Source organism: Thamnophis sirtalis, unplaced genomic scaffold (assembly GCF_051295495.1).
Source record: "Thamnophis sirtalis isolate CommonGarterSnake01/CBP01778 unplaced genomic scaffold, rThaSir2_p1.2 scaffold_5, whole genome shotgun sequence".
Lineage (NCBI taxonomy): Eukaryota > Metazoa > Chordata > Lepidosauria > Squamata > Natricidae > Thamnophis > Thamnophis sirtalis.
Window position 1 is genome coordinate 25,626,020 of NW_028261385.1, and position 288,358 is coordinate 25,914,377.

The window sequence follows — 288,358 nt, forward strand, 5'->3', positions numbered from 1 at the left end:
CATTACTCATCATTCAGAGAGGCATCCAGCATGGCAGTTTTCTTCAAGTGAATAGGACTTAATTGCCCATTCAAGACCAAGCCATCTCAAATTGCTTTGCATTACAATAAGGCTAGCCTTACTGAAATATATATATATATCCTTTTTCCAAAGCTAGAGTGAGGATTTTCACTCTAAGATCAGGAAGTCAGGAAAGCTTTGGTGGAGTGAATGATGACCCAGCCACTGTGGTGATGGAAATAATATCAGTATTTTGTCCCTAGTACCGTTGCAACAATGGTAAGCCAAATTCTGAATGAAATGAGCTTTCTAAAAATTATTTGACTAGCCTTCCAATAATGGGTTAGATCTTAGTTAACAATCAATATTTATTTGCATTTATTTATTTATTTATTTATTTAATTTTTCTTATATGTTTCTGAATCATAAATTTTAAAAATTAAGCTCCAGTCTTAATTAAAAGAATCTTGAACTGAATGGCTATGATGTAGTGGAAGAAATGTCCTTCTGGGTTCAATTCCAAGTGGGGAAAAAGACACTGGAAACATGGAGGTTGCTTGGAAAGATGGTTTAATGGTGGACAGGACCACATGCTTGGAGCTCCTGGGTGAAAAAGACTTCATTGCACCACCCACCAAGTTTCAAACAAACATAGCACATAGGCAACTTACAAAGCTAGCTATGACCAATCAGGATACTCTTCCTGTGCCCCAGGAAGTTCAAAACCCAGAGAGGGCATAAAATCCCGGGACTCTCAGCATCTCTTCCCTTTTCACCCAGGAGCTGCAAGGCATGTGATCCTGTCCACCATTAAACCATCTTTCCAAACAGCGTCCATGTTTCCAGTGTCTTTTTTCCCACTTGGAATTGAGCCCAGATGGACTTTTCTTCCAACATAATCCTGTGATATTGGGTGACTGTGCCCACTCTAAGTACTGCCCTTTAAAAGGTCCATGGAGAAGGTGGAACAGATTCAAAGAAAGACAACTAGGATGAAAATGTGTCAAAAATCAAATCCTATGAAGAATGATGAAAATTGTTGAGCATGTTTAGCTTGCAAAAGGAAAGACTAAGGAGAGATGATGATTGAATTCCATGGATATCTGAAAGGCAATCATGTGCAATCATGCACAATAGAGGGATAGGACTAGTTCACTATCAAAAACAAATCAAAACTGTGCAGCAAAATGACTTTTAAAAGATAAAAGAGGCTACATACTAGGAGGATTTGCCAGACAATAAGAACAATACAAAGATCATGGATCATTCTTCACTGGAAGCTTTCAGAAGGGGACCAGATTTGTTGGTAGAAAATCTGTTGCAAGAAATGTCCTTCTGGGTTCAGTTCCAAGTGGGGAAAAAGACACTGGAAACATGGAGGCTGCTTGGAAAGATGATTTAATGGTGAACAGGATCACATGGCTTGAGGTCCTGAACAGAAAAGGGGGATCACATGCTTCCAGATGTTGGTGAAGAAGAAAAAGAGGCAGAGATGCTGAAAGTTCCTGGTTTTATGCCCTCTCTGGCCTTTGATCTTGATCTTGTATTCTGATTGGTTTTCAGACTCCCATGGGGCCATGCAGGGGCAACTCTATAGGCTGTGAGTCCACGTTTGGTTGAGCATTGTGGAGGTCAGAAACAGGCCCGTTTCCAGACTTCTAGAAACTTCAGTAGGCCCATTCCCCCCCCCCCAAGCCTCCATCTGGGCCCTGCACTTATCTGGCATGATAAACGGGTCACTTGGAGACTCCTGGGAGGGGAGGGCTGGGTGTGGCCAGCCAGGAGTGGCATTTTGGAATTCGCTGAACTGGGCAGAATCCTAGCTAGAGGATCGCCTGAACCCATGCAAACCCCCAGCAGCCCACCCCTGGACTAGATCTAATAAGTAGAATTATAATAAGTCCTCAGATCCTAATTTATTCTTTTTTAAGTAAACATGTTTTTCATGTAAGTTTCATATAAGTTTCCGCTAACTTACTGGAAAGTATTAGGCTTTCAGCAACAATAACGCCATTGCCATTGCATGCATCAACTTTCAGAAATAACAGAGCTGTTCTTTTTCTAGAATTGAAAAGCAGAAGCACAATAGTTGAAAGGAACCATCGAAATTCTATTTGAACTATATAAATACAAATCTTTGTGGGAAAGCATCAACCAATTCACATACAGTTCCACTCTTTGGTATGGACTTCCTTCCTGGCAATAAAAGAAATTGGTTAAAATATAATCCCAAAAGTTAATTTTGAATTTACTGACATACTCCTGTTCATTGACTTTTGTTGGTGAAAAAACAATGTAATTTTTTTAAAAAAACCCACTGATTTAGGATTTACTGAGAATAATTGAGAAAGTTCAATAGAAAATAATTTTCTTCCAGGCTCTTAGATTCTGAAAGATTCTACATATAAACAAAGTTTTAAGTAATAAAGCACAGTTTCTCAAATAATTTTGAGACAACAGTGTGTTTTGTAAAAGGGATAAGATAATAAATCACTTCATCGTCAAGTTATGGAATCCATTATTCATGGAACTTGGGAGTACTATACATGCAAGCTCTCAGGATCCTTCTTTATCCTTTCTAATAATCTGAATTTTTCAGAGCCCCAAATCACTTCATTTGAACTTGCAATCTGCCTAGCAAAACAGAAAGTGAATTCAACAGAACAGTTGAGTTATTACATCAGGTGCCACATAAACGCCATAAATCAAAATAGTAAAAAAAAGATCATAAGCTAAACACAGCACAGAAAGAGGAGTTTAAGTGGGATTAATTATACCAGCCATATCTACTGACTCATTGGTGCAAGCTATACCTTGATAGGATGATAAATTGATCAAAATTAATCTATGTCTGCAGATAAAGATACAGAGAATCGATCACGGTTTCTTTTTAGGGGTAAAATGGAATTATTTAAGCACTTGAAAACATTAATGACATCAGAAAATAATGACTAGAGATCCTGCATAGTTTCTACTCAGCTCTTCCTCCTCCTCCTCCTCCTCCTCCTCCTCCTTCTCCTCATTCTATCCTGTATTGGTGAAAAGTAAATGAATTTTTTTTGTAGAGTTGATTGAATCAGCACATTGCCTTAATATGTTTTTGGCTATTTACAGTACAGTAGCTTCTTTAATTGAGTGACCAAACCAATGTTTTGTGTGAATATTTATACACATGAATTGTTTGTAAAAAAAAAATGCTTTAATTATTTAGTTCTTGTCAGTTTTGGAATCGATTTACGACAGTCTTCCTTTTTTTAAAAAAAAACCTTCCCTCAACCATGCCTTGATGAAAGCTGTAGCAAAATTATTAACTGTCATGTCATAATTGAAAGGGTAAAAAAAAGTTTTAATTTGCATGACCTTTTCTGGATATTATGATAGATCACCAGACTAATGCAAGTAAATTATTCCAGCCCCTGAACTATTTTAGCGTTAACCAACTACTCCTTCATTATGTGACTTGTTGATGGCCAGGAGCTCTACCTTGATGTGTTAATTTTGACATCTTTTGGTCAGTAAAATAACCATAGTAATTTAGAAAAAAACATGGCTTAAAAAAAATAGCTCAGGATAAAGCTATAGCAGGATTAGGCTATTTTTTTTGGTCCCAGACTTATTTCTTTTTTCTTTTTCTCAACTTCTGGGAGTACACAAGTGGTGGGATAAGCCCAATATGCCCGATACGGGTGTACTGGTGCCTGCTGGGAGCACCAGGTACCGTTCCGGTATGGTGTTCCGGAAGGTCCACCCGCCCGCCTGTGCTCCTTACCTGTATTTGAACTGTTTGGGGCTTCCGCGCATGCGCACGGGGCATACGGCCTCTGCACAATGCTCTGCCATTCTGGAGTGTCGCAGAAACATCGTGGAGCATTGCAGGTGGTAATTACCCACGTGTGCACTGCACATATGTGCGCACATGCTGTGCATGTTTTTGTGCTGGATGCCTGGCCCCGTTGCACTATACGGTTGCACTGGGATCCGGAACCCACCACTGGAGTACACTCACAAAATAGCATGGTGGCTATTGACCAGAAAGTGATCTAATCTCCAGGAATGCTCTCTGCCGTATCCTCCTGGTTGGGTTCATAACACCCCCTAAAGCATTTTGATAAATAAGTGACTGTGTTTGTACATCACACTTAATTTGGCTATGTTAATGTTTTACACAACATGCTACCATGCTGCTCACATCCACGCTGCCACCAGCTGCTTTAGTTGAATTTTCAATGTCCTATGCATATATTCATTAGCAGCAACCCAATTGGGATGACTGGAATATGACTCTCTTATGCCAGTGTTTATAGCACTACTGTAATTTATATGATCTTTCTTAATCTGATGAAGTGGGCTGCAGTCCAAGAACTTTGGTAATTATACATTCACTGGAGTCACATAAGACATTTGACACTTTCCCATCCCCCTGTTATATCCAACACACCCTGTGCTTCCTTCCTGCTCCCCTAGATCTCCATAACTTCCTTTCAGCTTCCCTGCTAAATTTTATTATCAGCCATTGGGAGATTCAGAATTAATAACACTTTTACTAAGCCTTCAGCTAGGGTCAAAGAAAACTGGCCTAAAGCCAAGCATAGAACAAGTATGGAGAGCTGTCCACATATGCAGTTATGCAGTAATAAAAACACGCCTGTGAATGCCAGAACTGCTGTGTTGGATCAGATCACGGTCCAGCTAGATCAATTTATCTCCAGCCAGATGCCTAGGCAAAGTCCCAAACCAACCGCAGCAAGAATAGCTGCATTTTCCTGCCATTAGTACTCAGAAACATAAATTTAGGAGTGGCCGGGAAGCGTTGGGTGAAAAGCTGTTACTCAAAATGCCCGGCTTTCACCTATGAGTTTTTTTCAATAACTGCATTTTGTTTCTCCACCATACTCAGTCAATATTTCATATCTTATGCTAATTCCTAATTAAAGTCTATGGACATCACCTCCCCCTGTTAGGATTTTCCTGAAATGTTTTTGCAATACTACAGATGCTGATGGTGTGTTTTAAAAGCCTAAGATTTGCATAGGGAATCCGAGCTGGTGGTAACTGGTTAGAAAAAAAAATGGGAGGGAGGGAGATTGGAAGCAAGATAGAGAATTCAATGAAAATGTCAATAAAATATACAGCAATTGAAAAGAAGGCAGATTCCATGGTTGGAATAATCTGAATGAATTAAAAAAAATGCCAATCCCTTCATGCTGTTCTACAAGTCTATGGTGAAATTACTTGTTCATCATTTTTTTAAAGAATACCAGATACAATTCTGATCAACTACAGATGAAAATTATGTAAATTTGTAAAAGATGTAAAAAGAGGCACACAAATGGTCAGCAAAATTCCTTGATGATGCTCTTTTTAGCTTAAAGCAAAGGGGAGGGCAAAAGCAGGCACAGATAAGAGATAAATTATGCATAGGATTAATGAATTCACAGATTTTAGAGTTGAATGAGAACATTAGCAGTTAACACTTATTTTGATCATGTTTTCAAGTCGTGGAAGTAAGTGTTTTTCAGGCCCTAGATCAGGGGTGAAATGCTACTGGTTCGGACCAGTTCGCTGAGCCAGTAGTAAAAATGCTATTGGTTCACCCGAACCGGTAGTAAAATAAATGAAACCGGTTTGGGCTAACCGGTTTTAATGACGATCAGCTGTGAAGCATGATATATATTAGCTAGAAAGCGGGATTTCCTGTTTTCTAGCTAATACTGTGTTTCCCCGAAAATAAGACGGGGTCTTATTTTCTTTTTACTCACAAAATATGGCTTGGGCCTTATTATGAGGGGAGGCTTTATTTTTGGGAGGTTGCTGGGCGGCTGCTCTCTTGCAAGCGGGCTCCCAAAGAGCCGGGCACAGCCTCATGGGTGAATGGCTGTGTTGCGCTGTCGCAGCAGCGCAACACAACAGCCATGAAGCGACTATGCTCACGAGCAGCCACCCGGCAAACCCCCTTTCCAGCTGGGCACAGCACCACTGACCTAGGGTTATTGCCAAGAAGTGTGAGCGCCTATTTGCCGCCGCCTGGCTCCCACAGCTTGGCGCCTTCGAAATGCTAGTGAATGGTGCTCTGCACGACTGGAGAGGGGGGTTGCGTGAGTGGCTGTTATGTTCTCGCTCACACGCCTCCCAGCCTCATGATGCCCAGGCCCAGCTCTCCCTGCAGAGCCAGGGCACCTCTGCTGCCACCGCCACCGCCATCCCAGCATGGCTTTTTCGGTGGCTTCCAAACCAAGTCTTCCAGCAGTGGCTGCTCTGGGTGTACGCTCTATGGTTGTGGGCCAGCTGCCGGGCAGAGCGTACAACCATAGAGTGTACGCCCAGAGTGGCAACTGCTGGAAGACTCCGTTTGGAAGCTGCCGAAAAAGCCATGCTGGGATGGTAGTGGTGGCAGCGGTGGCAGCAAATGTACCCTGGCTCTGCGGGGAGAGCTGGGCCAGGGCATTGTGAGGCTGGGAGGTGCGCGAGTGGGAGTGGAACAGCTGCTTGTGCAACCCCCCTCTCCAGCCGTGCAGAGCGCCATTCATTGGCATTTCGAAGGCGCCAAACCACGGGAGCCGTGCAGTGGCAAACAGGCGCTCACGTGGCTTGGTGATCCTCCTAGGTCATTGAATGGTCTGTGCCTGGCTGGAAAGGGGTTTGCCGGGCAGCTGCTCATGAGTGTGGTCGCTTGCTGCAACAGCTCAGCACAGCCATTCGCCGATGCGGCTGTGCTCGACTCTTTGGGAGCCCACTCGCAAGAGAGCAGCTGCCTGGCAACCCCTCTCTTCAGCTGGGCACAGTGCTGCTGACCAACCTAGTGGTATCCCGAAGGCGCCAAGCAACGCAATCGCTTTTGCCTCCCCCCAGTTCCTGCGGCTTGGCACCTTCGGGAGACCACTAGGTTGGTGAGCGGCGCTCTGCCTGGCCAGAGGCAGGGGGTTGTCCAGGGGGCTTATTTGTGGGGGAGGGCTTATATTTTTGCCCACCAAAAAAATGTGGCATGGCCTTATTATGAGGACATATTGTATTTTCGGGAAAACACAGTATAAATTGCACAGCACAGCAGATCCTCCCCCTCCCTTTTGGACACTCTGCACATGCACAGGAGGTACTGTGCATGCAGGGGTGGGTTTCTCGCCCCGTTCCAACCGATTCGGTTGGAACGAGGCCGGCGGCATCCTCGCGCACATGTGCGGCGTCCTCACGCATGCACGTGGTGCGCGTGTGCACGCGCGCGGTGCACGCATGCATACTAGCGTCTGTGCGATGCTCCAGCTGCTCCTGGAGGATCGTGCAGGCGCTGTATGCGTACTGCGCATGCGTGGAAGCGCAGAATTCATCAAAACCGGGTAAGGAGTGGGCACGGGGGTGCGGGCACGCGCGGGGGGTGGCCTTCGCCGTTCCCGGAAGTTACTTACTTCCGGGTTCAGCGACCACCGGTTCGCAGGGACCGCCGCGAACCGGTTGAAACCCACCCCTGTGTGCATGTGCAGAGGTGGCGCATGCACTCACATTGCTACTGAACCGGTAGCAAAGGTAAGTGGATTTCCCCCCTGCCCCAGATATCCTGAAAGGGGAAAGGGAAAATGAAAGAAAAGAGAGAAAAGAAAGGGTAATTAGAATGTTTCAGCCTAGAGCAATTCAGCCATTGAGCAGCCCCAAAAGTGATAGTGCTGAGAAATGACACACTGTATGGCATGATGTAATCATGTAAATGCCGCAACTTAAATACTGTAATTGTATCAAACCTTATGACACCAATACTGTAGCATTTACATGAGGGTGTTGCCACACGTAGAGCATCGTTTTACATGTCACTGCAATTTACTGTAGAAGCAGCTGAGCTTCCCAGTGAGAAAACTGGTGTTTTGGATTCTTTCTCTTAGAATAAAAGCAGATAAGGGAAGACATGCACAGATATATGTAAACTCTTGTGCGGAATATCTGCCTTATTTTCTTTTGCTCTCCCATAGATAAAATTTCAGCTGCTGAAGTTAAAGTTGTGACAAGTTTCTAACCATGGCCTACATCGTTGTGATATGTGATCTTTTGATGTCTGTTACCAATTTCCATGGTTTTAAACAGAAATTGGCTATCAGAAGATGCTAAAGTTGATGGCATCTAAAAGCCTTTCTTACCTCCTGATTTAAGACAGCATATCTTAAATGTCACAAGCTGGGGACAACAGTGGAAGAGGGACATCACCATCCTGTCCATGTGTTAAATGCATGATAAACTATTGTCTGACATGGACGCATGGTCTAGAATGGCCCTGGGTTAATCAGCATCAGGAATCTTCTTATGACAAGAGGAGGGAGAGAAATAAGATCTGGACTTGGAATGAGCGCAGCTATCAAATCTGTGCTGCATAAATATAGGATGCCACCAAGATTTAGTTTTCTGTACCTCTTTGGTAACACTTAATAGTCATCTGGATCTTTGCATCTGGTAGCACTGTGAAAGAGGCACACTGCATTCTCAATTTCCAAGCTGACACTCAGTACTGCCAAAAATGTTGCTAAACTAGGAACTAAAGAATTCAACAATAAAGTTATGTTGTCATTTTTTGTAACAGGACTAGATGACCCTAATTCATCTCTTGCATAAAGACACATAAACGGGAGAAAACTGGATCCAAATATCACATAAGTAAAAGAAAAGTTTGTGACAGTACTAAGTATAGTTTAAGATAAAGCAAGTGGCTATTTACAAAAGCAGTAATAGTATCATCCACAATTCCAAATAAATTCGCATGCAACGTTATGGGAATATTGGTTGAGAGCATGGTTGAAATTCAGCAGGTTCTGACAGGTTCTGGAGAACCGGTAGCGGAAATTTTGAGTGGTTCGGAGAACCGGCAAATACCAGCTCTGGCTGGCCCCCGAGTGGGGTGGGAATGGAGATTTTGCAATATCCTTCCCCCAGGACTGGGGTGGGAATTGAGATTTTGCAATATCCTCCCCCCAGGAGTGGGGAGGGAATGGAGATTTTGCAGTATCCTTCCGCTGCCACTCCCACAAAGCCATGCCCACAGAACCAGTAGTAAAACAATTTGAATTTCACCACTGGTTGAGAGCCAGGGTAGACTAGCATTTAAGGCACCAGGCTAGAAACCAGGGAAAGGTAACATATAATTCTGTTGTAATCACAAAAGCCAATTAGCTGACCTTGGGTCAGTTATTCTCTATCAGACAATAATGGCTGGCTCAGGAAACCAGTCAATTCCCGTTGCAATCCATGAATTAACATTTGGTTAATCTGAGAAAAAAAAAGGAGAGCCTGCATCTATGGGAAAAATTCTAGGAAGAAAAAAATATGGGAATATTAGCTCATTTTCCAATATGCTTTGTATGATTTGTCAAAAAAAATATGCCCTGCTACAAATTTTTTAACTTCTATTTAACACATTTTAACAGAAAACTGATGGATGTCAAAAACCAGCAGGAAAAATGTTGGTTTCTCAACACAATGTCACTAATCAGAACTGTTCTGAGAAGACACACTGAAAAAAAACTGGCTTTATTGAAGGAAAACAACGATCCTGAATTAGAATTCTTCAGGAGATTTAATGCCATTTCTCACTGATTAAAGAGAGACGGATACATTGAATCATGCTACCAGAGGTTTTAAGTTCCCGTAGAAGAGCAGACTGCTAAGAAAAGTTGCAGGCATCTGTGTTGCCTTCTTGTCCTCTTATCTGAGTCTTTTCCCTAACATCAGCATGGCAGAATGCCAGAAAAGCTGCAATCTTTAAACAGGTGTGGGAGAAACAAGAAGCAGCGGTGTGTTTTTGAAGCTCTGCAGCCACCAGCAAACAGCCCAATGAAAGAGGTTTTTCCTACAAAGGGAGTGAATGGTTCAGAGGAAAGGAAGTACAGAGGCACAGCAAGGAATGAAAAGACCCGAATACAACAAGACCAGCATACCTACACCCTACACACACAAACACACACACGTATAAAAGCACAATGTCAAAAGTTGCAAGTATGGTATGCGACATGCTGGCCAGTAACAGAAGAAAATAGCAGAAGGAATTCCAGAGAGGAATTAAGGCAGAACAGTGTTTGTAAAAATAAATCATTGTTATATAATATTACTAGTATAGTATTGTAATAGTAATTGAATAGTAGTAGAGCATTGTAATTATTATGCAAATATTATAGAAATAATATTAATATAAGGCAGAAGCAACCGAAGACACATAGATTAGCACTTTTCATATTTTACTCTCTCTCTCTATAAAAATGGCTGTGTGTGAGTGTATGTTCCAGCATAACTCTGGAATGCCTTGAGAAATTTCAGCTAAACTTGGTACATAGATGACATACTCTCTGGAAAAAAATACTTCGGGGGTGAGACATCCCTAACACCCCTTGGTGTGTGCATTCTATTAAGATACAGCCTGTTGTGCCTTAAAATGTCTTCTACTGTACAGCACAGTGCACTTGTCATGGTAACTCCACAGTACTCATCAAGGGGGCTCCCTCTGCCAAGGGTGAAAATCCAACATTAGAAATTATGTTTGGTTCGGACATTTCCCCCCTATAAATAAATACCCGGGCAATGCCAGGTTATCAGCTAGTCTTAAACAAAATATATTCCCAATCCTATTTCTAGGGAGCTATAAAAAACTACCTACCAGCATCCAGGTGCTTTAGGGTCTCTTTTTAGATTGGGTCAATCTAATAATTGGTCCACGTTTTTTTTTTAAAAATCCCAAAATAGTATTTTATTATTGCTGTGCTATTAATTGCACTTTTTAAAAAATAGCTTTGTATTTTAAACATATTCTAGTAATTTAATATGCAGAGTACAATTATTGCATGGACTATAAAAAAACAAAATGATTAAATGATATAACAAAATAATTCATCAGTGCAAAAATGTGTCCCTAGGGTTTTATTACATTTGTCTTTCATTTTTCTTTTTACACTTTCCTTTTTCTGCTTCTAAAATCCAGCCATATCTATGTACTTACTTGCGTTCCTGGCAATATTGGTATGTATTAGAGAAATAGAAAGCTTACATTATAGGTTTTTTAAAGTACTATGATATTTTATTTGGTATAAACCGGGGTGTCTAATGGTGACAACTTTAAGACATGGCCAGTTGAGGAATTTGTAAAGTTTACAAATCTTAAAAGTTGCCAAGGTTGGACATCACTGGTATAAACTCTGGTAAACTTGAGGTTTTTTCTCCCCCTGGGATTCTCATTGTTCTATATATGGATTTAACAGGGAAAAGTGGGAGAGAATAAGAGTTAAATGGCCATCGATGCCTTGTCTGCAATAATATTGTACCATAGTTGAAATGACTGAAAACCAATAATCTCACTAGATGTATTAGAGACAAAACAATAAAATGGATTTACATCTGTAGTTACGTAGACAATTTGTTTTTAATCAGACCCAGTCATTTTTTTAAAAAAAAGAGCTTTCTAATAAGATGCAACTAAGCATGTTAGCCTTTACATTCAGTTACTTTGTTCTAGAGTGTTACTAGTCAGATCTACTATGTTAATAATTAGCAACCACAGATGAGTTAATTGTCTATACAATTGTCTCCATTTACAACCATAATTGACACTGCCAAAGAGGGTTGTAAATTGTGATAGTCGTACAGCAGGTCACCACATAACCAACCAGATTTTACCTTTTACGGCAGTCATTAACTGAAGTAGTCATTAAGATTGTTCGCTATGGGGTATTTTTGCCAGAAATTGGAATGTCAGTTTTCAGCAAAAACATCATCAATCAGTCACATAATCATGTGATGGTAAAAAATGCAGGTCAGTTACTGAGTGGCCAAAATGCAGCAATTTCACCATGGAGGAGCCGGCTGTCAAAACTGCATCATAAGTACCTTTAATGGAATCTATTATAACTTAGAACTGCCACTATTAAGTATTTGTAAGTTGAGGACTATCTGTATAATTTATTTTGATTTTTGTCCATCATGTCTAGAGGCAACTCTGGGTGGCTTACACACATTAATACAATGTATTATTATATTTCCAATCCTCTATATTCCACTTGCCATTGAGTGACTTTTTAACTGACTAAATGAACTTTATAATGGGACTCAGAAATACTATTATAGACAAGAGCCAATATAGCATTGTGGTAAATGCACTGAACATGGATTTGACATGTACAGAGTCTAGGTTTCATTCAGAATTCATATTATTACTGTTTTAGCTCAGGTAACATCAGAAACTTGTTAAAGGGGGTGAAATTGAGGGAAAACCTCCTTATATGTTACATTGACCTCTCAGAGGAAAGGTAAAATAAATGCCCTAAATTAAAATAAAAGTTTGTAGAATTTGGTCAAACTGAGCTAGCTGACTTGCCTGAAAGTGGAAAAACAGCTGAGAGATTCTAGGCAGTATATTTAGCCCCGACAAGAAAGTCAGGTCACAACTGAAAACAATTCATTTAGAGTTCTACAAAACTTAAATTTACTTTCATTCTGAGTATGTTGTTCTTCCTCTTGTATTGTACTTGCTGAGGGTCTCAAATTTCACTCCTTATACTACTTTTGTATTAGTTTTGTATTTTTATACACTAGTTCAAAAATTACATGCTTTCCTGTAGTTCTGAATTATATGAATTATATACATATATGAGTTACAAGATGGAAAACAAAACAAAAACTTTCTTCCTGTTTCTCTTTGACTCTTAAAACTTTCTTATACATTGTATTAATAGCCAGTAAGGTTTGTTGGACTTTCAGTTGCAGGGGAATGCCAGAGACATGCAAACTTTAAAACACATCCATTCTTAAGCACTTTTATTATAAAGAGAACTTTAATTCAGTGTTCCCCAACCTTTCTGGCTCAGTGGACCGCTGGAGATAGTGGCTAGGGTGGGGTGGGGGAAGAGGGGATGGTTTTGTGCCTGCACACACACTGCTTTCACAAATGCAGCTGTGCACATGCACTCAGACATGCTTGCCCATCACTTTGGCGGCCAGGTTACGAATGGCACCAGGCTGTGGCCCGGGGACTCGGACCCCTGTTTTAATTGATAAAATACCATAATAAAAATACATCCACCACCAGTTTTTGTATATTTATTTTATTAAAGGTATTTCTATACTGGTCAGTTCAATATGAGTCTTGATAGCAAAGAATAAAAACTTCAGTGGAAATCTATGTAATTAAAACAATAAAACATAGAAAGTCACCAAATCTAACCAATCACCTAGCCATGAATGCCCAATTGAAGATTATTCTCTGCCTTGCAGGTAGCTAATAGGGTGTGCCAGCTGAGGTGCAGAGGAGTATAGCGATAAAACTTGGAGCAGAAATGAAAGGAAGAAAATAACTTGAGGCTTTTTCTAAACTTCCTGCTGGAACTACAGGTAAGAACCCAGGGGGAGGGGATGCCAATTCAGAAAGAAAATAATTCGTTTGGGGAGAGAAGGCGTGAGAAAGAAACTCAAGGAAAGAAACCTGCTCATTCTGTTTGCTTCAAGAGGAACAGGGATACCATGGCAGGATTTCAAGATTTCCACCCCCAATAAAATACCTGCTACTGTACTTGATAACCATAAAGTTCCCGTAATCCTTGTGTGGTCTGCACCCTGGTCTGGACTCAGGCCCTTCAACATCTCCCAGTCCAGGCACACACAGGCCAGCCAGATCCACTTGGACAGAACAGTTCCTAAGGTAGGAATAACCATACAGGTCTTTATAAATAAAAACCAGAACTGTAAATTGCATCTAGAAACCTCCTGAAAACCAACACAGTAATTTGAGTAGCACCTGCTAAAAAACTAACCATTGCATTTTGTCCTAATTGCAGTTTTTGAATCCTTTTCAAAGGCAGACCCTGTAGATCTCATTACAATAATTTAATCTCCTGGTGAAAGAGGATGAGTCACTGTTGCTAAGGCAACAGATAGGGCCGCGATTGGCATCTCCTCCCTTTGGTTCCTACCTGTGGTTCTAGCAGAAACTGCAAGTTCAGAAGGACCCTCAAGTTGCAGAGAGTCCTTCTGAGGGGTCCTTGGAGGGGAAAGAGACCCCTCCAAAACCAACACTGGTATAATTTTGAAGCCAGAATGTCTCTTGGCAAACAATCACTCTTTCTGGAATTTGATCAGGGCTTGTTTCTACTCATCCTGTCAGGCTTAGTACGAGAATGATACAAAGTTCTTGCCAAAGTTTAGTTCTTTATTTGCTTACACAGTATAGACAGAATCTTGCCAGGCTAAAACTATACTACTATAACCTAACAAATATACCCTCTGGAGCCCTGATGGTGAACCTATGGCATATGTGCCCAAAGTTGCACATGAAGCCATGTCGCCTGGCACGTGCGGCCTTGCCTGTTTGTCTTCCGGGTTTCTGGCATGCATCTGTGCACGGCGATCAGCTGTCCTTCATGTGCACGGCAGTGCCGGAAACCGGTATGTGCATGTGTGCTGGCCAGCTGATCGTCGGCCGTGCATGCACACTAGAACCCGGAAGTTTGGCTTTTCCAGAGGGCAGTCCCAATGAGTGTGTGGGCCCATTGTTTCCATACCACCTTTTTTTGGCACTCAGTGCTGAAAAAGTTTGCCATCGCTGCTCTAGAGAGTGATGATCTGAAATTCCTTCCTCTTTTATGATTCCCGCTCCAGACTGTGCTGTCTCTTGCCTCACCCCTCTCCTTGGGATATTCCCTCCTTCCTGGGAACCTGCTGAGTTACTGTAGTCCATTATATTACCTCCTCCTTAGTAGACACATTTCATCCCAGGAACTTCCACAGCAGTTTAGCCTGGGGCGGAAACACACAATTAATTCCTCATCCTAAACTGACTGATAACCTCTTCCCAACTTGCTATATCTTGGCTTTTCCTGCACTGTAGCATGTTGGTAATTGCAACAACAGCCATGCATAACTTATCTTTCCGAGCAATATACGTAATATACACAATGCAAATTACATAATAGTCAAGGTTGTAAAACAACAACTGGCCTAACACAATGAGCTTCATGTGTGAGCAGGAATCTGAAGCCTGCTTTTCTGAGTCACAACCTAACTTTCTTCCTTTCTCTCCTCACATAAATGCATATAATTTTCTGATGAAAACACATTCCGATTAAAATGTGGTTTTTTTTTTAAAAAAAAGAAAAATCCTATCTTTTCCTAGTTAATTTCCTAACAATGAGAACAATTAACCAGAGAAATCTTCAGAAGTTGCAGGTGCTTCATCACTGGAGGTTTTTAAGAAAAGACTGGAGAGCCACCTGTCTGAAATGGTGTAGGCTTGAGCAAGGGGTTCAACTAGAAGACCTCCAAGGTGCCTTCCAGCTCTATCCTGATTGAAATATTTAAATTTAACCACCCTCCTACATGGATCTAGAGGAAGACTCACACCTGCATGTCCATAGTTTGCCAACTAGAAATCAAGAAATGATCACATGTGGAGTAGCAGGAATGATAAATTGTTTTTTTTAAATCATTTTATTATAAAAGGGGTAAAGTGTTGGATAAGGTTCTGTTGAAAGAAATGTCCTTCTGGGTTCAGCTCCAAGTGGGGAAGAAGACACTGGAGACATGGAGGCTGCCTGGAAAGATGGTTTATTGTTGGACAGGGCCACATGGCTTGAGCCCTGACCAGAAAAGGTGATCCCATGCTTTGATGTAGGTGAAGAAGAAGAGAAGGCCTGAAGAAGGGGCTTGCTAGGCTTTTTATACCCTGTTTAGTCCCACCTCTCTGTTTCCTGTTCCTGTGTAAGAAATGTATTCTGATTGGTTGTCAGACTCCCATGGTGCCATGCAGGGGGCTACTCTCTAGGCTGTGTTAAGTTCTAAGATGCCTTGTGGTCAGTTAAGTATATTATCATGCCTTTCTGTAGCTGCTGGTGAAGTCTTTATTATGTAAAGTGGGCTAGCCTGGCTAGTCTTAATGGCCCATTAACTGGGGATGGGCAGAAAGCTACAGGCAACTATTCTGTCTTTTAAAACATGTTTCTTTTCACATCCAGAGAAATATTCTGCCTTTTCAATATTTCCTAGGATATTTCATTTTTATGGGAGAGGGCTGGATGATAACTTCCCACAGTTCATCCGGATCATACTGTTGGAGGAAATATCCTTCTGGGTTCGGCTCCAAGTGGGGAAAAAGACACTGCAGACATGGAGGCTGCTTGGAAAGATGGTTTATTGGTGGACAGGACCACATGGCTTGAGTCCTGAACAGAAAAGGTGATCACATGCTTCAATGTTGGTGGAGAAGAGAAGGGCCGACTGAGATGCTGAGTCCCTGGTTTTATACCCTCTCTGGCCTTTGATCTTGAGCTTGTATTCTGATTGATTGTCAGGCTCCCATGGACCCATGCAGGGGCAACTCTCTAGGCTGTGTTTTGAATCCAGGTTTGGTTGAGTTCTCAGATGCCATGTGGTGAGTTGGGTAAAGGGCCAATATTATCATGCTTTAATCCCATTACTCTGGAGCTGAAGGGGAGAACTCTTTATTATGTAAAGAGGATTAGCTCAGGCTTTAATGGCTCATTGACAAAGGGGGATGGGCAGGAAGCTGCAGGCAGCTATTCTGTCTTTTATAACATGTTTCTTCCTTTTCACATCCAGAGAAATATTCTGCCTTTTCAATATTTCCTAGGATATTTCATTTTTCTGGGAGAGGGCTGGGTGATAACTTCCTACAATACTGCAAGGGAAGTGAGGTTTTCTGGAGAACACATAGCTTTTTTTCAGACCAAGTTGGTGGAACTACTGTGCTACTCAAGGAAATGCAGGAAGAAAACCCCACCAAATGATAAATTGGCAGTAGTGGCTATATAAATCTTCCATAAACCCTTCGGGATAATTGTAGAATGCGAAATGGGTTTACTGATCCAGACACTAGGAAATGTGTTGGTATGATATGCAAAATCTCAGCCGAATATTAAAATGCTGTGATTCTTTGGGTTAAGGCATCACTGAAGATTCAAATGAGGGGGGGGGGAGATGGCAGTGCGCCAGTAAAAATGCGTGTAGTGAGGGAAACATACCAAGAAGTGGGTATGTTCATAGAAAAGAAACACGAATGTGTCAGGACAAAAAAAAAAAACAAAAACCTAACACAATCCTGTATGAAAAATAGATTGGGAAAAAAAGAAATGCAAATATTAGAAGAAATGCATACTAAGATGCATAAAGTTTTGTGTGAATCCTTTAAAGTCGTAAACTGACGCAAACATTAGAAGACAAGTTACCAACTGGAAAAATGAGAAACTGAGGAAACGAAAACTGCCTCATTTGTGCATTCATAATGGAGGCCTGAAACAGATGTAACTTCAGCTGTCAACTATAGGTTTGCCACATTAACCCAGCAACATATGGAAACATAACACATTTGCCACCTGGGTTGGCTTAGCTATTTGTAGAATTAGCAGAGCAATTAGTGACTCAGACTGATGATTCCTACATGTAAACATGATGGGTGGGTGACATTGTTAACGTTTTGAGCTAGGGCTGCAGTGGTGGGTTTCAAAAATTGTTTGAACCTACTCTGTGGGTGTGGCCTCCTTTGTGGGAGTGGCTTGCCGCCCATGTGACCGGATGGGAATGGCTTGCTGCCCATGTGACCGGATATGAAGATGCCGATGACACTTGTCAGAACCACCTTAAATTACCTCACACACAGCACTGGCATGCATAAGAATATGATGTAAACTTGTTTTTTAAAAGGCATCTGAGCATGATAGTGTATAATAATCATATCCAAGGACCAGTGGTGGGTTTCAAAAATTTTTGGAACCTCTTCTGTAGGTGTGGCCTGCTTTCCGGGTCCACTGGTGGAACCTCTTCTAACCGGTTCAGTAGATTTGATGAACCGGTTCTACCGAATAGATACGAACTGGTAGGAACCCACCTCTGTAGGGCTGGGAAGAACCAGGTTCAAATCCATGATTTTGGACCAGTCAGTCACTCTCAGTCCAACTTAGTTCGCAGTGGTAGAGAAACAACAGAGGAGTTCAAGGTGTGTTACCTTGAGGTACTGAAAGGCAGGTTATAAGGGGAATAAAGTAAATATACAAAATGTAGTCCTTCTATCTAAAATGCTGTTAGACATAGCTGAGGGGATTCACTCATTAGATTTAGTTGGTTGAGGCCTTCCACTGTTATTTTAATTCCAATATTCTGCTTACCTTGTACTGTTTTGCAAATCTGCCTGCAGCATTCCCCTAAATGCCTTTCCTCTACATATTAGTTTTCCAGAGGAGACATGAAGATGTAAATGTTATCATATGGATTCATTTGTATCATTATGTATAGGCAGTCCTCGACTTACAACAGTTTGCTTAGTGACCTTCCAAAGTTATAACGGCACTGAAAAAAAGTGACTTATGACCATTTTTCACACTTGTGACCATTGCAGCATCTCCATGGTCATGTGATTTACATTTGCATGCTGGACAACTGACTCCCATTTATGATGGTTGCAACTTTCTGACAAGAAAGTATCAGTGGGGAAACCAGATTCACTTAACATCTGTGTTACTAATTTAACAACTGCAGTGTGGCAAGAAAAGTCGTAAAATGGGGCAAACCTCACCTAACAAATTTCTCACTTAGCAACATAAATTTTGCGCTCCATTGTGGGTTGTACGTCGAGGACTCCCAATATTATACCGAAATGTTCTCCATTTTATTAAAGATTTCAGGTTGGGGATTTCATCCGCTCCTCATCTACCATTGCCAAGGAGGATTTTGGCCTTACGACAACCCTGTAATGTTGGACAGGCTGAGAACCGCAGGTGAGACCCAAGGTAACCAGTCATTCACCCCCTGCCGAAAACGCCAGCTTTCTCCCCACTTCCCAGCCCAGAATTTGTCACTAAACCATCGCAGGTGGAGCTCTTGCCTCACAATCAGGAAGTTGTGAGTTCGATCCTAGGCAGAGGCAGATGTTTGGGCAGGAAGTTGGACTAGATGACCTGCAAGTTCCCTTCCAACTCCGTTAATCTGTTACTGCATGAACGTAAACCTTTACGACTCGGTCGCTATCTGCGACACCACCAAAGCCCCCCCGCTATCCCGCTCCCCCCCCCATCGACAGCCGGCGTGCCAAGTCTACAACGCAGGAGCAGGGAGAGCGAAGCGTCGCTGCGAAGCTCCCGTTCCCAACGTGGGCAGCCGGCGCGAGGCAAGGGCGTGCGGGGGCTGTGCCCGTGTGCAGCGCTTCCCCTGCGGCGTCTGGCCTCCGGTTCTCCCCCCCCCCCATCCACGCAGGCCTAACCTCTCCGCCCGAAAGGGGCAAAAGAGCCGGCGCGTCTTCGGAAGAGACTCGCGAGTTCCCCCCCCCCCCCACAACCCTCCGCCCTTCGCGCCGGGGAGGCCACGTAGCCATTAGCCCCCCGCTGCCTGGGCGACCTCTTCGGTAGAAGCCGTGGACGGAGAAGCCAAAGGGCTCCTTTGGCGAAGAGGGAAGGGAAGCGCGCCCCGGCGTCCGCTCCGGACTCCTGGGCGAAAAGCAACAGTACGCGTAGCAGGCGGAGTGTCTGGGCTGGGAGCGGCGGCGGCGGCGGCGGCTCGGGGAGGGGTTTGCGGCTTGGCGTCGCTGCAGAAGTGTCGGCCTCTCGGGGAGCTGCCCCTGTATGCGCGCGTGTGTGTCTGTGTATTTGTGAGCGTGAGCGCGCGCGGCGGAGTGACTTGCTCGCTCGCTTTCTCTCTCTCTGCCTGGAGCTGCCGCTGGGGCTGTTGTGATACGCCGCCGCCGCCTCCTCCTCTCCTCCTCCTCCTGATCGCCTTTCTCCCCCCGTCACTCCAGCAGCCCAGCGGTGGCGGAGGGGGAGCAGGAGAGAGCCAAAGAGACGCTGGGTTGGAGCTCCATCTCCGGGCTGCTCCCCTTCCCACGCCAGCCCGCTCGCTCGCCAGCCAGCCAGCCCAAGCCACTGCCGGCGCCGAAAGCACCCCGAACCCTCTTCCGGCATCTACTCCTGGCAAGCCCGAAGGAGAAACTGCATCCACATCTGGGCGACCACATCTGGCCACGCAACGCCGATTTCCCCCCGGATTCCGCGCGCACCCGGGAAGGAGAGCTTTCCCTCTTTTCTTGTTAAGCCCTCGGTCTTCCTGGAAGGGGTTCCATTTTTGAACCGCTTTTTCCCCCCACCACCGAAAAGGAAGCAAAGGAAACGAGGGAGAAAGACCAGCGGAGGAATCCCAAGGCGGTTTTCTTTTTCTTTTCTTTTTTATTTATTTATTCCTTCCCCCAGGGATTCAGTTCATGGGGATGTGTTCAAGGCAAGAGAGGATTCAGAAGGATATTGACATAGTGATCCAAAAGTGCAAGGCGGAAAAGGACTGCCTGTTTGCAGGTGAGTTTTCCCAGCTTGGTTCTCTCCCCCCCCCCTTTCTTTACCTTCCTATCCCGACTCAGTTGGTTTCGGACGCTTTTTCTCCAGGGAGGGCAGTGGCCGGAGTTGGCTCCGAACATGTTGATGGGAGTGTGGCTGAACTCGGGTGGGAGAGAATCCCTTTGGCATTTTCTTCTTGGGTTTTCTCAAAACATGGGACGACCCTTCCTCACTCATCATAAATAAAGTAGCTATTGTGGCGCTTAATTGGGGGGGGGGGGACGGGGACGGTTGGATGTCGGCTTAGTGAATTAATTCTTAGTTAGATTGGATTTTGGTTTGCCTTTAAGAAACAAGCCACCATCCATCTCAGCCTTCTTTCTCGTGCACCCAATTTCCCTCCATGTTTGCCTTGAACAATAAACCGGGGTCCATCCATCGTATTTTTCATGCCTGGGAAAGTGTTGGTCAAAAGTATACCTTCTAGGGTGGACTTAAGTGATATGGTGCACAAACACCCCTATCTTTATTACCTTTTATCTCCTTCCATCTCTTTTTCCCTCCCTCCCTCCCTCTCTGGCCCCTTATTTCAAATCTTCAATATTTTGGCTTGTTACTGTCCTCAGATAATTTCTGATAATGTTTGATTTGCCTTGAGCAGTTTGTCTTGTTACTGCCTGTTGCCTCCTCCGATCATGGAAATCCTTGTTGTTGCCATAGCACTGGAGCACTTGTTGCAGGGAGGGGTAAACTGGGGTGGTCCTCCTCCCTTATATTATGGTGATGATGGTTACTATTTTTATTTCCCTGGCTTGAATTAATCTCCGATGCTATATATGTGTGTGCCATACTGGGCAGGGTGTTGGGAGGTTCACAGACCAGGCAAGACAGATGTGGAAAACAAGATTGATCAATAGCAACACATCTCTTTTGTATTTCAGATTTCAGATACGCAGATTCCACTTTTACCTTCACCTACGTTGGAGGATCCAAAAGGTATGAATTCCCTTTAAAACAGTTGGATTTCTTTTCACTGGCTGGTGATACAAAAGCTGTTAGTAAGCTGCTTGTGTGTCTAGTAAGTTGAGACTGGTGCTCCCGCTGTCCCTCCCTTGGAAGGTAGCCTGTATTTTGAAATAGTGATGCCTAGAGGCTTTTTTTTTCACCCAAAGATATATTGGCCTGGAACAGGTGTTCTATAGGGTGATTATTAGTCATCAGAGGTTCATTGATTCTGTACTTCCTCCTCTTTGTCTCCTTCCAGTCTGCAGACTTTAGGCATTATGTTTGATGTGTACAAATGGTAAGTGGTAGAAGAACAGGAGCAGGAAAAAAAAATTCCTATAAGCTAGGTGTGATACAAAGCAGAAGCAGGACAGACAATATTTGAATGCTACCAATCACAGAATTTGATATCTATGTCAACAGTACCGCACAGTGGAAAAAGGAGACTTGTTTGTTTATTCTTTGTCAATAAAGCAACTGTTTGGCATTAAAAATAGAATCAGTGAAGTTTATAGGGCATTTAATCACTACAGGAACCAAATCCGGATGAAATTTCATAGTTTTTCTTTTTAAATTGGAAATGGTTTTAGAACTTTGCACCATCACACAAATATTCATATGAGTTGATACATTTCTGTAATTTATAGGTTTTTTTTAAATGGCAATGCTTTGTTATTCAAATAACTGAACATTTTAGAATTCTCATCATTTAAATGGTTGTTCTTTATGCTTATGTTATTTAACATTAGATAGAATTACATGAAATATCTAGAACAGTTTGGAAATCATTTTAGTTCTATTACAGTCCCTACATTCTGTATCTATTGTGTTGAAAAAAGATGATGTGCTAGCTTAGGGCCATGATTGTTTAAGAGAAATATTCTAGAACAAAATGTTTACAACCACATTGCTCTCCTCAGCTCTTTTTCCAGCAAAAATATTCACAGGTCTTTTATATTTTACAATTGGGACAAGAGCAGAGGTCAGTATTGATTGTGACAGTGGTCTGGCTGGAAAAAAGTTTATGGTGTCTTTTGATATATACTACCTCTGTTAAAATTTGCAGCCCTTCTATAACATTTAAGCAATCAAAGGTCTCTTAACTGTGTCATCTACTTGGCCTATCCACTATATATTTCAGGCAGCTCTACATTCATGCACTAGTTGATACTTCTAGTCCCTTCCATATTCCAGTTTTATGCAGAATTAAGATCAATCTAAATTCATTGGGGTGTGTGTGTGTGTGTGTGTGTTTAATAGGTTTAAAGTGATACACCTAATTTTGCATACAGTACAGTAGTACCAGCCTGCTTCTAACATTTCCAGATGGATGTACATTTGAACCTTGGATTCAGAAGGATAGTTTGGTCAAAAGCATTTTTGTCCTTGTGAGTCAGAAGCTGACTTTGTTATGAAACATTGAGGGAATTCTTTATTGAATCAGCAGCCTAGAACTGACTAGACAGTAGATGAGATTAGTTTTGACTTGCTGATTGTTTAAGACAATAGATGTTTTTTTTACCCAAAATCAGAATTGGATTTCCTGTCTGTTTCATCTATTTTGTAGGCAACATGGGAACAGCTGGGCCTGTATTGGAACATGCTTATGGAGCCTTGCATGAACTATGTTTAGCAATACTGGTGTAACTAATATTGCTTTTCTCTTTAACAGTTCAGTCACTGAGCTGTTGAACTCATGTGGTAATTGAGGAGTTATCAGTTCACTGCATGGGGTAGCTTGCCAGAAGACATTTCTGCAATTTGTCTACAGGCTATCTTATCTTTCAGATAAATGCTGATTACTCTTGTAGCAGTGGTATGGCTGATGCAAATGAGTTTCCAATATTTGTCCAAGGCCAGCACTCCTGTGTTTTCTTTTTGGATGGCCTTTAAATGTGCTTTAGAGCAAAATGAAACACAGAAAAAATTGCTTATAGAATTTGTGTCTAAGCTTTTCTTCCAAGATCTTTTGGTATGCTATGCATTTCATTGATACTGCAAGGTAGCTTAAGTCGAACCTCAATTCAAGAGATCGCTTGACGGCTGCACCAAGAAATGGGAAATTGGAAAATCAAAAGAGGAGTCATAAAACATGAGATCTGTTTAGCTAAACTAGTCACGAGGCACTGAAAATTACCCAGTTTCTCCCATTAAGCTCCAAGGAAGGTAATGAGCTTGATTTTTTAAAATATTCTGTATCTTCTATAGAAGGTATAAAATATGTATACCTTCTATACCTGCTTTTCTATACCTCACATTACTTTAGGATAAGCAAATCCATCATCTCTTTTTCCACAAGCGCCATATTTCTATGTTTTATTGCTTTTGTGTATAAAATATTGAAAGCTCTTTGCCATACACTTGAATATATGCATGGTATATTCGCCTGGAATACACACACACACAAACACACACACTTACATACGCATATCCTCAAACAACAGAATAAAAATAATATCAAATAAGCAGAATAAAATAATCTCAAACAGCAGAATAAAAATAATATCAAAAGTGTTGTGAAGGAACTGGAGCGGGCAGCCTCATCAAAGCCATACAAAGTGATAGAAATACAATCCTAAAAATTCCCCTAAATCAAGTTTAACAAAATAGCCAACCTAAGTTAAGACTCTTTCAGAATGAAAATTTCACAGTCTCAGGATATAAGGCCTGTGCACAATAAGACTTTCTTTGTCCGTGAATCATTATTTAAATAATATTCTTTATTTCAGAGATTCTCTTATCAGCCTTAATTCCAACTTTATCTATAGCAGTTTAAATACAGAAAAGCACCGTACTATATAAGAAATTGCCTTAGATTACCTGTTTGTCTATCTATATTAGTCTTGACTGTTGTTGAAATTGCATGCAGTTTTCCAGTCAGAATAATAGATATTATCAATTAGGTAGATCATATCAGAGGATTCTTTCCCTTTCATTTCCTGCTAACTGTTTGTTTAAACTTTAAATACCAAATTTTGAATGCAGGGACTTGTGTAGACAAGGTGGCTGATTTACCACTGAGCTCTGGTTCTTGACCTGTCTTCCATTGACATTTCCTTCAAAACCATTTCCATTGTATGTCAGGGCACCACCAAAGGTCTTGACAAATTGTTCATTTAGCTTTGTTGAAATGTTGTCTTCCTCAGAAGATGGAACAATTATTGAGTTAAACCAAGTGCGGATACCTAGTAGAGGCCCCAAACCTCCATTGACTCTCTTCAATATGGATGGGTGTTTAAAAGCCCAAATCAAATTTTGGGCTGTAGCTAGTATCAGTATGGACGTGGTATAAGACTTGATTTGCAAACTTGAGGACTAGATTGGAAAATGTTTATTCTTTATGTTATGTCTGTACTTGCAGCTGTGGCTGGGCTGACACTTTCTGTTTCCCTATCTTTTTACTCATATTTATTTAAACAAAGTCACGTGTTTGATATTTTCCCTTTCAGCAACAGAAATAATACCATTTAATAACAACTTTGCAAGATTTAGTGAAGGTTGGGAGACAGCAGATAGCCCAGTGTGATTTTGGATTGTTAAGTATGCTTTTTGTATATTCATTCAGTAAATAAACCTGAAACTTTCATTCAAACATGTTGCCTCATGCCTTCATTCAGTAACAGAAAGGAGTAAGTTGTGAGTTATATGCTTAATTCAGGTGAAGGAGTATAGATTAGCCTATGTGTATATATAGATAGATTAATGTGAATGCAATACAGGATTACAAAGTGTTGATTCAGTGAAAAATAAATAAGTTTTGGTGTAAAAAAAATTCCATTTGGTAGTTTGACCTAGTAGCTTAGGTATTGTAGTTTACACAAAAAACCAAAAACAAATTTTAAGCCACATTTGCAGCTAAATATTATAAGTAGAGGTTAATGAATTTTGCTTTCTCATCAGTTATGCAAAGATGCTTCATAGAAACCCTCAAGACCAGGACTTAATGACCTTTTAATACTGTATGATTATCAAAATCAAGTCTTCAAAATTTTCAATGAATGTATAGAATCCTAAGAATTTGGTTAGCTTCTTAGTATTCTTGTTTTAGATCAGAGGTCTCCAACCTTGGCAACTTTAAGACTTGTGGACTTCAACTCCCAGAATTCCTTAGCCAGCTTTTCCAAGGGAAAAGATGGTTCTTAGTCATGATAGTTAGAAATCAGAATTTGATTCCTTGCATCTTTAATGGGCAGTGACACTTGTCTATCAAATCAAAGCATCTTCAGAGTTGGTTCACATAGATAAATATGATAATTTAATGTTTATATGTGCATTTTTTGAGAATTTATAGTACTCCCTCTTTATCTGTATATCTACCTACCTTGATTAATTTTCAGTTTTGTAAAATAGATTAACCTTATGGGGAAGATAGGAAACTAAACCCAGGAGGAGGCTCTAACTTGACTATGACTCTGTAATTAATTCTTGATTCTAATGAGACTTGAGCGGAGAACTTTTCTGCTTACATTTTTAGTCAATCACTATATTGCAATTGCATCACTTCTGTAATTTGCTCCCATGTGAGCACTTTCCTAAGATATGTTTGCATGGAGAATGATAATGTATGAACTGGGTAAGAATGCTGACAGTGGTTTATAATTTTAAAAGCAACCTAAGTTCTAATAAGTCTCTTACTAATATATTAGCAGGTTAAGGCAGAGGTCTACAAGTTGGCAACTTTATGCCTGGAGGACTTCAACTCCCAGAATTCCGTAGCCAGCTAAGAGATCAGTAGACATATACCAGGGGTGGAAATCTAGACTAGGGATTCACAAAACTCACCACAGAAGAAAACAATGGGAAACCATTTTTCTATAATTGCTGAAAAAAGTATGTGGAAGACAATAGAAGTCAAGCTTGTCTTGGCCAGGTTAAAAAATGAAAAAGACATTTATAAAAGACTGAAAACCTTATATGGTTTTGTTGAAAGAAGAAAAAATTTAGTTGATGATTTATGGATTGCGAGATTAAAAAGGATTAAAGGGGAAGAGTAAAGAATAATGTTGCAATAACTTGGTAGAAAGAGAGCACATGCAATAATTCAGTTTTTTCTTTTTCTTTTCTATATTTTATTTTACTCTTTTAATTTTTATACTTTTATAGCATAGAAAAATTCTAATAAAGTATTAAGGAAGTCAGGTTTGACTGCAAGAAAACTGCTTTTTAACCAATAGAAATAATAGTATAATTTTCAATGGAGTAAGCAATTTTTATCAGACAATCATAGCTCTATATATTCTTTCAGTCTATCTGTGTTTATAAAGAAAAATGCTGGAAATATGCACGATTAATAATTTTTGCACACTTTCATTTTTCTTTGGCTATTTTTTATTGACCTGTGAGGCTGTTCTATATTGCATTTCATATTGCTGTCATTTTCTAACCCTTTTTATCTTAGGATGTATGCTTATCTCTTGGAAAAGGTCAGCATGCGTGCATAACCAACCATTGATATTAAGAGTCATGGTTCATTCTTCTGCATAGAATTAGAACTTTGCTATCATTCGAATGGTGTATCATTCTAGGAGAAAGAAAGGAATTATTTGCAAAAGATGCATTTTTTTATTGCAGGTTTAAGATGTTGAATTGTTGGTGTGACAGAACAAAACTACAAACATTGCTTGGTTTAGTTATAGTATTTTGTAACCTCAGCAGCTTTGAGTGGTCTTTGACTCCCAGAATTCCTCAGCTAGCTGGCTGAAGGGTTGATGTCTAGATCTCTTAAAGTTGCTGTTGTTGAGAAACATTGGCCTGGTACTTTTTATTAGGCCCAATCAAATGAACACAAAAGAGTATGGAAGCTTCCTTCAGATGAATAGCAACAGCACTTAGACTCATATGCCACTTCAAAGTGCTTTACAGCCCTCTCTAAGCTGTTTACAGAGTCAGCATATTGCCCCCATCAATCTGGGTCCTCATTTTACTGACCTTGGAAAGATGGAAAGCTGAATCAGTCTTGAGCTGGTAAGAACTGAACTCTAGCAGTTGGCAGAATTAGCCTGCAATACTGTATTTTAACCACTGCACCATGATGGCTCTTTTTATAATACACTCTGAAATGTTATAAAAAGCAGAGAAATTTGACCTGAAAAATAGGAGGCAGATTTTTAGTCTTTAGGAAGTAGTAGGGATTTGGGGAGCCCCACCAGTTGTCATCTAGTCTCTTGTTTGGTATACAGTAGTGATTAAAGCACTAGGCTAGAAGCTGGAAGTTAATGATGCCTATCTACCTCAGATAGTATGGACAACTGCAATTGCAAGCTGGACTGATCTCAGCCTCTTGCCCAATATTTTCTACTCTAACCAGCAGGGTTAATGCAGGGACCTTACTCAGTCACCTCAATCTTGGTGACTTTAAGATATGTGAACTTCAGCTCCCAAAATTCTTCAGCCAGATGTAATCAACACATCCTAAAGTTGCCATGGTTGAGAAACACTGCCCTAGATTGAACATTGGAACTGATGCACATAAAGAATGCATTCTGCCATAACATTGGCTAGAATGTGATTGGTGTGTGTGCGTAGAATAATGAATTTTGAAAACCTAATATTCTGATCATGCTAGCCAATTTTATACCCAACTTTGCAATGACTTTTTGTCATGATTGTTAAACAAATCACAGCAGATGGTTAAGTGAATCGTGCAATTTTAATGTGAATTTGGCTTTCCCTATTGACTTTGCTTGTGAAGTGATTGGATGACTTCAGGACACTACCACTGCCATACATACATTGTGGTTTTCAAGTGCCAGAATTCTGATCACAGGACCATGCTGTTTGTAAGTGTGAGGATCAGTTCTAAATCACGCTGTTTGCTAAATGAACAGTTGTATGTTGAGGATTACATATCAATGCAGATTCTGTAAAATCAGTTGTATTAAAGGTAAAGGTTTCCCTTGCACATATGTGCTAGTCGTTCCTGACTCTAGGGGGCGGTGCTCATCTCCGTTTCAAAGCTGAAGAGCCAGCACTGTCCGAAGACGTCTCCGTGGTCATGTGGCCGGCATGACTAAACGCCGAAGGTGAACTGAATGCTGTTACCTTCCCACCAAATGTGGTGTCTAATTTTCTACTTACATTTTAACATGCTTTCGAATTGCTAGGTTGGCAGATGCTGGAGAAAGTAACAGGAGCTCACTCCGTTACGCAGCGCTAGGGATTCGAACCGCCGAACTGCTGATTTTTCTGATTGACAACTTCAGCGTCTTACCCGCTGAGCTACCACATCCCCTTTTACCAGTTGTATTATGTGCTCTGAAAATCAGGAAATCAAAAGTATGTGGGCTGCTGGCTTTCTGAACCAACTGCAGTTCCTGAAAATTATTTTAACGGCAACCCCAATTATAGTTCATTATAGTAATCCAAAAGGGTGGTGACGAGATTGAGTTACAATTGCCAAGTCCTCCTTCTCTAGGTAAGGGTGTAATTGATTCCAGAAGCAGCCCCAAGCCTATCCTGATTTCACCCAATTGCAGTGAGTGCACAATGAAAGATGTTCTTGGGGATGATATTGAGATTCAAAGAAGTGCCGTAGGAAAACAATTAATGCAAATATCATTAAGATATTGTGAAAAAAAATGTCCTTTTTGTCCATTTGACACCAGACTATATATATTTAAACCTATACTCAGCAGCTTCACCTACTTGTATCTTTTGGCCCTAAGTTTTCAGATACGTTGTGTAAAAGACAGTAGCAATAGCAATAGTACTTAGATTTATATACCACTTCATAGTGCTTTCCAGCCCTCTCTAAGCAGTTTACAGAGCCAGCCTATTGCCCCCAACTATTTAGGTCCTCATTTTACCCACCTCAGAAGGATGGAAGGCTGAGTCAACATTGATCCTGGTGAGATTCGATCTGCCAAATTGCAGGCAGCCAGCAGCCAGCAGAAGTACTGCACTTTAACCACTGCGTCACCCCGGCTCTATAAATAATAATTAATCCACTTTCCTATCAATTGCAACGAGACCGAGATTTAGTCAGGCTGAGCGTCTTGCTTTCTATGAATCTAACCAAAGTTAACTTTAAACCATGAATTCATATCAAATTCACATACCAGCTCGTGTTTGTTTTGTAAACATGGGGCATATGTCTTTACATAGTAAACAACATCTTATCATAGCAAAAACATCATTTGTTAATGGGCTCAAAATTTCTTCTGACATAAAAATCTAACTAATTTTCAAGAGGTTTTTTTTCCTCCCAAAGACCTGGCAGGTGTTACAGCTGAAGAGAAGAAAAGCAGGTCCTTCCACTAGGCATGCCTTCAGGGGAAAGTGATGATCTAAAGGTGAAAGTAAAACAAAGTTCACAAACTTTTTCTTACAAGTAAGAACAGAATCTACATAATTTCAATTTTTTTTCCCATCGTTGCTCTTCATACACCTGACAGATTGCTTCTTGGAACATAGTCAGAAATGAAAGCTGAACTGACTAACTTATTTTGAAATACCAGAATTTGGTCAAGAGAAATATAAGATATAATCTAGAGAATAATTGGTGGCAGAGGAATAAACTATAAGCTTATTTAATTATTAGCTTATTTGTTATTAGAAAGATTTAAAGTAGACAAAAGAATTTATGATTCTGAACATTGTAAGACTGACCTTGAAACACAACTATGTACAAATGACCAGTCAATAGCAAAAATGTGTGAGCTTTTATTGAAATTTGAAACGGAGGCAGAACAGGTGATAGAATTTTAAGTGGACTTAAAATTTTGGGGTTGGAACAATGGAAAAATATGTGGCTGAAAGAATTTAAATGTATATTTTGTTATAACCTTAAAAAGAATTTTTATAAAATTATGTATAGCACTGTTGATATATCACAAATAGTCTAAAATAATTAATGGAAATGTGAACATGAAGATATTATCTTGGTAGATGTGTAAAAAAAGCTGGATTCAAATACATACACAGATTCAGAGGATTTTAAAGATTAATATACAATTAGGACTGGAGATTTTTCTTTGGGTATAGAGGGGCAAAGAGTTGAAAACAAAATTATAGACCTTGCTTATGTATATGATAACTGCAGTGAGATTATTGTATGCACAAAGATGGAAAGTTCTGATACTATTCATAATGGGGAAGTGGCTGGTGAAGATGATGGGATTTGCTGAAAAAGCTAAATTGACTTCTCTGACCAGATAAAACACAGTATATTTATTCTGACTGGAAATTATATTTATATACATATATGTACACGTATACATATACAGAGAAAGGGCATATACATATACATATATATAGTCAGAAATAAATGGTGTGTGTGTATGTAGGCTGAAGCACTATCACTCTTCCAATAGATGTGAACTTATGAGTTATGGTTTTGATGATTAAACAGGTTAGATTATTTCTGGATAACCTTCCAATTTTTTTTGGGAAAGCTAGCTTGCATGTACATTACTGGCAAACACTCTTCCTGAAATTATTCACCTTCCAGATATTGAGACTTTTAATTGTCAATTTATATTCCAACCTGCACAGAGGAAGTAACTCCTTCTCCTATCTTATGAAGGCCTCCATGACAATTATTTCCTCTAAACTTCCTCCATGTAGCTAAAATAGGAACTCTCAGGGAAAGAGACTTTAAAATATAGCAACTTTTTTGATTTCCTAATTTTGAGAGCACATAATACAACTGGCAAAAAAGGATGCGGTGGCTCAGCGGGTAAGACACTGAGGTCAATTAGAAAAATCAGTAGTTCGGCAGTTCGAATCCCTAGCGTTGCGTAACGGAGTGAGCTCCTATTACTTTCTCCAGCATCTGCCAACCTAGCAATTCGAAAGCATGTTAAAATGTAAGTAGAAAAATAGAGACCACATTTGGTGGGAAGGTAACAGCATTCCGTTCACCTTGGGCGTTTAGTCATGCCGGCCACATGACCACGGAGACGTCTTCGGACAGTGCTGGCTCTTCAGCTTTGAAACGGAGATGAGCACCACCCCCTAGAGTCAGGAATGACTAGCACATATGTGCAAGGGAAACCTTTACTTTTAATACAACTGATTTTACAGAATCTGCATTGATATGTAATCCTCAACATACAACTGTTCATTTAGCAAAAAGCGTGATTTAGAACTGATCCTCACACTTACAAACAGCATAGTCCTGTGATCAGAATTCTGGCACTTGAAAACCAGAACGTATGTATGGCAGCGGTAGTGTCCTGAAGTCATCCAATCACTTCACAAGCAAAGTCAATAGGGAAAGCCAAATTCACATTAAAATTGCATGATTCACTTACTATCTGCTGTTATTTGCTTAACAATCATGACAAAAAGTCATTGCAAAGTTGGGTATAAAATTGGCTAGAATGATCGGAATATTAGGTTTTCAAAATTCATTATTCTACACGCAAACACACCAATCACATTCTAGCCAATGTTATGGCAGAATGCATTCTTTATGTGCATCAGTTCCAATGTTCAATCTAGCGCAGTGTTTCTAAACCATGGCAACTTTAGGATGTGTTGATTACATCTGGCTGAAGAATTTTGGGAGCTGAAGTTCACATATCTTAAAGTCACCAAGATTGAGGTGACTGAGTAAGGTCCCTGCATTAACCCTGCTGGTTAGAGTAGAAAATATTGGGCAAGAGGCTGAGATCAGTCCAACTTGCAGATAATGATGTTCTATATCTGCCAAAAGTGATATTTTCCTCTCTGGGAAGATGCAGAAAAAAACCAATAGTTTAGCTTTTTTCACTTTTGGCTTTGCCTTCATCCCAGTTGCTTTGATCCCATTCACTGTCATCATAAGTTCAACATTACCCTGAAGAGAATACAAATTTTAAAAGAATGGTCCCTCTTTTTATAAATCATTTGGCGGAAATTTGCTTATGGAGTAATGTATTCAGAAAAAGTTTCAATCATATAATCAAGAATTATACTTTTGATGTTTCCCTGTATTATAGTGAAATTTTGGCATCAGATCTTGGAATTCTCATTTTCCCCAAATGATATTGACTGTAAGTGTTGTGAAAATTGTGGGACAATCATCTCTTGGATGGATATAGATAGCATAGTTTTCATTTCAGGTACTTAAGTGCTTCAAAAACCATAGTCCCAGACTTCAAGTAAATTGTCTGGATTCACATTGTTTGAGTTGGGCAGTCTTAAAAATGTAGCTAGTAAATAAAGTATGGTGGTTAAGGTGCTGGCCTAGAAATTAGAAGACTGAGTTCTAAAACAGCTGTGTGACTTTGAGCTATTCACACTCTCTTGGCCCAACCCACCTCACAGAGTGGTAGTTGTGGGTAAAATAGAAGACGGAAGATTTATTGTCTAAGATGTCTGCTGCTATGAATATGAAAAAATGAATGAAAAAAATGGGATAAATATTTGAAAAAATGTAAAGGAGGGAAAATGAAAATCATCATAAGTAGCTCAAGTGTGTGAATTGCATAGATTACCATAAATAATACATGTGCTGTGGAGTTTGAAGGATTATTTTGGGAGTCTGGGAGTTGAGCAGATTGATCACACCTTCATTTTTTCCTTCTTAAATTATCTATATTCATATTTTTGAATTATTGGAACTGTTTGATTGCACTGCACTCTTTGCTGGTTTAAAAAAACTAATTAGGAATGTATGGTTTAGGAATAACTTTATGGGTAATTTGGGCACGAAACATGGAACAGAGAGTATAGGCATTTGAATAATTTTAATTATTTAATCTTAAAAAATTGAGAGACATTTTTCAATAATGGGAAGTACTGCTGTTTATCTTCCTTTCATTCATCTTTTTACCTTAGATATAAAAAGGGCATTAGAATATTAATAAATATACCTTGTTACTATTACACACACACACACACACACACACACACACACACACACACACACCACACACTATTTAAATAAATTATCATGAATTATTTTAAAATCTTCTAGCTGTTCTTTTATGGACACCTGGTGGTTCCAAATTATGGCAGACTACAATGAATGCTGATATGACACTTTTTTTCAAGTTGCTACCTTATATTTTGGAATCTCCAGATATATGACTTAGTTTATATAAAACATAGATTTAGAATAGAATAACAGAGACGGAAGGGACTTTGGAGGTCTTCTACCCCCCTGCTTAGGCAGGAAACCCTACACCACTTCAGACAAATGGTTATCCAACATCTTCTTAAAAACTTTCAGTGTTGGAGTATTTACAACTTCTGGAGGCAAGTTGTTCCACTGATTAATTGTTCTAACTATCAGGAAATTTCTGCTTAGTTCTAAGTTGCTTCTCTCCTTAATTAGTTTCCACCCATTGCTTCTTGTCCTGCTCTCAGGTGCTTTGGAGAATAGCTTGACTCCCTCTTCAAAGAAGATATTGGAACACTGCTATCTTGTCTCCCCTAGTTCTTCTTTTCATTAAACTAGACATAGCCAGTTCCTGCAACCTTTCTTCATTTGTTTTAGCTTCCAGTCCCCTACTCATCTTTGTTGCTCTTCTCTGGACTCTTTCTAGAGCCTCAACTTTTTTATCTTGTAGCGACCAAAACTGGATGCAGTATTCCAAGTGTGGCCTTACCAAGGCATTATAAAGTGGTATTAACACTTCATGTGATCTCGATTCTATCCCTCTGTTTATGCAGCCTAGAACTGTGTTGGTTTTTTTGGCAGCTACTGCACATTGCTAGCTCATATTTAAATGGTTGTCCACTCGGACTCCAAGATCCCTTTCACAGTTACTACTATTGAGCAAGGTACCATTTAACTCTCTTTCTTTAAAGAAAAATGATCAAGCTTTCCTTTCGCTTAACAAATTGAAATATTTTATGACTATTTTGGAGTTTTTCCTTTGTTAGCATGAAATGTCCGCAAACAGAACTTTAAAAATAAATCTATTGCTATTATCTATTACTGTAATTGTATAGTGTATGTTGCTGTGTAGGTATAGTTGTTCCTGTAGTTATTACTTATGTAGTTAGGCATAGTGTGGTACACTGATGCAGAATTGTATTATGCTCTGAGTAATTTCTTAATAGGGAACTTGATTCTACTAGAGACTGTTTAGGTTGCAGGTGTTTGAACTGTATTTCTCCCTTCCCCAGAAACAGCATTGCACCTGCCCTTTTCTTTTAATTATTTTCTGATAAAGGAAGTCTAATACAGGAAGTCCTCAACTTACAACTACAGTTGGAATCAGACTTTCCATTGCTAAACAAAGGCATTTAAGTGAATTGCATTCCATTTTATGACTTAATTGTTGCCATGGTTATTAAGCGAATCACTGTTTTAAGTGAATCATATTCAGTCATTAAGAGAATCCAGATTCCCCCATTGACTTTGTGGAACCCAGTTGGGAGGATCCCAAATGATGATCCCATGACTCCAAACTCCTGTAATGGTCATAAATGCATGGCTGCCCAGGAATCTATATTTTGATCATGTGACTGCCAGGATGGTACAGTGGTTGTAAGTGCGAGAATCAGTTGTAAGTCATTTTTCCCAGTGCTCTTGTAATTTCAAATGGTCACTAAATGAATAGTTGTAAGTTGAGAAATACCTGCATAACAGCATGTTTGCCTGTCCCTTAATTTGGACACTGTCCTTTCTAAACAACAATGAAAGGTTTGTTTAAACTTGGTATCTTTCTCTTGTGGTTGTAAATCAGAACTTAGAGAGTGTAAAATTCCTCCTCCTCCTCCTCCTCCTCCTCCTCCTCCTCCTCCTCCTCCTCCTCCTCCGCTTTGTCAGCAAAAAAAAAAAGCATTTGGATTGTGGTGTTCTCCTCTTTCTACACAAGAAGGATGATAAGAACAGTGGAAGTTTAAACATGCATGGAAAGTTGGCTATCGGGTGGCATCAGATTTTCCCCCCTTAGCTATCTCTCTTGCTCGGAAGAGAGAGCATATAGGGCACATTTGGTTATAAGTCTTATTAGACTTTTGTTAATTATGGGGAATTCTGGGAGTTAACATTTCCAAGTTTGAGAAACATCGCTTTAGGATATTAATGTCAAGTAAATCTTTACAATATTTTCTGATCTGGTACTCATTGCTTTTAGCAGAATGGCACATGTGTTTTTCATGGTAAGTCCCAATCCACAGTGTAGGAACCTGCTTTTAGCAGTGGCTGCTTCTTGTGACTTTCAGAAATTGGCTGCAAAACAGTTTGCCATGAAACCAACATAACTGCGGGTTTCTTCATCTTTCGTATATGATCAGGTGAGCAGGCAGTCTTATGAATACACTCGAACTTGTATCAGGACCCTGGACAGATCAATAACATCTGTAGTCTCTTGGATGTTTTGGAGCAAGATTTTCTGCCACAGCAACTTCGGGATAAGTGGATTCTCATCTGCTAATTTTCTTGTCATCGGTGAGATACTGAGAGGATTTTTAAGGATCATCCATTACAACAGCTTAATTGAATTTGCCATGTGATCTTACATGCAGCATATCAAGTGCACTGAAACAGAGAAACCTATCGTCTGTGCCATGGTTACCATGGTAAATGAAATATTTTCAGAGGCCTCATTAGTCAAGAGAGCTTGTATAGGTTTTGCAGTATGTATAACAAATATACATGCCATCAGGTTGTGATGTTGTGAGAAAAAAGTGTCTTCAGTTCATCAGGAAAAGGTGGTTTGTCACGATTGTCTCCCTCGTCTTTTATATGTGAGTGGTATATACGTCATCAATAGTCATGAAACAGTGTGGCTAGGAAAAAGGAAATTAAGTTTATCTGGGAAAAATGTTTTTGTTGTTAGTTGCGAAGTCGTGTCCAACCCATCGTGACCCCATGGACAATGTTCCTCCAGGCCTTCCTGTCCTCTACCATCCTCTGGAATCAATTTAAGCTGACATTGACTGCTTCGGTGACACCATCTGGTCACCTCATTCTCTGCCGTCTCCTTCTTCTTTTGCCCTCAATCGTTCCCAGCATTAGGCTCTTCTCCAGTGAGTTCTTCCTTCTCATTAGGTGGCCAAAGTATTTGAGTTTCCTCTTCAGGATCTGGCCTTCTAAAGAGCAGTCAGAGTTGATCTCCTCTAGGACTGACCGGTTTGATCCCCTTGCAGTCCAAAGGACCTGCAGGCTCTCCGGCATCATAGTTCAAAGGCCTCAATTCTTTGGTGCTCAGCCTTTCTTATAGCCCAACTTTCACAGCCATACATTGCAACTGGAAGAACCATAGCCTTTACTATACACACTTTTTTTGGCAGGGTGATGGGAAAAATACTTGGGCTTTATTTAAATACCCAAGAGTTTTCATCTTTGCAGAGCGTCATGTAAAAATGAACTGAGTTCATCTTCTTGGAAATACATATATGTGCCTGTAAATAAGATCCAAGTCTCGTATTCCCTTTGCAAAAATTTGGAATCACATCATGATACTTTGTGCCATTTACCTTTCAGTTGTTTATTTTTGCTAAACCTTTCTGGAATGGACTATTTTTCTAAACTTTCTAGAGAAACAGACATTGTCACAATTGCTCATGTTTTAGCAATGTGAATGTTGAATTATTATGTTTTTGTGTGACATGGCCCATAAAAATATACAATAATATATCAGGGGAAAATATAAATAAATGAAATATACATGAACAGAGGGGAAAAAAGGCTGAATGAATGAGAAAGAATAACCTGTTGTTTTATTTTAGGAGGGAGCCCTGGTTTGCATGCAAAAGTTTCAATTTTCCTTTCAGGCTTCTCCAAGAAAAAGACTCAAGAAACATCACTCACACAGAAAGGTGACCGCTTAAGACTGAGCTTCTCATGTTCATATTCGGTAGTAGAGTCCAAAAGACTTCCAGAAACATGCTTTTTTTGCCACTGTATACTACATTCATTTAAGATTTTGGTCCAGGAGTGATATGGCTATGACCTAAAACTTAACCACAAATGGTAAGTTGGCCAGAGCTGCCATATATGTATTTTGCACTCCTTTAACTTGAAATGGATTTAATGTTGCTACTTCTATCTTTTTTTAAGTTTGCTTGGAATTTAAAGGGAGTGTTCAGTGGTTTTGCTTTTTCTTTGCCTTCTTTCTTGCTTTTTTTTTCAGAATGAAAGCAAACATTTTTATGTACATAGACCAAACAATAACAACAACCAAAAGAATCTAGTATTTGGTCAATAGCCAGCAAGAGAGTTGGTATAGTACATAGACTAGACTAGACTAGACTAGACTAGACTAGAATAGAATAGAATAGAATAGAATAGAATAGAATTCTTTATTGACCTAGTGTGGTTGGACACACAAGGAATTTGTCTGTGGTGCATATGCTCTCAGGGTACATAAGGAGAATAAAATACATTCATCAAGAATAAAAATATAAAACTTAGTGATAGTCAGGGTTACTAATAAGCTAATAATCTTACTAGGAAACTAATAAAAACAATATAAATTGAAAGATGCAAGCAACATGGATATAGTCATAAGTGGGGATATATATATAGTAGGAAGGAAGAGAATAATAATAACTACATTCTTGGTAAATTATTGACAGTTTGTGGGAATTAGTTAAGCAGAGTGATGGCATTCGGGAAAAAACTGTCTGTGTCTAGTTCTGGTGTGCAGTGTCCTATAGCGTCGTGTTGAGGGTAGAAGTTGAAACAATGTATTCTTTTGGGTCATTGTTTTCATTGCATTCTAGATATTCACCATGTATTAGTATTGTTAAATTAAAATGGTGAAAGAAAGAATAATAGACAGAGAGAGTGAGACTGAGAGAGAGAGAAATGCTAATTAGAGAAATGGAGTTAGTTAACTGCCCATATGATAAATGGGCACAATCAATTCTTATTTATAGCTTACAGTATATTACAAGTATGCAAAAGGTATTCTAGACTCTGAACATCTCTTCTTGGCTATTATCCTAGAAACCGAGCTACTAGCTAAAAACAGTTACAAGAGCAAAACTTGTTTCAAAATGAAATTAAACAAATAAAACATACAGGAAACTATAAAAGAGAAAACGTGCATTTGCGAGGTATTAGCATAATGTAATACAAGTGATTTAAGGAAACTGAAAAAGAGCAAATGGGAAGAAAGTCAAGTTTTATCTGGGAAACACAAGCGTTTGCATGATGCACTCTGCATAGTTCTAGTGTTACTACAGGGCTAAGGAGTCCATCTCTCCAGCAGTCATCTCCCCCCTCATGACAACCCCTGACCCCTGAATCAGCACATTTGCTAAACATAGAGAGACACTACAACCCAATCCCTAAGTTGTAATAGCCATAAAACAAAGTCAATCTGCCTGGTAATCGGTTACCTTAAAAATGTTCTTTTGGTTGAAGAAACTAGTTTTTACCAATTGAATCTATATGTGCTTGCATAAAAGTTAACAAATATTCAAGGGAACATATTCAAGTTGAAGTCTACACATTTTAACTTTGCTAAATTTGGGAAACACAGCTTTAGAAGAATCACATAGAAAAGTAAAATAGAAACTTCTTCTGAAAGAGTTGCCTGTCATGCAGTTTTTTAAGATATAAATACTATTACAAAATAATTTTCATAAATGCCTAATTAATAGCCATTGACATTTGCTCAATGACATAAAAACTACTGTCCAGATTAATAAGGGATGTCTTTCAGTTGATTTCCCAAACTTTCAAGTGAGTAAACAGATCCATTGATTAAATGCTGTAGATTTGGTAGTAATATAGTCATTAAAAATACTGTAGTTTGGTAGTAGATCATACAGCTTACTTAACATTGGATCATTTTACCTTTAGTGCAATGCTATCGAATGTCACAGCTGCTCATAGCTGAGAAGCATCAATTCCAGTTGGGGTTGAAAAGGGCAGTGTATCAGGGCTGGATAATTGATTCAGGGTAAGGAAGCTTCTCATGTGATTATATTTAATTTAATTAAATAGTACAAAAAGAAAAAAAGAAAGTCAAACAAGAAGTAATTTTGTTATATCTGAATATTTGTGATTATATATATTTTTCCCGTGTTTTCCCGTGTAAGATTGAGATTGTCTTGGCAACGTTTTGACGAGGTCTCACTCGCCATCTTCAGACTGGGTTTTAGGCTTAAAGCATGGTCGGAGCTGCCGTCTTTCTATAAATCTTGGTGTGTGTATGTGGAGTGCTGGCTTTGTTTCAGTATGTGGAATGATTGGTTGTGTGGTTGTTTCATGATTGGTGCTGATTGGTGCTGGCTGTGTGTCCGTTGTTTTGTGTTGTAACAGCCTGGGAAAAGACCAGAATACAATAAGACCAGCATACCTACACCCGTGAAAATCTACAAACACACACACACACACACACACACACACACACACACACACACACACACACACAGTGTTTCCCAAAAATAAGACATGCTAATAAGTCCAATCGAGCTTTTCAGAGCATGTGCTGTAATACGCCCTACCACTATATCACCTACCGGTACAGCTTGCGGGGCAAAAAGAAGGCTCACCGCAAAAACAGCAGCAGGTGAAGCAAAGTGCTTCCACCCCCTGCCCTTCCCTTCCGCTCAAAAAGAGCCCACCGCAAAAACAACGGCAGGCCAGCAATGCGATCACCCCCTCCTGCCTGTTCCTTCTTGCGCAAAAAAACACTGCCCACCCCAATGGTAAAGGCAGCCTGCCTGGTTCCTTTCCCCACCGCTCCCTTTAGCGAGGGGTGGCAGATGGGGAGGGGAGAAGCAAGGTGCCCCTCTTACCTTTCCAGCTCCATCGCGTTCCTCGCCCTTTCGCCCATTGAATCCCCTTGTAAAAAAAAGGATTCAATGGGTGAAATGGCAAGGAACATGACGGAACTGGAAAGGTAAGAGGCGCGCCTCGTGGCCCAACACCGCGCACCTTGCCCCAATGATAAAGGCAGCCTGCCTGATTCTCTTCCCCGCCATCCCTTTAATGAGGGGTGGCAGATGTGTGGGGGGGAGAGAAGCGAGACGTGCATCCTAGCGCTACCAGAGACTGACAGCTCCGCTGTGTTCCTCGCCCTTTCGCCCATTGAATCCACTTGTAAAAAAAACCTTGCGAGTTGAACTCATGAGGTTTTTTTTACAAGGGGATTCAATGGCGAAAGGGCGAGGAATGCAACAGAGCTGGAAAGGTAAGAGGTGCGCCTCGCTTCTCCCCCCACACCTGCCACCCTTCGGTAAAGGGACAGCGGGAAGGGAACCAGACAGGCTGCCTTTACCATTGGGGCGAGGTGGGTGTTGTTGGGCTGCGAGGCACGCCTCTTACCTTTCCAGCTCCATCGCGTTCCTCGCCATTGTGTTCAGGGAAGTCCCTGGTAAACCCCCCCTTCTCGTGATTTCAAGATGTTTGATTGAACTCGCGAGGAGGGTTTTTTTTACCAGTGGCTTCCCTGAACACGATGGCGAGGAACGTGATGGAGCTGGAAAAGTAAAAGGCGCACCTCGCTTCTCACCTGCCCCATAAAATAATAAGCCCTCCCCTATAATAAGCCTAAGGCCATATTTCGTGGGGCAAAAGAAAATAAGACCCTGTCTTATTTTTGGGGAAACATGATATATATAATATTAATATAGTACGTCAAAGCATCTGATATGCCCAAATATGGGAGGGAGCATACTGCTTCCCTTTTGCCTTTTAGCTCCACCCTAGGAGCCTTCTAGACAGGAAACCATTTTTGTGTTGCATTTGTGCTGATAAATAAATAAAGGGAGACTAGTATAGATCTATTTCAAGCTATTTACCTCTCATCAGCTAGCCATACCCTTACTGGGATTTTAACCTGGGCTTTTTTTACATGTTAGGCAGTATGCTCCCTCCTATATTTGGACATACCAGGTGCTTTGACATAACACTTACTTATTTCCTTGGCTCAGCTGATAAGGGAGTAGAGCTTGTGGCTTAGTGGCTAATACAACTGCCTAACATGTAAAAAGAGCCCAGGTTCAAATCCCAGTAAGGGTATGGCTAGCTGATGAGAGTTAAATAGATCTATACTAGTCTCCCTTTATTTAGTTATCAGCACAAATGCAACATACATACATACATGCATACATACATACATACATACATACTGGGATAAGACACCCGTAAGACCCCTTGGAGCGTGTGTTCTGTTAAGATGCAGCCTGTTGTGCCTTAAAATGGCTTCTACTGTACTGCCATAAAATGGCTTCTACAGTACGGGGCAGTGGAGTTGCCATGGTAACAGCTTCACAGTATTCCACAAGGGGGCCCCCTTTGGTAAGGGGGAAAATCCAACATCAGAAATTATATTTGGTCGGACATTTTCCCCCTATAAATAAATATCCAGGCAACGCCGGGTTATTGCCTAGTATACATTAAGAATGACAAGAGTTAACCTAAGTTGACATACAGTTCATATATATTTCCTCAGAATGAAAATTAAACATTAATCAGAAGGTCAAGAGAAGAAATGTTTTGGTCTAAAAAAAACCCCTGCTTTAAATGCACTGGTGAAGTGTTGGGGAATCCCAGGATTTCTTCAGAATTCAAGCATACGCCTAATATATCACAAGTAGAAGCTTTTTATTTTATACATTTCAAACCACATTTGGAAATTCTGTTTAGGGAGTTGACCATCTGAAGCAGAAACTAATATTTGAGGGTTTTTTATGTCCAATGTTTTATTTATAAATCAAATATTAAATTGTTAGAATCTGGAACCTCATTCTTGCTTAAATTTAAATGATCAATCTTTTGCTTAACTACTCTATCCTGCAAGTTTGTTTTCTACCTCTTATTTGTATGTTGGCATTATATGTAAGTCCCCTCTTAGTTACAGAAATAAAAAGGAAAGACTGAAAAGGAATAAAATTTGCTACCCATTTTTTAAAAACCTGCAACGGAACAAAAGTATAGCAAAAATGCAGGGAAAGTATTCCATGGATACTGTAAAATTAGAAGTATAATTTAGGCATGGATGCGGAGCTTAAATTTCAGATGAGCAAATGGGGCTAAACATGATGAGGGAACTTGGCTATGCTTCAGTTATTGTTGTACTCTATCACAAACTCCAGTCCATCTGTAATGTATTGCTAGGCCTATCTTACTTCTGATGTGGACAAGAAGGAAAATGAGCAAATATATGAATAGTACAAAAGTATGCATTTTTTGAACCCACTCAATTTCATTCTGTATTGTGCATAAGCTCTGGAAGCAAAAACTGAAGTTAAAATGCATCAAAATGCTAACTGGACAATAGTCTCTATTATTTTCTACACAGATTGCTTCAATTCTATGAATATTACCAATTCGTAACATGAATGTGTTCTCTCTCTCTCCTTCCTCCTCTCCTCCCTCCCTCCCTCCCTCCCTCCCTCTCTCTCTCTCTCTCTCTCTCTCTCTCTCTCACACACACACACACACACACACTCACACTCTTTATTACTGTCAATCCTTCTTTTCCATTAAGGGATTTAAGATAATTTAGGGAAATAGTTCACCATCTACCATTTTATTTCCTCAAAGAATTTACAAGAGGGAGTGATTGTTTTATTATGTTTAAGGTAATCTTTTTTTTCTAATAAAAAGATTATTTTTTTATTTGAATCTAATATTTTGATAAAAATTCATTTCCCTGGGAATGGGACGGCTAATGTTTGAATAGCAGAGCAAAAGATAATAAAGAACAAGCAAACAAACTTCCTCAAGTCAACTTTTCAGGGAGCAAGCCTCAATTAGCTCTGGGGACTTGGGTAATGCGTAAAAATCTTTCCAGAACAATGAAAGGAGGAGAGAAAGAAGGCTGGAAAAATTAGGTTGTGGCAACAGAGATTGCTCCTTTTTTAAAAAAAAAAATGTTGACCTCTTAGCTGCAGGACACAGGTCTGTCTTATTTTATATTTTGGGCAGAAACGTAGCTCTAATCTTGGTGAGATAAAACAGAAAAGGAGCAATGTCATAATTTAAATTTAATAGTGTAATCTTGGGGTGCTTCTGTGGGATTCAGGTGAAAGCTGAGAAGACAAAGTTTGGACAACGCATCTTGTTTTGCTGACATAATCCTCAAGAATTGCCTGATTAAGTTTAACCTATTGACTATTCTTAGTTTTAGTCTGGAAGTAGATCAAAATTGTTTACTGAGGTTTTTAGGTGATGATTTTTTTGTACTTTTATTGACGTCTCTGCAGTGGTGGGTTTCAAATTTTTTTGGAACCTCTTCTGTAGGTGTGGCCTGCTTTCCAGGTCCACTGGTGGAACCTCTTCTAACCGGTTCGGTAGATTTGACGAACCGGTTCTACCGAATAGGTGCAAACTGGTAGGGACCCACCTCTGCGTGTCTGCCATAAAACTTTTGCTTGAATAGAATAGAATTCTTTATTGGCCAAGTGTGATTGGAAACACAAGGGATTTGTCTTTAGTGCATATACTCTCAGTGTACATAAAAAGATAAGATACATTCGTCAAGAATCATAAGGTACAACATTTAATGATAGTCATAGGGTACAAATAAGTCATAGTCATAGTATACAAATAAGCAATAAAAATAATGTGAACTGATTACAGCCCACGAGTTTTTTTCTAATAATTTTGTGAAGTTTGCTCACCTGGTCAAAACTTGACTCTCTGAAAATTCAATACATGGAGATTCACTCTAACCAAACTGTAGGCCAAATAGTTGATATTAATTCTTAGTGCTGTTATTTTTACAATGGCAGTAACATTCCCCCTGAAGAAAGAAGACATCTTGGAAATTGTCTTGTGGAAGTCCAAGTCATGTTAGTTACCAAGGTTCATTTTAACAGACTTGGATGATTTGACCACTGCATCCTTTAACAGAGGAAGCAGATTTGTGAATCATAATTCTCTGATAATACTCAGGTAGGACTATAGGAAGCTATTTTTAAGTTACTCATAAGTTTAAGGCATAGGAAGCTATTTTTAAAGATGGTTTAGAACAGGGGTAGTCAACCTTTTTATACCTACCGCCCACTTTTGTATCTCTGTTAGTAGTAAAATTTTCTAACCGCCCACCAGTTCCACAGTAATGGTGATTTATAAAGTAGGGAAGTAACTTTACTTTAAAATTTATAAAGCAGAGTTACAGCAAAGCCCTACCGCCCACCATGAAAGCTGGAACGCCTACTAGTGGGCGGTAGGGACCAGGTTGACTACCACTGGTTTAGAAGTTCAGCTGGTGGGAATTCCAACCTCTGTCCACTTGCAGAACAAATCAATGGAGTTGCAGTAATTGATAGCATATTATTAAGCCTAATTTAAAATGCTAGTGATAAATGCTTAGTGTTTCACTGTGTTGAAACAGTCGGGCCCCTGTGAACATCTATTTTTGTGTGAATCTGTCTGTGTGCTAAGCTTAGTTGGGTAAACCTGGCACAAGAGAGAGCTTGGGAGAGATGTGTGGTGTTTGTGTCCTCTGTGATAATTATGCTGACTGGGAATTTTTGATAATTGTCATTCCACTCCATCCACGGAACATCAATTTGGGAACAACTGTATTCAACATTTTGATAAGATTATCAGAAACTAGAATCAGATGTCTGAGTGTGTGATGGCTTTAAAAATAACTTTGAAAAGAGCTTTAAAAGAGATGAGCAGGAAATGAAACATGGGTTTCTCTGTCTACTTAAACTCTTATTTGATAGCTTCACTTAGGGGCAATACTTTATCTTGATTATCCTGTGTCAATGACACTTTGTTATTGCAACATACATTTTGAAATGTGAATTTTTTAAAAAAGAACAAAACCTAAGCAAATTATTTTGACCTAGTGGAAACTAAACCAATTCCTGTGAAATGTCTAATGTGTTATTTTTGCAAGACTGACCTAATTATTTGCTTCCGAATAAGGATGTTTTCTCTGCAGTTTTTGTTGGACTGCATTGAAGGCAAAAAGGAGCTAATATAGGAAATACTTGCATGGAAGCTTGAAAACTCTCTGCCAGAAAAAAATATTTGATAAAATCAATGGACAGTAATAATGCAGTTTGCAGTAGCTCTGTTGGGTATTATGTTGTTTATTCAGTCCAATATGGGGGGAACAATGGGCATTGTTCACCTTGGTGTGGAAAGTGAAATGATTGTCACCATGGTTTTAGCATATTTGGTTTGCCGCAAGGAGTCTAAAATGTGCATGCACAATCTCTTCTGCGTAAGCTGGGTTCCTTGTAGTGGAGGTAGTCAGCTCCTATGAAAGCAATCATAGGTAGAATTGGCTTCCCGCTAAAGATAACTACAGCGGAGCTCCACATTATTCCTGTTGGTGTAAATATACAAAGGCAACACTTGGAACACAGAATGTACAAGCAACCATTTCCCCCACCTCCCAAGTTAGATATAGGGCAGGGATGGCTAACCTTTTCCTTGTTGGGTGCCAAAAATGTGAGCGCGCAATAGCATGCGCGCATGCCAGCACCCATAATGCAAAGTGCGCCCCATATGCACACGTGTGCACAACCACCACCACCCCCAGGAGCCTCACTGGTCGCCTCCAAGCTGAGCTTGGTATTTGCTCTGCAGGGCCGAGGGAGGCTGTTTTCGCCCTCCCCAGGCTCAAAGAAAGCCTCCGGAGTGCAAAAAATTAGGCCCAGGGATCTACCAGAAGTTTGGTAGGCCAGTTTTCCACCCTCCCCCAGTTCTGGAGGATTTCCTGGAGCATGGGGAGGGCAAAAACAGTCTCCCTCGGGCCCCCAGAAGCCAGAATCGAATTGTTTCCAAACTTCCGGTAGGCCCATTGGGTCCATTTTTCACCCTCCCCAGGTTCCGGGGGCTTTCCTGAAGCCCAGGAAGGCAGCATCTGGAACGGCCACCCCCAGCCCTCTGGAAGGCCAAAATAAAAAGCTGGCCAGCGTGCCATAGGTTCATCATCACGGATATAGGGCTCTTATTTGGAAGGAGGTTCTACATCAGTACATGAGTTTTTCCCACACTTCACCAGTTTTTTTTTTTATCAGTGCCCAATACAGAGAAAGAAAAATTCTGTTTTTGGAATGTCTCCAAATAGGAACTCCAGAACTGAGACAAAGTGGGAAGAGTTGAATCTTCATCATCCCTTTTTCAGTCTTTCCTATTAAAAACAAGTAATTTCCTATAAAAAGAGGTGGGGAGACCACCAAGCAGTGGGTAGACATTATTAATATTTCTATTTTTTTCCCTTTGACTTTATTCCAGGAAAAAATATTTCTGTAAAGGATTGAAAGAGAAACAGGAAATATTAATCCCAGTACACTAATGTTATGTGACATTTTGGTTGGGGATATTTTGTTGCTGGTTGACTCAAGATGACTTAAAGAATAGTGAAGGCATCCAGGTTCATTGAGTTTTGTGGCAATGGGAAGTTATTTGACTTTCCTTTTCAGTTCTCATCTTTGTTCCTGCTTTCTGTCACATTGGTACTCCGTGGGTTCATTTCGGCTATCAATGCCTTTATTCATCCATGAAAGTACAATGTTAATTGAAATTGCTTTTGTATCATATCACAGAAGGAACCTCAGTCTTGACAATACTGTAAGCCTAATGGAAGGGAAATTATTCTTTGGTCTGAAGTTCTGATGTTTTGTTATATAAGTAGTAGAGATGTAATAGATTTATTCTGTTATAATGGAATGGTGTATTTGACCCTCCCCCTTAAAACTCAGGTTATAATTTTTCACAGTGGTACAACCAATATAACTCTTGTCCTTGAATATATTTTCTTTTAGAAATTTTTATTTATTTCATTTAGCAAAATTTAAATAGCTGCCCATATTACAAAACATGACTTGGCAGTTTATGAATATAAAGGCAGTTTAAAAAAACATAAAACACTGAATCATAAATAAAAAAATAAACATTAAAACCCACTATTGTGTGAGAAAAACAGTTTTTTGACATCACAGAGATATTTTGCATGTACATAGTGAGACCCACAAGGTTGATGAAGAAACACTTTTTAAGGGCTTTCTGGAAGGCATACAGTGATGGAGGTCAAACTCACTTCAGAGGGAATAATTTTCCAGCAGGTTGGGGCCACAGCAGATAGAATTCCTTATGCAAAAGTTATGACTGGTTCTTTATTCAAGATGCTGAGCTTGTCCATCAGAAAGGTCAGCAGTTCGGTGGTTTGAATCCCTAGCGCCGTGTAACCGAGTGAGCTCCTGTTACTTGTCCCAGCTTCTGCCAACCTAGCAGTTCGAAAGCATGTAAAAACGCAAGTAGAAAAATAGGAACTTTGGTGGGAAGGTAACTGCGTTCCGGGTGCCTTCGGTGTTTAGTCATGCCGGCCACATGACCACGGAGAGGTCTTCGAAGACTGCTGGCTCTTCGGCTTTGAAACGGAGATGAGTACCTCCCCCTAGATTCAGGAATGACTAGCACATATGTGCGAGGGGAACCTTTACCTTTGAAACAGAAGAGGCGCCTATGTTCATAAAATTTAATTTAGAGTCTTGTAAATGAAATAATAAAGGTATCTTTACGATACATAGAAAGATAATCTCAATCAAGGAGATACCTTAGAATGGTGTCTTAAAGAAGGACTTATTGACGTAAATATGTTAAGCTTAGCATATCTTGTTAAGTGTCTGGTTTAAAATAAACACCATCCATTCAAATGACAGAATATTGGTGTAACTTTTAAGGGGTGTTTGCTAATGAAAAACAAAAATACCAATACTTCAGGGATTGCTAAACTGGAAAATTCTTGTACTCTGTAGCCTAAGGGAGAACATTTCTTACATTAGTCTGAAGTGCTATGGAATGGAGCCGAGTTAATGAAGCTCAGTTCAGCTGAAGCAGCTTCAAGAGAGTTGACTGTGTAATATATTCAAAACTGCAGGATTATGTATTCACCCTGATGGAAATTTTTAATTTTTCCATCCTACCAACATCTGTAACATGGGAGAAATGGTTTTGGTTTTGTTAGCTAATATTCCAAGTTACTCATCTAATATATTCAAAACCATTGGCAGAAACATTTTGGTAAAATTTCTCTGCATTCTTTGAGTGGATGAGATTTCAGAGTACTGCTGTACATGTAATATATCAAAGCAGAGGTAGATAATGTTGGGGAAGACATTGAACCTAATAATAATGTATGTACCACATGTCCAGTTCTAGCATAATAATTGAAGATAAGGGTGACACTTTGTAAAAAAAAATATTGCAGATTCAAACTTTAGAAATTAATATTGCTTTGGTTGGATTCCAAATTTCAAATGGCTCAAAGTAACATTGTCATGTAACTTGTATCTTCTATTCCAACTCAAAACTATGTAATAAATTAAGGTAAATAGGATATTAGCCTACTTTTATTACAGTTCACCTTGGGACATCATGCAGATTTATGTACTTTATTTAACTCAGCATGAATAAGATTTTGACCATCGCTGCTGAAACCTTAATTGTTTACTGTTCTCCAAATACTTTTCCTATCATACTGCTTGTTTGTTTGTTCCTAGTGAAGAATGATTTATGATATTGCCAAAGGGAGAATTTTGAGAAATCAGGTTACCTGAAGGGGTACAAAATATGATAAATTTTGCAGTCATTAAGCTTCAAGTTTTGTATTGTCAAAGCAGCAGATGAAGCTCAATGGAAAATTCATTAAGAAAAAAGACTTCGAATGATGACTAAGACCGTCCAAAGCATAAAGATAAGCAAAATTGAAACTGCTATTTGTTTCTATTTACTATGTTTAGGACCTTGGGATGTAGAGTCTGTATTTTGTGACATTAGCTATCATACTGCCTAACATTAGGAATTTCCATTTTACAAGTCTGAGGATGGATCAAGAATGTTCAGAAGGAAAAAAAAAAGTTCAATATAGCTACGTTTCATCTTCTATAGTCATTAGATTGTTGAGTGACGCCACCATTTGGTTCCAAAAATTGGCATCTGAATCAGGATATATTCCCCTATTTGTATATCACATGTCTGAGTGCTAAGCTGGAACAGGTTTATATTTTTGAAAATGAGGGGTGAGAGTGGGACAGAGGAACACACTGAATTATTTGCTTATTTCTTTACCTTGTAACCTAATATCCCTATTGCACCCGATAGGACTTAATTGGCATGTTTAGAGTCACTCCTGCTTTCTCTCTAAAGGTATAATTGATGCAAATATGAATTAAACATCAGTAACATCTATTTTTCTTTCCTCTGTCTGCTTTTCTGCTTGAGTTTTTAATCAGTTTATTTAAGAGGTTCTTTAAACTATTCGTTATTAAGGATATTGTCTCAAGTGATGATTAGATAATAGTTTTGATAGCCAATGAGATTCCTATACAGTGTTTGGGGTTTTTTTCTTCCCTACTTTTTAAGGAAGTTGAGGAAATAATTGGAAAAATAATGAGGAAAAAAACTCCACTGACTAATTGTCTTTCCCTTTTGTTTCATCTCATTATGGTAGTTTGTCCAAGGATTTATAAACTGTTAAAGTGAAGTTACCGGTACTTTTTTTGTTTTCCTTTTGTCTTTAGTTATTAATTCTTATGTGAATTATGAGCCTTGATCTGGTGGTAAGTTATCTCTCTGTTTCTCAGGGTTGTATTGCCCACTGCTGCAGGACCTTTTTTGATATTTAATAAATGGACATACATAGAACAAGATCCTGAATCTTGGGAAAAACTCATTCTTTTCTGTTATAGATTCTGTCAGTGGAATTTCAACATCATGGAGTGGGAGCAGAAAGTAAAAGACTATGAAGCTCCATAATATACCCTTGGGTAACATGATGTAAAACTAGATAGAGGCGACACTAATAATTACACTGAACATTTACATAGTTCAAGTAAATCCATGCTCAAGTGATGTATAGAACATGACACATATTATGTGTATGTCTCAAGTAGATTCAGCTAGTTATTATCTATTAGATTATTCAATAAAGTAACATTTCCCAGCATCCTTTAGCTATGCTTGACAACAGCTTCCTTCAATCTCCTTGAATTGTCCTTCCCCCATTTGGATACCTTCCAAATATACTAAACTAATGCCTTGCTGGTTGGCTGGAGTAGGAACTGTGCTCCAGCATATCTGAAGTTTTGGAACATCCACTATGTAGTCCTCGACTTACAACAATGCATTCAATGACTGTTTGAAGTTACAATGTCAGTGAAAAAAAATATCTTACAACCATTTTTCACACTAACGACCATTGCAGCTTCTCCATGGTCATGTAATCAAAATTTGGATGCTTGGCAACTGGTTCATATTTATGACCATTGTAGCATCCCAGAATCAGGGATTCAGCTATTGCAACCTTTTGACACTGGGGGGAAGCCAGATTCATTTAACAACTGTGTTAACAACTGCAGTGATTCACTTTAAAACTGTTGCAAGAAAGCTCATAAAACGGGGCAAAATTCACTTATCAACTGTTTCACTTAGCAATTGAAATTTTGGGCTCAAATGCGGTTGTAAGTCAAAGTCAATCTGTATTATTTTTTGTAAGTTGGGAGTGAAAGGCCATTGGCCATCCTCCATCTAATTGGAGCCATGGTCGTGCAGTGGTTAGAATACAGTACTGCAGGCTACTTCTGCTGACTGCCGGCTGCCAGCAGTTCGGCCGTTCAATTCTCACCAGGCTCAAAGTTGACTCAGCCTTCCATCCTTCCAAGGTCAGTAAAATGAGGACCCAAATTGTTGGGGGCAATATGCTGACTCTTTAAACCGCTTAGAGAGGGCTGTAAATGCCTTGCTGGTTGGCCGGGGTAGGAACTGTGCTCCAGCACATCTGAAGTTTTGGAACATCCACTATGTAGTCCTCGACTTACAACAATGCATTCAATGACTGTTTGAAGTTACAATGTCAGTGAAAAAAAAATCTTACAACCATTTTTCACACTAACGACCATTGCAGCTTCTCCATGGTCATGTAATCAAAATTTGGATGCTTGGCAACTGGTTCATATTTATGACCATTGTAGCATCCCAGAATCAGGGATTCAGCTATTGCAACCTTTTGACACTGGGGGGAAGCCAGATTCATTTAACAACTGTGTTAACAACTGCAGTGATTCACTTTAAAACTGTTGCAAGAAAGCTCATAAAACGGGGCAAAATTCACTTATCAACTGTTTCACTTAGCAATTGAAATTTTGGGCTCAAATGCGGTTGTAAGTCAAAGTCAATCTGTATTATTTTTTGTAAATTGGGAGTGAAAGGCCATTGGCCATCCTCCATCTAATTGGAGCCATGGTCGTGCAGTGGTTAAAATACAGTACTGCAGGCTACTTCTGCTGACTGCCGGCTGCCAGCAGTTCGGCCGTTCAATTCTCACCAGGCTCAAAGTTGACTCAGCCTTCCATCCTTCCAAGGTCAGTAAAATGAGGACCCAAATTGTTGGGGGCAATATGCTGACTCTGTAAACCGCTTAGAGAGGGCTGTAAAGCACTATAAAGTGGTATATAAGTCTAAGTGCTATTGCTATATGAGACTCTTCGGACTTAGGGTTCCCCCAAAAGCACAAGGCAGAGTCCCGGTCCCTACAAAACCCCTTTTATTAAACGAATGTGAATATTTCTCATTCACATTCCGCAAGGCCTGACAAACAGTATTTCAAAGGAATATTTATGACTACAAATCTTATCTATCTTGGAAAGCAGCCATGTAAATATTTTCCCTATGAAGTGCTGTGCAAGGAAAGTCTGGGCACAGAGTCTCTGAGATTCACGGACAGATCGTCACACTTCTGAAATGAATCTAATGACCAAACAAATTGTTTCCTGCAAAAGTCCACTCCCCTTTCGCTCCTATTTCATTTCCTATGGGAGGGGCCAATCATCTTCCACCTGTGACTTTACTCCCCAAGTCTACCCTGATTTCTGAGTTGTTCTTTTCTTCTAGCAGCTCTGCGCATGCGCACACTGAGAACAGGCTCTAGCTGTTCCTCTGCCTCACTGCTATCTAGCTCCAAAGGCATCTTATCACTGTCAGATGGCCTCTGCCCTGTCTTTACCTCCGATGCAGAGGCCTCGTCAGGAGCCTTCTCCAGCCTCCAGGACCAACCCATGCTCCTCACCAACCTCCTCACTGTCCAACTGTGTTGGCCGCTGGCGGGCCACAACAGACACTGAATATGTGTTTTCTAAACTCTGGAAATCTAAAGGACAGATTATCCGGTGGGATAAAATCACAATTGCAATGGGGTTGTTTGGAATTTTGTATTTGTTGGGATATGCAAATTGACATTAAGTCGAATCTGTAAAGCTAAATGAGGTCTGGACTAACTGCCATATAGGGTTCTAAACTCTTTTCCTCAAATCTTATTTTGTGCCCCTCACAGAGGTCCAAGTGACATCTTGACATCATTGTTCTCCTCTAAATATTTGGATTTGAAGTTCCCCATGTCATTCTTACTTCTTTGGAGACCTGAAAAGTTTGGGAATTTGTTGACGGAAAAACTCTTTTAACTTTTTGCATTTGTCAGGATGAAGCATGTAGTCACACAGGTTAATTGCAATGTGCAACCCTGCCTGTAGTTTTGCAAAATAATATTATTATGCCCATATTGGTAATAGGGAATTGAGATTAAAGCATAATGACGAGATTGGAATCAGCTGCTTGCAAATTCACAATTCTACTTTCTCATCTTGTTTGCGACCCTATGCCCAGTTCTAAACATGTTTCCCCAGCAATAAAAAGCAAGACATTGTTTCAAGACAGGAAAAATGAGATATTGAAGCCAATAAAACTTATTTGGATAAGGCACACTGTTTCAGCATTAAGCAACTGAGTGAGTTAAAAATAGCACATAATTTACTTATTTATGCAAAATAAGGTAACTGTATGTGCTCATGTCCCATGTTTTCATACCGTCTTTTGGTTCAAAATGGGAAAATGGAAACTTCTTGCCAAGAATGACTTGTGAGACATTTTAACATGTCATTTCTGTGTTGGCTTGATATGTTAGACAACCCCAAAATTTCAGACCCATTTATTGCATTGCTAATTTTCTTATTTGATTAATGGATTTCACAGAGTTCTAGGGTTACAATACCACTGACAACGATCAGCTATTTCCATAGCAACAACTGTACCAACTAGAAAACATCAAGCTTATTACAGCTGGTAGCAATTACAATGCACTTGTGATTAATTACCCAGGACACAAATCAGGAAAGAGTAAGCACTGCTTAGAACTTGATGATATCAGTAAAAGATTTAAGCACAATCTTAGCAACCCAATCTTGTGTTTTTTGCATGCAGACCACACTCTGTTCAGTGGACTTAAAACTGTGAGATTCTATGTACATGTAGTTGGTATACAGTCCAATAGCTTCTGAATAAATATGCATAAAATTTATGCTGTAAAATGTGTCCATTGAAAAAGTTTTCCTTATGCAGTCTGAAAATAATTTTGCATTTTTCTTAGCTTTTCAGAGGATTTCAGAGTATATATTGTCCCTTTCTTCAGAATACTTAGCAAACTGTGTAATAGTCATTCTTGGACAGTCAACTGTTGTGGTCTAATAAGACATACTTAGATGTCTTAGAAATTGTGAAACATTTTTTCCTATGCTATATTCTCTGTCGGGACTATAAGGAATTTATAACAAAACATTATTTTTTATAGTAATTAATATACATATTTTACTATAAAAAAAGATAACTGATAAAAAATAAACATGTAAGAATAAAAACAATATAGAAACAGAAAGTGTGGAAAAAATAGAGAAATAGAAAAGAAATATGAATATAGTAAAGAAAAAGAAAAGAAATATTTTCAGAAATGACTTTTCCCTTTATAACAGGCATACTTTCTTTTAAAATACAGCAAATGATCTTTTCTTCCCATAACTTCCCAAGACCTCGCAGGCAGTTAGGGTCAGGTAGTAAAAAGAGGAGAAGGAAAACATGTAGCTTAACCTTTTGAACTCTTAATTTAAGCCTTCACTGGCATTAGCCTAAGGTGACCAGACGTCCCGCTTTTGGCGGGACACACCCGCCTTCCAACGCATTTTCCCGCGTCCCGCCCGCCTTTTTAAAAGGCACGCTTTTTTTGGCGCTCGCAGCTCCCGCCCATCAGCTGCTGGGCTGGCTCATCGTTCTGTTCTATGCTACCTACAAATTTAAGCCAGCCCAGCCTGCCACTCATTGATTTAATTGGCCTGGACTCCAGCCAATCAGTGAGCTGGCTAGGATGGAAAACTTTAAGCACGCACGAGGGTGCTTAAAATTTTCCATCCCAGCCAGCTCACTGATTGGCTGGAGTCCGCTTAAGCACGCCGCGCAAGTTGTGACTCTCACGAGTCTCCATTTCATTTAGCCTCCGCTGTTTGTTTTTGCTGCACTGCCCTGGTGAGTAACTCCGGTGCCGGTGGGAATCGGGAGGCTTCGCCGCTTCGGGTGGGCGGCGGTGGCCTTTAGCAAGGGAAGGGAAGGCCTTCCCTTGCGAGCTACTCATGAGAGGAACTGGGGGGGGGAACCGGGCAACCTGAGAGAGGGGAAGAAGATCGTCCCTCCCCGCAACTCCCCAGATTTTGGAAGCCGGGTGTGTGTGGAAGGCGGGGTTTTTGAGGAAAGCGCTTGGCCATCCCTGTTAGCCGCAGCCCCAGACGGAGGAGTGAAGCCCGAGCTTTCATTGCCGTTCCCGCCAGTCGCAGCGGGGAAGCCGGCATCGGTGACTCCGAGGTGCGCTAACTGAAATGCGGTCTTCCTTTAGTCTCTGCTTGCAGTCTCTGGGATGATCGTTGGCGGGTGGGGGAAGCGAGGGCGCAGCTGAGCCGGGGAGGCAGAGATGAGAAGTGAGGGCTAAAAATGCAAAGCGCGCCGAAGAGAGCAAGCGAAGGATCCCCAAAGCGAAGGACGGGCGGGTAGCGCTTGACCAGCATGTGAGAAGGCAGGCTGGAAGTGGCCGCGGAAGGGAAAAGAGGCGGCCACGTGTATCGGTTCTCCTTGTGGAGGTTCGTAGCAAGGGTCCGCTGGCAGGTAGGTTTGGGCGGGGCGAAGGCCTCAGTCAAGGGAGTGAAAATGGGTGGGGAGGAAATGGAGCCGAGCCCGGGGAAAGCAGGGAGACTAGCCGCGAGGAAGCCACGGTGCCTGCCCTCCAGCTCAATGGATACCTGGCCGGTAAACTCATGGTACGGGCGAGGGTTGGCCGGCTGGGGGTGGGGGTGGCTGCTGCCGAGGCCTCCAGCCTTGCAATCCTGGGCGGGAAGGCGAAGGTTAGCTCCGGAGCTGCGGAAGACCGTTGCACCGGGAGGCCTCCGCCCTGGGGATCCCCTGCTCCACCCATTCAGATTAGCCCCAAACCCAAAGGAGCCTGGGCGCAGAGGTGCAGGCCAGGGATGACGGGGTTTGGGCGCTCGGAAAAGGAAGGGGTGATCTCCCCCTCCATTCGTCTGTCCCGCTGCAGAGCTCCTCCCAGGGGAGGGGGAGGCAGCGAGTGCGCTGATCCCCGTTTGCAAGGGAAGCGCCGCTGCCCACCCAAAGCCTCCCAATTCCCACCGCCGGAGTTACTCACTTACGTGAAGCTGCCCGCCCTTCCCTTTTTCTTTAAACGAGCTTCAGTTTCCAAGGGGGGAAAAAAGCTTTATGTGCCACCATTATTGAGTTCCTCATCAATTGAGATCCGCCCACGATCAACTGAGGCACCTGCAAAGCAAAGGCATCACATCGCCACCACCCATGTTCACGAGGCGCCAGGCATCGCAGGGCACAGAGGAACTCAGCAGACAGACGGGAGACCGGGGGGTGGGGGAGGAAGAGATCCCGTCCAGGGTAGGCTCTCCGCTTTTCCCTCTTTTTACCCTGGATGGGATCTCTTCCTTCCCCCCTCCCACGGTCTCTCTGCTGGGTTCCTCTGCGCCCCCCAACTGGCAACGATCAATTCCAGACCCTCTAACTGGTAAATAGACCTGAGGCCATAAGTGGAATTGGGGTCCGTGGGGTCCGTGCAGGGAGGAGAAGAGAGATTCCTCCCAGCACGAACTCCACTGACTAAAGAGCTTTCACATGGAGGGAGGAATCTCCTGTCCCCCCAGCTCCCTTTCGCCCGCAGCAGAGATCAGGCGGGCCAGAGGAAGCACTTTATTCAGTGGATGCATGCAGGGAGGAGGGGATATATTCGTTCCTGCGCATAGTCCACTGATTAAGGTACTTGCTTTTGCTCGCCCGAGCTCTGATGCCGGCAAAAGAAAAGTCCTTTCCTTCACCTGAATCCCGCCCGAGCTCTGATGCAGGCACCGTGGGGTCCGTGCAGGGAGGAGAAGAGAGATTCCTCCCAGCACACACTCCACTGACTAAAGGGCTTTCACGTGCAGAAAGAATAAACTGACAGTTGGTCGGAGGGAAGGTGGGGGTGGGATGGCAGCTGAGTGTCCAAGGAAGCCAACCCAGACAGGCATCGCAGGGCGCAGAGGAATCCAGCAGATAGACGGGAGACGGGGGGGGGGGGAGAGGGAGGAAAAGATCCCATCCAGGGTAGGCTCTCCGCTTTTCCCTCTTTTCACCCTGGACGGGATCTCTTCCTTCCCCCCTCCCCAAGTCTCCCCTCTGTCTGCTGGCTTCCTCTACGCCCCCCAACTGGCAACGATCAATTCCAGACCCTCTAACTGGTAAATAGACCTGAGGCCATAAGTGGAATTGGGGTCCGTGCAGGGAGGAGAAGAAAGATTCCTCCCAGCACAAACTCCACTGACTAAAGAGCTTTCACATGGAGGGAGGAATCTCCTGTCCTCCCAGCTCCCTTTCACCTGCAGCAGAGATCAGGCGGGCCAGAGGAAGCACTTTATTCAGTGGATGCATGCAGGGAGGAGGGGATATATTCGTTCCTGCGCATAGTCCACTGATTAAGGTACTTGCTTTTGCTCGCCCGAGCTCTGATGCCGGCAAAAGAAAAGTCCTTTCCTTCACCTGAATCCCGCCCGAGCTCTGATGCAGGCACCGTGGGGTCCGTGCAGGGAGGAGAAGAGAGATTCCTCCCAGCACACACTCCACTGACTAAAGCGCTTTCACGTGCAGAAAGAATAAACTGACAGTTGGTCGGAGGGAAGGTGGGGGTGGGATGGCAGCTGAGTGTCCAAGGAAGCCAACCCAGACAGGCATCGCAGGGCGCAGAGGAATCCAGCAGACAGACGGGAGACGGGGGGGGGAGAGAGGGAGGAAAAGATCCCATCCAGGGTAGGCTCTCCGCTTTTCCCTCTTTTCACCCTGGACGGGATCTCTTCCTTCCCCCCTCCCCAAGTCTCCCCTCTGTCTGCTGGCTTCCTCTGTGCCCTGCAATGCCCGGTGCCTCATGAACATGGGTAGCGGCGATGTGATGCCTTTGCATCCGTATTGAGGTTGGCATGTTTCCGGTGGTGCTCTGGGAGGAGGGGGAATGATGGAGGGGAGGACGGCGGCGCGGCGGCCCGTGCCTAGAGCGGAGCCAAAAGAGGTCCGTGACGGTGGCTCGGAGCCGAACGGGAAGAAAAGGCGCTGCAGGCCTGGGGAGTGGGGGAGCGGGAGGAGCGCTGGTGGTTTGTTTTTGGGGTGGGGGGCGTGACGGGGAAGGGGGTGACTGCGCGGAGAGGCTCAGAGGCAGACCGCGCAAGCTCCCTTTCCCAGCGCACGCCCCTCTCAGCACCGTCCCCATCGACTGCCAGGCGTATCCGCCTCTGAGCCTCTCCGTTTTGTTCCGAGAACGGGCTGCTTGGTGAAAGGAAAGGGAGCTCCCTGGGAAGCGAGAGCAGCGAAGAGGTGATGCAGTTGCAGAATTCCCCGACACTCGCTTTTTTAAAAAACCCAGCCTACCTCGTAGGGTTGTTGTTACGGGGCTAGACTAGGAAAGGCAGCCTCTCTCCCGTTTTCGAGAAAAAGTAAGGATGTCCATCTGGTAGAACAACCACCTGTGCAATTTGGTGGCGATCCGCGAACGTTCAAGCCATGTAATGCGTGGGAAGGCATAGAATAAAGTTAGCATACTTGAAGTGAAATAGGCTTTGGTTATGTTTAGGTTGCATTAGCTAAAATGTGCCAATACCGTCCTTGTTGGTAAGAATTGTTGTCATGTTAGAAGAATGACTAAGGCTGACAGCCTAATCTACTCTGTATTAAATAAATAAATGGATGGAAGGAAATGAAAGAATACAGAAAAGGTTGGTGAGGTATTTAGTGGCCTATGGATGAGAATGGTGGCTGTTTAGTAAGAAAATCTGTTTGGAATGTGCATATATATTCATATGTGGCCATAGCAAAATAATAAATAGAAATAAAAAAGCATGAGTGATTTTTACTGTTTTTGATGAAAGTGAGAGGATTAGAGAAGGCTTGGTGCAGCAAGGATCCCACTATCTTACCATTTTATTTTTCTTTATGTACACTGAGAGCATATTCACCAAAGACAAATTCCTTGTGTGTCCAATCACACTTGGCTAATAAACTATTCTATTCTATTTTACTCTACTCTATTCATTTCTATTTCAATTCTAACAAGGAGTTTAGCTTCTCTCTCTTGAAAATGTAAGCTGGCATAAGGCATTATAATGCAAGTCTCAAACAGTTCATTTAGTGACCAAAGTTACAATGGCATTGAAAAAAGTGTCTGATCACCATTTTCACACTTAGCGACCATTTTCACACTTAGCGACCGTTGCAGCATCCTCATGGTCACGTGATCAAAATTTTGATGTTTGCAACAGATTCGTATTTATGATGGTTTCAGTGTCCTGGGGTCATGTTTGACAAAATATAAAATTTTTAATCAAGCCCCCCCCCCCCCCCCCAGTCAATGGTGTCCCTCTTTACCAATCTGAAAATCTGGTCACCTTACATTAGCCTTACCTACTGACCAGCATAAATTTCCTTAGCCTACTGCTTTTGGGATAATGTACTTGATTAAAAAACCAAATATGTTTCAGCCCTTGTTTTATCAGATTGCAGCCTTGGAAATGTTCCAGTATTGGAAAGCCACTTGCATTCAGTAGAAATTATGCTGGACAAGGTAAATTGCAGTCTGGAAAACATAAGTGTTATATGCTACCTGGAATCATTTTCTATGAGATGGGTGGCCATGTAAATTTGATAAATAAATAAATAAGCATTCCTTGCTCATACCCATATACTGTGCTTACGATGATTATGTCAGAACTGTTTTAAATACAGATGTGTCACGCCCAAGAATCAGAACGACACACGGAGTTATTTCCATGGTGCTTTTTCAGGATGCAACTGGACTTTCTGTTTATTTTCTTTGCAGATGTTTCACTTCTCACCCAAGAAGTTTCTTCAGCTCTTATTCTTTCATTGAGGAGTTGGAGCTCTGCTTTCTGCAGGATGTTTTCTGCTCTGTGCCCTTTCACTGTTGAGCACAAGCTGTTGGGGACAAGACTGTCCTGTCTGCATTTCAAACTGAACCAGCAAATGGTTCCTGTAGTCTGCAATTATTTCTGGAAATCCGTTCATTTTCTCTCCACCATTAGAAGGGTGTTCATCCCAAAATGCGGCATAGTCAGATGGGAATGGGATAATATGCCACAGCCAACCCACTGTGGCCAACTCTCCATGGCCAACTCGCCACGAGACAACTTGTTGCAGAACAATTCTATTTAATTATTTAAAATAAAAATCATTTTTATTTTTGCCATTCATATTTTATTCTGTTCCTCCTTTCTTTAATGATTCTATTCCACCATTTCTTTGATATTAGGGTAACTCTTGTCCTGCCATGAGTTGTCCTGTGGCGAGATGGCCATGGCGACTTGTACTGCAGCGAGTTGGCCATTGCAAATTTGCTGTGGCGAGTTGGCTGCAGCGAATTGTCATAGACCTAGTCAGATTGCGCATTTAGAAAGTGTCTTTCATTTATTTAGTGTGTCTTCCTTTTATGGAGCAAGGTGAGTGAAGGAGTGTATCACGCTAAAGTTCTGGTTGTAGAAAGCATTCACATTCCTTTAAGTAGGAATAGTGTGTAATGTAAGTACAATCTAGGAAATTTGCAGAGCATAAATTTGGGGTATTATCAGTCTGTTTTAGTTGGCTAGGTGAATTACTTTTATGAGCGAATGACTATTATTACTTTTTCTTGTTATAAGGAGGCCTATTCAATAGGTTACAGTAAAACAAAACATGCACAAAACAATAAAATAAGCATCTGCAAGCAGATTCAACTACCTGCTGTTCTTGATGATCATTTAGCAAACCTTTAAACTCCAGAAGCCTGGATGTTTGTCCTAAAATTCTAATTGCACTTTGGGGTTTATTTTCCCTAGTATAATTAAATTGTTGCGGATTTGCAGATTTTGAGGCTTGAAATTTTTGTAACTGCTTAGCTAAGAGATTTAGATACATTTTAAAATCAGAACTGTTTGTTTTTCCAACATGGGATTCTCCTTTAAGTATAGGTGGTTCTTGACTTATGACCATGATTGGGAGCAGAATTTCTGTCACTAATCAATGTGTTGGTTAAGTGAGTCAGGACAACCATTTTAAATATATGCCTGCTATCATGCACCTGGATCTTGATTACATGCCTACAAGGACACTGCAATGGTCATATGTTTGAGGACCAGTCCTAAGTCACATTTTCCAGTGCCATCATAACTATGAATGGTCATTAAAAGTTAAGGAGTATCTTGGCGATATGATCCCACTTTGATTAAGTTCTAATTCCCATGAAAGTACTTGCAGCTGGAGTAGCTAATGACAGCACAGATTATGATTTGGAAAACAGTTTTTAATGCATCAAGATAACCTGCTAAAGCCTCTCAATAAAGAATTCAGCGTTTCTTTGCTTTGACCCTTGGAAGTTAATAAGATAGAAGGAAACAGCAAATCAGATTTAGCTTCATTTCCATTTACTCTCGTCTGATTGGAATATCATTGACAATTTTCTGCCTTGTCTTATAATGTTTTGTGCAAATTGACTTTTATTATTAAGATTTTATGTAGTGCTCTTCTTCCTACTTCCCTGGTCTGAAAATTATATTCATTATTTCATTAACAGCAGCAAATAAAGTAGAACAAAATCCAATAACTCCCCATTTCAGCTTAGCATGCTGTGATAATGTTTCCTATATTCACACAAGCTTTAGGATGCTAGGAATGGTAGATAAGAGAACTTCCCTTAAAAGATTATGTATTTAAACAGGGTAGAACTCAGGGGTGATCTCAACTTACCTTCACATGTGCGGTGGTGGTACGTGAGTGCACGTACCACCACCGTGCATGTGCATGACTTTCCGTGCATGTGCAGAGCGTCAAAAATAGGATGTGATGATGTTCGGGTGGGTGGGCAGACCCTCCAGCTGCCACCGCTACTGGTTCACCTGAACCAGGTAGAACTGGCTGAATTTCACCACTAGTAGATCTGCAGTGGTAAGTTATGTTGTGCTTAATTCAACTTTCACCTCTACCTTAGAACTGTGTGTGGCTGTCAGTAGCTGAGTGCTGCTGAATCTATGTGTTTCCCTGAAATAAGGGGTCTTATTTTCTTAAAGACATGGTCTTATTTTCCTTTGACCCTCGAAATAAGCACTTGGCCTTATTTTTGGAGAGGTCTTATTATTTTTGAGGTGCAGGAGGTGGCGAATGTGGTCACTTCCTGGCTACTGCTATGTTGCAATATTTTTGGGGAGGGCTTATTTTCAGGGGAGGGCTTATTTTAGTGCATGCGCTCAAAAGCCCGATTGGGCTTATTATCCACGGAGGTCTTATTTTCAGGGAAACATGGTAATGCTAAGATTGTCGGGGTAGTGACTAAGAAACTGTGGTCCATGGATGTTTGGTAATCTACTGCATCCTTTCTATATATTGTGCCAATCAAGTGAGCAAAGCCTGCTTCAACTTTTGTTTCCCTGCATTCATCACCCATCAGTTTTTGTTATTTTTGAAGTGCGCATGTGGTCATCGATGAAAACTGGTTTATTGAAGCATACATGCAAGTAATACTGTAAGTAGCAACATGACTACTAATATTCAGAACATTGACAATTGCGAACTTGTTTCAAATGTGATGTTTCATATTAACTAGTAAACTGGCTTCAAATACCATCTATATAAATGCAAAGAAACCTAATAGCCACTCAATTCCTGGGGAGAGAACATGATTCCATTGCATTCTGTCACGCAGTTGTGGGGGTCCTTCAGTCCAACCAAGGGCCCTCAACTCACTGTTTGTGATAGGCAACCTGCGCAGTGGAAGCTGTTGCTAGATAACAACTCTTCTAATATGCATGTGCCAGTTCCATTTTTTTCCTTGACAATAATCTAAGAGTCCATCACAGTTTTTAACAACCTCTCTTCAAACACTTTACAATTAGGGCAAAGCACATATAGATTGGAGTTGCACTCACAGCGGATAAAGGGATGAAGTGTCTCATAGATTTCTTGAAAACCTGGCCAAAAGTTTGGATTTTGTGGGATATCTTCCACAGTGTACAAATATAAAGAACCTCAATCACCATGTCTTGAAGATATTAACCATAGAATCTTTGGTGCTTTCTGAGCTTGGTGGCTTACTTGCAGACATTTTGTTAACCAGACTTGGGCATCTGAAGTAGATAGATAGTTAGCGGTCATAGTTATCAGATTAAAGATACCATGGAGACCATTGCGTCACTGTCAGGTTTTATTCAGCCAACTAATTTCATCAGACAGTATTATTTTTTTTAGTAAAGGACTATTATAACTGCTGTAATATTCTGTGGGAGATGTATGTCTAATCTTGAACCATGTCAAAATTAATACAACGTACTGAAATCAATATTATGAACACATTTTATAAGACTATTGCTACTATTTTGTAATACACTGCTACACAATTAAATATTTAAAAGATGCCCAAATTTACTGAGTAGCGGCTTCCTGATCAATGTCCTTGATAAATTTTTTATTTGATTGCCTGAATATCAGTTGTCTCAAAATAAGATTATATATATTTTAAAAAAATCTTACTCCTATTCTGAGACAAGTATGAATATTTATTAGAAGTTAATTCTATTATCTTGACATCTTAGAATAAGAATAAGAGTAAATTAAACTAGTATATTTGTTCATAAACTTGATTTCTAACGGAGGACGCAGAATATAGAGTTGAGTTTTGAAGAGCTTTCTCAGGAAAATGATTGCATATAAGTCAAGTTTATAGACATGTTGAAATAGGGCAAGTTATTATTTTTGAAGGATAGAGTAAAACATATTTGTGTTCTCTCCTCAATCCATTATTTTATATACCAATTCACATTTTGTGTTGCATGAATTTAGAATGCTAGCAAATGAAAGGAATAGTGTTTACAATGTACAATACACAATCTGATAATACTGATAATAATACTACCTTATTCATAATAGATTATGTTCCACGTGAACTGATATTCTCATTACTGAATTGCAAATGCAGAAAAACATATTTTTATATAACCTGCTAAGCTGTATATAAAAGTGTATGTAAAAAACTGAAATCTTGAAATTTAAAAAATGCTTATGGCCTTGAAATCTTTCAGATGTGAACAGGGATTTTAAAGAAATGCCTTATAATTTTTGTCCTGATCTGCTGCTGTTTCTTCATTCTAAGGATACTACCGTATTTAAGATTTTTCATATTATAAAGTTCAGTTTTTGAAACAGTACATTAAAGGAAGTGGGCAGTTTCAAATAATTTAACAACCGATTTTCTGCCCTAGGGACCAGCTGATTAGGTGGGGCTTGGTGGTCACGTGACAGGGTGGGCATGGCCAACTCAACATCATTCACATCGATGGGTGCTTCACCTTAGCTGTTACAATGTAATAAGGGTTAACCGGAGAGGCAGTTTCTGTAAGCAGGACAATAAAGATTAGGCTAGAAACAGCACCAGAATGTTTCCTTCCTGCCTTCCTTAAAGGATTAGCCCTGTAAAGTGGAAAAAAACAAAATGAGGTTTCTTCCAACAATCGGTTCTCCGAACTGCTTAGAAAGTTAACAACTGGTTCTCACGAATAGGTGCAAACTGGCTGGATCCAGCCACTGATTAAAGGTGCTAATTTGTATTTGTGGAACTGTCATGCTCATTTGCGTGTGTGTATTTGTGTATTATTTTATACATACTTATACATACTTATTTCTTCTATTATTATAGTTCTATTGATCAGCATGGTTTTGAATTAATTCAATCAAAACCTTCAGGGACACTCAGACTTCTTTTGCTAAATCTCATAATATTAAAACATATTAATTCAGGAGAGTCCCAATTATTAGGGACAGATTAATTAAAATTATTCATTTGCTGGTTAATTAATCAATTACTTCACTAGATTTAACAGTACAATGGAGTCCTTGCATTTCCCAAGGAGTTACAGAACAGTGAAATCCCATCAAAGCCAAGGATAAAGTCTCAGTCCAGGAAATGGAGCAGAATCTCCATTCCGTTTCCTGGAGTTTAGGAGATGTATATACGAATATCATCAATTTATGTATTATAACCAACTCCATCTGCTGGATCACCTCTTTTAGGGATGCTAAATAAAAGGAGAGAGAATGTGAGCTTGTGGCAGCCTACAATGGACAAAAACTGGCCATCTCCCTCTTTCAACTTACAGTGGAACCTTGGGTCCCGAACGGCTCAGATGACGAACAATCCGGGTGCCGACTGAAAAATCTGCTGAATGCTTCACTCACATCATAAACACATCCCCGGGTGCCGAATAAACACAGCTGCGGCAATTTTCCCTGACACGGCAATTTCCCCTTCTGTGCCATTTTTTGTGTGTGCATGCATGCGCAGTTTGTCTTGCTTCTGGTCATGACCAAATCGGGTGCCGATCGAAGTCCTGGAACAGATTACTGTCGGCACCCGAGGTCCCACTGTATTCCCCTAAGTGTGCGGAAGAACCATCATAAAACAGTGCTTCTTATTCCAAGCACCCGAAGGTGTTCCAGATGTTTTATCACAGTCACTAGTGCTGAAGGTAGCTGACAGAAGAAATACAATCAGGTAGATTGCACTCATTGGTGGGTTCCTACAGGTTCGGACTGATTTGGCCGAACTGGTAGTGATTTGGTGGCCTAGGTTGCTGGAACCAGCAGCGACCCAGGCCTTCCCCCCACCTGAACTGGTTTTCTGCTCGGTGCCATCAGCGCCACCATCTTGTTTTTCAGTTCTGTGCATGCGCAGAACAATTTTAATTGCACTGCGCACGCACGATCAAGTGCTCATACGAGCGAACCGGCAGAAGTACCTGCTGGAACACCCCCCCCCCCCCGGTTGTACTCATGTCCCACATATCATTTCCCAGAGTAAGTAATGTGTTCTCGGTTCCAAGTGCAGCCCTGAACCAAGATTGAAAATAGCCCAGATAATCTGTTTTCTACAGAACATTCAGTATTCGCAGACCTGCTACTTTCTTAACAACCTTCCCGTAAAGGTGGTTGATGGTTGACCAGAATGTCTGGATTGAACAATACTTTCTGGAAGGGGCAGCATCTGTCTTCATTGCTTCTTTGTTGTTGAAAAGTTTTTATTCTTCATGATCTTTTGACGTTGCCTTCCAACCCATGTGTCAGCGTTCCAAGTAATGCACCCCATTGAAAGGAAAGCAGAACTCCCAAGGCAGGTAGATTCCTCAAAGAACAATTTATTGAATAAATCATATTGGCAAAACTGGTGAAACCCAACCTTGAAAGTTCCTGCGATTTTCAACTAATTAAAAAGGGAAAAGTCCCCTCAGGTCATTGGTCACATTGTCCAAATAGAGGTGCTAGCAGGTTGCAAAACCCTGATTGGCCTTATTATCCGGGAAGGTCTTATTTTCAGGGAAACAGTATATTCCCTTTTTTGTTATCATCTGTAAGTTCACTATGCTGGCTAGCTAAACAGCATGGTCTATATGTATATATGCACTTTTCTTTTCTTTTGCTTTCATAATGAGCTCTTCTAAGTCTTTATTTTCAGTTTACAGAATTGTTTTATCTAAATACATTAGATTCTTAGTATTCCAGCTTTCAATTTTGATTTCAGCTACCATTTTTTATTTTTAAAGCATATTTAAAAAGGTATGGGGACAGTATGCAACCTTGCCTAATTTTGGACCGTTCTGTTCCTCCAAATTAAAGTTTTACAATAGCTTCTGATTTAATGTAAAAGTTCCTTAGAAAAATAATCAGGTGGTCAGGATAACCATTGCACTTAATAAGTTCCACCTTCTGGCACCCCAACCCACCTGTAGCAAATGAAGCAAAGCCAAATTGTCATTATTGCTCTCTTCAATAGCTATCTTATGTTAGCTTTATGAACTTCTGTCCCTTTGCCTTTTCTGAAACCTCATTTCTTCTTCCACATACAGCTCAATAAAATTGTAAGCAATAAGTGCAATGCTTTGGTAATTTGCATTAGCATCTTTTCCAATATAGATATGTGCACTGATCTTTTCACACTGCTTTGTTCCAGATTTGTTGACCTAGAAGTTTGTGCTTTAATTGTTGTTCTCCTGCAGCAGTTGCTTGCTTGATTTTTATACATAACCTTCTAGTGGAGTCTCTTCCTGAATGTTTGTCCTTTCTGCAAATGGTTCCATCAACCTGCAATCCGTTTTGTTAAAAAGTGGTATATATGTTTCTCCATAGTGAGGGGGGAGGAATATCCAGGATGGGTTTGACTTTGTCCTCTCGTGATTGGATTGAGTCAGATAAGCTCTTTGGGCTCCACCCCCTGATACCGGGCATGCCCAGTTTTCTGACTCAATCCGATCGTGAGAAGTTGCTCATTCTGAAGCTCCAAGAATTTACTAGGATCTAAAGGAAAATCTCATTTGGACCCGGCGAGTTTTGCCTCCCTGCTTCGCACACAGCCTCCTCCTGCAGGATTGGGACTGCCACTAGCCCCCCTGGGGTGGCACGCTGCCCTGGCCACTGAGGACATCCGAAGAGACTCAGTGAGGAGCTGGGCCGGGCAGCAGGAGGACGGGCAAAAGCCTCTAGCAGGCAGCCCTAACCGCTGAGGCTTGTAAGTCGCTGGAGCGCTCCGTTGCTCCCTTCAAGGGTTGAGCAACGAACCAGGGCTTCCAAACGCCCTGGAGCACCCGCGCTGCCTCCACGTGGCCAGAGGATCGTGAGGAAGCCGAAGAAGCTGTTTCTGGCCACAGCGGCATCGGAGGAGAGGCAGGAGGAAAAAAATCCGGCTGGGAGCGCACGTGGCTAGCTCTCAGGAGCTCAAGCCTCTCTTCAGGCACTTTTAAATCTCGCGCCCCTTTGCAAGCCGGTTGGCGCCATTTTAAAGCAGGGAGGACCCACGTGGTCCAAGATGGCGGCGCCCTGCAGCTACCAGGAAGGAGAAACCCAGGCAGCTGCAAACATGGACTGCAGCCCCACCGGAGGGGCAGAAGAGCAAGCACCCAGGTCAGTGGCTTCCCCAGAGACTGCCCGAGGAGGGGGGGGGAGAGGAAAGGCTAAATGCAAAACCAAGCACCTTTCCCCCAGGGCAGATCCAGAGGAAGGGAGGTGTCACAAGCCCTCCAAGCCTTCTAAATACGAGCGGAGGAGGCATAAGGCTTTAGAGAGGCTTTGCAACAAAGCAGCCAGCCATCAGGACGCCCCAGGCAAAGGGGGAGAAAATCCAGGCACTCCCTTATCCAGTGGAGGCTCAGGGGAGAATCCAGCCCTGCCAGCAAGGATCCCTATAGACACCTCGGGACTTTGGGGCTCTACTCAGGGGTGGCAATCCCCTATCACCCCTACTGTGGGGGCAGCCTTGCCTACTGGCTTTCCCCTTTTGGGCAGCCCCCCCCCCTGCTCAGGGGGGCATCAATAGCAGTAGATAGCAATAGCAGTAGACTTATATACCGCTTCATAGGCCTTTCAGGCCTCTCTAAGCGGTTTACAGAGAGTCAGCATATTGCCCCCAACAATCTGGGTCCTCATTTTACCCACCTCGGAAGGATGGAAGGCTGAGTCAACCCTGAGCCGGTGAGATTTGAACCGCTGACCTGCTGATCTAGCAGTAGCCTGCAGTGCTGCATTTAACCACTGCGCCACCTTGGCTCTTAGTTGCTCACCTCAGCCCCAACCAAACACCTCCCACAGGGGCCCCCAACTTCCAGGAATTAATGATGCAGGCTTTTCAGCAATACATGGCTGCAGCATTTCAACAGCCACAGCCTCAGGGCCCCCCCCTCCCCCCCACCCCCAGGGCTCCTGAATTCCCAGAAGCCCAGGAGGAGGAGATTCACAGCTCCTTAGATTCATCCCAGGAGGACAGTGACAATGAAAGTGAGGAAGGCGAGATCAGAGAACTCAAGCTATCAGAGGATGAAGGCATGCCTCCTCCTAAACCCACATTCACCGGGTTGTTCCAGCCCTCACTGTTTGAGTCCCTGCTCTTCAAGGCCAAGGCAACGGTCAAGCTAGGCAACAGAGCAGCGGAGGCCACACCCCAACGCCAGGGCCTCTCAGCAGAGAACATCTTTGATGAGCAGGCCATCGAGGCAGACACTGTTCCTACGCCCAAGACCTTCCTAGGCCTGATAAGGCGCCAATGGGCATCTCCTACAAATGGCCCCTCACCCTCCTCTTCAGACAGGATGTTCTTCAATGTGGACCAAGAGCTGGCTAAGCTACTTGCACAGCCCACCATAGATGAGCCAATCGTGGCTCTTCATACATCCACCAACATGCCTGGGGAGCCAGAGGATGCCTTGAAGGCGGAGGACAAGAAGGCAGACCTCACCTTGCAGAGGGGCCATCTAGTAGCGGCCTGGGCTGTGAAAGCATCCACCACAGCCTCTTTCATCATCAGATCTTCCTTGCTGTGGCTGCAGGAGCTACAGCAACGCATCCCCATAGCAGATGCCCGGTCACATCAGGACATCAACAGGCTGGCAGCGGCCATCCAGTTCTCATCGGATGCCACCCTGGCTGCAGCCAGATTTGCTTCCAGGGCGATCGCATCGTCGGTGGCATCACGCAGGCTGCTGTGGCTTCGACAGTGGCAGGCGGAGGTTCGTCACAAGTGGCGCCTGGCTTCAGCCCCCTTCACAGGGGACTCCCTCTTTGGCTCAGCTCTGGACCGGTTCCTGGTTGAGAACAAGGACAAGAGGAAGGTCCTCGCCACTGCCCAGAAGAAAGGCAGCTTCAGGTCAACTCCATACCCCAGACGCTCCTACTCCCGGGGTCAGGACTCTGGTTCCTTCTTTCGGGGTCAGGACTCCCTTAGGGGGTCAGAGGCAGGTTTCTCAGGAGGCAGGCAGTATCAAGGGGGATTCCCTGCTAGACAGAGGTACCCAGACAGACAGCAAAGAGGCAGGCAGCAGAAGCGGCCCTTTCGAGGGGGCGGAGGAGGCGGAGGGGGGCGCTCCTTCCGCAAATATTAAAGCTAGGTCCAGCGTTCTCCCCATTGGAGGGTGCTTAGCGCACTTCGCTGACCGCTGGGACCTCACCTCCTCTGACAGATGGGTGCAGAAGACCATCAGGCATGGCCTTTCACTCGAATTTCTTTCCAGTCCCCCGAGCTTCTTCCGGATATGTCCAGTTTCTAAGAACCCGACCTGGAGGCTGCTGATGCAGGAAGCCATCCAACACCTGTTGGAGATCAGGGCGATCCAGCCAGTGCCTCCAGAGCAACAGGGTCAGGGGCACTATTCCATCCTGTTTGTCATCCCCAAGGCCTCGGGGGGCTGGAGAGCGATCCTTGACTGGAAACGCCTGAACCGTTCCATTCGCTATAGGAGGTTCAAGATGCACTCCCTACACTCTATCTTGGAGGGGGTTAGACAAGGAGACTTTCTCACTTCTATAGACCTCACTGAGGCCTATCTGCACATTCCCATTGCCCAGGATCACCGAAGGTATCTCAGGTTCTGCTACATGGGACACCACTATCAGTACCGGGCCCTCCCCTTCGGGCTGTCTTCGGCCCCGAGGGTATTCACAAAGGTAATGGCAGCGCTGGCAGCGCACCTGAGACAGGTCCCGGTGCGCATCCAATGTTACCTGGATGATCTGCTCCTGCAGTCATCCTCCTTTAGGGGCGCTCTGCGAGACCTAGACGTCACCATGACAGTCCTGAGGGACCACGGGTTTACCGTGAACCTAGCCAAGAGTCACCTCCACCCCTCTACTAGTCTGATTCACCTAGGAGCCAGAATAGACACCCAGGCGGGCATGGTCTTCCTGTCGCCCGACAGACAGATAGCGCTTAGACAGCTAGCCTCCTCGATAGCCAGGAAGCGCAAGGTGTCCCTAGCCACTCTGTCTAAACTACTAGGCACCATGGTCTCCGCCATTGGCATCGTCCCGTGGGCTCGCCTCCACACCAGAGATCTCCAATGGTTCCTCTTGCCGTTCCAGCGAAGGCGCACGAGCTGTTCGCAGACCAAGGTACTTCTCCCGGTAGAGGTCTCCCACTCCCTGACTTGGTGGAAGTCCCCAGCGATCACGAAGGGCAAAACCTTCTGGACACCAGACCGCCTGACGGTAACGACGGACGCCAGTCTGAGTGGGTGGGGTGCCCATCTGCTGGCTCAGATGGCGCAAGGAGAGTGGACTCAGGCGGAAGGGGCTCACAACATAAACTGGTTGGAGCTCAGGGCGGTCCGCCTGGCTCTGTTACGGTTCCAGAACTCGGTCAGGGGCCAGCACATATTAGTCCTCACAGACAATATCACCACCAAGGCTCACATAAACAGACGGGGGGACAAGATCAAGGGCCCTCATGAAGGAGGCCAAACGTCTGGGTCAGTGGGCCGAAAGGAACCTCCGGTCTTTGAGGGCAGAACACATAGCGGGGGTGGACAACACCAGGGCCGACTGGCTCAGCCGGGCCGAGGTGGACAACTCAGAGTGGAGGCTACAGCCTGCGATATTCGAGGAGGTGGCCGAGCGCTTCGGGCGCCTGGAAGTCGATTTGTTCGCCACTCCCTTCAACACTCAGCTCCCGAGGTTCTTCTCCAGGTACCGGACACGGGGGGCAGAAGGGACGGATGCTCTGCGGAGCTCATGGCCCAGGGGTCTTTTGTATGCCTTTCCTCCCTTGCCCCTGATTCCCAGGGTCATACGGAAGATCCTTCAGGAGGGGGCGGAAGTGGTTCTGTTGGCCCCGCAGTGGCCCCGGAGGCCTTGGTTTGCAGATCTCCAGTCTCTGTCGGTGGAGAGGCCCTGGAGAATTCCCCAGGAGAGGATATCCCTCAGCCAGGGGGCGCTGGAGCACCCGGATCCTCAATGGCTCCAGTTGACCGCTTGGCGATTGAGCGGAGCATCCTGAGGAAAGACCTCTTCTCCCCCAGGGTGATAAGGACTATCCAGGCCGCCCGCAGGCCCTCCACAGAGCGCATCTATGGCTCCACGTGGCGGGCCTTTGACTCTTGGTGCAACTCCCGGGGGCTCAACCCCATCCAGGCTACGGTGCCTCAGGTTCTGGACTTCCTCCAGGCGGGCCTGGATAGAGGGTTAGCTCCGAACACAATTAGGAGACAGGTTTCAGCCATCTCCTCAGTTCTCCTGTGTGGCAGAAACCAGAGCCTGACGCACCACCCCATGGTCAGGCAATTCCTTAAGGGGGCCTCCAATCTCAGACCACCTACGGTACACAGGTACCCTTCCTGGGATTTACACAGGGTATTGGACGCTCTAACGGGCGCTCCGTTTGAGCCATTACAAACAGTTTCCCTTAAGTTCCTGACCCTGAAGGTGGCGTTCCTGGTGGCCATCACCTCCGCCAGGCGGATATCCGAACTGCAGGCGCTGTCCATCAGGGAGGATCTCTGTGTCTTTCACCAAGATAGGGTGGTGTTACGGCTGGATCCATCCTTCATTCCCAAGGTGTGCTCCTGCTTCCATCGAGCCCAGGAACTGATTTTACCCAACTTTTGTCCAGATCCTTCTCACCCATTGGAGAGGAAGTGGCACACTCTGGATGTTAGGAGGGCTCTGAGGATTTACCTCAGGAGAACCAGGCCAAACAGGAAATCCGAAGCCCTGTTTGTCTCCTTCCAACCAGGATCCCTGGGCAATAAGGTAACTTCCACCACTATTGGCAGGTGGTTGCGAACCTGCATTGCCACTGCGTACCAATCGCAGGGGTTACAGACACCAAATCATATCACAGCCCACTCCACGCGAAGTGCAGCCACATCAACGGCCTGGGCCACGCAAGCATCCCTGGCCGAAATCTGCAGGGCAGCCACGTGGGCTTCCCCCTCTCCCTTTGTTAGGAACTATAACTTGGTCTCCTTTGCCTCAGCAGAGGCATCGTTCGGCCGCAGGGTGTTGCAGGTGGTTCACAGGGCAGGACCCGTGCCTCAACAGGCCTGAGTGTGGGACAGGGGGCATCCGGGGTCTCCCTAGGGACGTGCAGGCTTTGGTACGTCCCATCCTGGATACTCCTCCCCCCTCACTATGGAGAAAGGGCGTTGGTACTTACCTGATACGCCTCTTCTCATAGTGGGGGGAGGAGTATCCAGTCCCTCCCTGACTATGTTTGTACGACTAAGTGTTATGTTCATTGTTTATGTTGTTATTTAAATATTGATGTTGAAGACAATAAAAGCAAAAAATTGAATCAAGAGTCTGGAGTGAATGATGCAACGAGTCGGAGAGAGCTCTTCGTCAGTAAAACTGGGCATGCCCGGTATCAGGGGGCGGAGCCCAAAGAGCTTATCTGACTCAATCCAATCACGAGAGGACAAAGTCAAACCCATCCTGGATACTCCTCCCCCCACTATGAGAAGAGGCGTATCAGGTAAGTACCAACGCCCTTTTCCATTCATTACAATGGCTTCTATGACAGTGATGGCTAACGTTTTTTTCCTTGCGTGCTAAAATTGTTCATGCACGATAGCGCACACATGTGCCCACAGCCATAATGTGCTCCCCACATGCACACACAATTCCCCCCACACTCCTCCTCCCCCCCATGCATGTGTGCAACCCCCCTGTGCTCCCCCCACATGCGTGGTATCCCCCGAACCCCATTTTGGGCCTAGCAGTCCGCCCTGAAGCCTCCTGGGACTAAAAAGGATGAACCTACCCACACAAATGCATGCATGATCCCCTGCGCATGCATGTGTGCCCCCCCACCACACATGCACACATGTCTCCTGCATGTTTGGCAGAGATCCAAAAATCAGCTGGTTGGCAAGAGGCACATGCACATGTGCGGCGGAGCTGAGCTGGGCGATGGCTGGTGTGCCCTCAGAAAGTGCTCCACGTGCCACCTGTGGCATGCGTGGTTAATCTTGAGTTTTCCTATCTCATTTCCTTATGACTTTTCTGATTGTTATAAAAGCATGTCTAATTTTCTGATTCTTGCTATTTTCATTCATTTGATAGTGCCCTTTATTTGAAATATGTATTCTTGTCCTTTCTTGCATCATGTTGAAAGTCAGCATTCAATTTTCCCATGTTGCCTAAGGCTTTCATTGTCCATTTTTCTTCATGTCCGTATTCCTTCAAGTTGAAAGTCAGCATTCAATTTTCCCATGTCATTCTTGTTGCCCAAGGCTTTCATCCTCCATCTTTCTCTAGCTCTCACGACAGCTTTTTTTTTTTTGAAAACCACTTGGAACTATTCTTCATTTAAATTTTGTACCCTTACTAGTGTTAATACCACTTTATGATGCCGTTGGTAAGACTACACTTGGAATACTGCATTCAGTTTTGGTCACCACGATGTAGAAAAGATGTGGAGACTCTAGAAAGAGTGCAGAGAACAGCAATAAAGATGATTGGGGAAAGATGATATGAAGAACGGTTGAAGGAACTGGGTATGTCTAGTTTAATGAAAAGAAGGACTAGGGGAGACATGATAGCAGTGTTCCAATATCTCAGGAGTTGTCACAAAGAAGAGGGAGTCAAACTATTCTTCAAAGCACCTTAGGGCAGAACAAGAAGCAATGGGTGGAAACTAATCAAGGAGAAAAGCAACTTAGAACTGAGGAGAAATTTCCTGACAGAACAATTAATCAGTGGAACAGCTTGCCTCCAGAAGTTGTGAATGCCCCAACACTAGAAGTCTTTAAGAAGATGTTGGATAGCCATTTGTCTGAAATGGTATAGGGTTTTCTGCCTAGGCAGGGGTTTGGACTAGAAGACCTTCAAGGTCCCTTCCAACTCTGCTACTGTATTATTGTATACTAAATGCTGCAGGAGATTAAGACAGAACCTCAAAATTGTAGAATTTCTCCTTAAAAGGTTCTCTTTTAAGAGCGGCACTCTTGATCTAATCTTTCTCAAAGAATAATTAACGAAGAATGCTTGGGCATGGATATGTTTGAGGTTGCATGGATAGTTTTAAAGAAAATTTGATATACGATTTAGAATACACAAGCTTACTGGTTCATATGAGTATTCATATTTCTTGGTTTCCTTGGATTCAGCTTATTTCTCCAAAATTTTATAAGCTTTTATTCAAACGACATTCTATTCCTCTTGGATTTGAAACAAACAAAGAGAACCATGTAAAATCCATCTGCCCATTCAGATTTCATTCAGTTCCATCTGTACTGATATTTGTTCCATGCCATCAGTTGTTTTGGAAAAAAATCATGCTGTGGGTACAGTTTTTATTGTAGAAGCTACTACATTAGAAATCTCATAATACTACTCCAAATGTACAATTCTTAGATACTATTTGGGAAGAAATTGTAGCAAGAATACAAGTTATTTGGTACAAACATGCTGAAACCTAAAGTAAATATTTATTTCATATCTTGGTGTAAGTATAGAAGGAATATATAGAAGGAGATAAGGAGAATGCATATGAATTCTCCAATACCTCCATATTTTAATTTTGTAGCTATTTTGATATGGCTTCCAGAGCTTTTGAGAAAGAATTTCAATACCATTTCCATTGCTGCCTTCAGCCAGAAGTGAAGCTAAGTGAAATATGTGTACAAAGATAGTTTTTAAAAAAGAACAAGGACAAAGCAAATGACATTGACAACTAGAGGAAGCATCTGGGGTGAGGGTTAGTTCTTTGGGTAGGTCAGAAGAAGCTTAAATGACTTGTGATGAGTTGAGCAAATTGTTTAAGAATAGGCTATCTGAGTGGAGTGATTTATTTGCAGAAAAGGAAAGAACTTTTCAGAAGTCAATCATGCTGTGTTTCCCTGTTTCCAAGCACTTGTTCTTATTTTTTGGGGGGGGGGGGTCTTATTATTTTTGAGGTGCAGGAGCCGGCGAGCATGGTCATACCATGGCTGCTGTTGGGTTTCAATATTTTCAGGGGAGGGCTTATTTTTGGCTTATCCAATTGCTTTATTATCCAGGGAGGTCTTATTTTCAGGGAAATAGGGTAGTAACATTTGTAACAAAACATTTGCACAGAATTAAAGGCAATGAATATGTCAGAATATTGTTTTACTTGTTTATGCTTCAATTCAGAAGTTCTATTGAGATATAATTCACCTTAAAAAAAGTAGCTTCAGCTGTTAAACAAAATGCTATTATCCTGTCCCTAGCCTCGCATATTCAGGGACCAGTGTAGGTATACCACAATAAAAATTTCCAGAATTAGCCTCCAAACAGAGTTTTTAAATTTAAATGTATTTATCTTTTTCTGAGACATAGCTCATTAATTGTTGGAAGTAAGCAATACAGAACAAGATAAAGATTATATTTCACAGATGGACAGCTACATTAACAGAGTGGCATAATTCAATCAGGAATTTATGAAACTGAGAAACCATACGATACAAATGCAGTCACTTATGTTTAAGATCTGTGAATCATTCTGAGGATGTTGTTTATTTCTGGTGTACAATAAAATGACATTGTATTGTATCAGCACAGACATCTGGGCCTCTCCACAGTGAATGGCATCATTTGATCATTTTCTGCTGCAGATCTTTAAAAGTCAATTTGATTATGCAAATGTTGATATAATTTTCATTGCTCTCTGGTGTGAGTCTTGACTGAATGTACTTCTCATTTAATGAAATGGTGTAAAACACTCAAGGATCGGTACAAGCATCATAGGAAGTACACGGCACCATTTTAGAAGCAGTCTAACAACATCTTTTCAAACTTCTTGAAAAGGTTCTTCCAGACGATTCTGTTGGAAAAAATCTTCATCTGGTTCAGTTCCAAGTTGGGGAAAAAGACACTGGAGACAAAATGGAGGCTGATTGGAAAGATGGTTTAATGAAATAGAACCATCAAGCACATGGTCTTGGTGCAACTGACTTCATGGAGTTGTGAGAGAGAGATATTTATACCTTCTCTTGGGCTTTGCACTTGAACTTCCTGTTCCTCTGCAAGAACATGTACTCTATTGGCTTTTGTAGGGGTCATTACTAACTTTGTAGGTTGTCTGAGGAGTTTGGTTGAAGCCTGGAGGGTGATGAAATGTCCCCAGTGATTGTGCAATGTGGTGAGCTCTGCTGCTATATAATCCTATTATGTCCTGGAGGGTCATGTCTTAATCCCATCACCCTGGGCCTGGAGGTCTTTTGTCTTGTAGATAGGCTGGCCCAGTCTTTCTTAATGTGCACCAAAATATCTGCTGGGGCAAGGAGCTGCTCTCTGCATTTAAAACATGTTTCTTCTTTTCTCATCCAGGGAAATATACTACTCTGCCTTTTTAATATTTCCTAAAATATTTCATTCTTCTAATAGACGGTGGGTGCTGCTAACTGTCTACAATTCCGTCTACTTTTTGTCGACCATAGCCTTCCATGACTCTCCTCCTACATTGCTGTATCTGCCATTCTTATAGGTTTACAATAAACCAACATTTCACTGTTTGCTCTGGATGTCCTCTAGGACAGGGGTCTCCAACCTTGGCAATTTTACAACTGGTGGACTTCAAGTCCCAGAATCCCTCAGCCCTTTGGCTGAGCAATTCTGGTTTCCAGTCCACAAGTCATAAAGTTGCCAAGGTTGGAGACCTAGCTAAATATAAACTGAAGACCAAATTTGGAGCAACCTATAACTCTGGTCAAACACAAGAAATTGCAGTTTTGTATGTAGATGTTTGAACAGAACCAGTGCTAAAGAATGATGTGTTGAGTCTGCTAAATGAATTTCCCCCTCTTACCACCCTAGCCTTTCATATGGAAATAAAGGGAATATCTGTCTTCTTGAAAAATGCATGATGTTTTTCAAAATCAAAATGCAATATTGGCTGGATTTGGAATGGCTGCTTTGTTTGTAATAATCTTCTCCCTCTGGTATGCAGTCTATCCACATTGGGAGGGAGGATAAATAAACAGCAGAACAAGAAATAAATTCAACTTAAGGGACATGGTGGCTCAGTGGCTAAGACGCTGAGCTTGGTGATCAGAAAGGTAGGCAGTTCAGTGGTTTGAATCCCTAGCGCTGCATAACAGAGTGAGCTCCCGTTACTTGTCCCAGCTTCTGCCAACCTAGCAGTTTGAAAGCATATAAAAATGCAAGTAGAAAAATAGGAGCCACCTTTGATGGGAAGATAACAGAGCTCTGTGCACCTTTGGTGTTTATTCATGCCGGCCACATGACCAGGGAGACGTCTTCGGACAGCGCTGGCTCTTTGGCTTTGAAACCGAGAGCCGAGGTGGCGCAGTGGTTAGAGTGCAGTACTGCAGCCACTTCAGCTGACTGTTAGCTGCAGTTCGGCGGTTCAAATCTCACAAGCTCAGGGTTGACTCAGCCTTCCATCCTTCCGAGATGGGTAGAATGAGGACCCAGACTGTGAGGGCAATATGCTGACTCTGTAAACCGCTTAGAGAGGGCTGAAAGCCCTATGAAGCGGTATATAAGTCTAACTGCTATTGCTATTGCTATAAACAGAGATGAGGACTGCCCCCTACAGTCAGGAATGACTAGCACAAATGTGCGAGGGGAACCTTTATCTTTTTAAAGCTCCCCCAAAAGTGGAACTAGTAAAATATTTTTTATTAAACCTCCCATTTCTAAAAAAACCCAACAACTTAGTATTGACCATAATATATGCAAAACTCCCTGGTTATTTTACTTTGAAGGAAATGTTTGGTACTAGGTAGAGATTATATTTGAGGTTAGTTCATTATGATTAATGTTGCAATACCAAAAAAAATAATTTGATGAAGTTTCCAAGGAATCCAGAGTTCTCTGGCCTACACTGTACTTACTGTCACTCTCCTAGAGGTAGATTACATGGTAGACTTTTCCAAATGTCAAAAAAGAGTGTTTAATTTTCTTTAGGCAGCCTCCTTTGATTAATTGAATCACATTGATACATAAATCACCCAAGGAATTGGCTCCAGCTTTTCTATTTCTCTCCTAGTGCAACTCTTGCAGTCAGTAGCGAATTCTAACAGGACAACCTGATTAAATTTTGGCAGCAGCTCAAAGCACTTTTATTTCAGGTAAAGAAATTAAATCCGAACTTAATAAGAACTAGACTTGCAAATTTTAACTTGTTCTCATTCTTGGCTGATCAAACAGACTATCAGTCTATTGTCACTCCTATTATTGGCAATTAGTGAAGAATAATTAGGTGATTGAATCAAGGAATGGGAGACAGTGGCAGGTCTTATTCCAATGAAGTAGAAGGCGATGAAGAGATCATGGAGTCTATGGCTTTGAATGGCTTCCTTGATCTCAAGAAAGATATTCTCATTTAATATTTATAGGAATCCTAAAGTGGAAAATAGATCACTGAGAGGTCACTGATCAGATGCTAATGAATGTTAAAAAGTAAAGGTTCCCCTCGCACATATGTGCTAGTCTTTTCCGACTCTAGGGAGCAGTGCTCATCTCCGTTTCAAAGCCGAAGAGCCTGCGCTGCCTGAAGACGTCTCCGTGATCGTGTGGCCAGCATGACTAAATGCCGAAGGTGCACGGAATGCTGTTACCTTCCCACCAAAGGTGGTTCCTATTTTTCTATTTGCATTTTTACATGCTTTCGAACTGCTAGGTTGGCAGAAGCTGGGACAAATAACGGGAGCTCACTCCGTTACCCGGTGCTAGGGATTCGAACTGCTGAACTGCCAACCTTTCTGATCGACAAGCTCAGTGTCTTAGCCACTGAGCCACCACATCCTTCTAATGAATGTTAGTACTAGGCTTATGAGCACAATCTCTGCCTACACAAGAAAAAGAATTATTAGATATATTCTATGCTTATTATATATTAACAATGTAAGAGGGAGGAAATGACTAGTACAGCAATAGGGTGCAGTACATCTCTGTCCATTTCTAATAGCATGCACTGTCACTTGTTTTAATAAATGTGAGTGGCTGAAATCTTGCAATTTCTTGCATATTCTTCGTTGCCTAGAAAATTGGACAGGTGCCCATCTATCTTCTTGGTTTTTATTAACATTTTCCAACGTTGGAAACTATTTGCCACTTCCCTCATCAGTGTTCTGTCATTCATGTTGCCTTTTAGAGTTTTTGAATGCAATGCTGTTATTGTCCTGGATATACATATAGTTTGCAGAGTTGGCCAAACGCACTGTTTTGTCACAGTGATTGTTGTCGTCACGCTTGAATTCAAACACTTTTGCCTTGCTTACCTATTTATTTAACAGTCTGCATCTCAGAGAAATTTTTTACGTGACTGTGACTCTGAACTGATATTGCAAAGGAAAGAAGCTTTTGTCTAGTAATAATAGCCCTAGTACAGATGCTGGAAACACTGGGAAAATTAGCTCAGCCGAGAAGACCTTGACATTATTGCTTGACTGAGGTTTTAGATTATCTCAAGACTCAGATCCTTACCTTTGGCCATGAATATTAAACCAGTATTTTGTAGTTTATCGTGATACAGAATGGAAGATGGATAAAACTTTTCAGTTGCATATTATGGAGATCCTTTATTCATTTGTTTTTCAAAAAGAAAAGTGGCAGACAATGCATAGAATGTAATATTTTTGAAAACCTTAATGGAAAGAGATCCCTAGTCAGTCCAGCGTGTTGAGTGGAAATTTTGATAGTTAAAAAAGTCCCAGTGCCTGACTTCTGCAACTGAGCAATGAAAGAAATGACGTTAAAGTATGTTGGAAGAAATATCCATCTGGATTCAGTTCCAAGTGGGGAGAAGAACACTGGAAACATGGAGGCTGATTGGAAAGATGATTTATTGAAGAACAAGACCACATGGGTTTGAGGTCCTGGTACAGCTGAACACATGGAGTGGAGCGTGAGTGTTATTTATACCCTCTCTTGGGCCTTGCCTTTGAGTTTCCTGTTCCTGTGGCAAGAGCATGTATTCTATTGGCTGAAGTCAGGCTCACATGTGGAGTCATGTTTGTCTGAATCCAGTTTTGTGGAACCTTGGGCTGATGTAATGTCCTCAAGTGATTTTACAATGCAGTGAGCCCTGCTGTTAAATAGGTAGAGGGCTAATCCTATTATGTCCTGAGTGGTCATGTCTTAATCCCATCACCCTGGACCTGGAGGACTTTTGTTTTGTAGATAAGCTGGCCCAGTCTCTCTTAATCTGCACCAAAATAACTGGTGGGGGCAGGGAGCTGCAGGCAGCTGCTTTGTCTTTAAAAATTCCTTTTCTCATCCAGGGAAATATAATATACTGCCTTTTTAATATTTCCTAGAATATTTCATTCTTCTAGGAGTGTAGTGGGTGCTAACTTTCCACAAGTATTTCACTCACATTTGTTTTTGCAATGAAGAGTTGAAATTCTGTGACTAGGTTCAGTGCATACGGAGGTTCAGAAATTGGAGTTACTTTGACTAATAAGATCCTTCCAGATCTATTGGTCTGCTACTTCAGTGGTCCCCAACCCCCGGTCCGCGGACCGGTGCCGGGCCGTGGACCGGTGCCGGGCCGTGGAGTACCTGGCACCGGGCCGCGCAGCGGCCGGGGGCCATGTTCGCTGCAGCGGCTGGGGGACCTGAACAGCTGCCCAAAGGTCCGCGCGCGCGCTGGTGGAATCCCCGGGCACTGCTGGTACCGCCGCCACCGCCGCCCCCTGCGAAACCCAAGAGCGGCTCTTCTCCTGCGAGGCGGCTGGCTGAACAGCTGCCACCGCCGCGCGCCTTCCTGCCTCAGCCGCTCCGTCGCTTCCAAGGAACGGCGTCAGCGGCGGCAGCTTTACTTCTGAGGCGCTGCACACTTCCCCAATAGTCGTCACAGCCAGGTAAGAGAACGGGAACTTCCCGCCTGGCTTCCAGCCCGCACCGAAAGGGGGCCGTTGGGGTTTTTTGTGGAGCTCGGAAAGACGCACGTCAGCTGTGCGCGTCCGCCTCCTCGGGGCCACTTTTGCCCAAGCGCCCGAGGCAGCCAACCCTGGTAAGCAGGTGGTGGTTAACTGGCGCCTTTGCTGCAGGTTTTTCTGGAAGGGGCCACTGCCGCTGTCCGGAGGTGACCTTGAGCTGCTCGCTCGCTCTATGCGGGGTTGGTGGGGCTGTGACGCTCGGAGGTGGCGCGTGTGGGAGTGAGAGGCGCGGGGACTGGCTTTCTCCGGACCGACTTTCTCCGGGGGGGGGAGGCGAAGGACCAGGCTGCAGCGCAAAGGCTCCTGGGCTGTGCGCAAAAGCTCCTGGGCCGTGCGCAAAGGCTCCAGGGAAGAGAGCCCTGCGCGCCCCTGCGCGCGCTCAGCGGGCCACGGTAAAATTATCAAAGGCTGACTGGTCCGCGGCGATAAAAAGGTTGGGGACCACTGTGCTACTTCCATATTCCTCAGCAAGTACAGTTGATATGGGACTTCTTGAAAAACTATTAGATATTTGAACTACTGCAGAATTAGGAGTTGAACAATTATGTGTCCTGAATACAAAAGTCAGGTAGGGTCCTTTATTGAATCAGCATTACTAGCTGTCGGGATTTCTCTCATGGGTTACTTTACTGTCCTGAAAGACATCTTGGATTATTTGAAGGATAATTCCCTTCCATAGGAATCTGTCCATCATTAAAGATGGGAATGGATCACCAAGGTCCCTCAGTCCAATGTACCACCAGTTTCTTGGGTGCAGCCTCTTCAAAAGGTGCCAGCAAGGATAATTTTTAATGAAATTGTGAAGAGAAGGGGGCAGTTGCATGTAATGTGAGGAATAACAATAATTCCAATTATTTTCAAACATTGTTTTAAAACTGGATTAATATTATTTTTTGTCACAATACCAGCCAGTATTTGGGGTTATGGCAGCCAGTATGCTTTTCAAGGACCAATCGATCCTCGTTCTTCAAAAAGGATATGCAAATCTGTTGCAGGTTTCTCTTTATTAAATTATGCAGTGGGACCTCCAGTCCCATATAGCTCAGATCACGAACAATTTGGGTGCTGACCGAAAAATCCACTAAATGTTTTACTCACGTCACAAACACATCCTCGGGTGCCGAATAAACACAGCTGCAGCAATGTTCCCTGCTGCAGCGATTTCCCCTTCTGCACCATTTTTTGTGTGTCCGTACGTGCAGTTTGTCTTGCTTCTGGTCATGACCAAATTCTGTGCCGACTGAAGTCCTAGAATGGATTACGAGTGGCACCCGAGGATCCACTGTATTCAGAGGCGTTTTTTATGGGAGTGCACAAGAAAAAAGGGTTCCTGTCCTAACATAGATTACCGTATTTTTCAGAGTATAAGATGCACCGGAGTATAAGACGCACCAAGGTTTTGAAGAGACTTTTTTTTTTAAAAAAAGTAGGTAGGTAGATAGAGGGATACAGAGGGAGAGAAAGAGAGAGAAATACAGTAGGTAGGTAAGGGGAGAGAGAGAGTAGTTAGGTAGATAAAGGAAGATAGATAGATAGATAGTTAGATAGACAGATAGATAGATAGATAGATAGATAGATAGATGATAGATAGATAGATAGATAGATAGAAATAGAGAGAGATAGAGAAAGAGAGAGAGAAAGAGAGAGAGAGAGAGAAATACAGTAGGTGGGTAAGGAGAGGGAGTGTGTGTAAGAGGTAGGTAGGATAGAGGGAGAGAAATAGAGAGAGAAATACAGTAGATAGGTAGGTGTTTCTGCTGGCACAGCATTTGATCAATGTAATTCTTCTCAATCAGTTAAAGAGCTTTCCAAAAGGGGGAAATATTTTTTTACACTCTGCAAACCTCCCAAAAATGGCCTGTTTTTCGCAAATATGGGCCTGGTTTTTTTTTTAATAAAAAGGCATAAATGGCCTGGGGGGGCTTGCAGAGTGCTCCTGGGGTGTGGGGGCTCCTTTCTGCCCTCCCCAGCCCCCAGGAGCTCTCTTAAAGCTTCCTAGAGGCTATGCATGGCCATTTTGATGAAGAGGGCAGGGCTTCGGGAGGCAAAAAATTGCTGTTATTCGTTGTATAAGACGCAACCAGGTTTTCAGCCTCTTTTTTGAGGGGAAAAGTGCGTCTTATACTCCAAAATATACAATAGATAGTTTTATATTTTGTAAGCTGCTTTTAGTGGCTGATTTTGAAAGAAGAAGTTGGCATAGGTTTTTCTTAAATATATTTTCAGCTATAATAAATTAGTATTTCCCATCTTTCCAGCATAATGTTGAAAATAACTACTACATATAAGTAGTTGCATTATTGATGGTAATACTGATAGTAATTTACCTGACTGTTGGCAATGGGAAGTAGAGCTTTCCAAATGTTCTGAACTACATTTTCCAGAATTCCCATCAATTGAGAATTGTAATTCAGCAGCATTTAGAGTGTTATCTATTCCCTGGAGACAGATAGTGTCTTCTGGTATAGTGACATGATAGCAGTGTTCCAATACTTAAGGGGCTATGATAAGAAGAGAGGGTCAACCTATTCTCCAAAGCACCTGATGGCAGAACAAGAAGCAATGGATGGAAACTAATCAAGGAGAGAACAAACATAGAACTAAGGAGAAATTTCCTGACAGTTAGAACAACTAATCAGTGGAACGACTTTCTTCCAGAAGTTGTAGGTACTCCAAAATTGGTGGTTTTTAAGAAGAGGTTGGACATGAGCAACTGCTTGTCTGAAATGATATATGGTCTCTTGCATGAATAGAGGGTTGGATTAGTCCAGGAGTCTCCAACTTTGGCAACTTTAAGACTTGTGGACTTCAACTCCCAGAATTCCTCAGCCAGCTGGCTGTGGAATTCTGGGAGTTGAAGTCCACAAGTCTTAAAGTTGCCAAAGTTGGAGACTCCTGGACTAGAAGACTTCCAAGATCCCTTCCAACTATGTTATGGTTTCCTACTCATATAAAAATGGATTTGTATGTATGTGCATAATGTATGTGGTGACATCACATCAATTGCATTTATGTAAATGATATACATCATAAGGTGGAAACTCTTCATAGACCCTTATTTTGAATTATCTATGAAAAAACGTATTCTGCATTTCACAGTATATTGCAGTATTAATGTAGTGATACATACTCTAATGAAACCATGTAGCTTGCTCATTTAGATTATTTGTTTTGTTCTCTGCAATTCAGTCTCAGTTTTTCCAAGCAGCCTGGATATCCTCCATTGAGGAAATATTCCTTTTTATTTTTTATTTTGCTTCTTTAAACCTCCAAATATTCAAGCAAATGTTCGACAAGTATCAATTAATGTAGTAGATACTTGCTTGTTCGTTGACCATTTGCAGTTGTCTTCATGCATTAAGTTACATGTTTGCGATTTGTTGGTCATGACATCTGTGGACAATTTTTTTTATTGACGCATAATTTAATTTGAGGGGTTTGGAAAAAGTGAACAAAAAGGTGCTGCAAAGTAATTTATATTAAATCATACTAATTGATAAGTTTTTATCAAGGGAGCATAGTTTCCATTCCATCCCCTAAATTTTGAAGTGGAGCTTAGCAGTCATATTCGAGACTATGGCCCCAAGTATTGCAGTCTCAAGTGCTGCATTCAATCGGGGAATCTCGATTTGTCCACTTCTGTTTGGTGGCCTAACATGCCACTCAACCAGTTCTGTCTTGTTCAACAAATCATAGCTAACCAGACCATATCTCAATATGAAGTCTGAAATAGGTCATTCCCTTCTTACTAATGTTGAAAGGGCAACCAACGCTTGCTCAGGTACAGAAATCTAATTTCTCCCACACACTTTTGTAAACCTTTGGGACTCTTCTGAACTCTATTCAGGAGACATTTTAAAGAAGTTGAAACCATAAAGAATATATTGGGGAAGAAAGCAACTTTAAACTTAAGAGTTATTTGTTTCTAAGCAAATATGTTTAAAATTAAAAATAATTTGTCTTGTTTGTTCTTATTAAACACCAGTTGAAAGAAAACTCCTCATTTCCTTTTTTATTGCTTGTTAATGCTGAAAATTTCAACTACTTTTTCAACTCAGAGGCATTCAACTCCTTCTTTCATTAAGAGAAACAGGGTGCCAAAGAAACACATGGGATGCATGAAAGATGGCTACTCTTGGGTTTGAGACAGTGGTGGGATTCAAATAATTTAACAACCAGTTCTCTGCCCTAATAATCAGCTGGGTACGTGGGGCTTGGTCATGTGACTGGATGGGCATGGCCAACTCAATGTCACTCACGTCAATGGGCACTTCGCCTTAACTGTTACAGCGTAATAAGGGTTAATTGGAGAGACAGTTTCTGTAAGCAGGGCAATAAAGATTAGGCTAGAAACAACACCAGAAAGTTTCTTTCCTTACAGGATTAGCCCTATAAAGTGGGAAAAAAGAAAATGAGATTTCTCCCAACAACCGGTTCTCTGACCTGCTTAGAAAGTTAACAACTGGTTCTCCCGAATAGGTGCGAGTTGGCTGAATCCCAGCACTGGTTTGAGGAGTAGGAAAGTTTCATTACCACATTAAGCCATTTCAGCTTTCAACCTAAGGTCTGGCTACTTTGAAAAGATAAAGCTTCTGTTGAAAGGATATGAAAATAATTCTTGATTACCATCAATATTTCCATTACTACATGATTTGGTCCCAGAAGTCTGAGTCCTACTTTTGAAGAAGCAATTGAAATATGTAAATAATACATATTACTATATTCAAAAATCAATACCATTAAGATAAGAAAATATCTTTTCAGACTACACTTTATACTTATACCTTGCAGGCACCTTGACCAATGACATCATCTGAGAGGGTGGAATAGAAATTTTATTGAGAGATTTAAATCAATGCTCAGTCTACTCATTAGCAGCCTATTGGAGAAATGGGCAGGGGATGACTTATCATTCACCTCTATTTCCAACTTTGGAAGTTTCATTTCAGTATCCTATAATTTATCACAAATGATATCCATCATTATGACATTCTAAAATAGTATAGCAGTTGACTAAAATGTATTATTTATGTTAAACACTCACCAAATATCTCCAGAATTGCTGGTGTCATTTTAATATTCTGGGGAAGCAATCTTCTGACCTTGAATGAACTTTCCTGCTTGATCAAAGGAATGAGCAGCTCTCCAGAAAAAGTATTTGTCAGGTGGAGAAATTTTAGTTCACCTTCCCTTCCTTCATTGTGACTGAACCCACAACATTTTTAGAAATCATAGAATGTAAGACAATCCTTAGAATATATTTTGATTCTGTGCTTGGTGAAGGAGAATCCACTACCTCCTCTTTCATTGTTAGAATAGTTTTTACCATGAAGAAACTGCATGTTCTTATGCTAGGTATAATCCCACACACACACATACATTCCTTGCTAATGTCCAATTTTCATCTTGCTGATTTTACCTATGTCCCATGTTCTCAAGATCCTTTGGAACTTAATGTGCTAAAAGTATTTTGCCATCTTTCTCTGCAAATTGAGTAATCATGTTTTTTTAATGGCAACGCCAAATAATTATAAATATATTAAATAATGCAGACCTGGAATTGATCCACATTCACCTACTCAAATTAGCATTGCTCAGTGGCTAAGGCACTGAGCTTGTCTATCAGAAATGTCGGCAGTTTGGTGGTTCAAATCTCTAGCGCCGCATAACAGAGGGAGCTCCCGTTACTTGTCCCAGCATCTGCCAACCCAGCAGTTCGAAAACATGTAAAAATGCAAATAGAAAACTATGGACCACCTTTGGTGAGAAGGTAACAGCCTTCCGTGCACCTTTGGCGTTTAGTCGTGCTGGCTACATGACCACGGAGACATCTTTGGACAGTGCTGGCTCTTCGGCTTTGAAACGGAGATGAGTACTGCCCCCCTAGAGTCGGGAACAACTAGCACATATGTGCAAGGGGAACCTTTACCTTTTTACTAGCTTGGCTTCAAGTACAGTGGTAACTCAGTATTTTACTGCATCAAAATTTGTTGAATTTGGTACTCAACGCACTGTTCTGGTACTTGCTTGCTATTCAGTGTGCTGTGATAGGAAATGGGGGACACCCATGGAGAATGGACAGAAAATTGGTCAAGTTGAGAAGGCCAAGTATTTAGCTCCTGCGCCCTCTGTAGATATCTGTTGTGGGGGTCAGAACAGATATCTATGTTTCACCTCTATATTTCTGTTTTACAAAATACAGTATGCATTCTGCCTAAGAAAAGTCCTACTATAAATTCATTCCATTTTGTGGCACTCAAAACTAGGCAGGTATTTCAGGTGATGCCTGACTAAATTTGGGGAGGGGGAAGTTACTCTTCAAAGTGTTCCTGATCTTTACTATGAAGCTCAGGAGGATAAAGTTAGACTGACAGCTACTGCAACCATAATAGTTTTATGTTCCTAGATTGCCTACTATTGACATGATGAATTGCTTCTAATCTAGACTGGTTCACTTGATTTTCAAAGGACTCAACACCATTTGTGGATGGAATTATTTGGTGCTAGGGAACTTCTAATCTCTGTACACCTGAGAGGAACGGAGTGTTTCTGGTATGTGGACTTTATTTGCAGATTCTCTTACAGTTCCAGCTTGTATTTATTTATTTCAAAGGTTTGGGACATTGAATGGACTTGAGCCAAAAGCAAATCTGCAGAACAGAATTATTTGTACAGGGACTGTGGCAGGGCTCTTTATGGGGAATGCAGACCACTGCAAGAAAGGTAGATTCCCCCACTCCTTCTGTATTATACAAAACATGCAGCTTTTATTTAAACAAAAATTAGGATTTCTAGTCCTAATTAGTCCCAATTATTTCTAATTTTATTGCTGCGCCTGTGGCTATTTACGTACATAGTTGTTTCTGTATGTGCTGCATATTTACTTCTAAGGATTCTTATCTGGTTTATGAGAGGTTTTCATAACCCCTAGGGATGTGTAAAAAAAGACACTATAGTGGCCCTGATGGTGCCTGCGTCTTTTTTTTTAAATGCACATCTAGCCTGTGGGTACCTCTGACCTCTCCCTCTGTCCCTCCTCCTCCTCTGCAAGCTGGCTTGAATTGCCCAAACTGCATAAAACAACTGACATAAACTTAGTTGCTTTCTCAGCTGTAGATCGTAAGCAAAACTTATCAACTGCAGGTTATAACTACCTCTTAGCCACTCTTAGGTTTGCTGACCTTTTAGGATTGTCAACCAAGTACCCGTCCGTCTTGCCCTGAACTGCTGCAAACATGTTAGTGTCTCACAGTATTGTCAGTTTTTTGCCAGGAGGAGAAGAAACTGTTACCAGCTGCTGGCTGAAACATGGCGATTCTGGAAGAGTTAGTGTGGAGGCTTCTTCTGAACCTCACAAACTCTTTGCCGACATTGCAGGTGACTGATTTTGACCTGTGTTCTGTCTCACCTGCAGTCTCTTCTTCTCTCCTCTTCCATAAAACTACATCTCTTCCCTCTTCACACACACCCTGCCTCCTTCTCTTTTAATTGGAGTACAGTTGTGGTCCAGCTCAGTGGTGGGAGCCAATTTTTTTTTAACTACCGGCTCTGTGGACGTGGCTTTATGGGCGTGGCATGGCTTTATGGGCGTGGCCTGGTGGGTGTGTCAGGGGAAGAATTCTGTAAAGTCCCCATTCCCTCCCCACTCGGGGAGAAGGTTCCTGCAAAATCACTATTTCCTCCCGACTCCAGGAGAAGATTCCTGCAAAAAACCCATTTGCTCCCAATCAGCTGGAGCTCAGGAAGCAAAGAATAGATGGAGGAAGGGCCAGCCGGAGGTGGTATTTACCAGTTCTCCAAACTACTCAAAATTTCCGCTACCGGTTCTCCAGAACTGGCCAGAACCTACTGAATACCGCCTCTGGTCCAGCTATTATTCTGTGTAAATGCTAGGGCGGAGAAGAAGGGCTGTCTACTCTATGTCTCTTCTTCTACAGGAACCAAACCAGGCTACTTCTTTTATTCTCCCTACAAATAAAGTAATAATATTTTGTTGTATGCGCTAAATACATCAATTCAATTTTAGTTACCTCTTAACTATCAGAGCTTCCAAGGGTTTTTTTTTGAAGGCATGCTGGCTGATGGGTCAAACAGGTTGGTGGGCTAGCTAGATTTGTGGAAAGGTTTAGGAAGAGTCCGTTCTTATGTTTGTATCATATCAGACCTGAGGTGATACGAAAGCAACCATTGTTATCAAAAAGATTGTATATTATGGATGTTCCTCACCTCTGACAAAATATATCATTCTCTTCAAAGCAAATATAGCTAGGAAACAGGAAGCCTCATATTCTACTTCATGCAAGCTTGTGTACGGTGACCCTGTGAACATCGTAGTTGGCAGTACGTGGGTTGCTTGTTGGCTTGAAGTATCAATTCATGCCTCAACAAGCAAATTTGCCTCTAAGCTGCAACAAGAACATTTTGTTTCTCTTTCTTTTTAATTGCTATATACAGTCTAATAAGGGTTCCCTTTGTAATCTGGCTTTCGGAGATAATGCATCCGCAGTATGTATTTACTTACATTTCTGCATAATACCAACATTTTCTGAAGAGGTAATTAGCAAGCTATCGTAATTTTTCATGACTGGCCAGACCCAGACATTACCAAAGGGGGAATATTTATTTAATAAATAAACGATAACATTTTAATTTCTTACTGACAAATTCTTGGAAGTATAGCTACTTGTGGATAAATCAAATGAAATCAAATCTTTATTGTCAGTGCACAACAGGTGTACAGTGAAATTGAATAGAAGTGCACCTGTCAATTCTTCATCCTATGACTTTTTTTTGTTGTAATCATATTCTCTTCATTGTCCTCAATGACCATATCTTTAAGGGAATTTTGGAAGTTATGTATATTGAAGATATATATGTTGGAAATTTGACACAATTTCACGTGGAAAAGGTTGCCACACTTCTTCACGTTGGTTTTACTTGATGACATGGACCTCTCATTTGATTACAGAAAATAATATATTTTTAGTTACTTAGTTCATCTGGCATAGTTTTGTCACCGTTAAAGGTAGAGAAAGCTTTCTTCTTCTTTTTTGCATGAAGTGTTATATTTGTGGTTGTAAAAACATTTGGAATTTGCCTGACTATAAGTAGATGCAGGAATAGGTGATGGATAAAGTAAATGAGATTGCTAGGGGATTCATGCATTGCTAAAAAAAAAAAAAAAAAAAAAAAACAGTAAAAAAGTTACCCAGGATCTTAGTGTTGGATTTTGGACTTTTTCAGGTCTCCCAGGAATTAAAAACTTGGAATCTTTATTATGAAAAATTATTCCAATGAATTTGGGCTGTTCTCATTTTTTTCTATACATATGCAAATAAAATGTTATACGGTACTTCAGATTTTGACAATGTACCTATCTTTTCTTCTTTTCCTAACTTGATTCATGTTTTTGTATTTTGGCTGAACATAAGATTTAAAGGTATTGCTGGACTATATGAATTTAGTATTGGTCTTAATTTCCTTCAATTTATTTGCATTGGTTCTCTGTTGCTGATATATGCACCTGAATTTGTAACTTAGTAAATAAAGGGAACAAATATGTATAGCAGTCTTGCTGTGAACATATCTATAACTGAAGCAAGGTTATGTAGATAGTTTTTTTCTGCAATATTTTACTGATGCAGCGTTCTTTGGCTTCTTGCAAGCAATTTTGTTGAGTTTGAAAATAAAAATAAAATACAAACTAACAGAAAGGCGAAAGGCAAAAAATTGGGTAGCGTAAAAAGGGGGGGATATTTAAAAGTGACAAATGACATAACAAATATATAAAAAGAATAACTTCTAACTTTTTACAGTACAGATGCCAATATATTGTACATTATAAGAACGTCTTACTTTAAATTTAAGTAAATTCATAAAAATATATACTGAGCTGTCATTTTAAATTTAATCCAATATATAAAACAGTGCAATTAAGTACAAATGAAACATGCATATTACAATATTGACACTTCACAATATTTTTCTAATTAAAGAATCCCCAAATCAAAATTCAATTTTTGTCTTTCTCTAAGCCTTTGACTGGATAAAAAGACAGCACTGAAAAGAATCTAAATATTGCAGTATGCCCAGTCTTGGGTCTTCTGTCCTTTCCTTTCCTGTTCAGAGTTTCTGTCTCAAAAAAGTGCTCCATCAAATAATAGAACTGCACACCTGTATTGGTAAAGCAGGAGTCCCACTTGGGTGCATCTTATGCATTCTGTCAAAACAAGACGGATGACTTTGATGTTGTGCTCTCCACTGATGGAATCTGCAGTTCATGTATAGTTCATATGTCTCCAGGAGACAAGTTGTACTCATTGCGTTTTGAATGTGGGAGACAGCTTTCACCTGTAAAGCAAAATAATTGAAGATTCCTTCCCTGTTGACATTTGCATTGTACGTACAGATGCCAGGTTGTTTTGACAAAACAGAACATCAGCTTGCTTGAAACACTAAACTACTAGAAAACAATCTTTTGCTGGTTTTTAATAGAAACTTAATGTGTTTTTTTGGTTATAGAACAAATCAATCCAAAATTCCCACTCAAGACACAAATGATCAGGCTCAGATTATCATATTTGTAAGCATTAAGTGAGAATCTAGCTCTCTCTAGAAAAGTCAGTAATACTGGGAAAAGTGAAAAGAGAAAGTAGAAGAGGATGACAGCAAGATGGGTGGATCCACTGGAAGATCTGAAGGATCCAGTTGAGCGGTTGCTTTAAATGGAATGACACTGATTCCAAGGAATGGCTGAAATCTTTACATTAATGTTTAAAAGTATGTTTTTTCATTGGTATTGGGTTTCTGCACAGGTCATTCTGGAGGTGTTAAAAGTCACTGTCGCATCTGCAGTTGCCACAGTGACTTTTGGCATCTGCAGATGCTATGGTGATGATCCCTATTGTACTTTATTTTGGTAGATTTTTTTGGAACATTTTTGGATGTTTTTTGGAACATTCATTTTGTGAATACAGAACAAAATAAACAAATGTATCTTACTGCAGAGAACAAATTAAAGACATTCAGGTGCAACCCATTTCTTGCTGCTCTGGTTTTTTAAGTTTCAGGAATGTGATTTCTCTACATGCAATTTGAAGTGCACCAGTTTATGCTAGCAGTTCAGGAAGAATTTTGCAATAAGATTCTGAGGGCAGACTTGAAGGCTAAAGTTTATTAAGAGATAAACATATTTCTAAGTAATTGGAATAGGGATAAAGAGATGGAAAGGAAGAATAAAGCACTGCCTTCCACGTACATCTTTCCCTAGGGTTGCTGTGCAAAAAACCAGGTTTGACAATATCAGCCATTAAGAATTTACATTTTACCTTTGCTGAGTATCTGTAACATGAAAATCTAAAATCCATATCATATTGGGTGAAAATTTTAACAGATTATCCAATAAATAAATAAAAATTAATCAGTATCATCATATAGACTGGTATATGATATGCAAATCATGTATGCATGTTTTGATGGCTGCAAATAGGCAGAAAAGTTTGGGTGACCTTGCCTGAACTTATTCTGAGGTTTTAAAAATGTCTTACGTTATAATGTTGCCTCATTGTGCAAGCAGGATCGGGCAGGCAGGATGATTTCATCATTTGTTAAAAGCAGTGTTTGTGAACAGTAAAGGATAATTCTGAATTAGAATTCATGTATGTAGCAATAGCAAAAGCACTTAGATTTCTATACCGCTTCACAGTGCTTTACATCCCTCTCTAAGCGGTTTGCAGAGTCAGCATATCGGCCCCAACAATCTGGGTCCTCAATTTACCGATCTCGGAAGGATGGAAGGTTGAGTCAACCTTAAGCCAGTGAGGATCGAACTCCTGGCAGTTAGCAAAATTAGCCTGCAATTCTGCATTCTATCCATTGCACCACCATTGTTCCTGCAAGTTATATGAAGTTGTAGAACAGGTCTGGATGAGAGTTCATTCTGTCCTACCTTAAGTTACAAAATTTACCACAACCGGGGTCACCTTTCATTGGACTGTTATAATTTCAGATTCCAGCCTGGATCAGTAATCTTAAGAAAAGATAATAAGTAGTGTTGGAAGAAATGTCCCTGGGTTCAGTTCCAAGTGGGGAGAAAGTCATTGGAAACATGGAGACTGTTTGGAAAGATGGTTTAATGGTGGACAGAACCACGTGGTTTGAGGTCCTGCGCAGTTGACCACATGGGAGAGAGAGATTTATACCCTGTCTTTCTTGGGCTTTGAATTTCAGCTTCCTGTTCCTGTGGCAAGCTATTGGCTGCCGTAGGGGTCATAGCTAACCTTGTAGGTTTTCTAAGTCAAGCTGGGTTGAATTGTGCTGGGTGATGTAATGAAGGGGCTTTGGGCAGTTCCTATTGTGGCTGAGGGCTAATCCTACCTTTGTTGGATCTTGAGTGAGGGTATTTGCTTATGAATAGACCTACAGTAGCTATCTCTTTATCTCTTAAGTACTGACATTTGCTGTGGGCTATTGAGGACGGTGGGGGCTATTAAGAGTGAGTCTGCTTCCTGCCTAAAAAAATATGTTTCTTCATTTCTCATGCCAGGAAATATAATATTCTGCCTCTTTAATATTTCCTAGAATATTTCATTCTTCTAGGAGAGGTGTGGGTGCTAAATTCCTTCAATCCCCCCCTTTTGCCAAAATATGTGGGTGGAACACAGGTTATTGGCAAAAGATTAAAAATCGATCATATCAAGGAGCCGAGGTGGTGAAGTGGTTAGGGTGCAGTACTGTAGGCCACTTCAGCTGACTGTTATCTGCAGTTCAGTGGTTCTAATCTCACCGGCTCAAGGTTAACTCAGCCTTCCATCCTTCGGAGGTGGGTGAAATGAGGACCCAGACTGTGGGGGCGATATGCTGACTCTGTAAACCACTTAGAGAGGGCTGAAAGTCCTATGAAGTGGTATATAAGTCTAACTGCTATTGCTATTGCTATCAAGGAGACTTGATGGCTTAGGGTTAGGGTTTGGATCTTGAGTGAGGGCTAATCTTATCACCCTGGAGCTTAAGGACTGTTGTAGATAAGCTGGCCCAGCCTTTTATCTTGTAGATAGGATGGCACCAGTCTTTCTGGGGCTATTAGCAAAGCTGGGGGGGGGGTGCTTTCGAAAAGCATGATTCTCCTTTTCTCATCCAGGGAGGTATAGTATTCTGCCTTTTTACTATTTCCTAGAATATTTCATTCTTTTGGGAGATGGGTGGGTGCTAACTTCCTACAGTAGTAGGAAAAATAGCTTTTTCGAATCCACAGAAAGTTAGTACAATTTGCAGCAGATGATGCTGAGTTATATTGCGATAGTCTAATATGGTTAGGAAGGCAATTTCTAGTTCTCAGGTAGGGAAGCTTTTATAAGGGCAGGCTTAGCAAGATTCTAGCTCACTTTGTCCGACACTGGGGCTCAGGACCCCGGACAGCACCCCGAAGTTTGGGGTAGCTGGTGAAATAATTTAAGGGAGATTCGAGTTAATGTCAGGGTTCCAAAAAACATCCCCAACGAAATAAACCTCCGAGGCTTGTGGTTCCTCAAAGTTCCAATTTGTTAGAGATGTCTTGTTGGCACATCTGGGAGAACCCGAATCTTGAAAGCTTCCAGGTTTTCCCACCCAGTTGAAAGTTCAAGATCCTGCCCCAACACCCACAAGTCCATCACATGGTCCAATCTTCCACTGCCACAAAGACAGATTCCTCCCATTCACATCCGGCCAGGTGCAGAGACAAAAGCGACCTTGACTTTCTAAGAAGAATGTTGTTATGGCTACACATCACCCAACTCCTATAAACTCCCCTCCCATTTTCCCACAACAGATAGTAAACAGTAGAAGTTGTGGCAGGCCTGAAACCTAAAAGAAAAGATGGCTTGGAGGTCTGACACATTTATTGAAGGGAGTTATTGTGATGCTGAGGATTAAAATGTTCTGTACTTTACCAATGAGTCGAAGAGGACTGTGAAGACTCAGCAGAAGAGATAGTTCTTTTTTTTTCCTCCTTAGGGACTGTATCAATGGCCATTTGTCATTAGAAAGTTTTGATATTTTATTTTTACAACTCTTTGAACAAAGTTTTGCGTGTGGCTTCCTTCCCTTCTTTCTCTATCCTCCCTTCCCTTCCCTGCGGGAATAACTAAATTGTACAGTATGACATAGAGGAGTATAGCTCATTATGTACTTTTTATGGCAATGCCAAATTTTTAATTCATAGAGGTCAAGAGTATTTCTTTCAGGACAATAATTCAGTCTTCTCTAGCTCTTTAGGAGCTTTGCACAATGATTAATGTGCCCACAATCCTTTCAGATGTAAGTGAACTCTCTAAACCCTCCAGTTCTTTTGTTTTATCTATGGCATGATAGAAGGGCAAAGCAATTTAGGCAAATAGTTACCCTCCCTCCCCACATTATTTCTGTAAAAAAGTTGTCATAAATCCTCAAAGCTGATTATTTTTGTCTTAATATCTCAGCAGTAGAGGCAAGTCCAAACCATAGTAATATTTGTAAATATCTGTGCTGTCTTATTCATAGGTGAGACTATTTGTAGTTATGCTGTTTCTGAAAATTAGCATTGTGAGATGCCCGATACCCAATTCAACTTCCTGGTAATCTGAGCTTTCTTTTTAAAAGAAATGGTAAACTTTAGATTTTACTAGATGGAGCTACAGGTAGTTCTCGACATACGACCAAAATTTAGCCCAAAATTTCTGTTGCTAAGTGAGAAATTTGTTACGTGAGTTTTATCCCATTTTTATAACTTTTCTTGCTACCATTTGTTATGTAAATCATTTCAGTTTTTAAATTAGTAACCTGGTTGTTACATGAATCTGCCGTCCCCATTGACTTTCCTTGTCAGAAAGTCACAAAAAGGGATCACATTATCCTGGGACACTGCAATTGTCATAAATATGAACAAGAGTCTGAATGTCAATAACGTGACCATGGGGATGCTGCAATGGTCGTAAGTGTGAAAAGTGGGCATAAGTCACTTTTCAGTAGCATTGTAACTTCGAATGGCCACTAAACAAACTGTTGTTAATAGAGAACTATCCCTATTAGACATTACAGTGATACATGGGCAAGATTTCCAATATTTAACTGTACAGCTGGTCCTCAACTTAGAACTACAAGTAGTCCTCAGCTTACGACCACAATGGAGCCCAAAAGTTATGTTGTTAAGTAAGACGTTTGTTAAGTGAGTTTTGCCACATTTTACAACCTTTCTTGTCACAGTCATTTAGTGCATCACTGCAATTGATAATTTAGTAACCTGGTTGTTAAGTGAATCTGGCTTCCCCTTTTGACTTTGTTTGTCAGAAGGTCGCAAAAAGGGATCACATGACCCTGGGACACTGCAGCTGTCATAAATATGAACCAATTGCCAAGCACCTAAATTTTGACCACATGATTATGGAGATGCTGCAAAGTTCCTAACTGAAAAATGGTACCTGAAACTATTTTCAGGGCCATGTTAACCTTGAATGGTCTAAGTCAAGGACTTCCTGTATTAGTTTATCATTAAAAGAAACCCTGATAAAGAATGCAGAAATAAAATAATGCATGGAAATATTGTATAATAGAATAGAATGAGAATTCAGTAGACATCTCTCCACCACTATAGTTAAGAGGGGTTGTAATGCTTTATTATAACATTTCTTACATGTAATTCTTCACTATGAGTCACATCAAGCATCATCAACAACCGTTTACAAAAGTTTTTCTAGAATTTGAGTAGAACGGTCCTGGACCTATTGTCCATAGAAACTACAGAATACATTATCTGTATTCTAATCCTTCAAACAGTTTTTAGAAGCTAATCTTAACCAGTTTTTTTCATCTTTAGCTTTTCATAAACTTTTTCATTCTTCTCCAGGCAAACATTTGTATAAATTGGTCTAAATTTGCAGTGTTGTGCCTTGATCCTTTTATGTGTATCCAAGATTCATTACATGTGTTTCTTATCTGTCTGAATGTTTATCCTTCCATCCCCATAATCTTCTCTATAATACCTAAACGCTGTTCTTTTCCTTCAAATGACTCTCCCTTATCTTTATCAGTTTACTATAGACTTAACAGTGCCACCCAGAGTTATGCCATCTCTTATGTTCTTCAAAACCCCTATCAGCGTTATGCATTTTCTAATTATTGTAGTTTTTTGAATTTCAGTCTTCCCCACTTTATCTTCCTCCTGTAATGTTGAACTACAACTTTCAGAATTTTTACCAAACATGGGTTCTAAAACAAGTTGTCCAGCATACAATTGTCAAAAAGCAACCTAACTTATTCACACTTCCTTCCTCTTTCTGTATGTTGAATTTTAGATCTTTCTTCACTCTACATTTGATTGGTGCAATATAAATAAGACAAACAACTCAATCATAAGTATGATAGTGAACTTTACTTTTAACATTTATTCAAAGAATTAAGCTTTTTATATAAGTTCAAACCAGATTGCTATAATTTTCAGGTGTCATAGACAGTTCTGTATAGTGTGTAGTAATGCTAGATAGCGGTATCAACCCTAAGAACATTATCTTCAGTTTTTAAATTGCCATTCTTGTTAAAAGTTGAAGTACACTACCTTTTGTTACACATGCATAGGAAACTATAAAACATGTGCTCTGCTCCTATTTAAATTATGTTAGTTCTTTGTGTTCAGAAGTTGCAGGTGCATAATTTAGTAGAAAGTACAACAGGGTTTTTGGAGACATTAGAAATTGTTTCTATGCTTCTAAATTGCCTTGCAAAGTGTTGCTGATGTGAATAAATTATTTTGCCTTTCTCCTTTCTAGGTTTGCATTTCTGCTGGTGCAAACATTTTGGTGCGTGCAAATAAAGATTTAGATTGTTTGCAGATTGTTAATTGCAATTATTTTCCAATATTGCTGGATAAGAAAATGTGTTTTCTTCTGTTTTGTGAACTCAAAACAACAATCAATATTTTAATGTCTTCTATTTATATACATATTGCCTTTGTATGAAATCTTATTTAGATTGCTGATCAAGACCATAATTGCTCAATTTAAATATTGTCAAACTTCTTTATGTTTCCCAATCATCCACTGGGTTTCCACCAACATTTATAATCTTATAATTTATTATAGTGACTCAGATATTGAAAAACATCCTGAAGAAAGGAGTGGTAAACCACTTCCTCATTGTTGCTAGGCGCTCTGCCTAGGCATGTTTATTAAGACATCAAAAGTCAAGTTAACTTGAGTATTTACCTTTCCCCTTAATAAGACAATGGTCCCATTAATACAAGAAAACCTTCTTATTTACTTTATTTTCTAACTGTTAGTTTGAAAGTACAGGCAAGAATAATAGTCCTGTTTAAAAATCTAGGATGCTGCCACTTTGGAAATAAATGTTAATACAGGGAAATATTTACTGGTATCCATTTAGGAAGGACCTTTTCCTAGGGCTGGGCACATTTTATGGTATCTGAAGATTTTGTCAGTGAAGTTTGATATACAACCGAATTCCGGTGTAGAGAGAGAAAATAATTTGTGAAAATAATATGAAATACAGCTGCAATTCAGTTTTGTGAAGTAACATATAGTAAGTAGTTCCCTTTTTAAGGTCAAAAGCTGTCCCATTCAGGCCATTTTATATTGTCTTGAAATCTCCTTTGGCACTTTTATATATCCAGAAGCCACTTCTGGCAATTCTAGCAGTTGCATATACATTGCGAAAACCATGTTTATGCAAAAGGAGAAGTTCTTGCAATGAAACAGTATAGTGAATTTGCTGTACTCTTTAAAAAAGGTGGGGGAAGACATATCTCAGGAACCTGAAATTCTCATATTCCTACCCATAAATATTCTAATCTCTCCATCTCCCAAATTTAATCCCAGACCTTTGGAAAAACAGAAGGCCATTTTTGGCTTGGCTCAAAGGAAAGCAAGTTGCAACACTCATGCTGGAAATTATTTTGATCACAAGCCAGATTTCAGATTACGAGATGTGGTTTATTCTTTTAAAAACAAAATATAAAAGAAAAGAGAAAAAAGAACCCAGTCTTCAGCGACTGAGGCTTTATAAAAGGGGATAGTGTCCTGTCCCCACTTCTCTTGTAGCGAATTGGGAGATTAGTTGCTCTTCTAGCTGGAATAGGTGCATAAAGTCCTACATAATTGGGAATCTTGCTTTTTGGGAGCAGATCATACAAAGGGTCAACAACAACAATTTATTATTACAGTCTTAGACCAGCAACCAGAACAAATAAAGCACTCAGTATGTATACACTTGAAACTTTTAGTTTAAAATAATAAATAACAATTAAAATCTATGATAAAACCCAGCGTCAATTATACGTGGTCTGACTATACGATAGTTGCAATCCCTAAACTGTGTGTAGGTTCAACACTAAAAGGGAAGTAGCTAAGCAGTGCAAAGGGTTTGCCACAATTGTTATATAACATGGCTGTGGTGGAGAAGACACGTGTTTGCAACGAATTCCCAGTGCTGCTGCGCAGAAACTGGCCACTTGCGTTGTAGTTATGAACTTTCATCCTTAAGCAGCCACTGGAGATAGGTAGTATTAGAACCTAGCAGGATACCTAGCAGTTATTGACAGAATATATATTTTTCCTAATCATCGTATAAAAGGAACATCTAAGGGTATGTGACCCACAGTCTCTACCTCTCTTGAGCTGCAGGGACAGAGTCTTTCCGTGAACGGTATCCTTTTATATTTGCCATACAGGATGGCTGATGGAAGTTCATGACACCATGCGAGTGCAAATGCTTTCCGATGGTTTGCTGCCTCCAGCTGACTAAGATAGCTGGCAGAAGCAACAATACATCCAATGGCACCTGGAACCAGAAACTCCGGAGTTTTCCCTAAATCTGCCTGCCTCTCGATATCCTCCACCTTACAAAGGGTCCAGTGGTGGGTTCTGTATCCCATTCCAACTGTCCACCACATGAACGCGCACAGCACATGCGTACTTACCACCCACAATGCTCCGTGATGCCTCCGTGATGCTCCAACTGGTCGGCGGAGCGCTGCACAAGCGCCATGTGCTCTGTACGCTTGCGTGGAAGCCCTAAAAACCTCAAATACCAGTAAGGAGCTCAGGCAGACGGAGCACCATACCAAAACAGTACCTGGTGTACCAGTACGCCTGTACCGGGGCGTACCGGTTGTAACCCACCACTGAAAGGGTCCTTTTTTTACATTTAGATGGATGATGCATCCCTATTCAAAGAGAGGGATGGAGTACCTTTCCCAAATAGACCATATGTGGCCTTCGAAGGATGCACTGCAGTGAGAATTAACCTTTTGGGCTCGGAATTTCAAAACCTCAGAAAATTCCCAGCTTGACTCTGCTGCTATGTCACACCTGCTATCCCGAACAAAAAAGAAACAATTATGTATCTCTCCTGCCCCAATCTAGGCCATCCTGGACTGTGGCACTTGGCAGAGCCAAGACTGGGTTCAACTCATGTTCCTGGTTACTTGTCCCTGACAACTCCTTTCCATATTTTGTATTGGGGTTTTTTTGTACAGTACAGCAACCTTGTTATGCTGAAAGGTGAGAGTTGGCCCATAGTAACTCAAAAATATTTTCATGGCTTGGGTTGAACTTAAAACCTGATTCTCTAAGGTTCTGGTAGTTTAGTCACTACATGTTGGTTCTGTACACAGAAGATCAATGGATATTAAGTTTATGAATTGATTCTGAAATTTTTATGGTTTAGCAAACGTTTATAGTCTGCATGATTAACTCCAATCACATTCCGTGAAGCACTGAGCTGTCACAGTATATGTTAAACATAATAAATATTGAGAGCATAAAGCGTAATTGAGAATAGGTGGACTGTTGCATTTGATGTAGAAAAAGTATTATTTGATGAATATATAAGTAAATAATGAATCATACTTTAAGATGAAAAAAGTACCAGTCGTTCTGAAATCTAGCTGGACTTCTAGCTAAGCAGTCATTATGTAGAAAAATCTCACTATAGGTTTTTAAAGAAAGCAGGGCACTTTTTTTGCCTTTTGTATCCATAAGATTGCATAGAAAATGTGTATTTCCCACCTTGATTTTCCCTGTGCAAAAAGTGAGAACTATTTTACTGTTTCATTTTACTCCGGGCAACAATTCCAGACACTTTATTTCTATCTCTCCTGAGTTTAATGATACTATTGGATGATGAGAGGTTAGTGACCTTTTTAAGTAGAGTGCCAAACAGGGAGCTTTGATTCCCCCCCCCCCCCCCAGTCAGAATGAAAACCCTAAGATAATCCCAAATGTTAACTGGACAAAAAAATAATAATCTTTATTATTGGGCAATTCAGTGTCTCTGAAAATGTTTCAGAGTAGTTAGATATAAACTACTGGAAAGTTTTGACTCTAAAATCCCTCCATTGTTGCAATCTTTAAAATATTACTTCAGTTTCAATAGTGTTTTTCCAATAGGTAATATATACAGTATTATAAAGCAATAGTAATAGCAGTTAGACTTATATATGGGCTTCATAGGGCTTTCAGCCCTCTGTAAGCGGCTTACAGAGTCAGCATATTGCCCCCAACAATCTGGGTCCTCATTTTACCCACCTCGGAAGGATGGAAGCTGAGTCAACCCTGAGCCGGTGAGATTTGAACAGCCGAACTGCAGAACTGCAGTCAGCTGCAAGAGCAGCAAGACGTAGGGTATATAGAATAGAATAGAATAGAATAGAATAGAATAGAATAACAGAGTTGAAAGGGCCCCCCTGCTTAGGTAGGAAACCCTACACCACTTCAGACAAATGGTTATCCAACATCTTAAAAACTTCCAGTGTTGGAGCACATATCTTCAGCATTGGTTAAGTAGAGGTAAGATAACCCAATGTCAAAGGCCCAATTCAGCCCCTATTTTATTCTTTAGAATCCATTCACCTGTATCATCATCAGAAATATGCCTTCCTTGAAATGGGAAACAAATGAACCCTACAATTTATTATTTAAATCAGGGGTATCAAACACGATTTCATTGAGAGACGCATCAGAGTTGTGTTTGAGCTCATGGGAGCTGGGTTTGTGGGCCAGCTCGATGTCACTCATGTCGGGGGGAGGGCGTGGTGGCCCAAGCACTCCCAAGCTCCATTTTTGCCTGCAACGGCCTCCTGCAACCCTTTGCCAGCAAAACTGGAGCTCAGGAAGGCCATCCATGGCCCTCCTCAGCGCTGTTTTCACTGGAAAAGGCACCACGGTCCAGTCCGTCACTGTTTCCAGGGCAGCCTAATTGGCCAGATCTAAATACCCTGTGGGCTGGATCCTGCCCCGGGGCCTTGAGTTTGACATCCCTGATTTAAACTTTAAAATAAGCTATGTAGTAGTTTAAACTAAGAAACCCAAGGCTCTAAAATAAGTAGAGACCCTCCCCCAGACAAAAAAGTCCACAATTCTTTGATCCTTTTTTGATCTTTGATTCTTTTATTTTTCTTAGATCTGCTTGTGAATTTACCTTGGATTGATACTGAACTGATTACTGAAAGCCATTAAAACATTATTTCACTTTCTTTGTTAACTCTATGGCTAGCAATAAAATACCTTTATATGTAGCATAAGCCTTTCCAATGTATAGATGCGATTTGAGACATAGTGTTGGATCCCGTATTTAACTTTTTAATCCTTGGCACTATTGTCAGATATTTGAAATGTACCTGGATTTGGATACAGTAAAGAGATTTGGTGTGGTTTTCTTACATGCAAAAAATTAGTTGTTTCCACCTTTAGCCTCATCTTCCTTAGATGAGTAAGAGAAGAGATTATTACAAACCTCGGGGTAAAACATTCATTTCAGCTTTCAGAATAATGACTTACAGTTTTCCTTTTCTTTTTAATCCTCTTACCCATATGCCAGTCAGCAGATGCTAATCTATATAATTTTCATTGACATAAATTCATTATGTCAAGTTTCTATCAGGTGTGCTAGATTGCAAAAGGAAACAGTTACAATTGCTTTGGGAATACATCTTATCAGAACAAAACTTGAGTCTGAATGCCAACAAACACTGGGTGCTTTTCTATCATTTCCCCAGGTAGCCCTGTTTCGTGTTGTGCAATTAGGGTGACTAAAAAGAATCAATACAGCATTTCTGGGACAGATTCTGCATGTTTTCCTGTTGCAAACTTGACATTAGCTGTCCAAATTATTGTCACTTGTATGCAGAACCATTTCCTGTAAGTAGCATCCTCATTAGAATTGCAGGTTTTAGACCTCAATATTATCCTTCCTTACACACACACAGACACACACACAAACAAACACACAAACAAACACACACACACCTCCCCCTTTTTCTCTCAATGGTAGCCATGGGGGGGGGGAGTCAAACCTACACCTATTTTTATGTGCATTAAAATGGTTTCAGTTGCACTCTTACAGCTATCCTCTTGACCATTGTTAAGCTATACATTGAGAACATACTGAGAAATGATGACAGAGGTTGTGATTTGGTTTTGTAACATCTTCAGCAGAATTTAGGGAATGTCTGTGTTGGTGTTCTTCCACTTACAAGAGCTTCATGTGGTCAGTAGGTTTTTGTGATAGGGAGGTCACATCAGGTGAGGGTGTTATGGTGGACCTGGGAAATTAGAGAAAGGATTGAGAGCAAAGAATATATGTGGAAAACTTTGGGGAAAAGCCCCAGTTCTCCAGTGAGCAAAATGCTTAGTCAGTTGATGCTGATTGTATTATGGATATTTGTGACCTTAAAGGAAATGCAGCTGGGAAACTAATTTGAAAGCTGTATACCTTCAAGTGAACTGGCAATGCTGTTATTGGATGCAGCAAATGGATTGTTTATAGTGAGTGTGTGTGTCTATATTATACATTGCTAAGAAGTAACGGCCACATGACCATAGAGACATCTTCGGAAAGTGCTGGCTCTTAAGCTTTGAAACAGAGATGAGCATCGCCCCCTAGAGTCAAGAATGACTTGCATATTGTGTGAGGGAAACTTTTACTTTTACCTTAATGATGTTTATGCAGATTACTGACAGCTAGATCTCTGTTTAACATAAATATCATGAAATAAATTCTCCCATTAATCTCACACATCTGCACATTTATACATATCCAGCTCTTGGAGTGTGTTACGTCTACCACACTGTGAATATCTTGAGATAGCAAGCCAATAGTGCATAGCAGACTCAGATTTCCGCCAAGCTTCATTTCAGGTTCAACAAGGTTGAGTAGAAAGCATCAACCAAAATTGGGTTGTTGGGTTTTTTTAAAGGTAGGGGAAAAAAAAGAAATAGGAAGTTCCAAACACTGTAACTCCATATATTTTATGGCCAAGTAAAACATATGTGTATTCATGTATTCTCAAGTATATGCAGCCTTAGCTGTATCACTGCTCACAAGCCAAAATGCAAGATGTACTTTAGGAATAGATGGGGATAGGCAGAAAGTATTTCTGATTTTTAGAACAATCAATGCAGCAAAGTAATCTTAGGGGCCAGGGTCATTTTTCAGATAGAAATTGCAAGTTTCTGGCTGAGAAAATGAAAATGCTCAACAATAGCAATAGTGATAGTGCTCAGACTTATATACCACTTTGTAGTGCTTTATAGCCCTCTCTAAGTGGTTTACAGAGTCAGTATTTTGCCCCCAACAATTTGAGTCCTCATTTTACCAACCTCAGATGGAGGGAAGACTGAGTCAACCTTGAGCCAGTTAGGATCGAACTCTTGATATCACATTCTAACTATTGCACCACAATGGCTCAATCCAAGGAACATGGCTATGGAACGACTGTTTTTTTTAAAAAAACCTTTGTAATATTTCTTTGTCCAAAATGAAACTGATACATGAGACAGCAAATAAGCTCCACTGGTTTTATGTCATTGTTTATTCCCTTTTACTGCTTAACTATAATTTTCCACCAGACTGTTTGGCCAGCTAAGGCAAAAATTAAAGCTTTATTTGTAGGTGGGAAAAGCTTGAAAAATCAGATTTGGATGTTTCTGTTTCTGTGGTTTCTTGTCTTTTGTTTCTTTACTTCAAAATAATTTTTATTTTTTATTTAGAATATATTACGTATTTATGTAGGAAAGAATATTTGACAAACAATAACAATAAGAACAATAAATTGCAACTCAACCTCTAACAATAAAAGGACTGTAAATATTACAGAACCAGAACAACTAATAAACAGGGATTAACTGTCATGCAAATGATCATTATACATTGTAGGAGAAAGGTTGGAAATTTTCCACCTGGTTTTTTATCATTTTAAAGAGTGATGGGATTGTTACTTTGTTCATGCAGGCTTCTTGTGTCCTTAACCTTCAGCCTTCCATTCTTCAGAGGTCAGTAAAATGAGGACTCAGATTGTTGGGAGCAATATGCTGACTCTATAAGCCACTTAGAGTGGGCTGTAAAGCACTGTGAAGTGATGTATAAGTCTAAGTGCTATTGCTATTAATATTACATAATGAGCAAAAACTCAGTAATAAACTTTGGTACTGGGAAATACAGAAAGAATGGGATTTTTTTTAAAAAAATAGGAGCCATAAATCAAGTGCTGTACTCCTTTTGAAAGCTTGGTAACATAGATTTTTGTAGTATAGAAATTGTAACAGTAGTTGGTGGACAGGATCTGAACAGGTATTGAATAGGTTTAAATGTGACTATATTTATGTGCCATCATAATTGACTGTTAGCAATCACTGCAGATGTGTCCCTAACTTGGTTCTTCAGGTCTTCCAGTAGTGCAGTCATTAACACTGAACATGAACCCATCCACCTTGCTTTTGGTCATCCTCTTCTCTTTCCTTCCATCTTTCCTAGCATTAGAGTGTATTCTCCAGAGAGCTGGGTCTTTGTGTAAGGTAATTTGAGCTTGGTAATTAATGCCTCAGGTTAAAACTATGGGCTGATTTGTTCAATGATACAAATATTCATATGTATATATATCAATGATGGTGAATCTTTTTCCCTCGGGTGCCAAAAGCATGCCCCCACCCCATGCCATATCCCCTACGTATGCTTGCATAACCTCTTCCCCTACCCCGTGCATACGTGCATGACTTTTTTTGAGCCTGGGAAGGGCAAAATTGGCCTCCCCACCACTTCCCCCCCCCTCAGAGGCTGAAAAACACCCTCCCAGAAACTCCGCATGAGCCCCAATGGTGCCAGTTCTCCCACTTAAAAAGATGAGAGAGGCCTGTAATTGACATCATAGGTAGACCTTAACTATGAGAGACAAAATGAGAAAACAAATCCAGACAATCACATTGTTTGATTTGGAAAGAATTTATTTGCAAATTATGGTGGAAAAGTAAGTATTTGGTCACCTATAAACAAGCAAGATTTCTGGCTCTCACAGACCTGTAACTTCTTCTTTAAGGGGCTCCTCTGTCCTCCACTCATTACCTGTATTAATGACACCTGTTTGAACTTGTTAGCAGAATAAAAGACCCCTGTCCACAACCTCAAACAGTCACACTCCAAACTCCACTATGGTGAAGACAAAAGAGCTGTCGAAGGACACCAGAAACAAAATTGTAGATCTGCACCAGGCTGGGAAGACTGAATCTGTAATAGGCAAGCAGCTTGGTGTGAAGAAATCAACTGCACACACACACATGGTATGATATTCTCAGGAGTCGTTTCCCAAAGTCCAAGCTTTGCTTCAGTAATCTGAAGGTTAGAATGTAGCTACTACTATGGGTCATCCTTCCTGAAGAGACCTTGCAATATTCATATTCTCCAAATAATGTACCAAACACCCAGGACATACAGGTAGTCCTCATTTAATGATGATAATTGGAACTAGAAACTCAATCATTAAGCAACATGGTCATGGGTCAAAAAAAACACCACATGACCATGCTGCTTACTTATGCCAGTTCCAGCACTCTCAGTTGCTATCATGAAAGTGAGGATCTCAAAGTGACCAGACTTGCTGCAGCTGCCCCATTGACTTCCTCAAATGATTACTGCATGTTTTCATGGCCCGTTTTTACGCGTCTCCTTGCCCCATCTTGTGCAACCAGACGGTGGGACAGAACCGGGGTAGGGCTTATATTAGGTGCATATATTAAAAATCAAACTAGGGCTTATTTTTGGGATAGGTCTTATTTTTGGGAAACATGGTACCAACACCCATACCCTATACCTATAATGGGGCCATGTTCTGAGCATCAGCATCCAAAACATTCCGGTTAATGACTGCAAGCTAGAGCCAATGAAATTTAACACAATTCATGCCTCTTACACTATTGTTAGGAACCGCCATTTATTCAACTTTTTGATTTGTATTTCTGTAGCCGTTTCTTTTAATTTTTTAGATTGATGTAGTACAAATCTCAATTTTATAGCAGTCTGATGGCATTTACTTCTCCATATTTTAATTTTATAGTTACTGTCCTTATGCCTTTCAGGCACAGGTTGTTTTTATGTTATAGTTGCTCATTTCATTGCCTTTTTTACTTCGTGTTGGTCCAATATTAAAATAAAGATATATTGCAAATGGTAGAGATATTGGATGAGAACCATCTACTTCTCCCCATTGTTTTGCCGCGATTGATTGCAAAGTGGAAGATGCTTGAAACAACATGTATGACAAGATTGAAGAATTGTATCATTTTGTCTATTATCGCCTATGGCCCTCAATCACCATCTCTGAAGCTTCAGAATCCTTTTAAAACAAGATTTTGCTACCAAAATCTGGCAGTGAGTTGTCAGTGTTTGGTAGCATAACTCCTATATTAAAAAAATAAAAAAATAAAAACCCAGCTCTAAATGGTCATCAATTAATATACTTATATTGAGGCAATCATATTCTGTAAAAGGTGAATTTATGCTTTTGTCACCACAAAACCTCCATTCTCTTGCAGTGCTCAAAGGCTAAGAATTTTCTTTGAAAAGTATAGCTCCTGCTGTGTTCCCATTCCCTTAGCTCTTATATATAAAACACGAAAGACCAAGTTCCAATTACCCTGATTTATTATTTATCATGCTTATACACACTCAGGAATATACACAATTAACAATTAGCAACATTTTGGTGCTAGATAAAGGTCAGCAGAATCAAGGAGATTGAATCTAGTCCATTTGTGGCCATGCAGTGGTTCTAGGCTGATTCCTTCTTTGACTCCGCCTCCATATTCTGTCACTTATCCTCCTACACCTGCCAAGTATTATTAATAATATTATCAGAACCTAAATGATACTCTGTCTTTTGCTGAGGTATTGCTGAAAGGTCTGCTTTTAAGATTTTGGTTCCAGAATAATTAAGGTGGCTCCTTCTGTCTCTTAATTTCTTGCAATTTTTCTAAAAGGAGCATCCTAAGAATAAGTGACAGAAATCATCCTGGTTCATGGACTCTACTTGTGCTGAGTTGGTTCACTAATTATTTTGAAGAGCATTTTCCATTTGCAGTTTTAATGTGATTGAATGATGCCACTTCTATCTTTCCTCTTGGGAAGGCTGTTTTCCATCCCCTGATTGCTCCCATCTGATCTATTATGCTTACCTTTAATTTATCCTTTGGGGCATCTGGTAAATATGCTAAATCTTTCTTGATATTCATATCAAGGTTAGCAAATTTGTTCATCACTTAATCCCACATAACAGATATATCATAAGCCAAAGAGCTGTAATTGATTTGCTTATTTTATTAGCAAGTTTTATATCAGGAGATGCCAAAGTAGTATGAAGTGTGCATATAGTTATTATAAAATGCTTACTCTTAGTAAGAATAGGGAAACAATTACCACTTGCTCTCCCCCCTCTTAATTACTATATGCATGCCAAATGAAGTAGGGAGCAGGATTCTTGAACTGAACCCTTCAGACTGGGATAACAGATCTGAATTTTGAATGTTGTTCCGCCTTTAATAAGAAATTAGTAATAGGAGATAACAGCAATTAATATATACTGTACACAGACACACAAATCTCCTTGCTTCATACATATGGAAACTAACCAATAGAGGAAAAAGTTTTACTTTAATCTATGAATTTATCTTGCACAGGAAGATTTTATATGAGGAAGCATTTGAAATTATTTTATGAATATTATGTAATTATATATTTCCCACTTCTGAGAAGCTGAAGAAGCTTCTTGGATGAGAAGCAAAACGTCTTCAAAGAAAAACGAGAAGTCCAGTTGCCTCTTGAAAAAGGACAACCGTGACCTGGATGACTAGGAATCTCCATAGACATTTGGAGCGTAGGTCTCTCCAGAGTTGTTGGACTATAATCTCCATCATTGCCACAGACATTGCCCATTTTGAACCAAAGCATTTTTGTCTGCAAAAGGAAGTAAGTGTGAAATAAACATTTCTCCTAAAATAGCTCCTTAGCATGGAATGAATTCAGTTTGAACATCTCATGTGAGGTGGGGTCAAATTTCACGGTAAATACAAAATGTACCAGATCTGCTCTAAAGGACTGCTCTAGATGCATAGCACACTCTTCTCCCGAACCACATAATGACAATGCCTTGATATCACAGTAGCTGCTCATGGCAGTCAGTGGGGACAGTGGCAGATTAAGGCTCACTGGTGCCCTAAGCACTGACAAATCTTGATGCTGTCCTCCTTTATACATACTATACAAATCTTCATTATTATTATTTTTCTTTCTCAACTTTGTAGTGCCCGCTTTGGCCCTGGTGCTCTAAGCACATGCTTAGTCTGCTTAATGGTTAACACACCACTCAGTGGGGACTTTCAATGTTCCTTGTATATCACAATTTCAGAAACATGGGAGAGGGTAAAAAGAGAAAGGTTAGATTTCTATTATTATATCATCTCTGTTTCCATCTCAGCAAAGTCTTATCACTTGACCTATGGTAGTTGCCTACAAAGCTCATATTTGTCTTCTGGATTTATTTCCTCCTGTACCTATTATTTTCCTCCTTCTCTGATGTCCCCATTGTCCATCTCATAATCTGAGAAACATTTCCCTTTCTGCTTTCTGAATTCTGTCCAATGGTCTTTGACACATTGCTTTTGTTAGTGGGGTATCTGGAATTTCCTACAAATATTTTAGACAATATTTTGCTTCATTCTTTGACCTGGAATGTCTTTATAATTTATCTAACAAGATAAGGCAGAGTTCCAATTTAACTACTGCTGTTGGGCCCTTTCATTGTAGCATGAAAATAATGCCACTTGAAGTGAAAAGCTTGGTGTTTGAAAGGGCTTTGTGCTGCAGCCAGAATCTTTAAGTAGCAAGATACTTCAGAAGTAGTTTGCCATTGCCTGCTCCCTAAGGATGAGAGAGAGTGACTGGCTCAAGGTCACCCAGCTGTCTTTGTGTTTAAGGAGATACTAGAACTCATGGTCTCTCACTTTCTAGCTCAGTGTCTTAACCACGACTACACCAAACGGGCTTTCTTGTTTCATTTCTCTTTATATTTTCTGTTGGTGGGGCAGTAAAAGTTGTTTCTTTTTTCTCTAGCAAGGTTAATGGGCTGGTTCAGGGTGAAGCAAGTAGTGCTATAGGTATTCAAGTATCAACAAAAGGACTTTATAAGTCAAGATCAGAACTTTAAATCTGCAGCCAGAAGCTAATTGATAGCCACTGTAGGAACCACATTGTAAACGTAATATGTTTCCAACAGTAGGAACTAGTTAGCCCACAGGCTCCAACTGTAGCTTTCAAGGCAACTTATATAAAGGGCATTGCAGAAGAGTAAATTGAGTGGTAATAACCAATAAGGTAAAAGTAAAGGTTCCCCTGCATATATGTGTTAGTTGTTCCCGGCTCTAGGGGGTGGTACTCATCGCCATTTCAAAGCCGAAGAGCCAGTGCTGTCCAAAGATGTCTCTGTGGTCATGTGACTGGCATGACTAAACACCAAAGGCACATGGAACGCTGTTACCTTCCCACCAAAGGTAGTCCCTATTTTTCTACTGTCTTTTTACATGCTTTTGAATTGCTAGGTTGGCAAAAGCTGGGACAAGTAATAGGAGCTTACTCCATTATGCGGCGCTAGGGATTCGAACCATTGAACTGCTGACCTTCTGATCCACAAGCTCAGCATCTTAGCCACTGAGCCACTGCATCCCTTAAGTATTGGCTATTGAAGCAAAAGTCTCTTGTTCTAGGTAAGGTTGCAACTGGTGCATCAGCTGAAGTTGGGCAACCGCTGGTGTATTTGGAGTTTCCACCTGCTGTTTTCCCAAAAATATGACCTGTCCTGAAACTAAAGCCTTGCCACATTTTTCGCGTGGGCAAAAATATAAGCCCACCCCTCAAAATAAACCTCCAGGACACCCCCCCCTCTAGCCAGGCAGAGCACTGCTCACCAACATAGCGATATCCTGAAGGCGCCAAGCCGCAGGAGCCAGGGGGGAAGGTGCTCACATTCCTTGGTGCCTTCGGGGTACCGCTAGGTTGGGGAGTGGCGTTCTGCCAGGCTAGGGGGAGTTGCCGGGCGGCTGCTCTCTTTCAAACTGGCTCCTGAAGAGCTGGGCAGAGCCTCAGGGGTGAAGCAGCCATGAGGTGACCAAGCTCATGAGCAACCGCCCAGCAATCCCCTCTCCAGCTGGGCAGAGTGCCATTCACTGACCTAGGGGGTATCACTAAGGCGCCAAGCCACGTGGCACTCTGCCCGCTCCGCAGCTCCTGCGGCTTGGCACATTAGGGATACCCGCTAGGTTACTGCATGGAACTCTGTCCGGCTGGATAAGGGGGTTGTGTGAGCGCCTGTTCCACCTCCAGCAGGTATGCCTCCTAGCATCAACATGTCTGGGCCCAGCTCTCCCTGCAGCTGCCGCCGCCACCGCCATACTCCAAGCATAACATCTTCTCCGGTTCCAAACTCCAAAACCTGGCTGCCGAGTCTTCCAGCAGCGGCGGCTCTATGAGTGTGCTCTACGGTTGTGGACTGGCTGCTGAAAGACTCTGTCCAGTAGACTCTCTTACAGAGAGTTCCAGCAACCAGCCCACAACCATAGAGCGCACTCCTAGAGCGTCCACTGCTGGAAGACTCTCCAGCCAAGTTTTGGAGTTTGGAACCGGAGAAGACGTTATGCTCGGTGCATGGCAGCAGCTTCTGCAGGGAGACCTGGGCCCAAACATGTTGAGGCTAGGAGGCATACCTGCTGGAGGCAGAACAGGCGCTTGCGCAACCCCCTCATCCAGCTGGGCAGAGCTCTGTGGGGTATCCCTAATGTGCCAAGCCGCGGGAGCTGGGGAGCGGGCAGAGCTCCATGTGGCTTGGCGTCTTAGTGATACCCCCTAGGTCAGTGAATGGCGCTCTGCTCGGCTGGAGAGGGGGGGTTGCTAGGCGGTTGCTTGGTCCCTTCATGGCTGCTTCGCCCCTGAGGCTGTGCCTGGCTCTTCGGGAGCCAGTTCGCAACGGAGCAGCTGCCCAGCAACCCCAAAACAATAAGCCCTCCCCTATAATAAGCCCAAGGCCATATTTTGTAAGTAAAAAATAAATAAGACTCTGTCGTATTTTCGGGGAAACATGGTAGTAGGAGTTGTTGACTCCAAACCCTGGCTTGAACCCAACTATAGAATCTAGTTTGTTAACCTGAGTTTTTTTTTTTAAGTTCTTTTTTTATAAAATTCATCTCTTCAGCTGCAGTTTATTTAGAATTTTCCATAATAGAGAATAGCCTCATTTGGAACACTAGCTCCATTCTGTCACTACAGGAAGTTATTTTATCCAGTGATCTCCATTATGCTATTTATGTCCACACTAATCTGCATTAGTCTTATGCAGAAGTATTCCTTTCTTCCATCCCCGAGTGATCTTTTTCACCCCTTTTTTTCTTAGAGCTGTAGGCTTGAAATGATTATACAGGAAATTATGTACAACAGTGTCACAATAGTATCCGTTTTGACCTGAGCAACACTATGCAGAGTACCTCATAGGAGTGAAAAATACTAAACAAAAGAAAAAAAACCTAACTTCTCATCTTTTTCTTTTCTTTTCTTTTCCAACAACTCTGTCTACTGTGTTCCTCTCAATCCATTTACTCTTTCTCCATATTTTTCTCCTGTAATCTGATCCTCATTCTTTCTAAATGACTAAACCACACCAGCATAACTTATTTTGTGTTGGTTATCCACTTTTGCTTTCAATCCATATATTTTCGGTGCTTGTTCATTCTTGATTCAAATACTTCTAATTTCCGCTGAATTCAAATTTCCTCTTGTGTTCCCAACTCTTATGTCCATAGAACAAAGCGGGCAGAAACATGTTCCTTGTATGTAGCTACTTTTACTTCTTTTGACTAATGTTTGTCTATTCCTAATAAATGTATTATTGTGTTTCTACCAGCATTTTTATGTGAAGCATGAGTTCCTTAATGTTTGGTACATTAATTTTCAGACCCATACTTTGTTGCACGACACAGTCTACATTTCCCAAATTTCACTAATAATTGCCTCATTTATTTTTCCCAGTTAGAATTCTGACAAACATCTTTCCAGGGACACATCTAGACTGTAATTTCTCTTTCTGTGGTTTTGCTTTCATTGTTATTAACTTTCTCATTATATAGGGAAGCAATGGTTATTTCAATCACCAGTCTTCACACATGCATTGAAAAAAAAACACTCTACAACAGGAATGTCAAACTCACAGTCTGTAGGCCAGATGCGTCACATGCTGGCCACGCCCACCTCCGGTATAGCGAAGGGGAAAGTTGTGATACGTCACGTGACGATGTGACGTTGCGAGTTTGACACCCGTGCTCTACAAGCAAACCATACCCACATTGTAACCTGTAGCCTGACCTTGTTATCAACAACCCACCTGCATCTATTGCATTTTGAGGGCAGTCTTTTAAGCCAACATATGGATAGTCCTTGTTTAGTGACCACAATTAGGGCTAGCAACTCATTTGCTAACTGAAACAATCACTAAATGAAACTCTGTGTTTACGATTTTACTTCATCTTTTATTTGCTTTACAGACATGCAAAGGTAATTATGTGAAATTTGGTTGCAAAGTTATTTTTTCATCCCCTTTGCAAATGGTCACTGATCAAGACAGTCACTAAACAAGGACTGTTTTGTTGTTTATATCCTATCTCATACAGAAAGCGTTAACATTCATCATACCTACCTAACACAATGCTGAAAATATATGAAAGGAATAATATCATAGTATTAAGTAGCTGATCACATTCCATATGTATGTGCACAAACTTATATATGTTCTGGTCATTTCCGCATGCACAGAATGTTTTCTGAATGAATAGAATTGTAAAGTCTCCATATGATCATTTTTGGCATTTTTTAAGTCCATCTGGGTAAGTTTTCATAGAAACCCCCATTAGCACTGCTCATTAGTATGAAGACGTTTCTGCATAATTGTCCCTGTGCACTTTTAGCTTTTGTGTGTTAAGTTTTAATGGGTCAAAGTTTGGGCAAACTGGTGCTTTTCCATTCTCAAAACATCCGACTTGGTGGGGTTTTTTTTGTCTGTGGCATTTTGAAAGTCTATCTTTAGAGCTGAGTGCTAAATTCTTCTGAGATTCTTAAGTTGCTTCCTTTTGTGCAGTGTTGTGTTGTACAATTCTGTGGCGCAGTTGCGGAATTAATATGCTCCTGCTGCAGACTGACCTATTTATGCTTTAACAGTTAGCTGTAATCATCTATCTATCTATCATCTATCTATCTATCTATCTATCTATCTATCTATCTATCTATCTATCTATCTATCTATCTATCTATCTATCTATCTACCTACCTACCTACCTACCTACCTACCTACCTACCTACCTACCTACCTACCTACCTACCTATCACCTCTCTCTCTCTCTCTCTCTCTCTCTCTCTCTCTCTCTCTCTCTCTCTCTCTCTCTCTCTCATCAGAAATTTATAAATCCCTTTTACTTCTTTTTTACTTTTTATTTGCCTTTTGATGACCGCAGTAATCAGTGGTGGGTTTCAAAATTTTTTAGAATCTCTTCTGTAGATGTGGTCTGCTTTGTGGGAGTGGCTTGCCAGCCATGTGACCAGGTGGGAGTGGCCTGCCAGCCATGTGAAGTTGTAAAATGTGGTGAAACTCACTTAACAACGCTCTTGCTTAGCAACCAAAATGTTGGCTCAGAAACTGGCATTTGAAGCACGCAAGTCTTAAAGCTGTCACGTTACAAGACCCTTGCACCCGTAACCCTTTAGGAAAAAAACCTCCAGGGTTGTTCAAACTTGACAGACTTGGAGACTTCAACTCCCAGAATTCCTCCTCTCGCTCTTCATCTTGATAATGTGCAAGGGGAGGGAGCTGGAACCGGTTCTAAAAGGCACTGTGGATTTGTGGAACCTCTTCTATAGAAGAGGTTAGAACTGGCAGGAACCCACCCCTGGCAGTAATGCAACACTCAACAGCCAGGGGTAGGATACATGAGCTCCCATGAGAATTAGTTTAATATGCCCCTCAAAGGCTCTAACAGTGGTTGTGTCACAACTTTAGGAAACTAATCAATCAGAGTGGAGATCATCAGTATGTACTATCAGTAAGGCAGTATAGTCAAAACTATTAAAAAATTATTAAAGAGACATACTAGGATTCTTTTCACACCACCCTCCACCCATAAGAACTTCTTTGATTCTTCTCTGTAGTGTAGTGAATTGGGCTCTCAAATGACTTATCTCCAGAGGTGGGCTGCACATAATTTAACAACTGGTTCGTTGGAAATGTGAGAACGCGGGCACATCCGCTTCGTGCACACATGCTTTGCATACATGCCTTCAGCGCTTCCATGCAACACCTAAAAGTAGGCTTTTTCAATGGGGGCGGCTTCCTGCACACCTGTTAGGTCAGTCACGGTTAGTAGAACGGGAGAGGCGCACAAATCAGCTGGGCGAGATGGAAAGTGAGATATCTAGGACCTGATAGAGATAGAATCAAGATCACGTGAAGTGTTAATACCACTTTATAATGGCCTTGGTAAGGCCACACTTGGAATACTGCATTCAGTTTTGGTCACTACGATGTAGAAAAGATGTGGAAAGACTAGAAAGAGTGCAGAGAAGAGCAACAAAGATGATTAGGGGACTGAAGGCTAAAACATATGAGGAACGGTTGCAGGAACTGGGTATGTCTAGTTTAATGAAAAGAAGGACTAGGGGAGACATGATAGCAGTTTTTCAATATCTCAGGGGTTGCCACAAAGAAGAGGGAGTCAAACTATTCTCCAAAGCACCTGAGGGGAAAACAAGAAGCAATGGGTGGAAACTAATCAAGGAGAGAAGCAACTTAGAACGGAGGAGAAATTTCCTCACAGTTAGAACAATTAATGTGGACAGTTTGCCTCCAGAAGTTGTGAATGCTCCAACACTGGAAGTTTTTAAGAAAATGTTGGATAGCCAACATCTGAAATGGTATAGGGTTTCCTGCCTAGGCAGGGGGTTGAACTAGAAGACCTCCAAGGTCCCTTCCAACTCTGCTATTGTATTGTATTGATAGTATCGGGATGGGTGGGCGGGGCCAACGGGGGCTTGTAACTACCAGTTTGGGTGAACCAGTCCGAACCATCTGTGGCCTACCACTGCTTATCTCAGAATGGCAACAGCATATAGTCCTAGCATCAATATAGGGAGAAAATGGATATACTGGGGCCCAACAATATTGCCCTTGTGAAATGATATGTAAAATAAACTTGGGAGGCAGAAGACAATGGCCTTATGAAAAAAAAATTAGAGTACAAAAGAGGAGAGAAAGGGACACTTGTCAGAAGGGACGCTTCCTAGTTTTTTAGCAACTCCAAATTGCTAAAGCTGAAATATTTTCAGAATCAATTGGCTTTCAAGTCCATGCTGAGATTAAATCAGAGCCTTATATTAGCCATATATTAGGTCTGTGTTAAAAGTATATGCAAGCCATACAGTATATCATGTATATATGAGCTAGCAGGACGTCACAGTTTTAATTTTCGGCTTTTCTACAAAAGACACACTCTTTGGAGAACTGCTGTCTGTCAGGGTTGTCTGTCATCTGAACTAAGATGACAAATGATCAAAGTAGGAAACATGCCACTATGATTGTGACCTTTCTTCTCCCCCCCCCTTCTGTTTTAATCTCTTTGTTTTAGTATTGGCATTTAGTAGGAACAGCCCTTCAGATTCAAAGGGGAAAAGCTGCAATGGATCCTTAGGAGGGCACTCACATAAAAGGGTCTGCAATTCTTTAAAACAGCAGTGTGTTGTCCTCAGATTACCTGATCCATGTGATCCTGGGAAAGTATGCATTTAGCTTAAGGAGTTGCAACAGCTACTGCATGAATATTACAAAGCACCTTTTCCCCTTAAATACACAGGACTCCATAACCGATATTATAGTTGGTCACACAGTCATCTGGCTGTTTAGACTGGATTTGGCATTTTTATCCTGCTAGCTAGTTGTTCCCCAAACCTGGGATAGGGGGATGTTGTTGTTTGATTGTGTTAAAGGTACTATTGCAAAATGTTTCAAGTAAAGCTACCTTTTGCAGTTGTCCGATGGTGATTTTGTCAATGCTGATGGTTTTCAAGCGGTGCTCCAGTTGTTTTGGGATTGCATGCAAGGCTTCTAATACTACTTCCTTTACTTCCACAGTCATTCTACTTCTGTTTCTAGGTCTTTGTATTTTGTGATTTATCTCCAGTTCTTTCTCTTCTCATTTGCTGTCTCCAGCTACTGCCACATCCATTTATCCAGAGTTTTTTTTTTGTCTTTCTTATTGACAGTTGTTAAGTTTGGGGTGTTGTATGGCAGGTTCCCGTCTGTTTGAATTCTAAAGTCCCAGAGCATTTCAGCGTCTTCATTTTGTATTACTTATTTTGTGGTCTCACTAGTTCTTGCTTGCAAGTACATGGTATTTCTTGCATAAATTCCAATGCACTATTGGTGCCATTTTGTCATGCCATTATTTGTAGATAGTTTGTGCAAGCTTCTTGCAATAGGTAATTAAGTGGTCCACTAGTTAGAACTGCCTTCAGTTTCTTTGCACAGGCAGCATTTGCTGTCTGTTCTGTCTTCTAGCTTCAGGGCATCTTCACTGTTCTTCAAATATTTTTTCCTATTCCCCTTGTTCTTTTTTAGCTGTTTGGTATAGTTGCAGCATTCCATACCCAACTATTTGTCTTGGTAAGTAGACTCTATCAACATTGCTATGTGGATAAAGCGGATTCGTTCATTGTCACTGTTTTTAAGGACTTTTAGTTCTGTTTAAGTCCAGTCCATTATTCCAGCTGCATATTTAATGACTGGAATGGCCCAAGTGTTAGTTGCCAATGGTTAGTTCTTCATTTAAGTTTGGACTTTAAGTTCTTCTTTACTCTCATAATGTATTCACTTCTAAGCCTCTTCTTGTCTTCAGTGTGCTTGAAGTTGTCAGCTTGAAGGATGCTGAGTGATTTGTAGTGATTTTCTTCATCCAGATTGTGTTATTTCCACAGGGCATCTTGATCCCTTCAGTTTTCAATCTTTTTCCTCTGTTGATGCTAAGGGTGGTGTATTTGACCAGACCAAATTCCATTGCAATATTTTTTCCCTTTATTTACGGACAGTTTTAAGCAGGGATTCTATTTAAGGCAGTGTTTTTCCATAGAGCTTCAGCGTCCATGAAAAGGAGGTACAATAGCCTGGCAGATGTTCTTGATGTTTGATAACAAGGGCCTAACTTGTTCAGGATCGTTGACAGAAGACTCAATACAATCACAAACAGTAGTGGTGATAATGAATCTCCTGGAAAGATTCCTCTTTTGATATTAATGTCTTCCAGTTTACTGCATTAACCAGCAACTCATTGTGCCATTGTGCTATTGACCTTTGCACAAAGATCCTGATGTTTCTACTAACTCCTGTTATTTCTGGGGACTTAATTGTCCAATCATACAATGGGAGTTGAATGCTTTATTATTGTTGCATACGCAATAAAGTGAAATCACACCTGCTAGTTATTTAGCCAGTGTTGGCTTTTGAACTCTTCCCAAGAATCTAGGTCAGGAATGGCTAACTTTTTTTTGTCCTGGTGTGCCAAAATTGTGTGCACGACAGCCCACACCTACAATGCAATGTGGTCCACCCTCCTGGGACTAAAATCGGGGCATGGGGGGTGCCATACCCCTCCGCACTACACCCTTCCCCCTTACATGTGCATGCCCCCATCCCACCCATACGCATGTATTTCTTGCATGTGTGGCAGAGACCTGAAAATCAGCTGGCTGGCAGAAGGTCCACACACCTGCGCCGTGGAGCTGAGCTGGGCGATGGCTCATGTGCCCGCAGAGAAGGCTCTGCGTGCCACCTGTGGCACACGTACCATAGGTTCGCCATCACGGATTTAAGTTGTTGTAATGTTGACAGTTGGAAATTTTGTCAATGCACAGATTGCAATGCATAGACCACAGGTGTTAAACTCAATTGTGTCACGGGCTGGATTGTGACATATTGTGAAGTTTTTTGTCTTTGCGAAGCTCTGGTGGGCATGGCCTGCATGTGACATATCTGCCCTGTGGGCTGCCAGTTTGACAGGCCTGGCATAGATTGTTCAATATTTTTTTTGTACAAAACTCAAGTGTGTCCGTAACCATTGGGAACACTACACCTGGTTTGTGCCATAATCTTTCAACTTTGGTTTTCAGATATGATCTTCCCCAATTCTTCTATTCCACTTTCCTTTGGTATTGCATCTCAATTATCCACACTTTCTTCTGTTCAGTCACAGTTATATATAAAGACTTTTATCTCTTTGCATTTGGAAATCCCACAATATTTTAACTTACTCATTTTCCAATTAAATGTTTTCACCAATTTTTCATTACAGTTCTGGCACAGGATAGGTTTTTTTTTTTTTACAGATGTTCAGTGAATCATTTTGGCAGCTACGTTATCTCATTTGTAATCAGTTTGTGTGGTCTTCTTGCATGAACTAAATATATGATCTGTTTCTTCTGCTTCTTTGTGCAATCTGTATTTTGAATCATTTGATATTTTTTTTCAGTTCTGGCCTTGGTTGCATTAATTCAAATAGTTTGCTCTTGACCAGCCAAAATCAAGCTTTCAGTTTCTTTGTTCCATTGTAAGCCATTGCCAGGTTTTATCTTTATCTATTTTGTCCTTGATCTTTTGTAGAAATTGACCATGTAATGTTTTTTCTTGCTAGCGTTTTGTTCATGTTTTTATTTCATTATTTCAATATTCATGTTTTGTTTCCAATACATTCAATAAATTGAATTTTAACTTGTATCAGTGCTTCCTCTTGGCTGTCTTTGACATAATCATTCAGTGTGTGCTTTTCTTTTTTTGACAGTTTGATTTGAAGTAAACCTCTGCCTCTATTTCTGAATAATCAATCAATATCACTACCGGGATGTAATGCCTAGTGCAGTGATGGCTAACTTTTTCATCGTTGCGTGCCGAAAGTACATGTGCCCACACCCATAATGCAATGCATGCATAACACATCTCATCCACTCTGCCCCCTGCGCATGTGTGCATGACCCCCCCTGCACTCTCCATGCCCCCCGCACATGTGCAACCCCCCCCCCTGCACCCTATTTTGGGCCTCGCAGGCCTCCCTGCAGCCTCCTGGGACAAAAAATGGACTGAGGGGGGCACCACACTCCCCTCACGCTCCCCACCCCCATGCATGCACACACATCTCCAACATGCGCCCTGCCCACCGCATATGTGCAGCAGAAACCCAAAAATCAGCTTGCTTGTGGGAGGCGCGTGCAGATGGACATTGAAGCTGAAGTCAAGCTCGTATGCCCCCAAAGAGGGCTCTGTGTGCCATCTGTGGCACACGTGTCATAGGTTTCCCATTATGGTCCTAGTAAATAGGCATCAGGTGTTTTCTTTTTTTGTCCAAATTGTCCAGTTCAACTTGCCTCTTGTATCAGCAATGTATCTTGTCACAAGATTGGCCTAGGCTCTGGTGCCTTAGAAGGTGTATCCACCATTCAATTTTGTCTGTATTATTATTTTCTAGAAATTTATTCTTGCTAATTATACTATAACATATCGTTGTTTAAATATAGTTAGTAAACAAGCAAGTTATAAGTGATGCTTAGATATTTTATAGAGGTGGAAAGTATTTGGGTTTAGAGCCATACAACAATATTTGACCTACCATTAACTGTTTTTCAAGGAGATCACTTGCAGTGCAGGATTTTTAGATGTTTGTCTTTTTCTACCACTGTGGCCAACTCTTTCAAATGCTTTTGATTTGACAAGTATCTGAATGAATGACTTAGGAATGCAAGATTATATATATGTATGTATGTATGTATGTATGTATGTATGTATGTATGTATGTATGTATGTATGTAAAAGAAAATCTACTGTGAGATAGTTTTGAAATGGAAACTTTGCAAAGTATAGGTGACAGTGTTGCAAAGTCTTGCCACCACTTTGTTTGCATAGCAAGCTAATTCAAGCATCAATTCACAAATGATATTTGCTGTTTAGCTCATTTGTGGTCAAGTCACATGGATGAGCTAGCTGTGAGAATTATTCTTAGTGAAAAATGCAAATATTTATTGCCTTTGACTCAGCACCCAAGCGTCACTCAGAAGCCTGTAAGAAAATGAAGATGTGCAATCTTCAGTGCATGACTGATTGTTCATATATTTTATACCATCTTCTTTCAGTTCATCATTCAATCAGTCAAGCCAAAGTATTTCTTTTGAATAACATAATATGCTATATTTTTCACTCTGTGCCACCTCAAAATAAGGACTTACTCAACTCCTTATACTGGAGCAGAGATGTAAAACTCGCATCGTAACAAGACATATCATGACTCCCCTCCTAAAATGGGCTGGGCGTGGCCAGCGCATGATGCATCCGGCCCAGGGGCTGAGTTTGACACCTCCATACTAAAGCTATGATGTCAAATTTGTGAGACCTCATGCTTTCACTATGAAGTAAGTTGGATTACAAATAAACTATATGATACTACTGAGTACTCAGTACTGAGTACTGAGAATCACTACAGAAATTCTACTGGCTCAACCATTAACTCTCAATAAAATTAGTTACAAAGGATTTTGTTCTGATTAGGAACATTTCCGTACAATATTTGGTTACTGATGTTGCTACTGAGTTCCTTATCAAGAAAATAAATACAGGTAGTCCTCAACTTAGAACAATTCATTGAGTGACAGTTGAAAGTTACAACAGAACAAAAAACAAGTGACATGATCTTTTTTCACACTTATGACTGTTGCAGCAGCTCCATGGTCATGTGATCAAAATTTAGAGACTTAAATAAGCCGGACTCATATTTATGGTGCTTGCAGTGTCCCGGGCTCATGTGATCCCGTTTTGCGACTTTCTGACAAGCAAAGTTAAGTGAAGCCAGATTCACTTAATAACAATGTCACTAACTTAACAACTTCAGTGATTCACTTAAGAGTGAAGAGGGAAGAGAGGTTGTAAAATGGGGCAAAATTCACTTAACAAATGTCTCACTTGGGAACAGAAATGTTGGGCTCAACTGTGGTCGTAAATTGAGGACTACCTGTAGAATTGTCCCATTTAAAGCCTAATCATCTAGGGTGGCTTCTTAGCCCAAATTGGAATCCTTTGGAATCCTTTGGAAGCAACATAGCTTATTCGCTTAGCTGTTGTCCAAGTGTGTCCAAAGATATCTTTCAAGCATTATTCACATAGGGCAGAATGAGCAATGATTTTTTTCCCCTAGAAAATGGAGTGATTTCCCAATTTTATATCTGAATGAATTGGTTAGACAGATTGATAGAAAATAAAGCTACCCGTGCTTTTTAGTACTGATGGAAGCTATAAAACTTTCGCTGGAGAACCCAGTCAGAAAGATGCTTATGTTCTACTTTGGGGCTTCTGTATTTCATTATTGAATCAGAATATTATTAATAGAAGAAGAAAATCCCACCCTCTTTAAAGTGATCAGTGCAAGTTACTTCCATTTGTGTAAGCGTAGATGAGATTATGGTACTGAAATAGTAATCTTTACTTTCATGAGAAGGGGAACACAATGGATTTTCTGGATATTTAATGTATAGAATTCTGTGGGATTTCTAAACACACACAGTAAGCACAATGTTCCAACTAAGCAATTACAAGTCTGAGCAACAGCAAAAATAGGAAAAACAGTGGCACCCAGCAGCTGTATAAGACCCCCTGCAGAAAGAGTCAGCAGTTTTAGGCCAAACAGAGAAGATATCATCAATTTTACAGTCCATATAATTTGTATTATTTAGAAAAGCTATTTTCTAAATTTTAGCAAATTTTTGCATTGATTTTACATCGTCTGTATCTTTGAAAATTCTTACTGAGCAAATAGATTTTAATAGTTTAGGAATAACAAAGAGCAACAAAGATGATTAGGGGACTGGAGGCTAAAACATACAAAAGAACAGTTGCATGAACTGGGTATGTCTAGTTTAATGAAAAGAAGGACTAGGGGAGACATGATAGCAGCGTTCCATTATCTCAGGGCTTGCCACAAAGAAGAGGGAGTCAAGCTATTCTCCAAAGCACCTGAGGGTAGAACAAGAAGCGATGGGTGGAAACTAATCAAGGAGAGAAGCAACTTAGATCTGATGAGAAATTTCCTGACAGTTAGAACAATTAATCAATGGAACAACTTGCCTCCAGAAATTGTGAAAGTCCCATCACTGGAAATCTTTAAGAAGATGTTGGATAACCATCTGTCTGAAGTGGTATAGGGTTTCCTGCCTAGGCAGGGGGTTGGACAAGAAGACCTCCAAGATCCCTTCCAACTCTGCTATTGTATTAATATTTGTTTTCATTAGTTATTAATGAATTATTCTGGAGTGTCAACTAGGGGATAAATGTTCTTACATACAGTAAAGAGCCGTTTGCAATGCAGCTCTTTTCACCATTATATTCTTGAAACTAAGACCTATTAATGGAGACTGGGAGACCTAGAATGTCTATTTATCCTTGAGAAAGGAGAATGAATGTGAGATACTGTCTCAGTCTTCACCTGCCTACAGATGTGTCACATTAAAGAGAAGCAGGCCCTGTTTCTACCATTCTAGAGCGCAGAAAAAGAAGTTTTAAGGAGCAGGAAAGCCAATTCTAGTTACATCTATGTAAAGACAGCCTAACCGTAAGAATACTTCAATAGCATACTAATTGTGTAGCAAATTGATGGGCTCCCGTTCACGAACTTCTCTTCAAACAAAAAATGAATAAACATTGGCTGTGAAGGCTTTAAAATGGGATTCCTGCAGTGAACGTAAAGACCTCAATGGCCTTTCCCCCAAATTTTTGATAAGGGTGCTCTGGACGTATTGATTTAAGATCAAGATCCTGTAGTCTGTGAACTCTGTGATCATTTTGATAAAATTTGGCTACAAAATGATCAGTTTTGAAAACCACATTTTAAAAACAAATTATAAGTGGCAATGCAATCAAGTGTTCTGGGATGTACTATATTTTTTGGAGTATAAGATTCATGTTTACCCCTCCTAAAAGTGGGTGAAAATTTGGGTGCCTCTTATACACCAAATGTAGCCCTGCCCACCTGTCAGCTCCACCCTTTGGCCTCTGCCTCCCAGCAGTTTGCCTCCTTGCAGCAAACATCCTGTTTCAGTTTCGGTTTCAGCACAGTCTGATTAGCACAAGCAGCTGATTGTTGGTTGGATCAGCCTCCCGACCATCAGCTGTTTCAGGCTGCAGGGATTGCCATTGCCTATTTCCACCTCTGCACAAACCCCGTTTTTGACCTCCACACACCCCATTTTCTGCCCATGCCGATCTCTGTCCATTCCGATCCTGGAGACTGAAATGGAGACTGAAAATGGGTCATGTGGAGGCTGAAAACGGGATGCGGAGGGTGAAAATGGGGTGCGCAGAGGCGACAATATGCTATGATAATCCCTGCAGCATAAAACAGCTGATCGTCGGAAGGCCTATCCAACCGATAATCAGCTGCTTGTGCTAATCAGGCTGTGCTGAAACGGAAACGGGATGTTTGCTACAAGGAGAAAAATTGCTGGGAGGCAGAGGCAGATTTTTTTTCTTGTTTTCCTTCCCAAAAGCTAGGTGCGTCTTATACTTCAGGGCAACTTATACTCTGAAAAATACGGTAAATAACCTCCATTCCCACCCTTATAGCCTGACAAGATTCCCATCCCCTTGCACCTGGTTATTGTTTGAGTACAGGGGAGAAGGATTTTGGTTATCAGTGGATAGTGGTTTGCATCCCAGAGACCTCTCACTTCCATCCCCACCTTAGCCCCACTAAATACAAAAAGAAGCTAAAAAAATTAGAATTGGCCCTTCAAACGTCTTCAAAAGAAGAAACAAGAAATCCCCCTTGCCTCCTGAAAAAGCCCCTTTGGAACATAAGTATACAGTTTATACCTTTGCAAATAAATGTAAGTCCTTGACTTACTACCCTAATTGAGCCTGAAATTTGGGTTATAAGTCGTGGCAATTGTAAGTTGAGGTACTGATATGACTGCACCAGATTTTATTACAATTTTATGGTGGCCTTTAAGTAAATTACGTGCTTGTAGGTACAAATCTATTCTCCTGAATGGATTTTTTTTGGAGCGGGGTGGAAACTGCTAAAAAATACTCAAAACTAGCAAAAAACATCACAAATCATGGTCACGAAACTGCAGGCCAATGCATGGCCAGTCGTAAATGTGAGTCTGTTGCCATGCATTTGAAATGTGTTGTATGACCTGTTGGGAGGCATGGCATCTGGATGAGTAGTAAAGCACCTTTTCCAAGATTGTTGTAACTGTTCCAAAGTTGAAGAGGTTCTCTGTTTTATGGCTATTCCTGAAATGATTAGAGAAGACTAAGATCATAGATGAACTCTTTTACATAAAGAACTGGTGAGAAACTTTTTTAAAAAAAATAATAATAATCCCATGCACATTTTAAAATAGTCTCTTCATTTGGTCAAAATAATAATAATACCCTGAAGGTGCTAAGCGACTAATGCAATAGAACAAATTATTCTTGCATAAAAGAGATTGCAGTCTTTCTACCGTAATCTGCAGTAGGCAAACCCCATCTTCTAAATTACAGGTGTGTAACCCTAAAGAACTTCTTAATTAGTCTTAAGTGATTTGTACATTGCAGATGTATTATGTTTTCCTTTTGGAATAGCATTGGGGGCAGATAACAGGAAGCAATGCTGCCAAATTGGACGTTTGAGCAGTGTTGATTTTCATTTTTTCTGTTTCTCCCCTCCCAAATTGCAATTTTATATTACAGAGGTACTTCTTTGAGTAGAGGGGAAATCTTGGAGAGCTTTCCTGTTATGATGAGTTGTTTGGGATTTTTTTTTGTTTTTTGTTTTGTACTAGGTCCTTTAAAAGCTGGTAAAGTAACTGCTTTGTTAGATTGTCAAAAATCTGTAAATAAATGTGGGCTGCGCAATTATTCTTCTGCTTCTCTTATGTTATTCTTTATCCTTTTCTTTTTTTAACAGCATCTCCTATTCGGTGCACGTCTCTGAGGATTACCCAGGTAAAGTGTGACTTTCTATGCTGCTTACGGTAAAAGACGTTTTACTCTCCATTATTGTGCACAGGGATCACCTCCATGATAATCACATTTCATTAGCCACCTCATTTGCACCCTTTATTTTCTCTTTTTTTAGCCTTCCTCTCTTAAGCAGGGTGAGAATGTAAGAATCTGGTGCATCTGGGAAAGAATGTGGTTTGCCTATTTTTTTTTTAAAAGACTTTTATATAAATAGCTGATGAGAATCAGGGTTTTATATGGATATATAAAACCACACAGAGGCAAAAGGGGGGAAGGGGGGAAACCAACCCCAAAAGATGTTCTTGGCTCTCAGCTTTTGCTGATGGGATAATATGCTAACAGTAGCTAAAGAAATGTGGGTCTTTGAAGAAGAGGGAATTTCTCGTCTTTGTGGATTGTTAAAAATAAAACTGTGTTGAAAATGGCATTGCAATTTCTTAGAAGTTTTTTTTTTTGACTTGCTAGAGAGGCATCTGTTTTTTCTGCCTTCTTTCTCAGAGTGATCAAGAGTCTGATTCCTTAACCTCCATTTGCTTTTGTTTTGGAGATTCCTTCCTTGTTGGAGATGGGAAAAGATGCTTTCTCTAGTAACATCCCCCCCCCCCCCCGGTTGGAGATGTTTCCCTCACTCCATCCCTTGTTTTCTGGGCTGAAGTAGGTCAGTGGGAGAAATTTCTTGGAAACAATCTCTTGAGATTGAATTGAATTGGCAAATGGGTTATCCAAGGGAGGTCTAGAACAACTCCCCACAGCCAACTCTTAGTGGCCAACTCGCCACAGCCAATTCGCCATAGCCAACCCGTCACAGGACAACCTGTTGTGGGACAGAAGTTACACACTATCAAAGAAATGGTGGAATAAAATCATTAAAGAAAAGATGCAAAGGCAGGGATAAAACGAAATGTGAATGACAGAAACTGAAATAATTTAATGATTTAAAATAATTAAATAAAATGGTTGAATTGTCCCGCAGCAATTGGCAGCAGTGAGTTGGCTGAGGAATGTTGGCTATGCCAAGTTGTTCTATTCCACATCCAAGGAAAAACAAAGGACATAATGCAGTCCAGGACTTACCTGGACTTTTGTAAAAGAACACAAGAACATCACTCTCCTCCCATCAGGATTTTGATCAAAGTCTCTCTTTTTTTTGAGAGAGAGAAATGTATGCAATTTCCACCTAATTGAATGAAAATGGGTGGGGAAACAGTGTAGGAGAATTATTCTGTCCAGTATTATCTGAAAGTTCATGAGGCCAAAGGCTTTACATCAAGAAGGAAGCCTGTGTATTTCAAGTCTTTTTATAGACCCTCCACCTCCATGTGTGCATCTGTATTTGTATTATTGTCACTAGGACTTTAGCCCTAAAATGAATCAGTTTCATCATAATCAGAGCTCTCTTCCATACTAATTGGAAACCGCCTCTAAAGTTAGGAGGGATAAGCCCACTTGGAGGTAGGATAATTATAATCAATATTTAAATAAAGCTATCCCTGATTTTGGTTCTACTTTTACCATAAAAATCTCAAAATACAAGAAAGCATTTCTAGTACTGCATGGAAGCTAGAATCTCCTCTTAAAAATGTGGCCTGAACCTGTTCGTGTAGATTAAAATCAGGAATAGGATCTAATTTATAGGCTGTTGTAATTGCTAATGGTTATTGTGTTGCGCTGCTTTTCATTTTCTTTTCAATCTTCTTACCGAAAGAAGGAAATATAAACCCTTCAAAGTCCTTCTATATTAAAGAAGCACATACACACCAGCAAAACCAGGGCAAACCAATCAAATACTAAGCACGCACTGTGACACATGCATAGGAATATTCTTACATGTAAAATATAATGGCAGCAGAAATGTAATTACCATCTTTGGTTCATAAAAAGTGTAAGAATATGGACATTATGAACAAAACATATACCATTGATGGCTAACTTTTTTATCCTCGTGTACTGAAATCATGCACGTGTGCCCACACCCACAATGCAATGACTCCCTTGCGCATGCGCCCATGACCACCTGTGCCCTGCACTTTCGTGCATGTGCATTATCCCCCACGATCCCCTGTGCATGTGCGATACCCCCGGTGCCCACTTTTGGGCCTAGCAGGCCTCCCTGAAGCCTCCTGGGATCAAAAATGTGGCATGGGGGGATGCTCCCTCTCCCCCCCACGCATGTGTGTGCAACCCTTCCCACATATGGGCACACAATCCCCCCGCATGCCCCACACACATGTGCAGCAGAGACCTCAAAATCAGCTGGCCGTTAGGAGGCACCCGTGTGCAATGGAACTGAGCTGGGTGATAGCTGGCGCGCCTGCAGAGACGGCTCTGTGTGCTCCTTGTGGCATGCGTGCCATAGGTTTGCCATCACGGACATGTACTATACATTGACCTACTGCCAGATGAATGAAACATTACTCCCAATTACTTAAAACATGTCACCTATTCAATTATGTCCATATATTTACCAGCATGAAATGTAGGTCTCCTAAAGAAGTGTCATCATTTTTTGGGTTTTGATAATTAATGTCCAACTTTCTTCTTTGTAAGAACTACCTGATGGCCCTGAAGGCTCTTCTGAGGCCTACAGGATGCAGGAGAGCTGCATGGTCTGTGTATAATAAGATATTAGCAAATTTATCCTTCATCTTTCCTTCCTTTAGGAGAGGGAAAGTTCAGATTGTTTAAATAGTTTACCAATTGTTTAAATAATGATTAAATAACTAAGCGGTCATTGTGCTTGGTTTTCTTTTGATGGGTACATGAAAACAGTACAGTAGTTATGTAAATAGAGATTAAATATAAGATATTATGGCACCAAGAAAAGATCTGTGGCAATGTGAGCCTTCCTAAATCCAACATTCCCTGCCGAATGACTCTCCTGTTCAGTCTAGTCCCTCAATAAATATTTAGCCAAAAGCTAACTGATCATATTAAGCAGCTCAATAGATCAATAATTGTCCCCAAAATGACAGCTTTACTAGGCAGGAATACTGATTTATCAAGGGTAGGCTTTAGAAAACAAGCTAAAGAGAGAAAGATGTAGTATTTGGAGTAATCCCAAGTATTTAAAATAGGGCTGAAAATTACACCTAGGAAGAAGAATAAACGAGTGAACAACAAACAAATGCCTACACATTCGATTAATAAGCACCAAATTTGGATTTTCTTTATGCTGCAGATGGGGAAATGATAACCAATGATTTTGTAATGGACAGCTCTATAAATCATTCAAATAAATATGCAGCTAAAACAACCATACCCTTAGATCACATACAATCTATATCAGGGGTCCCCAACCCAGACCGCAGACCACTACTGGGCCACGCCCTATTCACAACCAGGTCATGTGAGTGGTGGTTTAGCATGCACTCGTGCATGCTTGCAGTTCAATTTGCACGAACAGTGGGTGCACATGCATGCACATGCAGCTCAACTTACAGTCTATCTGTGGGGGCATGCCCATGCGCACCAGTCCACCGCTCACACGATTTGAGTTGCACATGCACACATGTGCGCCAGCCTGCCACTCGCACAGCCCCATTCCCCTTTGCCCCCCAGCTGGGCCACCAAGCTGCAAAAATTAGAAACCACTGATCTTTATCATCACTGCAGGTAAAAATAGGAGACACACCAATGGTGAAATTCAATTTTTTTTTTACTACTGGTCCTGCCATGCCCATGAACTACTGGTTGGTGGGCATGGCAGGGGAAGGATACTGCAAAATCTCCATTCCCACTTTAACCTGGGGCCAGCCAGACGTGGTATTTGCTGGTTCTCTGAACTACTCAAAATTTCCACTACCGGTTCTCCAGAACCTGTCAGAACCTGCTAAATTTCACCCCTGAGACACACATGTGTTCTATACGTCTATGTACAACGCCTGGGTGTTGTATGTTTTCTATCAATATAGTCAGGGTAGATTGCAAAATGATGATGATAATAATAATGCTCTCTGCTAAAAATTGAGGCACGGAGATTCCTTATCTCTGTTTGATGACAGTGAGTTGTGCGAATGGCAGTCACTTTTCTTTATCCCCCATTGAAGGGATTTTTCCGGCAAAGCTTGCATTGAAATTGCCTTTGAGTCATTTCTACAGCCACCAACCCCTTCTTCCAATACACACTGCAGGTATATTCTAAAATTCCTATGGCATCCCTTGACTTGAATATATGCTTGATAAAGAAGCCAATGTTCTAAAAAAAAAAGTTAAAAAGCTTTCCAATACACAGTGCAAAGATTAAAAGTTCCATTACTGGGAATCAATACACTCCACAACACAACAGCTCCTTTAGGAGACATTATAGTTTAAGGAGTATGTTCCAATGAGTAACAGCATGAAGTAACGGCTAGCCAATAAATAGTCTGTCTACGCTTACTGAGTTACAAAGAAGAACAGTGCTTCTTTAATTTGAGAACTTTATAGGGGTGCTGACTTCAATTCCCAGAATTCCCCAGCCAGCAACACACATCTTAAAGTTACCAAGTTTGAGAAACAGTGAGTTATAACACTCACTTTTCTATCTCCCACAACAAAACCCTAACTGATCAGCCCTTGGTTTGGTGGAGGTGGACACAACTTTCTTCTCCAACAACTGGGTTCAAATGATTAATAATGGCCACTTGCCTACTACTGGTCCCAACCTGATGGAGATAAGATCAAGTAAATAAAAGGTAACCAACATCTTTGTTTTTTTTCTAAAAGCCTTCTGAAAGGTTAAGCAAATTAATGGTTGCCAAATGAAAGAGAAATAGGCTAGGAAAAAGCATGTTCAGGTTTACAAATGGGACTGAAAATCAATGAGCATTTAAAAAAATAGTTTAAGGCCTTGACTAAGTGGGTTATGGATTACAGCCTAGTCCCATAAAACTGATTATTGAGTACATTTTTATCATTAATTCATCAGAGGCAAAGCAACACTTGCCCTTTTGACTCTGGCTTATTAATGCTGTGCCACAATCTGGTGTCCACAAGATCTGTGAATATTGATATTTGTTGGTTGCTTGCATCTTGCATCTTCTTGTCACTCTTAAGATTTGGAGGCTTCTGTGTGAGTTAAATGTAGTGTCTTCTTTGCCTCATTGCAGATAACACCTATGTGTCCAGCTCAGATAATGATGAAGATGTACTAGTTACCACAGAGCCAATTCCAGTAATTTTTCACCGAATTTCTACAGGTGATGTTTTATATCATTTAACTTATTTCACTGGGCAGAATGTAGTGTATTTCTCCTACAGCTGGACTATACCCGATTTCACCAACAGAGACGTTTCTGAAGACAAGGAAGGTATGTTGAATATTTCTTGAGGCTGATCAGTGCAGAAGAAATCACACCTAATCGCACAATAAAAATGGATTGTTAAACTACAAAACTGTCAACAACCCTTTGTTTCCCTTGTATATTGGCTCTCAGCAGGGCTAAGAGATCTCAGAGTTGTAATTTACAATAGGTCTGGAGGAGACCAGATTGAAGAAAGCACGATAACTGTTTTTTCTTTGTATGATTTACAAAAAGACTATTTTTATGTATTCCTATGTATTCCTATGCTGTAGCAGGTAGTAGCTATTGGCAGGTGTGGCTTAGAAAAAAGCTTAAGAATAAATAAGAACAACTGGAAACAGAAAATGGTCTCCTTAGTGTCAACCCTAAAGCTGATCTGGCCGAAACCATTTTGGAGTTTCAGTGTTGCCACACTGGAGCTGAGGGATTTGGGGGGGGGGGATTAGAGATAGCTGGAGTTGTGTAGTCAAAATAAAATACTTTCCCCTGGGAACCAAGGACATTCTCACACCTGGCCGGAGGAAGGAGGAGTGATGTCACCAGACCTGTGGACGCTGTCCTGATTGGGCCATGTGACTGATTGTCCCCTGGCTCTGAAGGGAAAACTGTTAATTAGGTGAAACCCCAGGGGCCCATCAGAGTTGGTTTCCACCAGATGTGTGCCAATATGATATTTCCAGTAAAGCTATTTGGTGAGGAATTTATCTTGTCAGAGTTTGTTGCAGAAATCACATCCAGAAAGCACACACAGATAACTGATTCAGCAGGATTCATTAACTTCTTTATATACATAATAACACAGGAGTAAATGTACAATATCAATAATGGATTCTCCAATATGGTAGTAGTTACAGGCAAAACACAGGCAGAAGACAGATTGGTTTCAGTTCAGAGTTCAGAGCTTAATACGGACAAAGATAACCTCATCTATACAGGGCAGTTAAGTTAAGCCTAAGCCATTCCTAGGCGCCTAGCTGTCTCCAGCAAATGTTTCAGTTTCTAAACAGCCGTCATTGACTGACCTCATTGGTTGCTATGCCTATTCATTGGCTGACCTTGTTACCATGTCTCTGCCAGTTCATGAATATTCTGACCCATCTGCCTCAGAGTTTTTGCTTGCAATGGATCTATTACTTGGAACCTTGACTTTTAGAACATTTTATGAAGTGTATGGAATGGAGTACCTGAAAAGATGATTAGTATTTTGATAGCCAAAATTACATATTTTAATTTTTTACAGGCAACTTCATTACATATGTTATGTAAACATGGTTGGGTTAAGGATGGAAATGTGGGTTAATTTTTCTTATCTTTTTGGCCAGGATGTAGGGATAGCTTTTCACTTTTTGTTTCAGATGACTCAAGTCTATCCCCAGTAAGCATAGACAATGCTCTTTATATACAAGCTTGTTTGTTTTATTTGGACTTATTATCAAGCGTGATCCAGTGGTTACGGCATCATGTTAGAAAGCAAGAGCTGATGAGTTCAAGATCTGCCTTAGCCATGAAAGCCAAGTGGGTTACTTTGTCTCAGCCCAACTCACCTCACAAGGTTATTGTGGGGAAATAGGAGAAGAAAAGTGTTTTTGGATATGTTCCCTGCCTTGACCTTTTGTAAAAAGTATGTGATACGTGTAAATAAATAACCAGTATTTTGCTCATAAATAAAAGGTCATGTTACATTTGTTTAATTTAACTCTTACACGAATGAGAGTTAAAATATGCAACTCAGATGAGATGGCAACTTTTTTCTGTTAGCAGAAACTGGTGGGCAAACAAAAGGAGAGATTTGCAAAAATGCAAGATGATATTTTTTGTTACGGCAACTGTCATACGCATCTGATGAAAATGCTTCTGAAAACATTATCTGGCTAGATCATTGGAATCTATGATCTAGCCAGCAAAATGTTTGTTGTGACATTTTGAATACACTGTCACACAGATCATCATTAGTCCATTATATGCTTAATGTCCCAAATTTCTGACAGCTCCAGGGCAAGAATGTAAAGCTTCTCATGGATAACAAGTATCTACAAGTATTTCAAATGTGCTTTCAGTTGCTAATGTTATCATTTTTCTACTTTTCTTTAGAATTGCGAAAAACCAATGATGTCAACTGTTGTTTGTTTATAAAGTCAAAGTTACAAAGAGAAAATGGAGAGGTACTGTATTTTTTTTTTATGATAATATTTGTTTCCAAGTGCAAGGACAAAAAGGAATCAACACTGGGTTCTTCCAAGATACAGGTGGTCCTCAATTTATGATTAGTCACTTAGTGACTGTTTAAAGTTCTGGCAGACTCCCTCCCACAAAAGCACTTCCCTAAAGGAACTAAGATGTGGTCCCAAAGTTCCAATGGCTGCTGCCCCCCAGTAATCACATGACCACATTTTGGAGGACTTGGAGAGCATCCTACATTTATGACTGGTAGCATCACAATTTATGACGTTTTTTGCTAAAAACTATCATTTGCTTCTGTTTTTTGGTAACCCCCATTTGAGAACAGTGTGTTTAAGAACTACAGATTCATTTAATGACCATGGTGGTTTGCTTAATGACTACTGCAAAATAAAGGTAGTAAAATCAGGTTGGTCACATGAGTGATCCGCTTTATGACAGTCATGACTTAAGGCAAGCTCTATTACCGTCATCAGTCAGGAACTACGTGTATCCTAAATTAATCATATACAAGCTACTTCTGTGATGTGAACAGATTACTTTTATGCTCAATGGAATCTGTATGTGCCCTAATTCATATGACTAAGAAATCCTCATAATAGTCGTCATTTGTAAGAAACTGCAATGACACCAGAATTACAGTATGAGCTTTATTATGTACTGATGGACACACATCTGCTACATAAGTCATATCTTTTGCATGATGTTGTGATGCCACACAAGTCCTCATTATCTCTATCCGAGTACATCCATGCTTGACAGCTTATTGTAAGTACCGCTGCATGATCCAAAAATAAATGGAAATGGTGTTACAAAGTCATTTAAATTGTCCATCAAAGGCCTAGAGTCAACCAGGTGTCTGCAAAAGACCTATCAGCTACAGACAAGTTCATATTTCTTGTTCCCTATCCACTGGTAATGAAAGGCATCTGTGATCTTGAATATAGAAATTGATCCTTGTGACCAACAGTCATTGCTTGCTTAAATTTTTCTGCACAAACTCATTAAATTTATTTCCAAAAGAATCTGTTCTAGTGCCACCATCAAGCTCGACCAGCAAATTTTCATTGCCTTGCATATTATTTGGTAGGGTGCACAATAATTTGGAAGAATCTGAAAACAGGCTAATTGTTTTAATAGAAACATATTTTCTATGATTTTCCCATTAAGTATGCAAAATATTTTACTTGGCTATTTCAATTTTAAGTCTTTAAGTTTTAATTTATTAAAATGATGCAATCTTTTGTGATGGAAAAAAAGCCCTCAAAAGATAAAAACTATGTAAATATGAAGATTAGAGTTAATAAAAATACAGATGTAACAAGAAAGCAAACTTGTCATGCCTAAAATATTTTAAGAAGCCAAAATGTTGTAGTTACAACCATTAACAATTCTATAAAAAGCACAACTCAGCAGAAGGTCATAGAAAATAAATGAGCCTTAAAGCTTTTCTTGAAGGCCTCTGGTTACAAACATTGCATTTTATTCCTACCAAAGAGTTTCAGAAGAAATGAGATTGCTCACATTTTTTTTTTTTTTTTGCAATACAGATTTTTACAGCTGTCTCATGTTAGTTGTGTTCATGGACACCAAGAGATAAGCATTTCCTCCACATATATTCAGTGATGGAAGGAACATTGTAGACCCAGAACATGTTGCTTTCTAATTTAATAGCCAGTGGTATAAAGAAAGGGCTCAGTGGCTAAGACACTGAGCTTGTTTATCAAAAAGGTCAGCAGTTCAGCAGTTTGAATCCCTGGTGCCGCATAACAGAGTGAGCTCCCATTACTTGTCCCAGCTTCTGTCAACCTAGCAGTTTGAAAGCACATAAAAATGCAAGTAGAAAAATAGAAACCACCTTTGGTGGGAAGGTAACAGCGCTTCATGCGCCTTTGGCGTTTAGTCATGCCGTCCACATGACCACGGAGACGTCTTTGGACAGCTTGGCTCTTCGGGTTTGAAACGGAGATGAGCACCCCTCCCTAGAGTTGGGAACGACTAGTACATATGTGCAAGGGAAATATTTGCCTTTTACTATAAAGAATGTTTTCCAAAAGTCATTCTAGGCAAGAGATTCCCAACTGTCTTTGGATTTGACCTTTGAATAATTTGCCAAGGCTCCATTCTGGAAAAAAAAATGTATGCAAACAGGATAATTGAATTTAAATTTAATTAAAATCAAATATAGTTAAAATTAAATCAAGGGTATTTGTGCTGCTGAAGTTACCTGTTCAAGTAACGAAGCATCGGCAAGCAAACAACCAAGTTCAGAGTGCACTAAAGACTTCACAATACAACCCTGACTTACAGATTTTCTCTTCTATTCTGGTAAAAAGATTACTTTGAGCTTTTAGTCTTTGTCGCTTTCATGCTGGTCACAGTATTCAAGAAAGTTGGCAGAGTCTCCGGACAAATATTAAATCTGTCTTAAATTAATGCAAATGGAATTATATGAATGTCTTCGTATATTTAATGATCTCATGGTTCTTAACATTAAATTTTATAATTTGGGTGCAAGTTTTGAAATGGATCCAGGAACTACAGCAAAAGGTTTGCAATGACTGTATTTCTCAGTACATTCAGACAATTCCTGCAAGGCAAAACCTTTAGTGTGTTAAGAGTTTTGGTTTAATCTGGATTTCATAGCCATTCATTTTAGTCTTTAGATCCAAACTGCCCTATCAAGTAATGGATATGACGATCTTTGTTTTTTCTATTTCGCCTACATTAAAATACATTTTGTGTTGGTGTCCAGTGGTGATCTAGACAGGTTTTTGATGGGACATACTGCTTAATTTCAACTGCTTGTCAGTGGGGGTATTTAAACAAGAGGTGGATAATCCATGGGACATGTGTGGCTGCAAGCACTTCATTTGCATGTCCCAGACTATTCTTAGATTACTTAATTAAAAGTAGTAAATATCCAACTTTGTCAGCATAACTGGTTCAAATGAATATGTTGAGTCTTACAATATCTATTAATCACCTTTATAAAGTGCAGTCCCACAATTCCGTACCTGTCAAGCTTCTCATTTAATGATGTTATCTCACAACTGAACAAATGCTCAATATTTCTTGCTTTGCCTGATCTAAACAGTTTAAAGAATTGACACATAAATAATAATGTAGTATCAGCCCTCCAGGTAAACCAGATAAGTAACAAAACCAGATAAGCCAATTCTATTTTAATGTAGGGCTACATTAAATAATCTTGCAAGTTGTCTCCTTTTACAGCCTGTTTAAATAAGGTGGGACCATTAAGCAACTGCAGACTCTCCCACTTCTTGTCTATTCAATCCCTAGGTAGCATCTCTTCCCCTCATTCCTCAAAGGCAGTAGTTCAGTGGCTAAGACAATGAGTTTGTTGATCAAAAAGGTTAGCAGTTTGGAGGTCGAACCCCTAGCACCGTGTAATGGAGCGAGCTTCCGTTACTTGTTCCAGCTTCTGCCAACCTAGCAGTTCAAAAGCATGTAAAATGCAAGTAGAAAAATAGGGGCCACCTTTGGTGGGAAGGGAACAGTGTTCCGTGCACCTTTAGCATTTAGCCATGATCACGGAGAGTCTTTTGACAGCACTGGCTCTTCGGCTTAGAAACAGAGATGAGCACCACCTCCCAGAGTCGGAAAGGACTAGCACATATATGCGAGGGAAACCTTTACCTTTACTATATACATCACACATAGCCATCTGAACAACTGAATTATTGCCAATCAAGTATAGCTATCAACCCTGAAGCTGTGGCCATTTTCTTTCCTGTAGCCTATTCTATAAGGATTTTTCTTCACATTGCTTCAGGCTTGACACAGCCTGGAGCTGAGATGCAAGGAACGGGTTGTAGAGATAGCTGGGTTGCTGTAGCCAAAATAAAATTCTTTGCCTGGGAATCAAGGTCATTGCTGCAGATATTTGGAAGGTGGAGAGTGAAGTCACCCAACAACTACAGTGTGCTGATTAGATTATGTGACTGGTAACTGGGAGAAGTTATAAATGTTTACTTTTAATTGGGTATAGCTCATGGACAAACCTTGATTAAGAGTTATGTTACCACTGTCTTTGTCTTTGCTTCTGTCTCTGCCTACTTCTTAGACAATAGAATGTGAAAATTACTGGAAAAACAGAAGCAATTTATAGATAGAGCAGCTGCCATGCAATTCTGGAGGAAAATATGTTTGATTTAAGGGCAACAGCTACAGTGCTGCAAACTCTGAAATGTCCCCCTCCCCTTTTTGAAACTGGTGTATTCTGTAGCCTGGTGTAATACATATTTAATCAAAGAAAAACCCTCCTTGAGTTCCTCTACCTTTTTTTTTCTAATCAGGAATCAAGACACTGTACTGTGGTTGAAGAAGATTCAGAAGGAGACAATGACTCAGAAGAGTTTTACTATGGAGGGCAGGTAAACAAGAGTTATCAGTCACCTAGATGGAATTTAAAAAGAATATTAAATCTACATATAATAAGATGGACAGTCTTCATATCCTACTCTACCGTTCTCTTTTTTTTCTCTTACCATTACACAATAACATGTAACCTTCCCCATGAAAGTGGACTCTTAACTTCCAAAATAGCTCACAATATTCTACCACTTCAGAACTGTTCAGACTTGTAATTCAAATGAATGGGCATTGCTTATTCTTGCTTTAGGAAGAACCATTTACATTAGAAAGTGTTTCTGAAAACAGCTAACAAATTTTTTTTAGAATTTCCGCTGATTATAGCAATAGCAATAGCAGTTCGACTTATATACCGCTTCATAGGGCTTTCAGCCCTCTCTAAGCGGTTTACAGAGTCAGCATATTGCCCCCAACAACAATCCGGGTCCTCATTTTACCCACCTCGGAAGGATGGAAGGCTGAGTCAACCCTGAGCCGGTGAGATTTGAACAGCCAAACTGCAGAACTGCAGTCAGCTGAAGTAGCCTGTAGTGCTGCATTTAACCACTGCGCCACCTCGGCTCTTCCAGAGATTGTCTTTAAATACTAAAAGCAACAATAGCTTTCTGCCATAAGAAAAATTCCCCAAATCAGCTATATGGTAAAGATCAACTTATGGGGAATCCAAGTTGGATTTCAATTATCATTTAAAATTAAATGATTAATTTAAATGATTAATTGCAATATTCAGATCATTATTGTTCATCACTAATGGGGCCTATGCAGTTTGTGCAAAAAAACCTGTAGTCTTGGTTTTGTTATAAACTAAGTTCTTCATTCATATTTGTATTTTTATTCCATATTACAGAATTGCATTTTTTGTGTATGTTTGCTTAGGGCAGTGAAAGAAAATCTATTTCCAATGAAAGATTTTATAATACAATTTCAGCCTGCTATCGTTCCAGACACTTGTGGTCCTCACGTTGCTTTCTAAAGGGTTCAGTGTTGATAGTGTGAATTGGATTCCTGTTGTGATATTTACACTTTAGACTGCTTTTGATCTTTACTCTTAAAATACGTGCATGTTAGGAATTTAAGTATGTACATGATCAAAAATTAGGGAAGCCTATTTTCCGTTTAAATAATATTTATTCATTAAAAGTCAGCCAAATGTGTTTAATCTTCTTATCCCTCATTAATGTGAATCTTAAAATGTCAGTATATGTGTCTGATAATTGATTTATTGACTATCATATTTCAGCTTAGGATTTCAACCCTTTATATAGATGTTAATAAGTGAAAGTAGCATGCAAAGAATCGCAGAATGACAAAATAGCATTCAGAGAAGCATTATTCAGAGTCCATTGCTCCGTGACTTTAGGGACCTGGGTATCTCCAGGAGTACCCCTAGTCCTACAAATTCCTGAATATATTTCATTTTCTAGAAGAAAATCTGTTCTGTCTTTTACATTGCATTTACATGTTTGTACAGATACTTTTCAATAGTAGAATTAAATAATGAAGACTTATGAAGAATTTCCATTTCAAGAGATTCAACTTACCCCAAGTCTTCAGAAATCAATTGAAACAATATTTTGATAGGTTTTTTTGGTTAGTAGGCTGCTATTTGAGCCTACCTTTTTTGTAATTTTATTTAGGGGTACTTTTGGGAAAGTTGTGGTATATATAGTGTATTAATGAACTTACCCACTAGGGTAGTTCAACAGCTAAAAAAAATTAAGATTAAAAGAACAAAACAATTGCCAAAAGAAAGAAAGAAAATTAAATGTATGCTTATCTCTAATAATGCTTGAGGAATTTTTCTATGAATTAATTGGATTTAATCCTCTCAGGATTCTATGCCAATGGAATATAATAAAATAAAAATATGCATAATTGTCCTTTGGGCTCCTCAGCTTTCCCAAATTTGTGATGTCATATGTGCATTTTATAAGTATGTATCTTAGAAGCGTCTATTTTCAAACAGTGTCTGTTGTAAAAATCTTGCTCTATTATATTACCAATTAAATATTATACTATTAATAGTAAAGTACATTTACAGAACAGTAATATTTACTTATGTGGAAGTTAGTTGCATTAAATTCTGTAAGATTCTTGATTTGACAGATATTTTGTCTACATAATGCTATTCTATGCTGTTCCTTTTCAGGTTGAGCAATGTTATATAAAATCCAGAAAAATCATAAGTAATGAGCAAAATTAATTACTGTAAGAGATAAAAGGAAAGGAAAAATCTAGTTTACACCAACATCATTCATTATAGCTCTCTCTATGCCTTTCTATCCTTGCAAATCATTCTGGATTTTTCAACCATGCCATTGTCCTTAAATTTCTCACAGTTTTACAACTTAATCAAACCACAATTTTCTTAGTCTTCCTATGCTATTTTCATGTCATTTGCTCTTCCTCATATATTTACTTTTAAACTCTGATCATAATTCATTTTGCCTATGTGAGCAAACCACCTCAGAGTACTTCTTTCAAACTGATCACATATTTTTGTATTCGATTCCCCTTCATTTATCATCCTATTCATTTTTGTCCCTACTTGTTTTTGCCCTATCACAGACACTTCTTAAATGACCACTTCCTGCTGCATTTAAATTTCTCCTGGCACACCAAATTTTCACTTCCATTGAATAAAGTACAGTTTTACGCATAGCTATCATTCTTCTCAACAAGACAGTCTATTAGTCTATTTGATTATCCACCTTTGTAACCATTTTATCAAAGCACGTAAAACTTACCTACCTGATCTCATTTCCCCCCATAATGTTCACTCCTTGCAATCATAACTACCTTGATTTGATATATTCATTTCTATATTGCTCATAGTGTCATATAGTCTAAACATTCAATGCCAAAAATCATATTTCCATGAAACAACATGTCATAATTTGTATATAAAAGCACATGCTCATTCAAGTCCCCAACCGACACACATCTAATACAAATTACAAATACAAATTACAAATACAATTCCTTACAAAAACATTTATTACACATTTACTCATTAATAAACAACTAAAGGGACATCAGACAGCTTTAGCTTATTTTATGTTCTATGTGAAACATTTGCTAAACATTTACTTTGTAAACACACACCCTCCATTGCTCTTATTGAATCCAGTAAATTTCAATTCTTTATTCACACCAAGCATTCAGTATTCCAAAGCTATCAAGTTTATCATGCATTTTGTTCTATTCAGCAAATGTTCAATATATTTTCTCATATTCATACATTCCTCAGTGAAATGCAAAAAATGCAAAATTCCTGTCTGCATTTCACAGAATAAAGCCTGATCGCATTTCCAATATTTCACTATCACCTTTTGTGCCCTTTCAATCCGAATTCTGCCCAATAAGTTTCTAGGCCCACCTTTCAAATTAATTCCTGTAATAGGATTTTTATAATCATTCTTTTAATATATATGGGAGGGAGCATACTGCTTCCCTTTTGCCTTTCAGGTCCACCTAGGAGCCTTCCAGGCAGGAAAATGCAACATGTATGTATGTACGTGTGTGTGTCTATGTGTGTGTGTATGTATGTGTGTGTGTGTGTATGTATATGTGTGTGTGTGTATATGTGTATATGTGTATATGTGTATATGTGTATGTGTATGTATGTATGTATGTATGTATGTATGTATATATATATATATATATATATATATATATATATATATATATATATATATATATATATATATATATATATATATATATATATATATATATATATATATATATATATATATATATGTTATTATTTGTGCTGATAAATAAATAAAGGAAGACTAGTATAGATCTATTTCAAGCTATTTAGCTCTCATCAGCTAGCCATATCCTTACTGGGAATCGAATCTATACTGAAATAGATCTATACTAGTCTTCCTTTATTTATTTATCAGCACAAATAATAACACAAATATAACAAAGGCAACAGTAAAAATATTGGGTTTCTGTCTGGATGGACTCTTGTGACGAGCCTAATGACAGAGAGTGGAAGTGTGACCTTCCTCCCACACTTGGGCATACCAGGGGTTGTGACTTTAAGTATATATATATATATATATATATATATATATATATATATATATATATATATATATATATATATATATATATATATATATATATATATATATATATATATATATATATATATATATATATATATATATATATATATATATAAATGTTATTAATATTTTTATTAGGGAAACGTTAAAACATTGGACATAGTGCCACATTTCTGGCATAATCATTTCTGTAGAGTTCTTAGATCTTACAACAATAACAGTTTATAAATCCATTACTTAGGTATGTGTAATCAGTCAAATAACCTATCCATTATTCCTTTTCGTTATATAGTTACTATCAATACATATACGTATCCAGTTCTTACCTATAATACAATATTCATACCATATTTCCAATTCTTAACTTCTATACTATTGCCTTCTGTGAAATGCATTGACCAATAGACATAAATAATCATGAATTTAAACATATTCTAAAAACTGTAATTAATGTCGAAATGGATCTAAGAACAAAGCCAAGTAAAAGTGATAAGGAGCAGAAATAGATGGATCCATCAATCTTTCTTACTAAATAAGTGTTGTGCTTTTAGTTAATGGAACTGAATAATCAGAGATGAATGGTTGCGATCAGTTGAAAGATTAGAAGACAGAGATGGTAAGAAAGAAAAGAGCTTTGAGCTTTGATTGTTTTGTTTCTCCTGCAAGACACCTGTACAGAGTTTTACAGAGAAAAATGCTTTGTTCTTCACAACCAGAAATCTATATCATGTCTCAATTTAATGGCTCATCACTTTCAAGTACCATTTTTTCAGGCACAAAAAAGAGATAGCTTTTATCTTTTTGAGTACTTCACTTTTCATTATGATAATGTTTCTGGAAATGAAAGCAAAACTACATTTGCCCAGAAACCCCCCCCCCCTCAAAAGTGTTAACATTATTTTTGTGCCTCTCTATAGATCTGTCTAAAAATAGAGGTAGGAATCCATCATTCAAAGTTGCTGCTGTTCCATTCTGTATGTCTCCGTACACATTGGGGAGAGACTCTATTTGTTTCTTTTTAGCATTTTCCAGAAAGATTCTGACATGGCTTTGATGAGAAACCATGCATTTTTCTTCATCTTTTGAATGCAACAAATCTCTTCTTCCATTCACATACTGCAGTACAGAGTTGTACAGTACATAAGATGTACAGTACATAAGATGTGGAACTAGAACAGGGTAGAGCCAGATTCAGATTCATTTTTAGCCCTAGAAACCTATTAGATCAGCGGTCACCAACTGGTGGTCCGTGGACAAATGGTGGTGGTCCGCAGAAAAATTATTTTCATGTTTTTAAAACATGCACTAAATCAAGGGTCCTCAAACTACAGACCCTGGGATGGATATGTGTAATGAACGTTTGGGCTGATGTAGAGAGTCTCCCCCTTCATTTTTGTGTGGGTCGGACGGGGGGAGACATTCCGACTAGGGGTCTGCTTCAGCCTCCTGGTGTGGGCCTTTGGCCAAAGTGTGGAGGGAAGAGCTGCTGGTGGTAAAGAGCCGGAGGGACTTGTTCCAGTGGGACTGCATCATGGCCTGGAACTGGCTGACCATCTCAGCCTGCTGAACCTCCAGGCGGCGGTACCTGGTCTTGCACTCCTGCAGGTCTTCCCTCAGCTTGGAAAGCCTATTTAGTATTTAGTATTTTTTAGTATTTTATTGGAATTTATAGGCCGCCCTTTTCCCTGAGGGGACTCAGGGCGGCTTACAATCAAAAAAAAAAAAGGGGGGGGGTGCAAATACAAAAACAAAAACAGTAGGTGAATAAAATAAGACAATAAAAACACAACTTGCATTCAACATTCAACACTCGGGTGGGGCGAATTAGGAACTTATCCCCAGGCCTGACGGGATAGCCAGATCTTGAGGGCTGTGCAGAAGGTCTGTACGGTGGTGAGGGTGCGAATCTCGACGGGGAGGTCGTTCCACAGGGTCAGAGCTGCTACAGAAAAGGCTCTCCTCCGCGTAGTCGCCAGTCGGCATTGACTGGCGGATGGAATTCGGAGAAGGCCCAATCTGTGCGATCTAATTGGTCTGAGGGAGGTAATCGGCAGGAGGCGGTCTCTCAAGTGGTCTCTCAAGGACTATGCTCATAGTCCTCAGTGAAGTGCTTCTACTGAGCCTCCTTCTTAGTCAGATCCAACTTAACTGAGCTGTTTTGCCAACTCTTTCTCATGGTGGCTGCTTAGCTCGAACAACTACCATACTTTTCGGAGTATAAGACACACCTTTTTTCCTCAAAAAAGAGGCTGAAAATCTGGGTGCGTCTTATACATCGAATACCTCCCAAAGCCCCGCCCCTTCACCAAAATGGCCATGCATATCCTTGTGGAGGCTTTCAGAGAGCTCCTGAGGGCTGAGGAGGTGGAAAATGTTTTTTGCTCCCCCCCAAAGCCCTCAGCAGTACTCTATAAGACTCCGTAAGGCTATGCATCCCATTTTGTTTGACAAAAAATGGGACCGTTTTCGTGAAAAACAGGCAATTTTTTGCTCATTTTTGCCCCCCCCCTCCAGGAGCACTCTGCAAGCCCCGCCCCCCGGCTATTCATGCCTTTTTTTGAGAGAAAAAAAACGGGCCCGTTTTTAGAAAGTTTGCCGAGTGCAAAAACTTTTATTTTCCTTTTGGAAAGCTCTTTAACTGATTGATGAGAATTACATTGATCAAGTGCTGTGCCAGCAGAAACATCTACCTATCTACTATATTTCTCTCTATTTCTATTTCTCTCTCTCTATCCCTCTTCCTACCTACTTACCTACACACACTCTCTCTCTCCCTACCTACCTATTGTATTTCTCTCTTTTTTTCTCTCTCTCTATCCCTTTATTTATCCACCTAACTCTGTCTCTCTCCCTACCTACCTATCTACTGTATTTTTCTCTCTCTCTCTTTCTCTCTCTCTATCCCTCTACCTACCTATCTACCTACACTCTTTCTCCCTATCTACCTATTGCATTTTTCTCTCTCTCTATTTCTCTCTCTCTCTATCCCTTTATCTACCTACCTACCTACCTACTCTCTCTCCCTCCCTACCTATCTACTGTATTTCTCTCTCTCTTTCTATTTCTCTCTCTCTATCCCTCTACCTACCTACCTACTTACCTACCTACCTACCTACTCTCTCTCTCCCTACCTACCTACTGTATTTCTCTCTCTTTCTCTTCCTGTCTATCCCTCTATCTATCTACCTACTTTTTTAAAAAAATTGCCTCTTCAAAACCTTGGTGCGTCTTATACTCCGGTGTGTCTTATATTCTGAAAAATACGGTACTTCCTATTGGGACCCTAAGAAGTTCAGAAAGGCAGGCAAGGAGTGGCGAGAAGGGGAGGGGCAAGTAGAGGCTGGCGAGGCACCCCTCGATGTGAGTGACATGACCACCTAGCCATGCTCACCCAGCCGATCATTAGGCAGATCATATTAGTGGTCCATGGGATTTAAAGTTATGAATTTAGTGGTCCCTGAGGTCCGAAAAGTTGGTGACCCCTGTATTAAATGACTTTGGGACAATTTCCACTATGGTGCTTTTCAAAAAGGCAGCTAGACTTTCTTGGGTTTTTTTCCTTGAAAGAATATTTCAGTGAAATGTTTTCAAAGAACAAAACACAAGATAGTCCAGTTACCTTTTGGAAAAGAACCGGGTGATACCTGGGTGACTGAGAATCTCCATAGACACATTGAGCTAATTGTTTTCTCTGCCTTGTCTTCTCTATAGGATTATTCCTTTTTGGGGTGGGGGTGGGAAGAAAGGAAATGGGGAGATTGTTAGACATACTATCTTGAATTCCTGGAGAGCCAAAGTATAAAGATTAGACACACTCAACCAAAACAATGATTCAAACACGAATAGGGAGGAAAATATATTAAACTCTGATAATATATTCTTCTGTGTAGGTGTCCTTGGGAATCAAAATTCAGTATGAATAAAACCAGATAAGCTATACCTATAGAGAAATCTTTTACTTGGACAGATGCATTCTCTTGAGTTCCATAGCCTTGAGTAAATTGAGTTGCTTTGTAAAATATGATACTGCAGGGTTGTCGACAGCTGTCAGGTGTTCACAACTATTTAATTCTTCAGAAAGCTTGCTAGCGCTCCCCCTCTCCCTCCCTCCCTCCCCCACCTCTCTCTCTGTCACACATACAAAGAGTTCCCATTCCAGTCTGGAGTGTTGCAATTTACCATTCAACTGTATAGATCTTTCATTATACCTACTGCTTCAACAAAGCCTAAAGGAATTTGCAAATAAATCTAAAAGCTAAACATTCAGATTCTAATAAAATCAATGCTGCTATAGAGTAAATGGGAGGAAATGGTCTCTATCTAGGGCAGTGTTTCTCAACCTTGGCAACTTGAAGATGTCCGGACTTCAACTCCCAGAATTCCCCAGCCAGCGAATGCTAATGCTAATGCTAATTCCCCAGCCAGCACAGTGCTAATGCTTAATTTTACCATTAGATAACAACTTCAGTATTTGATAAACTTCGCCTTCAGTCAGAACCATTTACAGGTAGACCTCAAGTTACGAATGAAATGGAGCCTGCCCATTCCATTTGTAACATGAGAATTTGTGGGAGTGAATCTCGTACCTTGAATGTGATCACTCCCTCCTTTCGCTCATGCATTCGCTAATCAAATGCATGGCTTGTTAAGTGCATATGAGGTATCTCGGGATGGGGAAGGGGGCCTAGTGATAGAACAAGCCACCTGCTTCAGTACACCGACCCACAGATACCTTATTCTCCCTCCCTCCATCCTACTGAGCTGGGTCACTTACCTGATGAAGATCTGTCTCCCCTCCACCCTGTTTCTTTGCCTGCTCCCTCCTTTTTCATTGCTGAAGCCTTCCTCAAGTAGTTAGGCAGCAAAGAAAGGAAGCCCGGATGTTTGCACGTGCCTCCTTTTTCACTGCCAAAGCCTTCCTCAAGAAATTTAGGGGCAGGAAAGAGGCCCGGAATGGCACACGTGGCCATCCGTGCCTCCTTCCTCACTGCCTAACCTCTTGACAGCTTTGACAACTAAAAAGGATGCCCTGATGGCCGTGTGCCCCATTCTGGGCCTCCTTTCTCATTGGCAAAATGCTTGAGGATTGCGTCTCTGTAGGCTTCTGCAGCCCTTTGCAAAAAGCTTTTTCCAGTAGGAACAGAGCTTCGGAGGCATGCATTTGCCCCTCTCAAGCTTCGCTGGTACTACAAAGGCTTTTTGCAAAGGGCTGCTGAAGCCTACATGGATATAATCTCCCTGCAGACTTTGGCAAGGAAACTGCAAACAGAGAAAAGGCCTGAAGCCTTCCGTCTGTTTGCAAACATCCAGAGGGTTAGGTAAGCTCCCCATTGGGAGAGTGACTACATTCAGCGAAGTGTTGTGAGAGTTGTGTTGGAGAACACACAAACCAGCATACAGAGACACTGCAGTTTAAATAGGCTTTTACTTTCGTGGAAATAGAGGTATCAGAGTCCATCAAACAGTCCAAGTCATACACGGATAAGACAGTCAGTCATCAATGTCGTTCAGTTAAGGGATAATCCAAATAACATAGTCCAGTATCATATAATCAGTTCAGTACTCAAAGTTTGCTAACAGTTGCAAAACTTAAAATAGCTCACGGCACTCAGATCAGATCAGCCCAGCCCAGCCCAGCGTCTAACCAACAGAGAGAGCTAACAGTCATTCTGGCTCCCTCTTATGGCTGATTGAGGAAAACAGCAACCAATCACATTTTACAGTATGATTTAAAGAAACAGGCACAACATTATTACATGATTTATATATTGCCAACCCAAACATTAGAATTATATTCCTAACACAGACCTCAATTCACATAGAATAGAAACCTAAAGTGCGTGATCTCACAGTAAGTTAGGCCTCTGTTCTCTACGAATACACCAGAAGCCTGAAGCAGTGAAGTAGGCAAAGAAACCGCAACAGAGAGGAGATCTTTGCAAGGTAAATGAGTCTCCACAGGGAGAGTGCCTGTGAAGACCTGGTAGGGTGTGTGTGAATAGGCAAGATGAATGCTGCAGAGCCTCTGCAGTTGTTTGTAAGAGTGGACAACTGCCGTGATGCTACAACATTCATAATTTTGGGACTTGTTTGTAAACGCTAGGGGGCGCTTATCATGTACTTTCGAACATTCACTAAGGGAATACTCGTAACCCGGGAATTATTTATGTATGATATATGTCTCCTACTCAGATGCCAATAGATTGGTATTTAAATAAATCTTATTCAAGTTTTCTTTGCATCATACCTCCTGAAGGTCAACTGTAAGATGAAATAATGAATAGTAATTTAGCACCGGCTAACAGCATACTTGTGAAATAAATGTAATATTACGTAAACTAGGAGTATGAACGACTGCCTGGGATACTGTTGATGTATGACAGCTTATTGTGGATTATGCAAGCATGTTTTAAATATATATTTTATTAAGAATTTTTTATTAATGAATATAAATAAACCTAGACACAAAAATAGAATAGAAAAAGAATAAAAAATGCAGAAAAAAGAAAAAGAGAATATAATAAAGAAATGCTAAAAAAGTGACTTCAAACATTCTTCATAAGTATAAACAAATTTACTGACATAGATAGTAATAGTACTGACATAGTAATTCAGTAAATACAAATTAAAAGTAAAAAAATCCTTGTGGTGTACTTTCTAGCTGAACAACAATTTATAACAGAGTTAGGCAGGTTCAGTACTGAATGAAATAAGTAGTAAATATAATTAGTATTATATTTCTGATACCAATCTTTTCCACTCTAGCCTTTTAATGAAAAAATAAAATATTTTTTGAAATATTTATATAGCATCTCCATGTAGCATTTTTTTAAAAAACAATGAGTACTTAAATTCTATCTTGGCTTACACCTATTACATGAAGATGAATAGATGCCCTTGTTTGTCATGAGGATTAAGCACAATGGCCATGCTGACAAGTCTTCCTTCTTCCTGTATTGCGCCACCAAAGGTCTTGCTGCTGTTATTAGGTTCAAAATCAATGTAGTCTCTATAACAGTAGAATCAGTAATTATACCTAACAAGAATAACTGAGAGGTAAACTTTATCCTCTTTTTAAAAATATTTTGCATAATCCACCATATTTTTATCCAAAATGCTTTAACCTTTTTGCAAGTCCACCATATATGGTAATATTAGCATCAACACAATCACATCTCCAGCATTTAGGTTGCAAATTCGGATACATGCAAGCCAATTTTTTAGGATCTAAGTGCCATCTATAAAACATCTTATAAAAGTTCTCTCTCAGGTTTTGGGCTTGTGTAAATTTTACATTTCTTACCCATATCTTTTCCCAAGTGTCCAACATTATTGGTTATTCAAAATTTTGTGCCCACTTTATCATACAGTCTTTAACTAATTCTGTTTCAGGATCCATTTCTATTAGAATGTTTTATAACCATTTTATGTGCATTTGACTTTGATCCCTGATTTGTTTTAGTAGATTGTCCTCGTCTTTCGTAATACCAACTTTCTGATCTTTTTTCCATCTGGCCTGCAACTGTCCATACTGAAACCATGTTTGGATTACCTTCTCCTCTTTTAGTACATTCAAGGGTTTTAGCTGTAATACACCTCTTTCTACAGTAAGAAGCTGTCTATATGTAGTTACATCATGTTTTTGTGTTATACTTATGTTCTCTATTGCATGTCTGGGAATTGCCCTGATAGGTATCTTATCATTTAATTTATATTGATATTTTTTCCAGACACGCAATAAAGCATTCCTTAATATATGACGTTTGAATGTCTTATCCACCTTCTTGTCGTATATCAAGTAAGCATGCCAGCCGTATATCAAGTCATGCCCCTCGATATTCAGTAATCTATCCTCTGTTGAATTAATCCAGTCACTAATTATTGATAAAACTATTGCTTCATAGTATAGTTTTAAACACAATGGACATGTTGACAGATCACACAAGTCTGAATAAGAGTTTTGCCAGGAGCAGCAATAGTAATAGGATGTTTATTTTATATTCTTGCTGCTAAGTGTTGATGGAAACAGAATTAACTTTTTGGTTCCATCTACTAAGGAATCCAGTAGGGTTTCCCAGGGCAGAACTTAGGACCAGAATTCCAAGACACCATCTAGCAAAATGAGTTCCCAGTGGAGAAGGGTACATTCAGCAGAATTGACTGCCTTCTCTTTTTACAGCTAAACTTACTGAGATGGAGCAACTTTATGTTTGGACTAGGCACCGAAAAGGAAAATGAGATATCAGAGAAGGAAAGCTTTGCTACTCAATTTGTGATACCTTAAAAGAAAATATTTCTTATTCCCCTCTCCTCTGCAGGTTAGTTATGATGGAGAACTTCACAAACATCCACAGCTGGAAGCTGACTTGGCAGCAGTAAGAGAAATCTATGGGCCAAATGCAGTATCTCTCAGGTTGGTCTGTCTATTTTCTCTATTTAATCATCTATCCATTCAGGGGTATCCAAATTGGTTTGTTCAATTTGATTCAGAAGAATCCCCAAAATTTTTCTGGTTCAGAAATCTGAATCAATTCTATCCAAATCTCAAAACCTGATTCAGTTTGGGTTAGTTTAAATCATTAAAATATTGGTACATATGCTATATACAACACCTAGCAATTCGCAAGCACATAAAAATGCAAGTAGAAAAATGGGAACCCCTTTGGTGGGAAGGTAACAGCGTTCCATGTGCCTTTGGCATTTAGTTATGCTGGCCACATGATTATGGAGATGTCTTCAGACAGCGCTGGGTCTTCGGCTTTAAAACAGAGATGAACTCCGCCCCATAGCGTCAGGAACAACTAGCACATAAGTGTGAGGGAAACCTTTACCTTTACATATGCTATATTGTCCCAATCAAGTACAATAAATTCAAGTACGATCATTTTGACTAATGAGTTCAGTCCTTTGGTTTCCTTTATTAAATGACTTCATCCTTTCAATAAGTTCAGGGTGTTAAATGCTTTTTTCATTTTTTTTCTTTAGATATTAAGAATATCTATGTAAGCAAGGAAAAGTAATTTTTTGTGTAATTTTAACAAAAAAGAGAAAATATTTCATCAGAAGCTGATGAGAATTAAAGAATGAACATAAATCTAGCTATGAGATGGGCAGCCATTTGTATTAATAAAAAAAGAAATGTGATTATAATTAAATTGAAATATAATTATCTTTACTTCATAGCAAAAATTCTAACTTGGTGATCTAAATGCTGTCTTGAGACACATTTCAAAGCCCTGGTTTTCTTTTAAGTTACACTGGAATTGAACCAGGCAGCTATTCAAACAGAATGTTTTCTACTTGGCCATTATAATGGAAAATAGTCAAATCAATATAGGCAGAATTGGTTGCAGGCCTGAAGAAATTCTGGGCAGAAGTCAGAACTTTTCTAAAATCCATTTAAATGTCCCACAATGCCTCAAACCGTTTGTGCATCAAAGCATTATGGGAAGCAATTATAGTAACAAGATTTATAGGTTTATAGGTTTTATTAGCATTTGTAGGCCGCCCTTTTCCCTGAGGGGACTCAGGGCGGCTCACAGAAAACCAGGGAGAGGGGAATACAACATTAAGACAACAACATATAATAAAATAGTAAGCAACATCCATTCATCATTCGGGCGAATGATAATCACTGCTGCTTAGAACATTAAAAAAATTTCTTCATTTTTAAAATAGGAGACTTATTTGAAAGTAGCTATGAAAACTCCTAATTGCTGACTCTAAGCCTCTATGAGAAATCTGTTCTTCAGAGACATGCCTTGGATTATTTAGTGGAGTGATGAGATAATTTAAAGAGCAAAAGCTGAATTAGGTGATGAGTGATGTAAACTTTTTAAATTGTAATTGTTAAGGCTATCTATACTGCAAATGTTTTTAACTTCACTGCCAACTTAGGTGAGTCAGTTCATTATTTCTAAATATACCAACCACAGTTAAATGATTGTCTTAAAGCCACAATCCTAAACATATTTAGATAGAAAGGGAAGTTCTGTTCCTGTAAATGATGCTGACCGACATTTCATGAAACTGGTAATATTTCCTGAATCTATTAGAGGCTGCAGTTCAAATATCATAAATATAGAAAGTTTAAAAATGATTTTTTCCCCTTCTCTGAAATATGCATGGCTAAGATTGCACCTTCAGTGTTCCTGCCTAACATCTTCAGCATACTGTCAGTAGACTTATATATTGCTGGCTTTCTTCCTTTAACCAAGTGTTATTTCACATGATTGCAGCAATTGGTAACTCTCTTGTATAGTCTGAATGAAGGTCCAGAATCTTGATAGTTCAGTACCTTCATTTATTCATAAACTGAATTGCACACTTGTATTCTGCATGAATCAACCAAAATAAATCACCGCCAGGGGGAAAAATGGTCACTGTAATTGCCAAAATTCCCCTGAATAATGTCCATCCTACTTCTTCCACTTGCTTTATAGGGCACTTAATCTTTATGGATCAGGTTTATAGTGTACCATACAATGGACTAGTCCTCATCAGGATTCCAGATATATACGGTATAAATCATTGCAGATTAGGGCCTTTGTCTTCCTCTTAATCTGAATGATTTGTCAGTTTTTGAACACAATCTTCTAAGACTATTTCATTGGCAGTCACTCCATTTATCCAGATCCTAAGTGAACCAAAAGTTACCTTAACATTCATTTGTTTCATTTGCTCAGTGATATGCAAATTGAATTGAGAGTGTACATTCCAGTTCCTTAGACAATATGTACAGGGGGGAAATATTTTCATTACATGCTATTTGAATTAAGTGGAAATTCATTGAGTATACAGAATGTTGGAGATTAAAGTCCAAGGAGGAAATGAATAAGATAATCATTTAATTGCATATCCTGATAACTGCTATGGTTGAAAAGCTGTACATAGCTTCATAATAATCTCCCTTTGGGTTTGCACTTATGAAAGTAAATTTAACTTTTTATTAAAAAAAAACAAACACCACCATGCTTAATTTCTCCAGGACCTGCTTCAATGTCTTTTGAGACGCAATCCATTAAGAAGCTGGTTGCTTCTGGCTTGGAACAAATAAATGCGGAAGCATCCCTTTCTTTTCTTTTCTTTTTTTAAAAAGCCATCTCTTGTGTGCAAACTGTTGAGTGTGTTTTAACTTCCTTGGTGGTCAAAAAAAAAAAGCTCCCTTGAATACTGATTGATTTTTATTCTCAGCTTTATGGCTAGGCTCCAACTTCCATAACCTAGTCTGGCAACTGGGACATCACTGTAAATTAAACCAGGGTCACCTTCATAGGAGGCCTCGTTCCCACTTTCCATTCCAACTCATCAATCAATAGCATGCAGTGCTTTTTCAAGCTGCCATGACATAGCCCTGTAACATAAAGATGTTTATATTTAGACAAGGAGCTGCTTTTTCTTGTGGCTTCTCAGACTCTCTGCACTACTGGGCTTCTTGTATTATTGCAAGAAATGAATGAGAAGCTGAAATGTTGCCAAACAAAAGGCCAGCTTCTAACAACATCTGTACAGATAGTTCTTGACTTACAACAGTTCATTTAGTGACCGTTCAAAGTTTCAACGGCACTGAAAAAAAGTGACTTATGGCCATTTTTCACACTTAACATTTGTTGTAGCATCCCCATTGGATGTGATCAAAATTGACAAGCTTGGCAACTGTTTCGTATTTATGATGGTTGCAATGTCATATGAATCTTCTGATGAGCAAAATCAATGGGGAAGCCAGGTTCACTTAACAGTTGTGTTACTAACTTAACAATTGGAGTAAGTCACTTAATTTTGGCAAGAAAAGTCGTAAAATGGGCAAAACTCACAACAAATGTTTCATTTGGCAACATAACTTTTGGGATCAATTGTGGTCCTAAATCGAGGACTACCTCTATTTACAAGAATTACTCTGGACACTACATGAGCTATACAAGTCTTCTTTGACTGTCAGTGGTTGATTGGAAGTATGTTTAGAAAACCAAAGTAATCTGGGGTAATAAGGAAAATCTGGGGACGGTATGACAGTGTATGTTCTCCGCTTAACCAGTTTTGGTTCATGAATATTTTGTAACTGGGGAGGATATTTGGGGATAGGCGATCCATTTTTTTGATTGGTATGATTTGGAAATTCCTATAACACACTAAGAAAATTCAAAAACTGAACACTGTGCCAAAAACTGCCCTGCAACTTTTTAAAATTTTATGGAAATGTTTGTTTTCCTACCTTATTTTGGGGGAGGTTTGAGCTTTTTTTCTTTTTCTTTTTAGAAATGATAGCAGAGGCAACTGCTGCTGGTGTTATTTTCTGAATATTCCCTATCTATCAACACATCATAACACACACACACACACACACACACACACACACACACACACACACACCTTGGAGGAGTCTGCTTATGGTGTCTTCTCTTGGCTGTGGGTGAACATAAGGAAGCCAGGAAGGCTGCAGCTTGCCAGAGGGATGATTACAAAAAGATCAATTGGACACTTAATCTCTCTCTCTCTCTCTCTCCCTCCCTCCCCCTCTCTTTCACACACACACACACACAAACACACACACACACACACACATGCCTTGAAACTAGAATAAGTGCAAGAAGACCACCCATGAATTTTTTTTACCAAAGTTCCTTCCTTCTTGAAATGAAATTTCAAAAGCAGTGTCTTTCATAATATGTAGATGAAAAAAGAATGTATTTGCTGCACATTGTTATTCTAATTGAATTTAGCAATTTAAGAGGTTTGCTGCCTAATTACTGTTATATGGATTTTTATCCAGAGACTGAGCTTTTTCTTAAATATAAAAGATAGGTATTATACCAACTGTCGAATACTGGACAGCGTCCATGGGAGAATCCCTTTATTCTAGAATATGCTAGGTAAAATTGTTGTCAGGGAAGTTAGAAAACCTAATCTTTCTTTCTTTTGAAGGAATAACAAAACTCTTGGTTCCAACCAGATTCATTCTAAAACAGGGCTGTCATACTCACATTGTCAAGGCGTCATGTGATATATCGGGAGTTTCCCCCAATTTGCTAAATCAGGTGTGGGCATGGGTGATGCATCTAGTCCGCAGGCTGGGAGTTTGACACTCCTGTTCTAGAAGATAAATTCTTGCTATCATGAAGCCTGCATTAGAACCAAAACATTTTTAATTCTTTTTTTCTCTTAGATTCCTTTTAAATTCTGAAGTATAGTTTTCTTATATATGAAAAGTCTGTGGGAATACAGTGTTGATTCTTCAGATGAGCTTTAACAATGCTTATAATGGATGAGCTTGAAAAAATAATCATGTTTGCTTGATACTTTAACCTTTCATTACCAAACTAAATAACATCACCAGTGCACTGATAACGTTACCTACTTTAGGAATGAAATGTCTGCAAGAAAACAACTAAGCTCACAAAGCATCAAGGACTCTACAGTTCAACCCTGGGCTACAAATATTCCCTTTTATTGTTTTATTATTAAGCAAATATTGATTTCAGTGAAATCACATTTCCAAATACTATTCATTGGCTATAATTTTTTAAAAGGTTCTTTATTGGAAGAGATGCTATTATATTAGCTCATTCATCTTTAGTGTTGACTATTTGTTCATCCAGTCAAATCCTGTCTATTTTAACTAGCATGCACTCTTCAAGGTTTTCCTGAACTATGAATAGTGGATCTGCAGCCTACAGAACATTTACTCTATCACTAAAGAATTATTTATCCTAATCCATTGGCAAATCAAACCCCTTTCACTGTAAAAACATAGATTTTCTGCTTAAACTGCTTTTCCGATAGCCAGTTAGCTTGGGAAGCATGATCAAAAATACCAGACTTAGATATAATGTAATGTTCTTTCCTTTCAGGGAATATGGAGCCATTGATGATGTAGATATTGATCTGCATATTGATGTTAGCTTTCTTGATGTAAGTAATTTAATAACAAGGTTGTATAATGAAGTTTGAAAAGCAGCTGTCTCTGTCTTTCAGCAGGATATAAAGTCAATTGTTCACAGGCAGTTACCACTTTTTTTAAATCCATATATTTTTTTCTTGCATGGTGGGGGGGATGTGTTTTTTTGTTTTCAGTGGAAATATCTGCAGAATGGTTTCCAAAGATAAATGCCTATAAAAACAATATGGCCTAGATTTCTTTGGAATCACATTTGTGAGATATGTCTAAACTAAGATGTGCTACACCTTGAATTACAATGAACGAATTGCATTGGATAAAAACATTTTCCCAGTTGTGTCTGAAAAAGAAAACATGAAGGTTTCTGAAAGTTCTATACAAAAACATGATACAGTGTTTCTCCAAAAAAAAGGCTGGGTCTTATTTTCTTCCCCCCCCCCCCAAAAAAAAACACCAGCTAGGCTTTCTTTTTGGAGGGTTCTAAAATAGAGGCTGGGGCAATGCATCCAAGTGGTGGCAAGTGGCTGCAGAAGAAGACAAGGTAGGTTTTGGGGTGTGTAAGGCAGAGGTGGGTTCCTACAGGTTCGCACCAGTTCGGTAGAACCGGTTCATCAAATCTACTGAAATGGTTAGAAGAGGTTCCACCAGTGGACCCGGAAAGCAGGCCACACCTACAGAAGAGCTTCCAAAAAATTTTGAAACCCACCACTGGTGTGAGGCCTAGTAAGTAGGGCAGCTCCACCACCCCATCCCCACCCTAGCTTATTTTTTACCTGTGTACCTTTCCCCAGCCCCTGCACTCCGGGGAGGGCAGGGTCTTAATTAGGGCTAATTTTGTGAGTGGGGCTTAATTTGATCACATGCGCTCAAAAACGTGATAGGGCTTCTTATCAAGGTGGGTTGTCTCTTTGGAGAAACACGGTAGTTATGTTCTTGTGAAGAAAACCTACTTATCCTCATTAAGAAGATATAGTAGGGAATTGATTTTAAAAATGCTATATGAGGAAAAATTTTGTACAAAAGCTCTTTATGCAAATTAAAACATGGACTGCAAAACAGATTGGATTTTTACTGATTCACACATTCCTGATGGAAGTTGCATTTTCTAAATTGACTACTCATCTCCTCAGCTGTTTACACCATAGGTGGCCAATCTCTAGTGCAGCCCCTGAGCCCATATTTTGTAGCCCTCAGTTCCACCTCTGAAGGTGATGACTAAAAGATCTGAGGTAGAATCCTGTACTCTCAACATAGCTAGGTGGAAAGTATATACTGTAGGGCCATTTTTCTCCCTCCGGAGGCTTCAGGGAAGCGTCCTGAAGCCTCCGGGGGGAGCAAAAGGGGCCAATGCACAACCCTTTTGCAAACCCTTGTATTACCTCCTAAGTATTAAGATACTACTGGTTCAGAAAAGTTGCATGCTCCCAATTTATAGTGATTTATATTGTCGCAAGCTTGGTTTTTTTTCAGCCCAATTTGGGGATACATTAAATAAAGGAACTTGGAACCTATTACATGCAAATGATGTATATACCAATGAATATCTCTAAAGATTATCTCTTCCAAGTGTAAAAGATAAGTTGTTGAGTTTGGTTTCATTTCTGAAAGCTAAGAGAACCAAATCTTCCAGATATATATATATATATATATATACACACACACACACACACACAATGTGTATGTCTGTTTGTGTGTGTGTATGTGTATGTGTGTGTGTGTATGTATATGTATGTATGTATATATATATATGTATATGTATGTATGTATGTATGTGTATACATACATACATACATATATATGGTTACAACTATGCAAATTTGGCATTTATTTCCACTTATAGAGCTAGTTCCTGTTCAAGTCCCATTTTAGGTCTACTCCTGACCTTTTGTACATTAGATAGCAGCTGATACAACATTTGTCTTGGTCAATCAGTTTAGAAAAGAACTTAGGTGAGCATCTTCAATTCCTTCGCCAGCTGTGAAATTTAAAAAAAAATGTCCAATGTAAATTTCCTGATAATGGCTAAAGTCCTGTTGTGCTCCTCATGCAGGAAGAGATTGCAGTGGCCTGGGATGTAATCCGCACAGAGCCTATAATTGTGCGTTTGCACTGTTCACTCACACAGTACTTAAATGGACCTGGTAAGTTACATTTGACTTTTTCCTGTTTAATATCTTCATAATGACTTCTATGTGTTTGTGATGAGCTTTCTTCACTAAGGTGGTACATAATTGTACTCTTTGAAAAGATATATTGAATTGTTAAAAATTATTTAATACAGGTGAGCACTATGTAGAACTAGTATGGGTAGATAGCAATACTCCAAAACCAATCAATGTGGATAGTTAATGATCAGAACAGTTTGTTAATAAAGAAAAGGGATAACTTCTTTATTTTGTGCTGTCTTCTAATTAAATTTCAATGGCAGTCCCTTGTCATTGGAAGACCCTTGTAGAGAAGGAAGTGTGCAGCTGTCTTGTTAGTGGACTCTGCTAAGATGTAGAGCTATAGTTTATTCTCCTGAGAGCCTTAAGAATTCAATGTTTGGGGGTTGAAAACAAGGCAGATTCTTTGGACTGTCAGCAATCCTAACCAACAACTCAAAAGTAAATTCATTTTTTTTAAAAAGAAATAAAGCATACCCAAAAGAAAATGCAGCAGTTTGAGGCTTGTTATACTCCTTTTACACACCAACAGATTCAATGGGCATTCAACCCTTGGCATAAAGGCATTGGATTTTTGCTTCCTTGGAAGATTCTGGCCCAGGGTTTCTCAACTCAGGTTTCATGGAATCCTGGGATTCAATGAGAGGTTACTAGAGATTCACTGAGAGAAGATGGTTTATTTTTTATTTTTTGAAAAAAGTAGAAACCAACAAAAACCCTCCAATCTCCAGAGTGTGCATGAGTTGAGTGAATAAGGAGAGAAGGAGGGATGGGTGGTAGATGGTAAGAAACCTTATGCAACTGGTACACCTCACTGGTGGGTTGCCAATTTTTTTACTACTGGTTCAGGCATGCTTCCTTGCACATGCGATACTTTTACACATGCACAGAAGCATCCAGGTGGGTGGGCGGAGCTTCACGCCGCCACTACTAGCGGTTTGCCCGATCCGCGACGAACCGGGACCAACCCACCTCTGGTACGCCTGCCTTTCTGCAGGTGCAGAGAGCTTAGGGGTTTCGTGTCCACTGTGGGCACAGGAGATGCAGGGTTTGCCTCGCTTGGGGACCAGTGGTAGCTGGAGCCACTACAAAGGCCAGGGGGAAGGCTGTGAGGAGGTGAGGGAAAGGAAAAAGTTATTCATTATTTTTACTTTAAGAACTCATTTAGTACATATATTTGAGCCTACACATGAAATAAATATAATATATTGTTCTGACCCCCTCCTCCATCCAGTAATGAATGTCAAGACAAGCTTAAATGAATGTCCTTTAATAACAAGACACCAAAACCTTGGTGGCTGAAAGCCAAGCAAAACAAACAGATAAGGACCTTGGCAGCAACTCAGACAAACTCAGGCAGCAATAAACACAGATAAGGCTTGGCAGCAATCCAGCCTGCCAAGCTCCCAGTACTGTCCTCCAACATTCAATCCTGCGTTGACTTCTGCAAAGAGGGCCGTGTGCACAAGTAGCTTTTTATAGTCTGGAGAGGAGCCTAATGACCACCAGCTGAGTACAATCACCTCCTGTAATTGCGTAATTGTTCCTGACGCCTAGTAGCTCTTCGATGACGGGCATCCAGGAGCAACTCACTGCTGGCCTCCGGCTCACTCTCCCTTGTCTCCTCCCCACTGGTCCAAGGCTCAGGTGCCTCCTGGTGGCCAACTGCGCCCTGCTCGGAGTCGGAACCCTGTCCAGGGTTCTCCACATCCTCCAGAGCTGACTCAAAGAGCCCCTCGCTGTCGGAGTCTGGTGGCAGCTCCAACGGCACCTGCTGGGCCACAACATAATTTCTTCCCTGGAGATGAAACATGATCCCACTGTCTTGGTTTTCTTTAAAGAAATTAAAACATGGCTCCATAGCCTTGAGTGGGGAGCCCAGAGGAGCATGCAGCCAAGAGGTTTAGTACCCTGAAAACCCTCTTCTTTGCTTTTTTAACTAATTTTAATGGTATTCAATCACTCTTGCCTCCTCCTAAATTTTAACATATATAGATACTGTTTCACATTTTAACATTTTATGCTACATCACCCAGAATCCCTGTTTGAGAGAGATGGGCCAATCACAAATGTGAAAAATAAATACTAATTTAGGCCTACTTTTGAGCCTGAAAGTGTAGGGGGTTCCTTGAGGCCTAAAAATATGTTCCTCTAGGCTCAAAAGTCAAAAAAAGCTCATCTGCCTCCTTCCTTTTAAATAACACTTTTCAATATTAGGAACCAGTTCTATTCTGTGGCCATGAAATGAGCTGGATCTCAGCCAGACAGCATAGAAAGCTAGGCGAGTCTGTTTATATAGGCTTTGATAGCAATAATTCCAGCTGGGGCTTCCTCCACAGGCATCTCGTGATTGTTGTTGTTTTCTGGTATCTGCTGTTTCTTCTACTCTCTTCTTCAGCCCACACACATGGCCTTTTTATACAGCAGCCTTTAGACTTATCCCTGAGTCTGCAGGGACTTTCACTCAGGAGTTGCGGCTTACTTAGAAGGAAGCTTGTGTTTTCCCTTCCTTCACCACATTGTCTTCCTATAAAATAACAGGACAGTCTCTAACTTCTGACCCTCCAGAAGGCCTTTGCTATTTTAATTTGTCTTCTTGGGAATGGTTGAGTCATGCAGGGGACCTTAAGGACTTAGCTATTGGTTGCATATCTCTCTCAGAATAACAGAGCTGGAAGGGACATTGCCCCCTGTTTGACTTCCTCCCTAGTAAGAGTGGTTAATGAAAGCTCAAAAGCTCCACTGAGGTTTGTTTGTTTTGCTCCGAACTTTACAAGCTTGTGCATTTTTCTAAGACCAGTGGAGCCATGAATTATGGGCAATAGCGTGTTCCCCATTCGCAATAAGAGTTCTAATTTCCAAATTTTAGAATCTTCGCCTCCCAGAGTCAGCAGGCTAAGATGGGTGGCTATAGAAATGAACTACCATATTTTCCAGCATATAAGATAACTTTTTAACCCACCCCCCCAAAAAAATTCAAAAATTGGGAGTCGTCTTATACACTGGGTATACCAAAAAAACCAAAAGAAAGAAAGCAACGCCACCAATCAAAAAGCCAGGCCGCCACCAGCGCAGAAGCCGTCCTTTCAATCTATAACCTTGGTGCTCCTCGCCTGGGCACGTGGATGGATGAGCACTGGGATGGCTTAGTAAGGTCTGTCTGGAGGAGGAAGGCGCTGAGCTCAAACTACGAAAGCCCGGCTGTGTGGAGGCCTTCATCCGGCTTGAGGGCGCCTGAAAGTAGGTGGTCATCTTATACGCCCAGTTACCTTATATGGTGGAATATACAGTAAATAAGAGTCAGGGAAGGGTTTTCTTTATTATTGTCCCTGAAGTGGGCTGACAGCTCTAGAGATCCTGGGAATATCATTTGAATCTTTTGTGTAATACTATCAGATAATAGGAATAGGAATAGAAAATAGAATAGGGATAGGGATAGGGATGGGATGGGATGGGATGGGATGGAATAGAATAGACTAGAATAGAATAAAGGGATCTTGGAGGTCTTCTAGTCCAGCTCCCTGTTCAAGCAGGAGAACCTATACCATCTCAGATAAGCGACTAAATAAGTAGATCCTCGTGGTGAAGAGCTTTTGGAGAAAAGTTAATGCATTTATTTGCTTTGATTATATCAGCTGCCTAAATTATTGCTTCCTTGTTTAAAAAAAACTAGCAGGTTTTATTCTTTTTTTTATCATTACAGAAAGTCCTTGACTTACGACCACAGTTGACCCCAAAGTTTCTGTTGCTAAGCATGAGTTTTGCTCCATTTTATGACCTTTTTGCCACCATTATTAAATGAATAAGTCCAGTTGTTAAGTTAGTAAAACAGTTAAGTTAATCTGGCTACCCAATTGACTGATCACATGACCCTGGACACTGCAACTGTCATAAATATGAATCAGTTGCCAAGTGTCTGAATTTTGATCATATGGCCACAGGGATGCTGCAGTGGTTAGAAGTGTGAAAAGCAGTCATAAGTTCAGTACCATAACTTTGAATGGTCACTAAACCAATAGTTGTAAATCAAGGATTTCTGTATTTTTTGGAGTATAAGATGCATCTTTTTCGTCAAAAAAGTGGCTGAAAATCTGGGTGCATCTTATACATCGAATACAGCATTTTTTGCCTCCCGAAGCCCCGCCCCTTCACCAAAATGGCCTTATGAAGGCTTTCAGAGAGATCCTGGGGGCTGGAGAGGGCAGAAATGAGCAAAAATGTGCCATTTTTGCCCCCCCCCCAGCCCCCAGGAGCACTCTGCAAGCTCCCCACCCCCCGGCTATTCATGCCTTTTATTTGAAAAAAACGGGCCTGTTTTCACGAAAAATGGGACATTTTGGGTAGGTTTATAGAGTGCAAAAACTTTTTTTTCCTTTCGGAAAGCTCTTTAGTTAGAGTGATTGATGAGAATTAGATTGATCAAGTGCTGTGCCAGCAGAAACAAGTCTTAGGTGCTACAGGTTGTCAGTGATTTCCTTCTCCAGCACATGGATAAATACACCTGGAAACATCTACCTAGCTAGCTATCTACTCTCTCTCTCTCCCTACCTACCTACTGTACTTCTCTCTCTCTCTCCCTCTATCTATCTACCTACCTACCAGTGGTGGGTTTCACATTTTTTTAGAACCTCTTCTGTAGGTGTGGCCTGCTTTGTGGGAGTGGCCTGCCAGGCATGCAACTGGGTAGGCGTGGCCAACTTGTAAAATGTGGTGAAACTCACTTAACAATGCTCTTGCTTAGCAACCAAAATGTTGGCTCAGAAACTGGCATTTGAAGCACGCAAATCTTAAAGCTGTCAAGTTACAAAATCCTTGCACCCCTAACCCTTTAGAAAAAAAAACCAAGGGGTGTTCAAACGTGACAGCTTTAAGACTTGTGGACTTCAGCTCCCAGAATTCCTCCTCCAGTCATGTTGGCTCAGGAACTCTGGCATTGAAGTGTGCAAGTCTTAAAGCTGTCAAGTTACAAGGCCCTTGCACCCCTAACCCTTTAGAGAAAAAAAAACCCAGGGATGTTCAAACTTGACAGCTTTAAGACTTTAAGGTTTAAATAGGACTCTTAGAGGCTGGCGAGGCGATTGGTGAGCCAGCCAATCAGTGAGCAGCAGGCGGGGCAAGCATGGTGCGGATGAGTGGGGGGGAGGGAGCTGGAACCGGTTTGAAACAGCAGGGTAGATTTGTGGAACCTTTTCTATAGAAGAGGTTAGAACTGGCAGGAACCCACCCCTGCTACCTACCTACTCTCTTTCTCCCTCCCTACCTCCTGTATTTCTCTCCCTCCCTCCCTCTATCTACCTACCTACCTATCTACTCTATCTTTCTCCCTACCTACCTCTATCCCTCTACCTACTTACCTACTCTCTCCCCCTACCTAATTTATCTCTCCCTCCCTCTCTCCCTACCTACCTACTATGTATTTCTCTCTCTCTCCCTCTACCTACCTACTCTCTCTCTCCCTACCTACCTACTGTATTTCTCTCTCCCTCTCTATCCCTCTATCTACTTACCTACTTTTTTAAAAAATTGCCTCTTTAAAACCTTGGTGCGTCTTATACTCCGATGCATCTTATACTGGGAAAAATACGGTATTTGATGTAGAAGTGTCTTCCTGTTTATTACTGTTTGTTCGCTTTTAAAGTAAATATTGGTATGAATGTACAGCCAAGAGATAAATATTGTATTAATATCTCTCCATTCCTGTAACAGCTTAAGAAGGTTTCCATAGGTTCTCTCCATATATTATCCCCACAATAATAGCCTGTTAAGTAGGTTAGCTGAGAGTGAAAGTGGTCCGGAGTTACATAAATTGTACTTTTCTTTAAACTTTACACCATCCTAGAACAGAAGATGCAAAACAAAATAATAATCAGGGTGCTTATGTGTAATGCTTTTCATTATACATAACTTCAGCTTAAGTGATATCTAATATTTATTAGTAATATAAAGATGCTTAAAAATATTGGTTATCTAAAAGTAAAATATTCTTTGAGCTCAATAGTAAGGAGCATTGGAAGGGGAAGACAGACAGAACAGAATAGTGAAAATTATTGAAAGGGAAATGAAAGTGCAGTGATCAGATTGGATGCAAAGGGAAATGAAGAAACTATGAGGTAGGGATTTTTTAGGGCTTGGTGTATATTGGATGGCAGAAGAAGAGAAGAGAGGAAAGAGGAGAAGATTGATTGAGATCTGGGCCACGTGAAGTGTGGAAAATGCTTGAAGCTATGGGCTGGATGGGTAATGATTTAGGTATCTGTGAGATATTGTTCAGAGCTTGGGCAACACAAGTAGCAACCTGAATTAGCAGCAGTGCATGGGCCATCCAGTTTAGATGAAGACGTTCCAGGAACTAACAAAGAACTTGTCAACAAATTTGCAGCAGCCAGAGGACAAGAAAGATTTGCAAAAATGGATGGGGTGGCCTCCTGCCAGATGGTGTCAGGCCTTGGAATATCTTTGACAGCAGGTTATGCCCAAGAGATTTAGGTTTTCCAGTTTGTCTGAGCCCTGCTGCTGCCACAATTAAATATATCTGCCAGCACACATACTATTATGGAGACTAAAGATTTTGCAATGGAGTTGATCTCTAGAAATTGGGAGACTGCTATATGGCATGCAAGGCTAAGCAGTTTTGTTTGATGCTTGGTCCATAGGTTCAATTACACTTCCAAATGTAAATTGTTTTGGTGGTTTACTCTGACTTGTAAGAGGGGATTGTAAACCACCCAGAATCCTTTTGGATTAGAGTGGCATACAAATAAACTAAGTAACTAAGTAAGTACTGTAAATTCTGGGAACTACATCAGGGATGGGCTGCTGGGAGTTAGCACGGGTTTGGGCGATCCTCTAGCTAGGATTCTGCCCAGTTCGTCAAACCTCCAAATGCCACCCCTGGCTAACCATGCCCACCCTACTCCTCCCAGGAGCCCGTTCATCATGCCAAGTAAGTGTAGGGCCTGTGGGGAGGCTCAAGGAGGAGGAAAACCATCCTACTGGAAGTTTCTGAAGTCCAGAAATGGCCCTGTTTCTGGCTTCCGGAGAGTCTCCGGAGCCCAGGGAAGCAGTTTTCATCCTTCCAGAGGCTCGAGGAAAGCCTCCGGAACCTGGAGAGTATGGTGTACCACCACTATAGTGCAGGAGGCCGACTAGGCCACGCCCACATGGCTACATCCACCCAGCAACAGGGCAGCAAACCCGTTGCTGCAATTTTTGAAGCCCATCCCTGGACTACATGGCATATTCACACAAAGGTGGCTGCCTGTTTCCAAGACACATTTCATTTTCTCAGTCTAATCAACTGACTGATATTTTCTGGTAGTCTTCCTCCTAAGTATGATCTTTACAGACCTTCACTATCTTGGAAGTTAATAAAGATTGACCCTGGTTAGTGCTTGGATGAAAATTCTAGAACAATGGATTTAGATTTGGAAACTAAAACAAAACCAAAAAGAAACTCTTCCTGAGACAGCAAATGGATCCTGCCAAGAGATCATGGATACAGTAATTGGAAGTCAACTTGTCTCAAGGACGTCTGTTAGTCTATTGCCATGAGTCAGTTTGGAAATTGGTTATATAGATTTGACTAATCATTTTCATTTTTACTAAAAAAATTCACTTATGATGGTATATATTAAATTATTGCAAGTTAATTTATAACATTAGATCATCTGAGGCTGCAACTAATTTGTCCAATTAGTACTGTGTGATTACTTGAGGCAGAAATTAGAGTTAATCACTAGATATTCCAGCAAAAATGATTGTGTTTTTTGTTACTGCTCCTTAACAACAACAACAAAACTTCAAAAAGGCTGCATATAACCACCTTGTATTTTCTTTTCTTATATGATTATTCCAGTTGCTGTTATGGTGATTTGGATTGTAGCCAAGCAATTAAGAATGCAAATAATGCTTGTATACAAATATATTTATAAATATTAATACTGCAAGGGAGAAAAAAGAATAGAGAAAATTATAGTTCTCTATTAATAGCAACATATGGCATTAGAGATTCAGTAAACTAGGTCCAATTAAGTAACACTTTAAATATTTGCTGAGATAAAAGTCATTATAAGCCTTTTATAGGAGACTCTTCTTCACTCAATTTTACATTTTGATAGGCTATTATTTTAATTGCAGTAAACCAAAATTTCAGTATCATAATTGTTTCTGTGAGTTGATAAAATGGTTCCTTCTGCTTTTAATAATTTTCATTTTTTTAAATTTTCTAAACCAGCTGTTATAATTTGCAGTATCTAATTATACTAATGCAAGTACTTTTGAAATGTAACCTTGAAGGTTGATTTTGTTTACATCAATGCTGAGGTTCTCTAAAAGTATCTAGCTATGATTTCCAAACAAAAACCCCTTGTATTAAAGAAATCAGCTGTGTTCTTGTGATAAATCTAACCTGTCTCTTGTTTTCATAATTTGGAGACTTTTTCCAAGGGACAAGAGCTCATTGTTATCACCGTGGTCATGCACATAGTTATATAACATATATATGCCATCGTTATATAACATACTTTATTGCACAAATACAGACATTTGAAAAACATATGCATAAAAATACAGTACTAGCCTTAAAAATGTTCAAAGAGAGGACTTCCATAGCACCAGCTCATTTAACCTTATTCCTTTTAGAAACTATACTTTCCTAAGTCTCTTTTCAACCCAGATTTTTAATTCTCTCTAGCAGTATTAATACTTCACCACCACCAAAAGAAGAGTCTTCTTTTTCTTAAAAATAAACCAGGGGCTTTTTTTCTTTATTACTTTTTCCAGTTTTAATCATACACTCACACACCAATAAATGGGCAATGAAATACTCATAAAAGGGTAGCAAAAAGTTTCTGCTTCAGATGGCCTGTTTTATAAATTATGCATTGCCTTTATGCATTGTTATCTCTCTTTCTGTATTCTCTGCTCTCTTTGCTTTCATTTCTCCCAACAGCTACATTCGGTTTTCAGGCAATGTCCCTGCAAGTCAAACTCATTTATTGCCAAGTAAGGCTTGAATAAAATTCTACAAGGTCCAATGTCAGATATATCCGATAGGCACAAAAAGTACAAACCTGCCAACTACTAAAAATGGCAGTCACCACACGCACCACGTTCCTGTTTTATTTAACTCCTTACTCAGCGAAAGAATATGAAACTGTTCCAATGTTTGGAATCTGCCACATTTACATAACTTGCAGATATTTTCATCTACCCCATAATTGCGGATTTTGAATTGTATCTAGTAGCAGAGTTGAAATACTGAATGGTAAGATGTACAGATCATGCCACCAGAACCAGAAGTTTAGTCTTCTGAGGTTCAGACTCATGCTGGAGCCCATCCTCGTGGAACTTCTTTGTCGCCGGAATTTGTGACATATTCTGGTGAGAGAGAGCTCTTGAGGATGGGCTCCAGCATGCGTGCAAAAGCTCAGAAGACTAAACCTCTGGTCCAAGTGACCAACCCAGTGTTCTGAAGCTGACTCCTTGTCCCGACCAATCCCCCTTTTTATTAAGCTAATGTGAATTCCTGTCATTCACATCCAGCAAAGTCCTGGCAAACAGTCTTTCGAGAATTAATTTACAACCACAGACCTTATCAGGCTTGGACAGCTGCCAGGCCAATAGCTTCCAAACGCAATGCTGTACAAGAAAATACTTGGCAAGGTGCCTCTGAGAGTCACGAACAAATCTTCACACTAAATAAGTGAATTAATTGTTTCCTGCAAATTCCACTCCCCCTTTGCTCCTCTTTGTTCCCTATTCACCGTCCACCTGTGCCTTTACTCCCGAGTCAGGCCTTGTTCCTTAACTGTTCCCTTCTCCTAACAGTTCTGTGCATGCGCACAGCGGGAACAGGCTCCAGCTGTTTTTCTGCCCCACTGATCTCTGACTCCGAAGGCAGCTGATAACCGTTGGATGGCCCTGGCCCCATCTCTGCCTCCAATGCAGGGCACACATCAGAGCCTTCCCGAGACTCCAGGACTGGTCCATGTTCATCCCCAACTTCTCACTGTCTGAGTCTGCCAACAGCTTCGCTGGCGGACCACAACACCCAGAATGGATCCTGCAACATTGGAACATGTATATTTTCCCTCAATCATACAAATCATTCTTCCCTAACTTGCTATCACTGTATAGGCTGATTCACTAACCAAGCTGCTCTCTTTTTCCCAGTTGGTATCATATCACTTTATCTCCAAGGGAATAAATATCCCCACTTTTCTTCCAAGCCCTATGATTACCTGAGAACAGGAAAAAGTTTCTTTCTTGCAGAAACGTTCAGAGGGTGGCAAGAACAATGCAAAAAGGGCTAACCATTTTTTTTTCCTTCTCCACAACTTGCCCCAGGTCCGAAAAGCAATTGCCCATCCCCAGTTCCATATTGGTAAAATAGGAATGGTCTTGAAAAAGGCTTTGGAGAAATGCAAGCAGAAGTCTGCTTTATTCTACATCAAGCAAAGATCTCAGGCAGGCAGGGTTTTGTCCAAGTACGAAGAGAAAGGTATAGTCAGCAAAATAAATAAAACTCTCTAGTAAAAAGAGGATCTGATTCCAATGTGTGTGTGGGGGGTGGGGAGCCAGTAAAGTGAATTGACAAATGAGCTGCTTGGACAATTCCATATGGAGTTCAGGTTAAAATACTATTACTCTATTGCTGAAGTCGTATTTTCTGCAATCGAGTTTGCAGCGTTTTACCTTGAGTTTGTATCGATTGTTTGCCTGTTTATTATTGAGGTTGAAGTTGAAGTAATCGTTGACAGGTAAGACATTGTAGCAGAGAATTTTGTGTGCTATGCTTAGGTGAAGCCATAGGCAGCGTAGTTCAAGGTTGTCCAAGCCCAAAATTTCATGCCTGGTGTCATAAAGTATTCTATTGTTAGCAGAGGAGTGGAGTACTCTTCTCGTGAAATACCTCTGGACCTGCTCGATTGCATTATTGTCTGATATACAGTGTGGATTCCAGGCAGAAGAGCTGTATTCAAGGATTAGTCTGGCAAAGGTTTTGTTTTTAAAATCAAGGTTTTTTTGTATCATCATTTCTGCCTCTGTCTATGGAGAGTCTCAGCCATCCAGGTCATGGTTGTCCCAAAGATGCTTCAAGAGGCAACTGAACTTTCTGTTTTTTCTTTGAAGACATTTTTGCTTCTCATCCAAGAAGCTTCTCCTCATCCAAGCTTCATTCAAGAAGCCTCTTTCAATGAGAAGTGAAAGATCTTCAAAGAAAAAACAGAAAGTCCAGTTGCTAGTCCAGTTGGTCTAGTTATGACCAAAATTTCAACCTAGAATAATTTGGTTGGTTTCAGTAGCACACTTGAATTTGACACATCATTGCAAATTATTCTCATCACTTGTTCTTAGTGATAGAAGCAGTGGTCAGAAGAGGAGGTATTGCTTTGTGAGCATTGAGATTGTGGGAATTGTACTTTCTCATGTAATTGGAATGGGTATGAAATTCAGCACCTATCTGAATGAAGTTCAATTGAGCAACTCTAATCAGTTCCAGAGGTTACTATTCATTGCTGTCTAGATGTACTGTGTTTACCACTGGAAAAAGTTGCTAGCATGGAAGCTACAGGATCTTTTTTAATCCATTGTTATATACAGCTCATTGTGTTTTTTCTGATACACCAGTTACCTTAATTGTAACAAGTACTTCATTCTGCTCATATAACAGCAGTGGGAAAACATTAGAGGCTTTAGGGTTTTGTTGTTGTTGCTTTATTAACAACTTCTGGGAGCAATGGGGGAAATGTCTCTGATGATATAGCAATTTTATCAGAAGGGCAAGATTGAAAGGTTTTCAGTATTTGGAGATGGCTCAGCAGGAGTTTAGAGTGGAAAAGAATGTTTTGCCTTGCAGAGACTTAATTTATACTTTCTTTTCTCTCTCTTTCTCCCCCCAAAAAAGTAAAAGTTCCACTGAAAATATATATTTTTTCTGCCAAATTTAGAACTATAATCTTGGAGTGCTCTGGATATCTTTGAATGAGGATTGACGCACTTCATGTATTTTAGAGCCCTTAATTGCCCAACTATAGCATAAAGTATAATTAATAATGACCTTTAAACCATGTGGTTGACCCTGTTTTTCCAACAATATCTTTTATTCGACAGTGCCCACCATTGATGTATTTCAGATCTCTACTAAAGAAAGATTTGGACTGGGGCATCAACTAAAGAAGTAAGTTTCTCCAAAGAGAGACATGAATGTGTTATGCATAAATATTTGCTTCTAGTTGCAAGGTATTGTTTCTGGCAACAATATTTTATAGCAAATGGACTACAATGCATGTTGCATCTACCTTTCTGTATTCTTTTTTTTTTCAACTACTGAAAGAGTTGCAGATAGCTTTGAGCATACAATACATGCTTCTGTATATACTAGACTTTTGTACTAGCTATACTACTATACTTCTAATATAAAAGCTAAAGATAGCTGTTGCTAAGAAAGCATAGGAGTGAGAGCATTTCAATTCAATCAACCAAATCCAGGTTGAAACAGAACATAGATTTTCAGGACTCCCATTGACAGTTCAGACTTAAATTTCCATTCTGGGTAAGGTATGCATGCACTACAATGATTGATTGATTGTTATATCCTGCTCAGATTCCCAGAGTAGTTGTTTGTTTCATATTTTACAGAATTATGCAAACATTTGTTACACAGCAATGGAAAAATGGCAAAGAAAAATCAAACAGTACGCACAATAAAAAACTGTCAGAAAAGAAAGTGAAATCACCCCTGCACATCTTTTCTACATTGCGCAGGTAGGAGAAAGTGATAAAACATGTACCTTGTTGCTATACGCTTTAGTGAAATCTTGTCACATTACTTTCAGCGCAAGCATGTTGACTAACTTTATTTCCCCCCCAACAAACTCAGGATTTAAAAACACTTTTGCAATGGGTTCTACTAGCAATTAATTTTTGTGTTTTTGTGTGTATATTTTTTTTTTTGCTCCCAAGGCCTCCCAGGTGAAGAAAAGGAATATAGTCCACTTAGTCCAGTGATGGCACGCGTGATACAGGTGGCACACAGAGCCATATCTTATGGCATGCGACCATCAGCACGCCAGCTGATTTTCGGCCTTCCAGAGGGCCGGGGAAGGCCATTTCCACCCTCCCCAGGTTACAGGAAAGCCTTTGGAGCCCAGGGAGGGTGAAACACAGGTCCAACGGGCCAATAGAAAGTTGGTTCCCAAACTTCCTGTTGACCCATTGGATCTGTTTTTCACCCTCCCCAGGCTTCGGTAAAGCCTCCAGAACCTGGGGAGAGCTTAAAACAGGCCCAATGGGTCAACTGGAAGTTCGGAAATGAACTTCTGGCTGGCCTGTAAGTCCATTTTTTTACCTTCCCCAGGTTTTAGGAAAGCCCCTGGAGCCTGAGGAGGGTGAAAAACAGGCCCAACAGTTTGGAAATGATCCATTTCCGCCTTCTGAAGGGCCTCTGTAGGTCTGGGGGAAGCCGTTTTCGCCCTCCCGAGGCTTCAGATAAGCCTCCAGAGCCTGAGGAGGGCAAAAACTCCCCCCCCATGTGTGTGTGTGTGGGAGTCACATGCGCAGGGTGGGGATCATGCGCGCATACGCAAGTGGGTGGGGATCACTGAATTGTGGGTGTGGGCATGCACACAAGTGTGATAGCCCATGCACACACAATTTTGGCACGCCTTTACAAAATGTTTCGCCATCACTGACTTAGTCTGTTGAATTTTTTTTTGAAAAAGAAAGCATAATGGGAGTGAGTGGTAGTTGTGTTCATTTCTGAACAGTTTTGATGATTGCCCAAAGGTCTCTTTTTTATATATGATAAAAGCACTGCCAGTCTCTTTGCAAAATAGAGGCTCATTGCTTGACGTATCCTGAAATTGCTATATGAGAATGTGGCAGTTTATGTCCATGTGATCAAACATGAGAAGTGCCTCCAGAATGAAGAGGAATAGTATATTTGGGGTGGATGGGAAGTAAGAAGCACCTCCATCTGCTCTTCTCTGATTTGGTGAATATTTCTCTGGATTTTGTTTCTAAAGAAAATAAATATTAGCAGTATTAGAAAAGTGATGTAATATCACTTCTGCATCCCAAATTGGAATGGTCCTCTTATTCTTTGATAGATCGGGATAATTTGGAGGGGATCACAGCTAAAATCTTATTCTTCTTGGTATCTTCCACTTGCCACTTCCTAGGAGCAGACCGTTTATATCCAAAGGCTGAACTGATGCCACACAGAGAGTAATCATTTGTCCATTCCTATTTACTCTGTGAGGAGGGTTGCAGATTTTTTAAAATATCTACTAGTCATCTCCCACCCACAAGACACACAATCTGCGACTGAAGAAATGGATTTGCATGCAGTTTTTGTAACTGATTTCCTTTAGATTCTAATTCTTTGATTTTAAAAGTATACGTGTCAGGGTTCCAAGTAATAGCCCCATAGACAGCAGAACTCCAAGGCAGGCAGATTCCTCAAAGAACATTTTAATTAGAGGTATCATATTGGCTCAAACTGGTGAAAACTGACTCTGAAAGTTCCTGCAATTTTCATCTGATTAAAAACAAAAGTTCCCCCTTTCCCCCCAATAGTCAGTCATATTGTCAAGTCAAGGTGCTGGCTGGTCGCATAGTAACCAGACTCCTCTCTTCGGCACCTGTTGGAATGTCCTTGGTTCCCTCAGGAAACTATTTTGTTTTGGCTACAAAACCCCCCATCTAATTATGTTCCCTCTCCCTATCCCATCTTTGCATTGTGGCAAACCTGAAGCCTCAAAAATGGCCCCAGCCAGGTTCGCTTCAGAGTTGACACCGGAATTCCTTAAGCTATTAGAAATTCTAGGTCAATTAAAATAGCCTTTAATATTCATTATATTCACAGACCTCAACAGGTATGCAACTTTGTGTGTCCAAAATAACTCAGTAGTTCCCTTTATTTTAAATGTGTGTTCACCAATGTGCGTGTGTCCCTGGATAACTCACACTGTCTATGCAATTTCCTTCCCTGACCTTCACCCACTGCCTTGCAGAGATCTATTAGTAGCACAATAAATATAGTAGACACTTCAAAAAAATATACTTGTAATTTGTCAGTTACATCTGGCAAGATCTCACTGCTTTAGGGAGGTTACTGATCTGCTTAGTGTCCTGATGGAGAAAATTCATAGACCCATGAAATAACTATTAAGCTATGTTCATATTTGAACATAGATAATTTGCATAATTGGTGAAGCACCTTGTCTCTACTCTTTTGTTCGTTCTATTTAACAAACTTTTCTTTTAAACAAGGCAGCTGTGTAATTTAATTGTTTAATGATTTGAATACCATCCAACTGAAAAGCTGTTTTCAATTAATCAGGCAACCCATCCTTAAAAAAAATTTTTTTTTTAAAAAGATAAACAGTACTGCAGATAGAAAGTGTTCTTTTAGAAGTTGCATCACCTCTCTATTCTACAGAGTTGAGAAATTTCTTTTCTGAGATGCTGCCTCCTACAAAGTAAATATTGAAAACAGGTTTTTGGAACTGCTATATTATCCATATGCTAATTTATAAACAATTTTCCACCAATTAATTGAAAGTCAGACAATGGTAATGTTATTTGGAATCCTCAGTGACTCTTCTTTCCACAACACAGTCACTAACATGGTCAAATCAACGTATCAGTGGTTCTACAACACACAATCATACTGATTCGGTTTAAAAAGGCTTACTAGTTTGAAAATGTAGAGCCCTATACATTTTCTCTAGGACTTTGTTTTCCCATGATTCTTTGTGTCACCAAAGTATTGGCAAAAATATAATTAGCTTCTTCTCTGTTGGCTAGAAAAGCAGCCACTGCAGTCAGTCAGTATTTGAAAAATATGTTCATTGGTATCAAACCCTGACAGTCTCTCAGTCTCCCAATTGCAGAATATAACTCCAAAAAAATAGATTTTCATTAGTTGGAACAATGAAAAGACAAAGATTAGATTATCAAATTTATATTTTATCTCTCATTAGTCATTGAGTAAGATAACTCAGGACTTTCTTGATGCCTTTGATCCTCTTTCTAATTGTCTGTTGACTTGGAGAAGGTTGTTTTCCCCTTTAGAAGATATAAAAAATAATGTTAACCTCTTCTGGTTGTGCCAGATTTCAAAAGCATCTGCTCTCAAACTCAGAATTCCATTACAGATCCATCACAAGCTAGATTTTTCAGATTGTCAACTCTAACAATTTTAGAATTGAAATTAAAATTTGGAAAATAGGTCAATCTATTTTCCAAAGGCACCAGAAGGCAAGACAAGAAACAATGTATGGAAACCAATCAAGGTGAAAACTAGGAACTAAGGGGAAATTTCCTAACAGAGAACAATTAACCAGCGAAATGGCTAGCTTTCAGAAGCTGTGGATGCTCCATCACTGGAGGCTTGTAAGAAGAGACTAGACAGCCACTTGTATGCAATGGTATAGGGTCTTCTGCTTGAGTGGGGATTGCACTAGAAGATCTCCAAGGTCCCTTCCAACTCTGCTTTCTATTATTCTGTTAACATTTTATTTTGGGGGAGTAGGGCCATCCGGCTGTTTTAGATGGTCTTATGAATCGATTGACCAGGTGGAATTTGTATGTATGACTGCATGTGTTTTAGGTGAAATTCCATCCCTATATGATAGTTAATTGGTCAATTAAATCCTTTTTTATTTTCTCACAAGCTACTAATCTCACCACTGAGTTTATGTAAGATGTACTGTAGAGTCAATATTTCAACATCAATTTTAGAAAACAGGCATTGGTCAAAATAATCAATATAACTTTCAAAGGACATGAGTAGATAGATTTTTTTTTTGTTATCCATTCTGCTATCATTGATTTAATAAAGAAGAGATGAGCTATTGGTTTGACTTGGGAAGAATATATCATTTCTATTATTTAATAAATTAGTTTAAGCAATAAACTGTAGTTAGTTGGAGGCTTGGTGAGTATTCACTATCAAATATTTGAGAGCCAGTTTGATGTAGTGGTTAAAACACTAAACTAGAAATTGGGAGACCATGAGTTCTAATCCTGCCTTTGGTTTGAAGTCAACTGAGTGACTTTGGGCCAGTCACTCTCTTGTCAGCTCAAGGAATAAGGTAACAGTAAACCACTTCCAAAAATCTATAAAGAAAGCTAATGCCCAAAAGGTTGGGGGCCACTGATTTAATTGGTGATACTGGTTATATGGATAACCTATAATTTGAAGCTGAAGAAAAACATTCTCATGTTGATGTTTCTCATAGTGATCTAGGGCCTACATGTACTCTAATTAATTATTTTCTCTGGTTGTCTTTAAGGTCGCCGAGTTATCCTCCACCAGGCTGTGGGAAAAACAAATCAAAGCTGAAACCTGAACAAGATGGTATCTCAAAAACCCACATGTTATTGAGGAGGACTTGTTCTAGCACAGTTAAATCTGAGGACTCCTGTGTGGCAAAATCTCACAGAACCTTTGGTCGCTCGCTGTCCAGCGAACATACAATGACCATTAAGTCACACAAACTGTTGAACCACTCTTGCTCTGCAACCATCAAGCAGGATGAAGGCATCACGTTAAAGTCCCACAAACTGCTGAATAGACCATGCTCTGGGGATATGCGATGTGAGCACAACAGTACTTTGAAGCCCCACAAACTTTTAAGCAGGTCTTATTCCAGTAATCTTAGGATGGATGAATTAGATGGGTTGAAGAACCACAAGTTACTCAGCAAGAGTTATTCCAGTGCCCCCAAATCATCTAAAATGGAACTTTTCAAAGAACCCACAATAACAGAGGGCAGGAGACTCTCTCTTACCTCAGGGCTTATTGGTATCTTAACACCATCCACATCTTCGCCATCGCCATCCGCTGTGCGTAAACGGTTTTCTTCTGTGAGCTTTTTCTTTTCTTCCCACATATTTTTAGAATGGTTAAATGCATAAGGATCTTAGGAAAGTCCGAGTACCTTTGCTCATAAATTTGGTGTGCGGATCGATTCTGCTAATGCTCAGGGAACCTCACCACATTTTAGAAAAGTAGATTTTTTTTCCTTCTACATATCCACAGACTTGGTAAACATTGCAAGCCTTCAGCATCACTGTAGAATTCAGTATGATTGCCCAGTTCCCTTGGCCGATGAGTGACCCGAGATTTTATGGGAGAGTCTGGTTTATGAATTTTGTGCACATTTTAAAACTTCATTTTAATTTCATTGAAAATTATTTGATTATTACTTTCAGGATTGATAGATAACTTGATCTGAATTACTAGTCCTTGATCTATACCAGGGGTGTCAAACTTGATTTCATTAAGGGCCGCATCAGGGTTGTGTTTGACCTCAGGGGGCGTGGTCAGGGGGCATGGTCAGCTTGACATCACTTGTGTCGGGGTGCCTGTGGTGGCCCAAGCATTCTACCAGCAAAAATGGAGCTCATGTGGGCCTCATGCGGCCCTCCAAGGTCTGTTTTTGCTGGCAGAAGCAGGGCGGCCTCGCAGCACGCGGGCCTTGAGTTTGACACCCCTGATCTATACTAATAAACCTTGCTGAATTAAACTATAATTCTTAGCAAATATTGGTGGGCATAATTTAAAGGATTTAGAGGAGGAAAAATGAAAGGAAATGCTACTATACAAGTACTGGATGAATTTTTCAGAATGTTGTGTTTGTATGCTGTGGGTGGTTGCGCATGTCTCTATTTAATGACTATAAGTTATCAGTGTCATACACTAAGGCATACATCCAGAAGACTTTCAGCATTTTCTCAATATAGCGATATTTAATGGGGTTATTATAACCAATCTTTCAGTCATTATATTGTTTCCTACACAATGTACTCTGGGAAGTAGCTCTCAAAGATACACTAGATAATGTCACAAGATATAATGGGAAATTTTTAGTACTAAAAATAGAGTGGCCCACCTTCCTTTCTACAGTAAAAGCAGAAATGATCATTGAATAATCTGTATCATGTCTTACACTAAACAATCCAATTTTAAATTCTCATGATCTGAACTATTACTTCTTTGTGGCAATTAGTGTGTACAGGATATGTGAGTAGAAACATATATAAATGTAGGTGATATTAGCATACATACATTAATATACCCTGTTTCCCCAAAAATAAGACTTTCCCGGATAATAAGCCCAATCAGGCTTTTGAGTGCATGCGCTAAAATAAGATCTCCCTGAAATATATATATATATGTGTATGTGTATGTGTATGTGTAAAAAGTTTCCATAGTAGATATTTATATTTATATTTATAAATGCAAATCAGTGGTTTTCTTACAGGAGATGAGGTTTTTCATCAAAACGTCCACTTTCGAGGAAGAAAACGTTTTTGGACAAACAGTTAAGGAAAACACATAAAAATATATAGTCTCCTTTCTCTTCCTCCTCCTTTTTTTTCTGAATCCTCTGTTGCTCACAGTTCATACAGAGTTATGCAAAACTACTCTGGAGCTTTGATTCCCAGAATTAATCCATAGAACAAAACTGAGGGGGCTTTGGGAGCAGAGGGCAAGCTTGACAAGGTTTCCTAGCCTAATTGACCTCATTTGATAAAGTCTAGTTGTAGAGCCTTTGGGAATCTGTTCAAGACAGCTATACGAACATAACTTGTGCAAGACTTTGAACTTCCTTGCACACTTAGTGCTGACTTTGATTTGAAGCTTTTTGGATGTGGGCTCACCTCTGCTGAAGAAATAAACTTCTTCAGGCCAAGGTGACACTTACTCAGTCCCCAAAATAAGCAAAGCTTAGACAAAATCAAATGGTGCTTTAATTTCCTAACATTAATTGAATTATATGTAGTTGATAGGATTACTTTTTATTTAGCTTTTTACCCGTTCCTTCCAGTGGTGAAATTCATTTATTTTTACTACTGGTAAAACTAGTGGGCATGGCAGGGGAAAGATACTGCAAAATCCCCACTCCTGGGCCAGCCAAAGGTGGTACTTGCTGGTTCTCCGAACTACTCAAAAATTCCGCTACCGGTTCTCCAGAGCCTGCTGAATTTCACCTCTGCTTCCGTCATGTTATAATAAAAAATAAAGAAATAAAATAAATATATATAGAGAGAGAGCTATAGAAAACCATGACATTGTTGTGTTCTTCCCATCTAAAAAGGGAGGGAGGGAAGGAAGGAAAAGGAAAAGGAAAGGAACTTATTCTATATTAGGACACTAGTTTTTGTCACCAAACTCCAAACTCTCAATAAGTCCAAGACTTCTTTAATTAACAGTGATGGTAATGGAATGGGATCTTACATATTCAAAGCATGTGCTACACACTCAGCAGTTCACAGCAGGTACTATATTAGCATAGAACTTTTTTTTTTTTAAAAAAAAAATTCTGTTTCAATATGAAACCAAGCAACAGAAATGCAAGCCTAACCAGTATTGGTCTTAGGTTTCTCTTGGGGTTTTATTATTTATGAATATTGAAGTAGCATTTTGAAAAGGACATATTGTTTTCCCTTTTTCTCTCTCTTCCAAATGAATTATTTTCAACTCCCCCCCCCCCCAGTGCATTGATAAATGAATGCACTGGGTATAGAACTGCTTAAAAAGATCCAACTGAATTCCAGTGAAATAGCAAATAGTTCTGCATGTCCTCCGGAAACTGAATACTATTTAGTTTGCATCGTTATATTATAGGTAATACTAAATTATATCAAGGCTTATGCATATTCAACCTGCAGCATTCCTGATGTTAGTTTTTTCTTTTGTTTTTAAACAGCCAAATTATGGTGCAAAATCTGTTCCAATAAGAGACCACGGCTTTCTCGTGCAGGTAGGTCAGAATGCCTGATGAGTTTTACAAACTTGCAGAAGGCTGAGCTGCTTATTAATTATTTTAAGCAGATTGTATTATTCTATTTTCTGTTGTTCTCAGACAATTGAGTTTGCTGAGCAGCGGATACCTGTACTAAATGAATATTGTGTAGTTTGTGATGAACCTCACGTATTCCAGAATGGACCCATGCTCAGGGTAAGTTCAATAAACTTCACAGAAAGCTATGTAATATGGTGTGATACCATGGTGAGATTCAGAAATTTTTTACTCTCAGTTCTGTGGGCGTGGCGTGGCGTGGCTTGCTGGGCGTGGCAGGGGAAGGATACTGCAAAATCCCCATTTCCACTCCACTCCAGGCAAGGATACTGTAAAATTTCCATTCCCTCCCCACCCCACTAATCTACTTTCCAGCTCCTGTTTTCCTAAGCAGGCCAACAGAAGAAGACCCAGCCAATCATATGGGACTCGGGAGGCATTGAATATATGGGGGTGGACCAAGTCAGAGGTGGTATTTGCCGATTCTCTGAACTACTCCAAATTTCCGCTACCGGTTCACCAGAACCAGTCAGAACTGGCTGAATACCACCACTGGTGTGATATACTTGCATGTGCTCCTTTAGGAAATTTGCAGGGGAGGATTATAATTCACCTTGTCTGCCCTGCCACGGTAATGTAAAGTTTGATTTAGCAAAGCTTGTCATGTTCTTCATTTGGATTCTGTGATTCTTAGTTGAGGCAAAGGAGATAATGCATATTTAAAAATGAAAGAAAATTATGTTTGGAACAGATAAGATCACATATCTTTTGTACCAGTTTAGAGGAGATTAACCCTGACTGCTCTTTAGAAGGCCAGATGCTGAAGATGAAACTTAAATACTTTGGCCACCTAATGAGAAGGAAGGACTCACTGGATGAGCCTGATGCTGGGAAAGTTTGAGGACAAAAGAAGAAAGGGATAACAGCGAATGAGGTGGCTGGATGGAATAACTGAAGCAGTAGGCGTGAGCTTAAATGGACTCCAGAGGATGGTAGAGGACAGGAAGGCCTGGAGGAATGTTGTCCATGGGGTCGCGATGGGTCAGACACAACTTCCCAACTAACAACATAGGAACATAGAACAGGCACACATGGCCCTATGTGTCAGCTGTAGACTTTTTATTGTAAATATCAGATTCCATGAAATAAGCCTGGAACGTTTGTGTTATGCGAGTAGTGGTCACTAGTTTGTTCATTCCGCTGTGGTAATAACTTATAGCAAGTTAAGAAAGTGTGTAGATACACAGTTTAGCAACTTTGCAGATGAGTGTGTGCGTGGCAGGGAGGAGGAGAATTAAGCAGGGTCCTATTTGATTAATACTTGGATTGAAGGATTGAGGGCCTCTCACAAGCTATCATTTCCAGGATCTTCTCAAAGTGGTACTGATAGGAGAGCCTGTGCATCTTAGGTGGCTGTTTTGTGTGATGGATTGGTGGAAGCATAACTCTAGTTTGATATCTGTTTCAGTCCATCCATCAAGGTGTCTTATTCACTGAATCTCAGTATGTGGCCCATCTTTCTGAAAACGTAGATAGATGCCATAGACAGACTCTGAATCAGCCTTGAAAAATGCTGCAAAGTCGCCCCCCCTCCTCAAATTGTATCTTTAGTACATGTTATGGAGAAGAGGAAGGAGACATTTCTATAGGTACTGAAAGACAGGGCAAGAAGTCCTGCCCTTTAGTTGATGTTTGAAGAAAATTAAGTGATTGTTTTTCAGAGAAGGAAAAATAATGATGGACAGGGATAGCTACATTACGTCAGAATTCTCACATGCAGTCAGTGGATGCATTATGCAGGGGTGTCAAACCTGATTGCATCATGGCCCTATTGCAGTGGTTCCCAAACTTGGCAACTCTGCTGGCTGGAGAATTCTGGAAGTTGAAGTCCACAAGTCTTAAAGTTTCCAAGTTTGGGAACCACTGCCCTATTGGGACATATTGTGCCGTATTGTGACATATTGGGATGGGTTTTTTTGCCTTTGTGGAGCCGGACGGGCCCATGCGGACCATATCTGGCTTGTGAGCCGGCAGTTTGACCGACCTAGCATTATGGATGGCTGTTTCAGAATCCTTTTTTAATAGTATAATATTAATATTATAACATTTCAACACTAGTGCTTTGTTGAAAATGTGGTTTAGTGGTTTAGTGGTTTATTCGACTTGTATGCCGCCCTATTCCCAAAGGGACTCAGGGTGGCTGACAAACCAGGAGGGAAGGGGAACAAATACAAAAGAGTAAAACAGAAACAAAACAACAATACAAAACAATTTTAAAAGTCACAACAAGCACAACCAATTCGAGTAGGGGTGGAACTCAACAGCCCCAGGCCTGCTGGAACAGCCAGGTCTTAACGGCTTTACGGAAAGTCTAAAGGGTGGCGAGGGTCCGAATCTCCACAGGGAGATCGTTCCAGAGGGCCGGAGCAGCCACAGAGAAGGCCCTCCTCTGGGTGGTCGACAGCCGGCATTGGCCGGCAGATGGAATTCGGAGGAGGCCTAATCTGTGGGATCTAATGGGTCTATGGGAGGTGATTGGTAGAAGGCGGTCTCTCAAGTACCCAGGTCCAATACCATGTAGGGCTTTATAAGTGACGACTAGCACCTTGAAGCGTATCCAGAGACCAATAGGCAGCCAGTGCAGCTCCCGGAGGATAGGTGTAACGTGGGTGTACCGAGGCGCACCCACAATCGCTCGCGCAGCTGCATTCTGGACAAGCTGAGGTCTCCGAACACTCTTCAAGGGCTGCCCCATGTAGAGCGCATTGCAGTAGTCCAGTCTTGAGGTCACAAGGTCGTGAGTGACTGTTGTGAGAGCCTCCTGATTCAGATAGGGACGCAATTGGTGCACCAGGCGGACCTGGGCAAATGCCCCCCTGGTCACAGCCGACAAATGGTGATCTAAAGTCAGCTATGGATCCAGGAGGACTCCCAAATTGCGAACCCTGTCTGAGGGGCATATAATTTCACCCCCCAGCCTGAGAGATTGAATACATGGCCAATTTTTGGAAGGGAAAAACACAAGCCACTCGGTCTTGTCAGGATTGAGAGCCAGCTTGTTCACCCCCATCCAGACCCTAACATCCTCCAGGCACTGACACATCACGTCAACCGCTTCACTGAAGCGTTGTCTTCTGCAATTTTCTTCCTTCACTTAAATTGGGGATGGGTGGGGGAGAATGCTTTCAAGTTTTCTTTCAGAGGAAAAGAAGGATTTGGTGAAGTCATAAGCCATCTTAAGGTCTTCATAAATATCCTGCCACAAATCTCTCACTTCTCTTCTATTCCAAAGAAAAGCTATCTAGACTTACAGCAGTTGTGTTGTCAACCTTCTCCTGGCATCTCTGCCTTTCCCATTTCTGTTCAAGCATACCTTTCTGAGCTAAAGTCATTTCCTTTCTGCCCATTGGGAACAGCTTTTTAAGTGAAACTTCAGGGAGGCCAGAGCTTCATTTCAGCTTCTTAGCACATCACAGAGAGGAGTCAGCTAGCTGTTGCCTTCTCTTTAGAGCTTCAGAGGAATCCCAGAATAACAATGAAGGAGATTAGGAATTGAAGAACTGAGAGTTCACAGCTAGACCTAAGGAAAGAAGCAAACAAACAAACAAGGACTATTGGATGGATGGTGGATTTCCATCCCTTGCAATAGATTTGGATTTGGACAAGCCCAATGACCTATGCTTTGACCTTTAAAAGGATATTTTTGGGGAGCTTTAGTTACTCTTCCACTCCCTCATTACCCTTCAAATTAGTGGAAATAATAGGATGGTTGTATATAATGCATGGTGTCATTTGGATTCCAGCATTGAACAGGAAGCTGGACTTAGTTCCTTTCATAATTTCATAGAAATATGGGTTTGGAAGATTCCCTGCTCTATTCTGCATAAAGTAACATAAAGGAGAATATCTGTAGCTAATTGCTGAAAGAGCAATGGAAAAATATCTGAAGGAATTGAATAATTGTAGAATACTACTATTGAAGCTAGTATATCTTTAACACATTATACAATAAACACCTGTCTATTCCAGGTCCTTGGGAAGGACTCGAGAGATAGATAAAAATGCCAAATCCAGTTTAAATATCTGACTGATCCTGCAATGGACCATAATAATAACACTCAGCTTTTGCAAGCAGATTGCACAAACTGGTTATAAATGATATGATGCATACAGCTGCCCAAATGATTCACTGGAACATCTGTACAGATTATCAAGTGCCAGCAATATAAAACTGGTGGGAACATATAGGGATTGGTTTAGTTTAGGATTAAATTTACTAAGTGAAATAATTATGAGTTGGGTATGCAAAGTAATTATTTCTTCCAATATTATTATTTCTAAATATATCTAATAGTCAGAATTAAAATAAAAGGATGCATTTGATGAATTATAAACATTTACCACTGCAAGTTCAACAACTTTATATATGAATTTCATGGCCAGTGTATAAGTAGTTCATGATATATGACCATAATGGGTCTGGAATTTCCATTGTAAGTCATTGTGGTTAAAAATCAAGTCCAACCTGATTTTATTAAGATTTTTATGACGATTGTTAAGAGCAGGAGTGTCAAACTCAAGCTCCGCAGGCTGGATCCGGCCCATGGTAAGCTTAAATCTGACCCACGAGACCGGCCTGGAAATAGGAAAGGATCAGTCTGTGGTGCCACTGGCAGCCAAGATGGGGCCCGGGGGGAAGGGGCATGTGCAGCACTTTGCTGGCCAATACGTGGGTCCCCCGCATCCTGTTTTGGCCAGCAAAGTGCTTCAGGAGGCCATCAGGGCCGTCTCTCCCCCCCCCTCCCGAAGCTGGCCCACGGAGGAGAACTACAATGGTGATTCAGACCTCGAAGAAATCCAGTTTGACACCCCGGGTTAAGAGAATCACCATGGTTATTAAATGAGTCATATCATTAAGCAAATCCAGCTTCCCCAGTGAACACTTTTTTGCCATTTTTGCTGGAAATTTGGAAATAGAAATCAGTAAAAAGAGTCACAAATCACGATCAAAAGATTCAGCAATTGGTTTTAAATATGAACTAATTTCCAGGTGCCTGAATTGCAATCATAACCATCGGAATGGTGCAACAGTGCAAACAGGTGAAAATACAGGTCATAAATCACTTTTTCTGTTATAACTTCGAACCATCATTAAATTAGCAGTCATAAATCAGGGCCTGCCAGTATGAGATAGATTATTCCTATGATATAATTTCTCAGTTTGCCATTGCAGTTCTTCCTTAAGCCCCAGAGGCTCACATTCTTTAACTTTGGGGGATAGGTACGCCACTACTGAAAGTTGTACTAAGTCATTCTCTCCTGCTGGCCAGGCTTTTTGTAAAACTATTATCTCATATTCACCAAATCATTTTTTGTAGACTCTTTTCCAGCCAGCTACTTCCTGAGTCCAATTTGTCTGAAATAAAATAGAAGATGAAGATTTAAACAGTTTGTTGTTTCTGGAATTGGAGCTTCATTGTCAATGCTTTCAATATAGACAGCTATTAATTCAAAATTCAACTTTCCTCCCTCTAAATAGTGACTGTTGCTCTTCTTTATTCTAAAAATCAGTGTTCAGTGCATTCTGATATGGTGTTGGAAACTTCATATCTGTAAGCCCAGCAGCTAGTGTCAGTGGCAGTAAACTCAGTACCTCCCTCTCGTTTTTGCTGGGCTTAAGGGTAGATAAGAAGAAGTTGATAACAGAGAGCTGATAAGAGAGAGTTAATTCAAGGCTCCTGTAGAGTTAACTTGCGATAATGAATGGTAAGTCATGGGAAGAGTAGCTCCTTGTGGAGTGGAGCCAGGGTTAGGGTCTATGCTGGGGACAGCTGATGAAAATTATTTCTATAGTTGTTCAGACTGATGCTAGGAAGCCAGTTATAATAAATCAGTAAACTGTCAAAATGAAAGCACACATCCAGGGAGGGAGTGCCAGAAACCGGAAGAACAGCTACTTGGCACGCACTTGTGGGAACGCCAGAAGAGCAGCTCCATGGTGCTGGGAAGCTAAGCTTCCGGTTTCTGGTGTGCGCATGTCCGTCGGTCACTTGATCTTCCAGTTTATGGCTTGCATGTGCGCACAAAGACCAGCTGGTTGGCACGTATGCACACCCCGGAAACCGGAAGTTCGGTTTACCAGTGTGCACATGCACACCAGGGAGCTGCTCTTCCAGTTTCCGGCACTCATGCGCGGGAAACCCACTGTCCTTGCGCATGTGTGAACCAGAACGTGGAAGAGCAATGGGTGACGGCTGGCGTGCCCGGAGACATGGCTCTGCGTGCCACTTCCAGGACATATGCCATAGGTTCGCCATCACGGTAATAAATCATCAACTACAGAGTTATTCCCCAAATAGTTATGTGACATTTGTGCTACCTTGACACTTTCTAATTTGTAATTTTTTTTTTGCATAGTTTTGGACTAGACCACTTTTTATTTATTTATGGGGAGTTTTGTGGTCTCAGAGATTGGGTTCAGCCACATTTCCATGACGGAACAACAACAGAGAAGTAAGATGTTAAGCGACTCCATTGCAGCAGTGACTGACTGCAAGATAGATTTATCTGTTTCAAGCTTGCTTTAAGATCAATTGTCACTCCTTGGGGAGAGAGTGTCAAACAACTGAGTTAAACCTTCCTCCGCTTCCAAAAACTCATCTGAAACCTGTATCTTGCCTTTAATTGCATCTAAGATATTTTTCCCCCTGTGTTCTTCCTATTCTGACCTTGAAGTTGCAGGAGTTCTCCGTTTTACAGATAGTGGATAGTTATGTTTAGGAGGTCTAGAGCTTGCACCATCCTCCGTGGCTTGGCTTGGCTCCCAGAAATTAGCAAGGGCTGGATACAGCTGTTGTTAAATTACACATATTGGCAGAATGCAAAGCCTCCTTTAAAAGTTCTTAAGTTTGAAAACTTGAGGGAAAAATAAACCGCCTGAAAGTTAGCATTATCCTTTTACATCTATGCCTGCTCTGAAGCCAGGAGATTTCTTTAAGCTCATTAGAGTATACTTGCAGAACAAAGAAGCTGTGAAAGTGAGTTTTCTCTTTCATTGCTTGTTTATTCTGCCATCTGCCCTCATTTGAAAAGCCACCAGCAGCCTGAATTAGGATCCCCTGTCTCTACAAAATCAGATTTTCCTCATTTTTTTTTCTGAGAATTTTTGTAGTCTGTACGCTGTACAAAACATGGGTTACAGGTAGGTTTAGAAACATATGAATTGCTATTTAGTTCCATAACCAATTGGGAAATGTAGTTTTCCACTGAAGACTTTAATTCATCTCTCTCTCCCCCCCCTCTCCCTCTCCCTCCCTCTCTCCCCCTCTCTCCCTCCCTCCCTCCCCTCTCTGGCACTCAGAAACTGATCAAATGTAGCAATGATTTGATCTGTTAAAAGGCAATTCTTAGCAACCAAACCCGCGTCTCCATTTAAATTACTCCTAATATAAATGGCACCATCCTGCCTATTAGACCGTCATCTACATAGAAAGGGCAATCATCCCAGTCTAATGATGAATAAGAATTATTAACCAAAGTTACAGAGTTACAGGGAGAAAAGGAGAAGGTAGGAGAAGCTTTCATGTAACAATGAAACAAACAAAATATTAAAAATGTTACAATCTTTATGTAGTTACTTATCAAACACATCTAAATTATATTAAAGTAACCGAAGTATCTTTACAATCCTCAAGGCACGTCACAACTTTTGAGCACCTCTAATGTTTGGGATACAATGGCTAAGACGCTGAGCTTGTCAATCAGATGTTCGGCAGTTCAACAGTTCGAATCCCTAGCGCAATGTAATGGGGTGAGCTCCCGTTACTTGTCCCAGCTTCTGCCAACCTAGCAGTTCGAAAGCACGTAAAAAATGCAAGTAGAAAAATAGGGACCACTTTGGTGGGAAGGTAACAGAGAGTAACAGTAACAGTGCTCCATGCTCCTTTGGTGTTCAGTCATGCCGGCCACATGACTATAGACACATCTTCGGACGGTGTTGGCTCTTTGGCATAAAAATGGAGATGAGCACCACCCCTAGAGCCAGAAATGATTAGCACGCAAATGGGGGAACCTTCACCTTTAATGTTTGGAAATTTAAAGTTTAAAATTTTGATACGCTTAAAACTGGAATAAGTCCTTTACCCTCAGTTGCCTAGAAGTCATCACAACATTAACTTGTTTGGAATTTTCCCTCTGTTGCATCTCAGAGTTGCTTTTCCCTTTTTGATCTTTTCAGCTTATTTCTTACTCCTGCTTTAAATTTTTACCATGTTCCATTAGCATTTGAAATTTGTAGAAAACTCTGCTATATCCTCAGATCTTAAATCTACTAGATTAAAAGATTATATAAAATAAATAGAAACTCAGGAACTGTCCCCTGTCACCATCATGAGGTGACAGATTGTTGGGGGCAATATGATGTGGGATAGTCACAAGATTTGCCTGAATCCCTCTATTCCATTTCTTAATCTTTGGAATGAAGAAAAAGTGGAAGAAGTCAAAAAGCAGTTTCATAATCTCCCTTCCCACTTCTCTTTCAAAATAGCTGCCAGGCATCTGCTCTTCCATAGCTAGGAACATCGATATACCTTTTCCTTCATGGGCAGAAGCGAAGACAAAGCAAGAAATTGTGAAGTCAGAATCCAGCCAGAAAAAAAAATACTTAGGAAAGGGAGTTGCATTTCTTCTCCTCATAAATTAGGGATATTCTCCACACATAAAGCAAACACACTATGTTCACATAATAAACCTTACTGTGCAGGGGTGGGTTTCAAATTTTTTTACTACTGGTTCGGTGGGCATAGCTAGGTGGGGCATGCCCAGGAGATGGAGTCCGGGGAGGAAGGAAACAGACGTTCAGGCGGTCTCGGGGCTCCCGGAGGGTCCATATGTGCAGGGTGCTCGGCTGGCTCCGGTTGCTCCCATGCTGGAGGAGGTGGTCGGTTGCGAAGCCTTGGGGCTACCAGAGCGTCCCATGTGCTCAGGGCACTCAGCTGGCTCCGGTTGCACCAAAGCTTGCAGAGGAGGTCGGTTGCAAGGCCTCAGGACTCCTGGATCGACCCATGTGCTCAGGGCGCTTGGCTGACTCCAGCTGCGCCCAAGCTGGAGGAGACGGTCGGTTGCGAGGTCTCAGGGCTCTTGGAATGGCCCATGTACACAGGGTGCTCAGCTGGCTCTAGCTGAATGCATCCATAGAGTTGGAAGAGGGGTTGTAACCCATTGCATCCATGGTGACAGTGCTCTGTTGAAGCCCTTTCTACTTGCCAATTCCTCTTTATGATCCCTTGGGATCATCCAAATCCTACATCAAGATAAAATCTTGACTCCAAAATGTTCCTTCTTTCTTTTTCCTATTCTTCTCCCCTACTCGCTTTTGAGATTTGCAAGGCATTTTGTTGTTGTTTATTTATACTTATATTTATACTATTTACATGGCTACTGGTCACTGTTTCCAACAGTGGCTGTTGGAAACTAGACTCATCAGTGGTGTTTGTGGAGAGTGAGAAGGAGATGCTCAAAGCAAGCAGGATGGCAGTTAACTTAAAAGGGCATCCATTTAGCAACTTGAATCAAACCAATGATTCAGACTGATACAGCTCAGTTGATATATCCAAAGCATTTTGATCATCCAAATCAAACTAAATCAGTCTGAATCCGTACCAAAACACTAAAAATACTTGTGCCTATGAATGAAGGGTATTCAAACTTGTCCAAACTAAATCATTTGACAAAGTCAGATATTTGCATAGAACTCATTTTCAGTCATGTATTTTAGTGGAATAAGATTCCTTTAAAATGATTGGTCCCCGAATCTATGAAGCCTGCCACAATTATTTTTCTGCCATTTGTGACATGTCCTCTACAGTGCCATCTTGTGTTGAAATGTCAGGCCATTTTTCTTCTTTCAGGTTAAAGCAAATTAACAGCGAAACTCACAAAAATGTCACAGAACCAAGTAGTTCTGACATCACCATATATCTGACAAAAGGCCAAATATGATTAATTTGTGAATGAAAACATCTATAAGTCTATAAGACTTATATAATCTATCTTATAACATCTATAAGATAGAAAGGCCAGCATGGTGGCAGTTAAGACGCTGGCTTGTTGGGTGGAAAGCCAGCTGCCTGGGTTCAAGACCCGAGCGACATGCAACGGGGTAAGCTCCTGTTCTCACCCCAGCTCCTGTCAACCTAGCAGTTGGAAAGCATGGAAATGCAAGTAGATAAATAGGTAGAATTAGGGTGGGAAGGTAACAGCACACCATGATGTCTGCTGGCCATATGGCCATGGAAATGTCTTTTAATGGTTCTTAAAACAGATGAGACTACTGCCCCCTTGAGTCAGAAATACTAGAATACTGCTGCTCCAGTTTTGGTCACCACACTATAAAAAAAGATGTTGAGACTCTAGAACAGTGATGGTGAACCTATGGCACGCTCGCCAAAGATGGCACACAGAGCCCTCTCTGTGGGCATGCATGCCATTGCCAGCTACTCTTCTGGTTTCTGGAGTGTGCATGCATGCCGGCCAACTGGTCTTCCATGTGCCGGGTTGCCAAAAACCCAAAGAGCAGCTGGCCAGCGCATGTGTGCGCATTCTGGTTTTGGTACTCGATGCCGAAAAGGTTCACCATCACTGCTCTAGAAAGAGTGCAGAGAAGAGCAACAAAACTTATTAGGAGACTGGAGTCTAAAACATATGAAGAATGGTTGCAGGAACTGGGTATGTCTAGTTTAATGAAAAGAAGGACTAGGGGAGACATGATAGCAGTGTTCCAATATCTCAGAAGCTGTCACAGAGAGGTAGTCAAACTATTTTCCAAGGCAGCTGAAGGCCAGACAAGGAATAATGGATGGAAACTGATCAAGGAGAGATTCAATCTAGAAATAAGGAGAAATTTTCTGACAGTGAGAACAATCAACCAATGGAACAGAAGTTACCTTTGGAAGTTGTGGATGCTTCATCATGGGAAGCTTTCAAGAAGAGCCATCTGTCAGAAATTGTGTCTCCTGTTTGAGCAGGGGATTGGACTAGATGACCTACAAGGTGTCTTCCAACTCTTTTTTTTTCTATGTAAAAATAACTAGCAGAGTAAAATCAACAGGAACTTTTTACTATAAGTTCAGAGGCTTCTGATTAAAACTACAGGTCATGCCAGCTAGTATAACTTTCATTAAGGTGTTTTGTTGTTGCCTCTGACAAAAATTTGATTTATTTTGCTGACAGTAATCACTGTTTTCAGCTGGCACAAACTGGTGTTTGGTTCACCACCATCAAATAGTGGCTGTCTCTTTCTTTATACTTTTTTTTTCATACTTCAGGACTTTTTTAAAAAAAAAAATCCAATCATCTTTGTTGCCCTGCACTGAACCAGTACTATTTTAGCTATAGTCTTTTTTAGCAGCTCAGTTCCCCCAAATTCTCCTCAACAAGAATGAATTGGGTCTGACTTTTAGCTCCCTTTTACCCTTAAAAATTCTGTTTATTGTAGATAGCACCTTTGGAGCAGTGGTGGGTTTCAAAAATTGTTCGAACCTACACTGTGGGTGTGGCCTCCTTTGTGGGAGTGGCTTACCACCCATGTGACTAGATATGAAGATGCCGACGACACTTGTCAGAACCACCTTAAATTACCTCACAAACAGCACTGGCATGCACAAGAATATGATGTAAACTTGTTTTTTAAAGGGCATCTTTGGTTTGTGTTAAAACAACTTCAACACACGCAATGTTCTGATTGCACCACAACTGCAGCAGTCATCCTTACCTTTCACAGAGGCACTGAGTTTTATAAATATGAGCATGATAGTGTAGAATAATCATATCCAAGGACCAGTGGTGGGTTTCAAAAAATTTTGGAACCTCTTCTGTAGGTGTGGCCTGCTTTCCGGGTCCACTGGTGGAACCTCTTCTAACTGGTTCAGTAGATTTGATGAACTGGTTCTACCGAATAGGTGAGAACTGGTAGGAACCCACCTCTGCTCTGGAGGACAAATAGCACTGATGGGCATGGACACTGAGAGGGATCTTTACTAAGTAATAGATACAAGAGAACCAATCTTACTTTGTTTTGCTCCCATGGCTCCCTTTTCTCATGATCTGTGACTTGCTTTTTTAAACGCTTTAATACAAATGGTGGTTCAGTGGCTAAGAGGCTGAGCTTGTCGATCAGAAAGGTCAGCAGTTCAAATCCCTAGCGCCACATAATACAGTGAGCTCCTATTACTTGTCCCAGCTTCTGCCAATCTAGCAGTTCAAAAGCATGTAAAAATGCAAGTAGAAAAATAGGGACCCCTTGGGGGGGGGAGGTAACAGCATTCCGTGTGCCTTTGGCGTTGAGTCATGCCGGCTCCATGACCACAGAGACGTCTTTGGACAGTGTTGGCTCTTCAGCATTGAAATGGAGATGAGTCGGGAACAACTAGCACATATCTGCGAGGGGAACCTTTACCTTAATACAGAAGTCTTCAAACTTGGCAACTTTAAGACTTGTGGGCATCAACTCCCAGAATTCTCCAACCACTTACTCTTTAACTTTTACTCATTCATTGGCATAATAATAAATAAATAAATAAATAAATAAATAAATAAATAAATAAATAAATAAATAAATAAATAAATAAATAAATAAATAGAAATAAGATTTCAGTTTGTTCACCTGAATGTACTTAGAATAATTGCTTGCAATCAGGAATGTTTGTTATTAGAATTCCCAATTGGAGAAAGATTTCTAAGCAAACTCTTTTGAACACATGTCAAATGTCTCTTCAAACATTCATATTTTATCCTTAAATGTCACCAAGGAGAATTGGGATGCTTTGAGGAAGGTTTTCTACATTGCTTCATATTTTTCACATCTTTACAACAAATGTGTTAAGAATGCATTATGTGAGAGATGCAGATCATACAACCCATGTGCTCCTCCCAACAGTGACCTATTTTGTTGCTTTAACATCCCCACAAATGAAGGGGGCTGAATATTATAATTGCCATTGCTTGAGTTGTTAAGGCACCAGTTTTTATCCTTAAACACCCTCCCTAAATCGCCTCAACCATAAGAAGGGAGGGTGTCAAAAATGTAATTCTTGATGATATTATGGCAATCTATTTACAGCCCCCAGCTGGAGTTTGATTCCACAGTGCAGCCTCCAGGTTGCTCACCTTTGAGAGCAATTATATCAGCCATCACTAAAAATAAACCTTCCCTGTTTCACTGTGTGAAATTGTAGCCTGTATTTTAACCATTTTCTTGGTCACCAAAAATAATAAGGACTTTAAGGCAGGCAACTGCCTTTCAATACAGTCCATAACTGTACTGAAAAAAGAACAATGTAGTGCAGGGGTGTCAAAGTCGCGGCCCATGGGCCAGATGCTTCACTCACTGGCCACAGCCATCCCCAGTTTAGCAACCGGGGAAAAGTTGTGATACGACACGCGATGACAACGTGTCATCATCGTGAGTTTTACACCCCTGGTGTAGTGAAGAAACCTGCTTCCTGCCCTTCCTGTTCGCCATGAACCTGTGGCAAAATGGGTGGCAAATAAATTTAATATATAAGCCAACAAACATGGTTGTTACAGTAGATTGTGATGGGATCTTGAGTTGCCATATTGCAGTCAACCAATAGAAAGAGACCAAAATGGGATATTTTTTTTTCACATAAGACAGAAATAAAATAGAGAACCATCTTTGTGTAATGGTTAAGGCACCTGATTAAAAACCAGGAGACTCTGAGTTTCAATCCTGCCTAAGGTATGAAGCCATCGGTGTGACTTTGGGCCAATCATTTTCTCTCAGCCTTAGGAAGAAGGAAATAGTAAACCTCTATCAAAAAAACCCTGCCAAGAAAACTGCAAGGACTAGATCAGGTAGTTACCATGAGCCAACATTGACTGAAAGGCAGACAGGCGGGCAGACAGGCAGACATTGCAAAGCTGGTTGATGTGACCAAAAATGAACAGATCCCGGCCAACCTGTTGAAACTACAACCAGCAATAACATTGCCTCTCCCATGCATACAGTGCAGGTCAGGGGTAGTTCCTACATAAACTGTACCGGTTCACTCTCACGCGCATTTAGTTTGGAATTAGTTTGGAATAGTGGCTTGTGTACGTACAGTATCTGTCTGAATGGAAGGTTTCCATAAGTTAAGTATGTCTAGTGGTGGGATTCACATTTTTTTACTACCAGTTCTGTGGGTGTGGCTTGGTGGGTATGGCATGGTTTGGTGGGCAAGGCAAGGGAAGGATACTATAAAATCTCCATTCCCATCCCACAGCAGGGGAAAGTTACTGCAAAATCCCCATTTCCTCCCAATCAGCTGAGACTTGGGAGGCAGAGAATAGATGGGGGCGGGGCCAGTCAGAGGTGGTATTTACCAGTCCTCCAAACTATTCAAAATTTCTGCTACCGGCTCTCCAGAACTGGCCAGAACCTGCTGAATACCACCTCTAGGTATGTCCCACAGGCTGCAGGCTAATTGCATATGGTAGAATGTCCTATAAGAACCAGTTCTGCCTATCTAGCAAGGCAGGTATCTATAGCCATTCTTCAGGATATTGTGCAAAATTAGACCTAGAATTGGGAATAGGCTCATTCGGTTTGCAAATACCATGTTCTACATCTCACTGTAACCTTTCCCTAAAATATTGTGATTCTCGGTGCCTGTTTTGTCTTCCATGCTTGTAAAACATACTGGATTCATTTCTCTATTAAGTGGACAGCTCTCTAGTTGACAACTTCAAGACTGAACCACTGAAGTGCATCAGTCAAACTTTCCTAAAATGTGCCCACAAGAGAGCCAGTGAAGTTATTATACATTATTTCATTTGGTTTAGAGTGCCATGGTACAGTGAATTAGATAGTGTTAGGCTTCATCTGCTGCCTAATTCAATGTAACACAGCAGATAAGATATATCAAATGAGCAGTGCTGTATTGGATTTGAAAGATAATGGATCTTCTAAAACCATCACGGCAAAAAATATTTCAAGACTTGTAATCATCATATAATCACTGGGACTGCAAGTAGAGGAAGAGGCAAAGGATAGTGCTCTCAACAAAATGAATGGAAAAGTTGTTGATGCAAGTCCATGCCCTGTGAAGCAGTTTTTAAAGAAGAAAAAAAAAGCAAATTCCTTCTATATATTTGTATTTTCTATGGTGCTAAACACAAACTATTGTTTAGCTTTCATTTCTTTAGGGGAAAAAATAACCCAAAGACCAAGGAAAGATGGATTCACTGGTTATCTTTGTAACGTGAAAACATATGATGTTTTCTATGTATTCAGTTCTCTATATAAGATATAATATGGTTCTTTTTTTAAAAAAAATGGCAGAGAAATCAGCAGCAGCAACCCGTCCTGAGCTCAGCAGGATTATCTGTGTCCCTGTTTTACTTTGCAGATAAAGCAAAGTGCAAGAACAAAATATGTGTGTGTGTGTGTGTGTAAAAGATTCTTAAAATGGCATCTTTTTGAAAATCACACAGGCTTAGCTGAAATTCATTTTGATTTGAAAAATGTTGGTTAGAGATAAAGGGGAATGTTCTTCCAGTATCACAAGGAATGCCTTCCAACTCAAAAGTTGGAACTGTACTTCCGTATGCAAAATGCAGAATGGTGTCCTACTTAGATTTATTTTATTGGGTGCTAGCCGTCTTTCTTGCTGTGATGGTGTCTTTTGGACTAGTTTTATGCAGCAGCAACAACAATGAAAGTTGTAGATAAAGTCCACCTTTATTCTGAACTTCAGCTTCTGGTGCTCTTTGCTGACAATAGGAACCCTGACCAGGCTCTGCATTTCCCAATGTTCCTGATGCCAAGAATATTGCTCAGAAAACTATTTGTGCCTATTAGAGTCTTATAGTATTCCCAGCGGTCTTCACTTCCAAGCATGAGCTTGGAAGCAAATAATGTGAAAAGCAGCAACTTCATTTATTTATAAGATTATCCTTCCATTTCTTTTGTCATTAGTCTTTATTAATGGGTCAGAGAAGATAGAATGGTTTGTGTAGTCATTCCCATAATCATGGGAAGAAGGAAAGTATGTTCTCTTAACTTTCCTATAACCTTAATCCAGTGGTTAGGATGGCAAATGTCTAAAGCAGAGAGCCTGCACTATCTATTTAGAGTTCCTAGACATTAATTTAAATGTTAGCAGAAGCACGAACTGAAATAATAAACTGCTTGTCTCAGATTTCCATCTTCTGAGTTTTAGAAGACAGCAATGAGAGCATAAGAAAGGCCATCTGATACAATCCTTTATCCTCTACTCACATGAATGAAATAAAGAGGGAGAAGCCCAAAGATAGAGATTTAGTTTATGCACTAGCTAATAACTCTGTATTGCCTGGGTACTTATTTATCCTAATCCTGTATTAGACAAGAAAAGCCCTGATTTTGTTGAAAAAGTCTGGACTAAATGTAATTTCTAATTGGATTTTCCCCTTTAGCAGAGGGAGCCCCCTTGTGGAGTACTGTGAAGCAGTTACCATGGCAACTCCACTGCGCTGTACAGTAGAAGCCATTTTACGGCAGTATGGTAGAAGCATTTTAAGGCACAACAAGCTGTATCTTAACAGAGAATTAGTCATCTGTGTACCAAGTTTGGTAGAGATTGTCAATGCATTCCAGAGTTATGCTGGAACATAATACATACACACACACAGCCATTTATAGATAGATAGATAGATGATAGATAGATAGATAGATAGATAGATAGATAGATAGGTAGGTAGGTAGGTAGGTAGGTAGGTAGGTAGGTAGGTAGGTAGGTAGGTAGATAGGTAGATAGGTAGATAGGTAGATAGGTAGATAGGAAGATAGGTAGATAGGTAGATAGGTAGATAGGTAGATAGGTAGATAGATATAGATGATATAGAGATGGATGGATGGATGGATGGATGGATTGATGGATAGATGATAGATAGATAGATAGATAGATAGATAGATAGATAGATAGATAGATAGATAGATAGATAGATAGATAGATAGATAGATGATAGATTAATACTGTGCTGAGATCTACCTCACAACTTTGAAAACATTTTTGCAAGCCTATTTGCACAATAGGCTTTGAAGTTTACATCTTATTCTCAAAAACTGTCTTGAAAGTGTTCTTGAATTTATCTTGTTGGTGTAGGGGTAAGGATACTCTTTCTAGTAATTGCTGGGGGAAGAATTACACGTTTCCCAACATTTCAAGCTTCCTTGACTCTATATTTCCCATTTCCAAAAGCCTCAGTGGGAGAAGTCCCCTCGTGATTTCTTCTCTTGGGATTGGATTGAAATAGAGAAAGTCAGGGAGCCTGAGACCATTGCAGTGGTAATTATTAAATAGGAGGTGGGACATTCAGAAACAGCTCTTAGCTACCTAATCTGCAAATAAATGCAAAAATACTAGAACAATACCAAACTTTTATTCCCCTTTGAAATATATGATGAAAACTAATTTCTTGCATTAAACTGAATGAGAATTCATAGGCAAAAAGACTTTGAATATTTTTCACAAATTAGTGTACACACACAAACACACCACACATGGCAGTTCTACACATGTACAAGATATTAGTCCCTTGGCTGGAATTGCATCTCCCAGCATCCCAACTAAACTTTGGACAAGTTACATAGATGTTCTAGGAACTGTAGTCTTCAACATGTGTAGAATGTTAGGTTGGTGAAGGTTGTTAAATATAAGAATAACCATTTTCTCCCCTTTGCTTTTAGCCAACTGTCTGTGAACGGGAACTGTGCGTATTTGCTTTCCAAACTCTGGGTGTGATGAATGAAGCCGCAGATGAAATTGCAACAGGGGCTCAGGTAAAATTCAAATAATTTACTTGTTACAAGAATGAATTGCTTTTATAGAGCAAATTCAGTTAACATTCATCTTTGTATATCATTTTGTTTCATTTTATTGCCTCTTGATTCATACAAAATATTCATTGTACTTTGGTTTTGCAGGATAGCCGGTGTTTTTAAAAAATGCCAAACTTTTACGATATAGCAGATGAAAATTAGGGTAAAGCAACTTTTCATGTTTTTATTAGGAAACTCTATTTTTTCAGTATTAGATAATCCTTATTAGATACATAATTACAGGTCGTAAGTTGCGATGGTCATAGAGTGGGTCATCAAGTAACTAGTCTCTACTTTATGACCTATTTTGTAAACATTGTTAAGCAAACACCATAGTTGTTAAGCGAACCCATTGTCTGCAATGGGGCGTTTTGCTGAAGAGCAGAAGTAAATGCCAGTTTTCTGCAAAAATGGTATAAATCTCAGTCATGTGACCACGGGATGCTGCAAATGGCCATCAATGTTGAGCAGTTGCTGTGTGCATTGTGGGGAGGGCCCGACTATCAGAACTTCAGAACTGGTTTGCAAGTACCTTTTGCAGGGTGCTCAGGTCTGGTGTAACTTTGACTGGTTGTAAATCAAAGACTACCTGTATGTATACATTAGGACTGTGCAGCAATTCAGTCTCCAAAAGGTGCTACAAAGGGCATGTAGCAATAAACATAGCACTTACCTGCCCTGCCTGAAAATAGCTGTTCCTTTTCCTGAGCTGCTGAATGAGTCTGGAAAATGACCCAGCTACTGTAAGGTGTTGTAATCAAGCTTTCCGTTCTTATTCCTTTTTGTTCAGCAAAGCACTTTCTGGAGATCAAAGAATTGCGCACTCTCAGTATGTCAGAACTTTATTCTAGCACTATTGTCAGGGTTTCGAGTAACATCCCTAATGAAAAAAAGACTGCTGAGACTTGAGGTTCCTGAAAGTTCCATTTTATTAGAGATGTCATATTGGCACTTCTGGGAAAATTCGAATCTGAAAACCTCCAGCTTTTCCCCATCCAAACAAATGTTCAAGTCCCTGCCCAGCATCCACATGTCCATCACATGGTCCAATCAAGCACCGTCTCAACTGGAGATGCATCCCAGTCACTCCACCCCAAATACAGGGCAAAATGTCCTTGACTTTCTCAGAAAGGAATGTTATTTTGACTATATCTACTGCACTCAATATAGTGGGGCAGACTATTATCTACCTCACTCCCTCCCAATTTCCCACAGCATTAAATGTGGCAGGCCTGAAGGCCCAATGCAAAAAAATGGCTTCCAGGCCTGACAACTAAGTTTCCCTTTACAACATCACACAGAAACTTCTTCCATTCCTCCCTGTGCAAGTTCGTCCATATCTTTATTCTCCAAAGCCAAGTTTATCAAGGAATCAAAACAGAAGTGGGTTTCTGCCAGTTTGGCCCACATCAGGCAAACCAGTAGTGGAGGCAGAGGGAGGTTCCGCCAACCGCCCAGATACTTCTGCACATGCACAGAAGCATTGCGCATGCGAGCAAAACACTAGTAAAAAAATTTGAATCAAAAGTATGTAGATAGGCAGCCTTCAGATGAATAAGCTTTAGGATACCCTCAACCAATGATGATGGCAGGAATGAGAAGTCAGTTTCTTTCTAGGGGTGCTTTACCACAATTCCCACCAATTGGAATTAGACCCTGGTAAGGGCTGCAGGTTCCACGATGCTGCCTTCTAGCAATGATATTATGGCTAGACAGATACTGTATCCTTGTCCTGTGGGTAGGAGGAGCAATTAATCCAATACTGAAATTCGATGATCCATACTTGCTCACTGGCACTCAGATTGCCCATTCATGCCAAGTGTGAGAAAAGGAGAGAAGGGAAGGTAGCCTAAATATAATTTTGCTCCCTGATGTTTTTTTTCCTCACTGCCCTTTTTGAAAGAATCCTCTTTTCTATTTCCCTCCAGAGGACTGAATATAAAGATTTCAGAACTAACCTTGGTATGAGTCAGAGCCCATCTGGGGCTGTAGGAGGAATCAGAGGGTTGCATTAATCAAATCTCTTTTTTTAAAAAGTGTTCTCCCTGAATGAATCATTTTAAATCAAAGAAGTGTTATCAGAAAGATGGAAGAGCTGCGAACTATATAATTCATTTTCTAGCACTCCATTAAGTAAAAATATGTTTACTACTTCAAGTGTTTGAATGGTCCTTTTAAGGTGTTTCTGTGCTACAGTAAATATCGCAATGAAGTCAAATAATTTTTAAATGTAATCTTTGTTTGTACATTGTTGCTGATTTTCTTAATTACCGTATTTTTGGAGTATAAGACGCACTCCCCCTCCTAAAAGAGGGTGAAAATTTGGGTGTGTCTTATACACCGAATGCAGCCAAAAACGCGAGGCACGGAGAAGGCGATGGTCTGTGGTAATTCCTGCAGCCTGGAACAGCTGATTGGGGGTATTCTGGGAGGTTGATCCACCCGCCAATCAGCTGCTCATGCTGAATCAGGTGGAAATAATGTGCTGAAGCTGACATGGCTGTTCACTATTTGCTGCAAGGACCTGTCAGAGTTTGCAGCAGCAGTCACATCCAGAAAGCACACACAAGTGATTGATTCAGCGGGATTCAATAACTTCTCTTGATATATAATATAACATATTAAGTAAATATGCAATACCCAAAGCAGGTTTTCCAACATGGTAGGTCAGCAGAAGAGAGAAATTTCAGTTTTAGTTTCAGATATCAGCACAGCATGCAGCTTTAGTACAGAACAAGCCACACTGACAGGATGCTAGCCAGATGAATACCATGGATGCTGGTAGGCAGAGGCAGAATATTTTTTTTCTTATTTTCCTACCTAAAAAATAAGGTGCGCCTTATAGTCTAAAAGATACAGTATTTCAGAAATAAATAACTTCCATTTGCATTCTGAGATATTCACAATCATTTGTTCAGGATTTTATCGTAGACTCTGACAGGAAGGACTATTAATAATGCTAATGAGAATATTTTACCTTTGTTCTTTTTCAAAGACAGTGAATATCAGAAACATGATATAGTCTGAACACTTGTAAAGTAAATCAGATGCTTTTTCAGTGGAAAGGTTTTTTTTCCCCAATCCATTATCAAAGGATGCATTAGAGTGTTGCTCATAGGCAGTTGACTGATTGTGTAGCTGAAGGTCAGGCACTAGTTTGTTTCCTAAAATGAAATCAAATGAATAACAAAACACCAGAAAATTGTCAATCAGGAAAAACAAAGGCAGGCTACTAATAAGGGGTTTTAGAAACCAGGAGAGCAGCCAATATTTTTGAAGATCAGGAATTTGGATAACAGAAACAAAGACATGGATTTCTGCAGCACTGTTCTTCACAAGACTAATCCAGGTCTGTCAGGCTCCTTATGTCCAATCATCATGGGGAAAATTCATGTGTTTCTGGCTCATGCTTTATTTCTGGAAGTTAGAAATCAAAGATAGCAGTTTCCATGTGCCTTCGAAGTTTAGTCATGCTGGCCACATGACCACGGAGACATCTTCAGACAGTGCTAATTCTTCGACTATGAAATGGAGACAAGCACTGCCCCCCTAGAGTCAGAAATGACTAGCACATATGTACCTGTACCGTACATAATTACTGGGTTGTGAGGGTAGATAATTGGTTCAGTGATGGACAGGCCTTCTCTCCAATCAGTATTATCATTTATCAGCCCAGTTAGAATGGCCTAGGAAAGGAATGATTTCATGTAGGTAAGAGGGAAGATGGATTGTTTGGTCATTTGTGTCATGTCATTGCTCAATCTCTTATCCTGAACAATTGTGTGATTGGGCTTTGCAAGATGCATTGACTGCTGACCTGGTATAGCAAATTAATTTCTTAGGGCTGTAGCTTATCCACTAGATAAATTCAATTAACATGTACAGCAACATGTATTATAATGAAAGGGACAAGAAAGACTTATGTTCTCTCACCTTTATTTCTGTTGGCTTTAGAAATATTGCAAAAAAAAAAAAAGGCTAGAGAATAAAATTGGCAAATCAAAAATAAAACTTAAATTATATGCTGATGGCATTGTTCTCAAGAGCTACCCATCCAAAGGTTTTTTTTAGAATCAATAATGGAGCATATACAGAAATATGGATTGGGACATCAATAAAAACAAGGGTCAAATGTTAGCATGGAATTTACCTGAAGAAGAAAAGCAACATTTTCAGAAAATAACAAGATTCACTTATATTTTAACCAATTAAATACCTGGAAAATTATTTAATAAAACCTAATGACAACTAATTCAAGAAAAATTATTAACAGAGTTGGAAAAATACAATGGCAGGTATCTTAAGACAGAAGTTAACTTGTTCAAATTAGAAAGAATATAGTCAGTAAAAATGAATATTTTTTAAAACGATCAACTTCCATATGATTCCTATAAGAATTGGTGGGGGAGGAGATATTAAATGAATGGGCAACGGCAACTAACTATATTTGACGAAACCAGAGTAAGGGTTAAATTCAAGGTTTTACAAGATATGAAAGTACAAGGTGAATTAACTGTATCGCACATTTCAAATTATATTATTAAGCCAATTTAATTTGGAATACAGATTGGATTGGATTGCTGGTTTAGCTTTGTTGAAGGAGCAGGATTTGCAGGCATGCAAAATAATTTTGGTGGGATATAAACAAACGTTTCATATATAAGACATGACTTCATCATAAGTAATACACCAAAAGTATGTGATGGAAGTAAATGATTAAGTCCAATTTACGGTCTCTTGCTTAATTGCTATAGAATTTGGTCAGTGAAGAGATAATAAATTATTTAGAGAGCAAGATTAAAACTAAAGTGAAATCTTTCAAGACAGTTTCTGTAGAACATTCAGAAATTCATTAGTTTCAGTATCTTCAAATAAGTAGTATAGGTTTTTTTAAAAACACCACAAAAACAAGATGGACTGCTTATTAATTTGGACAAATTTGAAAAACATATAGCAAAAAATTCCAAGCATCTGTTGTGACTTATTTTAACTTGTTTTGAAATCAAATCAAAAACTCTTATCATTAAATTGATGCAGAATTTAAAGAGATCAATTGATATGCAACAGTGGGAATATCAATGGAAAATAAATACCAAATTCATGGAGTTATTACATCCAGAAAAAGATGGGTACAAGCTGTTTTTATTTGGCATATTAATCCTTCAGTGATTCCAAACATAAATAACTCATTTTTTTAAAAAAAAAAATGCATTTTTTTTCACACATGCTGGTTACTGCAGTAGACGGGAGCTGTTATAGAGAACATGCAGCATTGCCCCGTTTCCCACCATAACTCCACATATGAGAGAATGACTAAGCAAATACTCCCTGGTTATCTGAAAAGGATAGGCAAAATATACTGGGAAAGGTATACCCCAAAATTTCAGGGCTCCAGCCACAGGGGATTTAATAGCTAGCAAGCAGCATTTTGAAATGCACTTGGAAACTTATTGATAAATGCATCTCATGAAGCATTTGTTTAAACTACCATAGTAGTACTGTAACTGACCTGAGCACACAGGCAGTGCATTCCACACGAGTTGAAATTTGTAGATAATCTTCAAAAGCAACTTCATGTAGTCTGAGATTGTATTAGTATCTGTTAAGATCAAACAATTTTTAAAGGAAATTATTATTAGAGAGCAGTAATAGTATAAATCATATTTAGGAATTTTTGTTAAGGTCTGAAATAATGATTTTATGAGAAGTTTTTTGTTTTTGTTTGAAAAACTCCCATTTAAAAAAAGCAGATCTCTTATCATTTGTACCTATTAAATTTTAGCCTAATTAATGTTTCACACATTACGGATTTTATAAGGTTTCCATCCATTTTGATTGGAGGAAAATATTTTAAGTCATTTACATATTTCCTGTGCTTGACTATGGGAGAACATTTTCCTCAATCTCACTTCAGTTCTGGGTACAGGTAAAATCCTACAACAGTTCATTTAGTGACTGTTTGAAGTTACAACGGCACTGAAAAAAGTGACTTATGACCATTTTCCACACTTATGACGTTCAGCATCCCCATGGTCACATGATTTACAGTGGCATGCTTAACAACCGACTCACATATATGACGGTTGCAGTGTCCAGAGCCATTTGATCCCCTGGTGACCTTCTGACAAGCAAAATCAATGGGGAAGCCAAATTCACTTAACAACCAGGCTATTAATTTAACAACTGCAGTGATTCACTTAACAAATTTGGCGAGAAAAGTTGTAAAATGGGGCAAAACTCACTTAACAAATTACTTACTTAGTAGTTCAATTGTAGTTGTAAGTTCAGGACGTCCTGTACTGAGTTGGCCTAGAATTTCTCTGGAGGGTCAGTTAGTCCATTACTGGACTCCAAATCCTGCCTCAGATCAGGTGGCCTGTCAACATTCACAGAGTGTCAGGCCTGGAAGCCATCTCTTTCTTCTGGCCTGCCACATTTACTGCTATGGGAAAATGGGAGGGGGGATTATATGGAGTATGGGAGATATATATTCAAAATAACATTCCTTTCTCAGAGAGAGTCTCAGAGAGTCAAGGACATCTTGCCCTGCACCTGGAAGGCCATTGACTAGAAATCATCTCCAATTGGGACAGGGCCTGATTGTACCATGTGGTAGACATGTGGGTTCTGGGCAGGGACTTGGGTGGGGAAAACCTGGAAGCTTTCAGATCCGGGTTTTCCCAGATGTGCCAATATGACATCTCTAATAAAATGGAACTTTGAAGAAGTTCAAGCCTTGGAGTCTTCTTTCATTGGAGGTTTTACTTGGAACCCTGACACAGAAACCTAGTATCCAATGCCATTCATTCAGTTACAGTTTCATAAACAGAAGCTTCTATACTTTTAACCATATACATGTGGACTCCACCAAAATTTGTCGTTTGTGTACATGGAAGGAAAGAAAACCTGTTAGTATACACCTTGTACATTTATGGAATGAATAATCTGAATCCTCGAATGAATGTTCAAAACCATTCTACAAAATCAGACATCGTCCTGTTGTCCCTGCACATCATTTGACACTCCTATTAAATTACTGTCAAAGTGGGGACATTGCAGCACAATGAAGAACAGACCCAGAATTTCTATATAAATTATCTCAGTCCTGCTGGTACAATTGTATTTGAAACCCTGTTAAATTTTAACAAAGTTCTGGTGTAGATCTGTTGGCAAATCATATATGTATTATTTTGGTGGAGGTGAAAGTCTTCTTTTTGAACTTTCTTTTGTCTTGTCTTTTCTCTAGGTTGTAGACTTACTCGTATCTATGTGCCGTTCTGCATTAGAATCCCCAAGAAAAGTTGTCATATTTGAGCCATATCCTTCAGTAGTGGATCCTAATGACTCTCAGATGCTAGCCTTTAATCCCAGGGTATGTATTATATTTGTATTTGGAGGGGAGGGGTGTTGATATGGGCAAAAAACATTGCTTCCTTCTTTTTCCACATCCTTGGAAGATGACTGAGATTAAGGCTCAGATAAAAATTATGTACCCAGTTGATTTAGGTGGTATCAATATATTAATCAAATATCATAAACGTTCAGTTCACACATTGTGGCAAAGCTATAAAGTGGTTTGTTGCTTAAACTAGATCATTTTTTAACCTGTTTCCCTGAAAATAAGACCTACCCTGATAATAAGCCCAATCGGACTTGTAAGCGCATGCAGTAAAATAAACCCTCCCCCGAAAACATGCTCTCCCCAAAAATATTGTAACATAGCAGCAGCCATGAGGTGACCACACTCACCGCCCCCTGCACCTCGAAAATAATAAGACTGCCCCAAAAATAAGACCAAATCTTCTATATAAATTTATTGGTAATTGTTATGATAGCTACAGTGACAGTGAAACCAATTATTCAGAAAAGTCATGGGCTTCCCTTCACAAGATATATTCCAGCAGGGAGCTTAGAGAGCTATCTGCTATAGATTCCTTGATTTCAATGCCTGCGTACGGCAGAGGCTTGGATTCAGGAACTAAATGGATTGTTCCAATTTTATCACTATAAGCCAGGGATATCAACTCTATTTCAATGAGGGTCACATCAGGGTTGTGTTTCACCTTGGGAGACCATGTGGGGCTTGGCTAGCTCTATGTCACTTGTGTCAGGGGTGCAAGTGATCCCTCTGCCAATGAAAACGGACTTCCAAGTTCTGTTTTCGGTTGCGATGGCTTCCTGAAAGCCTCTGCCAGTGAAAACAGAGCTGGGGGGGCTGCCTGTGGTCCTTCTGAACTCTGTTTTTGGCTGGGATGGCCTTGTGCAACTCTCTGCCAGCAAAAATGACCTCCGTTTTCACTGGCAGAGCCACCTTGGGGCGGTCCTTCGCTGTTTCCAGGATGGCCCCACGTGCCAGATCTAAGCACCCCACAGGCTGGATCCGGCCGCTGGTCCTTGAGTTTGGCAGCCCTGTTATAAGAGATATAATTAATATACTTTAAAATGTGCAATGGGAAAAAGTAATCTTTCATTTCTTTCACCATAGAAGAAGAATTATGACCGGGTCATGAAAGCACTGGATAGCATTACTTCCATAAGAGAAATGACGCAGGTAGGCAAAATAAATAAGTAAATGAATTGTTGTGCTCTAAAGTCTTATTGCATGATACATCTGTTGATTAGATTTTAGTATTGTGTGGTTATTGTTCTACTAGAGCCCTCCAAGGAAAGCCTATCAAAATAATCTTTGTGTAGATAACAAGTTGCAAGATAAAAATCAGTGAACCACAACATGGACAGATCAAGCTTGAATGTTGCCATCGATATCATATGCCATTACGAGAAACTTTTCATTCAAAAATAGGGGCAGGACTGCCTGTGAGTAAATAGATTGTTCCGCTGTCTGGGGAATTCAGCTCTGACCAGAAGTCCCTTGCTTTTTTTGTGTGTATTTATTTCTTTATTCGTGTGCATTCTTAGGAACAAGCCAAAGCAAACTGCCAAGGGAAAACTACAGATTTGTGACAATCTGGCTGCAATGACACTGATGGTTTTGCAAGTAAAAGCTTGTTCACTTAAGTGAAACAGGAGAGCATTTGGAGATGGAAGAAGGCTATATTGTGACTCTACCAAAAGTTCTGCCGAAGCTAAATTTGATGTGTCTCTTTAGATTGGGCAATCAAAATGATGTACTAAAATGTGGTGACATTCACTCAAGGTTTAAAATTGGGTCACGGTGCATATCAGTGAATGTGCAGATTTATCAGCCCTTCTTGCCATGGTAAACCCCAGTTCTCTAAAATTGCACCCTTCTGAATACAGTAGCTTTCAGCTCAAGAGCGGCAAGGGGATGGACCATATTGTGAAAATTAGAGGAAGAGGCACATTCCTTGAACAGAATATTTGAGTTGGAGCAAGTAGAAACTTTATAAGTTCTACTGGTACTACAGAAGCTACAGTATGTCAGAAAATTCTTCTTTCCAATGTGATAGAAATTTATCTTCTCTCTCTATCTCCCCATTCCCCAGTTTACCCTATTCAGGGACACACTAAATAGCATTTTAGAGGATTTGAGATAGCATTATTGGTGAGACTTACAAAGATGTATACCTGAATAGAACCTATTGTATTTTATTGATCCTTGCGTTTTGGCACCAGTTTTTAAGAAGTATATATTAGCTGCTTGGGAGGCATTCTACATAAAATTGCTGTGAATAGTATACACAATGGACCAATTTATCTTAAAGTTCGATCATGGTTTTAGCTCACGTTTATGAGCAACCTCAAGCATCTCTTTCTTGTTTCAGCATATGTAGGACAAAGAGATAATCAACAACTGATCTTAAACTAATTAAGGGTTCTCAGGATATTAATTGTTAATTGTAGACAAAGATTTTAAGCAAGGAATGGGAATGCTACTTTGGAAACAAGCCAGGATCAAGCAAGCTATGTTTAACCCAGGGATGGGTTCCGGCCAACACTACTGCCAGTTTGCTCATGTGCGTGCTTCGCATGCGTGCGCTTTATGGTGGTGCCGACAACGTCAACCAGGAAACTGGTTCAGGGGTGTGGCAGGCGCCGGTTACAGTGACCCAGGCCACCAAACCACTACCACTTCAGCCGAACCGATCCAAACCAGTAGGAACCCACCACTGGTTTAACCATTGCTTACAGAAACAATTATTCTTCCCAGTTTGTATTTAACAAAGAAGTCTTTACTATAAAATAGAAAGCAAAAACCTCTGACCTCATGGCCACCTAGGAGGAAGAGTAGACTTGAGGACATGCAACCTTGTGCTCATAAAAACATAAGGTGTATTAATTATATTGACTGGTAAACATTGCAGTCTTGTCAACATTAATTTCATCAAATGTTTCTCTTTAAACATGCTTTGTTTACTATCAGTAGTATCTCTACTTTTTTATTAAAGCTTTTGTGAAGGGATATCAGTCAGTTAAACTGTAAAATGTGGTGTCTTTACAAGGACTGTTAAAGTGAGAAAGTCATAGGGTATCACTGCGAACAAATCGCTATAATGAGCTTCTCAAAGAACATTTTCAATCATTGTTACATTCAATAATGTGATTTTTTTTTTAATGGAGTAATATTTTACTGACGTTTGTGGATAACTGAATTATACTCCTAAGAGGCTCAGTGAAAATCAAATTTCAACTCAAAAGCTCCACTTGCACGAGCACCAGGCAGTTGTGCAGGAAACTCCACTTGTGTGAGTGGAGGGCACTTGATCAGAGGGCATTTATGCTTGTGTGCAAAACTCAACTCACGCAAGGGGAAGTTACTAGTGTGCGAAGCTCCATTCATGCGAGTGGAGCTTCACGCATGAGTGCAAGCACTTTCCACTCACACAATTGTAGCTTTATGTGCGGGTACTTGTCTGCTGGCAGGTTTCAAACAGTCCGGGGCCTGGTCAAACAGACTGTGGCCTGGTACTGAACCGCAGTCTAGGGGTTTGGGGACCCTGGTTTAGGGGACCACTGAAAAATAAGGATAGCATAAGCAGGTCCAAAAAAATTTCTTAAAATATCTACAGAGAACAGGCTATACTAGATAGCAAATGTCTTGTAAGAGATAGTTGGCAAAGAATCCCAGAGAACAGTGACGAGATGTAGTTTTATAACAAAACGTGCTACTGTTCTAGAGTTTTGAACTACCATAATTTTTGGACTATAAAATGCACCGGACTATAAGACGTACCTAAATTTACAGGAGGAAATCAAACAAAAAAATAGTTTTTGGCCTCCGTGCATCACGTTTTTGCCCTCCCCAGCCCCCAGAAGCACTCTGCAGTGTTCCGCTTGGGCTGTTTTTGCCAAAAATGAGCCCGTTTTTGGCCTCCCAAGCCCTCCGTGTATCGCATTTTCACCCTCCCTAGCTCCCAGAAGCACTCTGCAGGCCAAAAACAGGCCCGTTTTACATGTAGAGCATTGCAGAGTGATTCTGGGGAAAAAAGCGATGTGTGGAGGGCTCGGGAGGCCAAAAATGCCTGTATTTGATCTATAAGATGCACGTAAATTTTGACCCATTTTTAGGGGTGCATCTTATACTCTGAGAAATACAGTATATATAGTTCATCCAGTCTTATCAATTACAAAATAAAACCAGTTGATTTTGAAAAAATGCAGTTGAATACTACTTAGTATTTGAGTGGGAAATTACCAAAAAATCTTTAAGAAGCCAGAAAAACCTGCAGAAGGTGACAGTAACAATCCATTTTTTTTTTGTTACCAAAGAAACTACATGAATATGCCTATGGGGTCCCTAGAAGCTGAGCTTGACCCAAAGGAGACTTTGTTAAAGTGATAGCTTTTTCTTTAGGTGACTTGCTAAACTGATCTACAGTTTCTTGGATTAGTAGAATTACCAGAAACAATACTGGTTTGTATCTAATTGCAGCATATCTCTTAGCTGATAATTGTACTGTTATTATTTCATAGGCACCTTATTTAGAAATAAAGAAGCAGATGGACAAACAAGACTCACTTGCGCATCCTCTACTACAGTGGTAAAGATATTACATAGATTTATATGCCATCTATTTAATACATTCAGAGTACTTTTGAAATATGATGATAAGGCCCTAGTTATTTATACCTTGTTAACATGATGTACAATTTCCTTAAACTGAAGAACAAATGTGTTCTTCCTATCTAAGACAGTAAGTATCAACCCAATGCTTTATGACACTATATGGTGTAATTGGAAAATCATGTACAACTTCTAAATTTAGAATCCTTGCCTGTATGAGGGCCTGGGCATTGAATGGTCACGTGGGCATTGTAACACAAAATAGGGTTTCAGAATTCATAACATTATGCCTTGGATGGGGATGGGCAGAAAGGATCAAATTTTCGCTCAGCTAATTGAAGATGGTTTGTGTCCTTCCTTTGTAAATATTGATTAGAAATAATTAAAATGACATAGATTCCTTGAATTCAGCAGAGTACAGAGGACATTTTATTTTGAGCTCTAAGATAGGTTCCTTGAATTCAACAGGGCACATTTTATTTTGTGACTTGCTATAGTTTTGCTAAACTCGATTTTTACTTGATTGATACAAATAACTAGGCTTACCATGGGGGACAAAATATACCTTGCAATAGTTGAGCTTCTCTATATAAACACAAGGAAAATAGAATAAAGACTCCCAACAGTACTTTTTTGGCATTCAGGGCTAGCATGAAAAACTGTGATTTATTTTGTTTCACATATTCTCTATTTCAGGGTTATTTCCAGTAATAGATCACATATTGTGAAGCTACCTGTGAACAGGGTAAGTTTAATGTTAAGAGCAAGTTGGTTTTTCGAAGAATACGAGATTTAGTTTATCAACCAGTAGATTTTGCTTTTCTGTGCCTTTACCTTTTAAAAAATGCAACTATTCAGTAGTGGCTCTATTCTTTAGCTGGAAGTAATAGGAGTAGTTGTATATGGAGATCATCAGGCTGGAACTGATGCATATTTCTTAGATTTAAGAAAGATGGTTAAAATTCGGATAGTATGCTTTTTCAAAGAAAGTAAATTTACCTAAAAACAATTGTAGGGACTTACATTCTTAATTCTTTCTGTGTTTCAGTGCTGCTGGATTCTAATATACGATTGGCTCAGCCCTTGATTATATATAAATTAAGATTGGCTGAATATATCAATGATATCAAATTTTAAGAATGAACTGTTTGGCATAGGAAATCCTTTAAGTCTAGAAAAATATATCTTAACATCCCAACCTCAATAAGACATGCCATTACACCCTTCCATCCACAGATCCTTCAGATAAATCTTGGTTTTGCAAAAGAGGTATTAACACTGGGGAAACCTCTAATAGCGAAATAGAAATATTCAAAGTTATTTCTAGAAAAGAATAAGAAAAGTTTAGAGAACTCTGGAATACTTGATATGTTCCAAGGAAGACCTTTATGTAGCTTAACAGCCATAATCATTTGATTATTTGTCAACAGTCTTTCAATATGATTTACAACACAGGATATGAGGACGCAGTGGCTCAGTTGCTAAGACACTGAGCTTGTCGATCAGAAAGGCTGGCAGTTTGGTGGTGCTAGTGCTGCATAACGGAGTGAGTTTCTGTTACTTGTCCAGGCTTCTGCCAACCTAGCACTCTGAAAGCACATAAAAAAATGCAAGTAGAAAAATAGGAACCACCTTTGGTAGGAAGATAACAGCGTTCCATGTGCCTTCGGCATTTAGTCATGCCAGCCACATGACCACGGAGACATCTTTGGACAGCGCTGGCTCTTCAGCTTTGAAATGGAGATGAGCACATTCCCTAGCGTCAGGAACGACTAGCACATATGTACGAGAGAGAACAACACAGGATATATGCAGTTGGTACAAAGTAATAAAACCAGTATAAATTATACATTGTAAACTAAGACAAACAAACAAACAAAAAATAGTATAATTATTGACGATCAATGAAACTATATCATTTTTTCTCAATGTTGAGGCATTTCTTTTCCCCTATATTTATCTAAACTGGAACAGCATTAGTGCTGATTTAATTCTGGAAGGACAATATTCCAGAGAAAAAGAGATAGCAAGTGGGAAATCTCATCTGGTTGATTCCTCAGAAGCATTCAGATTGTAGCTCAACCAGTTGGATTCATTGTTCTCAGAGCTCATGATTTTCCTGTGGGTGTTTTGTCATCCGATTCTATAACATCATACATACATACATACATACATACATACATACATACATACATACATACATACATACATACATACTGTTGGAACAACCAGGTTAGTATGATCACATATAGGAGAAAAACTTTTTGATTTTTAGTTGCAGTCTGTTTAGAACCATTAGCATCTCTTATTGGTTTGACAACAGTTTCCATTTTTAGCCCCATATTTAAAATATGCATTTTATTAGTATTGATAGTATTTTGATCCTTTGGAAGAAACAGTATCTGTGCAGAGTCAAGAGTTCAGTCTGGGTAAATGTATGGGCTATAGGAAGTATTAACTCTTTATTTTTTCAAGATCAAATTTCAATTTAAGATTGTGTAGTTTTCAAAACGGCCTAGGTATATCAAAGTCTGTGTCGAATGAAGAGAAGAGAAAAAAAATAACAGAGTTGGAAGGGACCTTGGAGGTTTTCTAGTCCAACCCCCTGTTTAAGCAGGAAACCCTATAGCCATGATGGTGAATCTATGGCACACATGCCACAGGTGGCCTGCGGAGCCATCTCTGCGGGCATGCGAGCCATCGCCCAGGCCAGCTCCATTGCACATGCGCACATGCCTCTCATAAGCCAGATGATTTTGGGATCTCTGCTGAGAGATGTGCACACATGCGGGGGGTGCACCCCCCACTCCCTGTTTTGGTACTAGCAAGCCTCCCTGAAGCCTCATGGGACCAAAAATGGTGCGTGGGGGGTACAGCACGCTTTCAGCACCCAAGGAAAAAAAGGTTTGCCATCACTTCCCTATAGCATTTCAGACAGATGATTATCCAATCTCTTACTATCATAGAATTAGAGTTGGGTGGAGCTACTTAGGCAAAGCCTTTGCTCAGTGTAGGATTCAAATTAAATGTCCGAGGAAGATGCCTTTTTGAACATGCCCAGGGAGAGGGGCTTTCTAACCCGCTCTGTGTGTGATTAGTTCCACTGTCAAAGTTTTTTATAAAAACTAAAATGTAATCTGCCTACCTTTGATCGAAATCTATTCTTCTATGTCCTGAGCCACGATATAACGAAAAAATGAACAAGTACATGAGAATGTCAAAACTGTTATAGATATAAAACTCCCCTCTTCTGCTTTCGTTCTTGTATAGCAATTGAAATTTATGCACACCCCACACCAGTTTCTTCTGCTCAGCAGTCCACCAGCCAAAGAGTCCAATTTCAGAGCTGCTAAAACTCTTTATGGAAGTACCTTTGCATTTCAGTAAGTATTTAAAAATAGAAATAAAGATATCATTGAATCCTTGTCTCACCAAGTGTAACAGAGATAGCAACACAGATCCATTCTGATTTCATTGGTAGTGCTTTTTAATTATACTGCTTTCCTTACTTTGATTTCTGCTTGTCTTGTCTTTTGTATTTAAGTGGATCGCACATTGAAAACTGGCACTCGATCCTGAGGAATGGCTTAGTGGTTGCTTCCAATACAAGGCTGCAGGTAATGAAGTGAGAAGAAGTAGCAAATATATAAACTTATTTTGAAAGGCATAGAGACCTAACCTGTCAAGCTCTGGGAAAATCAGGAGATCCAGGCAGTTCAAATGGGTATAAAGATTAATTGTAAGCTTAAGCTCTCTACATGAATCTGAACTACTAATAGCCAAGGAAAATTGGTGGGAGATAGAGATAGAAGGAATTCAAGATGGGCTGGACTTAGATATATTTCTTGTGGGTGCAAAGAGACTCATGACTGATGACACATTTGACCGCTCCCTTGTGCTCAGGATGATCTCCTCCTATATAACTTCCTTTTCATAGAGTATCGTAGAATGAAAAGATGACTTATCAGGTTGACACTATCATCACTGTTGTTATTACCTAGAATCCTTGAATTTCCTCATACTAACAGAAGCACAACTTGCCAGGATACTCTTTTCACTCTCTTGAGTTTTGTTATGGATTAGAGAACCATCTGGAAAAGTAACAGAAGACTGAGTAAAAATGGCCTCCCATTTTTCTATTATTTATTTATTTCATCAATATTTTTAGGCAATTCAGTATAATCAAACAAAAGCGCGAATCACTAAAACATAACATTTTAACATTTCAACATAATATCATAAAGTAAAAACACATTCAACAAATAACATAGAGTAGCCATCATTTCCAGCAACTTGTGCTGTAAAGGTTGAGGCGATAAAGAGCATCTTGAGATGTCAGATGGTGTATGTGTGTGTGTGTTTGAGTAGCACCTCATTATCCTTGCTTTCTGATAAATAGAGGCTTTGTGATTGGCCATAGCCAACATAGCAAGCCTTTTGTAAATTCAGATATATCCACCAGCCAAAACTGGTCTTAGATTAGCATAAGAACCACATTCCTGAAGAAAATTGGATCACGGTACAAATCTGTGAATGTATGAAAAATTTACTGAAGAATTCAGTAAATGTATGAAGAATATATCTGTGAATGTATGAAAAATTTACTGAAGAATTCAGTAAATGTATGAAGAATGTATGAAGAATTCACTGAAGTATTTACTAGCATTTTGTTTATTTCAACTTTCAGCTCCATGGTGCAATGTTTGGAAGTGGTATTTACCTTAGTCCATTGTCAAGCATATCTTTTGGTTACTCAGGTGATGTATATTAATCCCTTTGTTCATGCGGTGGGAGGGAATACCACAGGGAGTGGGAAAGTAAATAATAGTCACCTCTGCGCAAGATGGGAGGCATACAAATTTAATAAATAAAAATAAACAGGTCTCTACATTTCTAAATTTTATCTGTCAAATAAAGCCATTCCGGCTTTACTCTACATATGCAACATGCCAGAATTAAGAAGAAGAAGAAAAAACAGGCGTAGGACAGAAGAAAGATGGTTAAGTAGCCGAGTGTCTCTCAGCTTCAGCAACTTTAAATGTGTGAACTTCGATTCCTAGAATTCAGCATATTGCTGGCTGGAGAATCTGGAAGTTGATGCCTACACATCTTAAAAGATGCTGAGAGCGAGAAACACTAAGGAAGCTGAATTCCAAAGTGGAATAGAGAAATTATTTCTTGTTCAGTAGGTGGTACCTTTCATACATCAAATGTACTGAAATAAATACAGCTGGTAAAATATAAATTGATATAAGGCTGTTCTTTATTAATCTAATGGGAGTCAGAAGTTAACAGAAGGCAGCTAAACTCTCCGTTTTCATGAGCTGTATCATATATCTACATGCACCAACATTATTCATTTGTTATTCTGCTTGCCCTCTATATCCCCATGAGCTACTTCGATAAATTAAGATCAAGATTCCTCAAGGAGTCTGCTCATACAAAGTTTTACTTCCTTACTAATTACATTTAACCTTCCAGCTGTAATTAAGAAATGTCAAATTGTTTTCTACTCTCCCATGAATATCCGTAGAAATGAAGAATTTTTGACATTCCAAATGTTTGCTGCACTACAATTCCCAACATCCCTCACTATTGGCAATTTTAGCTAGAAACTGTAGTGCTCAAAATCTGAGGAGGTATTTACTCCTGATACTCCTGACACGTCTGATGCGAAAGACAAGATACAGAAATACGCCCCTCTCTAACATTTTTACATTTAGCTACAACAAAAGACTCAGCCAGGTGCAAAATCGGGGGGTGGAGGGGGCTTTTTGATGCAGTGGCCAGTAGTAGCATTTGTCTTTTAAGGCAGGTAATAAATTCCATCCACGTTGCAATAAAAAAAAATGTTCGCTAAGCTAGCATTGTGTGGTATCCTGCAGTTTAGCCATCTTTATACATAAACTTAAGATTGGCTCAGCTGATATGAAACTTGCTTTTAACTTGTTTTTAACCTTAGCTTAGCATGCAACGTCTCATTATTTATCAGAAACAGAAGTGGGTTTTAGAATGCTGTATGATTGGGTCATTATTGTTGCCTGCATAAATGTACTTACCATATTTTTTGCTCCATAAGACACACTCAAACACACACACCCCAAAAAAGGGGGTGGAAATGTTTGTGCGTCTTATGGAGCAAATATTGCATCACAGACCATGAAGTATATTACCTCATGGGTCCCCAGTGATGGACCGGTGCTGGTCCTTTGGTGAATAGCAGCCAGGCCGCCGCCACAGGGTCCTTTTACAGTGCTGAAACCTGCCCCTTCTGTCTTTGTCATTGCCCACCTCTTCTGTCTCTGTTCTGCAGTGCGGGAGTCAATAGATAAAGCTGGCACATGAGAGGACACCTATCTGTGGTCCTCCCAGGCTCCGCCTCATGCCCTCACTACACTGCTGCTCCATATTCGGTGCTCCAAATATTTTTTTTAATTGTTTGCCTCCTCTAAATGTAGATTCATTTTATGGTCAGGTGCAGTCTTATAGTACAAAAAGTACTGTAACTACTAAACTATCGGCTGCTGGAAATGATAGTCAGCAATGGCATTAATACCTGTCTGCATTCTGTATATGGAGTGGAACATCTCATACAGTATTTTATGCACCACTATGTCTGATGTAAATCCAATGTCTTTAGGGATGAACAAGAAACAGCAGAAGGTATCAGCTAAAGATGAGCCTGCTTCAAGCAGTAAAAGCAGCAGTGTATTACAGGTAAAGAAATATATGATGCACTTCAAAAAGGCATTTTCTTTTCTTTTTCTTTTTTCTTTTATGGCTCTCCTTGCTCAAGGCAGGTGCCGGATACAGTGGTAATCTACCCCCACAGCATCCTTGTTCACATTGGGTGACTCATACAGGGAAGGACAGAACCAGAAAGCCAATGCATTATTATCTGACAAGGACATATCATAATGTTGTGTGTGTGCTGTCCTTCTATTCTTATTCTACCTGTTAATATATTTTGATTTAGAAAGACATTTGGCAGCTAATGATGCAGCTGACACATCCATTCATACAATTCGATAGATAATTAGAGTTCACTTATCCTGTGTTTGGGTGGCAGGCTATATACATGCATGCATGCATGCATACATACATAGATATGTGTGTGTGTATATGTATACATACATACATACATACGTACATACATGGAGGGAGAGAGAGAGAAAGAGAATACATCTTGAAAAGCCAGCTCAATGGGAAGAACAAAATCCATACCATCAAACATATGCAGGAGTGGGATTCAGCCGGTTCGGGCCGGTTCAGGCGAACCGGTAGCTCCGACAATCAGGTGGGAGCAAACTGGTTCAGTCTGACGATCAAGTGGACCCGTCCACCCCTGCATTTTACTTACCTATATCCTCTCAGCTGATTCGCCCGGCAGAGTAGATTGCCGCGCCTCAGCTGGGTTACTCCCCAGAAGTAACGTGGAAGGTGAATTTTGTTAAAACTGTGCGCAAAGCACATGTGAGTCGTGGAGTGCACACGCGCCCCTGAAGCATCTGATCACCGAACCGGTTGCTAAACTGGCAGGATTCCACCACTGAACATATGCCCTCCCAGTCATCATATTCCCTGTTCCTGTAGTGAGAAATGGCCAAAGGAGGTCAAGGAGGCTGTCTCACAATGCACATAGGTTCCCACCCCAAGTCCAGCACCCAAAGACCAGCTGGCACAGTCTGCTGAGTATCAAAACCAGTGTCCTGGACAAAACTCACGGCATCCTGGAGTACATTGGTGAGACGGCACCCAAAAATGAGCTGCTGAGAAAATGCCTGAGATAGCAGCAAACATGGGAGAAAGATCAAGCAAAAAAAATAACAATGGCAAAGCAAGACTATTCATGGAATGAACCATCAATAGATAGCTAAGGCAGACATTGGGAAATCAAATCAGTGGCTGGAAAGGGCTGGACTAAAAGGCACACTAAGGCTCTGATCATAGCAGCCCAAGAAAAGGCACTAAGCGCCAAATCCATAGAAGCGGAGGTCTTCTCTGGATTTGGTGCTTAGGCGTAACTAAGCTGCAGAAAGGCCTTGTAGACATAGTAGCAAGGGGTAAGATAAAGGCACTGAACAGCACAACCAAGCAACTGGCATTATGTACAGGAACAATTGCACAGTGTATGGGCTAGGTCCTCTTAAGTCCAGAAAGTCACGAAGGATAACAACTCCAGGCAGACAGGCAGGTACTGACCAGCCAACCAGGCAATTGTGGCAGTAGACAAAAGGACCAAAAGACAACAGTGGTGATAGATGTAGTGGTGCCAAGGGACAGCAGCATAGATAAAGGAGTATGAGAAGCTAAAGAAGTACCACAGTCTGAAGGGTTCCACCACAAATCCGCAGTAGACTAAAGCGCGCTCGATGAAAGCGCGTATGTGACGTCATCACAGCGCGACGAAAACGGCATGCTGTGAGCAGTAAATTTAAAATTAATGCAAAAACTTTACCCTAACCCCCCCAAACCTAACCCTAAGCCTAACCCTAAACCTAACGCTAAACCTAACGCTAACCCTTAACCTAACCCTAAACCTACCCCTAACCCTTAACCTAACCCTAAACCTAACCCTTACCTTTATGTGAATCGGCTTGCTTTAATTTTATTTTAATTTTATTTTAATTTATTTTTAATTTTATTTGTCGCGCTGCTGATGACGTCACGTACGCGCTTTGATCGGGCGCGCTTTAGTGGACCGCGGTTTTGACGGGTCACGGTCTGAAGGAGGTACTAGAGTGGATGTACAAAGTTAAGGCCAAAGTAGTCCCTGTGATGGTACGAATTCTCAGGGCTTCAATTCCTAAACTGAGAGAGTGGTGCCAACAGATCCCCAGGAATAACACCAGAACTATGAAGTACTAGGAAAAGCTAAGATGTCATTCCAGGCCTCTGGTAGAGGACAGGAGAAGAGAATTTTATTTACATATATATTAATGCTCCTAGCAGATACAATCTCATTTTAGAAATTTTCACTGGCCCATCAGATGAAAAAACATCCCTTAAAGGGATGTTTCAGCCTTCATAATGTCTGCAGAAATTATCTGTGCTATTGGATCAAGGTCTTGAATGGGCAGTTATGACTAATATAACAAATGATTGTGGTTTTGACTACAGAGATTATATCAGTATTACCGGCAAGAATAATTCATGAACCAAAGCATTTTTAAAATATTTGATATAACACTTCCAATATTTCTTTTCTTTCACAGTTACAAAAAAAGGGGCAGCAATCCCAATTTTTGCAAAGCCGAAACTTAAAATGCATAGCCTTATGTGAAGGTAAGCATTTGGGGGTGGGGGTGGGTGGGGCGGATAACTCAATTATATTTGATTTCCTTGCAGTTATCTTGAACTACATAAAAAGTAATCTGTTGATTTTGCTGATTTTAGCTGACTTGTTTTAAAACACACATTTTTTAATTGTAGTTGATTGTATGTTTATGTATAACTTATTCTAGGTTTGCAATCTTTTATTTATACTTGTGTTTTTGTATATCTGCTACATTCTACATACCATGAAAAGAAGAAAGGAAAATGCAGGACAGAAAGTAGAAGTGGAATTAGGGAAATGTTTACAGCAATGTTTGATCTAACCAGGAAGGTCAGGCACAGTATCAAAGAGGTGCTCATACGGACATTATTAACGTGCTCTTTAACATGTTATTGCTTTCTTTTAATATATTGCCTCAATATTTTGCCCTGTTCTGCCCATCATGCTTTTAAGGATTCATAGAAAATGATAATACAGGTAGTCTTCATGTTACAACTGCAATTGAGCCCAGAATAATGGTCATTGGTTGCTGCAGTCATTAATCTGTAACTGGACCTGACTTTACATCATTTGTTTGCATTGGTCATTAAGCAAACCCCCCGTTCATTAAGCAAAGTACTTATACCCAATGGGCATTTTTTTGCTGGAAACGGGACAAAAATGTCAGAAACTAAAACAATACATTGAAAATTGTGGTCATGCAACTTTGGGATGCTGCAGATAGCTATAATGTTGAGCCAATTACCATCTTTACCGAGTGACCAAAGTGACCACAGGCCAGCAGAGGGACGTTGCAATATAGAATGGAATGGAATAGAATAGAATAGAATAGAATAGAATTCTTCATTGGCCAAGTGTGACTGGACACACATGGATTTTGTCTTTGGTGCATATGCTCTCAGTGTACATAAAAATATATTCGTCACAAATCATAAGGTACAACACTTAATGATAGTCATAGGGTGCAAGTAAGCAATCAAATCATGCAAGGAAACAATATAAATAGTCAGGATACAAGCAACAAATAACAGTCCTGCAGTTATAAGTGGGAGCAGAAGTGTGATAGGAATGATGAGAAGATTAATAGTAATAGTAATGGTAATGCAGCCTTAGTAAATAGTTTGACAGTGTTTAGGGAATTATTTGTTTAGCAGAGTGATGGCATTCGTGGAAAAAACTGTTCCTGTGTCTAGTTCTGGTGTGCAGTGCTCTATAGCGTCATTTTGAGGGTAGGAGTTGAAACGATTTATGTCCAGGATGTGAGGAGTCCTCTTTTTGACTCGTGCAGTATACAGGTCCTCAGTGGAACAGCTTTTTTCGGGAGGGTCTATTGTATCTCCGACCAGCCGTAAGTCGAGAAGTGTCTGCAATCAGAAACTTGAAACACATATTGTGACCCATGAAAAGAGACTGAAGGATTGGGGGTTTCTGAGCCACCAGAACTGAAAGTCGGTTAAATAGCTTTTTTCCAAATACCTAAAAGGATGTCTCACACACACAAAAATCAAACTCATTCCAGAAGGCATTCCATTCCAGAATGCAGGACATGGAATAAATGCAAGGAAGCAGATACTAATTGAAAATCTTTTTTTTTTAAAGAAAAAAAAAACCATCATAACAGCAAGTTCCCCAGAGTCTTGACTCAGTTTCTTCAAGCAGAATCCTACAAAGCTTTGATTTCAGTTCTTGCACTAAGCTGATGATTGGACTATGTTGCCCTTCCACCTCTCCAATTCTACAGTGGATCCTTCCGGATCTATGATTCTGTAACGGATTAATTTTAATTACTTTCTTTATGATATTTTAATCATTAGGCAAGACTTACGTTAAAGACTTGATTATTTCACAGGAAATAATACTGTGTTCAGTAACCTATCCAGTTGTTAGTTTTGAGGTCTCCAGCATGGTACATCTGGGCATTAATGGAAACATTAATGCTTGATTTCTTCCATGCCATCTGCCTGTCCTCATTTGTTGCTGTTTATTTAATTAAAAATAATAACTGGACGGCTGGCTTGCATCCTGCAGAGTATCCTTCCTATTTTTAATTCCAATGATTTTCTCTGAAACTATAGAGACCCACTGATATTCTGAGACAATAAAAATAACGACCCTTTAGAGTTAGGTGCTTTTTGTCATTGGTTAATTATTTTCATTGTGATATATAGCATTAATAATAATAACAACTTCCTCAAATCAACTCCTATGGATTATCTAAATATTTATTTACAGTTGTTTTTAATCAATAGTGGTTTATCACTCTTTTCTTTTTTCACCTTCCCAGCCTAGTCTGTTGCTGTGGTATTTCCTAGTGGTCTCCAAACTGAGCAGTGATCAGTTCTGTTCCTGCTTAGCTTTTTTGAGATTAATTCAGGTCTGCTACGTATTGCCATTGTTGCTCTTATTATTGTTGTGACCGAGTCAGTGTAGAGTCTTTGTGACTGCATGGACAATACCCTGCAGTTTTTTTGGCAGGATTTTAGAAGTGGTTTGTCTTAGCCTTATTCCTAGGGTTGGCAGAGAGTGACTGGCCCAAGGTGACTCAGCTAGCTTTGTTCCTCAAATGGGCTTAGAACTTATTGTTTTCCAGTTTTCAGTCTGGTGCCTTAAATCATTACACCAGGCAGGCTTTTTACATGATGTAATTAAGCTAGTGATAAATTACATTGGCCTTTAATGTTGATGTTTACAAAGTTGACATTCACCCATAAGAGTCTTGGCTGCAATTAATAAAGTCGATGAAAGACAGATTCTGATAATCAGCCCGCTTATTAGAATTTAGAATACGTTTTATTTTGAGTGCATCAAATCATCAAATATTAACCATTCCCCCAAATCCCTCTCTTTCTTTTAGTGATAACTTCACCGGATCTGCACAAACATGGGGAGATATGGGTAGTTCCCAACACTGATCATGTGTGTACGAGATTCTTCTTTGTGTACGTACTGCGGTCTTTCAGTTGAATTTATTTTTACTGAATTGAAGTTTATTTGTTATGCTAAAACATACAGAGTGCTATCTGGTTTTCGTTCTACTCTAACTAGCCACATTGCCTTCCATTTAAAAACTTTTTGCCTACAAAAAAAAAACACTAGCCAATTTCTTTCATGGAGCCAATTGTGTATTTAGAAAAAATTAACCTAAAGAAATGTTTCTGGTTTGACTGAACAAAAGTCCAATCTGAAATTTGAGTCCCTCCCCCCCCCACACACACCTGGTAAAACACCAAATAACCATAACTACAAAATAAGAGATATTTCCATGTATTGAATTGAAGTCCATTTGAATGGAAAATGGTACACAAAATGTTAGTTAGGTTCTCCTTTATATTTTGATTCTTCAAAAGGATGAAATTACTTGTAATTTTTAATGATTAAGATACTGACTTAGATCAAGGGGGTTCCCTCTTCGTGTTCTTATTTAAATGTGAACCTCAGTTGCTCTTTCATTCTCTCTCTGCTAACATATTTTGCAAGGTTACTGTACTGAGGATATGCTTGTGCAAGCTGCTCTGAGCTCTCAGGTTTATGGTAGGATTAAAAATGCTAATGGTAATACAAGATCCCAAGAGTGCATCTAAATTTGATGTATGGCTCTGCTAGGAATCTTCCAGTCCCCCCAAACTTTTAATTAAACTTTCTCAAAAGAATCAATTATTTCAGAAACTTTTCAATAGTTTTCAATCGACATGGCTACCAGTAATTATCTTTCTTGGCAATATTAAATACAGAATATTTTTTCAGTGAATATGGAATGGGACAAAATATGGACCAATAGAACCCAGTCAGAACTAAAATAGCAATTCAATAACAATAACAACTACAACAACTAAAATATCAATTATCTGCATTTTGCACAAGTCCCTTGGAAGTTTAATACATTTTGAAAGAAGTGCCCAGGGATTAAAAATTTAAATATCCATATATTTACAATAAAGTACATAGAATAATGTCAGTTAGTAGTGTTTAGTCTAGTCGCTTGCTCGTGTTCATGTCAGAAGCAACTAAGGCTCTTCCAGATTAAAAGTGACATCTCCATTGCCCGGGGATGCCCAGTTGGGGGCTCCTTTCAGATCCCCATTAATGTGCCCACTGAAGTGGTACCTATCTATCTACTTGCAATCACATGTTTTCAAACTGCTAGGTCGGCAGGAGCTCACCCCGCCATATAGCAGCACTTGGATCCTGAATGTTTGTCCACCCAGTATGCTAACCACCTGAGCTTCCTCGCTCCTATTAGTCCAGAGATAGATTAATATTTCTCTTTAAGGAGAAAAAAGTTTATCATCATATGCTGTTAAAACATACATTGTTATTCTAATCTTCTTCTATCTTCCTGGTTAATACCAATGACAATCAAAGATCTCAATAGAATCATACTGGCCAGGAAGCAACAGAGAGAAACCTAGGAAATATCTCCAGTAACATAAACCAGCTTGATAGAAAACTATAAGTCTATAAGAACTGGCTAGCCCGTCAGGCCTGGGGACAAGGATAGCCGCCCCTCCCGAATGATGAATGTATGTTGCTTATTACTTTTATTATATGTGTCTATGTCATTGTTTGTGTTCCCCCTCCCTGATTTTATGTGAGCCGCCCTGAGTCCCCTCAGGGAAAAGGGCGGCCTACAAATGTTAATAAAATCTAAAAATCTAAATCTAAATCTATAAAGATACTCCATTGGTACTAGAACTGTTACTCCACCATTGCTTCATTATCAAGGCAAGAATAAATGGCACAGCCTTTGTGATAACTGCTGATAGTTTCTGCCTGTAATCAGCTTCTTCATGGTATCCTGATAAAACCTGCAGGCTGTACTGCAACGTTCTATGTGTGACAAACATTTGTGATGTAATTGTTCTGACCTAAGCTTCTTGATAAAGCATAAATCACACGCTTAGTCCCCAAAACCCTATTTTATTTAAACGGCTGTGAATTATGGTCATTCACAGCCCATAATGATTTACAAACAGTCTGTGAAGAGTCCAATAGATGTCTGCCACAGTCTTTCAGGGTGATGCTGATAAGCACCCACCTTTATCTCCCTTGAAACACTGCCAGAGACCTAATTGCCAATTCGTTTTGCAAGGCCAAGCGAAACACAGAGTCAAACAGAGCTTCTCAGAGTTTGAACTGATCAGAATGAACAAATTGCTTCCTTCAAAGGCTCACGTCCATTTGCACCTCTTTTATGTCTTTTGGGAGAGGCCAATCATCTCCAAGCCTTACTCCTGAGTCGCCCCTTTTGTCTGAACTGTTCTTGCCTTCTGGCAGCTCTGCCGCATGTGCACACTGAGAACAGGCTCACACTGTTTTTTTGTCTCACTGATGTCAGACTCCAGAGGCAACACATCACTACCAGATGGCCTTGGCCCCCTCTCTGCTTACGACGTAGAGTCCTCATCCGAGCCTTCCTCATACTCCAGGACTGCCCCATGTTTCTCCCCAAGGTTCTCACTGTCTGACTCTGCTGCCAGCTCCACCGGCAGACCACAACAGTAATAATACCTTGCTTCTCTGTTTTCCAGTTTCATCAATAGTTACAAGTAGAAATCTGATGTTACATCTTCTCTTCGCTAATAGAAGATAGCAAAAATAAAAGCTACGTGCAGAAAGGATGAAATTTGAATTTGTCTATCGTACTTTGGATGAGTTCAAAATATTAAATGCTTTTTTCTATGTATTTTCTGTTTTTTGTTTAGCTATGAAGATGGCCAAGTAGGTGATACAAGCATAAACACTCAAGAGCCAAGCATCCATAAAGAGATCCTCCGAGTCATTGGTAATCAAACTGCTACTGGTTGAAAGGACCTCTTAATTGCTTCTTGTGTTTTGGGAGCCTTCCTCAGTCTCAAAGCTGGATTTTGAACTGAAGAAGACATAGTGTAAAAAACATATTTCTTTTTTTTCCTGAACAAGTTAACCCTTTGAATACTTTTTTCTTACTTAGTATTTCTTATCACAAAAGTTTATGAATATGTATATATATATATATATATATATATATATATATATATATATATATATATATATATATATATATATATATATATATATATATATATATATATATATATATATATATATATATATATCCCAAAAGTAGGGAGATATGTTGATACAATGCAGATGATAATTGAACAGAAATTTTGATTGTTCACAATAAACATACTTTGAAAAGGAGTTTTGTGCTGCTATTTTTATATTAAAGATTAGAATTGGATCATTTTACTATTATATACTATTATATATCACACATTTATTTCTAAATGTGTGATGACTACAGAAAGGCATCTACTTCTTTTTAAAAAGTGGGATCCTCCAGAAAGGGAATTACTGAAATATTTGCATTTTAATACACCATAGTAATTAGTTGCTTGAAATTTAATAAACAAGATGGAAAGGTTAGTCATAATTTATTTATTTTGGATGTACAATCTTTTCAATTTCACTGTACACACCTCAACGGTAAAAATCACATTGATCATATTTGCAGAACTGTTTCACATGAAACATGTAGTTCAGTGGTGAGATTCAAAAAATTATACTACCGGTTCTGTGGGCGTGGCGTGGATTGGTGGGCATGGATTTGTGGGTGTGGCATGGGAAGGATACTGCAAAATCCCCATTCCCTTCCCACCCCACTAACCTGCTTTTCAGCTCCGTTCTCCTGTTCAGGGCAACAAAAAAAGATCGGCTGGAAGGCAGCGGGGGCGGGGCCAGCCTATTTGCCAATTCTCCGAACTACTCAAACTTTCCGCTATCGGTTCTCCAGAACCTGTTAGAACTGGCTGAATACCACCTCTGATGTAGTTTGTGCATATATTTCTACAGTGGGGTAGCTAATGAGCCTTGGATATAGGCCTCTTTTCCCACCATTTTTTAATCTCTGTGTGAACTAGACCCACACATACACAGAGTATCTTGTACTGATACTGTATTGCATTTCTCAGGATACAAAACAATTTGTGACTACTTGCAACTATCTTGATACACAAAGAAGAATCTATGCCCAAGAAAGGCCCAGGGCTACTCCTCATTGCATACAACACATGGACTTCTGCAGAATGTGAGAAACAGTATATAACTTCTATCACATGAAGAGCTGAGTTTGCTGTCTTCTTGTCACTGAATTGGATAAAACAATCACACCTAAAGGCCAACCCCACAAGATGGTGAACATCTGTTCTCATTCATCCTGAGGGTTGATGTTCTTATTATCTATTTTGTTTTGACACCCGTGAACTATCAGTGATTCTTATCTACAAAGTTTTAGCATAATGGGAAACAAAATGAAAGTTTTCCTAATGCAAATAAGAAACCCAGTGGCTGATAACAATATAAATGTTGCCTAATGAAACAGTTCTAAAACGTCTTTCATCTGATAAACCCTGTAATAATTAGTTGGGAAATCTGTAAGGAGAGATTTCTTTGAAGTGTCATTGCCATTCAGTTTCTTTTTCCTTTCTTCTTTTTTTTTTTTTTAAAAAAGACAGGGTTAATTTAACATATTTAAATTTTAAGTGACTTAAAATTAGAGTAAACCTCTATCCAGTGGAATAAATAGGACAGGCTCCTCAATTGACTGATACCCTGGAAACAGTTATTTTCCAATATGTGTTCTAATGTTTTTTTAAAAAATATCAGTCAAATAAAAGGAGCATTTAGACAGGAAGATAGCAAGTTTGCTGATTCAGTTGAGGTTTACAGTAATTGTTGAGGGAACAAGATGAGCATAACTATTGTAGCAGAAACTATGCAAATTACAGGTGGTCCTTGGTTAACATCCATTCCCTCTAATTTTTAGAAAAAAGGAGAGGAAAAAATTGCAGACTATAGGTACTACTACTAGCACTACTCAGGTGACCCTGAGGACACAGGTAAACCTCCAAGTGCTTCAATAGCCCTCTAAAAGGATGCACATGACCAGCTGTCTGGAAGCAATATAAATCCTTCCATTCCCCGCTATCCTGTCAGAGCTGAAGAAGCTTCTTGGATGAAAAGTGAAATGTCTTCAGAGAAAAAAATAAGAAAGTCCAGTTGAAAAGTCCTGAAAAAGCACTTTTGGGATAAGTGCTACAACCATACTTGGCAGGATCAAGCAATCTCATAGGCTAAAGATACAATGGAAGAAATTAGCTGGCAACAGATTATTTATTTCATCGTTTAGCCATTACTACTTCCAATAGTAGACTATTGGCAAAATTCTCATAACAGATTAAAACAATACAAAATATAGATAATAATAAGGTCAGGGTTCCAAGTAATAGATCCATTGCAAGCAAAAACTCTGAGGCAGGTAGATGAATTCCTCAAAGAATAGCTTTATTGGAAATATCATATTGGCACATATCGTGACAACCAACTCTGAGAGGTCCCTTGGTTTTCACCTAATTAAAAGTAAAAGTTTTCCTCTCAACCAGAAACAATCAGTCCCATGACCCAACCATGGGAGCGTCTACTGGTCTGATGACATCACTCCTTCCTCCAGCCAGGTGTAAGAATGTCCATGTTCCCAGAAGAAAGTATTTTATTATGACTACACCACCCCAGATATCTCTCATCCCTCCTCCCTATCCCTTGCTCCAGTGTGGCAGCACTGAAGCCTCAAAATGGCTTCAACCAGATCATCTTCAGGGTTGACAAATAAGATTTAGATTTATAGATTTATAGATTTATTATAATTTATAGGCCGCCCTTTTCCCTGAGGGGACTCAGGGCGGCTTACAAAAACACGGGAAAGGGGGTATGGGGTATATAAATAAGACATATTGATGCACCACATAAACCATCTGCCATATAAACAATCACTGAAGAAGGGCCACTTTCCTTCAATCTGCAAGGGCTTCCTGGAACACACAGATCATGATGGCATTTCAAAAGTGAGAACCTTACATTATCTCAGTTGATCTGCAACAGGGTTGTGTTTGACCTCCAGGAGGGCCAGGGTGTGTGTGGCCATCTCATCACTCATGTTGGGGCAGGGGTGGGTTCCTGCCAGTTCTAACCTCTTCTATAGAAGAGGTTCCACAAATCTACAGTGCTGTTTGGAACTGGTTCCAGCTCCCTCCCCCTGCCCGTCTGCACATCATCAAGATGAAGAGCGAGAGGAGGAATTCTGAAGTCCACAAGTCTTAAAGCTGTCAAGTTTGAACACCCCTGGGTTTTTTTTTCTAAAGGGTTAGGGGTGCAAGGGTCTTGTAACTTGACAGCTTTAAGACTTGCGTGCTGAGCCAACATTTTGGTTGCTAAGCAAGAGCATTGTTAAGTGAGTTTCACCATATTTTACAAGTTGGCCACACCCACCTGGTCACATGGCCAGCAAGCCATTCCCACAAAGCAGGCCACACCTACAGAAGAGCTAAAAAAAATTGAAACCCACCACTGTGTTGGGGGCACCTGTGTTAGCCCTGGCAGGGTTGGAATCCTGTGGATGGCCCTCCCGAGCTCCATTTTCACTGGCAGAGTCACTGCAGACTGGTCCTTCGCTATTTCAAGAGTGACCCTGTGGGCCAGATCTAAGCACCTCACAGGCCAGATGCGGTCTGCGAGCCTTGAGTTTGACACCCCTGGTCTAGGACAAAACACCATTCTAGTTCATTGTTAAAATGTGCCTTCTATATATAACTTGTCCCTCCGGAGCAAACATAATATGCTTCCTTATGCCTCTGCTATACATTTTATACCATCATAATGCTTTTATGCTGTGGACCAGATTCCAGACTGTGTCCTATTTATGGACATTCCAAAAGCATTTACTTTGTGATAGAAAAAAGATGGCCAGTAGATTTGATGATCCAGGAAGACAATACTTCCGTTCCCATCACCAGAAGCTAACATTTTTCTCTGACCTGTGCCAGTGCTGCATTACATATTGCAGCTTCTGTGTCCCACTTTCCAGTTTTGTACAACATGGCCAAGTTTGAAGACTAATAAACTGTACAGAAAACTTCAATTGCTCTTCTCCCATAGTTTACACGTTACACGTAGATTATCTATGTCTGTGTACAAGACAAATAGAAATGGAAATCTGGAGCAAATTTGCAAAGGGACTTTAAAACATCTAGGGAGTTTATTTTATTTTTTTTTTGCCAAAGGTAAGAAGGATTGGAAGTATCCTTCAGGCTTAAATGCTTTCTGCAATTTCATGTCAGGCATAAATTCAAGGCGGACAGCACCTCCACTGGGAAGGAAATTTTATTGAATTTGCACTTGTCATTCAGCATATTTAAACTGCAGGAGCCATGGAAATTATGACAAATCTGCTGGCATTTTTAGAATGTTATAGAGCTTTTATCATTTACTATATGCATCAATGTTTCTCAACCCTGGGAACTTTAAGCTGGGGAATTCTGGGACTTGAAGTTTGTATAGCTTAAAATTGCTGCTGTAGATTCTATTTCAAAACGAGAATCTGCTTATGAGAAATTCATACCTGGATGGCCATTATAAAGTGGTTGATGCTTCTGTGTTGTCAATAGCCCAGTACATTCAGCATTTAAATTGCAAACTGTTCCTAATATGATATTTAGTACTAGGTTTGTTATGCGTCTATACCAGTGATGACTAACCTTTTTGCCATCGTGTGCCAAAAGCGGGGGGAGCACGGGTGGGGGGGATCGTGTGCACCTGTGCGCACACCCATAATTTTATGTGCCCTTCCCCTGCATATGCGCATGTCCCCCGTGCGTGTATGTGTGCGACATCCCACCCTCCCCCCACTTTTGGCATATGATGGCACAGTGGACCTGGTTTTTGCCCTCCCCAGACTCAAGAGGTTTTCTAGGAGTCTGGGAAGGGTGAAAATGGCCTCCCCTGCCCCGCCTGGAGGCGTTCTGGAGGCTGGAAATGGCCTTTTTTCCTACTTCCAGTTTGCGTGTTAGGCTGTTTTTCTCCCTCCGGAGGCTTCTGGAGGGTGAAAAACAGCCCAACATGCAAATTGGAAGTTCGGGAATGGACTTCCGGATTGCCTGTGGGGCTATTTTACTCCCTCCGGAAGCTTCAGGGAAGCCTCTGGAGGGCAAAAAATGCCCAAAAATGAAGGCCGAAATCAACTGGCCAGCGCATGCATGCACACTGGAGCTGATAGGGCAATGCCTCATGTGCCTAAAAAATGGCTCCACATGCCACCTGTGGCACACGTGCCATAGATTCGCCATCAAGGTTCTATGCAAAAATTGAAACATTTTTCTTCCTCCCATTGTAACTCCATTGCCACTTGTTCAATAAAGATTACAACTTGGAAGTCCTTCAAAAATCTGTTTCGACGATTCCATAAGCTGCTGGTGCATTTATTGATCTGTTACACTTCTCTTGCCATAACATATCTCATAATGCACAACACGAAATTGCTTTTTTCTACATGTGGAAAATAATTCTCTACTAAGAAGGCCATGCTCAGTCAGCTGGATCCGTGCTGAGATGATACACTTGTGAGATGACTGAAATACATATAGCAAATGGATTGAAGCATTCTTCTAGCATCGTTGTGGAGCAGAGGGGCAACTCCTATTAGTTTAAAAGCTGACTAAAGCTATAATAATAATCAGAATAGAGCTGGAAGGGAAGGGAAGCTGTTCCACTGGTTAATTGCTTTGGGTGAAATGTCAATGCCATGCTCCAAGACTGAGTGAAACTAGTGGCTCTTCAGAGTTTTCAGAAGGCATGAGAAGAAAAGTTTAAGATGCCAAATTTCACCCCTTTTCTCTTTCTCCAGTACAAAGAAACAGAATAACAGAGTTGGAAGGGGCCTTATAGGTCATTAAGTCCAATCCCCTGCTTAAACCAGGGGTCTGCAACCTTAAACACTCAAAGAGCCATTTGAATCTGTTTCACATAGGAAAAAAAAACATCAGGAACCACAAAACCTGGGTGAATGACCAACTTGATGTCACTCACTCCCACTCAGCCACATGACAAACACACCCCAGCCATGCATACCCAGGTTTTGTGGCTCCTGGTATTTTCCTTTCTGTGGGAAACAGGTACCTACCTACCTACCTATCTACCTCTCCCTTCCCTCCCTCTCCCTCCCTCCCTCCCCCCCCTCTCTCTCTCATTGCTGTGAGTTGCTGACACCCACCCTATACAATTTCTGGCAAGCGGCTGTCCAGTCTCCTCTTGAAAGCCTCCAGTGATGAAGTTCCCACAACTTCTGAAGGCAAGCTGTAACATTGGTTGATTGTTCTCACTGTCAGAAAATTTCTCCTTATTTCTAAGTTAAATGTCTCCTTGATCAGTTTTCATCCATTGTTCCTTGTCTGGCCCTCAGGTGCTTTGGAAAATGGGTTGTCGCCCTCCTCTCTATGACAGCCCTTCAAATATTGTAACACTACTATCATGTCACCCCTGGTCCTTCTCTTCACTAGACTAGTCATGCCCAGTTCTTGCCACCATTCTTCATAAGTTTTAGCCTCCAGATCCCTAATCTTCTTGGTTGCTCTTTTTTGCACTCTTTCTAGAGTCTCAACATCTTTTTATAATGTGGGGTGACCAGAACTGGATGCAGTATTCTAGGTGTGGTCTTACTAAGGCTTTATAGAGCATACCTCATGTGATCTTTATTCAATCCCTCTGTTAAGGCAATTTAGGATTGCATTGGCTTTTTTTGGCTGCTGCTGCACACACAAACAGCTCAAGTTGTTGATCCTATGCAATATGGAAGACACCAGAGGACACAAAAATCACATTTTTTTCTTCCTTTGTTCTAGATGAAAAACCGTCTGATATTTGGACTGCCATTCTGCACTTGGTACAACTTACCAGTGAGTAAATCCAAATTGACCAGCTCTAGTCCAAATCTAAGCAGATGGAGAAAGTGGCTTATATCTGAAGAATACGCATTCAGGGCTAGGTTGCCTTACAATGATCTGTTTGGGTAAGCAAATAGTCCAGCCCTGGTTGAATGATTTTAATGGGCCTTTTAAATAGTGTATTTGAACTGACTTCCTGGTCATGAAGTACATGCAAAGACTTCTGAAAATAGTACTGAATTGTATAGTGCTATTTTCAGATGTTTATCCTTGCTTGCTTAGCTGGCATCTCTGACCTTTCTTAAATTAGGAGTCTTTCCAGTGCTTACTACTATGACATAATATCATCCTAAAAAAGACCTACTGCATTTGTATTGCAAAAATCTGAACAGTCACCACATGAAAACAAATAATTAAAAGAGGTTTTCCATAACCTTTTGCTGCCAGGTCATTATGAATTTCAGTTTTTCTACAGCCTAGATTTGGTAGACCTATCTAAATGCAGAAGTAAGCATTTTTTAAAATTCATTACCAAAGCCTTTCCCGCAACTCCATAAGTCTTTTCAAAAAAAATCTGTAACATTTAGATCCTAAAAAGCTGGCTTCTATGTACCCGAATGTACAGCCTAAATGTTGGAGATGTGGTTCTCTCGATGCTACATATTTTCATATATGGTGGACTTGTCAAAAGGTTAAGGCATTTTGGATAAAAATGTGGTGGATTATGCAAAATATTTTTAAAAGAAGGATAAAGTTTACTCCTCAGTTATTTTTACTAGGTATATGTACTGACTTTACAGCGGTAGAGACTAATTTGGTTCTGCACTTAATAACGGCAGCAAGACTGTTGGTGGCGCAATACTGGAAGAAGGAAGACTTGCCTACAACTCAAGAATGGACATTGAAAGTTACAAACCTAGCCAAGATATATCTTAAAGACCATTCAAATGAGAGATATAAACGAGACTGGAAAAAATGGATTGACTATATACAAAACAAATACGGGACTAAGAAATTACAGATAGCCTATGTTTAAGATTAGGAATAATCTAAACTGCTTAAAGTTAGTGCAACAGGAAGAAGCTGAGTTTAATGCAGAGATGTTATTAACTTCTTTTTTTTATTTCCTTTGTCTTAATATATTTTAGACTGTATTTGTTAAAAAGCTATACGGGCTCTGGGAAGTCGGGGGGGGGGGGAAATGGAGGTGGGGTGTTAGGGGGGAGGGGGGAGGGGGATATATAGTATGTGTTAGATTTTAAAGTAACGCGACTGCACTTGTATACTGTTGCTCTTTAATTTCACTGTAAAAATAGGACAAGCTGAATATATTAATAGATAGTAGAAATACACCGAAGAGAGGAGTAGAGGGATAGAAGAAAGAGGGGGAAAGAGGGTGGGAGAGAGGATGGGAGGGAGGGTGAGAAGGAAGGGAGGGAGTGTACTGGGAGAGAGGAGTGGTAGAGGGGGAGGGGAAGTAGGGTAGAGGGGAATGTTGGAGGGAAGATGGAAAGTTGGAGGGGGACGAAAGAAAGGGTGTATGGAGGGTCGAAGAGGTACATTGGGTTTCTATTTTGGGGGGTATTGTTGACAAGAGGAATGGCTGTGTTTATTGTTTAATGTTATATGGCCCCGGTTATGCACAGTATATATGTTACTGTACAAATTGAAAATGGAAAATAAAAAAACATTTCCAAAAAAAAAAAAATTCTGTAACATAATTTTTACAGTAAGAATAGCAAATAAAAGCAAGTAAACTATATTAATGGTGTTTCACTAACTATATTAAACCCAAGTTATGTTTAGCTTCAGTTTACATTTGGAGTGCAGCTTTCAACATGCAATTTTAAGGTCAACCGTAGCCTTTAGCGAGGCAAAATTGTCAGTCCCTGCTCTAAATATATTTGCTTAAAATTATCTATTAATTGCAGGACTGTTCCAAGGTTGGTGGTTTTCACACTTTGACATGGTTTGTAAACTTTCTAATTTATGATTGCAATTCCTACAGAGTTTACACTGGTTAGACTCAGTAATTAAGAGCCATAAAATAGTGGAGATTTGACACGGCTTACAGTAGAGATTATAGCTTCTTTCTGCTACAATTCCTTTCTGTGTATTTCCTAAAAACAAAACAAAACAAACAAACAAACAAACAAACCAATAGCAAACTTGTATTGAATTTTGTGCTTAAAATATATTGCGGTTTCCAATTTTAGTCCATGGTGCCATCAAATTATTACAGATATTTAACAGTTTATACAAACTATACCGCAGATCACCGCAGATGGTGAGAAATTAAAAGATGCTTACTCCTGGGGAGGAAAGCCATGGCAAAGCTAGGCAGCATATTAAAAAACAGAGACATCACCCTGCCAACAAAAGTGCATATAGTCAGGGGTATGATTTTCCCAGTTGCAATGTATGGCTGTGAAAGTTGGACCATAAAGATGGCTGAGCACCAAAGAATTGAGGCCTTTGAACTATGGTGCCGGAGAAGACTCCTGCGAGTCCCTTGGACTGCACAGTGATCAAACTGGTCAGTCCTAGAGGAGATCAACCCTGACTGCTCCTTAGAAGGACAAATCCTGAAGATGAAACTCAAATACTTTGGCTACCTAATGAGAAGGAAGGACTCACTGGAGAAGAGCCTAATGCTGGGAACAATTGAGGGCAAAAGGAGAAGGGGACGACAGAGAATGAGGTGGCTGAATGGAGTCAGTAGGCGTGAGCTTAAATGGACTCCATGGGATAATAGAGGAAAGGAAGGCCTGGAGGAACATTGTCCATTGGGTCATGCTAGGTCGGACATGACTTCACAACTAACAACAAACAACAACAAACTATAACTCTTTCCAAAGAAAGGAAATAGACCAAATGTTTTCTATATTCACTTTCTGCATCACTAGCTTTCTATAACTATTTAAGCTCTTTTATTCAGCAATTATAATGTTGTAATCAAGGCAGAATTTACTTTCAATAAATCATGACTTTGTTCTAACGTGGTCTTTATCTGGTAAACATAGCAAATTATTTAATAAGCAAGCCTGACTTTAGGTCATTATTTCTCATCCTTGCCAACTTTAAGAGGAGATGAACCTCAACTCCCAGAATTCCTCAGCTAGCAGTAGAAGTCCACACATCTTAAAGTTGCCAAGGTTGAGAAACTGCTTAGACATTCTGAAGTCTAAAGAAGAACATCAAAATGATTTCACTCACAGCAAGAATAACAAATTGAAGGAATTAAATGAGTTGTGATAAGTCAATCTGGACTTTTGGACTAGGAACAGGTTCAAATTATTCTCATGGACCTTTCAGGATTATTTTGAGAAATTTGCTCAGCCTCATCAACCCAGACAATTCCCACCCCAATGTATGCCAGCTCCAGAGAAACACACAGACACACACACACAAACAGAATATCCAAAGCATGTGGTGCACAATATGCTATGCTAGGTTAATTTTAACCTTAATTAGTTTGAGTGTGTGTGCATGCATTAGCATACTGTGGAACACAACCCATTTCATTAGCTTAACTTCTACCCTGCTGCTCCCCAAATGTTCTCTTTTTATGCTTGAGATATCAGTCTAAAAGCCTTGAGACATCAGTCTCAAGTAAAGTTCTGAATGTATGTCTATCATCCTTACCATTACGTCTTGATTTTTACACCTTTGTATTATTGCTGCCACTATTCTTAATATAAGAAGTTTGTTTTATTTTATTACTTTATTTTATTTATTTGTCAAGGAAACAAGTGAGAAAACACATGAAAAATGGCACAAATAAATGGATATAAATAAGCAAAATATAGATATAAAGACATAAAAAGAGTTCATATAAATGGGGCAGTAGGACAGGGACAATAGGCACACTGGTGCGCTTATGCACGCCCCCTTAGGGACCTCTTAAGAAATGTATAAGGTCCACGGTAGACAGCTTGAGGTAAAAGGTATGGGGGTTAGAGGAACTAATAACAGGATCAGGAAGGGTGTTCCACACATTTACTATCCTATTGCTGAAATCGTTTTTCCTGCAATTAAGATTAGAACGGATTACATTTAGTTTGTATCTATTGATAGCCCTTGTCTTATTGCAGTTGAAGAAAAAGTAGTCATTAACAGGTAGGAGGTTATGGGACATTATCTTGTGCACTAAGCTCAGGTCAGAATGTAGACAGCATAGTTCAAGGTTATCCAGGCCGAAAATTTCAAGCATGATAGCAATAGCAATAGCAATAGCAGTAAACTTATATACCACTTCATAGGGCTTTCAGCCCTCTCTAAGCGGTTTACAGAGAGTCAGCATATTGCCCCCAACAATCTGGGTCCTCATTTTACCCACCTCGGAAGGATGGAAGGCTGAGTCAACCCTGAGCCGGTGGAATTTGAACCGCTGAACTGCTGATCTAGCAGTAGCCTGCAGTGCTGCATTTAACCACTGCGCCACCTTGGCTCCTCTGATGAGCAGAGGAGTTGAGTACTCTTCTTGTAAAATACCGCTGGACCAGTGGTGGGTTCTGGATCCCATCGCAACCAGTACACTGCGATGGGGCCGGGTGTCCACCTCAGGTACGCGCACATGTGCACCCACCACCCTGTGCCACTCCAGCTGCTCGGCGGAGGTCTTGCAGGCACTGTACACTGCACACCTGTGCACCTTATGGCCCGGTTAGCTTAAATAAAGGTAAGGAACCTGGGTGGGTGGGTGGGCCCTCCAAAACACCGTTCCAGTACGGTGGCCACTGCTCCCGTACTGATGCATATTGCCTGGAACCCACCACTGCTCCGGACCCTCACTAATGTTTTAATGTCTGAAATGCAGTGTTGGTTCCAGGCAGATGAGCAGTATAAGTTGCATCATTCCAAAGGAAATGGTTGGTCACTCTAGCTCAGCATAGGTCCAAGGGACAGTGAATGTTTCGTCATGTTTTCATAAAGAGATCTTTTCCTCATCCCACAAAAATGGAGGTGGGGAACTATGGACACTTTATCACTTGTGGACTTCAATTAGAGGAAGTGTAATATAACAGTATATTCAATAATACATTTTTTGATTCTCAGTTGTCTCTAGAAATATTGGCAGCATCTAAAACTCCTAATAACTGTACAGAAACGTAGTGTGTGTGTGTGTGTGTGTTTGTGTGTGATATTTTCTTCAGTGTGTAGAGTTTATATACTCATATGCATATGAACACACAAAACTAAAGGGAATAAAGAATTAGAATACCTCATATTATCTCATTATAAATCTTAAAGACTATTAATGTGTTTTTTATGATTTTAAGATGAAATTGTTTTTCATGTTTATTGGATACCATAGAGAATGTTTAGAAAAGGTTAGTTATCAGCTACTTAGAGGAAATAGGGAATAATGGAGGGAATAGTTACGTATCTTATGGGCTTATTTCACTATTGCTGCATTTTGCTTTAATATTTAGGTGTTTGTTAATCCAGTTTTGAGGAAAGTAGAATGATTTAAAATGTAAATGTGATTCTGAATTACATACCACATTTTTGGTATCTGTCATTTTATGAACAACTGTATTTAATTACCATGGGGCACAACAAACAACACAATAGTTTTATAATGAAATGATAACGACATTCCAGATTCATAGTCTTGAATTGATGATAGTTATTCACTCTCTATTACTAAAGGTGCCTCAGTGGCTTAGACGCTGAGCTGGTTGATCAGAAAGGTCGGCAGTTCGGCCATTCGAATCCCTAGTGCCGCATAATGGAGTGAGCTCCTATTCCTTGTCCCAGCTTCGGCCAACTTAGCAGTTTGAAAGCATGTAAAAATGCAAGTAGAAAAATAGGAACCACCTTTGGTGGGAAGGTAACAGCATTTCAGGCACCTTTGGCATTTAGTCATGCCAGCCACATGACCATAGAATTGTCATCAGCGCTGGCTCTTTGGCTTAGAAACGGAGATGTGAAACACCCTCTAAAGTTGGGAACAACTAGCATATATGTGCAAGGGGAACCTTTATCTTTACCCATTCACTCTCCTCTTATGAACTGGCTTTCTACCAACGCAATGGAAAGACTGATCAGTATAAGTTCCTGAGATCAAAGGTGAAAGTTCTGCTTTTCTCTCCTCTTTCTTTTTATTCTCTTAAAAAAAAACTCCTACTGGGAGAAGTCGGAGAGAGAATTCGGGATATTTTTCATACAAGTTCTGTGCTTTGCTACTGCAATACAGCTCCTTTCCTATTAAACAGCCAATTAATCTGTTCCCATGACATACTTGAAGATTTGAATGCATGGGGCGTGAGATTGAATCTTCTGGTGTTCTGCTTCTACTGAGATTGAATCTCTTGGCCATTATCAGACTCTATGAATATATTCTACAAAGGTAGACCCACCATGCACAGTTAGAGAGAAATAAATACCTATTGTGATAACTATGTTGATCATTTCACTTACTCATTTATCTGAAAGCTTCTTTATATTACCCTTCATCAAGACAATATAGAAAGTATAATTTGTATTACTATATACAATAAAGCAAAAGTAACCAGTGGCTAAGATGCTGAGCTTGTCGATCAGATAGGTCGGCAGTTTGGCAGTTCAAATCCCTAGCACCGTATAATGGAGTGAGCTCCCGTTACTTGTCCCAGCTTCTGCCAACCTAGCAGTTCGAAAGCAGGTAAAAAAAAATGCAAGTAGAAAAATATGGACCACCTTTGGTGGGAAAGTAACAGCATTCCATGCACCTTTGGCATTTAGTCTTGCTGGCCACATGACCACGAAGATATCTTCAGCTTTGAAATGGAGATGAGCACCACCCCCTAGAGTGGGGAATGACTAGCACATATGTGCGAGAGAAACCTTTACCTTTATGCAACAAAGCATCCTTGGCAACAGAGAAAGGTGGTAAAATAGTTTCCTTAAGCCAACTTGAAGTAAATCAGTTTGGATTTACTTTGGACAGACCAAAAGGTACTTTAATCATGCTATAAAATATAATCATAGAACCACTGATAGGGAAAATATTTCATAACTGACAGGAATAGCACAAAAAGCACTTACATACATTTAAATCCCAGGTTTTTTTTTCTTTAAAAAGCATATGGAAATTTTCTCAGATTAATTTTTTTATGATGTTCTTCTGAGGTCATCTAATAAGCTTTCTGTCATTTGAATCTAGTCCTTCCAAATTAAATCTGTCCAGACTGATGAGCAGAATGCTATCATGTAACATTCACAAATATAAAATCATGAAACCCATTGTGTTTAAAAGGATGGGAAAGAAGTGGATAACCTAGATATCTGCCTGAGCCAATGCTCTTTAACATGTTTATTACATACAGGTAGTCCTCAATTTATGGCCATAACTGAGCTCAAAAATTCTGCTACTAAGTGAGACAGTCATTAAACATTTTTTTCCCATTTCATGACCTTTCTTGCTAATATTGGTAAGTAAATTACTGCAGCAGTGGTGGGTTGCTACCAGTACACTGATCACATACTCACGCATCCTGTTCGTGCATGCGCCTGACTTGCATTGTGAGGACGGGTGCAATCCACCGCTCCTGTGACAACCAGCTGCTTGTAGTGTGTCCGTGTGCACTTTGCCGTTTGCCATAAAAACAGCTATAGAGCACGGGCGAGTGGGCCAAACGAGCCACTGGTACACACTCAGCTGTTCCTGACCACTACCGGTACAGCCGTACCGGGCCATACCCACAGCAACCCACTTCTGTACTGCAGTTGTTAAGTTAGTAACATGATTGTTCAGTGAATCTGAATTTCCCATTGACTTCGCTTGTCAAAAGGTTGCAAAAGGTGATCACATGACTCCAGCACACTGGAACTGTTATAAATGCATGCCAGTTGCCAAGCACTTAAATTTTGATCAGGTGAGCATATGTTGCAATGGTCATAAGTGTGAAAAGAATTCCTACCAACTTTTTTCAGTGTCATTGTAAGTTCGAATGGTCTCTAAATGAACTGTTGCAAACTGAGGACTGCCTGTACTTAAACATGGCATATGTCTATGAAGAATTTCAGTCATCCAGGTAGAGTTGACTGGAAGTTAAGTCATGGTAACTGGACCCAACAAAAAGAAGTACAGTTGCCATGACTCAACTTGTATACAAGATATTAGAAAAAAATGTTCATCCAATTTTCAGACAACACAATTTAACGAGGAGAGAGGCAATATGGTGGGGCGGGGGGAGAGGAAGAGAAACTTCAAAAAAGAGAGTCAGTAAAGATGGATTTTGAAATATTTGAGCATTGGGTCCTACCCATCAACATGCAGAAGAACAGTAATCAATGTAAGGTTTTGCAATTAGGTAGAAACAGATATTAGGGAAAGAACTACTATTGTGTTCTCCCAAAAACAAGACAGGGTCTTATTTTCTTTTGACCCCCCAAAATAAGTACTTGGCCTTATTTTTGGGAGGTCTTATTATTTTTGAGGTATAGGAAGCAGCAAGCGTGGGCACCTTATGGCTGTTGCTGTGTTGCAATATTTTTGGGGAGGGCTTATTTTGGGGAGAGGGCTTATTTTAGCACATGCACTCAAAAGCACAATTGGGCTTATTATCTGAAGAGGTCTTATTTTCAGGAAACACTGTAGTAGTAATTTTATGTACAATTTATGCATCACTGTCTGCCTATTTATCTGCATAATCTACCTGTATAAATTTTGGCAAATTATAGTCCATTCTGGGTTATTATTATTTTTTGCAGAGATAAAACATTTGTTCCATACACTAAAGTCCTTTATTGGACATATAGGTTAATTGCTGGAGCAGACTAATCATATTAATTAAATTTAAGCCTTAGGAAGAAATTATGCCCTGAAAATAATATGTGCCTTACAGTATCATAATTAATGCTGTATAATGTGCCAGATAGTTGTGCTTAAAACTAACTGTGACCAAACATTTATTTGTGCTCTTGCCATGAGATGGGGCCCTAGGGAATTCTAAACATTTCATGTTTTGAATGACTAGAGCTTGTTTCTAAAATGGAAACATCTTATATCTCCTCCCCTTTTCAAGTTTTATTTTTATTTTTTTAAATCAGCCTTCCCCAGACTGGTATACAGGTAGTACTCAAGTTACTATAGATGTGGAGACTCAAGAAAGAGTGCAGTGAAGAGCAACAAAGATGATTAGGGGACTGGAGACTAAAATGTATGAAGAACGGTTGCAGGAACTGGGTATGTCTAGTTTAATGAAAAGAAGGACTAGGGGAGACATGATAGCAGTGTTCCAATATCTCAGGGGTTGCCACAAAGAAGAGGGAGTCAAACTATTCTCCAAGGCACGAGGGTAGAACAAGAAGCAATGGGTGGGAACTAGGAGAATAGCAACTTAGAACTGAGGAGAAATTTCCTGACAGTTAGAACAATTAATCAGTGGAACAGTTTGCCTCCAGAAGTTGTGAATGCCCCAACACTGGAAGTCTTTAAGAAGATGTTGGATAGCCATTTGTCTGAAACGGTATAGGATTTCCTGCCTAGGCAGGGGGTTGGACTAGAAGACCTCCAAGGTCCCTTCCAACTCTGCCATTGTATTGTATTTTATTGTACTAATTTAATGGGGCCTGCCCATTCCATTTGTAACCTGAGGATTGGTGGGAGTGAATCTCATACCTTGAAAGAGATCACTCCCTCCTTTCACCCACACATTCACTAAACGAATGTGAGGCTCGTTAAGTGCACATTATGTATTTCAGGGTGGAGAAGTCCATGGATGGAGGGGTTACTGATGGAACAGGCCACCTGCCTAAGACCATCCAAGGCCTCCTCAATTCACTGAAATATCTCATGCTCCCCAAATTGTTTCCGCCACAACCTGCCACACCGGGTCACTTACCTTGTGAAGATCTAGAAATCAGTCTCCAGCCTCATGTGCCCCACTGCAGCTCCATTCCCAGCCCATTGCAGGCCAAAATGGAGCCTCTGAGGGCTGGATTGCTCCCTTCAGCCCTCACTGGCCTATTGCAGGCCAAAATGGAGCTTCCAAGAGCCAGATCGAGACCATTGAAACTCCATTTTGGCCTGCAACGAGCTGAGGGAAGCCCACAGAGGACCTAACGGAGCATCAGAGGGGCAGATCCAGCTCCCAGAAGCTCCATTTTGACTGGCAATGTGCTGGGTGAGGCCTCTGGATGCCAGAACGGGGCATCTCAGGGGCAGTTTCTCTCCTCAGTAGCTCCATTTTGGCCAACAACATGCAGAATGAATGTTGCAGAGTCTCTGTGGTTGTTCATAAGATTCATAGTTTCAGGCATTGTTTTCAAACAGAAAAGGGCACTTTACACATACCTTCAAACATTCACTAGGGGAATGCTCGTAACCTGGGGATTACCTGTACTGTAACTTCCAGCTCTGACGAATCCCATAGACCATGAAATCATGAAACCACAACTGCCTGTTAGCAATCTAGAAACCATGATCTAAATGTGAATAATGGCAGATGAGTGGATTGATGGGGGATTTGGATGCTGGAATTTAATGACTGAAGGTCAATATACATATCCCAGGATAATGCTGCAGGATCAAATCTGGGTCAATCACTGGGACCAGAGATTTTGCCTTCTGAGCATTTGGATTCGTGCTACAGCCCATCTTCAGGGAACTCCTCTGTAGCTGCAATTTAAATTTCGGTCTTGAATGTCCTTCAAATTTGCTGCTTATCCTGAATATGACTTTCCCACTCCGTAAAAACTGCTTCCCTTAGGATCCACTTTGTTACCATTTTGTGTGACCTTTTTAGACCATGAAGATATCACAAGTTCTGTTTCTACAAGCTTCCTTTTTATTGAGCTGTTCATTTTATCATGTCACTAAGATGTATTTTTCTGCTTCAGAAACCCTCATTTATTTTTTAATATATTGAGCTTTTATGTTCTGAGGCTTTTTGAAGTGACGTTACATTTTCAGCATCCATTATCTTTTCATTTGTTGGACCAAACAGGGAAATTTCCAAAGATGGGAAATGAAACTATGAGATACACCTGCTGTGAGCTTCTTCCAGTCATTTCTAATAGTCTCTTTTGATTCCCATGCTGTAACTTCTGCTCTAATTTTTTTTCAGTTCCTTTGCAATGTCAGCGTTTTCTCTGGATAGAGGACAATGACAACTAAATTACAACAGCAAAAAAAGAGAGAAGTGTTCATATATGCAACACACTCGGGCCACCACAGATGCCCCTGACACGAGTGATGTTGAGCTGGCCATGCCCACCCTGGCCATACCCACTTCAGCCCCCCAAGGTCAAACACAACCCTAATGTGGCCCTCAATGAAATCGAGTTTGACATCCCTGGCATAAGATGTATTCACAAGTTGTTGTTTTTTTTAATGGCTTTGAAATAAGACCAGAGATATTCAAGGAGGATGCATTGAAATTACTACCAGTGATTAGGGACTCATTAGAAATCCATAGACAATTTTAGTTTTTTTTAATTTCCCATACTTAGTCCATTCACAACCATCAGTGTCTGAATATGTTCAGCAACAAGCAGTGCCATCCCCAAGGAAAGTCAACAAGGTTAAAATGGCAGCTTTAGTTGCCATCTTGATTAAGGTGACCAGACGTCCCGCTTTTGGCGGGACAGTCCCGATTTTTAAAAATTTGTCCCGCGTCCCGTGGCGCGTTCAAAAAGTCCCGATTTTCCAGTGCTTGGTCCGGGCCAAGCGGCTCAGCCATCGGAAGGTTGTTTTTTTTTTGCCCGCTTCTCTTGGCCGCCACTCTCCCTGCAGCCATGCCAGTCTTCCACACACGCACCATCCAGAGCATCCTGGAGCCGGTGGCCCAGCAGATCTCCCACCTGGTCATCATGCACGGGTGAGGTAGACGGCAAGGCCATCCCGGACCTCACCGCCCTAGTGGCAGCCATGCAAGCCGCCGTCAGCAACCTGATCCGGGTGAGCCGAGGAGAGTGAGGCGGGGATCCGGTTGGGAGAGGCTGGCGATGGGGGTGGCTTTTGAAAGGGTTGGGGGGCATTGGGGGAAGGCAATTGGGGGAAGGCTGCTTTGCCATGAGGCCGCGGGAACCAGTAGGAAGGCTGCGGAGGGGGCGGGAGCAGGGAAAAAAAGGCCCCTTGGCTCCTCAAAAGCACGGCAGAGGAGGAGGAGGCGGCGGCAGGGGTAACGCTTCATGGTGCTTTCACAGACCTCTTTTTTTTTTACAGCTCAGGTGCTCCGAGCCCCCCCCCCATCAATTGTGTCCCGCTTTACCCATGTTAAAATCTGGTCACTTTAATCTTGATGCTTTGGACCACCATTCTCCCCAGCAGATATTCAGAGAACAAACTATGGACGTCTTTACATGACATATTTATCAGTAATTCGTATGTCATACTGAATTATATTTGCACAGTTGGTTAAACCACAAACTGATTAGCTAAATACGGTGCAAGAACAGCCTAATGGTGATTGTTCATTCTGGCTATTTTCAGCTGTCAGACTCCTGCAATAAATTACACCAACCTTCCAGTGGTTTCAGCTCGCTAAGTGTCTGTTTTGTACTTGTAGGTCATAGTTTCCTTTCCCCTGCTACAACATTTTCATTTTAAAAACAAAATCAGTGCAAGGGAAGCAACGGTATCATTTGCCGTGGGACAGGATGTTCACGGCCTACTTCTGATTATGAAGTAAACCTGCATCTAAGAGGCACTAAAATTTCAGACAGGATCATCGTACTTTAGAATCCTACATTATGAAATGTTTCTTTGAAAAAGAATGAAGATCTTCACATGGAAAAGAAGGCGTTACCACAGAAAGTCCCTGCTTTATATCAGTAAGCCATATATTTGCACTGATTTTTTTCCCCAAGCCTCACTTTCCTCATCCACCTCGCCACCGTCCATGGCAGCCTGTCACTGCATCACAGCAAGCATAAGCTGACAGCTGACATATTGTTACATTCTAGGCAGGGGTGGGCTTCAAAAGTTTTAGCAATGGGTTCTTTGCCTGGTTGTTGGGTGGGCGTGGCCATGGTGGGTGTGGCCTAGTCAGCCTCCTGCACCATGGTGGAGGGCGCATTTTTGCCTTCCCCAGACTCCAGAGGCTTTCCTCGAGAGCAAAAATGGCCTCCCCAGGCTTCAGAGGCCCTCTGGAGGTCAGAAACTGGCCCATTTCCAGCCTTCCCAAACTTATGGTAGCCCCTTTTTTCACCCTCCCTGAGCCTCTGCGTGAACCCTGCACTTAGTTGCATCCAAAATGGGCCGGGTGGGGACTCCTGGGAGGGGTGGGGAAGGGTGGGTGGGCCAGGAATGGGATTTAGGGGTTCTCCAAACTGCACAGAATCTTAGCTAGAGGTTCTCCTGAACCCGTGAGAACCCCCACCCTTGATTTTTAGGTATTTTATCAGCTTTTAACCTGCATTAACCTGCTTTATAGATCTTAAATATACAGATACCCACAGACACAGACACACACATATGTTGAGAGACAACACATATATGCATAAACTCTAATTAATTTCTGGTGATAAAATACATATCTGTGTGCCCAGACACATGCACACATCACAGACCTCACTTTGTTCCATGCACAGATGCTTCCAAAGGTCACTGCTGTTAAATGGCTAGAATTCCAGAAACCTTGCTCTGTAGGCTTTCTCTACCGTGTTAATTTTTTGAACCCAGATGAATGATGGGAAGAAGTTATGGAGGGGAAGAACCCATCCATCAACATAAACCCCTGTTACATATTTTACTCGAGTTATTACCTAAGGTGAATAGACCATGGTCATGTTTGGTGTGATGAAACCAGGAAAAAAAAATCGGACCGATCCTATGAGACCAAAATAATTGTGGGAGAGTTCTTCCAAGATTTTGGTTTTTGCTTCTCTTTAGTTCAAGGTATAACTTTGGCAAAAGTGCAGTCATTCTGATCTCATATTAGTCCAACTAAAGCCCTAGTAAGACCACAACTAGAATACTGGATCCACTTTTGGTCACTGCACTATAAAAAAAGATGTTGAGACTCTAGAAAGAGTGCAGAGAAGAGCAACCAGGATGATTAGGGGACTGAAGATGAAAACATATGAAGAACCATTGCAGGAACTGGGGATGGCTAGTTTAGTGAAGAGAAGGACCAGGGGAGACAAGACAGCAGTGTTCCAATATTTCAGGGGCTGCCACAGAGAGGAGGAGGGTCAAGCTATTTTCCAAAGCATTTGAAGGCCAGACAAAGAATAATGGATGGAAATTGACCAAGAAGAGAGTCAACCTAGAAATAAGAAGGAACTTTCTGACAGTGAGAACAATCAACTGATGGAACAGAAGTTGCCTTCAGAGGTTGTGGGAGTTTCATCACTTGAGTCTTTCAAGAAGAGACTAGACTGCCATCCAGTCCAGAAATGGTGTAGGGTCTCCTGCTTGAGCCATGGGGTTGGACTAGATGGCATATAAGGTCCCTTCCAACTCTGTTAAGATGTTGATCTGTTTAAAAAAAACTACATCAACAGCAAAGCTGAGGAACCAACAATAACTGACCCTCCTAATACAACTCCTGTAACTCCAAACACACCAGGAACTATATAGTGCAGCATTACACAACCTTGACAACTTTAACTGTGCAAACTCCAACTTCAGAATTCTCCAGCAGCATGGATGGACAGCTAAAGAATTCTGGGAATTGAAGCCCATATTTTAAAGTTGTCTAAGTTAAGAAATAGTGGTGTAAATCTTCTGGCTGTAATGCAACTCACCTAAAAAATATCAGATTGGTGAAAATTGAGTGGTGGATTATACTATGAACAATTCTAGAACTGCTTCCAAAATTATTATATATCCCAAAGTGCAATCAAAGGCATCTTGCTTGATCTACATTCTAAAATCAGCGGCAAAACTAAACTGAAACCAAACAAAAATTAGTTATTTAAATACCCAACAAATCAACACTCCACAGCTGTATGCACTTCAAAAATTATTCGTAAGCAATGTTTTGGATCTTGTACATGCAAAGTAACTCTCAGATAGTCATTAGATGAGACCTCTCTTTTTTTCAAGAACGTTAATTTGGTGCCAAAGATGCTGTTTCTTTAATTGCCACTTTAAGGAGCAACTTCTTAAAGTAGCAACATATATTTTTCCCCCCAGAATCACCCAGAAGCCTGGAAAAAACATGGTGGATTTAATCATCAGCAAAGAGAGGCTCTGCTTATGTGGGTCCAAATGATTTCTTCTAAATAATTTTCAAACTTTGCAAGGCTCCAGTAAGAAATAGTTTCATTCAATTAAATGTCCACAAGAGGTCACTATAGTCCATATATTTCTTATTTTTTGACCAAACTAAACCTGACTTTCTGTTCTTAACAATCTCAAAAGCATAGTAATGTAGAAATAGAATAGAATAAGCTGGAAGGGACCTTAGAGGTCTTCTAGTCCAGCCCCCTGCTCAATTCCATCTGGGTACCTATCACAGGGACACAGTGGCTCGGTCGCTAGGCGCTAAGCTTGTCGATCAGAAAGGTTGGCACTTCAGCGGTTCGAATCCCTAGTGCCATGTAATGGAGTGAGCTCCTGTTACTTGTCCCAGCTTCTGCCAACCTAACAGTTCGAAAGCACATAAAAACACAAGTAGAAAAATAGGAACCACCTTTGGTGGGAAGGTAACAGCGTTCTGTGCACCTTCACCGTTTAGTCATGCCGGCCACATGACCACAGAGACGTCTACAGACAGCACTGGCTCTTCTTCTCTTCTCTTCCCCCTTTCTCAGCACTAAAATTTTCTTCACAGAGCTGAGTTTTTGCATAATGTGTCTAATGTAAGATAACTACAGCCTGGTCATTTGCGCCCCAAGTAAGAATTCTGGGTTGATTTGTTTGATGGTTCCATTGGTTTGTTTTCTTGGATGTCCACCATATTCTCAAGAGTCTTTTGCAATGCCAATTTTTAAAGGCATCAATACTCTTGCTATCCTGTTTCTTCAAAGTCCAACTTTGGCTTCCATAGACGTCACTGGGAATACTGTTGCTTGTGCTATTCTAATTTTTGTAGATATAGACACATCAAGGAATTTGAATTTCAAGGCCTTTGCGGCTTTTTCAAATGCTAATCTATAGTATATTTCTTGGCAGCTTCTTTGCTTACTGTGGAAGTTCAATCCTAAAGGCAGAACCTATACAGCATACTGGGACATGGTGGCTCAGTGGCTAAGATACTGAGCTTGTCAATCAGAAAAGTTGGCAAGTCAGCAGTTTGAATCCCTAGCGCCACGTAACGGAGTGAGCACCCGTTACTTGGCCCAGCTTCTGCCCACCCAGCAGTTTGAAAACATGTAAAAATGCAAGTAGAAAAATAGGAACCACCTTTGGCGGGAAGGTAACAGTGTTCCATGTGCCTTTGGCATTTAGTCATGCCGGCCACACGACCACAGAGACATCTTCGAACAGTGCTGGCTCTTTGGCTTTGAAACAGAGATGAGCACCGCCCCCTAGGGTCGGGAGCAACTAGCACATATGTGCAAGGGGAACTTTTTACCTTTACCCATATAGCATATCTTCAATCTCTTCAGTTAATTCTAAGGATGGTTGTTGTCGTTATTAGTTTGACATTTATATATAATTTTGGTCCCCTTCTTTTCCCTGTGCTCCTTCATTTTTATTGTTAAAGCTGAACTACTCAGCCTCTTCTATACCTCATGGAAGTACAGAAGACTGATTGATTTCTTCTTACTTAATAATGTAAATGTACATTGCTCCCACTCAAACATATGTTGGTTCAATTAAGTTGATTTAACATGTAGTGATTGTTGACATAATTACAAATGTGACTTAATAGGTAGTAGTTTAATGGCAAAGGAAAACCCCGGGGGCAGAAGTCCAGAATTCAAGATGGCAGTTTCAACCACTTGATAAAAGTCTGTCCCTTTTTAAAGGTGTTAAAAAGAGGTGGGCTTTTGATTATCTTCTTCTCCTTCTCCTTCTCCTTCTCCTTCTCCTTCTCCTTCTCCTTCTCCTTCTCCTTCTCCTTCTCCTTCTCCTTCTCCTTCTCCTCCTCCTCCTCCTCCTCCTCCTCCTCCTCCTCCTCCTCCTCCTCCTCCTCCTCCTCCTCCTCCTCGATATTCCTGAGAACAGAATTTAAAGAACAAAAATTTGGCAGAATAGGATATATTATGAACATATTGCTTATCTGATAATCCCTTGGCTTTACTAGTACTCCTTGACTTATGAGCATATTCATTTAAAGTCCACTGTCAGTTCAACTGTCACAATGCCCCTGTGATCAGATGTTTCAGTGTTTGGCCACCGACATGTATTTACAATAGTTGGAGCTCCTGAAGGTCATGGGATTGCCATTCATGATCTTCACAAGAGTTTTTTGACAAACACAGTCAACGGGAGAATCCAGATTCATTTAATGACTGTATGATTTGCTTAAAAAACATAGTGATTCACTCATTGCCATACAATTAAGTGCAACTCAGTTAATAACCTGAGCAATGGAAATTACAGTCACAATTGTGGTTGTTAGTCAAGAACTACCCATATACTCTACATGCTGTGATGATGAATTTATGGCACATGTACCACAGGTGGCATGCAGAGCCCTCTCTGGGGGCACACGAGCCGTCACCCAGCTCAGCTCCACCATGCGTGCATGTGCATCTCCCACCAGACAGCTGGTTTTTGGGTTTCTGCAGTGCATGTGTGTGTGGGGTGCATGTGGGAGATGTGTGCACATGCGTGGGAGGCACACACACAGGAGTTGTGCATACATGCATGGGGAGAGGGGCATATGGGGAAGTCACATGCACATGCAGGGGGCATGCAAGGGATGCATACAGGGGGTTTGTACGTGCGTGGGGCGTGGGGGCGCATGGGGAATCATGCACACATTTGTGGAGAGTGGGCACATGCAGGGGGAGTCATGCATGTATGTACAGGAGGCTGCACACGCACTTGGCGACGAAAAGTTAGCCATCGCTGCTCTAATGAATATTCATTGAATGATAAAAGCATTCTAGTTAAAGAATCATCTATTTCAATTGATTTATCTATTGCAGTCATAAAATATCAAATCAATTGGTGCAAACAAATGTGAAAATATCTCTATAAAAGCCAGATGTGGCATATCTATTTATTTATGCATTTGCATTAGTCAATGCAAAATTCCTTAATCAGGAAACAACATCAATATTTTTTTCACAAGGGAGCTTTACAAAGAAATGACCAATTCCCACCCCAAAATTCTCACTCTGGTACTTAAGAGCACATGACTTGGAGGCTTATGTGAGTAAACCCTTTTTCAAATTTACATACATACGAATACATCAAAAGAGTTGTTTTCCAAATTACAAAGCTTAAATTAACAGTAACTTCACAAACAACCCCACCCCTGAAAAAATAGCCATCTATCCCCAAATAATTATTTATCCCCCCCCCCAATCGATTATATTGTTCCTACTAATTACAAAAGTTTTATTGGAAGGATCTGTTTGAAAAAGCTCCTTGAATAGAAAGGCAAGTTGAAAATAGGGAGTTATAAATAGTGTTGCATTAACTTAGGTCATGGATGAATGAGTCTATGTTATTTTTCACAGTAGTTATAACCGTGATGGTTTTGTTCTCCCTCCCTTCCCTCCCCTCCCCACCTCCTTCTTTTATTTATCTAGGTGTCCGTGGGGGGAAGGGGGACTTTGACAAGAATAGGGAGGTGATGAAGTTGAAAAGAACTGCTTAGTGATTGACCAGAGCAGTGGTCAAAATTCAGAGTGCCAAATCAGCTAACTGTGGCGAGGATTAGCACCCTGCACAAAACGTTGATTGATGAGCACACTCCTATTCTTCAAATCTAACACAACATGACACTTTCTTCAGCTGGTGAATTTGAAACATGAGATTGTTGAATGATCTTGACCTGAAGCACAAGGTGCTCTTCGGAGGAAAAGGAAAAATGAGAAACAAAAGAGCTTGATGATAAGCACCATGATTAGAGGTCATGAGAATGATAGCACCCAATGAAAGGCTAACCTTTGGTTTCCTTTTTTAAAGAGCCACCATGGAGCGTCAGTGTACTGTTACATTATGGTTTTCCTTTTCTTATCTTTCCTTCCTTCCTTCCTTCCTTCCTTCCTTCCTTCCTTCCTTCCTTCCTTCCTTCCTTCCTTCCTTCCTCCTCCTTCCTTCCTTCCTTCCTTCCTCCTCCTCTTCCTTCCTTCCTTCCTTCCTTCCTTCCTTCCTTCCTATATTAATAATTTGACATCTTTTGGATTCTACCAACTTAGGCTAAAGATAAGGTAAAGGTAAAGGTTCCCCTCACACATATGTGCTAGTCATTCCTGACTCTAGGGGGCGGTGCTCATCTCCGTTTCAAAGCTGTCCAAAGACGTCTCCGTGGTCATGTGGCCGGCATGACTAAACACCAAGGGCGCACAGAACGCTGTTACCTTCCCACCAAAGGGGGTTCCTATTTTTTCTACTTGAATTTCTACATGTTTTCAAACTGCTAGGTTGGCAGAAGCTGGGACAAGTAACGGGAGCTCACCCGTTATGCAGCGCTAGGCATTCGAACTGCCGATCTTCTGATCAACAAGCTCAGCGTCTTAGCCACTGAGCAACCGCGTCTCCTAGGCTAAAGGCAGTAAATAGTATATTTTGCTAAATTGGATATCATTTAAATGTATTATATGTGTATTCATAGGATTTTCTCAGCTGAAAACAAAACCCCCAGGGGGAATGAAATTGTGGTGTCAGAAGAGACTGATGAGACCAAAAAAGGTTCTTTCCACATATAATAGTAGTATAATAAAACATAAGGTCTCAGGTTTGACTTCTGGTGATTTCATGGACGCCTCATGTAGGCAGTCATATGGAAAAGGTTTGCCCTGTCTTCTTCTGGGTTGTTTTCTCATTTCCGGCTGTAGCCTGCCATCTAGGTATTGTTTGTGTTATCAAGGCCCTCAATTCAACAAACTTAGCCAGCTGCAAAAGCATGATCTGATTCCAAATTAACCCCCATTTTGTGCCTTAAGATCCTCCAACTCCTGATTCCCAGACTGAATGAGGACATCTCAGAATCAAAGTCCTTTCACATTGTCCCTCTTTCTATCCCTGACTCCTTAAAAAACCATTTGAAAACAGTGTTGTGCATCGGCCAGCTAGTCTTCGTGTGCTCATGCGCGCCAGAAACCAGAAGACCAGGTGGGTGGTGTGCATGCGTGCACCAGAAACTGCCTGGCATGTGCATGCACACTGGGCGGCTGCTCTTCTGGTTTCCAGCACTCCTGCGCACATGAAGACCAGCTGGCCAGTGCCCCGGAACCCGGAAGATCAATCAGCCATGGCTCGCGTGCCTGGAGAGATGGCTCTGTGTGCCACTTCCGGCACATGGGCCATAGGTTCACCATCATGGTTCTAGGTTTTTGCAAGTTACTGTTGCCACATAAATACATTTTTTTTTAAATAAAGTTTTTATTTTTTTTATTTTTATACATCTCATTGCGTGAATGGTTTGATTCCTGGGTGTCATACACTTCAATACAAATAAATCTAGCAGTATTATTCCTGGTAATTACATTTCATTTTTATTTTTAGTTTTACTAGCACATAACTTCTATTATCATCCTTCAATTCTAAACCTTCTCAGTTCTGCCACATGTTGTATCATCTTAACATCTGTTTTTACTATTTCCCCCCTCTTATTTCTGCCTCTATTTTAGTCCTCCCCCCCCACTTCCCTTATCATTCTAACATTCAAAGATGTGATCCTTCCTTTTTTTCATTATTCCCTAGTTCAATATGCACTTCTAACACCAATCATGATCTTTCAAGCATTTAATGCATATTAATTGTTAATCACATTTTTTACATATTTAATATTTTCCCAACCCTTCAATTCTCACGATTCTGCTATTAAGTTTAAGTTTAATAAATTTATATGCCACCCAATCCCGGAGGACTCCGGATGGCTTACATAAAAGACAATTTAAAAAGTGCTAAAAAGTTTAAAAGTAGAAGACAAAGCAGGTTAAAACACAACACACACTCAACCGTAGTGGGGCTGGACCTCATTCAAGAGGTCAACAGCCCCAGGCCTGCCGGAAAAGTAAATACTTATATATACTCATTTTCATTGAAATATGTTCTTTCTTTGTCTAATCTCAAATTACTTAATCCTAGCTTTTCATTGTTAATCACATTTTATACATATTTAAGAATACCCTTATATCAATTCTATTTATCTAAATAAATACATCTTTAATGCTCAATTATTTGTAGTCAATCTTTTAATACTCAGCTCAGACAAACGTCTGAAAGTTTATCAGGTAGCATACAACCTTTGACGTTTTTCAAAGGTTCTTGCAAATAGTTGGGTTGAGGTGCTATCTCGTTGTGGTCCTTCCTTTTCTAGTTGCTGCCCAGCTCCAGGTCAAGCACCAGATTCCTAAGCAGTGTTGGTTTCAGCCCTCCAGCTAATCTCCGAAGCCATGTTCCAGGCAGGAATCCCATCAGCTTATGCTACCTACTGTAGCTTGTGGTCCTTGCTGGCCTGTAATATCTGTCACTTGCCAGATGTCTCATCCACCTCCCATCCCCTTTTCTTCTACATGCCCACACATGTCTTAGCTTTGCTTTTGTAAACTGACTGTAGTGACACTGCGTCTGGACATCAGCTTGTCCTGGAAAAACACCAAGGTGTGACTCAATTAGACAGGCAGTTTTGGAACATCTGGCGTGGATGTTCGTGGGTGAAGTTGTGAGTAAATGAATGACTGTCTGAAGGAAATGGGGTGGGAAGCATTTCTGCTCGCCTGCAGTTGCCATTCCCAAGTGCAGACACCAGTCCCACTTTACTTGCTCACAGCCATATAGGCTGAAAATACATGGCAATTATTGACTAACTCTAGGATAGAATTACGGCAATACATTGAAATAGACAAAATAGACAAGAACTTGAAAAGAAATCTAGGGGAAAAATAACAAACAAGCACAAACTAACATTATTATGGTAGAACTTCATATTCTCTCTGTCTCTTTCTCTCTCTGTTTGTGTATGTGTCTGTCTCTCTGTCTCTGTCTTTCTGTCTCTCTGTCTGTCTGTCTGTCTCTCTCTCCCTGTGTCCCTCTCCCTCTGTCTCTCTCTCTCTGTCTCTCTCTCTCTCTCTGTCTTTGTCTTGTTCTCACTGTCTCTCTCTCTGTTTCTGTTTTTCTGTCTCTCTTTCTCTCTTTCTCTCTCTCTCTCTCTGTGTGTCTTTCTGTCTCTTTCTCTTTCTCTCTCTCTCTCTGTGTCTTTCTGTCTCTCTCTCTTTCTCTCTCTCTCTGTCTCTCTCTCTCTGTGTGTGTCTGTCTGTCTGTCTGTCTCTGTCCTCCTCTCACTGTCTCTCTCTCTCTGTTTCTGTTTCTCTCTCTCTCTCTCTCTCTCTGTGTGTGTGTGTGTCTTTTTGTCTCTCTCTCTTTCTCTCTCTCTCTCTCTGTCTGTCTGTCTGTCTCTCTCTCTGTCCTGCTCTCACTGTCTCTCTCTCTCTGTTTCTGTTTTTCTGTCTCTCTCTCTTTCTCTCTCTCTCTCTCTGTGTGTCTTTCTGTCTCTCTCTCTTTCTCTCTCTCTCTGTGTCTTTCTGTCTCTCTCTTTTTCTCTCTCTCTCTCTGTCTCTCTCTCTCTGTGTCTGTCTGTCTCTCTCTCTTTCTTTCTCTCTGTGTGTCTTTCTGTCTCTCTCTCTCTCTCTCTGTGTGTGTGTCTTTCTGTCTCTCTCTTTCTCTCTCTGTCTCTCTGTCTCTCTCTGTGTGTCTGTCTGTCTCTCTCTGTCCCTCTGTCTGTCTCTCTCTCTGTCTTTCTCTCTCTCTATCTGGCTCTCTCTCTGTCTGTATCTGTGTCTGTCTCTCTCTTTGTCTGTTCCTCTGTCTCTCTGTCTCTATCTCTCTCTGTCTTTGTCTCCCTCTCTGTCTTTCTATATCTTGTCTCTCTGTCTCTCTGTCTCTCTGTCTCTGTCTGTCTGTCTTTCTCTCTCTCTCTCTTTCTCTCTCTTTCTCTCTGTCTTTAGGGGTTGGAGTAGGGTTGGAGTGGGGAGAAATGTGAGAAAGAGACCCAGGGTAATTCTGCTTTAATACTGCAAAGTTGATCTGGAGAATTGCTCTGGCAGACTTTCAAGATTTGGGGCATTACCTTATTCATAATAAAGATAATTCTAGAAATGGAAAGTAGCTTTTTGAGTCTGCCAACTTCCACAGCTTGAACTTTAAAAAAAAATCATCCGAGAAATGGCCATCAATAAATAATTTAAGAGCTTCCATCCGCTAAATTAAAATTTTCACAAGCCTGTCAGAAGAAAAAAATATTGGTTGTCTGCTCTAGGAGGGAAGGGATTCCCAAGCCAGGAAACATCCATCTACGACACTTCGCTTTAAATCACTTTTGCATCTTTATTGACTGCTACAAAAAAAAAAAAAATCAACAAAATCTACTCCTCAGCAGGTTTATCAGTGGGTGATAGCAGATTTTTTTTAATGGTAGCTGTGCCAGGCAATATAAAAATATATTTATTAGCCGCATTATTACTTTGCTTGTTGGAGTCAATTTGTTTGACTGATTTTATTAGACTGCTACCTATAAAATTCTGTTAAATATAAATATTGAGAAATTAAAAGATTGGAAGGACTAATTTAATTTTCTGGGAAATAGTTCAAAGTCTGAAAATCAGATTTCTTTCCTGGAGCTTTTACACAAAAAGTCTAAAGTAAAGGAAAAAGGACGAAGAGTTGAAATGCAGAGTAAGAAATCTCAGACTCTTAATATATGGCTATGGGAAGAAAAGGTAATGTGAATTGATAGTTCCATACATATATGAAAAAGTTAGGGCTAAAATATATCTAAAACGCATTCTGCATTAAGCATTTAACACTCTACAATGACTTTGCCTCATGTTACTAAAAAAAACAAAAAAAACTCCCAAATTGCCATGCGTCAAATCAGCTAAGGTTTCATTTGGGAGAACAGAGTTTGACAATACATTTTTTTCTGAGAATATATATATATTGTCTTTCACATGTATCTTAAAATTCTTTCTCTCTGTCCCTCTGTCCCTCTTTCTGTCTGTCTGTCTGTCTGTGTGTCTGTCTGTCTGTCTGTCTCTCTCTCTCTCTCTCTCTGTCTCTCTCTGTCTCTGTATTGTATTGTGTTGTATTTTATTATTTGTATGCCGCCCTTCTCCGGGAGGACTCAGGGCAGCGAACAATTCAAGTGGGAAAAAGGGGAACATAAAAAGACAAAATACAAATAATAAAAGTAGACAACAGTCGCACAACCATACATGTCGAGAGGGGAGGGAACTCATCACCCCCAGGCCTGCCGGCAAAGCCAGGTTTTGACGGCTTTTCGAAAGACCTGGAGAGAGGTGAGGGTCTGAATCCCTGTGGGGAGTTCATTCCAAAGGGCCAGAGCTGCCACAGAGAAGGCCCTCCCCCGGGTAATAGCCAGGTGGCATTGGCTGGTAGATGGCACCCGGAGGAGGCCAACCCTGTGAGATCTAATGGGTCTGTGGGAGGTAATTGTCAGCAGACGGTCTCTCAAGTACCCAGATCCAATACCATGAAGGGCTTTATAAGTTACGACTAGCACCTTGAAGCGTATCTGTCTCTGTCTCTGTCTCTGTCTCTCTCTCTCTCTCTGTGTGTGTGTGTGTATGAATCAGTGGTGGGTTGCAGTTGGTATGCCCTGGTATGGGCATACTGGTGCCTGCCCGGAGCACCGGGTACCATTCCGGACAGTACTCCGGAGGACCCAGCCGCCCGCCCGAGCTCCTTACCTGTCCTTTAAGCCTTTGGTGCTTCCATGCATGTGCATGGCGCGTACGGCACCTGGGTGATGCTCCGCTGAGCAGCTAGAGTGTTGCAGAGGCTTGCGGAAGACTCGCAGGAAAGAACGATGCATGCGCGCATCCATGTGGGTGACACCAGGGCCATTCCATTCCATTCTGTACCGGTTGGAACAGAATCCGGAACCCACCACTGGTATGAATATGTAGGTATTATAAACAGAGATACATAGGTGCACATATATCTCAGGTATTAAAAACACATACACATAATTCTTCATCTATATATATAAAAGCCAAATACCACTCATTCAGAACGAAATCTCCAGAACCGTAAATTTGGCGTGTGTGTTCCTCTTGGCTTCTAGGTGCTTGCGAAGAAAGGATATATGCGCATATATTTTATAATTTATATAATGGATATATAACATGTTTGTGAGTGCAGGGATGTACACAAGAAACACTCATAAAGGTGGTCCTTGACTTATGACCTCAATTGGGACTGTAAAATTTATTGTTAAGCAGTGTGGTTATTATGTAAGACATCCCGTGACTAGGACTTGCAACGTTCTGTGCCAGCTTCTCCCTTGACTTTGTGAGAAGCTTCCTGGGAAGGTTGCAGGTGGTAATCGTTTGACCCTGGGATGCTGCAACTGTCATAAGTGCAAGTACTCAAATTGTGACCATGTGACTGTGGGGATGCTGGGATGATCATAAATCCAAGGACGGATTGTAAATCACTCTTCTCAGTCTAATTGTAACTTTGATCAGTTGTGAAACAAATGCTGGTAGGTTAAGGACTGCCTACCATATATACCAGTGATGGTATATACATCACCGAGTGCCGAGTGCCCAAAGCGCATGCATGCGCATGCAAATGCACGCATGTGTGCCTTAATCCCCAAAATGCAATGTGAGTGCCCCACACATATGTGCGCCACCTCCCCAGCCCCTGTTTTGGCTTCCAGGTTGGTGCAGGAGGCTTTCCAGGCCCCAAACAGGGACGCCCCCACAGTTTTTCCCCTCCCAGCACATCCTACCTTTCTCCTCGATATTTGCCATGGAGAGGCACTTGCAGAGGGGGGAACCTGCGGGGATGGCACAGACTGCAGAGATGCAGGAGAAAGCTGGGGTCTGCTGGGGGGGAACTGCAGAGATCAGGGAAGGTCCTGCCTCCCACGCCTGCATGACAAAGACCAGTTGGACAGCGGGAGGCACACAAGCATGCACAGTGGAGCTGGACTGGGGCAATGGCTGGCGGGTCCACAGAGAGGCCTCTGCATGCCATTTGTGGCACGTGTGACATAGGTTTGCCATCACAGGTATATACAGTACAGTAGCAACAGCACTTCACAGTACTTTACATCCCTCTCTAAGCGGTTTACAGAGTCAGCATATTGCCCCCAACAATATGGGTCTTCATTTGACTGACCTTGGAAGGATGGAAGTCAGCCTTGAGCTGATGAGAATCGAACTGCCTGCAGTTGGCAGAATTAGCCTGCAATACTACATTCTAACCACTGTGCCACCCCGCCACCTCATTACAGAGTCATGGAGAGAGAAGATATGTAAATATGTCCTCAAAGTGAACGGAAATCCACGCAATTGCATCCATACAGTTTCTTAGTAGTGCGACCTCTGTGACTGGCCATTGCCTATTTTCTAGGATTTCCAAGTTTAGTCAACAATATTAGAATTCACAGGCAAGCTCCAAACTACTAACCATCGCTGACCCTGCTTAACTCCTAAGGCTTAATAAATGTTTTTTGACTGGATGCTGGCTGAACCAATGCTTATCATGGAGGTAAGTCCTTCAAAGGCTCATGATTTCCAGGGATATCTCTCCCTATTTTGACATGTGGCTGTGTTACTACTCTCAGGATGCTCAAGACAGGCTTGTTGGCAGCCAATTTCACCCCAGGTCTAAAATAGCTTTCCTCAATCCCTTCTTTTTAAGCTCTGTAGCTGAACTAATTCTTTGCTGTTTATTTGTACACATGCAAACACAGACAACAACTGTCTGCTAGCATTAAAACAAATTTCATATAATTATTTATATATTCAGTACAGGCACTAAAGACAGCCACAATTCACAGGTTGATTATTCCTGGGCAATTTTCCAAATATTTAGGAGTTAGTGCAGATAATCATCAAAAGCCTAGTTTTTATCCTGGCACGTGGCACATTGCATTCTCTGGAAATCAGATTGAAAATCTCACAACCTTTCCATTTTCCTATCTCCTTTTTGGTCTAACATAACAAGTGGCAAAGGTAGTTAGAAGTTCACGTATGCTAACAAATGTAACCAGAGGGAATTAAGTTGAACAGAATCCCAGCCATATGGCCTACAGTGAGTTTGGCTCACACTTTCTAACATCTGCACCAGTACTCACTTCATATGAAACATTTTACTTTTCACTACATGAAAAGTGGGGAGAAGAAATGCAATTGTCTTTTTCAGACACCCAATGTTGTTTGTTGGACATATAGAGAAGAAGGCAATATTGGGGCTTCTATAATTGCACCTGTTCTTATGATCTTCTGCTCAGAGATTCCATAGGTACAAATAATTTGTGCACAAGTACTTTTCAAAAGGGGAGATTAACAGGAATGATTAGCAATAGCCATTGGGACTCCTGTCTCTGTCCAAGCATTAATTAAACCCATGTTTTTGGTCAATTGCCTAGATTTAATGCATACACAATGAAAATTAAAACTGGTGATCTCATTTCTTTTCCTAAGGGTTGAAAAGAACATCTGATCTGTGGATCTCTACAGTTATCGTGAATACCTCTATATAATTTTCATGCTGTTTTCTATTTTAAAAATTCAAATCTGAAAGACTGTAGCTTATGAAACCAAACTGTACAGGCGCCATACACAAGAAGCAAATGCCAAAACCTCCAGAGCAATCAAAACAAAATTAAACCAGATAAAACCTTGGGGTTTTTACTGCTAAAGAAAGGAACTTCTCAAAAAAATAACCCATTGAGTCATGGGCGTCTTCAGGAAAGAGTCAAAAACATTAATATACACCTATGACATTATGATCAAAGCCACACTTCTTTTGATATACATGTCTTTGTGCATACAAATCATATAAAAAAGAAGCCAGGCTTAATTATGCAATCATGATTAGCATCTTGGTTTCTTGACCCTCCCACCTCACCCCATAGATGCTCCTGCATTGAAGATTGAGCCTAGAACATCCAATCCAATCCATCAATTTGATCGCTACAATATATACATCTGATTATGTAATAAATATCAAAAAGATGTTTTTTTTATCATCAAATTAGAAATTATTCTCTTTTTAACAGGTTTATATGATTTGATATCAGTTTTGGTCGCCATGATGTAAAAAAGAGGTGGAGACTCTAGAAAGAGTGCAGAGAAGAGCAACAAAGATGATTAGGGGACTGGAGGCGAAAACATATGAAGAACAGTTGCAGAAAAGAAGGACTAGGGGAGACATGATAGCAGTATTCCAATATCTCAAGGGTTGCCACAAAGAAAAGGCAGTCAAACTATTTTCCAAAGCACCTGAGGGTAGGACAAGAAGCAATGGGTGGAAACTAATCAAGGAGAGAAGCAGCTTAGAACTAAGGATAAGTTTCCTGACAGTGAGAACAATTAATCAGTGGAACAACTTGCTTCCAGAAGTTGTAAATGCTCCAACACTGCAAGTTTTTAAGAAGATGTTGGATAACCATTTGTCTGGGGTAGGGTTTCCTGCCTAGGAAGGGGATTGGACTAGAAGACCTCCAAGATCCCTTCCAACTCTGTTATTCTATTCTATTCTATTCTATTCTATCCTATCCTATTCTATATCCTGCAAGGTCTCTCAACTTCACTCAACAACCGTTGCAACCATTCTTCTCTTTGATTTACAGTGTTATCTCAATGCTTTAGCTTTGCTTATAGGTCACCTTTGAAAATCATCGAAGAAAAAAAGTGACAAATAAGTTTTAGGATAAAAAAACCAGTAAACAAATTGTCTTTCCAATGTCACAGAAGACCTCACAGGAGGACACACCTTTCAGACTGCACGTTACTTCCTTGGCAACAATACAATTGTTGTGACAGCTTGAATTGTTTGTTCATTCAGTCTGGCCCTGGCAGGGTGCTTTAATTGCCACTCAGCACTGATGACAGAGACTGTAGCAGGAGATGGTAATATATATGGTATCTTGTCCTTTTCAAGGTTTTATGTTGATTCAACAGGCTGCAAGGTGAACTTGAGCTGCTGTAGCTCTTGGTAACAGAAAAAGTGTATTGCAGTACTGTTAGTTTTAAAAGCAGAAAGATTGATTGGATCTATTATGGACAGGAAATAATTCTATACCCCATTGGGTGCCTTACTTACCGTCAGCTTCAGATCAGGAGAGTTGAAACTCCCATCCAGTCTTAGATAGAAAGCCAAAGGCTCCTCTCACACACACATACCCCCAAAGGTGAATAGGGACCAATAGAAAAATAGGTGGGACAATCTGTGCAAATTTTTTTTCTCATGCACTATGTAACATTAATCATTTTGAACTTATCTTTATTTTTCAAAATAGGTCTGTAATCCTAATTGCAGATAAGATTATGAGCCAACAGATGGCATGCAGAACTCTTAATAAATTTCTTGGAATTCTACATCATGTAGAATTTACACATCTCATATGAGACAGTTTCACATGTCATGGCTGGGACCAATTCTTATGTTTTCTACACAGTTTGCTGGCAAAACTTGATAGCGAATGGTATGATTGTCCAAAATAGCTAGCCAATGAGCAAAACTGAAAGAACTGATGCAAAATTTTTTGCCAGATTTGCCAACCAGCCAGCAAGATTTCTAGGATAGGACATTTATTTTATTTGTTAAATTTACTTGCAGCCTATCTCACCATGGGGCTACTCTAGGCGGCTTACAGCAATGACATGAGATCAATTAGAAGCCATCTTCAATTTGGACAGACTGCCTGTTCATCTGGCCCAGTTAGTCTCCTCTATCTGGCTATAGTTCTTCAGGGTCATTTTCATACCACGTGATCTATTGATTTGGAAGTGAAATGCCTTTGTTGATCTGTAACAGGGCCATACATCTTTACCAGTGATGCAATTCAGACGGTTCTATCTGGTTCAGGTGAACCAGTAGTGGTGGCGACTGGAGGCTCCGCCCACCCACCCGTATGTCATCACGTCCTGTTTTAGATACTCTGCGCATGCGCGGAAGGTTCTTTCCAATGTCACGCGCACTCCCAATTGCAAACCGGTAAGTTGATTTCACCCCTGATCTTTACTTACATAAAGTTGCATAAACTGCCTGCCAGGCTCCAGCTCTTGAACAGCAGCCCCAAATCAGATGCCCAATTTTCAAGGCTCACCCTTTCCATGTCCTGGGGAAAACCTGAATGGATTTTGTGGGGACAGATACTCAGTTCTTCCTCTGACATGCTAGGATACAGTATACGTAGCTGGGAGTCTGGTCTTTTGTCCTCTTGTAGATCTCAGCTCTTTCCATCCATCATGCATTCATATTTTGTGGCTGAAGCCCTTCTGCAAGAGGAGTGAATAATGCATGGCCTTCTCCCTGCTTGGCCATGTGACATTGACCCAAAGCCAGCAATTTTGATGGATCGGTCTATTAATCAGGCTGCCCTCGGAGTGATTTCTGAAGGATAACGACCTAACTTCACAACAGGCAATCAGGGGAAGGCATCTCTCCCTTTGAGCATGTTACAATCTGGAGAATCAAAGATTTTCTTTAACTCTCAATCATAAAAAGACCCTTGAAAACACAATTGTATTTGAGAAGTTCAAAAACCTTAATTTCAAAAAGTGTAGAGCTGCATATGTTACAATAAACTGAAATTTTCTTCAGATGAAGTTCTATCTTCCTTCCTTTCTTTCCTTTTCCTATTATTCCTATCGCCCTTCAGTTAGAGTCCACAATGGCACAGTTCAAGAAGCTATTTTGACTGTCTATTGTGCCGCTAATAACAGATAAGTCAGGCTGAAATTTAACAGGTGAGGTTTTTTTTTCTTCCATGGAGGACTTGTGAGTCCCATCTGTCTTTGGGGGGTTAAGATAAAAGAGCCTGGCCAGCAAAAGCTAAGTTTTAGACTCTGCCACTCCAATAAGTATCACATTTATTGGCTGTATTTGTCTAATATACTTAGTTTGCTTGCTGAATCAACTCACTTTCAGAGTTTACACAATGCAGTGAATCCTGAAACTAATTTGTTTGGATGCACATACACACACACACAAACACACACATACACACACTAAAACCAGCCAATATTGACATTCTTTAAATGTAGCTAAATTGTCTGAGCTGATTATTCGTTTTGTGTATAATAATACTACACAGAGCTACCCTACTCTTGAAAACTCTGAAAACTCTCAGCTAGTACAATAGTAATCCTTGCATACTAGTGGAACGATGTTTTGCCCAGCGGGAAAATCTATTTCTGTAACCAATTACTTCCAAGCAACTGGATTTAACTAAAGGTAAAGGTTCCCCTTTCGTTCTCGACTCTAGAAGTCAGTGCTCCAGCATGACTAAATGTCAAAGGCACATGGAACGCTGTTATCTTCCCAACAAAGGTAGTCCCTATTTTTCCAGTTGCATTTTTATATGCTTTCAGACTGCTAGGTTGGCAGAAGCTGGGACAAATAACAGGAGCTCAATCCATTACGTGGCGCTAGGGATTCGAACCGCTGAACTGCCGACATTTCTGATTCACAAGCTTAGCGTCTTAGCCAATGAGCCACTGTGTCCCTGGTGGATTTAACTACTGCACCTCTAAATGGCTTACGATTGGATTACTTGAAGGTAAGTGCTGGTTTGGTCATTCTATTTGGTAAGAGAGCTCTCTTTCAAGATTCCAGTGCTTCAGAGCATCTAGGAGATTCCTTTTTTTTTTCATACATTCCTGTTCCTCTCTTTTCCTTTCCGGTAAGGAAATTTTGCTAAATTCAGAATTGGAGTAATAAGTAAAAAGCCAAAGTAATTAAAGTCCTGAGGCATAGAAATGAAATAAGTAATAAAATAAAATAATAAAGTAAAATAAAATAAAAGTCCATTTATATCATTCACCATACCTTTCTGTCCAATCTATCTGTTCTATCTAACCATCCTTGCTTCCAACATGATTGCTAGATTCCACTCATGTTAATGCATCTCTTTGTATAACCAACTCTCACTTCAATAAAACAAAATGGCAGAGCAACAGACCTATATACAGCCACTTTGGAGGGGGGGCGGTTGACACTCATTCCTCACCATAGGCCATAGACCATTCATACCTTCTGACTAACATCCTAAAAGGTATCCCTTCTTTTGCCTATACTTAGTAGGCAAGGTACACAGATTCATGCACTTGCTTTAGTTTAAGCATTTGTATGTAACATGCAAGCATTACATCAGCTTTTCTCATTGAACAAAATTTTGCTGCACTGATTTATAGATTTCTATCAATTATTGAAGCATGTGAAACTGATTGCATCATTTGGGTTTTTAGCCAGTAAGATATCATCGTCCCCTTACAGAAGTGTGTGTGTGAATATATATTCATGTTGTGGCCCAGCAGGAGCTGTTGGAGCTGCCGATGGACTCCGATAGCGAGGAACCCTATGAGTCTGCTATGGAAGATGTGGAGGACCCTGGGCAGGGTTCAGACTCAGAGCAGGGACCAGAGAGGCTGGTTGGCCACCAGGAGGTGCCTGAGGCATGGAGCAGTGGGGAAGATAAAGGGAGTTTGCCCCGATGCCAGGCAATAGAGGGAGGAGAAACGAAGGCAGCAGTTACGGAGACTGACTCATAAGAGATAATCAAGCCCAGGTGGTTGTGGCTTGGCCCATCCCAAGAGAGTATATAAGAAGAGACTTTGGGAGAAGTCCTTTTGCAGGACACAACCCTTTGTAATAATCTGGAGAACTTCTTGTCTGGTCTGCCTTGTGTTCCCATGTCTGTTGGAGTTTGGGTTGGGGCCAACATCTTGCCAGTGAATTAGCCAACAGGATTATAATTGCTGTGAATAAAGAGTGGCAAACAGCTAAGCCTGTGTCTGCGTTCATTACCGGACGGAGGGGGGCCAGAACATATTTATATTCAGTTTTGTGTGTATATACATCCACATAATCAGATTCAGTTGTGAGCGAATACTTTTGTCAATAGTGTGTGTGTGTGTGTGTGTGTGTGTGTGTGTGTGTATGTATGTATGTATGTATGTGTGTATATATATATATATATATATATATATATATATATATATATATATATATATATATATATATATATATATATATATATATATATATATATATATTCATATACCCAACTGTTAGATTCCTAACATCACCATAATGTTTCCTTATGTGTTTGTCCATAAAGAAGAGGAAGAAGTATTAAGTATGCTTATCATCTTGAGTTACATAATAAAGGTAGGATTAAAAATTAAATAAATAAAAGGATCAAGAGGTCTTTATAGATCCTCCTCTTTCTCCTTACTCAATGTTAACTATTTATAAAGCATTCTGTTTATCCTCACACATTTGTGTTTTTCACTCTATAGCAATTCATTCACTCTATAGCATTCACTCTATAGCAATTCATTCATCAAAATTCGTCAGACATTTCAGCTCCATGTATGAGCAAAACTTTTCATGACTGAAGCCTTTTCATTTGATCATACGTTTTCACTAAATCAACCAGCATTATGATTTTTTTCTGTATTGTTTTTATATTTAGTAGTGTTTTGACTTGGTGAACGCTTGACACAATGTTCAGATATGGGAGATTTAATTCTATACCCTACAATGAGCGTCTCTGCATTTGCGGAGCGGCAGAGGTAGAAGACCTGACTCACATCCTATTTGATTGTTGATTGTATAAGGGGATGAGAGACAGGTACCTTGGTCTGTATACCAAACTAATTACCCATTGGTCTCCCTATATCAAAACAACTTATCATGTGCGGCCATTTAACACAGGACTGTACTTAAACAAAACTGTTCAATTGAGAGCTGCATACATGGGACTGATTGGGGTAGATTGCAGGTGTGACACCAAAATATAATTTTATCATATTTTATCTTTATCTTAAATTATTCTATTCTATTCCAATTTCATTTGAGACTGTATTTTATTCCAATTCCATTTTAAATTGTATTTTATCAAATTCTATTTTATATTGCTTTTGTCAAATTTTAATAATAATTTGTTTTTGGGACTTTGCACTTTGATATGACCCAAGGCCTAATCAATGAAGACTCAATGTCAATGACTTGGTGAACACCAAAAACGTACTGTGAATATCCTTTCTATGCCTGAAACGTATTCCTCTTTGCAAATTTTATTTCTTGCTCCTTCCTGTACCCTTACATTAAGAAGTCTGTAAAGTACTTTCCCAGACGCTCTTAACAAAGTTGTCCTTCTGTGATTTGTGCTTTTCCTTTTGCTTGGTGGAGCCATATCAACAATTCTCCAATCAAAAGTTGGAGATGCAAATCTCACTCACATATTAAGCAAGTCGCAGACATTCCATAAGCAGCCAGATCTGTGTTTCAATACTTCTCCAGTCACATCAATAGTCTACTCCTGCACCCTTACTATTTTTCAACATTCTCATAGCACTCAGGACATACCTTTTCATCAACATTTTTTCTTGGGGATTAATATTTGCAGCCCTTAAAAAACTCCACTTTTATAATCTACTTCTCAAATCTTTTACAAACTTGTAAAATACTCCTTCCAGAGTTCCATTTCATTTTCATTCCAAGTACCTTCATTATTTTTCTTTTCAATCCCATTTCCTCTCCTTGATTTGCCCACTTCACTTCCAAAACTTTTTATTTCAATCAACCTGGCTTGGCATTTTCTCAGATCATTTTACCTGTTGCTTGTTCTGTTGGACAACCTTCTTTGTCACTTTTTTTCTTTATACTCATTATGCGATGTATTTCTCTCATCCTTCTTTTTGGCACAATTATTTATTCCCAGCTCCCTTCACTTCGTCATTCCACAACCAAACTTCTTAATACTTCTGTAGCAGTGGTGGGTTTCAAAAATTGTTCGAACCTACTCTGTGGGTGTGGCCTCCTTTGTGGGAGTGGCTTGCTGCCCATGTGACCGGATGGGAGTGGCTTGCCACCCATGTGACCGGATATGAAGATGCCGACGACACTTTATAAATAGGAGCATGATAGTGTAGAATAATCATATCCAAGGACCAGTGGTGGGTTTCAAAAAAAATTTGGAACCTCTTCTGTAGGTGTGGCTGGCTTTCCAGGTCCACTGGTGGAACCTCTTCTAACCGGTTTAGTAGATTTGACGAACCGGTTCTACCGAATAGGTGCGAACTCGTAGGAACCCACCTCTGTTCTGTAGTATATATTTGGAAACATAACTTTTTAATTTAAAAAATACTGTCATAATTTTTAAGTGAATTTTATCACCCTTCTTGCCAAAGTTGTTGAGTGAATCACAACACTTGTTAAGTTAGTAACATAGTTACAGTATGTGAATCTTCCCCATTGACTTGGCTTGTCAGAATGTTACAAAATATGATCACATGATCCCGGCAGGCAAGAAAACTCTGTCCTTCTAGTTCTTTTAGATTGAAAAATGTGGGTCACCAGGGAGGGAAGCACCAGTTCAATGGAAAGAGATAGCAATGTTCCAAAATCTCAGGGGTTGCCACAAAGACTTCTCCAAAGGCAGGACAAGAAGCAATGGATAGAAACTAATCAAGGAGAGAAGCAATCTAGAACTAAGGAGAAATTTCCTGACAGTTAGAACAATTAATCAGTGGAACAACTTGCTTCCCAAAGTTGTGAATGCTCCAACACTGGAAGTTTTTAAGAAGATGTTGGATAACCATTTGTCTGAAGTGGTGTAGGGTTTCCTGCCTGAGCAGAGGGTTGGACTAGAAGACCTCCAAGGTGCCTTCCAACTCTGTTATTCTAAATTCTAAGACACTGAAATCAGAATCATCCTCAGCAGAATTGCTTTTTCTTCCCAACAATCAAGTCAGCTCAAAAATCCCACGAAGACTCCAAAAGATTCTAAAAGAAATTATCCAGCAATCAGAGAATAAGATAAAAAACCATAACTTTCTTTAGAGTATCTCCAAGGTCCCTTTCAACCCTGTTATTTGAATCTGGACATGCTCCAGTTTGTCACTGTCTTTTCAAAAATATATATGAATGCAGTAAAATAGAGATATTTTGACCAATGCAGAATAGAAAGGAACAGTGATTAATATTAAGCTTGAACTTTTTGCAGCTGTATCACATTGTGGGTGCATCTTATGCTTTGCCAAAGCACTTAGATCCTTTTCACATTGTCCTGCTGACCAGTATGGCCCTACTGGATTTTGTCTCTGATTAAATTCCTCTTTCTGATTTCTGCCTATTGTTCCAGCTAATTGAGTTCCTCCTGAATCACAATGAAGCATTTGTTATTACTCCTATCTTTGTGATGTCAGCAAATTTGATTCTTTCTTTCTTTCTTTCTTTCTTTCTTTCTTTCTTTCTTTCTTTCTTTCTTTCTTTCTTTCTTTCTTTGTCAAACATGTACAAGATAACAGGTATAAATATGAATATAAACATGAACAAAGGAAGTAGATGCAGATAAATGGGGACAGTAAGACAGGGATGGTAGGGACACTGGTGTGCTTATATATGCCCCCTTTATGGATCTGGGTACTTGGTATTGGACCTGGGTACTTGAGAGACCACCTGCTGCCAATTACCTCCAATAGACCGATCAGATCCCACAGATTAGGCCTCCTCCGAATTCCATCCGCCGGCCAATGCCGACTGGCGACTACCCGGAGGACAGCCTTCTCTGTGGCTGCTCCGACCCTCTGGAACGAACTCCCCGTGGAGATTCGAACCCTCACCACCCTCCAGGCCTTCTGCAAAGCCCTTAAAACCTGGCTATTCTGCCAGGCCTGGGGCTAAAGAACTTCTGCCCCCCCTTCTCGAATGGTATGGTTGTTGTGTGTTTTAAATTGTGTATTGTTTGTTTGTCTTTTTTATCCCCTGTTTGTATCTCCTTTCCCTGACTGAGTTGTGAGCCGCCCTGAGTCCCCTTCGGGGAAAAGGGCAGCATATAAATGAAATAAATCCTAATCCTAATCTCTTAGGAATGGGGTGAGGTCCAGGGTAGACAGTTTAAGGTGGAAGCTATGGCGGTTTGAGGATGTAACAATGGAGTCAGGTAGAGCATTCCAGGCATTGACCCCTCTATTGCTGATGACTTCCAGGATGATATTATTGTATAATGTCTTCTATCTCCCCATTCAAGTCATTTATAAATATTTTGAACAGTACAAGATCTAAATAGATAAATATCACTACTCAACACTCTCCTTTGGCTTCTTATTCAGCAGTCAATATACATTGGTTGGGTATCGTTGCTTAGCCAGCTTTGTATCCATCCAAAAGTAGAACAATCGAGACCAGGTGTTTGTATTTTCTGTGTTGAAATCTCACGGAGGTGCCTATTAGTGCTTTGCTGAAGACTAACCCATCCCATCTCACGATCAACCAATAACTTTCTCAGGTTATGAAGAAGCAATGGATGGAAACTAATAAAGAAGAGAAGCAATCTGGAACTATGGAGAAACTTCCAAACAGTGAAGAGAATTAACCCATGGAATGGTTTGTCTTTAGAAGCTGTAGGTGCTTCATCACTGGAGGTTTTTAAGAAGAGACTGGACAGCCCCTTGTCTGAAATGATATAGTGTCTCCTTCTTGAGCAGGGGGTTGCACTAGAACAGTGTTTCTCAACCTTGGCAACTTGAAGATGTCCGGACTTTAACTCCCAGAATTCCCCAGCCAGCGAATGCTGGCTGGGGAATTCTGGGAGTTGAAGTCCCGGACATCTTCAAGTTGCCAAGGTTGAGAAACACTGCACTAGAAGACCTTCAAGGACCCTTCCAGTTCTGTTCTGATCGGGTGAGCTTTTTCTGTACAACAAGATCCAATTGATTTAGTGTGATTTATTTGTGATAAACTCATGCTAGTCCTTATGAAGCAATGCATCTTAAGCAAGTTTCCACTGACTTTTCGCAGCTCCGTTTCAGCCCTTGGTGGAGCACAATTTCACAATCTCTCTTCCCTTTGCCACAGATGGGAATGGTTTGTTTTCTTCCCTGTCCACTAAGGGACAGCAGAGTCCTACGCTAAGGTTGCTTCTCCAAAGTATCTGCTTGGTATCTCTGAAATACCGACTCCAGCCGCTGAGAAGCGCTGCCACACAAGTTTGTAGGCGCCGCCGAAGACCCGTCCAATCTAAAATAAGATGAATATGTCCAGCGCCTGTTGGAGTGGGTGGGAGAAGGTCACTCTTTTTACTGGTAGAAGCACATTTTAAACACCTGTCCCATAAAATGGCTCTTTTAATACGAACGTGAGAGCTGTTATGGCAGGGGGAGTTCGTCCCTATCGCCCTCATCTGGGATTTTACAACTTGGGATCCTTCTCTCATTCTACCCCGCCTCCCGCAGAGAGAGTGGGGGGGGGGAGAAGAGAAGGGAGGAAGAAAGAGAGAGGGAGGAGGGGAGGAGAGAGAGAGGGGGGGGGAGAGGGATGAAAAAAAATAAAATCCTAGAAACCCCTGGACAACAATAGTCCCATTGATCTTGCGCAATTAGCGTTATAACCCTTGGCAGCTCTACAGGCGCTAAAAAGACAAAGCTTTATGCAAATCACCCCTCTTGTCTTTTTTTAAAAAAAACCCTTTCTCCTCTCTGTGTTCCACCCCCCCCCTACACACACACACGCACACACACACCTCCTTGTGTCTCTGACGTTGTTTTGCCAGCCCCGTTTTTAATGATACGGTACCTTGACTAACTTAAAATTAATTATAAGGTTCTTGACCAAAAGAAAGGAAAGAGGAACTGGGGGTGAGCAGGTGGAGCGGGGGGGGGGGACGGCTGGGCTTTTCAGCGGGCTGGGCATTCAGAGGCTGAGCCACCTGCACTTAGCGGGCTGCTGCCTAGCCGAGCGCAGGGGAACCGCTGGCATTGTGCTGCCGCCCAAAGGGCTGGGGCAGGAAAAAATTGGGATGGGTGGGGAGAAACGGAGGGCGCCCGCGTGGTGGTCCAGCTGAAGCCTTTCGCCTCCTCTCGTCTTCGCCTCCTGGCCCAGAAGAGCTGCGCAAGGAGGCTGCCGAGAGAACCGTGTTGTTGGGTGGAGGAGGGAGGGGAGGGGAGAAGGGGGCAGAGACCCTCCGCCACCCCGGGCTTTAACTACGGAAGGGAAGCGGTGGGGGGAGTTGCCTTTTTAAGCCGCTGGGATGGTTGGCATTTGTTGTAAGGGGTGGTGGTGATTTGAGGGGACGGGGAGGAGGGCTTCCCTGGCCAAACTGTGAGCTGGGGTCAGATTCCGAACCAGATCGGGAAGGACCCCGTCCGCCAGAGTGAGCAGGAAGAAGTCCGTGTCTTTTCGCCCCTTCAAACGCCAGACTGCGGGTTGGATGGGAATGGGGACCGAAGGGTACAAGAAAGGGAGGGGGGCGGTGAATGGAGAGGCTGGCGGGCTGGCTTCTTAGAGGAAAGAGCAGTTTAAGGAAAGTAGGATTGGGACGGAGGGGAGGCGAATGGTGAGAAGCATGGACCAAGCAACAAGCAGATTTGATCCTTCCTTCCTTCCCTCCCTCCTTCCCTTCCTCTCTCCCTCATTCCTTCCTTCCCTTCCTCTCTCCCCCCCTTCCTTTCTTCCCTCCCTCCCGCTCTCCTTTCTTCCCTTCCTCTCTTCCTCACTCCTCCCTCCCTCTGGTTTTCTGTCCCCCCCTCCAATCCTATGATATGCTTCTCCTCTCCCCAATCTTTTCCCTGGGGATTTTTAGCTGCGCAACTTGTAGGTATTCTTTGAGGGCTACGCCGATGAGGACGGTCTGGAAGTGCAAATACAGGCGTTTTTCAACCTTCACAGAGAGAGTCAACAGTGCTCCCTTCTGGGGTTGTTGGCGGAGTTGGAGCGGGGGGGGGGGGGAGGGAGACGTGCGGCGTCAGAGCGAGTTTGTAAATTCGGAGCAGGGATTTTGATTTATTCTCTTTCCTCCCAGTGATTAATGCACCTTAATTAGCTAATCTGGAAACCCTTTATTTACAACTGGCGCGGACAAAGAGAAACGCGGACGAACCAGCACTTAAGTCAATTTGACATTATGGGGGTGGGTGAGTGTGTGTGTGGGGGGGGGGAAGGACTCGAGCGGGAAGAGCTGCCGCTCGACTGTCGGCGAATGGGCATCCATTATAGACTTTGTGCCACCTTCCCAAATGTCCCTCCCTCCCCTTCCTCCCCCCCCAAAAAAACCCCTTCGCTGGAAGATCTCTACCCCTTCCCTATCCCTCCTCGCAAAACAGAAATCCTTCTAGGGTTGCGGGCGGGAATTGGGCAACCTTATCTAGGCTTCTGTTAAAAGGAGAAAAGGAGGGGGGAACCCACAGCAAACCCTAAGGGAGACAGGGAACCTCATGAGTCCCGCTAGAGCCCTGGCGACCGTGTTCCTGATTCCCGGAAGGCGAAATCTGGCGAAAATCGTTGGGGGGCTTCCTCTTGAGTGAAAGCGGCGTTTTGACCCTGTTACATCTCTTGAGTCCTTGAGAGTAAGTCCCTCTGATTTCGGGGTTGTTAACTTCGCCAGGCGTTGGGGTTGCGTCTCAAAGGCTCAGCCGAGAGAATGGGAGTTTGGGGGGGGGTTGTTTCTTTCAATCGTGGGGGAGGGATTAATTAGAGGCTGGGAGGCAAAACTTCCGGGTGAAAACCGTAACACAAAAAAATCACAAACTAATAAAATTAGCTCCTTTCTCGCTGGGAGCTCCTTTCGACCTCATCTTTGCAAAAAAGCCCTGCTTGTAATGGAGCTAGTCTGAAGGTAAAAGGCCCTTGGCGGGTCTAAGATTTTAAAGCATCTCCACGGCGTTGATTTCAAATTTTTTTGGGGGTGGGGGTGGGGTTGATTTCACTTTGCTTCCCTCCTTTCCCCCATATGACGATTTGTTTTAAAATTTTGTTCCAGGTTCTTCGCGTTCGCCTCTGTTATTGTTATCGTCGTTGTACTAAAATGAAGACGGAGCAGTGATGCAGAATTGCCATCGCCTTGGGCGATCGTCTTAATTCGGAGATTCACTCCGGCCAGAAAGTCCAACTCTTCTTGTTGTTGTTAGTTGCGAAGTATGTCCGACCCATCGCGACCCCATGGACAACGTTCCTCCAGGCCTTCCTGTCCTCTACCATCCCCCGGAGTCCATTTAAGCTCACGCCTACTGCTTCGGTGACTCCATCCAGCTACCCCATTCTCTGTCGTCCCCTTCTTCTTTTGCCCTCAATCGTTCCCAGCATTAGGCTCTTCTCCACTGAGTCTAACTCTGCAACCCCTGAAATTGGAGTGTGTGTGTGTGGGGGGAAGCATTTCAATTATGTCCTCCCATTTTAATTCCCCCCCCCTTCTCTCCACGTCCCAAACAACGTCCTCTGAATTTGCTTTAAAGTGAATTCAGTTGAGAAAACGAAAGACGTTTTATTCCGCTCAATCCAACTCGAGTCTAGCTCATAACAAGGGCCAATTTAACGAAAGAAATCCCAGCCTTTAGTTATTGAAATAGCACCGACGGCGGTGGGTAACCACGAAAAATACTTTGGGATGGAGGTTGGTTATAAGAAAACTGCCTGATGCAGTCTTTTATCTTTTTAAAGAGATAAAAGAAATTTTTAAATTGCGAAGCAGGCTTCCTCCATTCTGCCTAAATGGGGACACGCGTAGGCATGTACAGTACACACGGGTGGAGATTATATACATACATACACACATATACCATACATATGCGCGCGCGCGCACACACACACACACACACACACACACACTACGGGTCTTTTAACAAAAGAGAAAAAAATAGCCATTTGGAAGGGAGCGTGGACTGTTTTGCCCGTTCCAAGTGAAAAAGATTCGTGGAAAATGGGCGGGAGGGTAAAGGAACCCCCCTCCAGGGAAATAGGCGTTTCAGTGTCCGAGCCACGAATTTTTGACGGCCGGCAACCGGGCTTGGAGGAACGCCAAGGGGTTCCCGGTCCTACGCCTAAAGCCTCCTTTGCCGCCCCGAGTCGTTCTGCCTTGGAAAAGTCGGCGACGTGGAAAAGGAACTTCGGGACGGCGAGATTCCAAGCTGGGTAGTTAAGAAGAAAGTCGGTTATTAAAGCAACCGGCTCGGATCTGGCAGTCTCAGACCGCCGGGGCTGCATCTGCCATCCCACATACATCTCCACGCTGAAGGCGATGGGAGATGTTGTCCAGGAATAGACCGGTCAGAGAAAACGGCTAAATTGGAATGATCCGGAGGTTCTAAGACTAGCATAGTAAAAGTACCGCAAGATTTAGTGGGGGTGTCGATTTCATTTTTTCTATTTTTCCCCCTGTCTACAAAACTATCCGAAAATGAGTGGCAGAGGGTAAGGAAAGGGCAGCTGTTTAAAAGCGAAGCAATCCTTTTTTAAAAAAGAAAAGAAAAGAAAAGAAAAAAGGAAGGTGGAAGCAGAACCGGGTCCCTTGTTTGAGTATTAATCTTTTCCTCCAGGCTTAATTTCCCTGGAAAAAAAATGCGGGAGGGGGGAAGGAAAAAATGGATTAAGGCTTGGACCAATCGAGATTATTCGTTTACAGGGTGCAGATGGAGCCCTACGTGGCAAATGGAAACAAAGGAGAAGCTTTTATGTCATTATTACTACTGTAATTATCAAGGACTTATTCAGAGGGATTTGCCAATAAGCAAGGCACCAGGTTGTATATGGGATGCCGAACTGAATCAAACCCGAACCGGTTCCCATGGCTGATTTTCTTTTCTTTTTGTGCTGAGTTTTTATTTTTATTTTGCTGTGCAAGCACAACTAAAGCCGTAGGCGCGCCTCCTTCCATGAAGATAAGAGACCAATTGGGAATTAAAAATTAAGAGCTGGCCTCAGAGTGGTTTGTCTTTGCTCCGCCGCACAGCGAACGGCCGACCGATTCGATCTTTCCAGTTCTCAAGCTTACACCCCCCACCCCGTTTCTCGCTTACGAAGGGAGGGGTGGGTAGGCGCAGGAGGAGGAAGGTCCATTGATCAATTAGTGACCTCCAAATGCACCTGCTGTTCGGATACAAAGGCCGAGAATGGTAGGGAATTAAGAGGCAGCCCCCCCTCGCACCCCTCATTCTCAGCGGGCGACCTGACGCGGTTACAGGAGAGGCTTGTTCACCAAAGCCGAGCCTGCGACTTTCTTTACTCCGACTTTTCTCTAGGTAAAAGTAAGAAAGTGTGGAATACAAATAAACGTGCAAATGTACGTGTGGGAGGCTGTATATGTGTGTGCGTATGCGGATGGATGAGTAGGTAGGTAGGTATGTATATAGTTTGATTGATAGGTATATAGATTGATAGATGATGGTTAGATAGAGATGATATAGATAGAGAAGATAGATAGAGATGTTAGATAGAAGAGAGAGAGATGAAAGATAGATAGATAGATAGATAGAGATAGATATGATAGATAGATAGATGACAGATAGATAGATAGATAGATAGAAGAGAGAGAGAGATGATAGATAGATAAATAGATAGATAGATGACAGATAGATAGATAGATAGATAGATAGGAGGAGAGAGAGAGAGAGAGAGAGAGAGAGAGAGAGAGAGAGAGAGAGAGAGAGAGAGAGAGCGAGCGAGCCGATTGCTTAAATCAGATCCCACCCCCACAATCTAGTCCCTATTCGAATCAACTTCCAAGTGGCTCGAAAGTCTCTTTGCCGTGGCTCCAGCCGATCGCCAAACACGAATATTCCGAGGGAGTCGAATCATTGGGGGCTTTATAACCCTTCATTGATGGATACAAAAACAAGGCATTATTTGGAGCTGTTCCGACACAGAGTCTGATTTGGAGCCTCTACCGTCGTTGGGCAAGGGCAATCAGCGGGACTGGGAAGAGGGGAAAAGAGAGGGGAAAGTCCCATCTACCCACCTGCCCTCCCACTCTTTTTCTCTCTCCTCCTCTGATGTGCAGAATAAAAAGGGATATATATATATATATATATATATATATATATATATATATATATATATATATATATATATATATATATATATATATATATATATATATATATATATATATATATATATATATATATATATATATATATATATATATATATATATATATATATATATATTTGGCAATAGTTTTTAACTCTGCAGCTCTGCCTCCTGCAGCGTCCGCTTTAGTGATAAATCACCCCAAATCCATCCTTTCCCTCCTCCCTCTCTCTTTTTTTAAATCTCCCCCTCCTTTCAAAGAGCCCGTTTCCAGTTGGGCACCGAGGGTGGGCACAATTGCGCCAGAGCCTCTCAACCCTCTGGGCCGCCCGGAGCTGGGAAAGAAGCAAGCCGAGGGCACGGGAGGAGTCCTCCTGAGTCCTGAGCCAGGCTGGTTGCGCGGGCGGAACGGATCCCAGCTCTGCGTGGGGAAGGCAATATTCTCACCACGAGGGGGCTACCTTGGCTTCCGGGAGCTCCCGAAGTGGGTGTCACTGTGTGTGTATGTGTGTGTGTGTGTGGGGAGGGGATCGACGCGGATGCGAAAAAGAGTGGTTGAGAAACGGGTGGTGGTGGAATCAATAGCTGAGCAATTGGCGAGGAGGGAGGGGTGGATTCTTCTAGATCTATTCGTTCCATGAAGAGCAGATCAGGAACGATAGGTTCCAGCCTCTCTGGATCTGGCGCCTTCCGGATGATTTGAACTATATTCCCCATGGTCCTCTACCTTTTTTCCACTGGGTTACTGAGAAGGAAGGGCTCACTGGAGAAGAGCCTAATGCTGGGAAGGATTGAGGGCAAAAGAAGAAGGGGACGGCAGAGAATGAGGTGGCTGGATCAGGGGTAAAATTCAGCAGGTTCTGACAGGTTCTGGAGAACCGGTAGCGGAACTTTTGAGAACCGATAAATGCCACCTCTGGCTGGCCCCAGAGTGGGGTGGGGATGGAGATTTTGCAGTATCCTTCACCTGCCACACCCACCAAGCCACGCCACAGAATTGAATTTCACCTCTGGGCTGGATGAAACAACTGAAGCTTAAATGGACTCCAGAGGATGGTAGAGGACAGGGAGGCTTGAAGGAACGTTGTCCATGGGGTCGCACTGGATCAGACACAACTTCGCAACTAATGAGAACTTCCTAGGTTGACTGAGATGGATGGAAGTTTTAGCACAATCCATCAGGTGACCATAGCAATAGCAATAGCAGTTAGACTTATATACCGCTTCATAGGGCTTTCAGCCCTCTCTAAGCGGTTTACAGAGTCAGCATATTGCCCCCCAACAACAATCCGGGTCCTCATTTTACCCACCTCGGAAGGATGGAAGGCTGAGTCAACCCTGAGCCGGTGAGATTTGAACAGCCGAACTGCCAAACTGCAGTCAGCTGAAGTAGCCTGCAGTGCTGCATTTAACCACTGCGCCACCTCGGCTCTGCGGATGGCTGCTTCTCCTTTTTCCTTGCCCATCCCTGCTGGTGGGACTTTGTCTAACTCTTCTGATAGGAACAGTGCTCTAAAAACACGGGTCTTCAACCTTGGCAACTTTAAGCCTGGTGGACATCAACTCCCAGAATTCCCCAGCCAGCTTTGTCAAGGTTGGAGATCCCTGCTCTAAAACGTGCTAATAAAATCAGCTGAAGGAGAGAGGGTACCCAACTTTGGGTTTAATCTTGCAAGGGAATAGTGACCCTTCAAAAAAAAAAGCAGAAGCCCCCACCTCCCACTATCCAGTTGTTGTGCTTTTGAAAGTATTCTCTAAGAGATCAACAGATGGAGGCAAAGGGCTGGTGGATGGGAGGGGGGGTGGAGGGGGAGGAAATCCCATTGTTTTTCCAGCAGATCTTGTTCTGCCCTGGAAAAGGCGATCTAACCTCTCCCAAGTTCACTTGGGAATGTAAAACACACACACACACACACACACACACACACACACACACACACACACACAAACACACCAGAGGGTGGGGGAAGTAGAGAGCATGCTGGCGGCTTTAATAGCAGTGAAAGTATTACAGAGTGATCAGATTTAGCCAAAGAGGGAGTTTTCAAACATCTGTCTAATGCAGCCAATAGAGAAGGCATTAGTGATATTGGAGAGAGGGGAAGAGAAAGCCGAGTGCAGCGGATAGAGAGATAGTGCAGCAGATTAAAAGAAACCTCCCAATCCGATTAGCCATTGCCCTTCTTCTGCCAGCCTGATTTACAGCCCTGAAAAGGCTAGAGGTGAAAAACATGCTGAGGAAGGCAGGAAAGACGGTGGCTGGAGAGAGAGAGAGAGGGGAGGAGGAGGGAGGGAGGGAGGGAGAGGGAGAGAGAAAGGGAGGGAGAAAATGAAATCTAGAATGTGCTGCAGGACAGTTTTTGACAAATGCAGAATAGAGCTGGAAAGGACCGTGGAGGTCTTCTAGTCCAACCCCTTGATCAAGCAAGAAACCCTGTACCAGCGGTTGGAACCTGCGGCTCTAGAGCCACATGTGGCTCTTTCATCCCTCTGCTGCAGCTCTCTGTTGCCGGGGATGGTGGTGGTGGTGGTGATTCTGCTCTACAATTGATAGGGCTTTCAGTTATGGCAGATATAAAAAGGATAATGTGCTAGGAGGAGACTCTATGGTGGTAGTGGGGAACTTGACTTCCGGTTGGCTCCACAATTGAGTGGGGGGCTTCTGGTTATGATTTTGTGGCTTTAAAGTTGCCGACCCCTGCCCTATACCATTTCAGACAAGTGACTTTAAAGTCTTTTCTTAAAAACCGCCAATGATGAAGCACCTACAACTACCATGGTAAGTTGTTCCACTGGTTAATTGTCCTCACTGTTAGGAAGTTTCACTTAGTTCCAAATTTAGTTTACTTTACTTTACTTTATTTTTCATTGCACATGGTACAACAAAATTAAATTCCATCTTCAGTGTACATTATAACTACACAAATAAAAACACAAACATACTTTCTATATAATTGAAATTGAAAACCCAATATTGCACTATACCATAGAATTCAATATGGTTACTGCCCTGGGATAGAAGCTGTTTATCAACCTAGTTGTCCTTGTTTTTATTATCTTGTACCATCTGCTAAATGGTAATAGTTAAAAAAAAATGGGTTCCCAGGATGAGATGGATCTTTAAGAATGTTTTGAACTTTCTTAAGGCAGCGGGAGCTATAAAACTCTTCCAAAGAGGGGAGAGGGCAACCAATGATCCTCTGGCCAATGACATTAACCCTCTGAAGTGCTGTCCTATCTGCCACTGTACAATTGGAAAACCATACATAGATGCAATAAGTTAAAATACTCTCTGTGGTGCAGTGGTAGAAGGTCACCAGCAGTTTTTCATTCAGTTGTTGTATCCTGAGATGTCTTGGGTAGTATAATCTCTGCTGGGCCCTTTTGATCAAGGTTCCACCACAAAACCGCGGTCGTCTAAAGCACACTCGACGAAACCGCGTACCTGACGTCATCACAGTGCGACGAAAAAAGCACGCTGTGAGCGGTAAAGCTAAAATTAACGCGTAAAACTAAACCTAAGCCCCCGAAACCTAACCCTAAACCTAACCCTAAACCTAACCCTTAACCTAACCCTAAACCTAACCCTAAACCTAACCCTAAACCTAACCCTAAACCTAACGCTAACCCTTAACCTAACCCTAAACCTTACCTTAACGCTTAATGTAACCCTAAACCTAACCCTAACCCTTAACCTAACCCTTACCTTTACGTGAATCGGCTTGCTTTAAAAGCGCTTTTTAAAGCGCCTTTTTTTCTCCGCGGTCATTGTTGTCGCGCTGCTGATGACGTCAGCGATGCACTTTAATCGGGCGCGCTTTAGTGGACCGCGGTTTTGTTGTGCCACGTTTGACCAGTGCTGCATAGTAAGTTCCCCAGGTCAGGTCCTCTTTTATGATAACAACCAAAAACTTAAAACTGGCCATTGCTTCTCTCCTTGATCGGTTTCTATTCCTTGTTTCTCATCTTGCCTTCTGGTGCTTTGGAAAATAAGTTGACCCTCCCTTTTCTTTGTGGTAGCCCCTCAAATACTCTTCTACTAAAGCCATTTGAAAAGATATGATAACAGCCAGCAGGATCTAATAATTATAGGGGGTGTGTGAACTGGTGTCAGGAAGACCCGAAGGCAGGTCCACTCTCAGCTATGGAAACTCACTTAATGATGTTGGGTGAGTCAAAGGTAGGGAACAGTAGTAAATCAGCATAACAAATATAACAAACTGAAGTGGTCTAGCTTAGAAACAAAAAAAAACCCCAACATCTACAACTTCTTATGATGATGGTTTTTATATTAAAAGTCCATGATTGTTTTGAAGACTTGTTGCATTAGAACCACTAGCTTCCTGTTTTGCTATCTGTAGTCAGCTAAGGCCACTCCTGCGTCCAAGAATCGCCTTCCACGATGATCTTCTCTCCAAGGTTCGTGGCAGGATTTGGCTGTCAGCCAGCCAACCGATTGGTGCAAAGCTTCAAAAGCAAATTGCAGCCTTCCTCAACCCTTCCCAGATGTGCTGACCCCCCCTTGAAATCTCAGCCAACACGGTATTTGCAAGCTGAAGTCCATTTGAACAAGTTGGGGAAGGCCGCTAATTGTCATCTTCCTCAATTCTTCTTTCCCACACCTCTTTAACCTCCCTGGAAGTCTCTTTCTTTTTTAATGCAAATAATATGTTCTATTTAGAGACTTTACCCAGTGGGTAGAACTAGCAGATGGAAGTGATTCCATCCCAGTCTCAAGGCCATACTCTATTGTTTGACATTTCTTTTGTTCTCCTATAGAGTTTTCAACTATGCTTTGCTTCCAGGTTATTTACGGTATCTAGCTAGATTGATAATGGGTCATTTTTAGATCATAAAAGGCGGAGAGGGCCATGGCTGTCTTGTCTCCTCTTGAATGTATTCAATGAAGAAGATTCCACATCATTCTGGCTGATTCCACTGCCAGCTCTTTTTACCATCATATTCCATTTGTAATCAAATGCTATTCCAAGACCTTAAGAATTGCTACCCTATTCCCTCAATCTGAATTTGATCCCCCCATTCTGATTTTGCTTCCTAAATAAATAGAAGAATATTTATCTGTATTAAACACAAACCTGTTATTTTCATCTTATTTTTGTTTCCTATCAATGTATTCCAAATTTGCAGATTTGATTATGATTCCTTTCATTTATTAATACAAATGTTTGAGGAGTGGGGCACCTTGAACACCTCACCTGATATTTTTCTTTCCTAAACCGGTTAGGCAAATCTGTGACTTTGATCATAACCATATTGATTTTCAAATACTTAGCAAACTGATCTCATATCAATAAATAAAATCTTTAAAAAAATATGGAGCTTGTTTTATATTGTATAAAAAACTGATAATAGTTTTTTTAATTGTGGTGGCATACCAACTTGTTAAATCAAATAAACAAATCTTCAGCTTCAATTGAAAATTGCAGAGTTTTTTTTGTCTCTCCAGTCTGAGCCATTTTAAGCTCTTAAGGCCAATTACCTCACACACTTTGTCTGATCTGACCACCTGACTGTGATTGGCCACAGGGGCTGCGTTGCTCCTCCCCTCCAAGAGCTGGTTACTGCCCTGCATTACAACTGGGGGCGCTGATCTATGTTTTCTACTGAATGGTAGTCACCTTTTAAATAATATTGCAGTTCATCCAACAATGGCCCATTAAATCAAATAATGGTTTTTTACCTTTAGAAGCTTGTGCTCTATTCAACTTTTACCACTCCCATTGGGCATCCCTTTGATTTCTATTCTGACTGGTGAAGCATTGACCACTCACAGGACTGCAAAGCTTTCTCCTCCCCTCCCCTCTCCCCTCCCCATCCTTCCCCTCCTCTTCTCTTCCCTCCTAGATAACATCAGGAACTATAAACTTCTGTCCAAATCACATACAGGTTTGAAAAGTGGATTTTTGATATATTCACAGGCATAATGTTACAAATTCATTCCTAACTATCTTTTCATTGAACTTCTAATAGTCCGTAAACTGCCCAGAGTCACAGGTGAGCAGACAGACTTTGGAATGAGTGTTGGGTATTTTGTGTGCAAGGAGAAAGAAACAGATGATGGTTTCCAACAGTTTAGAACTACTAAATGGAAAACTGCACCGCGGATGTATGTGTGTTTAGGGACAGACACAGTTTGTTGAAACCTAGTTGGCTGCAGATTGCAGGCTTGTGTATTTAGCAACATTAATTTATCATGCAATTTATTTGCTTAAGGAAGTTCCCCAAGAGAAGGTGTGTCAAAGGTTTGCCATATTGTTGTTGTTTTTTGGCACCCGAGGCACAAAAACCTCAGTCACCTGTCACATCCCTTGGCAGGAAAAACACCATCCCATCTCTACAATTTACTACCTTCTTGTGTATTTCCAAATCACTGGCCTGGGACGGTTGTCTCATTTTGCTTAATGGTAGCACATCTTAGGAGAAACAAACAAACAACTCAGCTAAAGTTTTTATTACAGAGTGGGAATGACTCAGGATAGTTTTATTGGATTCTAATACTAGGATTTCACAGTGATCTTCATTCTTAATACACAAACACAGACACACACACACACACACACACAGAGCATTTGTGCTGATAAATAAATAAAAGGAGACTAGTATAGATCTATTTCAAGCTATTTAGCTCTCATCAGCTAGCCATACCCTTACTGGGAATCGAACCTGGGCTGTATTACATATTAGGCAGTTATATTAGCCACTAGATTCCCAGTAGATTCCCAATAAGGGTATGGCTAGCTTATGAGAGCTAAATAGCTTGAAATAGATCTATATTAGTCTCCCTTTATTTATTTATCAGCACAAATGCAACACAAATGTAACAAGGAAACATTAAAAAATGGCCTTCTTCCTGGATGGCTCCCAGAGTGAGTCAGAAAAGGGAAGCAGTATGCTCCCTGCCATATTTGGGCATACCAGACAAATACTGTGGGGGTAAGACACCCCTAACACCTCTTGGTGTGTGTGTGTGTGTGTGTGTGTGTGTGTGTGTGTCTGTTCCAGCATAATTCTGGAACGCCTGGGCCGCTGAAATGAAAAGGAATGAATTATATTTATAGGGTCAAATCACAGTACTTTTGACAATAATAGTGTGTATTTTGGATTCAAGTTTGTGTGGGTGTGTGTTCCAGCATTACTTTGACTTGATACTATAGATATAATTCATTCCTTTTCTTGTCTAATATGGGATTAGCATAAATAAATACCCAGGCAACACCGGGTTATCAGCTAGCATCAGATAAGTGGGCTTCCATGATTCAGAGATGTGTGGATTGAGCAGTGCCTGGAGACTGTCTGAAGTGGATCCGTACCAGGTTGATGGGCAGGAAGATCGAGGAGGAGTTTTCAGAGATCACTTTGGGGTTTTGTAGATCATACAAAAAAAAAGGTCTCACAAGCCAGATTTGATTTATAGGCCAGATCTTTACTACCCTTTCACTAATTTGAGATTAATTCCTGTGAAAAGGCAGCCGAAACAAGTTTTGCATTTATTAGAAGCTCCCATATATACTGTATAAGGATTCTTCATCCCCTATTTGAATATCCTTCCTTTTAAATACTAATAACCCATCTTCATGTGTAGTGCTGCATGCTATGGACTCCATCAAATTTTTTGATAACTCAAAGTCAGAAAGCAGGTCTTCCTATCCTTTCAGCCATGTATTATTATTCCATTCCAGAGTTGAACAACCTGAGAATTCCATGTGCTCTCAAAAGTCTATAGGGCATTTGAACAATCAGGACTGCATTTTTTTTAAAAAAAATGTGACTGTGTGATCAACCCAACCCCTGCAAACGAGGCTGGTAGTAAGGTATAATTAATTAATGTGACAAGAGGGAGAGACAGACAGAGACAGAGACAGAGACAGAGACAGAGACAGAGACAGAGACAGAGACAGAGACAGAGACAGACAGACAGACAGACAGATGAAGAGAGAGGGAGAGAGGGAGGGAGAGATGAAATAGGCACAGAATAATCCAAAGAGCAGCAATTGATAAATTACCTTTAGTATACATTTAAGCATAAATACAAGAAATATGGGGTCCTTGGTGCTCTCTAGGTTTGCCTGATTTTTTGTAAACATTTCATTATCCTAACTAGGCAGTGTTGGAAGAAAAATCCAGTTCCAGTTCTAAAATGGGAATAAAATGGATGCTGATTGGAAAGAAAGAGTCTGTTTATTGGTGAACAGAACCACAGGGTGCAGTTCTCGAGCAGCTGACCAAAATGGAGTTGAGAGTGGGTGGTTTTTTTTTATATCTTTTGCATCCCTATGGGGTTATGTTGGGGTCATGGCGGGCTCTATAGGCAAAAGGGGAAATGCAAATCCTAGGTGTTTGTCTGAGTTAAACTTGTCAATCTTTGGCTTGTTGCTTATTTGAAGTTTCTGTCTGACCCAGTCTTTCTGAATGGATTACGAAAACTGCATTTCTAAAAGCTGTCCTCCTCAGTTTCTGCTTGGGGCAGGGAGACTGGTGCTGGTTTCTGCCTCCCTTAAAATCCTTTTTTCCATTTCTTTTTTAGGGAAAATATTCTATCCTGCCTTTTTAATATCCCCTAACATATTTCATTCTCTGGGAGGGTGGGTGGGTGCTGACTTTCTACAGTAGCATCATCAGTGCTAGAAAGGAGTGGGGTTTGCAGTAAATACAAGAAAACAAATAAATGTAAGAAAACAAATAAATACAAGAAAACATTTTTTCATCTTGATCCTGCCCACCTGTTTGCCCTGGACTTATTCACTTTTGGAGTGTGATTTCCCGCAGTTTTCGCATAGATGAAAGTTGTTGGGAAACTGAAAACAACTGCGTGAATTGATTTACCGTATCAGGAGAGTCCTGGGTGGGAGAAGATTGGTAAACTGGCTTTCTATCACTGTTCTTGGTACTGCATTGCAGATCTGGAATGAATTCCAGATTGTTGTCATAAGAGTCAATTGAGGATACTGTACTGCAGTTCTGCATGAGAAGCAAAAGAAGTAAATCATTGTTCCCTGGGACAAGGCAGAGGTGGCCAGTAGAAACGTGGCCACTATATTTTGCTGCCCCCTCAGTAAGCTTTATATCAGTAATCATTTATCCCAAGTATGATTCAAAGGCTGATTATCACCTAGCTTCATGGATTAAGAAAAAGTCTTTATTAACATTTATGGAAATAATTCACACACACCCCAATCTTCTTTGGCAAAAATGGCAAAAATTATTGCTTTATCTTTAAACAGAGTGAAGGAGAAAGAGAGGACATAACTGAAGGGAAAAAATAACAAGTTTCCTCATGGATGGTTGTTGTAGGAAAGGGAGAAAGGACCCAAAGCTTACACATGTCTTATGTACAAAGGTGCATATCTAGAAAGCATCTTGCATTGGTTTCACATTTACTACATTAAAACATGCAGATTGCATCTCTATGGAGATATTGCTATCATGCAGCAGCTGCTTTTGTGCACCAAATCACTTGATGTTATTAGCTTTCAAGCTTATGCATTTTGTACTGTCAGGAGGACCAAACACAGAACAGCACAAAATTATTTGGTTGCCCAATCTGGACCTTCATAATTTCCAGAGGAACTAGTTTGAGCATGAAGCCCCATGCCAACTGCAAGAAAGATGCAATTTAGCAGTAGACTTATATACCGCTTCATAGGCCTTTCAGGCCTCTCTAAGCGGTTTACAGAGAGTCAGCATATTGCCCCCAACAATCTGGGTCCTCATTTTACCCACCTCGGAAGGATGGAAGGCTGAGTCAACCCTGAGCCGGTGGGATTTGAACCGCTGACCTGCTGATCTAGCAGTAGCCTGCAGTGGTGCTTTTAACCACTGCGCCACCTTGGCTCTTGTACAATGGGATGACCATAAGTAAATGTGAATGGGGAGACAAGAACAAAATCTGTAATATATTAAAAAGTGTTTAGCATTGAACATTTTTTTAAAAAAATATGGTTTTTTAAATTTTCATACAAATAACCACATATTACATCATAACCAACACTATTTTGTATTATTCAATATTCTTACCCTCAATCCCCAAAGACTAACATTTGTTTTTCTGCTTTCCCTACACTATATTTATACCCTATCCATTGCTTTCTTGCCTCTTCTCCTTCTCTCCTCCTCCCTCTCTCCTTTCTTCCCTCTGTCATCCTTCTCTACTTCCCCTTTCTCTCTCGTTATTTTTTTTTAAAAAGAGTGGTTTATATATATTTATATTTATTTATCTATCTACAGACTCTCCTTCCTTCCTTCCTTCCTTCCTTCCTTCCTTCCTTCCTTCCTTCCTTCCTACCTACCTACCTACCTACCTACCTACCTTTCTTCCTTCCTACCTACCTACCTACCTACACACACACACACACACACACATATACCTACCTACCATCCATCCATCCATCCATCCATCCATCCATCCATCCATCCATCCATCCATCCATCCATCCATCCATCCATCTATCTATCTATCTATCTATCTATCTATCTATCTATCTATTTAATTCTGTATTTATTAACCACATTTATATGGCAGTCCATTGACTCTAGGGGGCTTACAGCAATCAGTAATAACACAAGTATACAAAAACAATTGTCATAAAGGTATAAAATCATTATTAAAAATGAAGAAAATGATGAAAATGAATAATTTTATATTGTAAGAAAAATACATAGTACATGAGTCAGTAAAGCCATAACATTGTTAGATAGCAAAAGCTAAATATTAAGAGTGCCTCTCTTGAATAATTCCCAAGGGCATAAATCAATTATATGATGCCATCATATTTAGCATCTCAGTGCTCACACACCAATTTTTGCATGGTTTACTGTACATGTTTTCATGGCACATTTTTCTTTTGTTAGATGTTCCTGAAGAATGTAGGTGGACAATAATTATCGTATATGTTGTCTCCAAAGACCATTTAGGCCTAAAAACTAATTAAAGCTGTGTTTTTCAAACTTGCAACTTTAAGATGTGTGGACTTCAACTCCCAGAATTCCCCAGCCAGGGAATTCTGGGAGTTGAAATCCACATATCTTAAAATTGCAAGTTTGAAAAATACTGAGCTAAAGTGTTGAAGCACATAACTTAACATCTTTGGCATGAAATCTAAATGAAGTTAAATGTGGGAGTTTAGCCTTGGATGAAACTGCAAGGCAAATATGTTTGTAAGGTCAGCAAAATTATAACAGAAATGAAGGTGAGAAGAAGGCTATGTACATCTTTAGAAAGTGCAAGATAATGAAAATATGAATGTTCCTTCTTAAGAATTTCATTCATATTTCTTTTTAGTCTATGTGTTCACATTAATATATCTCTCATGTGGAGAGATAGAATCTCAACTCTTAGTTTTCTTGGCTAGAATTTTCAACTAGTATGTTGATTAACAAAAATGAAATAATTGATATAAAGTGATTCATTAAACTAGTTCTGCTACCTGAATAATATTTTATTTTATTTTAGCCAATCCATGCTTGATCGCAAAAGTCAATGATTAACCAAAATTCACAAGCCTCCTGTGCATGGGTACTAAGTAATTGGAAGAATGAATAGCTTACTTCTATTCACAAAGGCCTATTTGTCATTATTCTAACTTGAAAAAAACTCAACAAAATATTTTCTTCCTACATGTAGTACTCTTCACTTAGATGCACTAAATGTTCCTAAAACATGAGATTGAATGTACAAAAAATAAGATTTCCTGTGTTAGAATATTTTACCCTAATTTTTGTCTTGATAGGTTAGCTTTCCATGAACATTCTTAATACAAGCAAACTCCACCCCCCTTTTGTTCAATTATGTCTAATTGGAGACTGCCTGGACAAGTCCATGTAGGGTGTTTTTTGGGGGGGGGGCAAGGTTTCTCAGAAGTGCTTTGTTTTGCCTTCTTTCAAGGCAAATTGAGAGAAACTGACTATCTCAAGGCCACCAGCTAGTTTTGTGCCTTAGGCAGGACCAGAACTCACAGTTCCTGGTTTTTAGCCAGATGCTTTAACCATTGCAGCAAGCAACCAGCAATAAAACAGTGTCTACTTCCAAATCAATCCAAGGTTGTGCAAATCAGGTAAGACTGTTAGTTCTCTGGCTCAGTAGGAGCCTTTGGAGCTGCTATCAGACTCTGACACAGAAACCTCCTGTGAGTGGTTTCAAGATGCACACAGGAGAAGGGCAGACCATGCAAGGAACAATTGAGGACTTACAGGAGATGATAACGAGCAGCTGTTGCTCGTTAGGATCTCCTCCTGTGGATAAAAGACTGATGGTGCCACGCCCTGGTTGCAGAAGTCAACGTTCCATTTCTGTTCTAGTCAAATTCTCCGTTTGTTTGCAACCATTGAGAAAAAGCACTTGGATAAGTGATTTGATTTATATAATCTTGTTTTGCAGTAGTTTACTTTTGCCAGAGCATTTATCTGTGTATATTTTGGGCTCGCAGCCAGCAAGAGCTGGGACTGATAAAAACATTCCTTTGAAGTTTTGTTTGGCTTTTGTTTTTGAACGGACAAGATAGGGGTCAGAACAGTTCTCCATCTTTTATTTTCATATACCTTCAAAGCAGTGGTGGGATTCAGCGAGTTCTCATGAGTTCGGGTGAACCGGTTGTTAAATTACCCACCCACCCCTCTCTATCAAAGTGGATCCTGGGCACTGCACTGCAATGGAGATACAGGCAACAGAGCAGCCAGCATGAGGGAAGGAGAAGGCTGCATTCCCTCTTTCTTCTCCTTGCTACTCCTCCTTCCCTCGTTCTGGCCACTCCATTTTTCATTTCTCCATTGCAGTACAGCAGTTAGGATCCACTTTGATAGTGGTGTGTGTGTGGTAATCTAGCAACCAGCTTGCCCAGGGTCAGTTTGGCCATTGCGGGAGGCAGGGATGGGCCATGCCTCCCACGACAGCCAACCTGACCCCGAGTGAACTGGTTGTTAAATTGTTTGAATCCCACCATTGCCAAAGATTTCAAAGACTGTGAAAGAACTAGTGAAGAATAGGGAGAAAAAGATGGAGAAGAGAGAGAGAGAGAGAGAGTCAGACAGACAAACAAACAGACAGACAAACAGATGTCAGCATTGTCCATATTTGATTTTGACCCTTCTCAATACTGGCTTATTTGATTCCCTGATGGCATATAGTCCTGATAGAAATGTTCTTTCCTCTGTCTCTTCACTAATAGGCCTTCTCAGCCATTAAGATTCTGTGTAGCTTGAGTAAGCCACTGTCTGTTAGCCTCAATTCTCCATCTATAAATTGGGGCTATTAAGGACCTAGTCTGTATGACTATTTGGTGATGGA

General features: G+C 40.6%; 1 protein-coding gene across 2 annotated transcripts; it reads left to right on the forward strand.

Moving 5' to 3' along the window:
- The first annotated feature begins 19,527 nt into the window (after positions 1-19,527).
- Positions 19,528-224,492, forward strand: PARP8 (poly(ADP-ribose) polymerase family member 8). 2 transcript variants are annotated; one of them, XM_087715477.1, is made up of 26 exons: positions 19,528-20,297; positions 21,218-21,272; positions 126,512-126,549; positions 131,655-131,744; positions 133,941-134,011; positions 138,347-138,424; positions 150,823-150,917; positions 156,352-156,412; positions 158,449-158,539; positions 170,678-170,744; positions 171,206-171,331; positions 175,867-176,440; positions 179,290-179,343; positions 179,446-179,541; positions 197,111-197,203; positions 204,489-204,614; positions 205,728-205,793; positions 209,138-209,205; positions 209,925-209,973; positions 212,499-212,611; positions 212,773-212,845; positions 213,916-213,985; positions 215,869-215,945; positions 218,444-218,513; positions 221,360-221,444; positions 224,208-224,492. In XM_087715477.1, exons 1-26 carry the CDS (start codon positions 20,207-20,209, stop codon positions 224,308-224,310), a joined length of 2,580 nt encoding a protein of 859 aa, XP_087571603.1. In that variant the 5' UTR covers positions 19,528-20,206; the 3' UTR covers positions 224,311-224,492. The 2 variants fall into 2 exon arrangements, with proteins under 2 accessions (XP_087571603.1, XP_087571604.1); XM_087715478.1 differs by having other exon boundaries at positions 19,542-20,297; positions 175,867-176,419.
- Positions 224,493-288,358: the final 63,866 nt, after the last annotated feature.

What these genes read in the sequence shown, in the direction of transcription:
- PARP8 (XM_087715477.1), top strand. Translation starts at nt 20,207, where the DNA reads ATGGGGATGTGTTCAAGGCAAGAGAGGATTCAGAAGGATATTGACATA. An exon ending in CCAAATGCAGTATCTCTCAG is followed by an intron (nt 150,918 to 156,351) that starts GTTGGTCTGTCT and finishes CTTTCCTTTCAG; the next exon opens with GGAATATGGAGCCATTGATG. An exon ending in AGAATGGACCCATGCTCAGG is followed by an intron (nt 179,542 to 197,110) that starts GTAAGTTCAATA and finishes CTTTGCTTTTAG; the next exon opens with CCAACTGTCTGTGAACGGGA.